This window comes from Accipiter gentilis, chromosome 1, assembly GCF_929443795.1.
Source record: "Accipiter gentilis chromosome 1, bAccGen1.1, whole genome shotgun sequence".
Taxonomy (NCBI): domain Eukaryota; kingdom Metazoa; phylum Chordata; class Aves; order Accipitriformes; family Accipitridae; genus Astur; species Astur gentilis.
The window spans coordinates 36,996,357-37,226,352 of record NC_064880.1 but is presented as its reverse complement, the minus strand read 5'-3'; the positions used below and the strand labels follow the sequence as shown (position 1 = coordinate 37,226,352).

General features: G+C 62.5%; 19 protein-coding genes across 35 annotated transcripts in view; 8 read left to right on the top strand and 11 right to left on the bottom strand.

Moving 5' to 3' along the window:
• Positions 1-1,811: 1,811 nt before the first annotated feature.
• Positions 1,812-46,759, bottom strand: NHEJ1 (non-homologous end joining factor 1). Its single transcript, XM_049812634.1, has 8 exons — positions 46,663-46,759; positions 45,873-46,058; positions 44,743-44,952; positions 42,499-42,637; positions 40,999-41,057; positions 2,823-2,940; positions 2,472-2,575; positions 1,812-2,191 (listed from the first exon to the last, which is right to left on the bottom strand). Exons 2-8 carry the CDS (start codon positions 46,056-46,058, stop codon positions 2,111-2,113), a joined length of 897 nt encoding a protein of 298 aa, XP_049668591.1. The 5' UTR covers positions 46,663-46,759; the 3' UTR covers positions 1,812-2,110.
• A 2,243-nt stretch (positions 46,760-49,002) lies between these two features.
• On the bottom strand, positions 49,003-53,732 carry SLC23A3 (solute carrier family 23 member 3). The gene is made up of 12 exons (XM_049807589.1): positions 53,496-53,732; positions 53,077-53,237; positions 52,452-52,546; positions 52,081-52,154; positions 51,585-51,766; positions 51,312-51,435; positions 50,786-50,933; positions 50,453-50,706; positions 50,155-50,260; positions 49,912-50,079; positions 49,614-49,709; positions 49,003-49,446 (listed from the first exon to the last, which is right to left on the bottom strand). The coding sequence occupies exons 1-12, from the start codon at positions 53,601-53,603 to the stop codon at positions 49,097-49,099; spliced, it is 1,866 nt and encodes a 621-aa protein (XP_049663546.1). The 5' UTR covers positions 53,604-53,732; the 3' UTR covers positions 49,003-49,096.
• A 939-nt stretch (positions 53,733-54,671) lies between these two features.
• CNPPD1 (cyclin Pas1/PHO80 domain containing 1) lies at positions 54,672-61,489 on the bottom strand. The gene is made up of 8 exons (XM_049807603.1): positions 61,285-61,489; positions 60,902-61,004; positions 58,251-58,332; positions 57,542-57,662; positions 57,321-57,449; positions 57,082-57,143; positions 56,727-56,844; positions 54,672-56,202 (listed from the first exon to the last, which is right to left on the bottom strand). Exons 1-8 carry the CDS (start codon positions 61,351-61,353, stop codon positions 55,570-55,572), a joined length of 1,317 nt encoding a protein of 438 aa, XP_049663560.1. The 5' UTR covers positions 61,354-61,489; the 3' UTR covers positions 54,672-55,569.
• Positions 61,490-61,590: 101 nt separating this feature from the next.
• Positions 61,591-76,237, top strand: RETREG2 (reticulophagy regulator family member 2). Of its 3 annotated transcripts, none has more exons than XR_007506698.1 (10): positions 61,591-61,952; positions 64,351-64,457; positions 69,241-69,271; positions 70,054-70,189; positions 71,504-71,588; positions 72,369-72,506; positions 72,845-72,939; positions 73,893-74,028; positions 74,784-75,574; positions 75,678-76,237. XR_007506698.1 is itself a non-coding variant. In XM_049805535.1 (9 exons), the coding sequence occupies exons 1-9, from the start codon at positions 61,738-61,740 to the stop codon at positions 75,512-75,514; spliced, it is 1,674 nt and encodes a 557-aa protein (XP_049661492.1). In that variant the 5' UTR covers positions 61,591-61,737; the 3' UTR covers positions 75,515-76,237. The 3 variants fall into 3 exon arrangements, 1 of the variants encoding a protein (XP_049661492.1); XR_007506696.1 differs by having other exon boundaries at positions 74,784-75,585; XM_049805535.1 differs by having other exon boundaries at positions 74,784-76,237.
• Positions 76,238-76,725: 488 nt separating this feature from the next.
• ZFAND2B (zinc finger AN1-type containing 2B) lies at positions 76,726-82,909 on the top strand. 4 transcript variants are annotated; one of them, XM_049798038.1, is made up of 9 exons: positions 76,726-76,864; positions 77,725-77,819; positions 78,257-78,388; positions 79,017-79,168; positions 79,661-79,765; positions 79,936-80,005; positions 80,558-80,634; positions 81,231-81,312; positions 81,580-82,909. In XM_049798038.1, exons 1-9 carry the CDS (start codon positions 76,810-76,812, stop codon positions 81,616-81,618), a joined length of 807 nt encoding a protein of 268 aa, XP_049653995.1. In that variant the 5' UTR covers positions 76,726-76,809; the 3' UTR covers positions 81,619-82,909. The 4 variants fall into 4 exon arrangements, with proteins under 4 accessions (XP_049653995.1, XP_049654005.1, XP_049653976.1 ...); XM_049798048.1 differs by having other exon boundaries at positions 76,728-76,864; positions 81,234-81,312; XM_049798019.1 differs by lacking the exon at positions 76,726-76,864 and having other exon boundaries at positions 77,089-78,122.
• Positions 82,910-83,193: 284 nt separating this feature from the next.
• On the bottom strand, positions 83,194-90,171 carry ABCB6 (ATP binding cassette subfamily B member 6 (Langereis blood group)). 2 transcript variants are annotated; one of them, XM_049798005.1, is made up of 20 exons: positions 90,096-90,171; positions 88,824-89,355; positions 88,118-88,255; positions 87,643-87,832; positions 87,341-87,433; positions 86,894-87,086; positions 86,686-86,807; positions 86,491-86,600; positions 86,339-86,404; positions 86,083-86,208; positions 85,922-85,998; positions 85,753-85,816; positions 85,571-85,656; positions 85,398-85,455; positions 85,132-85,236; positions 84,540-84,714; positions 84,126-84,238; positions 83,922-84,016; positions 83,660-83,728; positions 83,195-83,559 (listed from the first exon to the last, which is right to left on the bottom strand). In XM_049798005.1, exons 2-20 carry the CDS (start codon positions 89,337-89,339, stop codon positions 83,433-83,435), a joined length of 2,523 nt encoding a protein of 840 aa, XP_049653962.1. In that variant the 5' UTR covers positions 89,340-89,355; positions 90,096-90,171; the 3' UTR covers positions 83,195-83,432. The 2 variants fall into 2 exon arrangements, with proteins under 2 accessions (XP_049653952.1, XP_049653962.1); XM_049797995.1 differs by lacking the exon at positions 90,096-90,171 and having other exon boundaries at positions 83,194-83,559; positions 88,824-89,596.
• A 2,703-nt stretch (positions 90,172-92,874) lies between these two features.
• On the bottom strand, positions 92,875-101,408 carry ATG9A (autophagy related 9A). Of its 2 annotated transcripts, XM_049797977.1 has the most exons (14): positions 101,261-101,408; positions 100,853-100,895; positions 99,432-99,497; positions 98,978-99,139; positions 98,732-98,873; positions 97,027-97,775; positions 96,504-96,657; positions 96,099-96,278; positions 94,968-95,213; positions 94,446-94,666; positions 93,921-94,038; positions 93,503-93,725; positions 93,212-93,354; positions 92,875-93,127 (listed from the first exon to the last, which is right to left on the bottom strand). In XM_049797977.1, exons 1-14 carry the CDS (start codon positions 101,361-101,363, stop codon positions 93,122-93,124), a joined length of 2,556 nt encoding a protein of 851 aa, XP_049653934.1. In that variant the 5' UTR covers positions 101,364-101,408; the 3' UTR covers positions 92,875-93,121. The 2 variants fall into 2 exon arrangements, with proteins under 2 accessions (XP_049653934.1, XP_049653938.1); XM_049797981.1 differs by lacking the exons at positions 100,853-100,895; positions 101,261-101,408 and having other exon boundaries at positions 98,978-99,305; positions 99,432-100,845.
• A 322-nt stretch (positions 101,409-101,730) lies between these two features.
• On the top strand, positions 101,731-108,628 carry ANKZF1 (ankyrin repeat and zinc finger peptidyl tRNA hydrolase 1). The gene is made up of 15 exons (XM_049810486.1): positions 101,731-102,034; positions 102,331-102,440; positions 102,822-102,924; positions 103,314-103,498; positions 103,771-103,886; positions 104,174-104,327; positions 104,553-104,775; positions 104,972-105,073; positions 105,260-105,436; positions 105,551-105,664; positions 106,074-106,347; positions 106,826-106,937; positions 107,061-107,228; positions 107,337-107,407; positions 108,004-108,628. The coding sequence occupies exons 1-15, from the start codon at positions 101,908-101,910 to the stop codon at positions 108,122-108,124; spliced, it is 2,157 nt and encodes a 718-aa protein (XP_049666443.1). The 5' UTR covers positions 101,731-101,907; the 3' UTR covers positions 108,125-108,628.
• A 208-nt stretch (positions 108,629-108,836) lies between these two features.
• On the bottom strand, positions 108,837-114,489 carry GLB1L (galactosidase beta 1 like). The gene is given in 17 exon segments (XM_049800104.1): positions 108,837-109,103; positions 109,178-109,393; positions 109,756-109,887; positions 110,175-110,288; positions 110,420-110,509; positions 110,588-110,662; positions 110,802-110,920; positions 111,225-111,265; positions 111,485-111,606; positions 111,744-111,802; positions 111,890-112,070; positions 112,459-112,553; positions 112,828-112,888; positions 113,131-113,281; positions 113,622-113,794; positions 114,303-114,356; positions 114,358-114,489. Coding segments are annotated over 17 exon segments (1,962 nt in total). The 5' UTR covers positions 114,418-114,489; the 3' UTR covers positions 108,837-108,884.
• Positions 114,490-115,305: 816 nt separating this feature from the next.
• Positions 115,306-118,253, top strand: STK16 (serine/threonine kinase 16). Its single transcript, XM_049811871.1, has 7 exons — positions 115,306-115,411; positions 116,570-116,789; positions 116,869-117,002; positions 117,078-117,198; positions 117,279-117,374; positions 117,442-117,563; positions 117,653-118,253. The coding sequence occupies exons 1-7, from the start codon at positions 115,326-115,328 to the stop codon at positions 117,789-117,791; spliced, it is 918 nt and encodes a 305-aa protein (XP_049667828.1). The 5' UTR covers positions 115,306-115,325; the 3' UTR covers positions 117,792-118,253.
• A 1,086-nt stretch (positions 118,254-119,339) lies between these two features.
• LOC126049853 (tubulin alpha-5 chain) lies at positions 119,340-129,058 on the bottom strand. 2 transcript variants are annotated; one of them, XM_049827045.1, is made up of 4 exons: positions 128,957-129,058; positions 121,267-121,489; positions 120,616-120,764; positions 119,340-120,407 (listed from the first exon to the last, which is right to left on the bottom strand). In XM_049827045.1, the coding sequence occupies exons 1-4, from the start codon at positions 128,957-128,959 to the stop codon at positions 119,436-119,438; spliced, it is 1,347 nt and encodes a 448-aa protein (XP_049683002.1). In that variant the 5' UTR covers positions 128,960-129,058; the 3' UTR covers positions 119,340-119,435. The 2 variants fall into 2 exon arrangements, with proteins under 2 accessions (XP_049683002.1, XP_049682925.1); XM_049826968.1 differs by lacking the exon at positions 128,957-129,058 and adding an exon at positions 123,137-123,268.
• LOC126049797 (tubulin alpha-5 chain-like) lies at positions 125,077-129,058 on the bottom strand. Its single transcript, XM_049826835.1, has 4 exons — positions 128,957-129,058; positions 126,617-126,839; positions 126,327-126,475; positions 125,077-126,144 (listed from the first exon to the last, which is right to left on the bottom strand). The coding sequence occupies exons 1-4, from the start codon at positions 128,957-128,959 to the stop codon at positions 125,173-125,175; spliced, it is 1,347 nt and encodes a 448-aa protein (XP_049682792.1). The 5' UTR covers positions 128,960-129,058; the 3' UTR covers positions 125,077-125,172.
• A 10,933-nt stretch (positions 129,059-139,991) lies between these two features.
• DNAJB2 (DnaJ heat shock protein family (Hsp40) member B2) lies at positions 139,992-146,341 on the top strand. Of its 4 annotated transcripts, XM_049809280.1 has the most exons (10): positions 141,004-141,133; positions 141,705-141,794; positions 142,836-142,945; positions 143,372-143,425; positions 143,581-143,697; positions 143,883-143,972; positions 144,100-144,205; positions 144,342-144,412; positions 144,677-144,898; positions 145,894-146,341. In XM_049809280.1, exons 1-10 carry the CDS (start codon positions 141,108-141,110, stop codon positions 145,902-145,904), a joined length of 897 nt encoding a protein of 298 aa, XP_049665237.1. In that variant the 5' UTR covers positions 141,004-141,107; the 3' UTR covers positions 145,905-146,341. The 4 variants fall into 4 exon arrangements, with proteins under 4 accessions (XP_049665228.1, XP_049665218.1, XP_049665211.1 ...); XM_049809271.1 differs by lacking the exons at positions 141,004-141,133; positions 145,894-146,341 and adding an exon at positions 139,992-140,122 and having other exon boundaries at positions 144,677-145,887; XM_049809261.1 differs by lacking the exons at positions 141,004-141,133; positions 145,894-146,341 and adding an exon at positions 140,434-140,685 and having other exon boundaries at positions 144,677-145,887.
• Positions 146,342-146,540: 199 nt separating this feature from the next.
• On the bottom strand, positions 146,541-158,579 carry PTPRN (protein tyrosine phosphatase receptor type N). Of its 2 annotated transcripts, none has more exons than XM_049809229.1 (23): positions 158,417-158,579; positions 156,631-156,681; positions 156,327-156,440; positions 155,959-156,064; positions 155,627-155,825; positions 155,118-155,442; positions 154,792-154,908; positions 154,583-154,662; positions 154,219-154,505; positions 153,633-153,719; positions 153,414-153,493; positions 153,107-153,171; positions 150,479-150,691; positions 150,141-150,350; positions 149,903-150,050; positions 149,668-149,741; positions 149,292-149,369; positions 149,039-149,158; positions 148,760-148,926; positions 147,618-147,671; positions 147,440-147,504; positions 147,262-147,335; positions 146,541-147,159 (listed from the first exon to the last, which is right to left on the bottom strand). In XM_049809229.1, the coding sequence occupies exons 1-23, from the start codon at positions 158,517-158,519 to the stop codon at positions 147,088-147,090; spliced, it is 2,889 nt and encodes a 962-aa protein (XP_049665186.1). In that variant the 5' UTR covers positions 158,520-158,579; the 3' UTR covers positions 146,541-147,087. The 2 variants fall into 2 exon arrangements, with proteins under 2 accessions (XP_049665186.1, XP_049665197.1); XM_049809240.1 differs by having other exon boundaries at positions 154,628-154,662.
• An 862-nt stretch (positions 158,580-159,441) lies between these two features.
• Positions 159,442-164,712, bottom strand: DNPEP (aspartyl aminopeptidase). The gene is made up of 15 exons (XM_049810065.1): positions 164,688-164,712; positions 164,463-164,550; positions 164,279-164,367; positions 164,074-164,187; positions 163,601-163,726; positions 163,332-163,462; positions 162,879-162,963; positions 162,299-162,406; positions 161,986-162,063; positions 161,539-161,622; positions 161,092-161,252; positions 160,898-160,937; positions 160,424-160,525; positions 159,896-160,063; positions 159,442-159,555 (listed from the first exon to the last, which is right to left on the bottom strand). The coding sequence occupies exons 1-15, from the start codon at positions 164,691-164,693 to the stop codon at positions 159,505-159,507; spliced, it is 1,431 nt and encodes a 476-aa protein (XP_049666022.1). The 5' UTR covers positions 164,694-164,712; the 3' UTR covers positions 159,442-159,504.
• A 6,431-nt stretch (positions 164,713-171,143) lies between these two features.
• DES (desmin) lies at positions 171,144-176,884 on the top strand. Its single transcript, XM_049810451.1, has 9 exons — positions 171,144-171,771; positions 173,525-173,585; positions 173,767-173,862; positions 173,950-174,111; positions 174,203-174,328; positions 175,056-175,276; positions 175,425-175,474; positions 175,729-175,811; positions 175,940-176,884. The coding sequence occupies exons 1-9, from the start codon at positions 171,218-171,220 to the stop codon at positions 175,979-175,981; spliced, it is 1,395 nt and encodes a 464-aa protein (XP_049666408.1). The 5' UTR covers positions 171,144-171,217; the 3' UTR covers positions 175,982-176,884.
• A 2,190-nt stretch (positions 176,885-179,074) lies between these two features.
• On the top strand, positions 179,075-217,610 carry SPEG (striated muscle enriched protein kinase). 5 transcript variants are annotated; one of them, XM_049805866.1, is made up of 43 exons: positions 187,113-187,380; positions 190,564-190,603; positions 191,944-191,973; positions 192,407-192,496; positions 192,751-193,132; positions 194,241-195,772; positions 196,799-196,942; positions 197,659-197,841; positions 199,487-199,698; positions 199,991-200,079; positions 200,280-200,461; positions 202,612-202,872; positions 204,199-204,357; positions 204,506-204,695; positions 204,842-205,071; positions 205,255-205,374; positions 205,791-205,895; positions 205,996-206,202; positions 206,330-206,453; positions 206,875-207,047; positions 207,880-207,992; positions 208,203-208,371; positions 208,455-208,548; positions 208,902-209,102; positions 209,264-209,324; positions 209,523-209,600; positions 209,736-209,908; positions 209,996-210,022; positions 210,266-210,418; positions 210,634-210,676; positions 210,771-210,839; positions 210,996-213,174; positions 213,284-213,436; positions 213,510-213,626; positions 213,708-213,875; positions 214,160-214,282; positions 214,475-214,639; positions 214,817-215,510; positions 215,603-215,842; positions 215,915-216,138; positions 216,604-216,679; positions 216,933-217,082; positions 217,383-217,610. In XM_049805866.1, exons 1-43 carry the CDS (start codon positions 187,348-187,350, stop codon positions 217,588-217,590), a joined length of 10,164 nt encoding a protein of 3,387 aa, XP_049661823.1. In that variant the 5' UTR covers positions 187,113-187,347; the 3' UTR covers positions 217,591-217,610. The 5 variants fall into 5 exon arrangements, with proteins under 5 accessions (XP_049661803.1, XP_049661823.1, XP_049661796.1 ...); XM_049805839.1 differs by having other exon boundaries at positions 191,944-192,496; XM_049805855.1 differs by having other exon boundaries at positions 191,939-192,496; positions 192,751-192,946.
• Positions 217,611-219,699: 2,089 nt separating this feature from the next.
• Positions 219,700-224,488, top strand: GMPPA (GDP-mannose pyrophosphorylase A). Its single transcript, XM_049809323.1, has 12 exons — positions 219,700-219,807; positions 219,879-219,976; positions 220,080-220,183; positions 220,583-220,775; positions 220,946-221,005; positions 221,155-221,285; positions 222,023-222,157; positions 222,335-222,432; positions 222,546-222,592; positions 222,690-222,782; positions 222,874-223,042; positions 223,133-224,488. The coding sequence occupies exons 1-12, from the start codon at positions 219,765-219,767 to the stop codon at positions 223,231-223,233; spliced, it is 1,272 nt and encodes a 423-aa protein (XP_049665280.1). The 5' UTR covers positions 219,700-219,764; the 3' UTR covers positions 223,234-224,488.
• A 954-nt stretch (positions 224,489-225,442) lies between these two features.
• The window catches only part of LOC126039890 (rac GTPase-activating protein 1-like), a 4,700-nt gene continuing 146 nt past the window's right edge, over positions 225,443-229,996 (bottom strand). Inside the window, exons 2-16 of the mRNA XM_049803674.1 lie at positions 229,740-229,942; positions 229,517-229,653; positions 229,211-229,289; positions 228,960-229,013; positions 228,266-228,343; positions 227,792-227,912; positions 227,361-227,521; positions 226,978-227,139; positions 226,743-226,838; positions 226,468-226,669; positions 226,287-226,392; positions 225,982-226,114; positions 225,804-225,906; positions 225,573-225,690; positions 225,443-225,497 (exon numbers count right to left, since the gene is read on the bottom strand). Coding sequence (XP_049659631.1) covers positions 225,443-225,497; positions 225,573-225,690; positions 225,804-225,906; positions 225,982-226,114; positions 226,287-226,392; positions 226,468-226,669; positions 226,743-226,838; positions 226,978-227,139; positions 227,361-227,521; positions 227,792-227,912; positions 228,266-228,343; positions 228,960-229,013; positions 229,211-229,289; positions 229,517-229,653; positions 229,740-229,942 — 1,808 coding nt within the window. The remainder of the gene's footprint in view (positions 225,498-225,572; positions 225,691-225,803; positions 225,907-225,981; positions 226,115-226,286; positions 226,393-226,467; positions 226,670-226,742; positions 226,839-226,977; positions 227,140-227,360; positions 227,522-227,791; positions 227,913-228,265; positions 228,344-228,959; positions 229,014-229,210; positions 229,290-229,516; positions 229,654-229,739; positions 229,943-229,996) is intronic.

The window sequence follows — 229,996 nt, the reverse complement described above, 5'->3', positions numbered from 1 at the left end:
CTGGGAGCAGGGCGAGTGGAGCAAGATCTGTACCTGCAGCAGGTCTTTACCCCCAGCCCATGCCTGCCGGGGTGCTCGCCCGTCCCTTGGGCACAGAGCCGCAGGGCTCCCTGGGGGCACTTACTCTGCAGCAGGACAGGGCTCTCGAGCAACACCCCTGCAGCATCCCTGGGACTGGCTCCCCTGAGCTGAGCATCCTAGGGAGAAGCAGAGGCACAGCCTGAGTGCAGCTGGCAGCCGGGATGACCCTGGGTGCAGGTGCTGGTCTGCACCATCCGCTCCCCTATAAAGCCCACCAGCCACTGGCACAGTGGGATGGGAATGTCGTCCATTCCCCACCCCCCCCGGCCCCATGTGATATCCCCTCAGCCCCAAAGAGGACAGCTGAGTCAAAAGGCCTCGCTGGGGTGATAAGTCCTTCTCCTACAGGTCCTGGTGTGCACGGGGAGGCAGCATGAAGCCTGGGCCCAGCACACAGCTGGGGGACCTGGCTTGGAACAGAGCAGCTCCCAGGCCAGGAGATGGAGCCCACATGGATGGAGCAGGGGTTGCACCGGGGGATAACCCAGTGACAGAAGACACATGAAGCAGAGAGCTGCTAAACTCCTGCTGCCCCAGTCCTACCCACCCCCCAGCCAGTAGTAGGACCCTCCCTGGTGACAAGTGCCCATCAGGCAGACCAAAGATGCCAAGGTAAGATGCTGGTAGATGGGAGAAGGCAGGATACAAGCCAGCTATGGCTGTCGGCACTAGCTCCCCATCCCATGGCTTCCCCTTCCCACCACCCACCCTGCCCTGCATGTTGCTCCCTCAGAGAGGAAATATAAAAAGCAACTGACTGCTCTTGCCCAGGGACTGGCCAGCCATGGCCCAGCAAAGGCCCTTTCATTCCCCTTCCACAGACACAGGGGCTGCTCCGGATGTTTTTGTTTCCCCCTTGCTGCCCGGGAGAGCAGGCAGCATGACTGCAGCCAGCCCAGCCGTGGGGCAGCTGGGGGCACAGGTCCCTGCCCCAAGAGTTTGGCACAGCAGGCTGCAGCCTGCCTGCAGCAGTGCTGCCTGGATCTCTGCCTGCTGTTTTAGGACCTGGCTTGGGCACAGGAGTGGGGTCCCAGCCCCAAAGGAAGTGTGTGAACACAAGAGCTGGAAGAGGAGAGCAGGGGTGGATGGATGGATGGATGGAGTGTGGAGGGGCAGAGTTGGTGCTTTGTGTCCAGGGAGCATCTGTAACTTGCTCCAGGGCTGCTCCCAGGCCTGGGAGCTTTCAGTATGTTAGTGGCTTGGTTGTCCCCTGCTCCTTGGAGGCCAGAGCATGGATTAACTCCGAATCACCTGCGCACTAACCCTGGGGGAGCTGCCTGCAAGTGGAGGGTGCCCCTCAGTCCAGCCAGGCTGCCTTTTCCAATCTACTGCTGCAAGGGCTTCATCTGGCTCCAGGCACCAGCACTTGGCATGTCCCCGGTGTGGGACAAGAACGTGGTCTCCAGCCCCACCCCACCCCCCATGCTGCCCCCTCAGTATCTGGGGGTCCCCTCATGCGCACCCCACCCCACATACTGCTGCTCAAGGTGAGGCACAGCACGGGCTGGAAGGTGCCCCACAGCTGTGAGCTAGTGTCACCTCCGCACCATCCAGAGCTGTTGCAAGCCCCTGGGACAGCAAGACTGGCCAGAGGGGAACCCAGCAGTACCAGGGCTGCACCCCTGCCTGGACACTGCTGGCCCAGGGGGGACAGAGCAGAAGCAGAAGGAATCTCACTCAGACGCAGCCCTTTATTGCAAACCCACACAAGAGCAGCCAAACCCCACAGCCCTGCCAGAGCCCCAGCTGTCCCACACCCACCCGGCAGCATCCCTCCCATTCCCCCCGGGTGCAGCACTGGCTCCACCATGAGGCAGCCTGGGCAAGCTCTGCACGAGGAAGATGGAGAAAAGAGGTTCCTGAGACACCATTGAAGAAAGGAGATGCCCCATCTCCCTGGCTGGAGACACCTTGGGAGGGGTCCGCCAGGAGATGCAGGAGAGGAGGCAGAGGATGCATGGGTGCTCTGCACTGCCTCTCTTGGATGCTGGGGGGAGCAGAGACCCTTGGGGTGGGTAGCAGTGACCTTTCAGCTGAAGAGCCCCTTTGCCTTCTTTGGCTTGGCCTTGGCCACAGGCAGCCGGAGCTTCTGAGCTGGGGAGGAGGCCGGCTGGAAGCAAAGGGGAGGCAGCGTCAGTCCTCCCTGGGAGGTCATGCAGGATGGGTGCACGTGTGCAAGCAGTGACACTCCCATCATCCCTGTGGGGGAGTGCAAACCATACACACATGTGCAACCACACGCTCCCCAGCCAGGGTGCATGGGGTAGGAGCCAAGCTGAGTTGCCCAATCCATCCTGGAGGGGCATGGGGCTGGGATGCAAGGAGGGAAGGGAGGTGCGGGCCCCATCCTGCCATTGGTACAGAAAGGCTGTTTCTAGAGCTGCACTCACCGTGGTTCCCTCGCTGGAAGATGCTGTTTCATCCTCCTGGGATGGAGGTGGTGGATGGGGGTGCCCTGTGATTTCTGCAGCAGGTGTTGGGCCCTCAGTGTCCTCTGGTACCAGCAGAAAGAGATGCAATTTGGGATTGAGATGAGGGAGCACGGGGTATTGCCCAAACCCACACCAGGAATGGTGCGTGGGTGGGGGAGCTCTGCCCATGGGGAAAAAGCAAAGGGGGAGACAGTTGCATGGGGTGAGCTGCACCCAGGGCACTACTCCTCTTCCCCCGGATGGGGCATCAGCCACAGGGCGACCGGGCGCTTCACATACTTCCCATCCCACAGCCACGGAGCTCCTCACCTGAGCGCTGCCGTTTCCGAGACTGCTTGGCCTCCTGCTGCGTCACTGCTGTGTACAGCTGCTGCAGAGCAGAGGCGAACGCCTGCCCTTCTGCCACACCGCAGATCTGGGGCAAGCTCTACAGGAGAGAGCAGAGGCACCATCACCCTGCCAGGAATTCACCTGCCAGCAGCCAGTTCCTGCCAGGACACGCTGCCGCGGTGCCGCAGTGGGGCAGAGAAGGGGCCGTGCATCCCTCTGCCCATCAGGCTCCATCTGCTTTGCCCCAGGGACCGTGGCACGGTTTGCGGGGCCAGCCAGCTCTGGCACTGGGCAGGACATGGCGGCTCCCCAGTCGTGCACACACGCACACACGCATGTGCGCACACCTGCTCCAGCCGGCCGGCTGCCTTCCCATTCAGAGGCAGACTGCAGAGGCTTTCGAGTCATTCATGAAGTGCTGGAGATAAGATCGCACAGGAAGGGCTGTGGCGTCCCCGGCTAGAGCATCGCAGGGGCCGCAGCTCACCAATAAGGACAGCAAGCCTTGGGCAGGGGAAGGACCTCGGCGTGAGGTGGGGACAGGGAGCCCTTGCCTGCCACGACTGCCTCCAACGATGACAATGTGGGCAGCACAAGTCAGCCCCGGTAGTCCCACGGCAAGTGAGGGCAATGTGGGGGCAAGATGAGGGATGCCCAGGTTTGCTCCCAGGCTGCCAGAGCACCTCCTGCCTCCCTGCAAACATTCTTTCTCCATCCAGGCTTGGTGTGGGGAAGCCCCCCTCCTTCTGCCCACAACCCCTGCCGGGGCCCGCAGGATGCCACCCTCGCCCTCCGGGCCATGCGAATATACATGGAAGACCTCAGCTGGTGAAGCTGGCAGGCTGGGCAAGCGCCACGCTCCACTGAGAACCTAATGCAGCACACAGCCAGCAAACAAACACGTGCAGGGATGGGGAAATACGTGTGTGCCCTGGAAGGGGTGGCTGCACAGGGGCGTGTAGGGCAGGCTATGGGTGCACAAGTGCAGGTGAGTGTGAGTATGCGTGCATGCATGGGGGCTGAGTGCGCAGCTGTGGGTAGATGAGCATGGCTCTGGGTGCAAGCATGCATGGCTGGTTGTGTGGCTCTGTGTGTGTGTGTGTGTGTGTGTGTGTGTCAAAGGTCTGCACACTAATCTCTGCTCCACTCCACACCCAGGCAGCAGGAGAACAAAGTGTAACAGATAAGGCTGGATCCTCTCTGGGCCAGAGGAGCACGGAGGGGATGGGGACGCTCAGACCCACTCAAGGCCAGAGTCCAAAGCCTGGCCCCGGCTTCCCAGTGGCAGAAAGGGCAGGCTGAGCCCCCCTTGCTGCTCCCTGCCAGATGCAGAGGGAGGGCAGGGCTGATGCCAGGATGGGTTGGCTGCTGCCCAGAAAGGCGTTTTCCCCGCAGGTCTCATCCCTCCTGCTGGAGCTGCGGGCATGAAAGGCCCCTTAGCTGGAGGACACACATGGCACCACGGTCTGCTTTTTGCCCAGCTCAGCTTTTGTGCAGGGACCTCCCTGTGTCCCTGCCCACTGCCACAGGAGGGAGCGATGCTCTGATCCCAGCACCCTGCCAGCATCCCCGGGATTGCTTGCCACTGGGCAAACGCACCTCTCAGCCCAGCCTCCGAGCCGTGACCTGTGCTGGCCCATCACAAGGTCCCAGGAAGGAGGAGGGATGCTGAGCACCTTGGACACCTCGGGGATGCTCTTGCCCAGGGTGTCTCACCCCACGGGGCCAGGGTTGCACCCAAGGTTGCAAAAGCAGCACCCGAGACTGGGAAGGCGACTGCACTTCAAAGGCAGGAGAGGGGCTGGCAACGGGTGGCCGACACAGCCGAGATCAAAGGCACAAGCTGGAGTCATAATTCAGAGAAAAGCAAACAGCAGCTCCCAGGAAAGCCGTGAACGGTGGCGGAGTGAGCAAAGTGTACTAGATAGCACTGCGTGGGTCAATGCCCTGGGAGGGCGGGAGAGTCCGCTGTGGAGCCACCTGGCCCTGGGTGCCACTACCCTGCTGTCTATCCCCTCTCCCTGCCACCAAAGGGTCCCCAGGGAGCGATGCCCAAAGGTGATGGGGCAGGCTGTGCACCCAGGCATAGGGTGCTGCCCACCCCCCTCTGCTCCAACCCAGCCAGGACACGGGCTGCAGTGCAGGATGGCACCTGGGACATGCCCCAAGCCCTGGGGCTGCTCACGCTGCTCCTCTTCCTAGCATCCGATTGAGGATCCGGGCAGGGCAGCTGCTCTCTCGGTGCTCAGACCCAGCTGCCCTGAGCCAGCACAGTGTCCCCGTGGTGTCCCTGGGGATGGGGCAGTGCTGTGGAGTGCCCACCACGCTTGCAATCACCCGGTGTCCCCGAGACCAGCATACAGGCACCCGCTGGGGTGGCACCCTGGGGAGGTGCTGGGAGAAGAGAGCCCAGTGCTACCAGTCCCGCAGGGAGGGATGGGCATCTGGGCTGGCACAGGGGTCTGCAGGTGCAGGGCACCCGCTGGCCATGTCTTCAGGGAGGGCCCAGCTCCAGCAAGCCCAGGGTGGAATTTGAGTCACTGGCCACCTCCTGCCACTGCCCTTCCCGGCGGCTCGAGCCTTGCGGGCTCAGAGCCATCGGGCCGCCGGAGCTGGCCCGCAGCGGGATGGGAGGGCCGCGCTTCACAGCCCCGGAGGGAAATGGGTTTATAACCAGAACTGGAAGCGTTTCCCTGCAGAGCTGTGACTCAGCAGGGAAGCAGAGCGTGCTGTGCCAGCCACCGGCCACCTGATGGCCCCGGAGGCTGAGAGGGACAAGGAGGTGTCCCCAGAAAGGGCTGGGTGGGGGACAAGCCCTGAGTACTGGTGACTTACCCCTCCCTCCTTGCCCCACTGCCCCAGCACATGCCCAAGCTGAACCCCGCTGCAGCCAACTTGTTGTCCCTGCTGCGATGTCAGGCCTGGCCTCCGGTGACTTGTTTTTCTCTGACTACCCATCTGTGGGATAAACATGATGCCCGAGGTCTGGGGAGCAGCACAAGCAGAGAGCTGGCACCCGGGGGAGTGCCGGCCGGGTTGCCCCACGCGTCTCACTGGGGAGCGATGCTCAGGGAGCTGGCACGGCTTGTCCCCTGTGTTATGACTACCTGGCCACAAGGCCAAGTGGGATGCCCTGGTATCAGGAGTGACTCAAGGTTGCGGCAGCGGCGTAGGAGGCACCGCAGCACACCCTGAACTGCGATTAGCCCAGCCTGGGGGGGGGCTGCCCAGCGAAGGGGGGGCAGGCGCCTGACCTTGTGCCAGGAGCAAGCCACGCTCACCAGCAGCCCTGCAGCAGTGGGGACAGCTCATGGGGAGCTGGACTGCAGCCTCACTCAGTGCCCCTATCCTGAGGGCTCTGCTATGGGGCTGTACCCCAGATTGGGGGGGGTGGCAGGGCCAATGGTGGGCAGGGTACAGCATCCATCTCCCAGGCATCCTGCCTTCTCCCGCCCCTGCCCAGACTCCCTTCTCAAGAGGCCATAAGAGACAGCGATTTTGATGTGCTCTTGACAGCATGAGCAGGAGGGGCATGTCACCCAGCCTGGCACCGTGCCACCAATGCAGAGGCATCACCTTCCCCTGGCCTGGGCCGGGGGGGTGGTTTGCAGGCAGGCTGGACCATGCTGGGCCCCCGTGCTGGTGCCAAGCACCAGAGTCTAAATCGGTCGTGCTCAAAGCTGGGGACTGACCCTTTCATTATCACACCAGACGTTCGAAGCGGTTACCAACATTCTTCACTACAAACCCCACATTCCTATTTTTTAATATATTTTTAACTGGAAAACAGAGCGAACGGGGCCTGTTTGGAAATTACAGCCTGGCTGCTGTGGCTTGTATGTCAGATCTGCCCACATTCCCGTGGCCAGCCTCAGCACATGCTCCACAGGGGCACACTTAATAATTCCTGCCGGGGCTGGGAGCCAAGGGGTGTGGGCCGGGGGGGGGGAAGGCATGGCTTCCCTGGGCTCCCCCATCCAGCGGGCTCCGCGGAAGCGGCGTGGTGGAGCAGCAGCCGGGGAATGGTGCACTGGCTCTCCAGCCACGGGCATGGCTGCCACTGTGCTGGCACAGGCAAAGCCCGGAGATGCTGCGGCAGCCCACGGTGGGCAGGGGAAGGGCTCCATGGCCGGGGTGTTCCTGTGCCTAGTGGCCAGGCTGCCCTCGGTGCTCTGCCCTGCTGCGAGCTCTGTGTGTGTGCTCCTGGGAACGGGGCCGGTGTGGCTCGCTGCATGTGTACTGGGCGTCTCTGCCCATGGTCGTACCAGTGTTGGTCAGGCTGGGGAAGGATCCACCCTAGGATCCAGGTAGATGAGCACCGATCTGCGCTAGCCACTCACCCTGCCTCTGCCAACAGCAGCGGACCAAAGGATCCCGCCAGGATCTGCTTGCGGAGGATAGAGATGGAGGGGGTTGAACTGCTCCCTTTCAGCTGGGATCAAGGGCAAGCAAAGGGGCAGCTCATCTCCCCAGGATGGAGCAGGGCACACCAGTCTGGCCTCCTGCCCCAGCTCCCCGGTGGGGCAGTGACCTTCTCTCTCAGAGCAGAGCTGCCCCAAAGCACACCAAGCTGCCCCACACTGAGTGCCGATGCCCTTTCCCAGCTCCTCACACGCTCACCCGTTTGCAGCAGTCCCTGGGGCATTGTGTACCCCAGCAGTGGATGGCTAAGGGACCTGCCCTGAGCCTGCACCGTCCCCATCATCCCCTACCACGCACGTCCCTGGGGATGCGCAGCAGCAGCTGGGAGAGCTGGCGGTGCTGCCAGCCCGCCCGTGGAGCAGGCAGGGGCAGGATGGCCAGTGCTTCCCAGGCAGGGAGCCAGGCTGAGCACACCTGGCAGGAAGCAGCGGTGCCGGCAGGGGAAGGCAGCCGGAGAGCTGCCGAGAGGTGAAGGGGTCACCCCGGGGAAGAGCGGGCAGTGAGGCCGGGACAGCAGAGCATCCCCGCTCGACCCAGCCCAGCCCGGCATGGCCCAGCACTCCTCCCAGCACTGCTCCGGCCCTGCTGCGGGCAATGTTTTCCTTTCCCCCTGACTTTCGGGGCCTTTCCAGCGAGCAAATGTCAGGCACATAAAGAGCGGCACTGTGAGCGGAAGATGGAGCGAGAATGCCTGCCCGCGTCCCTCCGTAAGTGCTGTCTCACACTTCATCAAGGCAGCCTTTGCAAGCGAGGCACCCGCTTAACAACCAGCAGTCTATGCTGGCCGGTGACCGCAGCAGCCCCGCCGCTCAATACCCTTTTCTTTTCTCCTTGTGCTGTTTTCGCGGCTTGGGTTACAGCTTTTCTCGCAGACACTGAGCGGAGGGGCACAGTGGCAGCGGGGGCTCTGCATTGTGCTGCCTCTGCGCTGGGGTGGATGTGGGTCCCCCCCGATTCAGGGATGCTGGGGGGGGTTCCTGCCCTACCCACCCGCTGCTGCTTCCAGCTCCCAGGGATAAATCCCAGGGAAAGGAGGGTCAGCAGCAGCACAGAGGTAGGGCAGGAGGTTGCAGCATCTTCTCCCCAGCCACACGAGGACCAGCCCACCAGGAGCAGCCTGGGGCTTGGCAGAGGGCTGGTGGGGGCGAGAGGCTCCAGCCTCCAGTGGGCACAGCCCCTACCCCATCACACTTGGAGAGGGGCCACCCCACCGCGCTACCCAGCAAACCCATGGGCATCTGAGCCCTTCCTCTACCAAAGCGCCGACAAACTCCCTCAAAAAAGTGGGGTACAGCAGAGCAGCCCTTGCTAGAGGCATGAGCCTTGCCTCCCCACCTGGGTGACCCTGCAAGAAGCTGGGCATGGCTGCCTAGGGGCTGGGGACGGCTGCTGGTGGCACCCCAAGCTCCACCCTGACCATGGGCACCTATCCTCCCATCCAGCAGCCTGTGGGGCAACAGCAGGAGAGCCTCTGGGGCAGCTGGCATTGGGAGCTGGGCAAGGAGGATGCCCTGAAGAGTGGCAGGTCCCAGCAAGCCCGGACTTGTGAGAACTTGGTGCTGGCTTTCAGGAAGGCAGAGCCACAGGCTGATGGCACCTATGGGCATGACCTCTGCCAGCCTGGCCCACCACTGACATGGGGTGCCTTCTCCAGGGGCCAGTGCAGGAGGGGAGGGCCTGAGCAAGTCCAGGAGCAGAAGACATGGAAACCTGGTGTCCAGGGTCCCTCCTGTCCCAGGGGGGCAGCTCAGGGACCCCTCTTCTCTGCAAGGAAGCTGGGTGGCTCACACTGCCTTGTTACCGTAGGGTGGCTCGGTGAATATGGACACATCACCCAGGCTTATTATTGTAGGGTTCCTCCGCAAAGCATGCCAGCTCATGCGGGTTTATTATTGTCTGTCCAGGAAAGCTGGACACATAGCGCTGGTTTGTTATTGTAGGGTTGTTCAGGAAGGCCAGCCAGCTCATCTCAGCTTGTTATTATTACGCAGGGCTCGCGGGGGGCTGGCCGGGAAACTTCCTGCAAAATGGGGTGACGGAAAGTGAGCCACACCTGGTGAATCACAAGGATGCTGTGTGGCGATAAGGAACAGCAAGGGGTGGCATTCAGCACCCCGGCTCCACCCAGTGAGGACAGGGCACAAACGTTCATGGGCACAAATGCTCACGGCTCCCCTGGGACCCATGGGGCAGTGGGGCTGGCAGAGGTAGCAGGAGCATGGGTCAGGGCTGGGGACTGGTGGAGCGGCCTGCAGACCCCTTGAGAAGCAATATCTGGGGGTGACAGGGGGAGACCCATGGGGATGCTGCACCCAGTGTGTCCCTAAACCTGGCACGCAAGGGATTAGGTGAGCTAACAGGGCCCAGAGCGGAAGCTGGGGCTGAGCCATGTGGGATTAGGGGCTTTGGGGGGAATCTGGGTGCGTTCAAGACCGGGTTGAGCGGGAAGCAGCAGCCACTCCACCCCAGTGGCTTTGCAGTTCCTCCCAAGCACGGGCGCAGCCGGAGAGGCAGCCCCTGGGGACGCTGCCCCATCATCACCCAAAACTGCAGCAGGAAGCATTGCTGCGTGGGGCAGGGGGGCAGCAGGGCTTGCCCCCTGGGCTGGCTCAGGCAGCTCCCCAGGCGCATGGCCCTGGGAGGGCTGAGTCTGACATGCCCCAGCGGCCCTGGCACTACCACTGGCCCAGCTTCTGTGTCACCATCACTTCCCCTTGCTCTGCGACAGCCTGTGTTTCCCAGCCCTGGCACCCCGCTGCTGTCCCTGCAGGCAGTGCCCAGCTGTGCTGGGTGCCCAGGTGTCCCTCGGGCAGTGCCCAGCTGTGCCGGTGCCCAGGTGTCCCCCCAGGCAGTGCCGGTGCCCAGGTGTCCCGCGGGCAGTGCCCAGCTGCTCAGCGCAGATGTTGGTCCCCGGCCAGGCAACAGGATTGAGTGTCAGGCGAGCTCTCCATGCACAGCAGCGGCAGCAGGAGGCCAGGCTGCCCTGCGAGCACACAGCCCCTTCATTCATGGCAAAAAATAGCCCCCCGGGGTGTGGTCCAGCCTGGAAAAGCCCCCTCCAGCCCAGGCCAGCCCATGTTTATTCAGTACGGGGGGGGGGGGGGACGGACGCGCTGCCCTCCCCCTGCCTGCTGGCCCTGTGCACCATCTCCCTGCCAGAGCGGCTGCTCTTGGACGCGGTTCCCTGGGTACCCCCCCGGCCAAAACACACAGGCTGAGGCGGGGGGAATGGCAAACCCCTAAAAAGCGCTGGGTTTGTCTCCAGGAGGAGCAGCCCCCGGTGATGTCATGAGAGCTTGCAAGCGGCCACATGAAAGGGACTCGCTGCCCAGGAAATCCACAGGTCCATGCTCCGCCAGACAAGCCAGCGATTCTTCAGTGGGCCGGGAAGGAAACCTCGGGGAGCTCGAGCCAAGCCTGCCCCTGCTTCATGGACAGAGCCTGCCCCCAGCCCCATGGCCCCCCAGGGTCCCCAACCCTGCTCTGCAGTCCCCCCATATCCCTTTCTCAGCATCTACAGTTCACAGCAGCCCGATCCCCACCCCCTAACTGGTACCCCTGGGTACCAATCCCTGCCCTGCAGTCCCCAGGGCACCAAGCCTCACCCTGTAGACTCCCAGCATCCAAATCCCTGCTCTGCAGCCTCCAGAGACTGGACCCCTGCCCTACAGACCCCAAACCCTCTCTCTCCACTGGCCTGGGAGGCAGCACCCCCATTTCCGTGGTGATCCATCAGGCTGGGAGCGGCAGGTGATTTAGGGCCAGGCAATGCTGCCACCAGACAACAGGGATGCAGCAGGGCAGGCAGGGGATTCTCTTTCGTGAGGGATTACACTAGGGACAGCTGGGAACACACAGACGCAGCCCCCCCCCCAGCCCCCTCCCCAAGAACCAGCCGGCATCTCACCCCACTCCGGCGGGTACTGCAGACATGGGCTCTGAAACCGAATCCGCTACCCAGGGCCTCCCCTCCCCATTTCCCACAGGCACAGGACACAGCGGCTGGAGTGATGGGGAGGCTCTGCCTTCCTCCTCCTCCCCACACAGGAGACACCTCTGGGCTCCCATCCAAGCTCAGAGGCCCAGCTCTGCACCCTACTCTGCTCTGCATGTCCCAGCCCCACCATGGATCCCTCATCGCATGGGAATTGGCGACAGAGCTGCCTCCTCTGCCCCATTGCCAGCTGCAGCCCAGAAGGAGCCGAGTGACAAAGTGAAGATCAGGGCGGTTTTGACTTCACGTCCCCAGCGCCTCCCCTGCACCATTTTAGGAGGCCGCAAGCATCCAGCCTGTCCACCTTCAACTTGCCCACAGAGACGCCCTCCTGCCCCACTTACTCCATCTCTCCCCACACAGGCACAAGGTGACAAGACCTCTCCGCACCCCCAAAGGTGCCTGGGGGCCAGCGTGTACCCCAGCCTGTTGCTGCGACACATGGTGACACCGGCTGGGAAATCCTCTGTGGAGCAATGGGCACAGGTGTCTTCACAGCACGGTGCTGGGCTGGAGGGCTCTTTGGGGCCAGCTGAGCGGTGACAAAGGACCCTGTGACTGACACCCCGCTGCCCTCAGCAGACAGAGGTTCTTTGCAAAAGAGCTGGCTCCAAGCAGACCACAGCCTGGGGCATCTAGGTTGTGGGGCATGTCCATCCTGCTGGTACCCAAATCCACCCATGACAGCGCTGGGCTTATGGAGGGGACAGGACCAGCGGAGAGGAGACAGGAGCCCCCAGGGTCAGCGCAAGGCTCGCAGGGCCGTTCCTTCTCCCATCTGGGACCGGGGTGAGATGTTTGCTCCTGCTGTCCCTGTCCCAGCAAAGAGAGGGGACTCAGTCTCTGTGACTGTCAATCAGACACCTTTCACCAGAGCTAAAAATGCACTCTCAGAAGGAAAACAAAATAAAAACACAAAACAAAACAGTGAGGTGAAAAATTCCTTGACATTTCTCTCCTGCGAGTCCCCAGGGCCGGCAGAGAGGCGAGAGCCCCCGGAGTTTGTCAAGCAAACACTTTCACACCCTCGGCCGCGCTCGGCACGCTGCCGCTGGAATGCCAAATATATATTTAAGCCCTGCTCATCAAAGGAGTCTGTTCGGAGTTGGTCTCGGGCAACGTGCATGTGGGTTTGGCCCAGAGAGAAAACCAGAGACGCTGAGAACATTTCTTGGGGATGGGAGAAGACAGCTTGCGCGCGCACACACACACACACGCGCGCGCGTGAGATAAAATGACAACCTTCAAGGTCGTGTGGCTGTAAGGTCGCGGGCTGGGCACGAGATACCTGCCCGCTGCGGCACTCACCCTTATCAGCTCCTGTCGCACCATGCTCCACGGGGTGGGGATGTTTAGGCTGGAGGGAGGCCAGCAGCCATTCTGCATTCCAGCGCACTATAACTTTATCAAAGCTAAACGAGCTCAGCCAACAAAGCCGGGGTCCGGGGAGATGAGCAGGAAGCGACACTCTGGGAGAGAACAAACTTGCAGGGGCATGGAGGGCTGGCCGGGGCTGCGCACCCCGCAAGGAGATGATGAGTATCCTCTGCCTGGGGCACAGCACCGTGCAATAGGGAGAGGCACACACAGCGCTCCTGCAAGTCCAGTGTCGGTGCTTGCCAGGGTGCCACAGCACCTCTGGCTGCTGCACGGATCCTGCTCTGCCTCCCCTGGCACTAGCTGCAGCAGGCAGCCAGGCCCAGCCCTCCTGTAGGGCATTGCTGCTCATCTGCTGCCAAACCACCCCCAGCCCCTTGCTTTGAGGAGCCGAGGGCAGGGGGCTGCTGGCTGCATCTGCCCCACAGCTCCTCTTCCCAGCCACGGCTTTGCTGGAACGAGCTGTCTGGGCACAGCAAGGAGCACTTTGGGAGGGGAACTGCAGGCAGCAAAGGGGAGAGCCTTTCTGCATGGACCGCTCCTGTTTCTCAGCTCCCTCCCTTAGGAGCATCCCCTTGGTTTGCTGCAAATGGCCCAGGAACTTATGCCCATTTCATGGACCACCTCAGAGTCAGAGATGGGGGAGTCTCTGCCTTCTTCCTCTCCTGCGTGGGGTTTGCTCCCAGCTATGGCAGTGCCCTGACATTTGCAATGCCCCGGTACTGGCTGCAGGGCAGGAGCTGAGATGCTCCTGCCCCATTTCTGAAGGCAGGTCTGGGAGCTGCCACACACGGGCTGGAGGGCAAGGCAGGAGCAACATCTCCAGAGATGATGGGCTGGGCTTTCACCTCTTTGTCATTGCTCCAGCCAGGAGCAAAGAGGTTTTAGCCTAAATCTTGTACCTAATCCCAGCTGACAGAGCTGCAGGTCGGGGTCTGGCCAGGGGCTGGAGCCGGCCGGCGCAGGAGAGATCATTGCCACAAGCAAACAGAGCACGCCGGCGCTGTGAAATCAGGCATTATGCGCCTGTCGCCCGCGGCAGAACCAGCCCATCAGGCTGCCAGGGAGCCACTCTGGTTACGGCAGGGGTAATCCCAGCACCGGTGGGGCCTGACCCTGCACAGCCGTGTCTCCCAAGCCGGGTTCATCTCCAGGTGAGGGGAGGGATTGCTGGGCCACGGGTTGGATTTCAGGCACCTGCTGCTAATAAAACACTCTGTCGTGGCACCTTTGCCCTCTCAGCCCTTGGAGAGGTATGGGGTCCCTGCGGTGCTGCCTGGGGGGCACAGAGGGCTGGGGGAGCCAGGAGCTGTGGCCCCAACCCTGCCCCACGCTGTGCCCCTCCACCCGGGCAAGCAGACCTCCCCTTGCCACCGCAGCCCCGTCCATCTCTGTCCTGCCAGGTTCGGCCACTGCATCCCGAGTCACTGCTCATTTTCAAGGGCAGGGATCGAGCCTGTGCCGGGAACATGTTGCACCGAGCCCCGCCACTTGGCCGTGGACAATGAAGAGCAAAGATGTCCCCGGCTCCGGCGACCACTGCTTTTTCCAGGCCCCTGCCCACTCATCACGCCGCTCCCTCCATTCGGATTTGCCTTGCTGCGAAGGTTCACCCACCCTTTGCCATCTCCAGACAGCAAAACCATGCCCTTTGGCTAAATACAGGGTTTTCTAAAAGCCTCACCATTTTCATTCCTATTTTTCTAGGTGTTTTCTTCCATGCAGCACTATCATCATCAGCACTGGAAAACAAGGTACCCAGGGCACCTGCTTGCAGGTCCCCTCTGCTCATGTCAAACCTCATCTGTTTGCTGTCACTCTCTGCTGGACAACCATCACCTTCCAGTCTAAAAATTGGTTTATCTTTAACCTTGTCCATAATAACATGCTCCACTATGTTGTCTCCTATACGGTGCCAGGCTAGAAAATCCTCCTCCATAACTTAAACCCCTGCCATCTCAATGGCCCTGCTCTTTGCCATCCCTAAAGATATCAGAGGGCTCGGCAAGCCGGGCTGTGCTGGCTCTGGCCCCTGCTCCCCCTTGCTGGACCCCAGCCTTTGGTGGGGCTGCTGACTGACTGGGGGTCCAGTTTCCAGAGCTGCTGAGGCACTGTGCAGGAGGACCTTCTCCCTCCCCAGCCAGGTCTTTCTGCAGCCTCAGGAGAACGGGTAACCTCTATAGCTGCCCCTGCACTGCCACCAGCTGCCATCTTCTCAGAACACGAGCCTGTCACCGGCACATGCAATAATCGTACTCGGCAAGCTGTTTCTTTGCTCCCCAACAACCTCAGGTCCTCCAGCAGCCCCAAAACAGGAGGAGAAGGGTCCCCCTGAATCCCCTGCCTCCAGGAGCCGAGGCTGGGAGAGAACGTCTCCGAACACCTGGAAACTCAAAAGGCACGTCTCAAAGTAGACATCAGAGCCAAAGTGAGGACTGGGCTGCTCCTTGCCCTGCCTGGGCTGGCTCCTGGAGCTGGTACCCACAGCCCACTGCCTCCTACCAGGCTGCACATCTGCAGCCTCCACCCGTGCAGGAGAGCAGGAATCAATTACAGGGCTGGCAAAGGCAGGGCTGCTCCGGGGCTGGTGAGCGGCACCAGCTCCAGCGGCCGCAGAGCACGTGGCACGGCACTGGAGGCAGCCCGCCGGCCGGCCCCACGCCTGGGCTGAGCGCAGATGTGCCACTGGCTCATGGGGAAGAGGCAGGGGAACCACTTGAAAGCCATGGCATGAAAGCGCTGGTAAACCAGGGCCACTCCTCTGCTCCTCTGGCTCCACACACTATTTATAGTGCTCTGGGTGCCCATCCCGGGGGAGTTCAACCCCTGGGGTGCAGACTTCTGCCAAGCCAGCTCTCTTTTCTGCTGTGAAGCTCCCGGGACCCCCAACAAGGTCTACAAAAGGTCCCAGATAGCTAAGATGCTCTAAGGTGGTCTGTCCCAGCAGGACCTAGGATCCAGCCAGCCACAGGAGCTCATGGCACCGCCACATCAGCCTGCACTGGAGGAGCCAGCCTGCATGCAGCACCCCTGGACAACCAGCACGTACAGCAGGAACGTATAGACAAGCCCCACCACATTGGTCTGGAGACAAGGAGAGAACCAGCCAAGCCATGGTTACTCCTTGGAGAACCACCGTCAGTAATCCCAGGTGGATGTGGCCAGGCTGGGGGGAGACATCCCTGCTCTCTCCAGCTGGAAAGGGATGGCTGGGTGGAAAGGGTGTGGGGAGGTTCCCCTCGAGCTTGTAGGCTGGTTTCCTTGTTGTGTGGGAGGATGTCAGGCCTCGGCCTTGTGTCTCAGCACCCAGCCCTCCTGGGCATTTGCAAGGGCCTTTTCAGTCACCACAGGCAGAGGAAATGTGATTCTGCCAACCCACATCTCGTGGGGGCTGCTGGAGGGCTTCGGGCAAGGTAGGCAGCGAGGAAGAGCAGCAGCGCCATGCCCTCAGTGTGTCCCGAAGCACCAGCCCCGCATCCTCTCCTCCTGCCAAGCGGCACGCGCAGGCACGGCTCTGTGCCCAACCCCAGCTTTGCTGGCGGCAGCGCGGCAAGAGCAAGCCGCGGGGAGGGATGCCGGCATCCCCTTGATGTGGCTGGGGGGTCACAGCCATCAGCAACCACAGAGCAGGGGACAAGGCAGACCTTCTGATGGTCTCCGCAGCACGGACACTTGCCATGTGCATGTCCAGCACACACACAGGCTCATGGGGCAGGACAACCACCACTGTGGTGGTGGCAGCTGGGGGATGAGCCAGGCAAGTGCCTGAGCACCAGATCACACAGTGACAGCTGGGATGAGGACCCAGGCACCTGGGGGAGCACATTTGACTGTAGCTCCATGCCTCCTCACCACCCCGAGCAGAGGTGTGGGGGCTCCCGGCATCTCCTGAGGGCTGCAGGGTGAGGATACTGCCCGCACAGCCCAGAGCCACGGTGACCCCCGTGGCAGGGGGGTAGGACCGCACTGATTGGGAGCAGGTGGCTGCTGCTGGTGCTCCCCCGGCAAGCAGCAAAGGAGGAGCTAAATTTATTCTACCAATATGTGGGCAGTGGGGGGGGACTGGGGGGCTCCTCCAGCCCGTCTGCCCCGTCTGCACGACGCACATCCCACCGCCCTCCTCGGCGCTGGTGTGGCCGACCCTGCCCTGACACCAGTGACGGGAACAGAGCCCTTCTGGACCGTCTCTTTGGCACCCACGTGTCCTGATGACTGGCCCTGAGCGGACCCAAGTCCTTCCTCCCCCGACCACAGAGGGGAAAGTTTCCAAATTAAAAACCTAAAACTGGCAACAAGGTGCCCATGGCAGGAACCTTTTAAACTGGCCATTAAAGTTTATAAGTTAGACGGGCACCAGGAGCGAGCGGCAGAGCTGCAGGAAAACAGCCGCCCCTCCTTGAGCAGCCTAACCACGGCTGTCCCCAAAGCCGCAGGGCTGACGTCACGGCATGACTTCACCTCCATCACCCACTGCCTGGCCGGCCCCAGCCCCGTGTTTACCCCTGCCCGTCCCTGCTGCTGTCCCTCGCAGCCCGCTTTTCCCTTTGAGGTCAGTCGGCAGCCCCGGGGCCTGGCGAGGAAGAGGAAAAGAGCAGAGAGAAGGAAACCAAACCTCAGCGCCCACAAGGCGGGCTGCAAAACACGGAGCCCCAGCAGCCATGCTGCGGGGACGGCGGGCTCCATCCTAGCCCTCCTGCCTCTCCCCGGCTGCGTCCCCCCTTCCTGCCCCCAAGCTGCTGTGCCTGGGGTGGGAGACTGGGAAAACTCCGGTGGCTAGGGTTGTGCCTGCTGTTATTCTCCCATTTTCCCACAGACAACACATTCTGTGCCTTTGGCAAGATGGGCTGGGGGAGGGTATTGGACCCGACTTAGTGTCCTGTCCTGCCCCGGGACGCTGGGATGGACCATGGCTGCCTGAGAGGACCCAGCCTCTGTTGCGAGGGATGAGATTCTACAGGCTAGGTGAGATGCTATGGGGTGGGTGAGATGCACAGCCTGTCCCCAAGCCCAGCTGGGAACACGTGGCCAGCCCTGGGGTGAAGCACAGCACGGGGTTTCAGCTAGAAGAGCTTTAGGAGTAGCAGAAACAGAAGGCTTGGGTGCCTGAGTGCAGACCGGGACAGCACTGTTCCCCTCTCCCCTGCCAGCGCGGGGGCACTTCTGCTCTAGACATCTCAAAGAGGAGCCACCAGCCTCAGTGAGGTGTTGCAGGTATGTGTGGGACGCAGGCTTGCTTTGCACAGTGGGGTGGGAGGGCGGATGGGGGGGATAAAACCCCACGGGTAGTGATACTGGAAGCGGCCTGGAAGAAACACCACAGTTGTTTTCAGAGTGGCTGTGCACGGGGGCCAGTGCCGAGCCGTCCGAGCCCCGTGCAAAGCCAGCACTGCACGCTGGAACCGGCCTGAACGATGCACGCAGCTCAGAGACGCACGTTGCCAGAACATGGGTGAGAGCCGCAAAAGCCACACGGGTTCAGGAGGGGCAAGGCTGGGGGCTGCGCGGCCGCAGAGCTGCCTACAGCAAGCCCAGGGCACCGGTCAGAACAGGCTGGGAAAGCCACCGTCCCCATCAGCTGCTGTTCAGAGCCTCACAGGGCACATTTTGCCCGCTGTCACCTCCTGGAGAGGTCTGCGGGTTGCATTTATAGACTCGGCCACAGACCCTGGTCCTTGTCCTCAGGACCGCACAGTGCTGCCGCTGCATCCGGAGCATCTCCAGGAGCGGGGAGCTGTGCCAACCGCCTCTGCATCCTGGTGAGTCGGTGCATGCATGCAAGCCGCTTGCACGCCTCCCCATAAGCATCGATCAATGGGGAAGCGCACACACACGCGCGCGCACACACACACACACACAAGCAAGGCAGCCTCTGCAAACAACTGCTTGTTAAGTTAAAATTAAACTCTGCACAAATATTGACCTTTGGAGGGGACACAAACTCTGCCGATATATTTACCAGCTTTATAAATGGGCCTGACCACAGTGCCCTATATGCTGAGCTGCAGGAGATGAGGGCTGTGGAGGTGCCCAAATGAGGTGCATCCCCCCCACTCCCCAAATGGGGCTCTCTCCGGACAGTGCTACTGTGCCCCCCAGCTGCCCCCCACCCTCCCCAAAGTCCCTACTCCAGCCTGAAGGAGGATGGATGGTGGGCGTGAGGATGAGCTGGACCCACGTTTCCCCTCAACTCATGGTTTCTCGGGGGAGCAGCCAGCAGCTCATGGACAGCCCTGGAGTACCCAGGGGAAGCTCTTGTCCACTCTGGGCTTGTGAAATTGGTCCAGCACAGCAGTCCGGAAGGTGCCTCTCATCTTCCAACCCTTCCAAACATCTGCATTGACCAAAGCCTCACTGTCTGGCAGCTGCCAAATGCCAGCTGTCCAGCGTTCGGACACGCTGCTCTGCCCACGAGTCTGTGCCCCCTCCGCAGAGTGCCCAGCACATCCTGGGAGCTTCCCATCTCTCAAGGGGAACCCAGAGCTCAGGGCTCGGTCCTCCATCTGGGAAGGCTTTGGAAGCTGCAGAAACATCAGCAGCTTGCAGCCAAGGGCAAAAAGGACCCAGCGACAGAAATGATGCAAAGAGAAGGCATAGCGCTGCTCTGTGGTGGGAAGTCACCCCTTGCGAACGCACCAGAGCTCTCAGAAGCAGCCAGCATGCCCAGCTGAGCATACTGGGGAATGCAGTGGGACTGGGAAAATACTTAGGGCAAGGTGTTTCCCCAAGGATGGCTAAACCAGCTTGGCTGTCGTAGGAGAAAAGGCAAGCTCCTCTCACAGCCTACACCTAGGGTAAAGCACAGGAGGCAAGTTGGAATAAAGGGTGACTTTTGCAGGCAGAGGGTACAAATGGGGTGCCACAGGAGGCAAGAGCATTTCCTAATGATATTAAACTCTTCAGGGCAGTTGGAAAAACTGCTGAGTGCAACAAGTTGCTGTTGAATGGCTGGGCAATGAAGGCAGGCATGAAGTCAGCCCTGATAAATGTAGCACAAAGGACAGGGGGAACAACCCCAGCTATGCGGTGCATGGTGCAGGGGAGACGTTCCCGTGTTAATGCAAGGGGAACACACCAGCTTGGGGCTCAGCCAGAGAGAATAGGGCCCTGCACATCCCAAGGAGACCAGGCTGAGGCCAGCATGTCTGGGACCATCACTGCCCCTCAGTCCTTGGTCAAAGAGGATGACAGGACAGTGGGTACAGGGTTCGGCTGAGCATGCACCAGCGGGCAGCGGTGCTCAGCGTGCAAGAGGGATGATGGAGGGTAGATTTAGGAGACAGCCCTGAGGAGCTGAGCGTGCAAACCCAAGGCTATGCATAGCCAGGAGAGGGGTGCACAGAGGGTGTGCACGCAGCAGGCACAAGTCCTGTGCCAAGAGCGGTGCATGCACCGGCTGGGCCGTGGGAGGAAGGCTTGTGCCCACACCGGCTGACTGATCCCTGGCCCCAGGGATGCAGGGAGGAGAGCACGACACATACAGCAGGGGATGCCCAAGTTCCAGCTCTCGGAAATACTGAATAGAGTCTTATTCAGGCTGATGTAAAACACTGTTAAAACACACAAAAATCCTTTGAGTAATGGGCGAGCGGGAAAGAGGCATCTATAATTAACAGTAACTGTTCGAGACGGTCGCTGCCCAGAGACGTGTACTGTGCAAAACCACTTGAAAAGGCCTCGTCTGAAAGGCGAAGCCTGGGGTTTTTCAAGAAGCCCGTCATGTAACGATCCTGGCCCTTCCAAAATAATTCTGCCATATTAAAAAAACCCAAAACCTCAGCTTAATCGCCCTGCAGCACTGGGACTGGAGAGCTCTGAGAAGAGGGGAAGGGAAGCACAACCGGCTTCCAATTAGAGCCTCGTTAGAAAGGAAAGCTGGGGAGCTATTAGAGAGCGGGCCAGGAGTGAGCTGAGCTGAGCTGCGCCAGCTGCCTGGAGACCCACTGCAGGAGGGGTGTCCCCACCAGCCCTGCCCCCTCTCCCCCTGTCTTGGTGGGTGCTCTGGGACCCCAAGAGTGACATGGTCCCAGCTGTGGGCGCAAGGCCTCAGCAGATGGAGAAGAGGTTGCTGCAGTCACACACCTAAAAGCACCCTGGGAAGTCCTGGCCCTCCACAGGGCAGGGTTTGGGGATGCTCACGGATCTGTGCAGGGAGCACTGGGAATGGGAGGAAGGGGAAATGGGGCTAGAAGGATGCTGCAGCTGGAGAGGGGAAGTGAAGCAGGGGTCTATGAGCTTCACTGCCTCCTCCCACCTTTGGAGGCACAGAGCTGAGGCCAGAGACTGCCCCAGCCTGCGTGTCCCCATGACACCAGGATGGGGATCCTGGCTCTGCCAAGCCCTGGGTTGCAGCCGTGGGGAGAGAGGACAGTCCTGCTGTGAGTGCATCCATCCTCCTGCCCCGCAGGCACACCTTGCCACCTTCCCTGGCACCCCGGGTCCCCGTCCCCTCCCACGCAGACCAGTGTCTCCCAGTGCCCAGCATGCCTGTAGCTCAAGGATGCCTCATGCAGTGGCTACAGCCAGTCATTGAAGCACCAGAGCCCAGCCAGGTTGGTGTGAATGCCAGGGCATCATCGCCTGCAGCACAGGTTCAGCCACAGCATCCACCCCAGGACGTTTGCTTCATCAGCTCTGTCTTTAATTGTGCCGCCAGCCCTGCCTGCCTGGCCCAGGGCACCAGGCACCCACTCGCCTGCCTGCAGCCCAACTCCAGGGCCAGCCAGGCGGGAGGCTCGCTGCCCAGAGCAGCCTCCCCTTCCCATCCCACAGCCTGGGACCCATCCAACACAAAGTTAATTTCTAACCATGGGTAACCACCAGTGCCCGAGCTGGGATGATTTATCCCCTATCTGCCTGGGTCGGATTTATGAGCCACACATCCCCTAGGCTACGATAAAGGCCATGTCTGTGCTCCTCCATCCCCCCCCTTCCCGTAGCCCCTCCATGTGGACTCACTGCCCCCCCCCCCCCCCCCATTTACAAGCCTTTCCCCAGTACGGAAACCTGACAGCCCGCAGAAGAACAGTAAACAGCACAGAAAATAGCACACGCTGGAGGCCAAGGAGAGACACGCTGCCCGGGGAAGCCACAAATGGTTCCTGCTTTCAGGACCTGTTCAAGAAAACAGAGTGGGACGTACCCTGGGCTCCCACCAGCCTTCGAAAGGGGAGAGGGGAGCTGCTATTAATAGCTGAGCCAGGGCACTGCTTGCATGCAGGGCTGGGTCGGACGATGCCACAGCCGTGACTGGGATGGCTGAGCAGCAAGGAGCGGTCCCTGTGGCATCAGCCAGAGGCAGCGCTGAGTGGGAGTGGGCATTTGCCCTACAAATGGGAATTCACATGCAGGGTGGAAATTTCCTCAGCCCATCAGTCCAGCATGAGGCCAGGAGAACCGGGAACTCAAAGTGGGGCCAGGTGCTGCTATGTTTGCCCCTGCCAAACAGCACTGGGCAGGGGGTGCCAAGGGAGGGCTCATCCCTTCACCCGCTTGTTCCATCCAGTCCATCCTCTGCTGGCAGACGGTGCTCGGCAGCCCAGCACCTGGGCACACTGTCATGGGGATGCCCCAGATTTGCACTTAAGGCTGCTCCAGGGTCTGACCATGGTGGTGATGAAGGCATGTGTCACCTGGCTTCTTTTTAAACAAGGTCTGAGGCTTCTACCCCTCTGCTGGCAACATGCTCAGCCCCTGAGCAGTGCTGGGCATTACTGAAGTGCTGGCAGCCTCCGCAGCATGTCAAAATGTGCAGAGAGCTGCATGCACCTGGATTTATTTTCTGCCCCTCTGCCAGCCAGAGGCCACTTTGCCAGAGCTCAGATGCTCTGCGTGCACCGCGGAAGTCAAGTTGCTCCTACCCCACCAGCCAGGATGGCATCACCCTTTGTACCGCCACCGAGGGCTTCCAGTCCCCGCAGCCAGCCAGATGTGCAGCCCGACAGGTGGGCAAGTGGGTCGGCTCTTGGCAACCTGGCCATACAGATTGTGGTCCTGAGCTGCACTGAGCAGCCCAGCCCAAAGCAGCCCCCCTGTCAGTGGCAGCCAGCTGGGGAGGGAGCAAGGGCCAGCAGTGACAGCCCTGGGGTTTGCAGGATGAGGCTGCGAGGAGCGGGATGGATGAGGCTGGAGGCAGCATCCTGGCTCCCGGGGCAGGCACCGCCATCCCCCTGCCCTCTGCAGCGCTGATAGCGGCAGCCCCGGCAAGGGAGAGAAGAGAGCCTTGTTCTGGGGCCAAGACTAAGGCGATTCAGTGCTCCACTCCCCTGAGGTTTCTCGGGTGAAACCTGGCTCTGTAATGGCTGTGTCTGTAAAACGTATGGAAATGCCCATAAAACCTGTATCAAATGCTATATGGATATATATGGATATATGGAGAGAACTATGAAATTAGGAGCACGTGGGGAATTGGGGCAGGACGGCTCCCTCTGAGCCGTAAAAACACACAAGTGAAAGGCAGGGGAGGCAGGAGTGCCGGGAGCCGTGCAGACAGGCCGGCACGGCCAGGAGCCAGGGGAAGGGCACCCCGGCTCCACGCCGTGTGGCTCTGCCGAGACCTGCGCCCACAGAAAGTGTCCGGGATGGAGGGACCTCTCCATGGGGCAGCATGGGACAGACCCCTGCGCAGGGCTGGGGATGCCTCGGCAGAGCTCCCCAGCAGCCTGAACCCTCACTGCGGGCATGGCCGGGGGGCCTGGTTGCCAGGACACCCCAGCGGTACCCCTGAACCAGAGGCAGCTTGAAGATGAGCTGCCAAAATGACGAGCGGGAGGCTGTAGAGGGGAGATGCATAAAGGTCTCCGCTGTGGATGGCAGCAGCCCACTGCAGTATCAATGTCTGAGAGCCATTAGGGAGCCTAAAGTGAGGGATGAGAGGACAGGGGAGAGGTGTAGGGGCAGTGGGAAAATAACCACCGGTCCCAGTTGGGAAAAAGAGCTGGCACCAGCTGAGTGTGGCAGAGCAGCCAATGGCAGCTCTGGAGGTGCACCAACCCATATATCCCTTCAGGGATGCCCCCTCCCTGAGGGAGAGTGCCAGCGTGAGAAGACGGCACAGCACCAGCTAGAGCAAGCAGCTTCTGGTTTTGCTCCAAGGGCACACACCAAATGCAAAGCACATGTGCAATCCCAAACACAGGTTGCTCCTGAGATGGTCCCACAGCACAAGATGCTCTTGGCGGGTCTCTACTTGCCTGCTGGGCTTCATGCCCTCCTCTGCAGCGGTAGTAGGGGTGCGAGAACATGGGCAAAGAGACATGCTGAGCAGCAAGGAGAGCCTTGCTGCCATCAGCATCCCATCGTATATAGCTGCCATGAGCCAGCTGAGCTTCTATGATCCTACACAGCAGACTCCCCTTTTCTCACAATCCCATCACTTTGAGCGCTGAGGTTTTAGGAAAATCTCTAATATCAACAGGTTTTACGGCAAAATCATAAACAAATAGGCAAACAGAGGGCCCTTGCCAAGGAGCCAGCAACAAATGATGAGAGAGGAGGTGAGCCGTGGCAGTTTGCTGTCGCCATTGACGCTGTTTGCTCCCTGCACCATGCTGGGCAGCACCCAGTTGGCTCCAGTCCATCTTGTCTTGCCGCAGCAGGGGCCAGAGAGCTGGGACCTCACACCCAGCCCTCCGCTGCTCCCAGCAAAAGCGTTCACTCCTTGTAGCCTTCCTAAAGCAGAAAACAGGCCCGGAACCCCCAAATTTGGGTCTTGATCTCATTCCTTTTCCCTGATCCGCTTGCCCTGAGAGCGGTGAGCATGGAGGGACCTGTGCAGCAGGGAAACCCAGGGCAGGCTCCAGACCCAGGCACGTCCCTGCTCCTAACCCACATGGAGCTGATGCTGTGGCAACGGGGGAAAGCTCCCTGGCCGCTCCACCCGGCATCCCTGCTGCGTGACAGCCCCTACGTGGCTCCCCGCTGTGCCGCTAACCAGCGTGAAAGCACAATGCTGGTACCAGCCCCGCTGCCCAGAAGCATCCCTGTCACAGAGCCTGCAGCCAGGGCGGCGCAGAAATGCAATGCCAGGGCTGCAGAGAGGCAGCGCTCGGGACACAGAGACGCGGTGCCGGGGTTGCAGGGACGCGGCGCCGGGGCTGCAGGGACGCGGCGCCGGCTCCGCAGCCCCACGCAGCCGGCAGCAGCGGGCCATCAGGCGGCCGCTGACCGGAGGCAGGGCGCCATCTGCCGCGTCCCTGTCACACGCCAGCCCACGGCCTGTCCCCAACCCCGCCAGCACAGAGCCCCCCGCCGTAGGCAGGCAGGCGGGCGCGGGGCACCGGGCCCAGCTGCGGGCAGGGAGCGTGCTGCCCGCTCTGCTCTCTCCCTTGTCCCCTTCTACTTGCCGGCGTGACACCCAGGAGAGGTCACAGCCCCGCGCAGGGTGGGTGCAGGGCAAGGTTTGGCGTTTCTGGGGTGCAAGGGCAGCCCGCAGCATTATGGGGGGGGTGGGGGGGTGACAGCGCTGAGGTGTCCTGGGGGGCTGCAGGGACAGCTCGGAGGGCCTGGGCCACCTCTCTGCGGCTCTGACACCCAGGACACCGATTTCGCAGCAGTGCGGCGGGGATGAGGATGCAAATGCCTCCAGGCTGTCTCCTTCGGGCTCCAAGCCCCTAGTGCTGGGGCTGGAGGGGGGAGTTTGGGTTGTCCTACAAAACAAATCCGGAAAGCAGGGCAGTTAGGTGGGCATGCAGGGGGACATCGGCAGCAAAACAGTCAGAGGGACAGAGAGGAGAGGGCAAGGGATGGAGGGGATGGGATGGAGCGTTACAGGGATGGAGGTACCTGAGACCCTCCTGGCACTCTGCTCTGCATCACCAGTCTCAGACCCTGCCCAAGGGCTTCCAGAGGCACTGGACAGCTTTTGGGGGACAGGTTAAGGGGTGCCCCACCAAGGCAGGGATCCCCCACCAAGGCCGGGGTTGCCAGGCAGGGACAGGGCTGCAGGGGCTAGAGACCGTGGCAGGCTGCAGGGGAGAGCAGGGACACCGGAGGGTCCCTGTGCCCAGGTGTTACCCATGGGTATGCTAGGCTTCGAGCTCAATTGGATGGCCACAAAACAGGGCAGCACCCAGGGAAAGGCGGTCCCCAAATCCCCACAGCTCACTCTGCACCAGCAACCGTGGCCCTCACTCAGCCCTAGCCAGTGGCAGGTTGGCACCTCTGGCTCTGCACAGTGCCACTTTCCCAGGCACCACGCTGCCAAGCAGGTGAAAAACATGCAGGGGCCATGCAGTCGAGGGATGCAACATGAATATGGATAAGGCCGAGTGGGCTTATGAATATTAATGCCCTTTGTGGCTTTCAGGAACATCAACGCGGCACAGAGATCTAATATTACTCCTGGCCACGCAAATGCAGCGATATCCTCATGTCAACCCTGCCAGGACCGTGCCAGGCATGCCCCAGCTGGCAGGGCCAGGGTGGCATGCCAGCCCCCAGCCCATGTCCCCAGGTTCTGTGCTCCACCTCTCTGGCACCCCGGGGGAGTGGGATGGGAGCCCTGCTCTCTCTGCAACCCTGAGGTCCTGGAATGCAGGGAGCAAGAGCCAGGCAGGCAGGGCTCTGCGACCGTGGTACCTGTGCTGTGCCAGGCACGTGTGACCACGGCGACCCGGGAGCCAGCTGAGGGATGCTGCCTGGGGAGCAGGGGAGTGCGTGGGGCTGGCACACCCTGCAGCTGGGAAATTGCACTGGCTGGCTCCAGCCCCTCTGGGCAAGGGGCAGCCCAAGCTGGCAACGTCGGCACGGGCCAGTAATGCTTTAAAAAGCATCGTTATTGAAGGTTACAGAGCCAGAGGAAGGATTCCCCAGAGAGCTGGGGGTGCCTGAGCATCCTTCCAGACATGCCACTGGCAAGCTCAAGGTGAGGGCAGGGCAGGCAGGGCCCCGGTGAGGCACAGGGATGGCAGGCGGGATGCGACTGCACTTGAGACACACACCTCCTCCCTGGCCTTGGGCAGGATGGGACCTGGGGAGCAGCTGCCCTGGCACTTTCCAAGGACCCCGGGCTAGAGAGCTGCCGGACTAGGACCTGAGGACCAGCCACGCTGAGGGCCGTGGGCATCTAAGGATGCTCCCCCAGACCCATCCTTCATCCCTCTGCCGCGATACCCATCTGCGTCTCCCCCCAGCAGCCACAGCTCCCAGGACAGCAATGCTGCCAGCAGGGACACAACCGGGAAGGATTTCAGGGGTGTAAGACTTTTGGCTTGGCAGAGCATCCCCATCGCATCCCCTCCCAGCTCCGTGCTGGAGGGTGCCCTGGGCCACCTGTGTCCCCTTGGCGAGGCTGGCAGCCCCGGGCCAAGCGTGGCAGTCCCTGGGCAAGGCAGCAGGCTCCCGCGCTCGGCCGGTGCAGCGCGAGGTCACACCCAGGCCCATGAACCCGGGCAGGCACAGGGGAGACCTTCTAGTCGCACAATTACTATATTATGTAGCACTAATAAAAAAAAAAAAAAAAGGGGGGGGGAGGGCTTGAAGTTTTCTTAGTGCCACATAGTAAAGTATTTATAGAAAGCCAGGCGTGAATGGGCCGCTCACAGGCCACACTCCTCCTCGGCGTCAGGATCTCCAGGAATTATTCTGTGCAGTCACATTGTTGTATTCACCCAGAGATTGAGTTTAATTACAGACACGCGGGCGAACAGGCTGTCAGTGTTCCAGACTCGCCAGGGAAAGGGCAACTGAGCTCCCTTTAATGAATGTATTTTAAAAAGACCCAAGGTTGAAATAGGCAGGGGGAGGAGGGGGGCTGGCAGAGGCAGTGCTGGGGGCGGCGGGGATGGGGAGAAGGGGCCACGGGGGGGATGCGGGATATTGGGAGAGCCGCAGGGGCTCTCTGGGTGGGGGAACAGGGCTGGGATGCTGGGGAGAGGATGGGTACAGCAGGCACAGGGTGTGTGGGGCACAGGGAGCAAGAGGCGTGTGGCCCAGATGTGGCCAGCGCTGCTCGCAGGATGCAGGACCCCGAGCATCCGCTGCATGCAGGATGGCAGATCCCTTTGGAGACCTGGACGAGCTTCCCAAAGAAAACGGGGGGAGTGGGGAGGGCTCCCAACTTATTACAGAGCAGGGTATAAACAGAACAAATAAATATAGAGCTGCTTTATTACAAGGCTGGCCAGCTCTGGTGGCTGGCTGATTACAGGGCAGGCTGCTCCAGCGCTACGCAAGCCCAGACCTCAATAAAGGCCAGACTGGAGCTGCCTTTTGCTCATTGACAACTTCGGCGCGCTCCCGCCGTGCCGCTCAGCTCCAGCACGCCGCTGGCTGCCCCCGCGCCCCAGCACGGGGCGAAGGGGAAAATAAAAGCTTAAACAAATAGTGAGTAAGCGATGAGCAGGGGCAGGCAGGATCAGCAGCCTTGCAGACAAGCACTAAAAATACAGCTTATTTTCCTAAGGAGCCAGCAACTTCCAAAACTGGAGATTTAAACAAAAAAAAAAAAAAAGGAAAGAATAAAATGCCATAAGAATTATAAATCCATGGCGGGGGTGGGGGAAAGACCCAAGAACAAGGAAAGAAAAACACAGTGATGAGTAAGACACACACATGACGTACATAAATACACCGAGGCGGAAATGCATAAGCCTCCTGCACACAGAGGCACACGCAGGCACACGCAGAGGCACACGTGCGGGACCAGCTCCCAGCTCCCCACTCCCGGTGGGGATGGAGCCAGCCCGCGGTCTCTCCTCTCCTCTCCCCGGGGCTGAGGGCATTAACCTCCACACACAACGCACATCTTTCCAGGGCTCGGGCTGAAAGGGCACTTTGTCTCCCAGTCCCCAGCGCTCTCTACACCTGGGCTCCCAAGCCACCACTGGCGAGGTGGTGGCCGCTGCCCCCGAGGGCTCCCACGACCACCTTGGTGCTGAATCCCTTGCGCCTGGCGCAGTCCATGGACCCTGCGGTGGGGCAGAGGGTCGGGGCACAGACCCAGGCGGGCCAGGAGCCTCCTGGTCAGCAGCCGAGGCAGCCCGTGCCCGGGCGGCCAGCCAGCGTGCCAGCCCCCGGCATGCCCGCAAGAGATGAGGGAGGGATGGAGACCAGCACGTCCGTGGGGCTGCGGGTCAGGAGGCTTTAAAGGAGTTGATTTAGTATTGTCCCACCTGCCCTGAAACAGGCACTTGAGCAACGGATGGAGGTTGCCTCAGGTCATCGTAGTGCTGAACAGAGCCCTTGTAGCACGGGGCAGGAGAAAGGGGCTGCTTTGGGATGAGCCGGCTCCCCTGGGCACAGCTGGGTGGGACTGCTGTGGTCCCGCATGTCCCCCATGCACGGCTCTGCCAAGGAGACACTCCCCCAAACACCTCCCCACAGTGATGGATGAACATCAGCCTGACCACCAGCCCCACCAACGTCCTCACGCTGTCTCAGCACCACTGCACCCTCTCCAGGGCACGAGTTTGGGAGAAGGGGCAGCGCTGAAAGGGAAAGCAGGCGGTCCCGGTGCTGCGCAGCCTTCCTCGGTGGTTTGCAAGGGTCCCTTCCCTGAAGGTATCACCGTGTGCCCCAAGGGATCCCGGCCCCCTGCCTCACACGCTGCCCATCCTGCTCTGCAGCAGAGCCTGGCCACGGTGCTCTCGGGGAACTTGCATGGGGCAAAGCGAGATACAGCAGACCCCCAAATCTCCTTCCACGCCCTGCACAGGACAGCAGCACCCGGGTCACGTCAAGGCACCTGCCACCTCTGCATTTCTTCTGCCTTCACCACCCACCATTACCTGCACAGGCAGGTCCCCGGCCGGGCACACAGTGCACGGCACACAGTGAGCCCGGGGCCGGCCGGGGCCACCACGGCAGTCCCCGCTGCTGTCCCCCCCCAGCCTGGGGAGCGGAAAACGGATCTCTGCAAAGGGCAGCTCATGCGGAAGCTGTTCGCATCCCGTAGTGTGGGCTCGACGGGTGAGGAGCAGGGCAGCTCCCGGGTCGCCGGGTTATCGGATGATAACAAGCCAGCACAGCCCGAGCACGCGACTTCCAGCAATGCAAGGCTGCTTCCTTTGTTTTGGGAAAACAAGAGGGGAACGAGACCTTTTCTGGCACGTTCTTGCCTGGCCTGAAGCTGTCCCCCATTTGCACCGGCTCACAGAGGAGCCGTCCCCTCTGCCCTGCCCCTGGCAGGAGGAGGGGGCCAGGGCCAGCCCTCGCCCTTTTCGCCTTTCCCACCTACGCGAGGAGCAGGGCTGGAGCCAGTGACCCACTGAGTGGGGCCGGACGGCCGCTCCTTGCATCTGGTGGGCATCCCGGCTGCCTCCCCAAGCCTGGCTGTGCTGCAGGCTCGCAGCCCTGATGGGGACCCCCTGTCCTGCCTGCACAAGCCCATCTCCCAAGCACCCTGAGAGGGCGATGCTAAGGCTTGGGGGAGCCAAGACACCCACGCTTTGGGCTGTGGGGAACCTAGCATGGTAGGGTTAGCTCAATGTCTCCCCCATCCTCAGATGTGGAGCTGAGCCCTGTATTGGGGCAGGGGAGTGGCACAGGGTGGCACGGGGCTCGGGCAGCCATTCCCACCTTCCCCTCTGTCCCATGGACCTGCTCCATCCCTGCAGCAGTACCCCCTGCTCCCTGGAGAGCTGTGGGTTTGATGGCGGTGTGGGAGACCCCCACCCCTTCCCCAGCGGAGGAGGAGGAGGAGGAAACATAATAAGAAAAATAAAATTTATAAGCGAGGCAGTAATTACAGTGTGGCTACAAAAGGCTGCCTCCTCAGGGCCATCATTATGTGGCTAAATTTAACGCCCCGTGCGGCTGCTCGGGGGGGGGGGGGAGCCGCGTCCCAGGGCTCTGAGCATCCACACAGACGCCGGCTCCTGCTACCTTCCCTCCGTGCCGGCCAGGGCAGCACAGCTGAACGGCAGCCAAGAAAGCCATAAAGCAGGTCAGAATTTTTTTAATAGTCTATTTACCAAGATGCTGTTTTTACTGCCGAGGTTTCTCTCGTTTTATCTCTGGCTTTTTTTTTTTTTTCCCCTTGCTCTCTCTTTTTCCCCTGACTCCTGAACAGACTGGGCTGTATTTTCTGTTTTAGGTTCCTCTCTCTCACTTGCTCTAAATACTATTTTCAGAACTCTAATTTTATACGGTATGTCCCTTTTTTTTCTTTCTCTCTTTTTTTTTTTTTTTTTTGGTAAATATTTGCCATGACTAAGCCAGGACACATCCCGTTTAAAAGGCTCCCATCCCACAAAACATCAGCCCTTTAATGACATGAATCTCATTAGCTCTCCCCATGAAAAGAGGTATAGAAAGGGAGCATCACTCAGCCCCTCTGAGTTCCTGTATCTGCACAGACATATATTTAGCCTTGTGTACTGTACAGTCACAGGAGGGGACAGTCTGGGCACACGCACACCACCTCATTCAGCCAGAGGGACCCAGAGCAGGGGCCCCTGGGACCAGTGGGTTTTGGGATATCCGTCTGTCTGGGATGGGGTTAGGAAGGGCTCTGGGCCCAGCGGAGCCGGAGCTGGTCCCCAAGAGGTGGCGGCTGGGCACAGAGGAGCCTCAGAGCCCCTACAAGCTGGGATTTGGGATCCTCTGAAGGACCTTCGCCAGCGGGGGGGGCTGGTTGTGTAGAGCCCACCAGTGCAAGGAGCAGGGCTGCAAGAGGAGCCCAGGCACTGCCCTCTCCAGGTCCTCAGCCCCACCGGCTGTTTTTGGCACTGGGCAGCAGACACTGGCTGCACACTTGGAGCTTGACCCCGAAGGGCCAGCACAGGGTCCCGGGAAAGGTATTGGGTCCGACAGCCCAGAGAGGTTTCATTACTGTGGTGAGGATCTGTCTGCACCCACCTACAGACACCCAACACTGGAGCTGGCAGAGCATGTGCAGCCTGGCCGCAAGCACAGCATCAGTGCTCCCAAGAGCTCAGGCTCTTCCAGCCTTCCTCCCAGCAGAGGAGGAGGCTCTGTCTCCATCCATAATGGCATTTTCTGTTGGGGAACCTATCCATCCACAGTCCCATGGTCATCCCTATTTCAGCATGGTCTTCCCTTCCCCAGCAAGGCCATCCCTTCCTTGGTGTGTTCCTTCCTTCCTCAGCATGGTCATCCCTTCTTTGACATTGTCATCTCTTCCTCAGCACTGTCATCCTTCCCTCAGGATGGTCACTGTTTCCTCTTGGTTTGACAGCTGTCTGGTAGCAGAAGGTGAAACCCCAGGAGATGCCACAGGCTTCCACATGCTGGGATCTCACCCTCAGAGCCTGAAGCCAAACACAGCAGGAGAGGTCCCCGGAGAAGAATTTGCTCTCTCTTTCCCAGATCCTCACTACATTTTCCCTCTCATTTCTAGTCCAACCAAGTTACGGTGCTATTCCTCAGCCCCACCACACCCCTCCCATGCTTGCATCGGGTGAGCGTGTTAACACGACCTCCTCCTCTTCCAGAGCTGTCCCCTGCAAGTCAGGTGTGAAAGCTGTGCAAACATACTGCTAAGCCCACAGCATGGGGCATGGCTGCACTCACATGGGTGCTCCTCCACATTTTGGGGGAGACAGCAAGAGAATAATCCCAAGAAGGGGTGCAGACGGGCAGTGCCGTGCAGAGTTCAGCGCTGCTGCGGACGTTGCACTGACTGAGCAGCACAAGCTCTCCAATCCATAAATAAACCCGGGGGGATTTTACTTCCCTGCTGTTTTCTTTAAATTGCTTTAAAGATTTGGTTTCGGCAGCTGAGGACACCCAGCATTAAGCAATACCACCAGCTCAGGCAGCAGATGCCCACAGTCAAAAGATTACACGCCCACTGTGGCTGCATGCACAGTCTCTGGTGTGGGACCCTCTCCTTCACAACAGGGCCACATTTCCAAGCCTTTCCACAACCCAGAGAGCAAGACACAACTGGAAGGGGAGACTCACACCTCCCCAGGCGCATGGCTCCCAGACCTGGGGCTTTCTGCAGCCGTGCCGGGAGCTGGAGCCCGTGTGCCGGGCAGGGCTCCATGCGCGCATGCCCCGCCGAGCCAGGCTCCCCTCCGGCCCCCAGCAGCCAACATTAATTCATTAACAGTCCCATTAACACCCAGCTGTGGTTTCCCCCCAAACTCAGGCAGGGACCCGCTCCCCTGTGACAGCTGCTGACAGGCCAAGTTTCCACCTTCAGCCCTTCTGGAGTCCTGTATAAAAATAAGCGGGGCTTTTTTTCAAAAGGAAAACTGTATTTCCCCTATCCGCACGCCCGCGTACACGTGCAGGACTCGCAGCAGGAATTTGCTCCAATTTCCCCCACCCACAAACACATCGCCTTTGGCCAGAGACCAAACATGGGCATTTTCAGCCCAAAATATCAGGTTTTTCAGCACCCAGCAGACAAGAAGCTGGCATGACCCTGAGCTGGGCTAAATAGGGTGCCCGCTCCCTGACCAAGGGGTGCTGCGAGACCCAGCGGTAGTCCCGCCGTGGCCTCATCCAGAAAACCCAGCAAGGCAGCTGCCAGTGCATCCCAAGGAGTTGCCCTCTTGACATGGCCGAGGAACCTGTTTGGGATCTGGCACCCAATTTCTATTTTCCCCTTTTCATCATCTTTCCCAGCCAGCCATGAGCACCAGATGCTCCAGCATCCCAAGGAGATGCCCAGCCCAGCACCCACGTGGGACCTGCTACCCAACATCTATTTTCTCCTTTTCTACATTATCATCTTTCCTCGACAGCCGTGAGCACCAGCTGATGTGCGGGAGACAACCCCCAACCCTCCAGAAGCCCGGGACCATCCCATGCCCCAGAGGGGCTGATATCCTTGCCCTACTGCATCTGGCTGCACACCAGGCTCTGCAGCCTGTGCTCTCACTGCGAAACTGGAGACCAGGGAGCAGAGACCTCCATGAAATGTAGCCCCCGCGGGATCAGAGCACTGCTCGGGGCTGGCTGGGCATGCTACCTTGGGTATGTCACCAACGGGGTGGCTTCAGCTCCCTGGAGAGGATAAAGCAAGGGCCACCTATCTCCCAAGGTGCCTGGCCGCTAGCAGAGCGCCCTGCATCCCTTTGATCCAGAGGTGTTCACCTTGCCGAGAGCCCTCTAACTACTCCTTCCTTTAAATAGCAAAGCTCACAAATGCCCTATACGGCTCCGTGTCTATACGTTGTCTATGTATTTGTGTACACACACGCACACAACACACAGAGATTTATTCGTGTTTTCAGAGCGGTTCAGGATACATTCCAGGACGAAATTCCAGCCGGTGCTGGAGCCAAGAACATCAGTGGCCCCGGCGTTTGCTGCCCCCTCTGCCTGCGCACACACTAAATACGGAAAGGGAGAGGTATAAATAGAGAGAGTAATACATGAATGGCCCTGTTTCCTTACGCAGATACATAGGACACAAAGGTCTGAGCGGAGTGGGAGCAGGCAGCCTCAGGAATCCGGTGGCTGTGCCCCTGGGTGCAATGTAATCCCTCCCTGGGTGCTGCTGCCTGCCCAGATGTGCCCAGCTGTTCAGTACCACCTCTGCATGGGCTGGCATGACTGCTAGAGGCTATGGGGCATTGGCCTGAGGAGTAGGGAGGGAGAAGCTCTCAGGAACACTGAAAAAAGCTGCCTGTGGATGTCACAGGAGAAAAGGCACTTCTGGGGGCATGGGGGGACCTGGAGAAGGGCTCAGGACATGCAGGGACATGGTCAGTAAACCTGGCAGCCCATTTTGGGCACAGCAGGGGTGCAGGGAGTTGGGGACGGCAGCAACAGGGGTGCAGGCAGCGCCATTCCTCTGCCCTGCCCGTGGCTGGTGAAGCCAGTGGGGATGGCAACACCCCAGTCCAGACTCCATCAGCTGGGGATGGAGAAGCTGCCACGTCCCTTGCTGACACAGAGCAGTGCCTTTAGAGCCCCATCAAAGTCCACCTTGTTCTCCTCCCCAAAAGGTCCTTTGCTTGTACAAGCTACTGCCACATCCTGAGCTGAAGGGCCAGGACGGGTGGCTGCAGGGTTCAGCAGCAAGGGGCAGACCATGCCCTGCGCCTTCCCCCTGCCAGCCATCCCCGCATCCCCCCTTTGCCCTCCTCTAAGTCAAACACAGCCCCAGCGAGCTCAGCCTGGTGAGGCTGGGACCCCAGATGCCTGCGCGCTCCCTGCTGCCCGCTGCCAGCTCCCCAGGGCCAGGCAGCTGCCTGTTGCCACGGGGCAAATAATGCCCAAGATGTGGGAGCGGGGCCGGGAGTAGCGGCGGGGGGATTGCTGCTCCGCTTTCCGGAGGGGGAAGGGGCTCTCCCCCTTCAGTGCTCCCGTTTGAGCTGAGGCTTGGCACTGGCTCAAACCACTGCTTGCTGACACGAGATCAATCATCCCCTGAGCTGAGCTGCTCCTCGGCAGCACCACACGGCCAGTGCCCGAGCACGGGCTGGGGCCTCTCCCGCAGGAGTGGGGTCTGGCCCCTTCTGCCAGACGGCCTGCGACACCCCTCTGCCTGCTTGCAGCGGCACCTGGCACAGCACAGCGTGGCATGGCATGGCACGGCATGGCATGGCACGGCATGGCACGGCACAGCTTTACGCGGTATGGCACAGCATGGTATGTCATGGAAAGGATGAGGAAGACTCTGCCTGCAAAGCAAGACCACATGCCACTGCAGAGTCAAGGGCCATGCAGTGCCCCAGGGAGGGTGGCTGTGATGGTGCTTGTCTATCCCTCCATCCTCAAAGAAGCCACCACATGATGCTGGGCTGAAGTGGGGCTGGGACCAAGCAGGCAGCTGCCCATACCTGGCCCATGTGCCACCCACCCTCCGCAGTGGCAGTGCCAGAGCTGTGGCCAGGCACAGCTGCAGTCACACGGGCTCCGGCTGTGAACCCCCCCACATCCCCAGCAGGACCATCCCAGCAGGGCTCCCGGGACAGTAGCCGCTGCTGTCGCGGCACATCCCTATGCCCAGCAGATGCAAAGGCTGGAGCAATCACGGCCAGCCCAGCCCCAGCCTGGCTGCTGGGGGCTTACTCCTTGCCCACAGTCTGGGCACTATTTCGGGGAGGCTGCTGCCCCAGGGCACCCATGCCAAGTCTGGTTTTAAGCAGCGTGCATCTCCACTGACTCACTGCTTATGCAAGCAGCCTGTGGCTGCCGGCAGCAGCCCAGAAAGCATGCCCTGGACGGGCCCCCCTCACCTGATCGGGCTTCAGCAAATAAATAAATAACACTGCAGCACTGCCCGCCACGTGCCTCCACCGCAAACACCATGGGGGGATGGTGCCCGCGCAGCAGTCAGCCCCCACACAGCGATGAGCACCTGTGCTCTTCCCCAGGTGCCCCACTGTGGGCACAAAGCGCTGGCCCCTGGCCCCCGTCCCCCATCCCCTTCAGTCATCAGACATGGCACTCTGCCCCTTGCGCCCGTCGGTGCTGGCATGCACGCTCCTGCTGTAGTGTGCGCGCTTACGCGCTGGCACATGTGCTCACGCCGAGCAGAAGCGACCCTCTGCTCCTTCTGATTGCAGCAGCGTGCAGCTCCTTGCGTACACACGTGTGCAGGGCAGCGTGTGCCCCACTCCCCCCAGCATGACCGCAGCCCACCACTTTTTCAGCACGGGACCTGCACCCCAGAGCAGCAATGAGATGGGGTGACCAAGGCTTGTTCAGGAATGAAGCAAGGACCCCACAAGTGGCCCCAATCCAGAACAGGACACAGGCACCCATGGGTCTCACTTAATGAGAACAGCACAGATGCTTGGCTGCACACAAAAGCTTGCTCTGCTCATCCAAACGTCCCCAAAATCCAGCCTCGTGCTGCCATCTCTGCCCCGACCCAGCCTGCCCAGGGCCTTGCAACTTTTGCACCGCTCAGCCCTGCTGGCAACAGCCGCCGGCTCCTTCCCCAGCCGCGTGCCCAGGGAGCCCAGCTCGGCCGAGCGCCCGTGGCATCTTCTCCCCCAGAGCCATACACCCTGCGTGCGAGCAGCCCATGTCGCACCCACGCCGCTGGCCCCGCTCTGGCCCGGTCGCAGCTGCAAAGCCGCAGCTACCTTGCACTAATTAAAAACATCCCTCGTTGGAAGGAGCCAAAGGGCTGCTTCTTCCCCGCCGCACCGGGCTGGCGCGGGTTTGAGGGATGCCGTCCCCGCCCTGCAAAATGCACGGCCCACCGCCGCCTTCGCCCTCAGCCAGACTGCGGCAGCTCCGCTCCCCGGGGCTTATTTTTAGCGCCTGTTAAAAAGGAGAAGCCGGGCGCTGGAGGCAGGCAGCGTGCAGGCAGGTGCCCAGCTGGACCCCGGGACGGCGATGGCCGGTGGCTCCGGCGGGTGCACTGGCCGCCCTCCACCTGCCCCGCTGGCCCGTGTCCCCTCGCGGGAGGGGGACGGGCGCCTGGCCCCCGTCCCAGCCCCGGTGGGGAACAATAAGAGGGACGCTGACCCCCGGGCGCCCTGACGTCAGCCGGCACCGCCGCCAGCACCGCCGCCAGCCCTGGCCCCGGGGCTCCCGCTCGCCCTCGGCCGGGGCCACGCTGGAAGCCGCCTGTTTGTTTATCTTCCTCTCTGGCGTTGCTTGTTTTGATGGCACATCCTCCTCCTCCTCGCTGGGCCTCGGGGTCGAGCCGTGAACCCGCTGCGTCCTGTTTGCTGAGGTCCCGCGCTCAGCTTGCAGAGGTGCGGAGCAGCCGCCCCCACGCGCACCGGCCGCAGCAGATAAAAATATGCAGGGCAAAGCTTCCTGGGGCACAGGGGCCATATTTGCACTGATGGTATCAGTGACTTTGTCCCCAGCGTACCTGTCCCTGCGCTTCCCGGGGCGGGGGGCACGGCACTGCATGGACCCCCTGACTCTGCACCCCATCGGGGACCTGGACCATGGGCTCTGGCAGAAGCTATGTCACGAAACGTCAACCATAGCCAGGCCAGGGCAAGCTCTCAAAACCCACGGGTGGACACCCCACGCTGCCCTGTGGGGTCATCTCTGCAAACCAAAGGGACAGCTGGGGACAAAATACCCCCAACCTGCTGGGTTCTAGGCTACTGGGAAGGGTGCCGGGGCAGCCCTGAGGCGCTGAGCCCTCTTCGGCCGCCTGCTCTTTCCCCTCATGGTGTGAACCCCTTGGGCTTGCCAATAAAAGCTGCCGGCTTTGCCTCGGCTCACGCGCGGCTGCCGCTCTACCTCCAGCTCTGCCCAAGCCCAGGCAGCTGCTCAGCAGTGAACCCTTGCCAAAAACTGCGTGTGTGAAAGCGTCGTTTCCTAAACGTATAAATATTCCCAGGGCTTTGCTGGAAAACTCCCCATGATTAGTTAAAAAGTCCTGGACAGCTGAGTGCACACAAGCCCAGGGAAAGGGCATGTTTAAGCCGAGAGGCAGTGCAGCTCTGCTCTGGGGGACTGGCAGGTCCTTTCCTCTCCACGGGGTATGCGGCAAATGTTTGGGAAGCGAGCAAAGCTGTGGAGTGATTTTCCGTAACCCGCCAGCCCTGTGCCACACCATCACAATCCCTTTCCAGCCAGGAGGTGCTTACCGCTACCAAACATCCACAACCTGAAGCTCCATTTCCCAGAGGGAGAGGCTGGAATGACCGTCAGACCTCTCCTCCTGACCTCCTGCCCACTGACGTTCAACCATGCACATCCCAAGACTGAGCCCAGCGACTTGGTTTTCTTCCAGGCGGGCTCCCAGCCCCCTTTTGGAGACATCAAGATATGGAGGAACAACCGCTGCCCTTGGGAGCATGCCCCAATCACTAATCGTCCATGGGAGCAAACCCAAGTGCCTCCGTCCTAGCTCAAAATTGCCTGGCTCTGGCTCCCGGTGCCTGGCTCGTGCTCTGCTGCTTCCCGCGAGATTAAAGAGAGCCCTTCGCTAACCAGCATTTTCTCCTTGTAAAGACCCTCACACACTGTAATCAAGGCGCCTCTCAATTTTCTCCCTGATAAGCCAGACAGAGCACTTCCCTTCCAAATTTCTCAATGCCGGGCTCTTTCCCCAGCACTCAATTCATTCCTGCAACTCCATGCTGATTGTCCGGCATCTTTTTGAAAACCCAGACACGGGAGTCGGTCGCAGTGTTCCCGGCTCCCCACAGCATGTCCTGAGGGACCCCAGCCCCTCATGCTTCTCCTTTTTGAAGCTGGAAAATGGAGTATTAAATTGCCCGGGGGCTCTGAAATACCTGCCCAGAGACAACGAGATCATCCAGCCCACCCTTCTGCTGCAGGAAGATGGGGGAGAGTGGGGTGAACAGCCAGTTTTGGTGGTGGAGAGCTGCAAGGCCATGTTTGGTGTTCCTCACTAACATAAGACCTAGGAGACATCAGGAGGAACGACGGGGTACCGCATTCAAACCAAAGGCAGCAGCTGCTCGCATCTCATGGCTCATTGCTGCAGGATGGTACATGGGCCAAGAGCATCATCAGCGGGTTTATAAAGCAACGGGATGAATGCAGAGAGGACAGATTCCCCCAGGCAGACTGAATGCACAACTGCATCCCTCCACCAGCCTCTCCCCCCAGGCCAGTGCTCAGACCTGGCTGCCAGGGGATGCAGAGGGGGAGCATCTCCCAAACCCTCCCATTCCCCGTCCGGTGTTCCAGCCGCAAGACACTGCTCCTGGATTGTTCTTGGGACACACAGCACCAACTGCCCTCCCATCTTTTAAGGCTCTGCCAGATGAGCTCCTCACAAGCTGCTTTCACAAGTCTCTGTGCAGGGCTACCTCATTCCCCTCCTGCCCAGCCTGCACCACCGAGAACCTTCCCCCATGACCCACACCCTACCAGCTCTTGGAGGACTCTGAGTTTCAAGCCTGACGTTCATCTTTAGCAGATGTTGTTCAGCTGACCCTTGGACAAAGACGTGCTTCATCGTCCCCCGATCCTGACACATCCGCCTGCTTCCTTCCAGCGACAGCACCGAAACATTTACCGACTGCTTCTGCCATGTCTGCTCCAGTATCAATCATTTTACCACCTCCATCTACTAATAAGCTTATCCCGTTGCTGGGAGCTTGGGGTTTTTCTCCTACTACACTAAATAAAACTGTTTCCTTCTGTCCTTCACCATGATTTTTCCCTGATGTCTTTAGCTTCTGTTATCCATTTTCTACACTTCATAATTTCTAATTTATATTGATTGCTATCTACTCCCGCTCTCCCATTTGTTATAAACTGCTCTTTTATTTCTAATTGCTGCCTTCACTTTGCCACTGAACCAGAACGGGCTCTTGGCCAGCACTGCCCTCTTTCTTGATTGTGGAATTGTGGCTTTTTGTGGTTCTGAAATTCTTCTGAAAGAGCTCACCATTTTCATTCACATTTTTCTATCTAAATGTTTCCTCTGAGCTGATTTCACTCATAATTTTCCCCCTGCTTTGGGAAATTAGCCCTTTCAAAGCATGAAGGATATAAATTACTGTTTAGGAATGTCTTTTCTTTGCCCAGGGTGAATGTAATCTGGTCATAATCATCGGTCCCTAGGCAACCTCCAAGTTGCAGTCCAGCAGTGAATTCATCTCTATCCATCATAACCAGGGGGAAACGAAAGTTGCCTGCGCTGGATGCAATGCCTCTCATATAAGAGGGATCATCTCTAATTTTTAGAAACTCTGCAGATGGTTTATTGCTGGCTATGCAAGAGCATCTGCATGTGTGTCACAAAGCGATGTCCTCTCAAAGCCCATGTGATACCACAGACACACTGGCTGAACTCCCTGGTCCCCAGCAGACAGGGCTGCTCCCCACTCCTGTGCCTTCACAGTGAGCACAGGAACACTCAAGCATCCTGAGTCTTTTTGCATCAATGAGCATCAGTCATTTCCGATCTTGCCATATTGGTTTGAATCATTTTAGTGCTTCTGTGATTATTTCCAGTAATGAAAAAGGATCAGAGGAAAGACTCTGTCCTTCCAGCCCCAGTTTCCTTGAAGCACATGTCTGATTTTGGAGCCAAGCATGCCAGGAGGAGAGTGGTGGGCACAGCACAGACAACAGGCTGAAAGGCACTTTGCAAAGCCACCGCAAAGCCACCCCTAAAAGCAGCAGATGAACGAAACGGAGCAGATGGCTTCTCCTCGTTCACCTGTTCTCTGCCTGCCATCAGCATCAGTGTTTCAGGTCCACAGTAAACGCGGGAGACAAGTGAGGAAGCCCCAGCGATGGCACACTCCCGTGAAGCAGCCAGCCCGGCTCGCACCCCTGGCAACTCCCTGGCAGTGGTGAGAGGGTGACAAAACACAGTGCCATGTCCCCATCCAGCCATGCCAGGCCTGCCCCCAGCTCTGCTCACCTTTAGACCAGGTGCAAGGACACAAGGAGGGCCTCAGGAGAGCCAGTGGGCATTACCCCCTTCCAGGCAAGTCCAGCCAACCCCACCAGTGCCACCTCACACTGGGGCTGCTGGTGCCGGCTCCCCACCACCCCTTTGCTGAAGGCAGGAGGACTTGCACTGCTCCTTACCTCAGCCATGAAGTTCTGCTGAAACTTTTCTTCCTGGAAAGGCTCTGTCCGCAGGCGGTCTGCAAGAGAGAGCAGGGGTGAGCCCACGCAGGTCTGACCAGCCCTCCCACCCTGGCTTCCCCTTCCCCTGCCTGTGGGGCAAGGGGGCTGCAGGGGAACAGGATGCTCCAGCAGCTCATCCCAGTCAGAGGGAGAGGTCAGCAGGCCCCTTCGGCTAGGGACACATCACCCAGTTAGCAGAAGGTGCAAGGACCCCAGGGAAGTGGGAGAATAAGGTTGAGCCTGTTGATGCACACAGCAGCCAGGTAGCAGAGCCCAGAGCACATCCACACTTGTCCCAGCACCCTCACGCACAGAGGAGCAGGGGACGGTGGCAGGACATGCTCAGCGCCATTCCCAGATCTTACAGCTTGAAAGAGCTGCCTGGGTCTGAGCACTGAGGGACAGGGACAAACCCCTGTTGTAGCTCATTCTGCCCTGCGCCTTATTCAAAACACTGATTTTTCCCCATCATTGCTAAGATGCTGCCTGGCCAGATTTGCTCAGCAGCACTGGGGCAAAGCTTCCTCCCAGCTTCCTGGCCTGCACAGGCAAGGGAGAAGTGAGGCCTCCTGCCCACCAGCATCAGTCCCTGGACCCAAACCAGGTTGCCCCGGCTGCTCCAAGCCCTGCAGAGCTGGCACGCAGCAGAAGAGGGGAACGCGGACAGCTGACACAGCTCTAGTGCATCTGCTGGGCAGATCCAGGCTCCTGTGGTGGGGCACCTGCCATGGGACAGGGTCTGGACCACATCACCTTCCTGGCCATGATACACAAGTCAGGGTTGACCCCCATCAGACCACACATCCTGGGGCAGCAAGGTTCCTGCAGAAGGGATCTGGTAGGTATCACCTCTGGCAGCAGGACAGAGCATGGCACTAGCAAAGGACAACTCGAAAAACAGTGCTCCGCCAAACTCCATGGGCGGAGGACAACCCTCCCCCCAAAGGCCGCTCCCCCAGGCAGGTCCTGATCCACATTCTAAAAGAGGGGCCTTCTGCCTGCCTGTCCTCCCCAGTGGTGACGCGGGCTGGGCGCTGGAGGGGGGCCCACGTGCACGGCTGTGCATCCTGCGGCAGGGAAAGCTGGGAGCCCCTGGTTGCTTTCCAAGCGCTCGGCAAGCTACCGCACTTGGGAAGGGAGCCTGACACTGCTCCAGGGCCAGCCCTTGCTGGCATCCCCATCGGCTGGGGAGTGGCCAGGTGCTCTCGGCAAAGCGGAGAGTCCCTTGGCGACTCCCCAACTCTTCCAGCTACCGGTCAATGGCCATTCCTCCCCCAGCTCTCCCCAGGGGCTGCTCCCCAGCCTTCTGGCTACCGTCTCGCTGCCGGTGCAGCTGAACATGAAACACAAGCCTGGCTGCTTAATAACCGGAGGGAGCAGAGCACACCAGCCCTGTGCTAGGGAGGAAACTCGCTCCCTGCTCGCTCCTCTCTCTTGGCCCCTGGCATCCCTCATCACCTCTGCTGAGAGTGGCCCCATTCTCCCTGTAGTCTTCGATCTCAGCATCCTTCTGGAGCAGCAGGAAGGTCAGCTTTTGCACCTGGTACTGCAGCGCCAGGCTCATCCGAATCAGGGGCCTCACGAGGTGGCGGGACACCTAGTATGGAGGAGGGACGTTCTAGGGAAGGTCCAGGGAGGTGCACAGCTGTCCATAGAGCAGTAAAAGCAGGGCAGCCAGCAAGGCCCTAGCAACAGCTGCACCCCAGGTCACACAGGGCTCCCCAAGATACCCCACATCTCACTCAAATCCAGTGGGAAGCGGTCAAAACACGTGAGCTGGGAGAAGGGAGGCCAGATGCTGCAGGACACATCCCTTCATCCTTTCACTGCTGGGGGCCGCAGCAGTGGAGAGCTTGGGTGGGAGAGCCCGACGGGGACAGGGTGCAGGGTTAGGCAACATTCCACCCACCATTTGGGGTGCAGCAGGAGACAGAGAGCCCTCCATGTGCCACCCGGACCCTCCCCACAGCTCTGTGCACCCCCTGGCATATTCCTATGCAGGAAACAGGCATGGCTGGATGAAAAACCAGGACCCAAGGTGTCAAACTGTGGCTTAGGGAACAGGAAAGACCTTCCCAGGGAGGCAAGATCAAAAGCAGAAGGGATCCCAACATGCAGGCGTCTCACAGGCTGCAGCTTCGCAGTGCATTGCAGCCCACCGTGCCCACCCTTAACTTATGGCTGCACAAGCCCCATGCAGAGCCCTGGCCATGTCCCCTGCCCCAGAGCCAGGCTGAGTCACCCTGGCCCATCAGGCACACAAAGCAGCCTCCTGCCCATCACCTCCTACAGCCCCTAGGAGGACATTTGGGACCCCCCTGCCCCAGCACATCCCTTGTCTTTGTGGCTAGTCTGATCCCACAGGTGAGACAGCAGCAAACGCAGCATCGCTTGCGAAGCCTTCTCGCTCCTGCGGTGAGCCCAAAGTGGGGTCCAGGCTCTGCTCACCCCCAGGCACGAGCCACAGAGGTGACGGCCATCAGCCACCCAAGCGCGCAGAGGGCACCGTCCACTGCAGAGCTGGGATGGGGCAAGCAGCGGTTTGCCGGGTGAGCTCCATGCCTGCCTCGAGCCCCTGGCCAGCTGCTGCATTAAGCTTAGCAGGGCAGAGCTGGTCCCCATTCCTGCACCCACACCAGCCACGCTCCGCAGTCCTGGGTGCCTTGCAGACATCCAGCACGTTTCCCAGCAAAAGTAGAGGAGCAGCTACCAGCTGGGAGCTCCGGCTTTGCACCTTCTCAGCTCAGCCTCCGCGCTTCTCGCCCAGGGGGGGCCAGCAAGTCCCAAGCCAAGCCGGGACCCCGAGTTTATTTGCTCCCCAGTTGAACCTTGAAAGCGAGGACAGACACCCCCACGGCAGCCGGGGAGCCCAGCTCTCCTCCCCGTGATGCCCAAGCACAGCCGTTCGAGGCGGGGAGAAGAGACGCGCCCCGCAGCGGGACTCGGCGGGAGGGGGGGGGTGTCGGGGATTTGGGGCGATGCCTCCCGCGGCCGCCCGCCGGCAGCGGAGCCGCAGGGCCGGCCCCGGGGCCGGGGCTGCCGCCGGAGGCTCCCGCCGCGGCGGTTAGCGGGTGCCGGGCGCCCTCTTGTGCGCGCAGGGCCGCAGGGCCCCGGGGTGCCGGGGGCGGTGGGGGCCGGCCCGGGCAGCCCCGGCTCCGCAGAGCCCGTCCCGCCTGCCGGGGGTCCGGCGGAGGTGCTGCCCCCGGGTGCTCGGCTGGCGACACCGGGCTCCAGGGGCTGCTTCCCGAAACCCAGAACGTTAGGCAGCCCCGGGTTGAGAGCAAGCCCTTAAAAGCCGGGGAGACCCCCGCTTTAATTCACTTCGGCGCGACAGAGCACCTGCGGGTCCCTTGGGGGTAACCCGCCGCTCTGTGCCGCACTTCACGGCACGCACCAAAGGAGAACGGCATCGCTCTGCTATGTGGGGCGCTGGCAGGGCATCGTCCCGAACTGGACGTCCCCTTGCTGCCCTGGGAGCAGCGTGTGCTGGGCTGAGCCTGCCTCGCTGCAAGGCACCGACCAAGGTGCCAAAGTCTCAATGGGAAGAAACAAGGACAGTGAACCTCGGGAGGGGCAGCACGCAGAGCCACGCACCCTACGGCCACCAGAATGGCCCGAGACCACCCAAAAACCTCCAAGCATTAGGAGACAATCCTTAATTTTGGCCGTCCCCCTCCCCAAACTCTCCGCAGCTTCGCTCACCATCTCCACGGGAGCAGGGCAGCAGTGGAATTTCCAGTAGAAGGGCAGTCCTGACAGCATGCTCTTCACATGCAGGCTGAGGCCACCAGCAGTGTGGTGGCAGGAGAAGGAGGTGGTGGTGTCCGACTGCCCTTCCAGCAAGGGGGACATCAAGTCACACAAGTAGTGCAGGAAGGACGACACATGGACCGTCAGCCGCTTGTTCAGCTCCTGGGGAAAGGCAAGGTTATGGTTACAGCAACACCCCGGGGAGCTTGGCACTGGGAAAAGAGCAGCAGAAATACCAGCACAGAAGGAACCAAACTACTTCTGTGTGTCCCAGCACTGCAAAAAGCCATCCCTGGGCCTCAGATTCCAGCCCCGTGACAAGGCATTCCCCACCAGTTCTCCCAGACCAGCTGAGCTGGGAAGGCTTCCCTGCCCCGCCAGCCCAGGAGGGTCCGGGTGGTGGACAGGGTGCAACGGTCTCCACTAGCACATCTGCCCCACATGCCACCTCAGGTGTCACAGGCTGGCCGAGAGCTGTCACAGCTCAGCTAACCTGCCAGAGCTGGGGGATGGCTGCCATCGCATGCCCACCCCTCCTGCAACCAGCTGCTCAGCACAGCTACTCCGTGACAGAGGGTCCTGGCAGGCAGGGGTGGCACGTGGGGGGCCTGGACACACGTGCTAGGGTGAGAGGATGACGCATGACCCCGTATGTTTTGGGGGACGTGCTGACAGGACACCCCATGGAAGCCTGTGCCTGGCTATGAATGTGAACAGGATTCTCTCCATCACTGTGGGAAGGCAGCTGTGTTTCAAGCTCTTCCTTAGTACCCTGGTCCTAGAGAAACTAGCTGCCCATCCAGCCCACAAGCGAAACAAGTGTGCCAGCCTCAGCATGCAGCCCCAGGGGACATGTGGCTACTCTGGGCATGCTAAATAGCCTGGCCCGCTCTCCTGGGAGGAGGGTGCTCAGCCAACTGGGGTGACAGTGCTTGGGCAGAGTCACCCAGGGACTTCCCAAGCCGGGTATTTGCACCCAAACCCTGTCGGATCCAATGGCCAGCGTGTCACCAAGCAGTTTATGCTGGGACATGAGCTGCTGTGAGGAGAAAAGGAGGTCTCTGGACTTTCCAGACACTCACCTTGGACCTTTGTCCCACAGCCTCGGCGTCTGCACTCTCGTACCAGACGCTGCTGAGGTCGGAGATCAGCAGGATATAGCCAGTATCCCTGAAGCACACTTTGGCAAGAAAAGTGGATTCGCCAAAGCAAACAGAAGCCCAGGGCTTTGTCAGAAGGCTGCTCTCCAGCTCCTCGGAGCCCTCCATCTGCAAGAGAGCAATCAGATCTCTGCCTCACCCTCCACCCAGGAAGATCCCTGTCCCTGGGGTGGCCTCACAGGGACCCTCCGTCCCTGCCGGCCCCTCCACGATTCCAGCCCCACCTCGTGGCCTGGAGGTGAGGATGCTCAGCTAGCTCTGGTCACACACATCCTTGCATATACATGCAGCTCTGCTGGGGTGGGCATTTTGGGGAGCACTGTGCAGGGCAGCTCCTATCCCAGCTCACAACAAGCACCCCAAATGCACCAGCAGATGCACAGCAATGTAAGTGCTGCCTCCCCGGCATTATCCAGTGCTTGCTGCCATTAATAGAGTGAGATCTCTACATGCAAATTAACATTTAAGCTGGCCAGCTTGCACCAGGGCGGGCAGCAGGACACTGCAGCCCTCCTCCTGCTCGGAGACCCCATCCCACTGCTCCACGCTAACCACGCGCCGTCCCCTGCCTGCACTGACGCGGGCAGCAGCCCACGCCGCCCGCCAGCACTACTGCTTCCCGCTCCTCCCTGCGGCAGGCTCTGCGCCAGCCGAAACACTCGGGGACCCGGTGTCCCCACGGGACTGGGGCTCTGCGAAGCTGCGGAGTTACCCGAGGGCAAGAGGAGCCGGCAGGCCAAAAGCTGTCGGGGCGAGGGGCTTTGCAGAGGCGAGCGATGCCGGGCCGGAGGCGAGGGCCAGACTACGGCTCCCAGCATGCTGCTCTCTTCCGTGGCATGCGAGAGGCCGGGGCACGCTGGGATGTGTAGCACCATGCGCCACAGGTCATCGGCACGGGGAAACGGCTGTGGCCATCGCTTCCTCAGGGCCCGGGGGGCGACTGCTCCTGCTCCCTCGCCTGCTGACAAGGTGGGGGACCCAAGCTGGCACGTCCCTCTCCAGCTTCCCTGATGGTCACGGGAGGTGCCACCGCCAAGTCACTGTGCAAAACAATGTGGATTGAAGTGCTTTAATGCTTTGTTTTGCGCTTGCTCCTGTTACGAAGTGTCCTGGCACTAGTGCCCAGTGGGGGACAGCCCTCGGGCTGCAGGCACGGTACAGCCTGGAGAAGCAGCAGCAGCCGGGGCTCTTCCTGTTCCTTAGCCCCGGGTGTATTCCTCAGCCCCAGCAGCCGCAGCGTGCCTGTGCAGGCTCAGCACAGGGCAGGCACCTGCACTGCTGCTCTTCCGGGCTTGTGCTGGGACTGAACTGCTGCACCCCAGCGAGCCCTGCATAGCTGGGGCTGCAGGTGCCTGTGTCCCCCGTGCCCGGGGACCGGGTTCGCAAGACACCACAGAGCAGGTCTGTGCCAGCCTGGCAGGGGCTATGGACACCGTGTAACCCCCCAGCCCTCCAGCCTCCCCCACACTGAGCACAGCTCCGTCCTTGCCCTGATGACTGACCCCCCCACCCAGCACCCACGTGCTGGCGGTGATCCCCCACTTGCACCCCATGCGTTGAGGCCATCCACTCTGCACCCACAAACTGGCCCCCCCACCCATGCACAGCCCCTGAGCCCCCCATTTCCACCCTATTCACCCCCCCCACTCCCTCCCTCTCCCCACTGTGTGGGCCGAGCCTGCCCTCGAGGGGTTGCCAGGGGAGGGTGATCATGCCAGAGGGTTTGCATCCCAAGCGGGTGCCAGGGGAGGTGGGAACAGGCAGGGGCTTTGGGGTGCAGGACCCAGGCAGGGTGCAGAACAGATTGGGTTGCATGGCCAGGTTAGAGTGCAGGAGGGTTTGGGGTGCAGGACCCAGTTGGGCTTTGGGCACAGCTGGAGTACAGGGACAGGTTGGGGGGCTGGCTGGGTGAGGCCAGGCTGTGCATTGCACCCTGTGCCCACTGGGTGCACAGGACCCAGCTGTGGGCATCACAGGCAGGAAAGGGACTCACCCCTGAGGACCTGCACACACAGTGGCACCACATGCCTCTCACCCTGCAGCCATCTTTGGGTGTTCCTGGGCATTGGGGGGGCTCCTTTGGACCAGGTGAAGGGAGCAGCCACAACCTGGAGCTGTGGTCCAGCTCGAGCATGCCACTTCCATGGACCAGCTCCATCCTCCTCCCAGCCCAAGTCCATCCTTCCTTCCAGCTTGTACCCAGGGCCAGCATCACGCAAGGGCTGCAAAGCCCCAGCCTTTCCTACCCCACTGCTAGGCTTTTGCAGGCCAGTTCAGACTGGTGGAGGCAGCATGGGGAGCTGATCTGCTGAAAATGGACTCTGGTCTGCTGTAAACACTGGAGTAGCGAGCAGGGTTGGTGCAGACTCCACTGCAGCCAACGTAACCAGCCGGCAGCAGGAAACAACCCAGGCACTGAGCTTAATTGTGGGGGTCAAAGGCGATGTTTTCTTCCACAGACAAAACCGCTGCTGGCTGGTTTAGCAACAAGAAAAATACCGGGGCGGGGGGGGGGGGGGGGGGCAGTTAAGTGGTAAGTCCTGCTGGGACCAACCCACTGCAGGTAAAAGGGGGTTCACTGTTTTGGGGAACTGAGCTGAGCTGCACCCCCAGCCTGGGGTGTACCAGAGCCAGGGCGTTAGTATACACCTGGTGCCATGGGCATCAAGGCGCCATGGACGCAGCTGGGACTCGGCAGGGAGGAGGTGAAGAGCCAGCCCTTCCTGAGCATGGTGTCAGCAGGTGAGCAGAGCCTGGGGTGACAGCGCTTTGGGGCTGGCTAAAGCACTGAGCCCTTCCCCAGCCATGTCCACAGGGTGATGGTGGGCTTTAGGGGCATCCACATCCCCAGCTGCAGTGACACCAGGTGGCCATGCCCTCTGTGGTCACAGTCCTCAGGGAACCAAGGGAGGGTGGGCTGGCATCTCCCAGGCAAATCCTGGCTAGAAAGGAAACCCCTGGAAAGGGCAAAGTTGGTTGAAGGTTTTTATAGCTCTCTCCCAAGCAGGGAAATGAGGTTCATGCTGGGAGTGTGGAAGCGCAGGTCCCTCCAGTCCACCTGGGCTTCAGAAACAAGGAGCAAAGTGGCTCGCAAGCTGCCTTGGGGGCACAGCCCGTCCCCCATGAGGTGTGCCCGCACCATGGGGTCAGGCCCCAGTGTGCCATGCGGGCATCTCTGTCTCGCTCAGCCTCCTGGACAGCTGCGGCTCCCCGGAGCTGGGTTTGGGGAGCAAGTGCGTGCCTTCCCCTGGGGGAGCGGTCCCCTCCTCAGTGGCATGGCTGCCCTCCTCCTCTTCCTCCTCCTTCTCTTCCTCACTCCCTGGGCAGAGGAAGCAGCAGGGGAAGGCTTTGCAGGAGGATGGCAGCAGCCCCCTCAGCCTGGCGGGGAGCCCATATGCCTGGCTGGCTTCGCCCCTCTCTCCATAGGGTTGGTGATCGCCTGCCCCGGCTTTCTGTGGTGCCAGCTCTGAGAGCAGCCCTCGCTCCTCCAGGGTTCCTGAAAGCAGGGTGGTGCGCAGTGAGATGGGAGCCCTTTCTTCTGGCTGCACCCTCCCAATCCACACCAGCCCCATGGCTGCCTGGAGGCAGAGCCAGTGGTTTGGGGACAGTCCCATAGCCAGATCCAGCCCTCAGAGCAGGAGCTCACATAGAGCAGTCCCTCACCTGAGACCGTGTTCTCCAGGAAAAATGACAAGAAGCCAGTTAAGAAGACAGGCACCATGAGCAGGGAAAGGAAGAGGAGGTCCAGGGGCACCCAGCCTGCAGGGACAGGACCAGAATCACCCAGGATGTCCCAGCCCAGCAGTGGGCAAGGGGCAGGAGCTGCCATGGCAGATCCAGGAGTTGGAGAGCGAGCTGCCTGCTGTCGTGAGCCAACCCAGACTTCCAGGACATCGGAGACATGTGGTCATCATGCCATGGGGCCCAAGGCTTTGCCTTGCCTGGGGAATGTCCCCGCTACCTGTGGCCAGGTGAGCCGGACCCGTGCCGAACCACCGCGGCACCAGCAGCGCCATGAACATGGTGAAGCCGACGATGAAGATGTTCCTCCCCGAGTCGATGTCTGCGTACTGGAAGTAGGAGATCCCCGTGCCCACAGCCACAGCATAGGTGACACAGAGCACCCCTCCTGTGAGGAGCAGGAGTCAGGCAGCGCCAGGCAGGCTGCAGGCACTGCAGTGCAGGGGAAGGGCAGGCTACCCACCATGAACCGCCAGCGGGATGCGGGTGAGGAACCCTGCCAGCCTCGGGGACATGCCCAGCACCACGCACACCAGCGCGCTTACTTGCACAGAGAGGCGAGACCCAACCTGGCAGAAAGAAGGATGGGAAAGTGAGGATGGGGAGCATCACCCCCCACTCTGTCCCCCCCATCCTGCTATACAAATCTGCCTTTCCCAGTGCTGGCTTAGTGGCAGCCTGGGTGCTACAGGTCCCCCACACCTCCTGCTCCATTGTCCCTCCATCCCTTGCCGACCTTCCTCCCCCCACCCCGGGCATACCTGCGTGAGGCCGGTGGTGCAGGCGTTGGCGATGCTGGCGGCCGTACCCCCCGGGGTGCCCAGTAGCCCTGCCAGGAGGCTGCCCAGCCCTTCTGTGCAGAGCCCCCGGTTGCAGGCGTCGGGGGGCAGCCGGGGGGCTCGCAGCAGCCTGCCGCACAGCACATAGCAGCCCACTGAGTTCATGCTGCAGCCAATGGCCATGGCGATGCCCACTGCCAGCGCCTGGGGGGTGAGCAGCGGCCACCCCCACTCACCTGCAGTGGAGGGAGAAGGGACAAGTGGTAGAGGCCCTGGCCAAAGGCAGATGGCTGCACCCAGCCCTGCCGCACCCACCTGCGTAGGGGATGTGGACCCAAGGGGCATGGAAGGTGCTGTTGGCCCAGGACAGCTGTGCCATGGCCAGGTCCAGTGATTCCCAGGGGACGTGGAGGTGGCTGAGGATGGCACAGACGATGCAGACACCAGCAAACGGGAGCAGTACCTGCAAGGCAGCAAGGGGACCCTCAGCAGGGGACCCTTCTCTCCTACTTGCCCTGGCCAGCACCTCATCTGCTGTGCCCCAGACAGCAGGTCCTTGTCCTGCCACCTCTCCCAGGGAGCCATGCCACATCTCCCCTTACCACTGCGGGGAATGTCTCAGGCTCTGCTGCTCCAACACCCTTGAGCACAGGTCCCCCGTGCTCCCTCTGGAGCACCCATGCCCTGGGAGCTGCACCAGGACTTCTCAACCCTGCCTCTGCTCCCAGCACCCAGGTCTGCTCCAGAGCCACCGGGTCCCACCTAACCCCACACCAAAGAGTCGGGCTTGGAGAGAAGCCTGAGTACAGCAGAGGGAGCAGGGGCAGACAAGCCACAGTACCGAGAACGTGCGCAGGGTGGGGACAGATGGCTCTATGGAGCTGCCCCAAGCCTGGGGCCAGGCGCAGAAGGGCAGGCGGCAGGACCCCAGGTGCTGGGAGAAGGTGACAGCAAGGAGCATAAGCCTAGGAGAGGGAGCACAGGTCACCATGCAGCATCATGGCGATGGGGCCCCAAACATGTGCCATGCACTACGGGGATGCCCCATTCCTGTCCCCATGGTGAAGGGAAACCCTGGGGGCTGCACACCAGTGTGGTCCCCGGGCTCACATACAGCAGTGCTACCCCCCAGTTAGTGGAGCAGAAGAAAGCGGCCTCCTTGTATGCAGACAGCCCGATGATGGAGAGGCTGGGGGCCAGGACCATGGGCCCACAGTGCCGGGCTGCCCACCCGCACACGCCAGACACTCCCAGTGCCAGCTGAACCAGCCCAGAGACCAGCACAGCTCCAGAGACCTACAGGAGAAAAGGACAGGACCCATGGGGCAGGATACATGGAGAGCAGCCCAACACCTTCCCTTGGCCACACTCCCACCACCCCAGTAGCATCACTTGTTCCCTGTGCTCTGCTCACCCCAAGCCCAGGGGAATATATGTACTGACATGCACCACGATCTCCATTGTCTTTGCACATCCCCTTGTATCACCCTGATTCATGGCAATCCCCAGGAGGGCTGGAAAAGGGACTGGGGGTGCAGGGATGCAGGTGACAACTGGGGCGCTGGTGGAACAGGAGGATGGGGAACCCAGCCCAGCACAGAAGCACCCACCTCTCGCAGTGAGGCAGCCCAGCTCCCTGCAACGGTGCAGTGCGGTGCAGGGCACACACTGGCAACAGCTGTGCCTGGAAGGGAATTTCAAAGGGGTGTGATGCACGTGGACACTGGGTTCCTGAAGCCGGGTCCAAGAGCACGCAGGGCAGAGGCTGCTGGCTGGAGAAGTGCCAGGATGCCAGCATAAGCCCTGACCCTGGGGAAGCAACCAGTAGGGTGCTGTGCACCATCACCAGAGGGGCCAGCAGGCAGGAGCCCTTGCTACCCCTCATCCCCACTCAGTGCACCGGGCACCTTGTCACTTGCCATTCCCCTGGCATGGGTATGGTCCAGGCCCCATGGGATGCAGGCTCCAGGGCTGTACTCACCATTCCTGTCCGTGCTGGCACTGAGGGACAGGTGGGAGCTCAGCACCATGGCAGGGACCAGGTACTCGAAGGATGGAATTTGAACCAGTGGCAGCCTAGGGAAGGGGACAGCAAGGGCACGTTAGGGAGGAAAGAGGGGACAGGGCTGCTCCCAAAGCCCTGGCTGCCAGAGGACCGAGGGATGAGAAGGGAAGGAGAGCCCCAAAGTTGGAGAAGGTCACCCCATATCCTAAATGTGCCCTAGCACATCCCAAGCAGCAGCCCATGGGATGTGTGCAGAGGTCAGGGGCTTTGCCAAAGCACACATCCAGCCCCTCCATGGGGCGCGGGCAGCACAGGCACCAGATGGTCGGGAGAAGCTGCATATGGTGCTGGAGCAAGACAGTGAGGAGCTAGATGGAAAGCACAGCAGTTTTGCTAGAGAGATGTGTGAGAGAGGAGGATGCAGTGACGGCAGGGAGAGGACAGCAGTGCAGAGATGCCGGGCAAGGGGTTGACCTCACGCTCCTTCCCACTTCCAGCAAATCCTGTCTTCCCACAGCCTAGGAGGGGCCAGAAACATGCCCTGCCATGGCATCACCCTCCTCCTGGTGACAGCTGCATCCCCTTCATCCCCTTTGCTCACCGGCTCCCCAGGGTGGTCTGCAGCACCGTGGAGATGCCACAGGCAAAGAGGCTGCGTGCCAGTAGCTCACTGGTGGCCTGGGCATGGGATGGCTCCTCAGGCAGGGTGGGCAGCAGGAGGAGGTGGAAGATGCAGAGCAAGGAAGCCTGCACGGCCAGGTGCTGTGCAGGGAAGAGAGGAGTTGGTCACGACTCTGCAGCCCCCAGAGCTGCAGCTCCCTGTGCCCAGCCCCCCTGAGTGGATGCATGCTCACTGATACGCCCCAGGCAGTGCCCACCACTGCCCACTCCCTTCCCAGCACACCCTGGCCAGAGCCCCATACACCCTTTGCCTGGCAGGATGCAGCCCCTGCCCTGCCACCTGCGAGGATCCCAGTCCTCTCCCCATCTCTCTGGCTGCTCACCCTCGTCCCCCCTTACTTGAAGGGCTAAGCAACAGCTCAGCATCCAGGAGCACATCTTCTGTGGGGAGCAGGATGAGAGCACAGGGCTCCTGGCACCAGGCGCTCCACAGTAGCCCCCATTCATGCTGCTGCCTCCCCACAGCGCTCCCAGTTTGCAGTGCAGAAGGGGTGGGCAGGTTCCCCCCCCCCCCCCCAAGGTCTCCTCACAGCCCACGAACAGCTGAACTTCCACCTTCTGCAGGAGCTGCCCCAGGGTTAGGCATTAACTTGAGTTGGTGAGTAACCTGCCCTTGTGGCCAGGAATGCAAGTGTCACCCTGGGTTGTCACCACAAGGGCCAGATGACAGCCACCCACGGCCAGGACACTGGACACTGTTACAGTGCCAACTGCCCACAGCCTGGATCCCATCCCTGCCTCTTGTGGTACACAGCACAGACACCCCTTCCTTCATGTGCTCAGAGCATCCCCACCAGCAGCATCCTCTGGCTCCCGTGTGCCCTGCCCATGCTTTTTCCTCCCCAGCACGGCATCCCCCTGCACTCCTGGTCCAGCCCTTCCTCACCATCAGGCCCCGAGGAACCCGTTAAAAGCTGTGCAAACCCCCATAGGTCCTGCCATTCCCCACTGAGGGCACTGTGCCCACACCATGAGGGTCTCTGATGGGTGTCTACTACATCCCCTATGCTCCTAGGAGGAAGGCACTGAATCCTGCCACAGGAGAAGGATGCCAGGGACAAGAGCTGCCTTGCTTGGCTAGGAAGACCCCCAAGGGAGCACAGGCAGGGGATGCTCATGGTTTTTGTCACAGGGCAGAGGTGGCTGTGCCAGCAACCACAACAGTGACCCTGCCAAGCCCTTGCCGCTCAGGGCTCACTCATTAACTGGACAGACTTTGGAGAGCAAAGAACAGTGGAGACCATGCATTCCCCACATTCCCAAGGATGAGGAACCTCCTCTCTCCCACTGCCCCTGCCTCCCCCAGGCACCAGAGCTGATGTCCCTCCTGTCACCAGAGAGCCTGGTCCCTCTTGAGCCCTGCAGGACAGACCTCACAGTGCTCCTGGGCTCACTTGCAGCACCTAGGATTTGCCCTGCGCAGTGGCTCAGAGAACAAGCACAGATGCATCGATGGAGCACCATACTGGGGCAGGCATGCTGCCAGCACAGAGCAGCTCAGCAGGACAAGGCAGATGCACAGCAAGAACTACTTTTATTGGAAGAGATTTGCATCTACAAAAGAGTGAAAAACAGGTGTAAAATCCACAGTAAAAAGAAGGGGCACGATATGCTGGGCTGGTCAGCAAGACAAGGTGCCTTCTCCCCACCCCGAGGAGCAGTCAGGCACTGTTTGCTTGCAGCCACAGACAGCTGGGCTTTGGGATGGGGTCACAGAGCACCCCAGTTTCAGAACACCCAACACAAGCAGGATAAGGAAGCTCAGCCTTAACCACACTTCACCACCTCCAAGCTCAGCAGGGCACAACCTTTCCCTGGGGCACAGCCACATCAGGATCCCCTTGTGGTGTGACCCTTGCACCTCCCGAAGAAGTGGCCTGGCAGCCCCCAAGGGGAACTGGTGCTTACGGCCAGACAGCTTGGCCTGCTCACTTCCCCCTCCTTTGACCTCCTCTCCCCTCACCCAGGCACCCCACCTTCTCCTGGAGCACCCCACCACCCCACTGGGGTCACTGCCCCAGCCCCTCCACCCTGCACACACAACCCCAGCATCCTACATCCCACACACCACCTCTGCCCAGCACCACAAAGAGCCACCCGCTCGCTGTAGGAAGAGGTACAACATCTCCCTTGCCCTAGCACCCCCGCCCAAGGGCACCCCACTTCTGCCCTCCAGCTAGCAGCTTCCCACCCCAGCACTCCAATAGCAAGCCAACTCCGCCCCAACCTGTCCCAGCAGCCCCAAAAGTGAAGGATACCCCTGCCCTGGGTGGGGGGACACAAATGCTGGTTTGGAAGTAACACAGGGGCCTGCAGCCCCATGCAGCTCCAGGGATCAAGGGTCCTAGCAGTGCAAGGAAGTGAGTTGTGCCACACTAGGAGGGAAGGGGAAAGGGGCTGCTGCCCTGTGCTCCTAGCTGGGAAAAATGAAGCTCTTGATTCTACCAAGATCCATGGCAGTGTGCAAGGAGCACTGCCTCAGCCCCAGGGGGTCCAGCCAGTCCTTGCGGTTGGGGGCTGCATCCCATGCAGGGCCTGCACTGGCTGAGCAGGCATGGCAGTGGAGCGCCGGAGGAGCTGGAAGCATGGCGAGTCCAAAGGGGCCAGGCTGATGGGGAGCTGCAGTGGGGGCAGTACGGTTAGACCTCTCACAGGCGGTGGGTACTCTCCGGAAGGGGCCTTGCGGGGGGCTCCTATGTCGGGCTAGATCAGGCGCCTTTGGATAGGACAGAGCCGTAATCACGCTGCTCCACAGGTAGAGTGCGGTTGCTGTGACACCCCCACGACATGGCTCCTTGGTTGTCTCGTTCTCCCCCGGGCAACGGGTGCTGCTGGCTGGGGAGACGTCAGGCAGCTTGGGCTGGGGCTGGTCAGGGGCTGGGGTTGGCTGGGCATCCAGCTGGCAGCTGCCATCCTCGGAGAACAGCGCAGGCCGGGGGGCTGCAAGGCTGACACTCCTCATGCACAGAGACCCGTGCACCACTGTGACGGAGGCGAAGACAGCAGCGAAGCCGGTCAGGTACACCACGCCCAGGAGGCAGGCCAGCTGCAGAGAAGCCAACTGTTAGCACAGACCCCCCAGCAGCACCCCACAGCCAGCCGTGACCCAGCATGGCCATGCATCGACCCAGAAGCTGTGATGGCAAACAGCACCACCAGCACCAGGGTTGGATGGATGCCAGGGAGCAGGCAGCCACACTGCTAACAGTGGGTGGCACACAGCCTGTTCAAAGCAGGGCCTAAATACCACAAACCAAAATGCCCCAGCTAAAATGTAGCAGTTCCTGTTTAAATCCCCAGCCAGCACTCAGTTCCCTCCATGCCACCACCATGACCTTGCACCATGACTTGTGGGGCTGCAGTCCAGCACAGGGCAGACTAACCCAGAACCAGGCTGCAGTGCCTCAGGCAGCAGAGCTGCAAATCACCATCTTCTGGCTTCTGACAGCTTCCCTTTTCAACAGGGAATAAACCAAGCTGCTGCTCCCAGAGGAAAAGAGGGTCCTGCTCCAAACTCATGGCCTGCTGGGTCCCACGTTCTTGCCAGTAGCTGCTATCCCATGCCCTTACCTTTACCACTTGCTGGTAGAACTGGCCCAGCACATGCTGCCACATGGACTGCTCCATGAGGACACACAGATCCGTGTAGGTGAACCAGCCACGCCACATGCCCTGCTTTTCTGCCACGCTGCAGGAGAAAAAGAGAATGGTGGATGTGGCATGGACCTTCCCCATCAAAGAAGCTTCAGCCCAGGCAGGCTTGGAAAAGACCCTGCTCAAGGTCTGTGGAAGGGAGCTGCAGAGCCTAGCAAAGGCTCGCAGGTACCCCAACCTCTTATTTCACTGCAGCAGGGCTAGCTCTGAGCAGGGGCAGAGCCAGGGATGCAAGGTGGATGAAAGGCTCACCCCTACCCCACAGACCTACCGTCCTTCCAGCCAGCTCAGCACTTCAAACAGCTCCCGGGGATCTGTGTAGAGACTCCAGTCCTGTGGGGACAGCAGTGAAAGGTCAGTGCAGTCGGGGCAGGCCACCCAGCACCCAGACACATCCTTCTCTATTCCTTCATGGGAGTATGTGGGGGAAAAACAGAAATCCAGACCCCGCTCAATGCCTCCTTTCGCCCGCTCTGTGAAATAGCTGGCTGCAGCAACAGCCCCACTTACAATGGCACTCAGGAAGTTCATCTCCAGTGTGTTCATGGTCTGGACGTCCACCTTTCCTGCTGCTCCCCACTCGTCGTTGAACACCTCCTCTTCCTCACCCTCATCATACAGGTACTTACTAGCAACCATCTAAAAGCAGCACAAAGGACAGGATCTCAGTCCCCCCTGCACTCCTCCAGGCCTCCCTCCAACCCAGTGACCCCCCAGCCCACACTGCTCACCATGGAGATCAGGAAGAGGTCCGAAGATGAGATCTGCTGGAGGTATTCAGGGTTCCGGTGCCGGAGTCTCTCAATGTAAACCAGTGCCAGCATCATGGAGCAGGGCGAGATGCAAGCTTCCCTGTGGGACAGGGCAAGAACCAACCCGAATGTTATCTGTGTGCTACAAACATCCCAGCCACCATGGCACAACTTTACTGCTCCCTCCCCAGGTGGGTAGTGGGGAGGTTTACTAAATAAGACTGCTAGATACATCCCAGCCTTGCCAGCTCCATGCTGGCTGTCCTGAGCTACAGCCAGAGAAAGTGCAGGGGATGCAGGGTGGAGAGCAGAAAGCCCTGGCTCCTGTTCCCAGGCACAGACAGCTCCAATGTGAGCAACGCTGCCTGCAGCCAGGCACCACTGCAAGGGGTTCGCTGCCAAGAGCAGACCCAGGCTACCCAGTGAGCTGCAGATCCAGCCAGCACAGACTCCCAGTTACAAGAGCACCCCTGCACCCCAGAGAGCAGGGCCAACCTGAAGCGGGCCTGGCTGTGTCAGGAAGCCACTATGCCTGCTATCCTTGCCACCTGCCCCCAGCTCCTCTTTGACACTAATCAGGCCTAAGAGACAAAGCCAGTGCTGGCTCAAGGGACAGAAGTGAGTCATAGGTGAGACCAAAGCTCCCAGTTCTGACACAGAACATGAAGGGACAGCTTTTGCTTCTTACCGAGACACATGAGAGACATATTTCTTCTGGAGTCTGCGGATAGGGCTGGGAGCCACGTTCTGCAGCAACTCCACAGCAATATCTAGGGCAGAAAAGCAGCAAAAGGGCTTAGCGCCATATGGCACAGTCCACCCCCACCTTCCCCTTCTCCCCACAAGCCCATTGAGTCTTGGTGTTTGCTCAGCCCCTCAAGTTTAATTTAAACTATGAAGGTAGGACAGGCCTTATCAGAAGTCAGGGATGAGGCAGGAACAAACAAATAGGCAGGACAGCCAGACCAAAGGAGGAAGAGGATGTGAGTGTCCAAGGCCCAGCAGCAGTGCCAGATCCAGATTAGCATGTCTGCGTCACGGGGAGTTACCAGCAGTCAGCTGCACAGAGATGCTAACACCCTCCCCTCACCCCGCAGGACCTCAGGCAACCTTTTCGGAGGCTTTCTAGGACCTGATGTCAACACCACGTCTTCCTCGTCCTTTGCTCCCTTCCAACCAGCATTCTGCTTCTCCAGAGCTCATCAGCACTCCAGCTGATCCAGCTTCTACCACACTATACCACAGCACACCACAGCCCCAGTGCCTCCGAGATGGTGATGGACAATATATTCATGTGACCAGGAGCCCAAAGGCACTAACAGGGTATGAAAGCAGAGATATGGTATAGCTGCAGCTCATCTCAGCCCAGTTCCCCTGCGCTCACAGACATGCCTCAGCATCCAAGCACTGAAAGGGCCAGAGACTGACGGATGCTGGCAGATGGCTTCAGCAGCTCCTGTCTCGCTTCTCAACATGATAGGACCAGCTGGGAGCATCCCAAACAGCACTTCAGTCTGGTGCTTGCCAAGAAGTGTTTTCAACAGGCAATTCCAGCTCCATTTTGCCACTGAACCCTTGGCTGACAGAGTCAAGAGCAGAGCTCATCCCAGCAGCCATGCATTTCCAGCTCCCAGGAGAAGCATCACCACATCACCTCTTCTCTCCACATCCCTCCTTTCTATGTGTCTCCAACAACTAAGAGAACAACTGCAATCCCACAGGAATTATCTGCCCAACAGCAGCCACCAACCTCCCCAGGTCATTCAAGCCACACCACTGCTAGGATCCACAGCCAGGCAGACCCAGCTCCAGCCACCCATTGGCAGCTCCCAGCCTCTCACACTGCTGCTGCTCTCTCTGCCCTGCTTGGCCACCCTTGTGCTACCACACCAGCCACCGCAGAGGCAGCAGCGATGCCCCAAGTGATGGAGAGTACATGAGGTCCCCCAGGCTCTGTCCCGATGTGAAATCTAATTCTTCATCCTACAAATCCAACCCATGACAGCGTGTCCTGCCCTAGAGGGCATGGAGAGCAGCTGATCACTGTCCCCATCTCACAGTCACAACACGCTGAGGGTAGTTATGATTCTTCCTTTCCAGAAAGAACAAACTCAGTTTTCAACCTCTTTCTTCAGCCAGCCCCATACCGCCTCCTGCAGCTGCCCCTCAATGCCAAAGACCTTTCCCAGCTCCTCCTGCTACTCTGGACTCTCCCCACAATTGCCTCCATCTCACCACGTAGCAACAGCACAGCTGTACTAAGACAGGTGCCATAGCCCTAGGTCCCGTTCGTTTGACAGCACCTGATAGCAGCTGGTGAAGGAAGGCTGTAAGAGCAGATAAGCCTGCAGAGATATTCTCTGTGCGTCGCTCCCGCCCCCAGCTGCTGGAGCAGAGGGATTTCCTGACTGCAAGACAGTCTTTATAGTTAATAGCCCTCAACAGAGTCTTCTTCCATGAATGTGCCCTTTGAACTTCCAACACTACTAGCGTCCTGTGGAACAGTCCCATCTCGTACGGGGCTGTGACGCAAGCCCCAAAGACGAGCCACATACCTCCCTTGCACCACCCGTGTCAGAACTCGTGACTCTCAGCAGTGCCCAGGCAGCCCGGCCCAGCCCCATCACCACGCACCCATCATCCCCCTCCTCGCTGAGGTACATCACACACAGCCTCTTGGCTACTTCAGACCTTTTCCCCAAATTTATCACAAGAGTTTTGAATACAACCACGCTTCCCCACCCACTCAACGCCCCCTGCAAGCTGTGTGAGCACACAACTAATGGAAACACTAACACAACCGAACTGTGAAAGCCCTCTGGCAGCCCTTGACCACTCCTCTCTACCATCACCTGCACCAGCTCCTCAGCCTCAACCCCGCTGCGTCATTCTGCTCCCTCAAACACTGGTGAATCAACAGGGGAAAAAAGGATGTGATCCAGACAAACACACAGCAGAAACTTGTCCCCTTGGTGCTCACAAATGGAAGTTAAACAAACTCCCCAGTACTTTGCACAGCACAAGAAGTTGTCCAAGACACCTCCCATCAGGGACAGGGACACAGCCTTCGCTGCCAAGGAATTTGCAAGCAACCTAAAGGACTCTACACACTAGCGAGGTGCCAAAAATGCAGCAGTGGGCCAGAGAGGGCAACAAAACAGAGAGCAGGAGCCATGAGGCTCTGGCACCCTGCCCGCTGTGCTGCGCAGAGTGAGGAAGGCTGGGCAGGGGTGGGATTTGGCACTGGAGAGGGAGCGGGTGACTTGTTGGTCTCAACCCCTGGGCTACTTCCAACCCCCTTGACTCAGCATTCCCATCTGGGGACACTCGGCAACCCACCTGCCATGGGGCTGGAGAGATTATCCAGGCTGCAATCTTTGTCCCAACCATAATAGAGACGCTTCCGCACTCTCTCGCTCAGCTGCTGGTGCCTGGGCAGGAACTGCAGGCAGACATGGGGGAACGTGAGAAACGCCCCGAGCACTCCCCGTACCGGGCTCTCCACCCCAACCCAGCTTAGGGGTACAACGGGCCCGGCGGGGCCCCCAGGAATTCGGCCAGGGGCCGGGGTGTGCCGTCACACGGGGGTCTTCAGGGCCTGGGACTAAGGGGGCAACACCCCAGGGGCCCGCGGAGGTGCGGGGCTGGGGACAGGCTGCGCCGGCGACACCGGGTACCACGAGGGGTGCGCCGGGGGCGGGGGGGAAACACGGACGACTCACCGTGAACTCCTGGAATCCGCTGAGGGAGAAGGTACCCTCCTCGTCCAGCAGCAGCCCGTCCAGCTCCATCCCGCCCCCGGGACAGTGGCTGCCGGGTCCCCTCCGGGGTGCCGGGCTGCTCCGAAGCCGAGGCCGGGTCCGGTGACCGGAGCGGGGCGGCGGAACCGCTGCTAGGCCGAGTCCCGCCTCCCGCCTTCCTCTTCCGGTGCAGGGAGCGTGGCCGAAGCCGCGCCTGCGCAGAGCGCCCACCTCCCCGCCCGCCCCGGAGCGCACGCGCGGCCGGTCCCGCCTCCGCCGCGGGGCGGGCTGCGCATGCGCGCGGCGCCAGCGGCCGCCGGTCCCCCTCAGGCGGTGCCGCCCGCCCGGGCCGGTGCAGCGCTCGCCGCTCCCTGCCCCTCCCCCCGCCGGCGGTGACAGCGGTCCGTCCCCCCTCCTTCCCCCCCTCCCGCAGCCATGGCGAGCGGCCGGGCCGAGGAGGCAGCGGCGGCGGCGGCGGCCGAGGAGGAGGAGGAGGAGGCGGCAGCGGCGGCGGCGGCGCGGCTGGCGGCGGCGCTGCGGCAGCGGCTGCGGGGCTGGGAGGCGGCGCTGGCGGCGGCGCAGCGGCTGCTGGTGTGGGAGAGGCCGCTGCACAGCCTGGTCACCGCCGCCGCGCTCGGCGGGGCCCTCTGGTGAGCTGGGGCGAGGGTAGGCCACGGCGGCGGCGGTGAGGGGGCCGGGGCCGGGGCGGCAGCGGGGCCTGCCCCGCCGAGGCCGCGGAGGCTGCGCGGCTTGTCGGGGTGCTGCTCGTCCGGCCGTCGGCCGTGGCGGGTGGGCCGCTTGTGAGCCTTCGGGGTGGGCGGCGATCCCCTGTGGGGTGCCTGCGGTCCGTATCCGTGCGGCAAAGCTGAGGGCAGCTGCCCCCCGTAACGCCGTGGGATGTGCTCAGCCGGGAGCAACCGTGTTGTTTTCCGCCGACAAGCGTAAACAGGCCCCTCCCTGAGGGGAGAAAGTGCCAAGAGCTCGGGCAGGGTTTGCCCTGCAGTAATAAAATGCAGCTGGGCCCAACTGGAGGCTCGCCCAGGCACGTTTCTGGTTAATTTTTGCTTCTGTGCTTCATCGGTTCGCTTCACCTGGTAATCGCGGTCAGTGAGCCCCATGGCCTCCTGCAGTGGCAGGCTGCCGTGCAGCGTTTTATTTAAGCCCTTCTGCTCGTGGATCTTTTTCTGAAGGGTGCTGACTTTTCAGGAAGGCCGAGGCCGCTCTGTTTGGGTGCGAGTGTATCCTCCCTGCCCTGCCTTCCCTTCTCCTCTGCCTCTCAGGCAGGGCAGCAGCACGAGGAGCTGGGAATGTGAGTGGCAGAGCCCAGCTGTGGATGGGAATGAAAAACATCCTGTTTGTTTGTATAAACAGTGAGTCAGTTTTGCTGGCAAAAACGCTCTCAGCCAGTGGCTTTCCCAGCAGAAAAGGTCAAAACTGGCCAGGGAAAGAGTTAAACGTTGGTCGCAGATTAAATAGGAAGGGACAGACTCTGAAGTCAGAGAAGGGAAAAGTATGTGACTAAACAGCCTTTGAAGTCACTATGAAGAGGCTGCTTACGTTCTGCTCCCTCATCCATATGATTATCAGAGGTGTACGTGGTAGCTAGGTGCTTAAATGGTTTTGGACTCCTCTACCGGCTGGAAAGACCTGAAAGCAGAGCTTTGAAGTTGGGAGGGGAAGAGGCATGCCATGAGATGGCAGGGCTGGTAGACAATGATCGCTAAGGGACTGTGTGTAAAAAGGTCAAGAAGAACAAAAGGTGCCCAGAATATGGGACAGCAGAGAGAGATTTAAATATCACTGAGTGGAAGGAATTATTTACAGTCCCATGGAGGATTCAGCCAGCATCCTTCAACTGCAATCCATAAATGAGGCAGAATAGGAGGAAATTCTTCCAGAGCTGATAGGTTAAGCTACAGAATCGTTGTCCAATGGGAAGGGATAAAAACGTTGTTGTTTAGATCATTTTAGGTCCTGTAAGCTCATGGAAAGTGTGCGGCTTTCATTCTGTGCTACCCAGTGAGGCAGATCTCGCTTCCAAGTCCTGTACCTCTGACTGTGGCTTGGTGAGAAGCACAGCCCTTCCCTGTGCTGCACAGCAAGATGCTCTCTGATCATTTTTTGATGCATTTGAGATTAGTTATTGGCAAATACTTGCTGAAGAGGAGCAAGGTAAAATAGTGGAGCGGCTCTTCCTTTCTGGAAAGGACTGTTCCTTAAAGGGGTGAGGGTGAATGCATTTCCCCAGCATTTGTTTCTGGAGTGACTTCAAAACAGCTCCTGTGAGCTGGAGGGAAGTGCTGATGCACTTGCTTGGAGGAAAGGAGGAATGCAGACAGCCACTGCTGGCACAAGCGCCACCCTGGAACCTTTGCTGTTGAATCTATATGGAGTGGGGAGATAAACTCTTTGTTGGTGGGATTGTGCAACTATGTGTGAGTAGTATTATGTGAGCTGGCATTTGGCTCAAACCAATGAGTTGATGAAGGACATGAAAGGTTTTACAATAGAGTCAAGTGAGCAACTAAACTGTTTAAGTGCTAGGCTCTGATGAAACGGGGAGAGGTTTGTGATAAAAGAACGGGTGTCTAGCAGCAGGTGCAGGATGTGTTTTGGTGCTACCTGCAGGTAATGCTGGACCTTGTGATGTCAAACAGGACATAAGTTTTCAGCATACAGGCTGATTCTCAGCCAGTCTTCTGCTACAGCAATCTGTATTTATGTTATCTAGAGCCTCCATGTTGAGGATTCGGAGGGACTTGTACAAGGGAGGATTAGCCTTGTTTTACAACCGAAGGAGGAGCTCAGAAGCAGGGGAGGAGAGCGCTGGGAGATGGCAGGTAGTCAGCTGTCTGGTGGTGGGCAAAGGCGCCATTTGAGAACGTGCTGTGGCGGGGGTGGGTGTCTGCGGAGTACAATGCTTGCTGCAGTGGCCAGTAGCAGTTGGATATTTCTGCTCTTCTGTACACTGAGCCATATCTGTTTGCTCATGAAGAGCAGTAACTTGCTGCCTTTTTCCTGCCTAACAATTTCTCCTTTGATTTCTAGGTTGTTTTCCTCCACCTCCCTGAGACCCCTCTTTCTCCTCAGCATGTCCCTTCTTGGCATTCTCTTGCTGGACAGGTGGAAGCCCAGGTTCCTGTTTGATTTCTCAGGTATGTGATGAGTAGCAGTGTAGCTAGTGACACAGTTCTGGTGTTACCAGCTGCTGGGCTATGGCCACAGCTGGTCCTTTCCTGCCTCTCTCATAGGTCACGTAAGCTCTGTTCCTACTGTAACTGCAGGCTTTGGCACTGGTGCTGCCTCTTGCCTATTTGTGTGGGCATGGGGGGAATTGCTCCCAGTGCTGAGAAGTTCTGGGAGTGGCTTATTTTGAGAGTGACTAAGGGGGTCCAGCTAACTTGTCAAGGAAGCTGGTGACGGTGACGGTGATGATGCAGTGTTTCTCCTGTGTCCTTTCTCTCCTGCAAATGTCGTGGCAGAAAGATTGTTCCAGGTCTGAGTATATATGGCCAGCTGACTTGGGGGAAGGAAACGGGGGCGGGGGGCTGTTGAAGTGTATCGGTTTTAGTTAAGTGTAGCATGGGCTTACGGCCTCAAAGAGGCAGAGCAGACGAGAGCAACTTCCCCTTGAGGCAGGTAGTAGAATGGATGATGAGGTCTGACAGCAGGGACAGTTAATGTATTGTACCTGTACTGAACAGCATCTGGTCTGCAGCTAATGGGTGAGTCTGATCACTTAGCTTATCTTTCCCATTTATTGAAGGGTCTTTGCCAACACTAGACACAAAAGCAACAAGAGGAATAGTCTCATAACGATGATAAGCATAGATTGGCTGCTGTCTGCTTTGAGTGCCTCCTTCATTGGAGTTTATTAAATGACTGGACCCAGACCTGCCTACTGCATCTACTGCTGCTGTTCAAAGGCAGCTTGGGGCCCTCCATCCCTGCCCCCCTACTCTAGGGAGGGTTTCTGAATGAAAGCCCCTCTATATGTGTGTTTGTAAGGTGTCCTTTATTTGACCTGAAAGGGTACTGACTTAAAGGGTGCTTTCACAGAAGTCCTGATAAGATTAGATATGTTTCAGCTGTAGTCGTGAAACTGTTTGCTTTGTGTGGTTCAAGTAACTAGGCAGCTAAACTGGACTTGCCAATTTAATTTCCTGCTTATTCGTGTTGGTTTTTTAAGGGAATAGTTTAAAGCCAACCCAAAACATCTCACTTGAAACATGTCCAGAAATGCAAAAGCCTAGTGTCCAATACAGAATGGTGTCATTGAGGCAGGTGGGGGTAGAATCGCTCCAGCAAGTACCAGGCCTGTAAAAGTTGTGTTATCACAGAAGAAATAGGAAATCCATACTGAAATTTATTTATATGATGCAGAACAGTGAGGAATAAAAAAGAAAAACAAACAAAACAACACATCAGGGGTTAAGCTCATCCTGTGTCACCAGCTCTGGAAGAAGTCAGTGCACATCCTACTGAGCCACTCCTCAGTTGTGTTCTTCCTTATATTTCCCTCCTTGCTGCTTTTCTGCTGCTGACAGCAAAGAACAGGGACACCTTTCTGATGTGCCTGGTTAGGTCACAGCCCTGATATTGACATGGTCCACTGGACCGTGTTTCCTCAGCCTCTGCAAGGAAGGAGCGGTGCTCTGCATTCCTGAGGGGCCTCCTGTTGAGTTGGCACTGCTGAATACTTAGGGGTTCTTGTGTGGCTCTTGCTTCCCGCTGAAGCAGAGCTGTAGCTTTGTGGCTTTCCTCCTCAGTGCTTCCTGTAAGCCTTTCCAGGAGCTTTTGGAAGTAGGTCAGTACCACACCTTCAAGAGTCAGCACATATATGCACAAACCTCAGCTTGTGGCAGTTCTGTATGTCTCGGGTGACTGCTTATAACATCACTTCTGAAGGAATGCTAAAACCTCAGCATGTATTTTGCAGTTACTCACACACTGTGATCAGGGACACGCTAACAGCAGTGAGATGCACAGCCTTTTTAGGTCCTGTCAGAAGGGACTGCATACTTTAGCTCCCACACAGGGTATTTTCTCCATATGTAACCACCTCTACGTGGAGTTGCACTTAAATATTGTTTAAGGACTTAGGAAGCACCTCCACTTTCTCCTGAAATGGGTATCAAGTAGGGTTGTTTTCTGTACCATTGTTTGGCACCTGTGTTTTGGTCAGCACAGGAGGGGGTAGCGTGGAAGAGCTTTAGCAAAGCCTGCATTGCAATTGAATGTTGGTACTCCTTAAAAAGGGCCCCTGCTTTCTAGCTAAAGTTTACACAAAGATGAAGAATGCCTCTTGAGGAAGCATTGGAAACCTTTAAGACCCAAGGAATCCATCAGCGACAATTTGTCAGTACCAACATGTAACCTAAACTCTTGCACAGCTGACTGGTCTCCCAGAAGAGTCTGGTGTATGTCAAGTGGTTTGTATTAATCCACAATGCGGTGTGAAATGCCGACAGCAAGATTTCAGCTGGTTATTGATGATCTGAGGCCAGCTGTGGATGTTCTGCTTGCTGGCTTAGTTGTACCAGTGCTAGACAGTATTGCAGCACAGGCTGGAGTTAAGCCTTACCTATGTGAATGTGTCCTGTCAGAAACGCTCTAGGTTTTTTGTGTTTGGGCTGCTGCTCCAACTGGTGTAAGACTCCGGTGCTTTGGGATGGACAGCAGGCAGACTATTCTACTACAGGAAGCGAGATACTGTTGATTTTAAAGACAGGTTGTGTTTTGCCAGATAGTTGAAGTCACATGAACACTGCAGCCCGCTGAAATGTTCTGCAGATCCCCAGTGTCTCTGAAACCTTCAGAAGCAACTGAGGAGAACTGTTTCACTCCCTCTGCTGGCATACTTTGGATGGCTTGGATTACTGCAGCCAGTTGGAGAGGAGTGGGGTTCCTGTGCCATCCTGCTTGCTGTGTTGGTGGCATATCTGTCCAGCAGAGTATGGCAAGCATCCCAGCACCTTGTTTGGTAGCTGCTACAACCACTATAGCCAGCCATCACAGATGGACCAGTGCCAAATGTAATTTATTTGATGATTTAGTGCAGGTAATAGATGAGGCTTTAAGATACATCTGGATTTGCACGTGCTGCGATTAAGCAGCTTTAGGTTCCTGACCACAATAACAAAATACAGCAACAGCAGTTGCGTGAGAGAACCTGGGGGGGGTGGAGCTGCGTCCATAATACTCACTTTGCACCCCAAGCTCCCTTTGTGAGCAGTGCTTGCCAGGTGCGCCAGCCGCCATGCCGAACAGCCATGGGCAGAGGAGTGGATGGGCAGCCCAGTCTGAGAGCAGTTGACTCTTCTTGTCAGGCCCAATTACTGGAAATCTGGGTCACGCTCTCAAAGAATTGCCTCCTCCCCTGGGCGGATGGCCTCCCGCTCCACTGCACTGTGTGAGCCGGCTGGTGCAGTGCCTGCAGCGGTAGGAGGAGTCTGACATGGCCGAACAACCTGTGTCTTGGAAGAACGGTGGCAAGGCTGCTACAAGCAGTTGCTCTCTTCTGTGGCTTGAACTGGAGTCTGAAGTTTCACTGGGTGTTGGCAATGATGGATGTTCACCTCTTATGTGTATTTCCATGTGGCACTCGTTGCCATTCTTGGGCTTTGCATCTGGCTGGTGACTCCAGGGAGGGTTCAGGCCCCTTTTTGCTCATGTTGCGTTTTTAAGCCTGTTTCCAACAAGTAGCCTGGACTTTGAACATGACCTCCCTACCTTTATCTTAGTCCTGTTTACATGGTGATGTGCAGTGCGGGATAGGGTCCCACTGATTTTTAGAACCTCTTGGATGGCCTGAACCAAGTTTGCTGTTGGCCAGCAGCATCAAAGATGTATCTGTCCCTACCAGCTTTAGGACATTAGGCTGACAGGTAGAGGAGGGTAGACCTCAAGGGGCCTTTACAGCATGATCAGGGCTTGTTAAACAAAGGAGACTTATAAAGACTATGTTGCTGCACGAGCTTTGGTTGAGTCCTGTACATCCTCAGACATTAGTCAGCTAGCCAGGACACCCAAATCCGTGGGCAGCCAGGCTCATGACTTCCAGCTGTCATAGAAATATTTGGGGGTTTTTTCCTCTAGATATCTAAAGGCAGAGCATAATCATCTGTGACCTCTGCCATTGAAACACTGCTCCTTCCTTCAGTACTGCATGGAGTAAGTCCCTGTTTGATCATCACTGGGTTGGGTGCAGAGAAGAATGGGAGCAGCTTTCCCTTGCTCTTATCCAGACTGCCAGACCTTAGGAGTGTAGTTATATCTGTGCCTGGCACAAAGGGCTGTCAGGGGACATAAAAGAGCCCTAAAATTAGATAATTAGACATGAGACTGCTATTTGTTACTTAATTCTGTGGGAAAGGACAGAGACAGCAGGGAGATCTCTGGCGTTTGTACACAGCATCCTGCCAGGGACTGTGGTCTGGGCTGGTCAGTGGGAAATGCAGCTCAGACCTACTAGTGCCATGTTGAGCTCCAAGGCAAGAGCTGAAGCTTTGCCCAGCTCAGGAACCATGCTGGCAGCCCTCTGAGAATGACAAGGGCTAGGCAGCTGCCCCAGGGATGGCACTGCCCAGGCGCATGGGACACTGGGGCAAGCTGTGCAATCTCTGCAGCAGAAAGCCCACATGCTAGCAGCAGGGTGCACCTCAGATATGAGCGTCGTGCCACATATTTGTCAACACAGGTTGCAAGGTATGCTGGGGCACCCTGAGACCAGTGCTCTGGCTGCTCCAAGTCTCACTGAAGCCCGCGCAGCTCAGACTCCAAGCCAGTGATTCCTGTTTGCGTGAGAGCATGAAGAAGGTCCCCAGAGTGCATCCCTAGCTCAGGATGATACATCTCCAGCTCTGCTCTGTTCAAGTGGTAAAAATGTCGGGTTGTATTTTTCACTTGGCTGACTAATCTGCTGTGTTCTCTCTACAGCACAGCCGTCAGAGGAGCTGGGAGGGGAGAGGTAAGCTCACTGATGTGTTTTTTGGTGAGAGGGGAGACTGGGGAAACCTTAATTTAGTGTGGTGATCTCACCTGTTCTTTTTGCTGTTGATAGACTGCCTGGCTCCTGCTGTGAAACATTGGTAGCGGTTTCTCCTGCACTGGGAGCTGCTTATCAGCTCAGGAGCCACAGTTTGAGACTCTGGGGAGAGCTAGTGTTCCTTCAGTAGCAATAAAGCTCAAGTGCTTCTGACGTTAGGAGCTCTCAGGTTTCTTCCCTGGATCTGTCCTGGACTATATTAAGAATCCTCCAGAGAGAAGGAAATCCCCAAGACTTGACTTTTGCAGGCCATACGTGCTGTCTGCAGTGGCATAGCTTGCATCCCGTGCTTGGCCATGGTTATAGGTCTGAGCACCACACTCTGGCTACCTCAGATGTGGTGCCAGAGGAGGCCACGTAACTGGTTTGACCTCCAGCGTTTCTGTCTGCGTGGCTTTGAGTAAACCCCTTTGCATCGTGGGCTTGTGGCATGGGGATGCTGTGGCATAGTGGCTGCTGCTGCTGCTTGGCTCATGTGTCTCTTTGGCTGTCTTCCTGATTAAAGGAAAAAAAGTATCTCCAAATCAAGTGTCTTCCGTAGTTCAGTTGAAGATGCAATCAGTATTGTTAAGTCTTTGGTAGGGATCTCTGCTTCCCCATGCAGATGTTCTGCGCTGTGCCCTCTCCCCTCCCCACCCCGCAGCAAAACAGACCGTGTTCAAAGATTGTCATCTTGTTCTTGTCTTGCTCTTGTCTGTCTCTAGTGAGGGGGTGACTTCAGGGGCACAACCTCACCTGCTCAGTGTCCCTGAGCTGTGCCACTGTCTGGCAGAGAGCTGGGTCACCTTCAGGCTGTACCTACAGGAACTGCTACAGTACAAGAGGCAAAATCCCGCCAAGGTAAGACAGACATACCTACACTTCTGTGCAGGGGCTTTTCTTTCCATTACTAGTGGCCTAGGAGATGGAAGAATGCAAAATCAATATTTTTACAATTGCTGTCCCTGTTTAACATTTGCTGTTCATTCCTTTCAGACTCTAAGCCATGGGAAGCATAAATAATGAGTAATTGGCTTCCAGTGTTTGTGAACTGGAGCTGAACTTAACCCCATCTGTGATTGGCTAGCTATACTTAGTTTTATTTCTTAGCATGCAAAGGAAGCTCTTAGATTGGGAGTGGGGAGAAAAAAGGGGAGCCTACAGTCTCTGTCCCTTTCACAGGCTCCATTCTTAAGCTGGTCCCAAGTCCAAATGCAGAGGTGTTTCTGAGTGCATGGAAACTTGTTGTTAACCATGTTCTGATGGCTGTGACGTGTGTTGTTTGGAAAGGGTTTGTAGGCAGGAGTTGCTTTACCATCACAAAAAATAGGACAGACCAGCCACTGAGATTGTATCAGGCTTGCTGGGGTCCAGTGTGCCAAAAGGAGTGGGTTTTTATCACTGCTGATTACTCCTCTTCTGTTAAAACACTGTCCCAACTACCAGTAGGAGACCAGGACCAAGGTGCCTATAAAGCGTGAACTCATTGGCAGTAAAGCCCTTAGAGGGCCCTAGCTTTTGTAGACCCTTTCCAATATGAATGAAACTCTTCATTGCTGGATTTAGTCAATATCTGAACCCATGCCCTAGCTTGCAGGGTGTCTGTTCTCACTTCTCCCCCTCCCCAGGAGAATGCAGGACAAGCCATCAGGGCTGCACCATTATACTTCCACTTTTTCCAGAGGAGGAAGGTCCTGGTCTGGTGGGAGCGTGGGTTCTGCTAATGCTTCTGCCAGCTGGTTTATGGCATGGCAGTGGCACAGCATCTGGTGACCCTGTAACACCTTCCTGTCTCTGTCGGGACAGTATGGACTTCTCTTAAAAGTGCTGAGCTCTGCAGGAGAGATGTACTCTAAAATGGCAGTTTGCAATATCCCATCCTGGCCTCAAAGAACATAATTTACTTCATAAAGAACTGTCCAATCAAGTTTTGGTTCTTTTTATTGGGGTGTTGGGTTACCTTGGTCTTCCTGCGCTTGAACCCTCTAATGCTTACAGCTTAACCCAACCAAGCTGAGTTGTGATTGTCAGCATCTGAATGTACTCAGTGCAAAGCTGGTGTACTGACTTTGTTAGGAGCATCCCTCATTTTGCTCTAACTGGGTTTCCTGCATTGGTTGCATAGATGTATCTCTGCCTCTTGTCACTTCTGTTTGTTCATCTCTCTTCCTTCAGTTCTGCATGAGTGTGTGTTCAGGCTGCCTGATTCTGGCTGTAGTTGGACACTATGTTCCAGGCATAATGATCTCCTACATCATTTGTGAGTATAAGCAACTCTCTTGTCTGACTTAAGCTGAAACATGACCTAACTATGCTGTTGATAACGCTGGTAGAAGCATATTTGTGGTTTTGTTGAGGGGATCTGTGCTAGATGATTAATCAATACAGGCAATGTGCTCTGCGAAGTCTCTTGCTTTAAGTGTGTGCATGCAGTACAGTGGCAAAGTCAGGAGAGGGAGCCGTCGCTAAAACATTGCTTTCCTCTTCTACCCACACCTGGGGCTGTGCTGGTGAGGCTCCAGGGAAGCAGAAAGCTGCAGTCTCTCAGTTCCTAGAGTGGGCAAATTCATATCGAGAGAGTTCTTAAAGAAGCTGCATGTTTGGTAAATAAGACCTTTTTCACTGCTTCATGAGTCCTTGCTAACTCTGAAGACTGTTCAGGTGGTCTGCTGCTAGCGCATCTACATATGAGTTTTATGCTGCTACCCTTATAAAAGTTCTGATGACTTTTAGTTTTAATAACCTCATTTTAGGGCCTCTATTGCATGTTGGGGCTGGGATGCAGTGGCTGAAGAGGAGGGCTTACGCTTTGTCCTAACATAAATCTGTATCCTAACAGAGATCTGTTAGGAAAACCTGGTTAATCAAGCAGCTTTGGAATGAGTAATAGCCATGGATGAGGATTTTAGGCAGAGTCAGATGGAAAAGCAAGTGCCATTCAACTGCACTTCCCTTGATGCAGTTTTTCTTGCTGGTGCCCTGTGAAGAGCTGGGTTGCGCGTGGTTTGTCTCTCACACTCCCCATATCCTGTGTCCGCAGTGCTCAGCATTCTGCTCTGGCCCCTGGTGGTCTACCACGAGCTGATCCAGAGGATGTACACACGTTTGGAGCCTGTCCTGATGAAACTGGACTACAGTATGAAGGCAGAGACGCTGCACCACAAGCATGAGAAGAAGAGTAAGGACCCACCTCTCTAACTTTTTCTGGTGCCATACTCCCAGGGTGGAGCCCTAGCAAAGGGACAATAGGAGACCACATCTGCCAACACTGTGTGGTGAAAAGCTGCAGCAGAGCAGGGGAAAACAGGCTGAAACTTGAGGGTTCTGGGGAGAGCAACTGGGCCAGTGATCCTGGGAACAGCAAATGAAAGCAAGAGGTTACAGTTGTCTCCGGGAACCCTGGTCTTCTGGGAAACCTGTGCAGTTTCACAGGGTGGTAGAAGTAGTGGGAAAGTGATGTATAAAGGCATAAAATTCCTTCAGTCTCATGTAAAGTGTTTCTTGTCTTTCTCATAGAGCGACAAGGGAAGACTGAGCCTGCAGCAGGTGATGAGCCAACAGCAGAGACGGAGAGTGAGAGTGAGGCAGAGCTGTCAGGCTTCTCCCCAGTGGTAAGAGCACAAAGAGCTGAGCAGGATCCAGTCCCTCCTGTCTGGTCTGTAGCAGCTTGAGAGGCAATGGGTGGTCTGAGTACAGCTGCATTGAAAACAAACAGCAGAGCAACAACTCACTTATTTGCAGAATCCCAAGGGGAAAAGAGTATTTGTTTGATGAAGGCCATTGTTTCCAATCTGGGTACTGAGAATTCAGTGCCACAGGGCTGGTGATGCAGTAGCAGGACAGGGCAAGCTGTGCTCCAGCCTCCTGCTGACCTGCAGAATTGCTTTGATGGTTATGCTTCATGCTCAGAGAATGTGAGTGTCTCCTAAAGAAACCAACTCTCCTGATGTAATGTGTGGAGGCTCGTCACCACTGGAAAAGGTTGATGAGCAGCACTAGTGTCTCTTACACAGTTCGTGCTCTCAGTCAGACTGGGTGTGACTTTTCTACATGTGCACCACAGAAACACACCAAATGTCTTCGTTTACAGGAACTCTGGGCATGTAGCTGGGCTGTGAGGTGGGAAGCTTCGGCTTCCAAAGGAATGCAGATACTTGAACTGCTGCTACTTGTAGCAGGCTTCACTGGGCTCAGCATGAATGCAAAAGGGAAGGGGTGTTCTGCTCCTTGGTGATCCCAGGAGAGGAAGAAGGATCAAAGCCTTCTGAGACTCCTACAGGCTGATCCCATCTTGTGCTGGCTCTTTCGGGTTCTTCACTGAGAGCAGGCAAAGCTTCAGGCAGTGAATTATTGCAGGAAAGCTAGTGAGCTGAGGCTACCCTTCCCTGGCAGCGCAATGAGGACTTTGCCCAGCCCCCTCCTGCTTTCATGCTGTCCCTGTGCAGTGTACTGTCCCTGCAGCAAGCACTTCTGCCTGGAAGCTCTGGTTTGTGCAGAGGTGCCCATAGGCAGCACTGGTAGTCAGACACCCAGGAATTTGTCCCTCTGCCTTCATCCCATGCAGGTGGATGTGAAGAAGACTGCCCTGGCACTGTCAATCACAGATTCTGAGCTCTCTGATGAAGAGGCTTCCATCCTGGAGAGTGGGGGCTTTTCTGTCTCAAGGGCTACAACCCCACAACTGACGGATGTTTCTGAAGGTATGAGATGGGACACCTTGCTGCCTTCCTTACCCTGGGTGTTTTGTCCCAGAACAACTGGGCCTCCAAATGGGAGGACAGGGAGAGAACCCAGCTATTTGCAGGGGGAAGAGCATTGAAAGGAAGAAGCAGTAATAGCAGCACAGGGTGCCCTGGCTTCATGGCTGACCATGAGCTGGTCCTGAGTGAACATCGGCCTCTGATGACTGCCCCACAAGGCAACACTCTCTTGTGACTCTAGCAAAGGAGTGAGGCCATCCATAAAGTCCCGCAGAAATAATTGCATGGTATAGTCACACGCCCATCTATGATGCTGGGTGAAACAGGTCAGATGCTCCAGCCTGCCAGACTTATAAGCTCAGAGAAAGACTGGTTAGTGGTGAGGAACGTGAAGGTAACCACTCGGATGTGGTCACCCGAGTGTCGGGAGGGACAGGCAGGTGATGTGCTGCAAGCACAATTTCCCTGACCCTGTGGGTTTTAGTGGAGGGCTCTAGATGCAGAGACTGTGAGCTGGAGAAGAAATTCCTCTCTGAGCACAGAGCACATAGAACAGGATGAGAAAAGGGACACTCCATGTGAATTGTGCCACTGGGAGAAGGGAATAACTGCAGCCCCCTTCCTGCTGTGCTCCCAGAGCTGGGAGGATGCTCAAAAGTGAGCCCTGGTTTGTCAGCTGGGGGGAGGTGGGTGGGAGGTGTCAGTACCCTGGGTCAAGGTGAGGGGACCTGCGCCTTAATGCTGGTGCCTTTCAGACCTGGATCAGCAGAGCCTGCACAGCGAGCCAGAGGAGTCATTTTCCAAGGACCTGGCAGAGTTTCCCTCCGTGGAAGAATATCATTCCAGAGACCTGGGACCACAGAGCGATGAAGACGCATTTGGTGTGCCTCTGGGTCCTGAGCTTGCTCACGCTGCCCGTGAGCTGGACTCGGCAGAGAAGGAGGCCGCGGACTCTGACCTCTCCATCCTTCGCCTAGCATCTCCTCTCCATTTTGTAAATACGCACTTCAACGGGAGCGGGCAAGTGGCAGGAGGCAACGCAGAGCCAAAGACTGTCCCTGCCCCGGGCCTGGGCATCTGCATTGACACGCTGAGCGAGGAGATCGTCACCACTGCCATTACCACGGCAGTGCAGAACACCCTCTCTGCCCTGCTGCGGTCCTCGGAGGCCAGCGAGGGGCCCTCCCTCTCCGAGTTCCTCCCCACCGAGCCCGAAGAGAAACTGAGCTTCCAAGCACAGCTGTCAGAGAGCGAAGCGGTGGAGACAGAGACAGCAGCTTCACCAGAGGATGAGGAGGAAGCAGATGACTTTGAGCTACTGGATCAGGGGGAGCTGGAGCAAATGGATGTAGAGCTGGGGCTCGGAGAGGAGCAGGAAGCACAAGAGTCTCCTGCTGCTCCGGCTCCCCCCTCTCCCACGCTCGCTGAGCTGCCAAAGCAAGGAGATGAGGAGGAGGCAGTGATGACAGCAGCATCTATGTCTTAGGTCTTCTTCATGCGCCCCCTTTTCCTCCATCGTCACTGGAAAAAAGGAAGAACTTGCACGGTGAACACGCAGTGGGTTTTTAGATGTTTGTGTTGACTGGGATGGAAACGCGTCAGTGTTAATGTGCTGTGTCTGGAATAACGAATCCTTTCCATCCTTCTAGAGCCCGGCCTTCGCTGGCTGAGCGGGAGATGCCCCTGCCCTGCAGCTGGGGAAGAGCCGGCTCCTAGAAGCCTTACGCCACAATCGAAACACCAACCCCAGCAAACGCTTCCTAGTAATGGTGCAGTATTTTGGTCTGTCTTCTGTTTGTCTTTCGTTTTGCACGCAGAGTACTGAGCTAGCTGTAGCTGCTGCTAATACCCACATCCCCAGTAGGACATACGCAATCTTATTTTATTGGGTTTTTAAATGGCTCAAAGTGTAAATAATTTTAACTTTCATTGGTTTCGTTTGGGGGGAGGGGTGGGGTGCACAGTCAAACGTGGCTCTCGGGGGCTAGCGGAGGGAAAGAGGTCTTTGGAGGGGAGGGTAGCAGTAAGGGGACAAAAGCAGACGGGCGCTGTGCAGCGAAGAGACCCCTTCTGCAACCCGTCACCATCTTTCACGTCACTGCTGGAACAGGGTCTCGGGCGATACCTGTTTTTTGTCTGTCTGATTTGAGTTCTGCTACTGGGTGGCTGCGGAGTTTTTTGCAATCAATGAAATTCGCTCCTGGCCCTGTTCAGTACTCCCGTTTCTTCCTGCCGTGGCCTCTCCGGGGCATCGCTCGCCGTCCCCACTGCTGACCCTGCTAGCACCCCTTCCCTCCCCGCCCCTTCCGTGCAGAGCTGGGCAGCAGTAGCGTGGCACCTGAAGATTTTGAAGTGGCTTGAAGAGAGCCAGGAGCGCTGTTACACAGCGGAGGATCCGTGTTCTGTGTCTCTTTTGGGGCTGGGGAGGTGGGGGGGGTGGGCTGGGGCAGGGGAGGGGGTGGGAGGAGAGGGGTGGAGGGAAACTCCCCGAGTTTAAGCTGTCCCGCCTGGGCAGTCTCGCCTCTTGCTGGCAGGGCAGGGGCAGGATGGCTCCGCTGCTCGCCCCCGGCTGCCTGTCGCTGGCCCTGCTGGGTTCCCCCTTGCCCTCAGCCTTGCCCCCCCCCCCCCACCCGGCGCCGCCGGCATCGGGCTCCACGGAGCTGCCCGGGGGAGCGGTGGGGCGGGGCGAGGGCCGCCCGGGGGCGGGGCGAGGGCCGCCCCACCTGACGCCGTGCCGGAAGCGGGCGCGGCGCGAGCCGCCGGTGCCGGTGGGAGGCCGCCATGGAGTTCCCGGACCTGGGCGCCCACTGCTCCTGGCCCGCCTGCCAGCGCCTGGGTGAGGGCCGACGGGGGCACCGGGGGGGGCGGGGGGCTACCGGGACGGCCGGGCCCCCCTCTCGCCCGGGCGAGGCAGCCGCAAGGCCGCAGGCCCGGGCCTAGGCGGCGCGGACCGGCTAGCACGGCCTCCGCGGAGCGGGGAGGCGGCGGGGCGGGGGACGGGCGGCCGCTCGGTGTGGCGGGGGGGGGGGGGGGAAGGGCCGGTCGCGCCGCCCCGTCTGCCCTTGGCGGAGGGGCGCGGGGCGGCCGCGGTCTCCGCGCCTTCCCGCGTCGCGTCCCGTCCCGTCCCGTCCTTCCCCCCTCCCCCCCCAGGGCGGAGGCGGCTGCCGGTAGCCGGGGGCTGCCGCCTCTGCCCGGCGGAGCAGCGAGACGGCAGCGCGGGGAACGAGGGTGGGGGCCGGGCGGGCACGCCGGCTGCCCGTCCTCGGTGCCGCAGGCTGCGGGGGGGGGCGGACACGGCGGTGTGCCCAGGGGGCCTCTCCGGGGGCCCGGCCTTCTCCCGGGGAGCATGGCAGCCGTTATCCCGGGTGGGTGAACCCCGTGGTGGATGCGAGGGCATCGCTCGGCTCTGGCTTGAGGCCGGCAGCCCCCGGGGAGGTGGGGATGGTTTCGGGATGGTATTCCCGAACCTGGGGTGGCGGGGGCGTGTTCTGAGGAGGAACCGCAGGGGTTTCTGAAGACGTAGCTTGGAGCCTGCAGCCCTTTTGTTTCCGTGCCGGGAGCTGGGGGAAGAGAGGAGCGGCCCCGGCTTGGCCGAGGGTCAGGGCTGTGCCCTCGGGAAGTCGGGGAGGCCCCCGGGCCGCAGGCGGGCAGCGCTGACCTCGGGGTGCTCTGCCCGCCGCCTCTCCCCGCTCCCAGACTTCCTCCCCCTGAAGTGCGACGCCTGCGAGCAGATCTTCTGCACCGACCACATCGCTTACGCCCAGCACAACTGCACTTCTGCCTACAAGAAGGTAAGCGCAGAGAGGAGGTCGAAGCCAGCCTCCCGCACGGAGCTGCTGAGCTTTCCCAGCCAGGGATCAGAATAATTTGTGATTTCTTTGGTCGCTTGGGCAATCCCCCTTGGGATGTGCCCTGAGCCTGGAGGTGTCCCTGAAAGCCAGGATCCGTATCTCAGTGCCACAAACTTCCAGCCCGCCCTCTGCCACTGGGTGGAATGGTTTGGGCATCTCCCAGCCCTACTGTCTCGCCTTCCCAGAGTGTGTCCGTGCCTGTCGCACCTGCTGGGTCGGAGACAGCAAGCTGTTTGGAGGGTGGTGAGCTGAATCTCAAACCGCGGGTGACCCTGTGGAAGCCGTGGCAGGCAGATCCTGAAAGGGAGAGAGATGGCCCCACGGCACTTGAGGTTGCCCAGCTATGTGCCCCCAACCCCCTTTTCTTGTCTGTACAGGATGTGCAGGTCCCCGTGTGTCCCCTCTGCAACACCCCGGTCCCCGTGAGGCGGGGGGAGATGCCTGATGTCGTGGTGGGTGAGCACATTGACCGTGACTGCAAGTCCGACCCCGCACAGCGCAAGCGCAAGGTAGGAACCCGGCGCTGCTGAGCTTCTCTGGGTCCCTGCCGAAGGCTGGAGGTGGGATGAAAACAGCACACGACTCGGCCCTGCCCAGGGCCGTCTCTGTTTGCACAGGCTGTGGGCAGGAGGGGTTGGTGAGCTGGAGGTGTGTGCATCTGCAGGGCTTTGTGGTGTGAGTCTGGGGCTGAGATAGCAATGGAGTGGGGCTGGGCAGCCGCATGGGATGTGAGGATGGGAAACTGCATGCTGCCATTAGCAAAATGCAATTAGCTGCCCCATCTTGCCAGGAGAGAAAATTGCTGCAGGGAGCTGGCCTTGTAGGAATCCGGTTGAACAGCAGTTGGAGGGCTCTGGGCTGTCCTCCACTACCCTAGCAGGGCAGGTAGGAATCCCTGGGTGAAGCAGTCTCTCCTGCTGTGCATTCTGTGACCCTTGTTCTGTGGAGACTGAAAATCTAGTGAATTACTAATAAACTATCTAAAGAAAATTAGTATTCAGAAACAAACTCCAGAGCCCCACGGAAGAGGCATTGGTGGGGAAAGCTGGTCAGTGCCCAGGGTCTGGCATGGAGGAAAGGGACAGCCCCGGCCCTGCAGGGCGTGTTCCTTTTTACCACCACCACGTCATCTTTCAGATCTTCACCAACAAGTGTTTGAAGCCTGGCTGCAAGCAGAAGGAGATGATGAAGGTGATCTGCGACCAGTGCCACAAGAACTACTGCCTCAAGCACCGGCACCCCCTGGATCATGACTGCAGCGGGGCAGGGCGTCCCCTCTCCAAAGCAGGGTGAGGGTCTGGGGGCAGAGAGCTGGCAGGGATGGGGCTGTGCTTGTCAGATAAGTGACAGGGAAGAAGCTGAGCAACTCCCAGCCCGTTGTCTGGGACTGCTGTGTTCTCACATTTGCTGCCCTGTGTGCCGGTGTGTCCTCCAGCAGTGTTAGGGTTTGTAGAGGTAGCACAGCTGTATACATAGTGTCTCCTTCTTGCAGCAAAAGCCGCCAGTACTGCCTGTGGGCTGTTTTGTTCTTGCCTCTCTGCCCAGTCCCTTATTCTGTAGCTAGTGCTTTCTGCCCATCCCGGTACAGTGTTTTGAGGAGAGAAATGGGTCTTGAAGCACTTGAGTGTAGCTGAGCCACAGCATGGGTACTCTTGGGAGGAAGAGGAGCAGGGAGCCAGGGAGGCAGCTTGCTTATCCAGCTTCGTCTCCTTGGGTCTTCAGTGCCCAGGGATGGCTTGTGATGGTAAAACAGTTGCTCACAGGCATCCTGTCTGTCCTAGGCATGCTGCAGTTGTGAGAGCCCAGGCATCCTCCAAAACGGTCACTGCATCGAGCAGTGGAGCTGCCCGGCCAGCAGACAGCCCCTCTTCTCCAGTCCCTGCCAGGTAATGTGATGGCCTGACTCATAATTCTGAGGTGGGCACAACCAGGCTCAGCTTGGCTCCCTGTGGGACACAGGAGCGAGAGCTTCCTGCTTCTTATGCATCAGCAGGGCTGCGTGCTTGTACCAGGGCTCCCTGCCTTGACAATAACCCAGCTTCTCTCCTGTTTGCAGAGGAGGCAGAGCAGCTGCGTTGCAGAGTCCCAGCACCTCCCCTCCAGCTGTCATGCTGCAGAATGGGCTGGTGAGTGGCCTGGCCTGGGCATTTGGGGTGGGTTTGGGTGGTTCCTGGGCCCTCGGGAGCTACTGCAGCAACTGCTTTTTTAAGCCATGGTCTGTAGGTGACTGCGGTGCTCCCCACCTGGGCCTTCCCTTGCAAACAGGGATCCTGGACACTCCGTGGGGCATCAGAGTTTGCTCCGGTGCCTGCGAATGGCAGCTCTCAGCTGTGCTTGGTGCTCAGCTTTCCCCAAAAGGACAAAGTGTGCTGGCTGTTTTCCCCAGGTGTTGTCTTTCTGTTCTGCAAGCCAAGGGTGAAGGAGGAGACTGGAACCTGCTTCACACTAGTATTCTTAGCATGCCCCCTGCACTGGCAGGCAGGACTGCGGTCCCTTGGGCAGGGGGAGAGAGAGCTGCAGGTCTGTCCTGAGTCCAAGGCCTTCACCTTGGCTGAGTCTGGCCTTGGAGAAGGGAGATGCACCCACCCTTGGCCAGGCAAGACTGTATCTGCCACGTGTTCCTCAGGGCTGCCTCCTGACACCCCCAGTCAAGCTGGTGACAAGATGTTTTTTTTCAGAGCGAGGAAGAGGCACTGCAGCGAGCTTTGGAGATGTCCCTGGCAGAGTCAGCATGCAGCTCAGCGCAGCCACCCAGGTACGGCCTGGGGAAATGTGGTGTCATGCCCCAAGCCTGCATGTGAGAGGTGCTTGGGGCAGCATCATGTGGCTCTGGGATGACATCCCTCTCAGCACGTGGCTCCCGATGATGCCTCTGTGTGGCTGACGGGGAAAAAAGGAAGAGTCCAGAGCCGTCAGGGAGCTCTGTTCTGCTAGCAAGCCCTCCAGGGTGCTGGGAGGGGACGGTGACAGCACAGTAGGACAAACCATTGTCTGACCACTTGTCAGCTAATGAGCGTGGCTAGAGCGTGACAGAGGTGGAGTAGGGGTGTTCACAGAGGACACCTAGGAGCCACGTCCTCAGACACATCACATGGTGCTGCTAAAAGCACCGTCATACGAACTGGTGTTAACATGGTTCTCCTTGGACCAGGGTGCTGGCTGCCAGCCCTAGGTGGATCCTCTGGTCCCTCCCCAGCACCTGGCCTGTTCAGGGTGATCCTCAGTTGCTCCCTGCCCTTAGCTGTCCTGGAGGGTTGCAGTGACAGGAGATCCTGCCACCCCAAAGGCCTCTGAGTGCTTGGCTGGTCAGCCCAGGGGAGGCCAAGGCACATAATGTACCACTGTCCCCAGCAGCACGCAGGAGGAGGAGGATCTGGCACTGGCCCAGGCGCTGTCAGCGAGCGAAGCCGAATACCAGCAGTCGCGGCGGCAGGTGAGTGAGGCTGGCTGTAAGCTCTGTGCCATGGTGAGATTGATCCTGGCCTGGCTGTGTCAAGGGGGGGTCCTCCCTGGGTTCTGCTTCCTCTGGGCTCTGTCTTGGGTCACTTTTTCTCAGCAGGAGGGGAGCCTGGCCGGGGGCAGTGGCAGTGTCACTGCTGAACACACAGCCCTGCGGACTTGAGCACTGGCTGTCCCCCCTTACGGGGCAGAGGAAGAAGCCCGTCTTCCCTTGCTCACTGTGTGCTTCTTCCCATTCCAGGCGCACGGTTCAAAGCCATCAAACTGCAGCATGTCATAGGCAGGTGAGGCAAGGTGTGCCTGCAGACGTGGGATCCTGCTTGTGACCTGAGGAGTGGCTCTGGCCTCCCACGTGGATGCCATGGGGTTCTGGCGTGGATGCTGATGACAAGAGCCCCTCGCCAAGGACAACTCATCTCCCTGGGGGCTGTAAGCAAGCCACCAAATTCACACTGACACCTCAGCCCTAGTACCTGTATAAAATCGGTGCAGCAGATTGCTGATGCTCCTGGAGAGGTGAAGACAGTGTGGGACGAGGCTGATCGCACACTGACCAAAGCAAGCAGCAGCCCATGTCATGCACTTAGCCACAGCTGCTGAGGCCATCTCCCAGCACTTCTGGACTGTGGGGTGAGGGCAGAGCTGGCCGGGAGGGAAGTGCCATGTGGGGGCATCTCTGTGTGCTTGGACGTACAGCTGGGATGTGGCTGCCTGCTGCAGTAGTGGGGGCTGGATTTCATGCTCTGGGGAGGGCCATGCCAGCCCCTCAGCAAAGGCAACTGTGGCTGGGACCGTCTCTTGCATGGGCATGGCACAGCTGAATGTGTGGCCTCCCGGCAGCGTGAAGGCAGCCCCTTCCCTGCTCCCCATGCCCTCGGTGCCTCCCCTGCTGTTTGCATGCACAAGAGCACGTTGGGCCTTACCCAAGTCGGCTGGGGCCCAGGACCTCTCTGAGACTGAATGGAGCTGTGTTTCCTTTCTGGTTTAATTTAACAAGGGCCATTAACTGAAAAGTAACCCCAGTAGCGACTTGACTGCCAGCGTCGCTCGCACGGCAGGCCTGCAGCCGCCTTCCTGCTGCTGGCTGCTCTCTGCTGCCCTAAACTATCCCAGGGTCCAGTTTTAATGCTGCTGGGGCAGGAACGTCTCCCTCCTTCCCGCTGTGCTGGGTGGGGGATCCCCTCCTGGGTAGAAGCAGTGCAGAACCCCTTCTTGCAAACAGCCCCGAGCGTGGAGCCAGCCCTTCCTTGCTGGTGTCTGGAGGCAGGAGCTGACCCCTGGCCCCTTGTCCTGCTGGTCTCTTGCAGGGGAGGTCTGCAGCTGTGCAGAGTGATGCTGCTTTCCCACCCACTCTCTCAAGCATCCCTGCAGGGGACCACTCCTGCCTGCAGGGCTGTGCCTTGTTCTGCACAGGGCTGGGCTGTCCTGTTGAGAGCAGCATACAACCAAGGGGGGGTTCTCTGCTGGCAGTGCCTCCCTGGGGCGTGAGGTGGGTTCAGGCTGGGCTGAGGGAATGCTGAAACTTGTCAAAGTGCTGCTTGGGAGAAAATAAAAGCATAGCACAAGCTGCAGAGGTGCTCTGGGGGAGCAGTCACTCGGTGTCCAGCCCGGAGCGGTCCTTCTCTGTAGATAGGGGTGCAAGGGGGGGGACACATGGCAGCAAAGCGGGCACCAGCTGTGCTGCTGCTTCCTTCTTTTGCCCTTGGAGTGCAGCCCCCTGCCATGCTCAGCCCTTTGTGCAGGGATGGGGCAGGTGCTGACAGCCTGCTCTGCCCTCACCCACCTGAGCCCAACCCCATGGCAGAGCTGTTACTTGACCCAAAGGCACTGGCAGTAACCCTGCCTGCCCCTGCCCAGAGCATGGCCCCCCGGAGGGGGGGGTCCTGCAGGCGCAAACCCTGCCCAAAGCACACAGGCACAGAGCTGGGAAGGACCTGGTTTAAGAAACTACACGACAGCAAAACAAACGTAGTGGAGTGTCCAACCCAGCCCCTGCAGCTCCCAGGGCATGTGAGGCCCCAGCCGGCAAAGGGGTCTCTGGCAGCCTGGGGGTCTGGGCCCATGTCAGTGTCACAGTAGAGCTACTGGCTGCGCTCACGGCCCCTTCTTGCTGCCTGGGGGCTTCTCGGTGCGGTGCTCCTTGCTCTCGCCATCGTCCCCAGCCTGCTGCTGCAGCCACATGCCAGCATACACGCCACCCTTCTGCAGCAGCTCCTCGTGCCTGCAGGGAGAGTGTGAGGATGCAGAGTCCCGAGCTGGCCCCAGAGCTAGGGAGGGGGTCCCCACGGGCAGATAGCACCAAGCTGTCCCCCTGTGCTCACCTCCCTCGCTCCACAATGCGCCCGTCCTTGAGCACTAGGATCTGGTCTGCACCTACCACGGTGGAGAGCCTGCAGAGAAAGGCAGGGTGTTATTCTCGCTCAGAGGGGAGAGGGTCCGGTGGGGTTTGCACTGTGCAAGGAGCTACAAGCACAGGGGCTGTCACCTCTGAGCAGGAGGACAGGTCTGTGTGCCCTTCCTGGGGGGCTGGCCAGCTCAGAGAGCTCAGTACCTCCCGGATCAACCCTTTCCCCTCGTCCCTACCTATGTGCAACAACGATGGTGGTGCGGTGGGTGCAGACTTTGGCCAGGGAAGCTTGGATGTTCCTTTCTGTCTCCGTGTCGAGTGCAGATGTCGCCTGCGGGAGAGGCAGGGCATGAGGAAGGGATGCAGGCAACATGGGCAGCTGCTGGGGCAGGGGGTGCTGCAGAGCAGGGCAAGGCTAGGCTGGGGGCTGCTGCCATTACCTCATCCAGCAGGATGATGCGGGGCCCCTTCAGGATGGTGCGTGCGATGGCGACGCGCTGCTTCTCCCCTCCACTCAACTTCAGCCCCCGCTCCCCCACCTGGGTGTTGTATCCTGCAGGCACAAGGGCAGGAACATGCTGTGCTGGTGCCCTCCAAGATGGGGATGGGAACCAGGGCTCTGCTGCATGGGGAGGTCCTGCTGGGACCACGCAGCTGCCCGGCACAGCCTCAGCCCATCCCTGCCCAGGGATTTAGCCCTGGCGAGATGGCAGGGAGAGGCAAAGCAAGGCACAGGGTCACACAGATGTCCCCATGAGGGATGTCACCCAAGAACACCTGTGGGGGCAGCTACAAGGTCATGGGGGACCCCAGCACAGCAGGGGGTGGCAAGGAGGGGACCGCGGGGGTCTCACCGTCGGGGAAGGAAGAGATGCGGTCGTGGATGTCAGCAGCCTGGGCTGCCTCCTGCACCTCCTGGTCAGTGGCCAGGATCCGTCCGTAGCGGATGTTGTTGGCGATGGTGTCGTTGAAGAGCACCGTGTCCTGGGGCACCACTCCGATGTGAGCACGCAGCGATACCTGCTTCACCTGGGGAGGTGGGGGGGAGAGCTCAGCCAGACACACGATCCCTGCAGAGACCCTCCCAAGACCCAATCCCACCCCTCAGCCATGAGCCCCACACTCTGCTCCTGGCAGGGTGTGTGTTCCAGGGTCCCCCCCTGGACCACAGGCTCAGCTGCACCTCCATCCTGCATGGGGGAACCCTGCCAGTGCCCCAGCCATTCCTGGGGAGCCCTGGCCTGTCTCCAGCATTTCAGCCCAAGGGTCCCACAGTCGTGCCATTCACTCCACTCCTGGCACAGACATCGGCCTTCAAAGGGGCTGTGGGGGCTGCGTGCTCACCCCTGCCCCGGGGAGATGCCAGTGCCTGCACTGAGCAGTGTTGCGAAGCCCAGAGGAGCTGGTATGTGTGTACCCCAGTCCCCGGCAGCCTCTCACCCTCACCTGGGAGATGTCCTGCCCATCGATGCGGATGCAGCCACCCCGCACGTCGTAGAAGCGGAAGAGCAGGCGGATGATGGTGCTCTTCCCCGAGCCCGAAGGTCCCACCTGCACGCAAAGGTAAAGGGACTTGAGACACCAGAGACTCCCTGCTGCTGGAGGCCAGGGGCTGAGCAGGGAAGGGCCAGCCCCGTTGGGGGTCTGTCCTTCTCACCCCTGTGCTTCCCAGCCCTTCTCCCCCCATCCCGCACCCAAGGTCCCACTCTCACCAGGGCCAAGGTCTGCCCAGGCATCACAGAGAAGGAGACATCCTGCAGGATTTCCTTCCTGGGAGAGGGAGATGGAAAGGGGCTGAGGGCCACCTCCGCTGCCCTACCTCCCTGTGCCAGGCCCCATAGCTTGACTTGTCCCACCCTGCCACCCCATGCCCGCCGCCCCTTACCCATCCACGTAGCTAAAGTGCACATTCTCAAACTCGATCCGCCCGGCCTCCAAGCGCAGGTCGCTGGCATTCACCACATCCTTCACCTGCCGGAGGGTGAGACGTGGCCTCAGAGCCAGCCCCTCCCAGGGCAGGACCACGGGTCCGTGCCAGGGAGCGGGGTCCAGGAAGGTGGCACCCACCTCCTGCTCTTCATGGAAGAGCTCAAACATGTTCTCCATGTCCACGAAGGAGTTCTGGATCATCCTGGAATGGGGCAAAGACCAAGGGGAAGAGTTTGTGGGAGCACATCCCGACCCTGGCGCCCACGGGGAGGGGGACCTCAGACACCCCCACAGCTCCCAGCATTACCTGTAGTAAGTCCCAAACCAGTTGAGTGGCGTGTAGAGCTGGATGATGTAGGTACCAAAGAGGACAAAGTCCCCAACCTGGACAGGGGAGAGGTGCTCAACACCACCAGCCCGGGGGCCCCACCTCGGGCAGGGGGCTGCCCAGGCTGGCACCAGCCTTACCTGCAGCTTGTTTTCAGTGACAAAGTAGGCACAGAGCAGGGAGCCTGCGAGCAGCCCCAGGCCGATGACCAGGTTCTGGGTCTGGTTGAGGAGGCCCAGTGAGGCACTGACCTTCCACTCTGAGACCTGGAAGAGGCAAGGTCCTCTGGGATGCTGCCGCCTCCAAACCAGACCCACAGTGAGCTCCATCCTCCCTGCAGGTGCCCTTGAGGCTTGGCTCCTTTCTCCCCAACTCACCCACTGGTGCTGAGCATACCTGGTACTTGACAATGGCATCGTTAAAGCGGTTCACCTCGTAGTTCTCTGCATTGTAGTACTTCACCTGCAGGATGCAGAGCCGGGGTCAGCACCTGGATCGGCCCCCTCAGCGCCACGTAGTGCTCAGTGACCCCCCACTACCTACAGTACCGTCTCGAAATTGAGGAGCGAGTCCACAGCACGCGACTTGGCCTCATTGTCCCGCGTGTTCATGTCCCGTCGGTACTTGGTCCTCCACTCAGTGATGAAGATGGTCAAAGCTGCAGGCAGGAGGGGGCTGTTTTGGCAGGCGCCTGCTGCCCTACAGCCTGGCACGACACCCCTGCACCCCGACCCCCCACTCACTCAGGTAGAGGCTCATACACACGAAGATGATGAGGCCAAACCAGGCACTGAAGACCGAGGTGAAGTAAACGATGCCGATGACAATGTCTGCAATGGTGGGGATGATGCTGAAGACAATGTAGCTGTGGGGCGGGAAGGGGGATGGCGCATCAGCCTGGCCCAGTGGGGCTGCCCGGCCACCCCCCAGCCGCTGTGGGCACGCTCTGACCTGAGCAGGCTGTTGATGCTGCTGGTGCCCCGGTCCACGCTGCGCAGAACCTCACCGGTGCGACGCCCCAGGTGCCAGCGCAGGGACAGCCCATGCAGGTGGGCAAAGAGCTGCACCTGCACCTGCCGGTTGGTGAACTGCTGCACCCACACCCACAGGAAGGTGCGCAAGTTGCTCACAAAGCCAGTGGAGCCTGCAGGGCACCGCAGGACGGTCAGCAGGGACTGGCGCCATGGGGGCATGCAGCTAGCTCAGAAAGCCCAGCTGGGAAAGAGGGATTTGGGATGGGACCCCCTGCTATCCCCAAACTGGACCACCCCTGGTTGCTGCTCCCAAGAGACAGCAGCAGTGATGGGGACGTAAGGGCATCCCCGGCCACCCCAGCCCCGGTGTTATGTGCCCCATGCTGTCTCTCCCCAGTACCCCGTCTTTCCCAGCAGTCCTTACCAGCACCTCCACCCTGCAGGAACTTCAGCCCCACGTAAATGCAGACAGTCCAGGCCAGGGTGTGCCAGGGAGCACCCTCCGTCAGCTCATTCACTGGGGAGAGGGTGGCAAGTGTCAGGGTGGAGGGTCAGGGAGCATCGATGGGTGCCTCACGGGAACCAGCCGCAGCACCCAGCACTGCTCCCTGACCCCCTGGACCCTGCTCCTGCCAGGTCCCTGCAGCCCCCCAGGTCACTCGCAACACCCTCCAGCACTTGGTGAGGCCGTGGGCAGCCTCACACGCTGAGCTCCAGGTCCCTCACCAATGTTCTTGTAGTAGATGGGGACGAAGACGTTGATGGCCCGCTCCAGCCCCATGAGCGCCATGCAGAACAGCACCAGCCCCTGCAGCAGGTGGTTGCCCTTCGGCCACATGTATGGCACCAGCAGCCGCAGCTTCCTCCGGAAATCCTTCCAGGTGGAGGTGGTCCTGCCGGTGTCAGGCAGGAGCGGCTAGGGGACAGCAGAGCAAGGCGTCACTGCCCCGGCACCCCAGTCCAGCTGGCAATGGCCCCAGGGAACACCCCACCAAGAAACCCAGCCCTGTCCTCCCAGGGTCCCCACTCCATCCTCCCAGCAGGGCCGCATGCGGCTAACAGCAGCAGGGAGCTTGGGCAGCCCTAACCCTTGCTCCTCCCTGGCCTCCTGAAGATGCTGATCCCAGGGCAGCTGTATTTCCACTTTGTCCCCACCTCCTCCCTCGCCATGTCCCCAGACTGCTCCAGCCCTGGGACTCACCTGGCTGTTCTCCACGTCCCGCTCCTCCTCATTGACCAGCAGCATGTAGGGCTTGCGGGGCAGCCCCGGGGCCTTCATGCCCAGGATGAAAAGCATGAACGTGCAGCAGTAACGCAGCAGCCAGAAGCCAAACTGCACCTGGACGGAGAGCAGGGGGTCAGTGCCGCAGCTGGCCCTTGGCACAGCCCGGCCAGGCACGTGATGGGTATGAGCCGAGAGAGGCAAGGAGCGGGGCACAGGGATGGGGTGCAGTGCAGCCAGGGGAGAGGGGACACCCCACGCAGCTCAGCGGGGACCCCCTGGCTGAGCACAGCACCTCAGGAAGCACCCTGACCCCTTCCTTCCTCCCTGCCACATCTCGCTCTGTGCCCTCCAGCTTGGGGTGTCCCTACCCCGGGAGGGGAGCAAGGGGGTAAAGGGCTGTGGGGAGCAGGCAGACACCCCCTGCCTCTGCGCCCGGGGCCGGGCCAGGCAGAAGCGGGAGCTGAGCCGGATGGGGGCACGGGGATGTGTGCGACAGCTGGGCTCGGGGTCAAGACATGTGGCAGATACGTGGGTGCAACCCGGGAAGCGTGCACACCCTGGGCATGGCAGGGCACGGCGTGCACACCCCACCCCAGCACCGTGATGCCGCAGCCCACCCCCCACCCATCCCCCCTTGGCAAAGGGCCCCGTCCCCCTTCCCTGCCCACAGCCCCCAGCCCACCTTCTGGTTGGTGTCCTCCAGCGCCCACCACCACAGCGGGCTCCTCCAGCACACCAGGGTCAGGTTCTCGGCGGCGAAGGCCAGCGCCCAGAAGAGGAGGAGGACGGTGCCATGGCCCCGCGTCCGGTCGTGCACCAGCACCTGCGTATGCTCCAGCTGCAGGAGGGCGACGGCGCAGCCCCAGCTGAGGGCCCAGAGGCAGGCGTGCAGCAACATGTACCCGTAGAGCCGTCCCGGCCCCCCTGCTTGCCACAGCAGCCCGCCGAAGGGCTGCAGGGCCAGCAGCAGGGACAGCAGGACCTGGCTGAGGTAGAGGCGGGAGCGGGGGATGTACTTGGGCTCCATGGCACGGCCGAAGCGGACGTAGCAGGCGTACTGCAGGGCGCCCAGCAGCAGGCAGACGCTCAGCAGCACGGCTGGCACCAGCGTGAAGAAGAAGCAGGGCTGGAAGCCCTGCTGCACCCACACCTGGGCGATGGAGCTGTTGCCCTCACAGTAGCCCCCCAGCACCGCCATCCTGGCAGGTCACCGGCTGCAGAGAGAAGAGGGGCTGGAGCAAGGTCTCAGGATGGGCTGTTGGGTACGGCTGCAAAGAGGGACCCACGGCGGGATGGCACAGCCAAGCAGAGGGGGGCACACATGGGGACGGGGCAAGCACTGCTGGACACGGACACGCGGGACACGCTGCATGCAGCACACACGCAGCCCTGCACGCAAGTAGGGCCAGCTTTGCATGGGGATGGACGTGAGCACCACACCAGGATCCACTCGTGGGCCCTGGCAATGCCCTGGACCGGGGCGCGGGGGGGGGGGGGGGGGTGTAACGCTGCACTGCCCCCCTCCCCCCGAGCCACCCGGGCCCTGGAGGACGCATTCGGACATGAGGGGGCAGCGAGAGCCGCAGGGATAGGAAGGCAGTGGGGCGTTGTGACCAGTTTTGAGCGGGGGATGGGGGGGGGGGCACAAGGGGCAAGGCAGCGGCAGCAGCAGCAGTGCGGGGCGGGGGGTGGGGGGGATGATGCAAGAGGATGCACGCAGGGGAAACGCAAGGGCAAAGGCAGGGGACGTGCACGGTGTAACCTGGTGCAGGGCGAGGGACACGCGAGGGCGAGGCGGGGCCGTGCCGGGGCAATGCCCGGGCGGTGCCCGGTGCCGGCGCCGCTCGGCCCCGGGACGGCCGGCCCCGGGGCGGCCCCGCTGCCCGCGCAGCCGCCGTGCCGGCCCCGCCACCCTGCCCCGGCCGCGCCACCCGGGGGCCCCGCACCCTCTCACCTGCTCCGGGCCCGCCGGCCCCGGCCCGCTCCGGGCCCCCGCGCCGCCGCCAGCCGCCAGCCGCCGCCAGCCGGGCCCCGGCGCCGCTCCGCCCCGCTCCCCGCCCCCGCGCCGGCACCGCGCCCTTCCCGGGGCCGGGACTGCACCTCCGCCCGCACCCTGGGACCGCATCCCCCCCCGTGTGTGTCGTCGTCCCCCCCACCCCGGGCCCCGGTGCCCAGCCCCAGGCTGCACGGACCTGCGCCCTCCCCCCCCCCCAAGCGTCACCCCCGCAGAGCCGGGGATGGGGAGGTGTCGGTGGTGCGGGACGAACTCCCGGGCTGGGGGCCAAGGTGGGGGGAAGAATCCCCGAAGCCGAGGCGAGGTGCCCCGTTCCCGCTTATCGCCGCCGGCGGCCCGGCCCTGCCGTGCCGAGATAGCCCCCGCCGCCCCAGCGAGAGCCCTGCCCGCCGCAGAGGTCAGGCAGGACGGGGCGCGGCGCTTCCACGGATAAATATAGCTCCTGCCTTCCCCCCCCCCCCCCCTTGGCCCCCCGCCGGCTGGGACTGAGCTCCGTGGAGCTGCCAGCCCAGCAGGAGCAGCGGGCAGGCACCTCGCAGCTTCCTGCGGCCATCGCAGGCACCAGCTCATCCGGCCTCTTCGGTCTCAGCCGCCGTGGCCAGGTCCAGGCGGGCTGTTCGGCACCGTGGGGTGAAGGGAGACTCGGACGCGGGCAGGGATGATACAGCCCATCTTTATTAGACGGCTATGCAGCTGTACAGCGAGGGCACGGGGACGTGTGTGCGATACCGTGCTCCCCAGGGACCCCCATGCCCGCACGCCCTGGGAGGAGATGAGGAAGAGTGGCTCACCATGCACATGGGACACCGACGACACAAGCACAACATGCGGCAAGGACTCGGGCCTGCTCTTGCCCGGCCTCTCCCTCCTGCCAGCCCAGGGAAAGGTCCAGACTTTTCCCCCTGCCCCAGCTTATCTATCAGCAGCAAGTCCACTGGGAAGCCCAGACACAGCATCCTGCAGCCACAGGGAAGCTCACCCCAGCGCACAGCGAGTGTGCTCAGGGAGTGGCAGGGAAAGCTACTGGAAAGCTTGAGTTTCTGGGAGATTTGCTTTCAGTTTCCTTTCACGTGCCATGACAGCCCCAAGAGCCAGAGCTGCTGCACAGTCATTGCAGCTGCTCTTCCTTGGGAGGACCCCAGCAGCACCCAGGTCCACAGACCCCCTGCCCAGCTCAGTCCTGGCCCCAGCAGCGAAGAGCTGATCCCCATCCCAAGCTCTGCTTTAGCACACTCTGTTTGGTCTCTTACAGACCCCAAAGCAGTTGCAGCTCCAGACCATCCCTCCCCATCGCAGCAGGGAGCCCAGCACCCCAAAAGGGCCTGCCCCTGCGAGAGCACCCCGACTCTGCTCATGCCCTGGGTGCATGTACCCCTGGGAGCAGGTGGCCCAGCATGCACCCAGCCCAGGCTCAAAGGGCAGAGGGCGATAACCCTGGCAGAGGAAGAGAGGCAGCCCTGGACTCCAGGGACAGCAGAGGAGGGCCTGCGGTGCTCACAGAGGTCATGGCAAAAGCAAGCAGCCCCTGCCAGAGGCAAGGGGAGGAAGGGAGAGAGGGGAGAGAAACCCTGGCGGGGGTTAGCCAGGATGCAGATCCTCACAAGCTGCCACTGGAAGAGAAGAGAGGGAAACCGAAATGATGGTAAGGTTTTGTCTGAGGCCAGGCTGCACAGCTGGGATCCTGATCTACCACCACCACCCAAAGGCTGGGCTGGGGCTTGCCTCTCCCTTCTGGGTTCAGGGCACCCCTCCTTGCCCCACCAGGCACAAGCCAGCTGTGTGGTATATGGTCTCCACAGCAGCTGAAGCCATGCTGCAAGCAAAAGGATGGTTTCAGGAGATGAGGAGGAGCTGGGAGCCTCTGCGTGCCTTTGCTTGGGGAACAGGAAAGACCCAATACCACAGAAATGGCCGCATCAGGACAGACCCAATGCACCACAGCCTTTATCATGCCTGGGGGAAGAGAACCAATACACAGAGCACAAGACCTTCAGGGTGGGCTCCGAGGGGGCTGCGAGCACTCCCGGGAGACGCTGGGTTACCCCACGCTGGAGTCTCTTTGGCACTGCAGGAGGGCTCGCTAGCAGCCCGCATCCCACCGGTGCTGCGCAGTGGGGAGGATGCTGCCCTAGCCCAGAGGTACAGCACAGAGGCTGCCAGCTGGGTGGGACGTCAGGGACCCAGGACTTTCACCCCACTGACTCTTCCTTGTGTGCAGGGGAAGGGCCAGCTGTCGTGAGTCAGGGAAGAGCTGCAGCATCCCTGGATCCTGGCCAGAGCTGTTCCCACCAGCTCTAGATACCACCCCTACCCACACCAGCAGCAGCCGGGGTCCATCCCTCTACAGGGCACTTGGGCAGAGGAGTGGGTGACCGCCCACTGCTGTCCTGCTCCAGGCTGAGGGGCACAACATTGGTCCTCTCTGGGAGGGTAACCACGGTCCTGGGCACCTCCTCAGCGCTGCAGGCGGGGCAGGTGTGGTGCCACAGGCTGCGCTAGACCCCCCCTCAACAGCTCCTGCCTTTGTTTTGGAGGCAGATCCCAGCTCCGGGCGGACATCTGGAGCTGGTGCCATCTCACATCCCTTCGAACAGCAGCTGCTGCCGCCACCTCCAAGCCAGTCCACAGCTCCCCACTGCTAGTCCTGTCACGTCAGCTTTCGCAGGCTCTGCAGCGATCCTCCAACACGGACGACACAGATGTGAACACAGACACATGTATGTACTCACACACGCATTCACCCCACAAGAGTCAGAGTGGCGTTGACTTGACACACGGCTGGACACAAGGTGCCACCGCAAAGCCGCTGGCCTGGCAGTTTTGTCTCTTCGGCAATTGATGGCAACAAAATGGAGCCCAGGACTATCCTGTCCACTCAGGACGGGAGAAGAATCAGGCTGATGCCACATCCTGCTGCCCAGGCGGCTCCCAGTCTGCAACCCCCACAAGATCCCCAGTCTACAAGGCTATACCTGCAAGACAGAGAGGGGATGTGGCACCTGTTGGGACCATCCCGAGTACACGTTTCCCCTCTCAGCCACAGCCTTCACCCCTACCTTGTGGATCTGCGGCGGAAGCTCATCTTCTGAGCTCTCCTCTGGCACGGGCTCTGGGTGTCTCGCTGACTGCCCGTCCTCAGCCCAGCCTCCCAGAGGGAGGCGAGAGAAGTGTGATGGGGCTCTGTGCACTGTGCCTGGGTCTGCAGGAAAGGCAAAGAGGAAGATTATTAGCTGCTTGGGAGACTGTCAGTCTTCAGGGGGAGGCAGGCTGCTTATGCCAGTCCCTACAGGGTATCGGATATGGGGCTTTGACCCGGAACTCAGACCTCTGCCCTGGCATGGGAGTACCTGTGATGCCACCATATCGCCGCTGGAAGCCGGTATGCAGCGTGGCTGTCTCCTCGGCAGGCTGCCGTGGTGAGGAGAAGGGGTAGCTGGCAGAGCGAGGGATGGGGACGGGGGCACCCCGCTGAGCGTCCAGCTCCTCATGGGCGCTCTCCCCGCTCTCGTCACTCTCTCGACGGTGCCAAGTGTGCCGCTCAGGCTCCAGCTGGGCGTGCTGCTTGTGCAACTGCAGGCCAAAACACAAATGAGTCAGCTGCGTGCGAGAGTCCAGATGCCCAAACACACCTTCTCCGCAGCACTGTACACACACTGGTCTCAGCTCACACTCACACTGGTATCCCAGTCACTCTGGACAGGGTACCCCAGTCCTGCCTGCCCTGACCCCACACCCCTCTGGCTGGCCCGCCTCCAGGCTGCTCACCTCGTGCATGTAGAGTGCATGGAGACTCATCTCAGTGGAGGCGTACTCCGACAGGATCATGCTCTGTAGCTGACCCTCCCAGGCGCTGCTCCCAGAGCTCACGGTCCTCGCGTCGGCACTGCCACAGGACACACAAGAGGTGTTTGCTGCCCAGGCGTCCCCCACACTGCCCAGCCCCAATCCGCCCTAATGTCAGCCTTGCAGAGATCGACTCCTGGATGGGTAGGAACAGGCCCTCTGTAGCATCTCCCCAGATGTACAAGGTGACCAGCCCTGCTATGGCACTGCCTCTTCCCTACCAGTGGTTTCTCACCACAGTGGTACCTACAGAACACCAGAACCCCACACTGTCCTTTGGGGCCAGCCTAAGCACCTGGGCCTAACTCTGCTTATGAACGTGTCCCTTGCTGTCCCAGGCTGCAGAGACAAATGCCACCATGCACCTAGGAGAACAGGATGGCAATCGGACAAGGGTTTAAGGAATTTGCAAGGTGTCCGACCGCCCCTCTCCAGCCTGCAGCTTACCCAGAAGCTGTCATGGCACTGGCACCGCGAGGCTGGGCTCCCTCTCCATCCCTTCCCACCGTCTGGAAGCCACTGGGAGGCTGCTGGGCAGACTGGAGCGGGGAGAAGGAGCGCAGGGCTGAGGCCACTTCGGAGAGATGGCGAGAGACCTGTCCGTCCCGGCCCATGTGGAAGCCCAGTGCTGAGGAGCCTGCTATCACATTGGCAATCAGGCTGTGAGGCTGCAGAGTTGAAAGGGAGAGAATCACTGTCCTGTGCAGGCTTGGAGGCCTGATCCCCACCAGCGACAGAGAACTGAGGCACCTCAGCTCTCTCAGCCCCTCTCCCAGCTCACAGGGCCCCAGGACAGCCTGCTGCCTTCTCTAGAAACCCAGAAGCACCTGAACTAGTGCTGATGTATCACATTTGCAGCTCCAGATACAGCCCAGGCAAGGGCAAAATTGCCCAGAGGGCCTGATTATCAGTTTGCCAGCACCCAACAAGCACCCCAAGAACACCCCGCAAGCCCCCCAGCCTGGGCACCTCCGACTCCGACTGCAGGGACTGGATGGAGCTAAATAGGGCGTTTTCGGGGAGCACAGCCTGCTGAGCCAGCGCCACGCTGCTGTCCCGGTGCACCCGCTCCTTCAGGAAGCCGATGAAGGCCGTGCTCTCGCGGGGCGGCTGCCACTTGGGGTTGGTGATGGCAAAGTGCATGAGGGACAGCTCCGTCTTGCCATCCTCGGCCTGCTGGTAAATGGAGGCCTCCGTCTTTCCTGCTGACATCCACTGCGAAGCACAGACAGGTAATGAGGAAGAGGAACTGCTTTACACCCCTACAAGGCCTGGGAATCCTGCCATCAGTCTGGGCAAAGCACGCAACACCCAGCATAAGCTGGGCTGTGGCTCCACATGTAGCAGGCGCTACACCAAAAGCCCCATAATAGTTCAGCCCTCACAGCCTGGGGAAGAAGCAGCAAGCACACCATGTTCCACCTCCACCCCAGAACGTGCATCGCTGCAAGGAAACCAGAGACAGGGACTAGTCACAAAATACTGAGCTGAAAGCCTCACCCTGCACTCTCCAGCTCGCAGCAGGAGCAACTACAGTCAACAAATGACTGTTCTTAAAAGCTTCCTGTCACAGTGAGTCCACCCCCTCCCTAGTTCATGGCCCTGTCACTAGGGAGTCTTTTGTGACAAATAACCTAAATTCCTAGGCACAGGGAATATATGGATCCCCTCTCCCCCTGCACTAGATTTTACATAATAGAAAATGCCTCCCATCTCCCTTAGGCTACCCCTCTCCTGGGCACAAGCAGCCCAGCTTCTTTAAGTCAGTTCTTAGTGGTCATGCTTTCTAATATCCAAATATCCCCATTCGTCTTTCCTGAGGACACAGAACTCTTGGTTGTGAAGACAGGCAAGGACATCAAATAATGAAATGACAAAGCCTGGTTCACAAAATACCAGGTTAATAATAACAGCTGGGCCACAAGAGCCTTCTGGGGCTGGTGACCTGTGTTGGCAGCCCCAGACACCCAGCAGAGAGGCAGGTAGCTGGGCTGGGCTGTGGGCTGCCAGGAGTGATGAGTTACAGCCTCTCATGGATCTGAAGGACCAGATATGCTGGTGGGGAGCCCGGGCTGCTCTTCTGCCACCCACAGGACCTACCGCTGGGTGGCCATGCTGGCGCACGTCCATCTGGGCAAAGGAGCAGGTGTCACCCACACCCACCACCTCCACGGTGAAGTTGCGGAAGAAGTCAACAATGTCCAAGGACTTGGGCCGCAGGCAGACAATGAGGATCAGGGGCGTGATGATGGGACTCAGGAGCTCCTCCAGGATGAAGACCTGAGCACAGAGATGACAGGCTCAGCACAAGCTTGAAGGTGTCAAAAAACCTGCAATCCCAAGCCAGCCCCCAGCTCCAGCCCTCCATCTTCTCAAGAAGGGTGTCTGTGAAAAAGCTGTCTTGTTCCTCTGCCAGGCCAGTAGCTGCTCAGCAATCTGACAGCTTCTCCTTCCTGCAGGGATGGGGGCGAGTCCCCATCCCAGCCCCATGCAAGCCAAGCTCACCGCTTTGTACTGGAAGAGCTGGGCAAACTCGTCCCTGGTCTCGTAGCGGTGGGCATTGCCTTGCCAGTGGTCAGGCATGTAGTGGATGTGCGCCAGGATGACGCGCAGCAGTTGCTCTGGGCAAAACACCAGGTGCTGGTCGGGGATGAAGGACCTGTAGGACAGGACAGGGAAACATCACAGCATCACACCTCAGTTCCTGGGCGATCTCATCCTAGGCGGGCAGGGTGACCGGGCCGTATCATAGCTCCGCCTGTAGCCTCCACACCTAAGCCAAACCTTCCTGCCAGCCGAGACCTGGGGTGTTGCTCTATAGCTCCAGCAACACCAATCATATCATACAACCACTGCACCCAAGACCACTCCTTCTCCTGTGGGCCCCTGACTCTACCCAGCTGTGCCCTTCACTCAGGCAGATTCACATCCACTTGCAACCGAAGAGCATGCTTGCATGGATGGTTTTCAGCCCCACTGCTCCCCACAGCGCTGCCAGGAGCACAGGGGCAGCACAGACCCTCCTCACCTGCACACCGTGATGCCCACCCCGAGCAGGGTGACCGTGGTCAGGACATGCTCGACCGCCAGCACATCCTCATCATAGATGGTGAGAGCGATGAGCACAGCCAGGATGGAGCCAGCAAAGAAGGCCACGTTCTTGGCCACGATGGTGAGGAGTGGGGAGATAAAGCAGTTCATGTACTTGGAAGCTGGCTTGTACCCCTTGCTGAGGCGTGAGTGCAGTTCGTGGTCCAGCTCATTGAAGTGACGGAGATAACAGCGGCCGTAGAGAGACCAGCAGCGGGCACCCAGGCTGCCCGGCTCCCGTTTCAGGATCTCCGTGTAGCTGAAGAAGGCATAGAGGATCTGCCAGATGAGGATGAGGGGGCAGAGAAGGAAGTTAGCAATGCCAATCCAGAGGATGCGAGTGCTGAGCTTCTCAGCCAGCTCCAGGCGGTTCCCGGCCCGTTTGTACTCAGCCTTCAGGCTCCACTCATTCTCAAAGAGGGAGCCAGGCCCCCAGAAGAAGATGAGCTCAAAGTTGTACTTGAGCCCACGTGTGTAGAAGACAGTGTCTCCCAGCAGGGGCAGGCGGAAACGGATAGGCAGCAGCGACTTGTTCACCATGGCCACCATGTAGTTCTTGAAGCGGAGGATGCGGTGGTAGATGTCCAGCTCTGTTAGCTCCTTCTTGTGGATGCAGATCTGGTGCTCCTTCTGGATCTGCACAATGCGGGCCTGCACCTCCTGCCAGGTGTAGTATGGCAGGGTGGACTGGAAGAGGGCAAGCAGCAAGGTTAGGGGCAGGATGCGCTGAGGGGCAGAAGCCGGGCTGAGCCCACTCAAACAGCAGGGCCCAGCGCATGCCTTGGGGTGCTGACTAAGCACATGGAACACCAGGACACAAGGCACCTCCCTGCACCACTTCAGCCTGCAGCAAGCAAAACCCATACCTTGCCCCAGTGCCCTTTATCCCTAGATTAGCGCAGATGACTATTTCCCAGCCACTCACATGCCAGCTGCCTTGGAGGCACGAACACAGCTCCAGGCTCCCATGGGTCCTCCCAGAGCTGCCATTTGGAGTCAGTAGGGAGGCACAAACAGGGGAAGGGACTTAAGCAGTGTCCTAGAGGGAGCCTGTGGAAAAGCTGGGGACAAACCAAGCGTCCTGGCTCACCCCACCTCTCAAGACACGGTCTCTCCTCAAATGATGCGCACACACCTTTTGATGTTGTCCATCAGAGCAAGGACTCTGGACTAGGACATATGTGCAAGCCTCAAACCCCACCTTTGACACACTGATCTCCAGTGTGGTCTTTGCCAACTAGGTACCTCCATGCCTCAGTTTCCCCCCCCGTAAACAAGGAAGATGACGTTGTCCACAACCCAGGGAGGTAGGAGGATATCCTCGCTTATGGCTTCTCTGTTGAAAGGTATCACAGAAAAGGCCATCACAGACTAAACATATTGGGTGGCAGATGGCAGAGGTGTGTGCCAGCAGGCAGAGAGGCAGGCTGGGCAGGGAGGGGTTAACATGGAATAAGTTGGCTGCTGGAGAAGAGGCTGAAAGGAGATCTATCCTTATGGAGCAGAGGGAAGAGCGCTAGGTACAGATCTCCCGGAGAAGCTGGCTCCAAAGATGAGTGAAGGTGAGCTGCTTCTCACCACTCAGCAAATGCCTCCTGCGTCCCTTAGCGGCCCCACACATGGCCCTTGGCCCAGCTACTTACCATCGGGATTTTGAGGGCATTGATGTAGAAAGAGTGAATCTCCCAGTAGCAGCAAATGTTGTAGATAAATTTGACGAGTCGATGGATCCAGAAAACCCCAGCTATCACCAGGATGCAGATGAGGAAGCTGTTTGCCTGGATTCTGCAAGCAAGAAGAAGCAAGTAGTGGGAGACAGGTGCAGGCCAAGTACCCTGAGTACCTGAGAAAGCAAGAGAGGTGGCTAACATGCCCTCCGCTGCCCTTACCTTGCACTGCAGACATTTGGAGGCAGGAAGGCATCTGGCAGAGTCACTTTAATGGGCTCACTGGGATGCTGGCTGTGATTTACTGCTTTGTTGGCAAAGAGGATGTCATAATCAACACAGCTGATAAGAAAGGTGGTGAATGCCACCACAAAGATGAACTGCCTGTGAAAAAAGGGAGCAGGTATGAGGGAACCACCCTTCTGCCCCCCAAAACGTGAAGCAGGCAGGGTCATGTGTCATGGAGATGTATTCCCACAGTCATGGCAGCAGGAAAGCTCAAGGGCACCAGTTCTTCAGAGTGGAATGCAGGTTTGGGGCATGGCAAATCCTAACAAAGGGGAGACGAGACAACTGGGAACCCTCCTGTCCACCCAGCTGCAGGGCACTCAGTCAACTCCTGTGGCTGCTCACCAGCAACTGTCACAGCCACAGCAGAGGGGGAACCTGCACTTACATGAGCTCAAAAATCTCTCCAATAAGCATGCAGGTGAAGCCATTTTTCTGATGCAGGTTATAGACGTGAAAGCTACAGTCAAGGAAAATAGTCTGGAGACTTCTTCTCTGACAGGATGGAGAGGCTTTTGTCCCACCAGCATTCACAGCTCCCCAGCCAAGTCTCCCTCCCCCACCAATGGAAAACCCGTCCCACCCCTACTCATCAGCAAGCTGGTTCTCCACTGCAGGGAAACACGCTCTGCCCAGGTAAAGCACAGCTGGGGTAAGTGGACTTGGCTCCATTCAAGCTCCTTTCTTCCCCCACCCAACACCCAGAGGGGGCTCTGTCCCAGCACAGAGCAGAAACTCAGCCTGCCCTCAGGCCCCACAAGGGTGGGCAGGGCAGGACAACATAGAGACAGGCAAAAATGCATTTAATACCCCTAGCATCTGTGACTGGTACCCCCTGCTCCTCACCCCTCGTAACGTGGTTAGCATAACTCATGCCACTGTATAAGGCAGGCAGCCATTCTCTGTGACTGTGTGGGTCACCTATTAGTTCGCTTTCCCTTATTATCAGGCCCTGAAGGTCCTGTGAGCCAAGCAGACAAACCAAACGGATTTCTTCTTCCCTTCTCTAGCAGCCTCAAGATTCCTGGGCACAAGGCTGATTACTCTTTTCTGTGTCAGCCTTGAAGGTCCCATGCACCTGGCCAACCCAATGGCGGTGATGACCCTGTCACAGAACAGGTAAGTGTAACAGCACACAGAGCACTGTCCACAAAATCAAGGTGTTAGAAGTCCTAAGTGGGAACTCGGACCAGAACTGCTGTTGGACAGTGAGACCCAGGACCCCCCACTAGCCAGGGATGCTCCCACCATGGTCTGCTTCCTCCAAGAACTGAGCAAGTGACTTGTATTCTTTTATATGATTTTTGAGTCTAGATTATGATTGTTATACTGATACAGCAAACCATGTATTAAGATATGACCCAACCTGCAGAGAGTCCAGTTGATTAGAAACCATAAGCTAAGCCATGCTATAAAATTCTGTAGTATGCTACTTATAAAATTGTACTACACTGATTCTGCTTACAGAAATCCTATGCTACTCTGATTATAAATGCTACACTACCCTAATAATAAAATCCCGTGAAGAAAATAAAGCTTTAACTGTAACCACAACTCAGTACCGTCATCACTCTGACAAGGACCCCTGAAAGAACCTGTCTGTTCCCTCAGTGTTGAGTGACAGCACCCCACAGGCATGGGGGTTCTGCCATCCCCCAGCCCCTCTGGAGCCCTGTGGTGTTCTCCGGGAAGGGGCAGACGCTGCCCCAGCTCCGAGTTACACCAAATCCAGTGTTTCCACCAGCACAGGGAGCCCAGGAGGCGGCGGCGTGCATCCTCTGCCTGAAACCTGCCTCGTGAAAGGATATGCGAGAGAAGAAGAGGTCCAGGTTCTCGATGTGATGCCACGGAGCTGAAGGAAGAAGCAGCGCAGGGTGAGGGACCCTCCAGCACACCCAGCCTTGCTGCTGCGACAGGCACAATCCCACCTCTTCGCGCCCTGCCCCGGGCCCCCCGAGGCCCCAAACCGGCCCCGCAGTCCCCATCCCCGGCTCCCCTCGGTGCCCAGCCGTTCCCCTCGCTCCCTGCCTGCTCCCCCCCATCCCCGGCCACCTGGACCAGCCCGGATCTGCCTCCCGCAGCCCGGACACCGCCGGTCCCCAAGGCCTCCTCCGCCACCCCGCTCCCCAGCTCCCCTCAGGCGCAGATTCAGGCCGCCGCCCCGCCGCCGCCGCCGCCGGCCAGGCCCCAACCCCCGGTGCCGGTGCCGCCGCTCACACTTGGCGCCCTCGGGGACGTGGACAAGTAGGTCGCCGCCGCCGGGGGGAGACTCGGTGGAGGAGCTCTCCAGGCGCTGGTACTGCGTCTCGAAGTGGGCCATGGCGGGGCCCCGCGCCGCCGCCGCCGCCGCCGCCGGCCCCGGCCCCGGCCCGGCCCGGCCCGGCCCGCTCGGCCCCTGCCCCGCCCCGCGACGGGCGGCCGCGACGCCCAATGACAGTCGCGGGGCGGGACGGGGGACGGCCAATGGGAAGGCGGAAGGGCGGGAGGCCGGGCTGAGCCTAGCGGCGTTCCGTAGGGAGGGAGGATGTGATGTGTGGGAGCTGAGGGGCTCTTCCGGGGCGGGGCGGTAGCGGCCCCCCACGTGAGTGACGGGGCGCGCGCCCCCCGTTACCGGCGAGGGGTGGTGAGGGGGAGGGGAGTCGCGGGGGTAACGGCTGGACGGGGAGAGCATCACGGGGGTCAGCGGCCGCGGGAGGGCTCGGGCGGCCCCGTGGGGCGGGAACCCCGGGGGCTCCCGGGGCTAGGCGGGGAGAGAGACCTCGGGGAGGGGCGGGGGCCCGTCCGGTCACCCGCGGCCGGTTCCCGCCGCCCCCCCGGCCAGGCCCGTGGCTCAGGCCCTGTCCTTTCCGCTGGGAGCAGGAGCGATGCCGGCCCCGGAGAGCAGGTCGGTTTTCGAGGCCGCCCAGGACCGCGTCCTCCTGCACGGGCTGACCCTCGTCACCGGAGCTGCTGCGGATGGGTGGGCCGCAGAGCCGGCACCAGTGAGCCACGGTGCGTGGGGCTCTGCGAGGGCAGCGGGGGCGGGTGGTATTTGGCCAAGCTCATGTCTGCCAGCCCCAAGCCACGAAGGAGGAGCTCTTTGCCCAACACAGCTTGGGTGGCCGCCCTGGAGCTTGGCCACGGGAGTTGCCTGGCGGGTGGGTAAATGGGCTTTCCTTAGAGGCACCCCAATGTCCCCGAAGCTCCTTCTACAGCCACAGGGCTCTTTGGGTGACTGAGAATAGGCCCTGCTCCTTGCAGTACAGCCTGGGGAGCTGCCTGTGCACAGCCCTCCCTTCTTCTTCCAGGGAAACCCACAGGTGCCAGCGGCAAGGAGAGGGCCCACGGGGTCCCCGAGGTGCCGGAGCGGATGTGCTGCTCGACCTGCGGGCAGGTGTTCAGCAGCCGGGAGGAGCAGGTGAGTGGGACCGAGCAGCCAACGTGAGGTAGGAGTGAGGCTGGTATGGCTGGCGGGGTCCTGCTGCGGTGCAGCCCAGCACTGGCTGCTTTCCAGAGCTCTGCTGCCCACATCTTGTTGGGATCTGGCACTCGGACCCTGCCTGTTATTGCTTAAAATGCCATTTACTGGAGGTAAGTGGTATGTGCAGCACAGGCCTGTGCCTGTTCAGGTTAACTGTTACACGGCTAACTCCTTTATGTATCACAGTCTTCCAGTCAGGATCACTGCAGGGTCCCAGCATCAGTTTAGCTCTTGGGGTCTGTCAGCTTGGGGCCTTTGGTGGCGGGGGTTGCCGTGGACCACCAAGAGCCTGCCAGCTCATATCTCTTTCCTCCACAGACTGAGCATTACCAACTTGACTGGCACCGCTTCAACTTGAAGCAGCGACTCCTGGGGCGCCAGATACTGCCAGTAGAAGTGTTTGAGGAGAAGACCCGTGCAGGTGAGGAACGGGGTGGCCCCCAGCAGAGCCCAGAGGCCATCAGCTGTCTTGATGAGTCTGTTCTGTCCAAGGATGAAGCCCTTGGATGTCCCTGCTGCTCAGGGTCCCTTTATTCTGCCCCTGGGGGGGGCTCCTGGGGGTTTAGCACTGCTTCTGAGCCCTGATGGCTTATTATGGGGAGAAAGGAGTGTTCTATCTGAGCCGTGCCTATGCATACCTGCGGATCCAGAGCCCCAAATGCCTATCTCCCAGTGCACAGCCCCTGTGTGACATGTAGGGTATCAGACAGGACATTTCTGGGGTTGTGAGCTGGCCCTTGGAGCCACCTGCAAAGTTTTGGGGAAGCTGTTGGTTAATGTTTGCTCTGCTCCGTTTTCTTTCTCTTGCAGGTGACATTTCCAGCATCTCAGGGTCTGACTCAGAGAGCTCCGATGCAAGTAGTGAATCGGAGTTGCTGCCCTCTACCAGCAACAGCCCCATAAGCCCTCTGGTTCCCCGCTCCCACAAGGTGCTGCTCCGCAATGCGAAGGGCCAGCTCATCTCTGCCTACCGCTGCGTGCTGGGCATTGGGAAGGCAAGTCACAGTCCAACTTGTTGGGAGAGAGACCTCAGAGAAGGCACTGGTGTGGAGATGTCTGCCTGACAGTCCCTCACATCCCATGGTGGGAGGTGTGGTCTCTGATACCAGGTCAGCTCCCCAGGCTTGCTGGTGGCCTGTTTTTTGGCTCCAGGGTGCTTCGAGAAACCTGCTTCTGGTGCCAGCAGAGGGGCTGGTCTCTGTCCCAGGGAACAGCAAGAGGTAACAAGGTGATCCTGTGGGTGCTAGCAGGGGTGTCTCTGTCTCAGGGTGGCAGCGAGGAGCCAGCGAACCTGACGGCATCACTGGAGAGCCTTGGTCCGAGCACGTGCTGGGTTGTGCTAATGATGGGCGGCGGGCACTTCGCAGGAGCTGTGTTTCGTGGGTGAGTTCAGGGGGACAGACCTGGGGTTGCCTCTCTGGGCAAGGACAAGTGGGGCTAGGCATTGGATGGCCGTCCCCTTCCTACTCCTCCATCGCAGTGCTTACCCTGGGCATCTCCAGCGACCTAGTCTTTGCTTGAGAGTCGGTTAAGCCCAGTTGCGTTGCAAGAGAAGTATTAATCTTTAGGGCTCCAGGGGCAAGCCACAGGACCTCTGGGGTCCCAGGAGCATCAGCTCTCCACCTCTCCATGCATGGGGCCTCGTTACTCATGTCTGTCCCTCTCTGCAGCCCCCAGGTGCAGGAGCACAAGACCTTCCACCACTACACGGTGCGAGCCCGGCAGGGCACAGCCCAGGGCCTACGGGATGCCAAGACCCCAGGGTCAGCACCCAGGTCAGCTGGAGCCTCCCTGCGGCGTTATAATGAGGCTGCACTGCTCAAGGTGAGGATGCACCACAGCACTGGGCTCTTGGCAGGGAGACGTGGTCGTGGCTGGCTCTGTGGGGTGGTACTGCACCACTGCTGAAGGGCATGGGTAAGGTGTGAGCTCTGGAAGAGGGTCAGGGCCCAATTGAGGCTGCTCTGTTTTGGGTCCAGCCCTGCTCCAGACCTGCCTCTGCCCACACGGTGCGCTCAGGACCCTGTGGTGCCTCCCCTTCCTCCCCAGGATGTTCGGGACCTGCTGGCAGCCTGGGCCCAGCACCTGAAGGAAGCTCAGCGCATATTTCTCCGGGCCCCACGCCACAACCGTGCTCTGCTCTTTGGCAGCAGGAACCCAGCCCTCTCCCGGGGTGACCCTCGCATCTGCCATATCCCCCTCAGCACCCGCAGGGCCACCCTGCAGGAGGTGCTGCGAGTCCACGCCACACTGGCCAGCCTGCAGGTGTATGGTGAGTCGGCCCAGCCCTGGTGACCCAGTGCTTGTGGGTCAGAGCAGGTGGGGTGACATGGTCCCTCGTGTAATCCCATGTGTATTAGGGGATGCTGCCCTATGGGGTTGAGGTGCCGGCTCTCCGACCCTCAATTCCTGGAGACATGGGGCGCTCCCTGTCCCCAGGCAATGACAGGAGCACCCTTGCTGCCCAGGGAAGGACACGCCACTGGAGGACATCATTGGGTCCCCCCGGAAAGTCTGGCAGAAGAGGCGGCAGAAAGCAGAGGTAGATCCCCCGCAGGAGGACGCAAGTGGTGAGTTGAGCTATGGAGCAAGCAGGGGTGGCTGATGTTATGGCGCAGGACCATATTTACAGCCCTGTGATAGGGTCTGGCACCACAGTGGGGATCTGTAGCGTGTGGTCTTGTGCTGGGCAGGAGAAGGGCAGGGTGTGCTTGGCTGAGAGCCCTGAGTGATTTGTGCTGTGTGGGGGGCCTCAGCCCCTGTCTTATCACCCCCCTCAGCACCAGAGGAGGAGGAAGAAGAAGAGGAAAGCCCTGCAGGGGAACTGGAGACTGTGGAAGTGACACTGGGGACCTTGGACCTCCGGGAGTTTGAAGTGATGCCCAAGAGAAACCGCAAAAGGAGGAAGAAGCGGGACAAGAAGGTGGAGAAAGGTGAAGGGGAAGAACTGGCCAGGGACAGTGTAGGAAGGCACTGGGGAAGGGACTGCCGTGGCTGGGGTGCAGGCTGACCCTGGCCCTCTTCCTCACCATGTGTTCCCTGTGCAGGGCCCTGTGCCGAAGAGACAGGATGCCATGGTACCCAGCATGGGCAGCCTGGCCTGAAGCTGGTGATGGAGCTGCAGGAGGAAGCTGGGACTGAGCCCCTTCCCTGGGGCAATAGTAAGTGGAGGTCCAGAGCTGGGAGGGGTGGATGCCCACCCCGTTTGCTGATGGCTTTGCAGCGGGGTGAAAAGCACGTTGTCGCACAGGTGCCCAGAGCAGGTGGGTGTGGGATGGCTGTAGTGCAGCCACATGCCTTCAAGGGCACTGTGTGTTCAGAGCAGTAGCTCTGAACTGGGGGGCAGGCATTGGGGAAATTGGAGTGGGTCTCATCTCAGGAGAGGGCTTGGCTGCTGCCAGCAATGCCATGGCATGTTGTCACAGACTCTGAAAGTGCTGGAAATCCTGTAGTGCTCAAATCCAGCTAGCAGGACAATGCTTTAACGGTGCTGTATGTGTTTCATAGTCAGATTAGAGCACTGCTCTGCCCAGGGAGCCATCAGACTCCCCTCCTGTTCTTCCCTCACAGGAGACCCTCAGACCCAGCTCCGCGATGCCCTGTTCACTGCCTGCAAAACGGGGGATGTGGGGATGCTGCGGCACCTCCTGGGTGTGCCAGAGAGTGGGGGCCTGCCAGAGGACTGCGAGGATGGGGAGGGCACACAGCCCCTGGATATGCCCCGCTCCCTGCTCAACCAGCCCATGGATGAGCGTGGCTGCACCCTGCTTCATGTGGCAGCACAGGCAGGGAAGGCTGAGGCTGTGCGCTTGCTGCTGGAGGCAGGGGCGGACCCTGCCCTCAGGTATGGCCACAGGGTGCCCAGCAGTTGGTAAGCACAGCCCCTGCTGTAGGAGCCCAGCAGCTCCCTCCTGTCTCAGCCACGGGAGACTGGTGCCAGCTTTGTCCTGGGACAGCCAGGGTTGCTCTCTTCCAGCCAAGATGTCTGGGTTTGTTACGGGAGGCCTAAGAGCTGAACCACCATTCTCTCTGCCTGCCTAGTCTGGCACAGCAGCAGGCAGGCACTGCCCCAAAGCGCTCCCAGGTTTATTGGTAGACATTTCAGAGGTTAGGGATGAGACCCCCCTTTGCAGGGCATTTGAGATACAAGAAGGGGAGAATTTGGGGGATTCTGGTGTAGGGAGAAGCAACTTTCTCCTCCTTGGCTGCAATACCCTGGCCTGCAATACCCATTGGACATCCCTGGGAAGTTGCTGGGCTCACAGCCCAGTGGGATGTAGGTAGTAAGACGGCAGAGTGAGCTGGTCATCCTTGTCTTGCAGAGACAGGCAGGACAGAACCCCCTACTGCGTCTCTGCTGACAAACCAACCCGCAACGCCTTCCGCAAGTTCATGGTGGATCATCCAGACAAGTACGACTACAGCCGTGCCAAGGTGGGTGCCTGCCCTCTGCCCTTGCCTTCCAGGGGCTGGGGGATCCCAGAGCAAAGCGCCCCTCGCCCACTCGTGCCATTGCCCTTGGCTCAGTGGGAGATGCTGACTGCCCTCTGCCCCCAGGTGCCAGGGCCCCTGACACAGGAGATGGAGGCCAAAAAGCTAGAGAAGAAGCGGGCACAGAAAGCCCAGCGGAAGCAGCGGGAGCAGGCACAGCGGGAGGAGAGGCAGCGCTGGGAACAGGAGCAGGGAGAGAAGCAGCGGTTCGCAGCCCTGTCCGACAGGGAGAAGGTGAGGCCACGCATGGGGAAGGGGATCCAGCCTGGCTGGGGCAGTGCCAATGTGGTGGGCTCTGGGCACAGGAGCTGGGGGGGGCTAAGCTGTCTCTCTGTTCCCCAGAGGGCGCTGGCTGCCGAGCAGAGGCTGGCTGCGCAGCAGCAGGACGCTGGCACAACTCTTGCCAACATCAGGTAATAGCCCTGGCAGCACGGCTCCGCAGACAAACTCTCCCATGTAAGCACAGCTGTTCCCTGCCCTTTTTGCTCTAGTTCTTATTTCCAGTCTAAAGCTATGCCTGTCCGCTCGATTCCCAGTAGTGCCTGTGTAAAAGCTTTCTCCCTCTCTTGCCCTGCCCCCCTGAAATATTTTGCAAAGAACGACTTGGTCTACTTGCAGCCAGATCAACAGCAAGCCAACCCCCAGCCACTCCCGTGCCCCTGTCCCTGAACCCACATCCCATGTCCCTTCCCTATGCCACCCCACAGGCTTGTGGACAGCCAGCCCTGCCTGGGCTGCTCTGGGCCCAGGCTTTATAACCCCATATGGGACCAAATTTCCCCATGTTCGGCCTACCTCAGCGTGCCCTCACACCACGCTCCCAGGCAGCATCGCCTCCAGGGAGCATGTCCTTGCCAGGCTGCTGGGTGATCACGTCAGCCCTGTAGGACCAGGGGAGCACCAGCTCCCCCATGCTTCTGGTGTCTTGTGTCACAGCCCAGGCAGCGAATCCTCTAACCCTCTTGCAAGTGTCCCCTTCGCTCAGGGCCACCTCTGCTCTTTCCTGCAGCCGCTGCTGGCATTGTGGAGAGTCTCTGCTGGGCCGAATCCCTTTCCATTACCTTGACTTCTCCTTCTGCTCCACGGCCTGCCTGCAAACCCACCGCCGGGCCCGGGCTGGCCACACGTAAGGATGGGGACTGCTACCACCTGCCAAGGACCAGTGTGGTGGAGACACGGCTGAGCACTGGCTGTGCAGCGAGGGAGAGCCTGTGGAGCAGCACTGGTGAGAGGGACTGAGCTGGCCATGTTGCTCTCCGGGGCAACTCTGGCAAAGCTCTGGGCAAGAATGTCGCTCTGGGAGGTGACTCTGGGGACATTACAACTGAGAGGTCCCCATGTGCTAGTGGGTGAGGTGCCAGGACTGGTTTGTGGCCTGGCTCCAGCCAGGGGTCCTGCTGCCAGCTTTTCTCATGGCTACCTTGTAGGCCACTGCCCATGGCAGTGGGACAGATCCTGACATAACCAGCCCCTGCAGCTCTGAGCTACCTGCAGGCACGCCTGTGGGCACCCTCTAGGCTGTGCTTTGCCCTCTCTTCGATGCCATCACTGTCTCAGCTGTATCATGTTAGCAACTACCTCCTCTGCCTGCATTGTCAATAAAGAGGTACTTTGACCCCCTAAGTGAGGGGAGAGTCAGCATGAGCACTGGAACTGTTTGGGATGAGTGTGGTATTAATATGCAAAACAAGCTCAATCCTGGGCCGCTTTGTCCTTAGCCCAGACCCTGACTGGCCCCAGAGGAGGGCAGGAGCTCTGGATGTCCGTGCCAGGACGTGTGCCGCTTTCCTAGGGCCCTGCAGACCCTCCGCTTGCCCCTGTGCTTCACCAGCCCCCTGCCATCTCTACATCCCCACTGAGAGGCGATGCCGGTGCCTGGCAGCCCTGTGTTTATTCTGTGGCTGCAGTGCTGCGGCTGAGGGTCCTGTTGAAAAGGGGTCGGTCAAGGAAGAGCAAGAGAGGGGTAGAGGGTGCCCCCTCCAGCTCCAGCACTGTGATGTTGTTGGGGCGGCCAACATGCAGCACTGAGCCGGGCACAAAGAGGGTCTGCTGGGGCCCGCGGAGAGGCCAGTACCGGCCCAGGTTGAAGCCATTTATCCACAGCTGGCCCTGGAAGAGGGAGATGGGACTGAACTGTGCCACTCTCCACCCTCACTCCCTCTCCCAGCTATGCACCGCCTTACCTTGCTCCAACCTGGGAACTTCACGAAGGTGTCCCAGGCGATGCCAGGGGTCTCAAAGGTCCCAGTGTAGAAGGCTGGCCCTGCTCTGCCCCCACTGCTTGATTTTGGCAGGGCAGCGTGGGGCCAGCCCTGCTGGACGGCAGTGTCTATGGCCAGGGGATAGATCAGCCAGTTCCTGAGAGGGTGGGAGTCCAAGGAGAGGTTCCCCAGCAAGCCCTGAGATGGAGCAGCAGGCAAAATGAGGTAGCAGGGTCTGCCACAGGCAGGAGGATGCTTGGCTTTCCCAGGGCATATTCCCCTCACAGCAGTCATGGTAGGATGGGATCCCCATAGGGAGGCTGCATGGCCCTGGCTGCCATGGCAGTGTAACTGAGACGGGTGCCAATCTCATGGCCTTATTGTGGTCCTGGTGGGTTTGCCAGGACCAGAGGAAGGGATGGTGTGAGATTAACCAGGGAGCAGGTCTGGGGGTGGCTGCATTGTGGCTGGGGTCTGTCATGGGTGGCAGGAGAGGGGGGTGTTTGGCCACACAGCTGCCCAGGCCATCTCCAGAGTCCCAGGGCGCCCTCTCCCCTCACCTTGAAGTCACTGATGTTGGCCCCGAAGCTGATCCTGCCCATGTTCTCCAGGAGCACATCCAGGGTGTCCCCAGTACTGCCCGTCACGTGCAGTGCTGTCTGCCCATCCCGGTCCAGCGTCCCCTGGTACTCCTGCAGCCACAGGGTCAGCACTGCTGCCCCATCCCTGGGTCCCACTGCCCCAGTCGCTGCCAGCAGCCTGCCAGCATTGCATCTTGGTGCCTGCTCTCCCAGAACCAGCCCAGGGCTGCCCTCTGCCCCCAGAGGGGACAAGTTCAGGCCAGAGGGCTACCCCACAAGGGCTCAGTGTGGCTCTCAGCACCCTGGCTGTCCCCGAGACCCTGGCAGGGCACGGCCCTGCTGCCAGTAGATCCTACAGCCCACCCAGAGGCTGGGTGGCTGTGGCCCCATAGCCTCACCTTCTGCAGCATCACATAGCCACGGTCACAGATGCTGTGGGGAGGAGCGCCCAGTGTGGCTGGGTCCAGGACATCCCGGGGCAGCTGTGTGCGGTACAGCACAAAGCCATGGATCTGCAGGACACAGCAGAGTGGCACAGAAAGGGAAATGGGCCTGGAGACAAGCCCTGCTCCTCCACTCCAGAGCCAGGGCAGGGCAGGCAAGCCTAGGAACATCTCCCCCAGCACTGCACCCAGCCCCTCACCTGCTTTATGGCCTCAAAGGTGAGGGGGAACTGGCTCTGGATGGGCCCAGAGGGGCACAGCACATCCAAGACATCCAGGAGGTCAGCATACTGCAAAGAGAGGGATGGGCACTGGGCAGCCAGGCAGGGCTGGGCAGGGACAGCATAGCCCTTGGGGCAGGCACTCACCTTCCGCAGGGCCACCCAGCCATAGGCATACTTGGGGGTAGCAGGTGGCATCGGACCGACTGGCAGGGGCTGGAACTGAACAGCAAACTGTCAGCTGCCCCCCAGGGTGAGCAGGGAGATGTCCCCTGCCCTGCCAGGTCCCTCTGTGTTCCCACTTCCCTGGCACAGGCAGTGCTGCCCAGTGCTGTCCCCCTCTTCCTGCCAGACTCAGCACCTTGCTGATGACCGTGCGGATGGCAAACAGCTTCTCGGTGGGGTCTCCTGCCTCCGAGAGGGGGGCATCGTAGTCGTAGCTGGTGGTCACTGGTTTGTACTGGTCCTTGAAGTCAGCACCTGGCCAGGGAAGCGATGGGAGCTGGAGAAAGGGGCTCTGGCAGAGCCCATGGCATGGAACCCAGCACCAGGCTGGCTGCAATGCAATGGGAGGGGCATGACCCAGAACTGGAAGCCCCTGCTGGGGGACAAAAGGAGTCCCCAGGGGGAGGCAAGCTTGGGCGCAGGGGCCCTTGGGTATGTGTCAGCCCATGCTGTCCCCAGGGACAGAACAGGAGCCTGAAGCAGGCTTCTCGGGGATGGCCAAGAAAAGCCCCCTATCCCCGCAATGTGTCCCCTCTCCCTAGAGCAGGGCCCTACTCACCGCTCCAGTAGGCGAAGTTCGTCCCCCCATGGAACATGTACCTATGGGACACCCCAGGGAGCCCCGTCAGCACCCCACAGACCCAGCAGGGGCTCACCAGGCACTGCCCCCTCCCTGCTGCACCCGCAGTCCCAGCCCTGCCTGCCTCCCCCTGCCCGAGCCCTGCAGGACTTAGGCGAGCAGTGATGCCTGCTCCAATGCTGGCAGAGGGAAGGGCATCACCGCCCTCAGGCTGTGTCCCCTGCCAGCTGACTACTTGCATGTTGATGCTGGCTCCCAGCTGCAGCATGTCCTCCAGCCCCTGGGCCACCCGCACAGAGCTGGTGCTGGCGTGCGCTTCCCCCCAGTAGTCCAGCCAGCCCGTGTAGTACTCGGAGTTCACCTGGGGGAACAAGGGACAGTCACCTGCCCGGAGCTGGGGCTCCTGGCACCCCTCTTTGCCTCATCCCCTCCCAACCCATCTGCCTCCCCAAAGCCATTGTGGGTCATCCCCCGCCATGGTCCCTGTGCCAAGCTCACCAGGGGCCCCTTTGGCTCGACCTGGCGCTGGGCACCAAATGCCTCCGTCACATTGGAGCCTGCAGAGGTGGAGCAAGGGAGGGAGGTTGGAGCAGGACGGAGCAGCGACCCCCACGCCCTCTCCTCCTCCTCCCCCATAGGGGTACCTGGCCCAAAGTCAACGGTGGCATAGAGCCCCTGCAGCGTGCCGCAGCGCAGCTCCTCTGCCCGTGTGCCATCGGTGGTGAAGAGCAGCACCTCGCTTCCTAGCAGCGCCCGAAAGGAGCCCAGCAGGTGCCGCAGGTACCCATAGTCGCAGGCGTAGTAGCTCCCATATTCGTTCTCCACCTGTGAGCAGGGCAGGGGCCAGCACCCAGCATGGACATGGCAGGGCTGCAGCCAGGTCCCACCGTCCACTGGGACGAGCACCCAGCTCCCCCCTTCCCTCCCAACATCATCAGATATTCATGACAGCCCCCAGGTGGGTCCTGAGAATGACCTTCCAACCCGCCCACAATGCCCAGCTCTGCCAGTGTCCCTCAAACCACAACTGGGGTGGTGATAGGTACCCCAGAGTCCCAGCCCTTGGATTTAAACCCAGGTCCAGAGGTCAGGAGGGATTTATCTAAGAGCTGTGCTAGATGAGATCATCGCGTACAGGGTACAGGTAGCTTTTTGGGGCACATCCGAAGATGACCCAGGGCAGAGCAGGGGGCTGGGTCCCACAGCACCCTACCTGCACACTGATGATGTTCCCTCCATGCTGGTATAGCCGTGGCTTGATCTTGGGAAGCAGGACATGGAGCCAGGCGTCCACGGCTGCCAGGTAGGCTGGGTGGCAGAGGGCAGCTCAGCCTGGCTGCAGCATCCACCCCAGCCAACCCATAGCCAGCCCTGCTAAGAGGAGGATGGAGCAGACAGGGCAGGGCTGAGCGCGATGGGGAAGCAGAGGTGGAGGACAAACTATGGGGCTCCCAGAAGATGGAGAAGAGGATGGGAGAGACCCTGCATGCAGGGCTGGTAGGTGTGTGGAGAGAGACAGGCGTGCTGGGACTGGCACCAGGCTGTAAGGACGTGGTGGCCAGAGCCCTGTGACGAGGCTCACCGGGGTCGGAGGAGCGCAGGATGATGTCTGGTTTCCACAGCAGCCAGGCGGGTAGGCCACCCTAGAGAAAAACACACAGCAGGGAGAGAGGCAGAGAAACCACTCAGCAGCCCGGGCTGGCACACAGCTGAAACCCAGCCAGCACAATGCTAATGCTTGGCACTGGAGCAGCGCGTGCCCCACGGGGCGGCAGCCTGGGCATGGCTGGCATGGCACCACAGTCAGTGTGCCAGCCTGAAGGGCCAACCCCGCTGTGCCCTTCCCAGACCACCCATCACCCCTCTGTGCCAGGCTAAGGCTCACCATCTCCCACTCCGCACAGATGTAGGGTCCCGGCCGCAGGATCACCAGAAGCCCCAGCTCGGCTGTCAGGTCCAGGAAGGCTTCCATGTCCCGGTCCCCAGCAAAGTCATAAACCCCCGGCAGCGGCTCATGGTAGTTCCAGGGGATGTAGCTGGGGCGAGAGGGGAGATCAGCAGGTGGGGCCTAAGGGCACCCCGGCATGACGGGGAACCATCCCACAGGCTGGTCCCTTTGCTCCTGGGAACTGACCTCCAGCCCAAGATGAGGATGGCAACTGGGACTGGACTGGGACTAGCCCAGGCTCATGCTTGTGCCCACAGGGGCATCCTAGGGGTCCCAGTCAGCCCAGGGCAAGGGCTGGTCCCTGCACCCTGTGATCAGACAACTCCCTTGCCTCTGTCCCTACTCTGGGGACCCCGGGGACCCCAGAGACCCTGAGGGGCCGCGGCAGCTATGGGCTGTGCGCCGTCAGGGCTGTCCCCATCGCTTACACCTGCACGGCGCTGAGCCCGCTCATGTACATCTTGAGGAGCCGGTCCCTCCAGGCGGGACGTGGGACGCGGGCATAGTGGATGCTGCCCGAGATGTAGCGGAAAGGGGCACCATCCTTGCGGAAGCAGTCTTCCTCGTAATCCAGCTGGAAGGAGCGCACCGGGGGGGAGGCCTGCAGGAGGGGGCAGTGCTGGGTCGGCTGCAGACCCCCCCCCCAAGCCCAGCCACCCCCTCCCAGGCTTCCTGGGACAGGGACTGATGGGGGCTGGTTCCTGGGGGGACCCTCCCAGGGGGGACCCTCCCGGGGGGGACCCTCCCCATCCTCGGTGCAGGGACAAGGCAGGTACCGTGCTGTCCCGGGAGAGCAGGAGGGACAAGCAGGGCAGCCATTTGCACCACCTGATGGCCCCCCTCACTCATCAAACACCCTGCGGCTGAGCTGGTGGCATTTTGGGGGGCGGGTGCTGCTGGGGATGGGTGCTGGGAGGGCAGGCAGGGAGCTGGGAGTGCAAGTGGAACACCGGGGCAGGACATGGGCTGCAGCAGAAGGGAGCCATAGCGGGAAGAGCAGGGAGACAGGGGAGGAAAGCAAGGCGGATCCCGGAGCTGTCCCAGCAGACCCTTCGTAACTCAGACCCGCAGGCTTCTCCCAAAGTTTCCACCCGTGTTTGCTAACCAACCTGCGCGTGTAGGAGCCGGGCCACCAGCAGCAGGGCGAGAGCGGGCAGCCCCATCCTTCTCTGGGCACTCGGCAGGGCCGGGATTGGGGACGAAGGGGGACGTGGACACCACCATCACATGATCCTTCTCCACCAGCGCCAGGCGCTTCCTCCAGGTCCTAAGTGCAGGCAGCTGGAACAGCAGCACAGCTGGTGGGGAGGGAAACGTGGGATAGGGAGTGAGCAGCTCTGGTCCCCCGTGCCTGGGCCAGCTGCGCATCGCCCCCCTCAAAGCCCACCCGGCACAGGGTGCAAGCAGCGCTACCACCGCCTCAGCCAGCTCCAGCCAGCGGACGCATCCCCGGTGCCCCCCGGGGTGGTGGGTGACACAAGCAGGGGGACAAGGAGCCTCGTGAAAGTGTCACCACCAGCCAAAAATGCCTTCGAGGGAGCTCAGCCTGCTTGTTGCACCAGAGGGGTGGTGATGGGACACCCCGGTTATAGCTCCGGGGCGGAGGGATGCTGCTGCTGCGGCCTGAAGGAAAGGAAAACGACCCTGGCCCGAGGGCCGGAGCCTGGTGACAGAGCCGGTGACAGGCGGAGCTGGTGACAAGGGTGTCGGGGAAGTGCCGCAGGGCAGGGCGAGCGAGCGGTGCCCTCGGGGACGAGCCCTGCTGGGGGGTAGCCTCGCCGTCTCAGCCCCCTGCACCCCCGACCTGCCGAGGGGTTTGGCTCACCGGGGCCAGCTCCGGGGAGCGGCGGGGCTGCCGGCTGCCGCTACCACCGCCACCGCTCGCTGCCGGGGACCGGGGGGTGCCGCGCCGCCGCGGTCGCCCGCGTTCCACCCCGGTCACAACGAGGGACGAGCCCGGGGCTCGCCGCTGCCCCCGCCCGCAGCCCGCCCTCTCCGGAGGAGGGAGCGTTAGGATCCCCGCCGCGGCGGCACCGGGGACCGGCAAAGGCTGCAGCGCCCCGCCCGGTGGGTGACGCGGCGGGTGACGCAATGGGTGACGCGCGGCGGCGGGCGATGACGCGGGGGGGGCGATGGGGCAGGCGCTGTGCGTCTGCTCCCGCGGCACCGTCAGCCTGGGGGGCGCGCGGTACCTCGTGCTCCACCGCTTGGCAGAGGGGTCCGCAGGGGGGCTGGGGCGCGGGGGGGGTCCACGGGCACGGGGGGATGCTTGGGCATAAGGGGGGGCTGGGGCACGGGGGGGATGCTCGGGCGGGGGGGTGCTTGTGGGTGGGGGGGTGCTGGGGCGCGGGGGGTGCTTGTGGATGGGGGGGTGCTCGGGCATGGGGGGCTGCTCGGGCTTGGGGGGTGCTTGTGGATGCGGGGGTTCTCGGGCACGGGGGGATGCTCGGGCATGGGGGGATGCTTGGGCATGGGGGGGATGCTCGGGCATAGGGGATGCTTGGGCTCGGGGGCAGAGGTGATGCTCGGGCACGGGGGTGATGCTCAGGTATAGGGGATGTTCGGGCACGGGGGGATGCTCGGGCATGGGGAGTGCTTGTGCCTGGGGGGATGCGCAGGCATGGGGGGGGGGGCTGTGGTTGGGGGGGGTTGTTCGGGCATGGTGGGTGCTTGTGCCTGGGGGGGGTGCTCGGGCTTGGGGAGTGCTTGTGCGTGCGGGGGATGCTCAGGCATGGGGGTGCTTGTTCCTGGGGGGTTGCTCAAGCATGGGGGGGTGCTTGTGCCTGGGGTTTGCTCAGGCATGGGGGGTGCGTGTGCATGCAGGGGATGCTCGGGCGTGGAGGTGATGGTCAGGTATAGGGGATGTTCGGGCACAGGGGGATGCTCAGGCATTGGAGTGATGCTCAGGCATGGGGGAGGTGCTTGGGTGTGTGTGTGATGCTCAGGCATGGTGGGGAGATGCTTGAGCACAGGCGCTGTTTGGACATGGGAGAGATACTTGGGCATGGTAGGGGGAGATGCTTAAGCATAGCAGGGAAATGCTTGAGCGTGTGCATGGAGGAGGAGTCTCATGCTGGGTGGCAGGGGTCCCGGGCAGGGTCATGCCCAGGAGTGGGTGCTTGGACCCACGGGAGTGAGGGTGATTGGGCCAGTGGGGTTGTTCATGCAGAGGTGGGAATGCTCTGGGTGCCTGGCAGGTGCCCCCAAAGTGGGGGGAATGTACATGCCTGGGGGGTTTTGATGGAGAGGGGTACAGGCACCTGCTGCCCTCTGTCCCTCTCCCCTGGGTCCTCACAGCTGAGGCTGGGCAGAGGGCCCTGATGTGGGTGCTGCAGCAGTGTGATACCCAGCCCACGCCACGCTCGGCTCCTCGCAGGGGCTTCAGCTATGTGGACCTGGTGGAGGGGCTGCGGGACGGTCGCTTCTATGCCCTGAAGCGCATCCTGTGCCATGACAAGGAGGACCGCCAGGCTGCCTTGCACGAGGTGGAGATGCACGGCCTCTTTGACCACCCCAACATCCTGCGCCTGGTGGCCCACTGCATGGTGGAGAAGGGTGCCAAGCATGAAGCTTGGCTCCTCCTGCCCTATGTGAAGGTGAGGGGGGCTCCCCTGGCCGCCCCCAACCCCTTGCCACCAGGAGCGGCAGTGGCGACCAGCTGCTTGCGTTTGCCAGGGAGGGACCCTGTGGCGCGAGGTGGAAGCACTGCGAGAGAAAGGGACCTTCATGCCAGAGCAGCGGATCCTCCTCATCCTCCATGGCATCTGCAGCGGGCTGCAAGCCATCCATGGCAAAGGCTACGCGCACAGGTGGGAGGCCAGCGGCCCCAGCCAGGGGGGTTGCCAGGGGGCCCAGTGGGCGATCAGTGACATCCATCCCTGCAGGGACCTCAAGCCCACCAACGTGCTGCTGGATGAGGATGACCGGCCTGTGCTGATGGACCTGGGCTCCATGAACCGAGCTCGCATCGAAGTCAACAGCTCTCAGGAGGCCATGGCTGTGCAGGTGGGTGCCCTGGGACATCAGCCCACCAGCCTGTCACTGCCCCGAGCCCTTCATCCCCACCCTCACCCTCCTCTCTGCAGGACTGGGCTGCCCAGCGCTGCACCATCTCCTACCGTGCCCCCGAGCTCTTCACGGTGCCAAGCCAGTGCGTCATAGACGAGCGCACAGATATCTGGGTAAGGATCCAGCCCCCTGGTCCCCAGCCCCCTTCCGCTGGGCTGCCCTGACCCCACCGTGCTCCAGTCCCTAGGCTGCGTGCTGTACTGCATGATGTTTGGAGAGGGCCCTTACGACGCCATCTTCCAGAAGGGTGACAGTGTGGCTTTGGCGGTGCAGAACCCCATTGTCGTGCCCCCCACGACCAGGTGAGGGCCTGGGGAGGGTGACCCTGCTCCCGAGCAGGCCCCTGTGCTGTATGCCTCTTGAAACATCCGCCCCGCCATCTTTTCTCCAGGTACTCGGCTGCCTTGCAGCGCCTGCTCTCCTCCATGATGACATTGAACCCCCAGGAGCGACCCAGCATAAGTGACATCCTCCACCAGCTGGATGGGCTGCAACCAGCGCCGGCAGGACAGGACACCACGCAGATCTGAGCCTGTCCCACCCCGTGGTGGCGATGCGCCCCGAGGACAAGCCAGGGTAAAAGCAGCTGCCCTCGTCCCTGCGGAGCCATTGCAGAGGGGATTGCTGCAATCGGGGGAGAGCTGCTGCTCTGTGCCGGAGGTGTGTTGGATTTGGAGTGTTCTGTGCCCTGGATGCTGCTTCCTGGGACTTGGTCTGTGCCCCAGAACTGTGGACGTGTGACCTGCTGCTAAACACAGGGCCCTCACCGGCCACTGCCTCCCCCCAGGGGTTGCAGAGGAGGATGCTGTGGGACCTCCCAGGTGATGGCAGCCGTGGCCCCACAGCTCTGCACGCCAGGAGGATCGCTCCTGACCAAGGGCAGAGCTGCGGTCCAGGTCCCGGTGTGGTGCTGAAGCAAGGTGGGGGGACCCAGCGCCCGCTCCGCTGCTGCTCTCAGCACCAACGTTGCCTTGTGTTTGGAATAAAAGATGTTCTTGCAGAGGTGTGCACGGCGTGTCTGTCTGCAGGGAGGGGGTCCCACCAGGGGCACGCTGTCGGGGTTGAGGAGCCAAGCGTTGCTGGAGGGGAAGGGCAGCACGGGACAGCCCCCGTGGGGCGGCACAGCCAGAGCATGAGCAGTAAGCAGGGAAAGTTAATCCCTGGCCCCAGCACGCTCCTGATGGGAGTTCAGACAACTCCGCAGCTGGAGCCAGGCACCGCTGTCAGAGCTTCCAGGGCTGGGCACTGCGGGAAGGGGCTCAACACGGCGCAGGCAGGCAGGCAGTGGCAGGGGTACAGGCAGAGCTTCTTAGCTGCCCAAGGAGAGGGAGGTGGGTGCCCAGGCTGGGGAGCTGCCAGAACTTGGGGGGGTAGGGGCAGCAGCCCTGCTCCAGTGGGGGCAAGCAGAGCCTGGGGACAGCACAACCATCCCAGCACTGGGGACACTCCCCAGCGCTGCTGGCACCCTTGGCTGGATGGGCTCACTGGGACATGCAGCAGTTGGGCTGCCCACAGAGGGGAGATAAAAAAAGAGATGCAGACAAGCAGTTTCACAGGGAGCGTTCCCCTCCTTTAATCCTCTCACCACAACACAGCAGTAAAGCGGCCGCGGGGGTTCCTGCCGCACTGGATGCCCTTTTGAGGTGCACCCGCTACACCGCAGAGCCGGGCATGCCCCTTGTCCCACACTATGACCACAGGGACAGGGGTGCCAGACTGCCCCCACTACTTACGCCACTATCCTTCAAGATGAGCCCACCCACCCTCGGGCTGCACATGAGGAGAAGTCCCAGCAGCCGCTGATCTTTTTCTGCTTAGGCCAAATCTGCTTCCCTGAGGTCCAGGATACAATGCGGGGCCATATACCACACGAGGAAGCGGTACCCATCCCTGGCTGGAGCAGCGAGTGGGCGGGATGTCTGCCACAGTCCCAGGGAGCGGACCTAGGGGCTCTTACCTATGTGGGGAGCAAGCTGGAGCTGGAGCAGAGCACTGGGAGGAAGCATAGCAGCACCAGCAGCAGAGCTGAAGCACTCACCACACACCTGACCTGGCAAGAAACCGATACAGCTGGGGGGTTAGTGGGAGACACAGAGGCTCTGAAATGGTTTATTGCAAAGGATTTCTGCAGCTAACACGGGGAAGGAGCACGGTCCTTTTTGCCAGGGCCTTCTCTACTCCTCGCCCTCCTCTTCATCCTCGTAGGAGTCCAGGCCCACCTCCTCGTAATCCTTCTCCAGAGCGGCCATGTCTTCCCGCGCCTCGGAGAACTCCCCTTCCTCCATGCCCTCGCCCACGTACCAGTGCACAAAGGCTCGCTTGGCGTACATCAGGTCGAACTTGTGGTCCAGGCGAGCCCAGGCCTCGGCGATGGCCGTGGTGTTGCTCAGCATGCAGACGGCGCGCTGCACCTTGGCCAGGTCCCCCCCTGGCACCACCGTGGGGGGCTGGTAGTTGATGCCCACCTTGAAGCCCGTGGGGCACCAGTCCACAAACTGGATGCTGCGCTTGGTCTTGATGGTGGCGATGGCAGCGTTGACGTCCTTGGGCACCACGTCCCCGCGGTACAGCAGGCAGCAGGCCATGTACTTGCCGTGGCGAGGGTCGCACTTCACCATCTGGTTGGCTGGCTCAAAGCAGGAGTTGGTGATCTCGGCCACCGACAGCTGCTCGTGATAGGCCTTCTCTGCGGAGATGACAGGGGCATAGGTGGCCAGGGGGAAGTGGATGCGAGGGTAGGGCACCAGGTTGGTCTGGAACTCAGTCAGGTCAACGTTCAGGGCCCCGTCAAACCGCAGGGATGCTGTGATGGATGAGACGATCTGGCTGATGAGTCTGTTCAAGTTGGTGTAGGTTGGGCGCTCGATGTCCAGGTTCCTGCGGCAGATGTCGTAGATGGCTTCATTGTCCACCATAAAGGCGCAGTCCGAGTGCTCCAGTGTAGTGTGTGTGGTGAGAATGGAGTTGTAGGGCTCCACGACAGCGGTGGAGACCTGTGGTGCAGGGTAGATGGAGAACTCCAGCTTGGACTTCTTGCCATAGTCAACGGAGAGTCGCTCCATCAACAAGGAGGTGAATCCAGAGCCGGTGCCACCTCCAAAGCTGTGAAACACGAGGAATCCCTGGAGGCCTGTGCACTGGTCAGCCTGCAGAGAGAGACACATGAGATTGCTCTGAGATGGATTTCTTTGTGAATGTCTGACTGTTCAGAAGTCCTTCAGGACCTGGTCCAGCCCAGCCATGGGCAGCTGCAGATCCCTCCCAGGGCACAGCAGGGCTTGCAGTGTGCTCCCACTCCCAGCATGGTGCTGGAGCCCACCCCAGGGGGACACTGCCCCCTCTGCGGTCACCTACCAGCTTCCGGATCCTGTCCAGCACTTGGTCAATGATCTCTTTGCCGATGGTGTAGTGCCCACGGGCGTAGTTGTTGGCAGCATCCTCCTTGCCGGTGATCAGCTGCTCGGGGTGGAAGAGCTGGCGGTAGATTCCAGCCCGAACTTCATCTAGGAGGGAGCAGGGGAGGGTTGAGCCTGGTGGAGGCTGTTGGTTTAAAGTGGCCGCCAAGCAGCCAAGTGGGTGTGAGCACCCATCTTTCACCCCAGCTCCGCCTGCCAGGGCACAGCCAAGGACCCACACGTCAGCAGGGCCACCACAGGCGTCAGGTTTCTCTGGCAGAGGGAGGTGGCTGCCACCTCCCTAGGCAGGAGCTCAGCTTCTCCCACCCATCCAGAGCTGCCTGCCCACAGCATGCAGCGGCACAGCGGGAGCTGCCGTGCCGGTTGGGCTGGTTTCTCGTCATGCACATGTGGTAGCAGAGACTACCAGCACCGCTGCCTCTAGGACACTTCAGGAACAAAAGCTGGTGCTCGGGTTTGTGGCTTCTCCTGAGGAACAAAAGGCCCTGGGGTTGAACCTGGTGCAGGATACTGCCAGCAGACCATGAGCACCAGCCTCTTGCTACCCACCCAGAGCTGCACCCCAGGCTGTGCAAACTACAGCACTCACCAATCACGGTGGGCTCCAGGTCCACGAAGATGGCCCGTGGGACATGCTTCCCAGCCCCGGTCTCACAGAAGAAGGTGGTGAAAGAGTCGTCCCCTCCACCGATGGTTTTGTCGCTGGGCATCTGCCCATCGGGCTGGATGCCGTGCTCCAGGCAATACAGCTCCCAGCAGGTGTTGCCCATCTGGACGCCGGCCTGGCCGACGTGGACGGAGATGCACTCGCGCTGGGGAGGGGGAGGCAGGGTCAGACCCTGGCGCAGCTCTATCCTGCCCATCCCAGGGAGGGCTCTGCCTGGTACCAGTGCCCCACGACCACCCGCATGGGACCTGCCCTAGCCAGCGACCCCAGGGAGCACATTTTCCTTTGGATGGCCTCCCACATGCCCCTAAGGGTCCTCACATGCCCCTAAGGGTCCTCACACGGCTGTCATTGCCCTTGGCCATGCACAGGCACCACGCTAGATCGGGAGCTGGCCCTGGTGTCCCTCACACTCAGCCGGCATTGGGAGCCACCAGCCCCACGGACCCTGGCCAGGGCTGTCCTCCAGCAGTGCAGGTAGCTGAGCCTGGCCCAACTCCCCTGCCTCAGCCACCCTGCCAGGCTCCCCAGCAGCCGCAGCGCCTTCCCCATGCAGGGCAGCCCAGCGAGGTGCTGGGCTGAGCAGACATGCTTAACCCATGAGGTGCAGCCACCATGGGGAACCCCTCTGCCTGCTGCTCCAGAGCCAGGTTAGCACTCAGCCTCCTGGGGCAAGGGGCCTTGGGAATGCGGGGGCAGTGGGAGGCAGCCAGAGGAGGGCTGTCTGTGAAGCCCAGTAGTCTGCGAGGCAGTACAGAGACTCCTCAAGCTATGCAGTCCCAACCCCATGCTGCAAAAACTCGGGTGGGCAGAAGCGCCGAGGAGCAGGCTGCGAGCTGGAGGTGTGCCTCCTGTGCTCCCTTCCTGCAGGTGCAGGCCTGCTCCGCTACCCCTGGCATCCCTCCTCTGCTAGCCCTAGCATCCCCGCATCACTACTCCCGGCACCCCCGCTCGCCCAGGCAGGACACCACAACTCAGCCTGGGGGTCCCGGAGCTCCTCGCTCCTACATTCCCCGACTGCGTAGCGCCCTGAGCCGCGATGGGGTCTTCGCCCCGGTCCAGCGCTGGGGGAGAACAAGGACTCCTGCCTCCTCCGTGAGGAGGGCCGGGGCAGCCTCAGCCGGCCGGGAGGAAGGCCGGCCCGGGGCAGGGTCCCCGGCAGAGCCCGGTCAGTGCCGCAGCGGGCCGGGCGCTGCGCCTCCTGGCACGGCCCGGTGTGCCCCCCCCCCCACGAGCCGCTAAATATAGCCCCGGCCCCAGGCGAGGGAGGCGGTTGCCCGGTTTGGACTGCGGCCCCGGCCCGCTCCGCCGCTACCAGACCCCCGGGGGACGGGACGGGACGAGACGGGACCGACCGGAGGGACGGGACCCCTGCGCCCGCCCCGACAGGGCGCCCACTTGCCGCGGAGGGAGCTCCGCCGAGCGCCCAGCTCCGGCCCCCGGTGCCCGGCTGGTGCCTCCACCCCCGGCAGCTGTCCCCGTCCGTCCGCGGCCACCGTTCCACACCGGCGGGGTCGCCCCCCTTCATCCTCAGCGCCCCCTCCGCTGCGGCGGCGGGGGGACCCAGGCGCCCCAAGACCGGTAGCGGCGGGGGGGGGGGGGGGGGGGGGGCAGAAGCGGCGGGGGGGCAGGGCTGCCCCCGGACAGGGGCCGGTGGGGCTGTCCAAGGTCACGGTGGGGAAGGAGGGGGCGAGTCGCTGCGGCTCCGCCGTGCCCGGTGCTCCAGGGAGGCTGCCGGGCGCCCCCCGCCCCGCCGCCGTGCCTGCTGCCCCACCGCCCGGCCCGCACTCACCATGCTGCGGCTGGGGGTCCGGGCTCTCCCGGCGGCTCGGTGCGGCGGGGTTCGGCTCGGCGCGGAGCTGCGGCTGCTGCAATCCCCGCCGCAGCGCCCTCTTATAGGTGGGAGGGGCTTGGTGCCGCCACGCCCCCTTCATTTGGTTACATTTGCATGCGGGGCGGGAGTACTCACTTCAAGGGGAGCGGGAGCCTGCCTGGGTCCCTCCCGGCTGCGGAGGACCCCCAAGGTGTAGGGACCGGGATCCCTCTCCCTCCTCTGCCGGGAGGGAAGCGGGGGGCATCCAGCCAGGCTGCGGGCAGGTCAGGGCTCCAGCCCTCAGGGGTTACAGGCGGTGCTCAGCCACCAGGACGGGGGCCGGAGCAGGTACAGCAGCCCCTACCCCGCTCTGGCACCAGCTCACCCGCACTGCAGGCTCCCTGGGGTTTAGGGACACCCCGAGACCACCTGGGTCTCCAGACCAGGAGAAAGGAGGAGAAACGTGTCAGGCTCTGGAGCCCAGGGTGCCCCCAAACCTTACTTTGCCATCAGTACTTGGGGAACCTCTGGCCGAGGGCTGCCCTTCTTTCCCGGCGGGGACAGGCAGGCAGTGCCGCGCACCTCCGTGAGACTGCAGATCAGCACGACAAATCTGGGCTGAGGGGCTAGCCCAGCTGCAAAAAAAGGGTCATTGCAGCCCGTTTGCTGTTAACGACTTGTAACTACACTCAGAGAAGTAGCTCCGTTTGAGCCCCGGCTAGCACAGCCTCCCCCGCTGGGGTCAGGGCTGATCCTGCTGCTGAGAATGTGGGGGCCACCAGCCTGGCTGCCGAAGGGCGGAAGGCAGATCCCCGCACCCCAGCCTCGCACGCTACGTGCAGCAGGGACGGGGCTCTGTCCTTGCTGCCAGGGCATGGGCTCACACAGCTTTCCCTGCCCGTGGGGATGGGGGCTCTGCTGCTCAGTAGCATGCCAGGAGACGCTGCTGTGTCCCTCTGCAGCAAGGTCTAGATCAGAGGTGCAGGATAACCTTAGGAAAAAAGTAATAGGGCACAATTCCAACACCTGCATGCTTCCAGCAGCAGAGTCAGGTCTCTGAAGACACAGGGAGAAGGTGTCTGAAATGGGATTACCTCGGAGGAGCAGGGTCCTTCCTTGCCCCACACACAAAACTCGGTAAGGAGTGGATCAGAGCAGTGCCCAGCGTGAGGGGCAGCAACTCCTGCACTGGCACAGCAGCAGGCACCACTCAGTCTGAGCCCAGCACTCTGGTCACGGGCATGGGGAACGGTGCCAGCAGCCCTGCACAGTGGGACGAGTGCCTGGCTGTGCTCCAGCAATCCATGCAGCCCGGGGCTGGCTCACACTTTCCCCTCCAGCTGACACGGGTGCATGCCGGGAGGAGGGCAGGGGAGGACAGCCCCTGTGGGTCAGTGTAGCTGGAGCATTAGTGATAAGCAGGGAAAATTAATCTCTGGACCCAGCGTGCTGGATAATGGGTAACAGAAATCTCCAGTCTGCAGCTGGAGCCAGGAGCTGGTGTTTGGACTTCTCACTGCCAGGCAGGGCAGGGAGAGGGCTCAGCACAGGGCCAATGCAGAAGACGAGCTGGGGCAGGCAGAGTGGGGCGATGTGTCCCAGGGTGATGGCAGAGCACTGGCACAGCCAGGCAGGGAGTGGGCAGAGGTGCTCCCAGACAGAGGACCCTATGCCTGAGCTAGGTGCTTCTCCCATCACGTCATCAGCACTCCTCAGGTCCCTTTGATGGACATGCGTGGGCACTTTCCCAGAGCACACCATGTGTCCTGGCCATAACCCCCAGGTACAGGGCTCTTACCTATGTGGGGAGCAAGCTGGAGCTGGAGCAGAGCACTGGGAGGAAGCATAGCAGCACCAGCAGCAGAGCTGAAGCACTCACCACACACCTGACCTGGCAAGAAACCGATACAGCTGGGGGGTTAGTGGGAGACACAGAGGCTCTGAAATGGTTTATTGCAAAGGATTTCTGCAGCTAACACGGGGAAGGAGCACGGTCCTTTTTGCCAGGGCCTTCTCTACTCCTCGCCCTCCTCTTCATCCTCGTAGGAGTCCAGGCCCACCTCCTCGTAATCCTTCTCCAGAGCGGCCATGTCTTCCCGCGCCTCGGAGAACTCCCCTTCCTCCATGCCCTCGCCCACGTACCAGTGCACAAAGGCTCGCTTGGCGTACATCAGGTCGAACTTGTGGTCCAGGCGAGCCCAGGCCTCGGCGATGGCCGTGGTGTTGCTCAGCATGCAGACGGCGCGCTGCACCTTGGCCAGGTCCCCCCCCGGCACCACCGTGGGGGGCTGGTAGTTGATGCCCACCTTGAAGCCCGTGGGGCACCAGTCCACAAACTGGATGCTGCGCTTGGTCTTGATGGTGGCGATGGCAGCGTTGACGTCCTTGGGCACCACGTCCCCGCGGTACAGCAGGCAGCAGGCCATGTACTTGCCGTGGCGAGGGTCGCACTTCACCATCTGGTTGGCTGGCTCAAAGCAGGAGTTGGTGATCTCGGCCACCGACAGCTGCTCGTGATAAGCTCTCTCAGCCGAAACCACTGGAGCATAGGTGGCCAGGGGGAAGTGGATGCGAGGGTAGGGCACCAGGTTGGTCTGGAACTCAGTCAGGTCAACGTTCAGGGCCCCGTCAAACCGCAGGGATGCTGTGATGGATGAGACAACCTGGCTGATGAGTCTGTTCAAGTTGGTGTAGGTTGGGCGCTCGATGTCCAGGTTCCTGCGGCAGATGTCGTAGATGGCTTCATTGTCCACCATAAAGGCGCAGTCTGAATGCTCCAATGTGCTGTGTGTGGTGAGAATGGAGTTGTAGGGCTCCACGACAGCGGTGGAGACCTGTGGTGCAGGGTAGATGGAGAACTCCAGCTTGGACTTCTTGCCATAGTCAACGGAGAGTCGCTCCATCAACAAGGAGGTGAATCCAGAGCCGGTGCCACCTCCAAAACTACGAAATACGAGGAATCCCTGGAGGCCTGTGCACTGGTCCGCCTGCAAAGAGAGCCAAGTAAGATTCCTCCAAGCACTGACTTTGCTGGAAGGAAGTTTCAAACTTTTGCTTGGGCAGCCACAGATCCTTCCCAGGGCACAGCGGCACTCCCCCCATGCTCCCACCCCCAGCGTGATGCTGGAGCCCACCCCAGGGGGACACTGCCCCCTCTGTGGTCACCTACCAGCTTCCGGATCCTGTCCAGCACCTGGTCGATGATCTCTTTGCCGATGGTGTAGTGCCCGCGGGCGTAGTTGTTGGCAGCATCCTCCTTGCCAGTGATCATCTGTTCAGGGTGGAAGAGCTGGCGGTAGACTCCTCCCCGAACCTCATCTAAGGAGAGGTTGGCACAATGTCAGAGGTTTTCTAACTCGCCCAGGGGTAACGTGGCAGGAGACACCCTAGGCACTGTCCCGCAGTGGGTTGTTCCCAGAGATAGCGACCATCGTCACTGCCCAACCGAGGTACACTCACCAATCACGGTGGGCTCCAGGTCCACGAAGATGGCCCGTGGGACATGCTTCCCAGCCCCGGTCTCACAGAAGAAGGTGGTGAAAGAGTCGTCCCCTCCACCGATGGTTTTGTCGCTGGGCATCTGCCCATCGGGCTGGATGCCGTGCTCCAGGCAATACAGCTCCCAGCAGGTGTTGCCCATCTGGACGCCGGCCTGGCCGACGTGGACGGAGATGCACTCGCGCTGGGGAGGGGGAGGCAGGGTCAGATCCCGGTCGGCACCACAAACGCAATTGCTGCAGGTGGTGCACAACTCAGGCAGGACAGCCCAGGCCCTTGTCGGCTTGTTTGAGCCACACTGCGCTACCTGGGTGCCTTGTGTCCATCCCAGTCTGCTGCCCTCTCCCAAATCTGGTGTTCTGCCTCCCATCACTGGACTGCCCACCTCAGGGGTCCAGTGAAGATGGAGACCCATCTGCTGGAGCCCAGGACACCAGGCCAGCACGTTCCCTGGACTGCCTCACCCACAGCCCTGGGAAGCACCCAGGGAGCATCTTCTCCATTGCCCAAACACCCACTTGGCTTAAGGGCTGGGGCCCTGCAGCAGCTGGCATGGCCCCTATTGCTACTGGCGTGACAAAGCATCACCCGGGCGCTTGGAGCTGACGGCACTGAGGATGGGTGCCCAGCAAGGCGGGGGATTTGCAGCAGTGAACAGTTGCCGTGCTCTGAGGCTCAGCTTCCCTAAATTAGCTCTGGAGGAGGAGGAAGCATTAGATGCACTTAACTGAACCAAAGGGCTGAGGTGGGAGGGTCCTCTAGCTCAGGGCTTCAAGGGCAGCCTCAGGTCCCTCAGGGGAGGCCAGGCTGAGGTGGGCTCTGCAGTCTTGCTCCCTCCAGGTGAGGCACCCCAGAGCCTGCAGCCCTTTCACCAAGAACCAAAATATTCAGTGCCTCAGCCCTGCTGTTGCCAAGGACTTGGATGCGTCATCAGGCACGACTGAGGCAGAGGAGCATCCAAACCAAACCGGATTTCCAGAGCCATGGGTGCCCCACAGTGATTCAGCTGGCAGGAAGCCGGTGGAGCCAGCCATTTTGCGCTCAGGAGCACGGCAACGACGGCCGTCCGAGGAAGTTGCAGAGGTTACAGCAAGTCCTGGCTCTCTGCATCTAGGGTGCTTTTGGTGCTGCATTTCAGAGGCAGCAGTGACAGTGAGGGATGACAGAAAAATAAGCCCTTGATACCCATGGTGAGAGGCAGAATTTCATGTCCCCACCTTTCCCAAAGCTGAGGTGCAAGGGGCAGCAAAGTGACACCCTACTTATCCCTCCCAGCAGGTCCATAAAGGTTTTGTAACACAAGGAGCCAACGGTAAGTCCTGAGGAAGCTCCAGGACCCTCAGCAGAAGTGCACAGCAAGCACTTGACACAGCTGCAAGCACCTCTGGATGACCACAAGAAAGAAGAGACGAGAAAGGACTCCTCCCTGGCCAAGGACCTTGCAAATCAGAGCGGAGGGCAGAGGGTTATGCTGGCCACCGCACTTCATCCCGCCAACACGCAGCAGCCAGGACTGACTGGGGGACCCAGCCCTGACAGCAGGCTGGGCAAAGCCTAGCAGCACCAGGGATGCAGCATTGCTGGTCACCAGCTGGCAGACTGCCTTCTTCGCGGCAAGGTCTGGCTCAGGAAGGGCAGGGAGCGCAGCCCTGCAGGGCAGCAGGCACCCTGGGGCTGGGGTACTCTCCAGAGCAGCCAGAAAGCTCAGGGGCCAGAGCTCGCAGCAGGACTGCAGCAGCAGGGCAGCCCGGAGGCTCACCCACAGTGATGCCCACCCCTGGGTTGGACCCTGGCACCCGAGGTGCGGGGCAGTGGGTGAAGGCACAGCTTGCTCCTGGGGCTCAGCTGTGGGCCTGCAGCATGGGGGGCTGGCAGACTGGGTGCGCTCCCCCACAGCCGGAGGCGTTACCAGGGGAGATGGGCAGGAACCGTGGCTATTAAAAGGGAGGAGAGGTGAGAGGGTCAGCCCAAACGCCGGTCTCCGCACACGGCCGGGTTTGGCTAGTGGCCTCCTGGCCTCGCACATGTCAGACGGGTGCAAGGGGGATGCTCAAAGGAGGGAGGCTGCTGAGGGCCGGGGAGGGAGCAGCTCAGAAAGGGCTGGAGCCAGGCAGAGGCAGGGCAAGCACAGAGGGTACTCTCATCGCCCGCACCGCACCTTTGGGCTCCCAGGGGAGCCCCCCCCCGTGAAGCTATGGGGGTCGCAGCCTGCTCCGGGGAGGGCCCCGCCGGGGTTCCCCCCCACTCCTGGGGGACACCCTCGGGGCCGGAGGGAGGGGGCAGCCCGGGGCCGGCACTCACCATGATGCCGCCGCCGCACGACCTGCCTCTCCCCGGGCTGCAGCAGCTCCGCACGGCCGGGACGGCCGCGCCGCCGCCGCCTTATACCGGGGGCGGCACCGGCGCTCTGGGGCGGGCCGCCCCGCCCGAGACGATTCCGTGCGATTCCGTGCGTTTGCATAAATTTGCGTGCGTTGCGCGTATTTGCATACTTTTGCATAGATGCGGCTCTGCTGTCCGGCAGCCGGCTGGGTGCATTGGTGGAGTCACCGAGGAGCAGCACCCTCCCGGACCCCCCCGCTCCCTGCCTCGCAGGGGCCACGGGAGACCCGGGAGTTCCCTCGGGGGACGGGCATGGGGGCACAAGGGTTGGTCTTACTGCGCTTGCCGGTCCTGGCAGAGGGGCATTCCGCTGAGGGGCAGAGGTGGCACCTTCTTGGTGGGTGTCCTGCTGGTGCGAGGCACCATCCAGGCATTGACCGGGAGAGACTTTGGGAGCTGAGGAAGGAAAAGCAGCGAAGAACCTGGCTCAGGTCTTCCCTCCCGGTGGGTGTAGGCGCTGGTGTGATCCCTGGGTGAGCACAGAGCTGGGTCTCTGCCAGCCGCTCAAGGTCCTTGAGCAACACCCGGGAGAGACACTTCAGAGGCAAGCACAAGCTTTCCCAGCTTCTGTGGAGATCGGTGAGAAAAAAGCAGGAAAACTCCATTCTGTCCTTTGCCGCAAGCCCCTTAAAGACGGTTGTGCCCCAGCACTGTGTCTGAAAGCCCTGCCTGCCGATGGGCTCCTCCTCCTCCAGCCTGACTCTGCTTTACCTCCTGGTTTTGATCTGATTTCACAAAGCTTTATGAAATGACTGGGGATGAGGAGAGCTTGGAGCACCTCGAAGGGGGTCTCTTTGCAGTGACTTCACTGATGTCTGGCTTTGCTACAATGAATAATGTGTCCATCCTTTCCTCCCCCCTCCAAAATGCTCGCAGCATCCACTGCAGTGCAGAACCAGCCCTGCCTCTGCCTGAGCCCTCTGACTTAATGAGTTTTTGCTGAAAGGCGCTGTCATCTCTCAGCTCGTTCTGAAAGTTGGATGCTGGACCTAAATTATCCACCCACAATAGCCTTTCTTTGTGCCTGAGTCACCTGGAAAGTGTCACCTTCACTGATGAACACGTGTAAAGTGACTGAAAGCAGCAGTACTGCTGTGAAGACTGTGCTGGTGTCTAAGCAACACATTTCTGAGACCTGCAGAAATGGCTGAGCCAAACAATCAGAGTGGATTTAATCAAGCTGGTGGGAAATTTTTTTTTTTTCCACAGAGATGCCTCAGGTTGTGAGTGCTGCTGAACCTGGACAGGATGCTGTGGTGACTCTGGAAAATAACTCTGGAAATCCCTAAACTCCTCCCCATGGTATAAATGTCCTTTGAGTGACCTCAGAGATCACTAGATAACGCGGACCATGCTGATGCAGACAGTCCATGAGAGTGAGAGAGTAATTTGTAGCACTGAGGCATCAAAATTTGAGCCTCAGAAGTTAAATTGTGTGAAAAGGAGCAATGGGATCATCTTTCCCCATGAAAAGCTTTGCCAAGGGGCTCACTGAAACGTGTGCTGGATGCCAAGGTGTCACTTTTGACTGGGTATCTCCTAGCACCCTCTTTACTTCCACAGTGCAAATTAATTCTGGGGTGTTTATAGCATGAATGCTTTGCAGCAGTGGTTGGAAGCACAAGCATTGGAACTAGGCAGTGAGCAGCCTTTCAGGCGGCCACACAAGGTTTGTGGGGTTCACCCAATTTCGGAAGATTTGTATGACAATCTGGTGGCACCTCGGGGTGTAAAATGATGTGATACTTCGCCAGGAGATGCCTGGATCTGTTTATATACCATTCTGGTAGAGACCTGACGGTGAAATGTCCCTCATTCATCATTGCTGCAAATGCATGTTCACAGTGAAAATAACCACTCAAGATGCTGTTATGTTGAACAAGCAGGGCAGCAATGACTGACAAGAGAGCCATGAGTCATTCGGAGCTACGCATCTCCATGTACCTCTGATCTGAAAAGCCCAAACAGATGTCTAAGCTTTTTTGAAATGCTTAAGAACAGCTGGCTAAATCCAGGGAGCACCAATCGGCTGCATCTTGTCAGTGCCTGACTGCTCAGCAGCCTGGCAGATGCTGGTAGCAGCAGCCTGCAAGCACACAGCGGAGGCTGAGCTCACCCTGGCTGGAAGAAGACTCGTCCCGAGGCGACCCCTCTCTCACAGAGATGTTACCCACATGCCTAAGAAGACCCTGCAAATGTTTTCAGACCACATCCGAAATCACAAGGTTGCAAGAATTGCTCGGGAAACATTTTCGTCATTGCTCAGAACAAAGTTAGACCCTGCACCAGCGCCCAGACAGGTACAAAAAGCAAGGCAGATTTTAGGCTAGTGAGTCAGAATTCAACCATCTCTTGACAGAAGAATGGGAAAAACAGATCGAAGATACTCCAGGGGCAGAGCCCTGCATGCTGCAGAGGAAACCCCTGCTTGCCGCTGCCCATGGGGCCCAGGAGATCGGCCAGCTCTCAGACAGGTACCTGCTGGTACAGGAACCACTGCTTGCAGTTACTCAAACAAAGCCTCTCAAACAGCTCTCTTCCAGAAGCATGTTAAAGTCTGCCACACCTAAAAGCACCCAGAGCTGAAACTGGGGAGGACATGACCTGTTCAGAGCCCAGCCTGGTACATCCCATCCACACCCCAGTTCCCCAAACCATTGCTCCCACTTTTCAGACCTCAGCTCCACCCAGGCTGTTCCAGGCAGGGCAAGCAGTGTCACAGAGCGTTTTGGGGTCACGGCTGTCTTGGGAAGGTAGAAGAGACCACAGCTGTGCTATGGGTTTGGGGAGGAAGCCCAGTGCGCTCCACTTGAAGACTAGCTTGAGGGGGTGGCACAAGGCAAGCACCAGATGACGAGGGGTGCTTCAGGAACATGGGCTCCTGTCCACCTCTTTAACCTCAGCCAGGAGCTTCCCAAAGGGGTTGCATCTGTGCCTGCTCTGCTTACCCCTCACTCCATCCTTGCACAGTTGCTCTGCCCATAATCCTCTTAGCAGCATGGCTCAGCAGGGAGGTGGAGGAGCCGGGATATGTCTCCAGCCCATCAGTGCCCTGTGCAGTTTGCTCTCCAGCAGTGGCTGCATTGGACGATATGGCAGGACCCTGAGCCCAGGAGCAATGAGGCAGGAAGGAGCTCTTTCAGTTCAACAGTTCCCAGAGCCCCATATGGCCAAGCACTGCCTACTGCTTGGCTGAGGATACCGGCAGCGAACCCAGCTGCTGGGCTCGTAAGCCCAGAGAGCCAGCGATGCTCTGCTGCAGGGTGAGTCGTGATGACAACCTTCTCAAAGCAGAAAGGCACCTCTGTGTTAACACAGGGCGGACAACATTGGCTGGTGAAACTAATGAGTCTGTTGAAAGCACGGGGCTTGACTGCATCTTGCAGACGTTGTGAGTTCAAGCAAGTCCCTTGTGATGCTAACTGCTCCAGTAGTATCCCAGCAAGCCATCGTGCAGGGTCCCTAAAGCACCCTAAAGCTTGCTCCTGGTGATGGGCCCGGCATCGTATGTCTGATTGCTGCTGCAGTTCTAGCATGACAGCATTTGGGACATACTTTGCTGCCCTGAAATGTTCTAGCACAACGTGGAGATGGGCAGAAAACGCTCCCTTTGCCATTCCTTGAGATATTCATGCCTTGTTAAGGTCAGAAAGGGCCCTCTGAGCACCTCATAGAGATGACCTGAGATGAGAAACGAGGGTGTCTGGAAGGCTAGATGCCATGGGCTGCAGTGGAGGGCTGAAAGAATGGGGACTATCTAGAAGACCAAGCAGAGACTAAATAAAGGCCTTAAAATATGTTTAAGGCAGATGCAGATAGGAAGGGGATTAACTCTTCTGCATGTTCAGGGCAAGAAGATGCACGTTTAAGGCTTGCTAGCAGTAAGGGTAGTGAAGCATGATTGTCCCAGGATCAAGGGATCTTCATCAGTGGACATCTTCCATAACCCACCTGTGGCATTTACTCCTGAAGACCTATGGTAGTGATCTGACAGAAGTCCTCTCTGCTGGAGCTGAGCAACAACAGCGTAATTGCTGGTTCAGATAAAATTAAGTCAATTGTGCAACGCCTGCTGCATTGCCCGGAGCGTGTGCCGCGTTACAGGAACAATAAAGCTAATTCCAGATCTCACTACAGTCCTAAGCCCTGAATCACTGGGCAGTGGCAAGAGTAGGGAGGCACTCCCAGGGACGCAGGCAGCCCCACATGCATGCTGAGCCCTAACGTGCAGGACTAAAAGGGACCGGCAGACGAGTTGGGACTAGCTCTTTTCCAGGCACAGCAGCGCTGGGTGAGCAGCCTCCCTGGCTCAGAGTCAGCCTCCCTGGCTGCCAGTGTCATCCGCCTTTCTTCACGTCCTGGGAAAGGCAGCTACACACCCACGGGAGCAAAATAAAACTGCAGCTGTCTAATTGCAGTGACTTCATGTCAGGGCTCTGAGCATGCCTGGTGTGAACAAGCTGCTTCCAGGCCCGTGATGGAGGAGCTGAGCCTGGTGAGGTGTCCTCATGCTCTCAAGGCACGCCGGTGTGCAGCGCTGGTGGGCTGTGTGGAAGGACCAGTGCTGCTTTTCCCCTTCTCCGGCAGCTCTTGGAGCTGGCAGTGGCAAAGGCAGTGTAGGAATAGCTGGAAGCAGAAGTGCAGTGAATTCTGTACAGCTGGGTGTTGGTAGGAGCTCCTGGAGGGGCACGGGTTACCCCATCAGGCTGGAGGGACTCTGCATGCCCCAGGCAGGACCGGAGGCACGGTGATGAGTCAGTCTCCATGCCTGGCCTTTTAGGCCTTCCTGTCTTACAAGTTCTCAGGAACTGCAACAAAGCTGTGGTCAGCTCTGTTGCAATGCTGCGGAGCGTGCTTGTGTGAGCTGGCAGCGATGGGGCAAGAGGCAGCGACCGCTTCCCCCGCTCCCAGGAGTGCACGCCTCGCCTGCGGGACTGTGGCTGAGCCCCCAGCCCCTGGGCAGCAGAGGGGACACGGCAGATTCACGCTGGGTGGCTCTGCAGATGCACCCACTCCTTTGAGGTAGATAAACCACTGCCAGGCAGGCAAGTCCAACATCCCCTGGGAAAGCAAACAATTCCTGGTGCAGGAGCATCTCGCCGATGGCTCTTCTCTGCTCCCGTCCGTGGGGAGCAGTTGAGCCTCCGATGGCTGGACAGATGTGTGCGAGGTGGGGGTTTTGCAGGTGGAAGTGGGTTGTCCGTAATGCAAACAGCTTGCCGGCCCAAGGACACGCTGAGAGCAGAGCTGGGCCTGGACAAACTAGGCCGGAGTCTCGGGGGTTGCTGTAGAGTCATTAAAAGCGGAAAGGAGGTGCTGGCGGCTGGCCAAGCACTGGTGGATGTCAGAGGGAAATGGCTAATGAGATAAAAGACGCATTTAATAGGAGCTGGGCAATGGCTCCCAGGGTGCTCCAGCCTGGAGCTGTTTGTGTGTGGAGAGAGTGTGGTATGTGAAACCAGGGCTGGGCTCCCCGCTCCTCCCAGAGCCCCGGGCTCCGTGAGCTGGTGGCTTTGGGTCACTGGGCTGAGACCTTGCGTTCGACAGCCATCCTGAGGATGCCTGGCTCGAACACATCCCTGAGAGCTCCGTAGCAGAGGTAACTCAGATGATGAGGGGCTGTGCATGTAAACCAGTAGCTATTCTGCAGGATTTCCCTGTTGTAAAGGCCCAGGAGCCCCGGTTTACTGAGCTCCCATGCCTAATGTGGCCCTCCCCATTAGGACGAGCCATCCCCAGGTGCCCTGGGCACACCGGGGCAGCTGTGCCCTTCCCTGGGTCAGTATGGCTCTCAGTCTGCCATTTAATAGCCCTGCACTGGACACAGCCAGGAGGTCTTTACCACCTCCTAGGCAGAGGGATGCAGAGTCTGGCAAGAGCCGGATACCGAGAGCTTCTGCACGTTTTGGGGGACCCTCAGCATCCTTACCAGGTGTCAATTAACCATGGAAAACCCACCTCACCAAACAAACCTGGTTTCGATTCTTGAGATGGCAGGTCTGCTCAGGGCAAAGGCAGAGATTTAACCAGCTCGTAGTGCAGAGGGGGTCCCGGGTAACGAGCAGCAGTGTCGGTGCGGTGCCTGGCAAGGCAGGCTGGGGTACCCAAGTGTTGGATGGCGACGGTGAATCATCAGCAAAGGGCTGCTGGGCCGCTGCGGGGATCCCTGCCAGGCACCGCTGGCTTCGGCGCTTTAATCAATGGTCTTGAAATGAATCCCAAATTACCACTGATAAAGTTTGAGGGTGACAAGTGGATTTGCAGAGTAATAGGTGATAAGGTTGCCGCTTCCTCCAAATTCCCAAATGAATTACTTTGCATTTCACTGTATTAAAGCAAATTTTGCTGCATTAAAGCAAATTTTGCTGCAACGGGGCCTTTTAATCGGACAATTCTAAACCATCCCTACTAGTTAATTGTCCCCCTCACTAGCTACTGTGACTAATCACTAAATAATGTAACTAATCGCTAACACTACTAGCTTAGCATTATCCCCAATTTTTCTAGTAAACACTTCTTATCACTGTGGACCTTGCACCCATGCCTGGGGATCCCTACTACAAAGGCCCCCAGAGGTATTGCTCCTGCTGACAAGCACACGTTTGCTATTGATGCATTTGGTGTGTCCTTAGCAATGCAGGAATATAAGCAGGCTGACTTGGCATGCTGAGGTAAATATTCTGGGACAACACAAAAAGTAGATCTGGAAAGACCTGCGGCAGCAGCTATGTGCCTCCTTCTTCTGTTGATGTGGAAAACAGATTATTCCATCCCTCTCTGCAGCAGTATCGTGATGTATGCGAATGCTGTTATCATTATCTCCTGCCAGCTTCCAAGTAAGGATGTCATGCCAGCGGTGTTGATCTGAATCAGCCAGACATAATGTAATTCAGCACATGTAATCGTGCTGAAAAGTGATGACAAGTTTGCATAGCAATACCTGCCTTCCCTGAGACAAGTCTGATTGGTATTACATGTATTTTAAGGTCTTTAGTTCTTTGCTGACGGAATCAAAATTAATTCTTCTGTTATTTTTTCTGGTATTATCAGTAAGCTAGAGTTTTCTGGGTCAGCCAGTTTATTCTCTTAACAATTGGAGTGATTTCTGTCCTTCAGTGCTTTGGTTCTGTTAAAAATTACCATTAGTGGCTCAGTAAGACCCTCAGGACCATTAATATTCCCAGTGTAGGCCTGATGAATTGAAAATATCAGTTTTAGCAGGTAATGCTTTACATGCTGGTTTGTTACAGATGGCCATCCAAATTACAGCCTGCTCCATTGCATCCACAGCATTGCACTGGTATTTAGGCACCAATGGCTATGGAAAACAGCAGAAGGTTGCTTACTGGCACTCTTTTGTGTTTTTTCTTGTTTTCTTCTAATGCAAATGCAGTTGCCCCATCTCCTTTTTCATTTCACCCTGCTTGGCTCATTTATTGCCTTTGAGCCATGCCTAGCATGAAGGCAACAGGTCAAGGTTGGGCACGTAGCTGGAGGGCATGGTGAGGACCAGGCAGATGGTGACCCCAGTTCTACCAGGCACTGCAGAAAATCTTGGCCAAGCCAGCTGGATACAAGGGTCTTGGTGCTTGGGAGCCCGTGGGCATGGCTGTGTTGGTGTGCATGAGTGAAATCAGGTTTTGCTTTGCAACAAAATCCCTTCCTGTCCTGTGTCAGCTGCAGCTTTTGCTCCCCTCCGTGGCTGAAGGGCCCCCCAACATTTGGAGGGGGGATTGTGCAGTATCAGTCTTTTCATCACCCCCAATCTCCCTTCCCTTGGGGTCAGATCCACACGGGTGGGTGTGGGTGCCTTGCTCCCGAACATCACAGGATTATCCAGGCTCTGCAGCCCACCCTGTTCCCAGCCACGTGCCAGGGATGGGGTGAAACCCCTTGCTGCCGTGAAAATCAGCTGCTGCCTGGGCCCGTGCGTGTGCTTGTTGTGCATAACCTGTTTAGTCACGGGCTTCTGCCACCTCCGCCAGCCTCTGACTCTGTTGATTTAAAATCTGCAAGCACCTTGCTTTTGCCTGGGTTTTGGCTGGGGCAGCAGCCCCGGCATCAGCACAGGCGAGCACTCCCGTGGGGTGGTGCCTGGGATGCACAGCCTGTGTCTGTGAATCCAGCCCAAAGTCATTGCCCTGCTTGAACGAAAGTCACCCCAGCTTTGCTGTTTCTCACTTCTCTGTCCTGCTACACTGACTAAAAGCAGCCAGATGACTTTGCCTCTCTGGATACTCCCCAGCTCCTAGAAGGTGCAATTCTAGAAAAGCCAGCTGGGATGAGAACAGAGCAGCTTGGGCAGGAGGCTGAGAGCACGGCCATCGAGACAAGCACGAAGAGCATCAAAAACACGAGGGTGTGGAGAAATTGGGTGTGCAGGGAAGTCAGGGGAGCTGGACAGGGCTGTTCAGATGAGACAGCAGGAGTGGGGGTAAAGGAATGAATACAGACCTTTAAAATGGATGCCCCTCTCAAGTGATGTCCCCAGCATGCTCAGGGGTCCCCACCCTGGTGCAGCCCTTCCAGAGGTGAACAAACACACTGCTCCCACTGATCCCTTTTCTGGGGGCTGCACCGACCCTGTGGCCGTGCCCAGAGATGGGGAGCATGGCCGTGGCCGCTGCCATTGTCTCTCTTGGGAATGGGCAGGCAGATGAAGGTGGCACAGAAATGGCACCCGGGAGCCTGCCTCGCTCTGCTCAACCACTTCTCATCTTGTCCCACTGGCTTCAGGTCCTGCTCCCTCCCTGCTGCATCTCCACATGGCTGCCCCAGAGCTGGGACCTTCCCTTGGCGAGCAGGGAGAAGAGGAGGGGAGACGGCTGGGTACGACGAGGGGAGCAGTGGGCACGCGACTCGCCGAACACATCACTCCACAGTTCAAAAATCACCAAGAATATGATTTTGCAGTATGTAATTGCCGGTTTTGAGGAGGCTGTGACAGGATTTGTGTTCTCTGGAGGAAATCAAAAGATGAAACGTTGAGCAGCACTGAAAAAAATATCTCTCTTAATATGTGGTTTGCATAATAATATAGCACGAGTTTATGATGCAATTCAGTTGGCTTCCTAAGAGATTGGGTAACCAGGATAAAAACATTGGTCCTTTGGGGTCCTGCTTCACTCACCCAAAAGCTCTTTTCTCAGAAAGCCTCGAGAGTATTTCAAGAGCATTTTTGTGACCCTGGAAAGCTAAAAACAGGTCATAACACAGCAATCCCCCAAATTAGTAAAGAAATAAGGGTCTTCTTGAGACACACTCAAGATGCCTGTGCTGGTTTTGAAGCTGGTGTGAGCCAGGCTGGCAGGTAGGTGCAACAGGACTTCGGGCAGACCTAGGAGGAAAGGGCAGGGAAAAGAGGGCAGGGTGCTGTGGCTGAAGGCACGTGCCATGCGAGGCACCAGCGAGGTGATGGGCTACCTCTCTTCAGCTGCTGCAAGGTGACTGGCTTTACTGGTTTGAGTAGGGGAGTGATCGTGGCAGTTCTGGGGCAAGGTGTGGTTGGCACCACGTCCTCTCTGCTGCCAGCACTGTGGTGGGCTACTGCCCAACTCTGCACATTCTCCCATAAGGACATGAGGGAGGTGTTAAGTCCTTCTCACTGCATATCCTTATCTCATGGATGAGTGACACACATGCCATAAAGGCAGCAGCAATGTGCTGCCCTGGCTCCAGAGTCCCGACCAGCATGTGGGTTCCTCTCCTTTCCCAGCACGGAGGCCTCCCCGTCGAGTGGGCTGAGACCTGGCAGCTCTGGAGCCTCCTTGTCCCCACATCTGCTGCAAAAGCCAGGGAAAGGAAAGCAAGGTGCCGAGACAGGGCTAGGTTCTGGTGGCATCTCCTCGGCTTCCCAGCCAGCAGGATGGGGTCCCTGTGAAGCAGCCTGTGGCTCCATCTAGTGCCCGTGCCAGCCCGGCCCGGGCCAGCCCTGCACCCGTTGCTGGGCAGATGGGCCGAATCAGAGCCCCTGGCAGCCAGCGAGGGCACCCTGGCCAGAGGAAGCCACCCCAGAGAGCCCGCTCCCTGCTCCTGGGCGGGCAGGTATAGGAGGGCAGCGCTGCGATGGCAGCCAGGAAAAAAATCCCCAACAGTAGGGAATAGCCCAAGCAGTCGCTCAAGGAAATCATCAAGTGCTGTCTGACAGCAGGGGATGGGCGTCCCGTCCCTTGGAGAGGAGATGCTCCTTGGCAGAGGAAATGTCCTTGGCATTTCACCCGTCCCACTGCTCACCCAGGCCCACCGCTCATGGCTGGGGAAGGCTCTTCTCAGGGATGGCTGTCCTGAAAGCGGTCCCTGAGGAGCGCTGGGAACGGCCTGTTTCAACACCCAGGTCTCCCCAGCCTGCTGGGTAAAGTGGCACTGGGAAAGTTTGCCAGGCTTCCCAGCTAGGGATTTACAGGAGGTAAGGAAGAGATCCCAGCTGCAGCGCAGGGGTGGCGGGGGTCCAAAAGGCTCTGGCCCTGCAGAGAGACCTGGCTCCCTCCCTCTCCCATCCAGAGAGCAAGGGGGAACAGTATGATCTCTGTGGCCAGGACAGGTTCACGGGTGTCAGCGAGTGGCTTTAAGACCGCCCACGACCTGGAGGATGGGTGAGAACAGCCCCTCCGCAGCGGCTGCCCGGGCAGGGGCCGTGCAGAGGGAAAGTCCACATCAAAGCTCCTGGTGCGTGGCCGTCCCCTGAGCCCCGGTGCTCCGGGTGCCTGGGCACCCTGCGGCTCGGGGTGGCTCGTTGTGGCCGGCCCCTCTCTGCCTGAGCAGGGCGCAGGGCTGGTGATGCTTTCCCGGGGCCATAGTCCTGCCAGGCAGCTCCGGCTCCTGGCAGGGACCCGCGCCGCCAGCCTGGCAGGCTGCACCCCTTCATGTCGTCGCCCCCCCCCCCCCCCCCCCCGCAGCGGGACGGCCCGGGCAAAGCGCTGAGTCACCCCGGCTGTCCCCTCCCGCTGGCCTTTCCTGCAGGAACCAGTCGGGCAGCTGACTCGGCAGGAGGCCAGCGGCAAGCGGAGCCCGGGGGCTGCCCCGGGGCGGTGGCCGTGCCCCGGTGTGCTCGCAGCACGGGCTGCGCCACCGGGGCCAGCGAGCGAGGTCAGTGCTCCCCCCCATCTCCGCCCCCCTTGCCGGCGCTGCCCCGGGCACACACGCAGCCCCTGGAGGCGGGAGGGCGGGAGCGGAGCTGGGGGGCCCGGAGCGCAGGCAGAGGCAGGCAGACCCTGCCGGGCGCTCCCGCCGCCGCCTGGTTTTGCCGCACCGCCCTCGAGGGTCCCACGCAACCCGGCCCCGCTCCCCCCCCGCCGTGGATGCCCGGCCGGCGCACGGCGGGGCTGGGCTGGGCTGGGCTGGGGGGTGGCGGGGCGCGGGAGCCCCCGGCCGGGTCCCTCCCGGGCTGCGGGGACGGGGATGGGGAAAGGAGGGCCGGGCAGCGGCGAAGCCCCGCTCCGCGCTCAAGCACGCCTCCCTATGACCTCACCCGCCTGAAAGGCGAGCGCGTGACGTCACGAAGCGGCGGCGCCACGGTTGGCTGCAGCCGCCGCTCGTCGGCCAGCGGAGCCCGCCTCCAGGCCCCGCGGCGGCCCGGGAGGGGGGGGGACGCGCGACGCCGGCCGCGGGCGGCCCGGGGCGGGCGGGGAGGGCTCGGCTGCGGCACTCAGGTGGGCACCGGATCGGGGGGACGTGGAGGGAGGGGGCGTGCGGGGGGAGCGGGTCGCGAGGGGGCAGCGGGGGCACCGGGGGAGCGGCGGACGGCGGACGGCGGGGGGGAGCGGAGCCGGTCCGGTGCGTTCCCTTCCCTTCCCTTCCCTTCCCTTCCCGTGCTGCCGCCCCCGCCCCTCCCGCTGGCCTAGATCCGCTGGCCGCAGCCCAGGGCTGCCCGCCGGTGGCGGCGAGGGCGGCGGCGGCGGGGACGGACGGACGGACGGAACGGAAACTTCCAGCAGCAGTGCCGGGCCGGGCAGCCCCGGGAGCGCCGTGTTTACAGCCGGGCCGGGGGGGGGGCGGTCCCCGGCGGCACCGCCCCGCCGCGCTCCCAGTGCCGTACTGGTGCCGGTGCCAGCGTCGCCCTCCCCGTCAGCTGATGCGCCCGGGCAGCGCGGGCGGGGGGCGAGTATGGGCCGGGGGGGGTCGGTACCCCGGAATCGCGGGGGGCTGGAGCGGCGGCATCCCGCTCCCGTCCCCGATCCGGAGCGGGCCGGCCGGTTGAAGTGCCCCGGGATGCCCGGGGATGGGGAGGGTCCCCGCTGAGCCCTTAATCCGCTCCAGCCGCTAAGCACCTTAGCGGGCTGCTCCTGCTGCCTCCCCGCCCCAGGACGGAGCCCCCCGGGGGGGACGGGAGGGGAGCTGGGGCAGCTGGAGGGGAGCAGGGCAGACCAGCGGGGCAGGCAGCGAGGATCCCTGTCCCCTCGCTTGGGCAAGTTGGGGTGATGCAGGTGGGACGGCGGCGCGGCAGCAGTAATGGGTCCCCGGCTGGGGCTGTGCCTGCATCCAGGTGGCCGAGGTGCAGGCAGGGTGCTTGGGGAGCTGTGTGGGGGGTTGCTACTGAGCCGCTCTCGGGGGGACCTGCGGGGTGGCCGGGGTGCCTGGGGAGGGCAGGGCAGCCCGCCCTTGGTCCCTGGCACCCGGCGCTGCCAGGCTGCGCCTGCGGACCCCCTGATGTTGCCTTTCCCTCCCGCAGTGACCCCGCGGGACAGCCACACGTCATGGTGGACTACTACGAAGCGCTGGGGGTGAGCCGCAATGCCACCGCCGACGACATCAAGAAAGCGTAAGTGTGTGGCGGGCGTGATCCTGCCCACTGGGTAGAGCAGCCCAAGCCACCCTCGCCCCCCCCGCCCCCCCCCCACTCCCGGGCGCCAGCGAGGCGGGGGCTCCCTACGGGGCCAGTGGGGACAGGGCCCAGCTCCAGAGGTGACAATCCAGCCTTTGTTTCCTTTGTGCGGAGGCCAGAGCGGGGCTGGGCTTCACTGCCGCACAAAGGCATCTCTTGGTGGGGTTTGGTCCCTTTGTCCCCGCTCTCAGCCCAGAACTGGGGCTGGAGGCAGGAGGTGGGTCCCGCTGGTGTTTGGAGGCGTCCCCTCTCTCTGCCAGAGGGTGTGGGGATGGCAGAGAGCTGGGGCGTGGGGGCTCTGCTGGCGTCAGGGTCAAGGGGCTGGAGCTCGAGGGGAGAGGAGCAGCGTGTCCCCCGGCACCGGACCGGGCCCGTTGGCAGGTCGCGTGCTGCACCCCAGGCGCTGCAGGGGAGCCCTGGGGGTGGATGGAGCCTCCTGCAGCTCCTGCCTGGCACCCTGCCGAGGTCTTGCTGCTCTCACTGGGGAAAGGCATCACCCGGGGGGAATAAGGGCAGACTGGTGGCTTGCCTGGGTTGGGGGGCAGAGGTCTCTGGGGGGGGGGGGGGTTTCCTAAGAGTGGGTGAGAGAAGCTGGGCAGCCTGGGTTAACCCCAGCTAGCTGCAGGCAGGAGGAAAGGGCTGCTTGTGCTCACCTAGCCCCAGGAGCCTCCCAGCAACCTCTGGTCCTTGCACGCCCACGGTGGCGCCCAGGAAGGCTCTGGAGCAAACCTGTGAGCATAGTCCGGAGCCGCCGCCACAGGCAGCTGAGGTGGGGACAGGCTGCACTGCTGGGGTCATGCTGCAAATATTTGATCGGGAGGCAGAACCAGTCCAGGAAGCTCTCATTTGATGCCTGAGGCTGTAGGGCGCTGGGTGAAGCAGGCTCTGGGTGCCCCTGCCCACAGAGTTGGGGTCCCTGGCACAGGAGCCCCCACCGCCCGAGGGCTGCTGCGTGCCCATCGCTGCCCATCTCTGCAGGTACAGGAAGGCCGCGCTGAAATGGCACCCGGATAAAAACCCAGACAACAAGGAGTACGCCGAGCAAAGGTTCAAGGAGATCGCCGAGGCGTACGAAGTGCTGTCGGACAGTAAGAGGCCACGGTGCAGTCTCGTGTGGGTCCCCTGCCCTTGGGGCTGCTCGCCCTGGGGTGTCCTGCTCCTGGGCTCACCCAGGTGTCATCTCTGGACATCCCTGGGAAGCAGCGGGTCCCTCCAGCTTTAGCCTGGCTTGTGGGGCTTAGTTACCTCCTCACACATCCCCCAAACAGCTCTTGGGAAAGATGCTGGGGTGCTGGCCTTCGGGATGAGGTCTCCCCAGTGGGGCTGAGGCTTGCGCACCGTCGCCTGATGCTCCGACTTGGGTTTGGGAGCAGTGCCGGTGTGATGGAGGCTCATGCCACCCCCGTCCTCTTGCTCCCTGCTGTTCTGCATCTTCCTTGGCTGGGGGAAGCATCAGTCCTCCTGCCCACGCCTGGCAGCCAGTTTCCCCGCAACCCCCTTTCTTCTCCTTCCAGAGCAGAAACGTGATGTCTATGACCGTTACGGCAAGGATGGACTCATGGGGGCAGGTGAGTGGGTGAGCAGGGCCACGGGGGGTTAGTGCAGGTCTGGATACAGCCCTGTCTGAAGACCTGGTGTGGGTCTGTGCCCCCCCGGGCTCCCTGCCCTTCAGGGTGTTCCCACCCAGGGCTCCACTTAACACCGAGTTTCTTCCCTCTGGCAGGACCAGGTGGCTCCAGGGCCGATGCCGGGGCCCCTGAATTCACCTTCACCTTCCGCAGTGCTCACGATGTCTTCCGGGAGTTCTTCGGCGGGCGAGACCCCTTCGCTGACTTCTTTGGTGTGTGCGGGGTGGGGAGGGGGGGCGGCGACAGCCTCTGGGGCACCTCTCTGGCCCCAGGGCGGCTGCTGGGCTTGGGAACAGGCTGTACGGCTGGCCCCGGCGAGGGGTCCCCACGGCAGTGCCCTGCTCCTGGCTCGCCAAGCCACGGGACCAGTGCTGATGGGGAAGGCCCTGCCTTCCAGATGAGATGCTGCCCTTCTCCGAGCTGCGAGGACCTGGTCCCCGGCACCACGGGGGAGGCCACTTCTTTTCCTCCTTCCCAGGATCCTCAGGTAGGAGACGCTGCCAGCCCCTGCCCGTCAGGGGCATCCCAGGACACCGTGTGCCCCTGCTCAGGGTCTGTCCCCTGCCTTCCTCTTGCCCCCACCCTGGCACTGACCTTGTCACTCCTTTCTCCAGATTTCTTCGCCTCGTCATTCAGCTCTGGCGCCGACGCAGGGCTGGGCTTCCGCTCCGTCTCCACCTCTACCACCTTCGTTAATGGCAGGCGCATCACCACCAAGCGGTGAGGGCAGTGCCGGTCCACCTGGCCTCTGCGGACCCCCTCATCGGCGGGCCTCGGACCCTGCAGCTTGCCTCTGCGATGCTCTGGCTGCCTGGCCCTTGACCATCCATCCATCCGTCTGTCTGTCTGTCTGCAGGATTATCGAGAACGGGCGGGAGCGGGTGGAAGTGGAGGAGGATGGGGAGCTGAAGTCAATCCACATCGATGGTGAGAAGCAGCACCGCAGACCACCTTGGTGGGGTCTGGCAGTGCCACCTCCCGGTGCCCTTTCCCCTTGGGGACCCTTCTCCTCCTTTGGGGTGGCAGCGGGGTGCTGCATCCAGGCTTGGTTTTGGTCTGAGCCCTGGTCGGCCCTGGTTTGGGGCTCTGCCCTGAAGGATTGGTGGGGTGGGCAGGAGTTGCTGGGGCCTGGTGCGAGCTCTGGGGAGCTGGAGCGGACACAACCCCCATCCCCTGCCCCTGTCCCCACAGGTGTCCCTGACGACATGGCGCTGGGGCTGGAGCTGAGCCGGCGGGAGCAGCAAGCCTTCCCTAGCCCACGGCCCCCCTCGCCCCCACCGCCCGCCCCGCACCGGCCCCCGAGCTCCTCGCCCGTCTGCCTCTACACGGACAGCGAGGACGAGGATGAGGACTTGCAGCTGGCCATGGCCTACAGCCTCTCCGAGATGGAGGCTGCGGGGCACCACCGAGCAGGTGGGCATGGCCCCGGCGCCCTGCCGGTGCCGGGGGGCAGCCCCGGCACCCCGTCCTCTGCCCGCAGAGCCCATGGTCCCCGGGGGGGCCCAGAGCGGGAACCGCCGGGGGCCGGCAGCCCCGCCACAGCGGGGCACGAACCTGTCCCCAAAGCGAAGCAGTGGCACTGCCCCCTGCTCTGAGCTTGGGGCTGGGGTTGTGCCCCCCCCACCGAGGGACAGGGAGAGGAAAGGAGGGGTGGGGTCTCGCTGCCTGGGGCTCGGCTCCTGCCTCCCCCAGCAAGGGAGGGGGTCTTTCCTGCCCTGCCTCCTTGCTGCTACTCGGGTGGGTGGGCGGCTGGTGGCACCCCGGGGTGGGGGGGCTGCCAGAGTTGGGGGTTGTGGCTAGAAGAGGGGCCCTTGGTCGGGTCCCGGGAAGAGGGGCAGTTCCCTGCCCTGGCTGCTGGAAGCGTGGGGTGCCTGTGGGCAGGCATGCCCCAGCTCTGCCTGCTCCTGTCTCCCTGCCTGCCCTGCAGATGGGCAGGGGCTCCAGCGGGTGCCTCCCTGGCTGCTGCCTGCCCTTGCCCAGGCTGGGGAGTACTGGGTCGGGCTCTCCCTCCTTGCAAGGAGGTGTGTGCACGTGGGCTCTGCTTGGTGCCTTGTGTCTGTCTCTCCCCTCTGGATGCTGTCACTCCTGCCTGTACCCCTTCCTCCTCCTCTGTCCTCCCCATTGCAGACCCTGCCTGGTCACCCCCTTCCCTATGCCTTGCACACCCTGCAGGGCACTGTCGCCTCCCTCCCCCCCGGCCTTGGCCTGGGGGTACTGTCCCTCCCTGCTTCCCGCAGCAGCAGTGACCCTCAGTGATGCTCAGAGGCGTTCCCACCCTCACCATTGCCCGTGGTCCTGCCTTGGCTCTCCTCCTCCTCCTGCGACCTTCCTCCCTCCCCCTCCCCAGCCCTGGGCCGAGGAGGGTTTCACGGGTGCTGTTGTGTCCCCCCCTCCGCTTGTCTCCCCAGGTGTGTTCTGAGGCTGCTGCGCCCGGGGACCGCGCACGCCCGCTCGCCCACGGAGGCTCTCCCAGCCAGGACTCCGCTTTGTCCCTGCACGGCCACCCCCTGCCACCCCCTTCCCCCAGCACCCTCTGGCTCCGTGGGATGCGGTGGGGGGGGGGGGGGTGGGGGGAGGGTCACGACAGGGCTTATAGCCGAGCAATACCCGGGGTTGGGGGAGGAGATGCCCCAGGCACCACAAGGTGGTGGGGAGGGTGGTGATGGGTGGCTGGAGGGGAGGGGGCTGGAGGGGGGTTGCTGTAGATTAGGCTGCTAGGGTAGTGCTGGTGGGAAGCAGCGAGGGGCAGCATGGCTGGGCTCAGCCAGCGGGGCTGGGCTCTGCCCCCCTCCTTGCTGTAGCCCCCCCTCCCTGACCCCCTTCTGCTGACAGCCGTCAATAAACCTGTTTGCAGTAGCTGCTGCCTGTGGGGCGTCTCTGGGCTGGGCACTGCAGGATCTTTCCACCCCCCCACCCTCCTTGCCTGCAGGCAGTGGGGACCCAGGCCCAATTGCACTTGTCTGGTGGTTGGAGGGTGCAGGCTGTTCTGCAGGGATGGGGGGCCTCCCTGTGCCCCCCCATACACACACAAGCAGAGGCCAGGCCTGGCTGCAGCTGCACGAACGCGACACGAGAACTTTATTGACATCAAGATACAAAATTATATTTCTCTAGAAATTTTTCTTCTGCTCAAGTGACGAGGCAGGGAGCACATGGAGGGGAGCTAGGGCTGGGCAGGCCCCCCTGCACTCAGTGGTCTCCCCAACCATAGGGTAGCCCCTGCCAACTCCTGCCCCCCACGTGGGCACAGGGAGGGAGCTGACACAGGACCACCAGGTTGGGGTGCAGGAGCGTGGTTTGGGGGGGGGGGGCCCACAGCCAACTCCCAGCAGCATCACCTAGTCCCCTCCTCTGCAGGGGACATAAGCCCAGTCCCCTCTGCAGCAGCGTGGGGTGCGATAGGGTTCTGTGCCCTGCACGCAGAGGGGCTGAGCCCTGCGGCCCTAGGGAGGGAGGGCAGGGGGGCCTGGGGAGGGTGGGGGGAAACAGAGCCAGCAGCACAGACAGCACGTTACAGGGAGAGCAGCCCCACGGGCAGGGCGAGGAGAGCTCACAAAGCTGGGGGGGCATGGGGGAAGACAAGAGGGGAGGGCTCCTTGCCATCACTGTGGCAGTGCCTTCAGGATGGCGTTCACTTCCTCGGCCACAGCTGTCAGCGCGAATTCAAACTGGTCCTGGGGGAGCAAAGCGGGGGGGGGATGAGGGTTCTCATCAGCACAGCCCGAGGGGCTGTGTGTGCTCAGGGAGGGAGGGCATCCCCAGTTTGGGGGGGGTACCTTTGTCTGCACCATGCCGGGCCGCTGGTCTCTGATGTGCTCCAGCGTAGCAGCTATGTCTATCTCCTTTACACCTGGGGCAGAGGGGGAAAAAGGGTGTTAGGAGGGGGGATCCACAGGTCAAGCACCTGGCCCCGCACCCTCAGACAGGGCAGAAGCAGTGCTGCCCTGCACCTACCTTTGGCCATTCGGTTCAGGACCATGTCGACGAGGATGTACGTCCCAGTCCTGCCTGCACCATCACTGCAAGACAGAGACGCTTGGACCAGGTGGACGGGCTCCAGGGACTGACTGGTGCTGGCTAGCAGGTCCCAGCCTTGCAGCCACCCCCCAGCCCGTACCCTCCCCGGCAGTACCTGCAGTGCACGATAATAGGGCAGGAGCGACCCCGGTAGCACTTGTTCACCTTCCTACAAGGACAAGAGGGAGCAGGTCAGTGCCCTGCCATGCCAGGGACAAGGTTGCACTAGGTGCTCCTCGCTGGGCCAAGCCGGGGGAGGGCAGCGGACAGCCGATGATGTGGCCCTGGGGGTCCAGCACATAGCTCCTCCTGCCTCCCCAGCAGTGCTGGGCACGGGATGGGGGCCGTGGCTAGAAAGGGGCCACAGCAGGGCGAGGAGCCTGGCTCCTCAGGTGCCCAGCCCAGGGAGGGGAGCAGTGACAGGACCCCCAAGGGAGCAGCTCTGGTCCGGTGGGGCGTGAAGCTGGGGGCCAGGCGCCGGTGGGGCTCCCGGCATGCTCCATGCAGCAGGCACGGCTGCCAACGATCACTTTTGTGACTATGCAACTGGAGCCAGATTACTAGCTGCAAATCACAAAAATGACACTGGCAGCTGCGAGAGAGAGACAGAGACAGACAGAGAGACAGAGAGAGCATGAGCAGGGCGGAGAGGAGAGCAATGTGCTCAGGGACCACCCACTGCTCTAAGCAGGGTCCCTGGCCCCACACAACCTGGGGACAGTGACCGGCCAACCCCTGGCAGGAGCCCACCACCACCCAGGGACCCCGAGACCCCAGTGGGCACTGTCCGCAGCCCTCTTGGGAGCAGTCCCAGCCCCGCAGCCCTCTCCCCAGGCCAGCTGGGGACCTGCCGCTGGCTGTAGGGCATGGAGAGCAATGGGTCACAGCTGTTCAAGGTTGGCTCCGGGGGTTTATTCTTGTACCCACAGCTGAGGAGGGTGCCAGCCAGTACTGTCCCCCCATGCCAGCTCTGGGGAAGAGCACTTTTCCACCCTCCCCATGAAGGCTGGAGAGCCCTGGCAACCTCAGCCTGGAGGGCTCTTGCCCACCAAGCTCCGCTAAGCCTCATTCCAAGCTAGCCAGAATCTGGTTCTTCTGCTCCTCCCCATGCACGGCAGCCCCCGTCCCCCCCAGCCAGTCCATGCCATGTCCCTGACCCTCATCACACCGGCAGCGATGTCCTCGCCCATCAGTCCCCTGAGGTCGGGAACGCCGCCGGCTTCCCGGGGGCTGGCATGGCACCAGGTGGGCACTCACCTGCGGAAGTCGAGGAGGGGCCGGGTGGTGGCGGGGATGCCCTCGGCCGGCCAGCTAAGGAAGTGGAACTGCGTCAGGGTGCGGGTCTCCTGCGACTGCACGTTCTTCAGGTAGAAGCTGCGCACCAGGAAATCTTCGCACCAGATGTGCTCCGACACCAGGTTCACCTGCCCGAGAGAAGCAGCCGGTGGGCGTCAGCGCCAGGCAGGGGGGCTGCACTCACTCGGCAGGACAGCAGCTGGAGAATGCTCCTTGCCACAGGCTACCGGTCACACTTGCCTCATAGATGTGGTAGAGAGAGGAGCCTTCGTCTGGCCAGTAGCGGTCACACTGCTTGACGCTGTCCTCAGCCAGTGGGCTCAGCATGACGATAACGGTGCAGCCATGCTCCCACACCATCTGCAGGCAAGGCGTGGCGGGTGTCACTGCTGAGTGACAGCCCAGGTGGGAGGGCGGCCAAGCCGTGGTGACCCATCTGGTTGGCAGCACCCAGAGGGACCCCGATGGGCTGGCACAGCGGGGTGATGCTCACCTGCCAGAAGTCAGCAATAGTGTGGGACAGCGGCCCCTGCGTGGCGATGTATGCTGGCATCCGTGGGTCGTGCTCGATCTGGAGCAGGAAAGGGAATGTCAGACCGCACGCTCCTTGGCCAGGGGTCAGTGACACTGGGAGGAGCGGGGGGATACATCAGGGGTGATGGGAAGGCTGGGGAGAAAGCTTTGGGTGCCACAGCCAGGAGGGAAATGGGTTTTAACCACGTCTGAGCAATGGGGCAGGCACATTGCTCACATCTGTAGCCCACAGGGATGTGAGCTCAGTCCAGCTCCGTCCCAGAGCGGGAGCCTCGCCTGGGCTGAGCACATCACAGAGCAGAGTGGGTGGGCAGGAGCCCCCAGTGATCACTCACGATCGGACTGGCATTGATGAAGTCGCTGCGGGACGGGTTGCTCTCGGCTTTCAGCTTGATCCGCACGTGGTCATCTGGGGAAACGGAGGCCAAGGGATGTGGCGAGCACCCAGGGGAGCTGGGGCCAAACCCGTGCCGCAGCCTGCTGTGGCCGCAAGCATCCCCGTGCCCCACACTGCCCTCCTGCCACGGCCCTGGGAGCCGGTCCCTGGGGCAGGGTGGCTGGGATGCTCACAGGGCACATAGTCGGGGTTGCGGTTCTTCTTCAGGTTGGCTTCACTCTGGGCAATGGAGCAGACGCTGGGCTCAGCCTGGTAGGCACAGAGAGCCTGCCACTCCTTGGCTAGTCGGTCCCGGTTGCGGAGGTGGTCCTCCATATAGGCCTAGGGCAGAGGGGTGGGGGTCAGCCCAGCAGCCCGGGGGGTACATGGGGGGCCAGGGAGGGGGGCTGCCACCCCACCAGGCCAGCTCACCAGGATCATGTGTCCAGTGGAGATGTCCATGTTGGACTGGACGGGCTCCTCGCACCAGGAGGGTGTGCTGCTGTGGGAGCTGGGGCTGGGCTGCGGGGCATCGCTGAACTGGGACGAGACGCTGCTGACCCGCGAGGTCTCTGTCGGTGCCGCTGGTGCCTCAGCACGGCCAAAGAGAGACTTGGCAGCCATGTGCTGGCGGCACAGCTCCTGGGGAACCCCATGAAGAGCCCTGTCCCTTGGGCACAGCACTGCCGCAGGGCAGCCCTGTGCACCCCGAGTGATGCTGACACAGCGGTGCCACATCCCGCAGGGTCCCGCATCCCTTGGGGTCCTACCTGGTACTCGAAGGTGGTGTCAGCAGCACCCTCGGGCCCCAGGGCGGCCAGGCGCTCCTTCTCCCGCTGCTTCGCATGGCGCCGGAGGCAGAAGGCCGCGGCGGCCGCGATGGCGATTCCTGCCATGCAGGCCAGTGCGATGAAGGTCAGCAGCGCTGAGTGGAAGCTGTCCCCAAAGTGGGAAGGGCGCGAGTAGGCAGCAGCCTCGTTTCGCTGTGGGCAGAGCCGAGCAAGGGTTAGCAGGGGGGCATCGACTCCATTCTGCACCACATTTGGGGTTGTTGGGGGCTAAAACAGAGCAAGGGCACTCGGTGCTGTGCTGATTCTCCCACCACCCTCAGCTGGGGTGGAGCTGGTGTCACTGGGGTGCTGGGTGTCACTAGGGTGAGGCACAGTGCACCCACCTGCATGTCGCATGGGACATTGCTCACACTAATGTGTCCCTGGAGCTGCGGGAGGGAACAGAGCCCGGCCAAGCCCAGGCAGCCACAACCTGCTGCTCCCCTACTCCCAGCATCCAGGACTGCTCCCCGGGGCAGCCCCAATCCAGGCTGCCCCCCCTCCAGGGCAGGTAGTAGTCCCATGGAACTCGGGTTCAATGGGCTCCTGCCCAGCTGGAGATCAAGGAGGGCCAGATTCAGCCCAAGGGGTTAATGGCAAAGGACGGGCCACTGCAGCGCTGGGTCCAGGGCAGCAATTGCTGCCCCCAGGGAACTTCCCCAGATGGGGCTGGCTCTCCCCTGCAGGCACTGCTCCATGGCAGAACATGGGGGAATGTGCCGGCACTGCCAGAGGCCTGGTGCCATCCCAGCTGTGGTGGCTGGGGGACAGGTCCTCCCCATCACTCTCCTCAGCTGGGATGCAGAGCAGCCCCTGCCACCTTGCAGGCAGGGCCTCCCGGGCTCCTTCCCTGTGGCTGGGAGGCACAGCCCAATGCATGCCAGTCCCATGCTGGGACAGGATGGTGCTGAGCCCTTCCTGGATGAGACTCCCCCCAAGGCCAAGACCCCCACCAGGGCCTTGTCCCAGAGCCGCTGGTGATCAGGATGCTGCTCCCCCACAGCCAGGTCTTGGGGCAGCACAGGGATGCTGGGGCATCACCACCACCAAATACCCTGTACCCAATGAGCTGCCAGAACCCAGCATTACCTCACTGCCACGGCCTCCCATTGGCTACGAGCCTGATGAGGTTACCGAGGGAACACTGCATCATCATCACCTACTTCATCATCATCACCGCTTGGGGATGCCCCTGCCCCAGGGGTCCCCTTGCCACCTGCCCCCCGCCCTGCAGCATGCCAGCCCCTGCGCCCGTGGGCCAGTGTGACTGCTGCCAGGGCCCAGCCAGCCCTGCAGCCAGGGGTACCCGCCAGGACCAGCACCTCCCAGGTCCTGGGGGCAGCCAAGCAGGAGCAGCCCTGCAGGTTTCAGAAGGTCTGGAGATGTAAGCGGGGCAGTGGGGACAGAAGGGACCTCCCTCCCAAGGCCTGCCCGGGCACTGCTGTCCCCCTGCGTCTGTGTCCCTCCTTCCCCAAATCTTGCAGCAGTCCCACCAAGTTCAGAGCCTGGAGGTGGAATGAAGGAAAAGCACAAGCTGGTCTGGACTGGGGACATCTGTGCAGAAGAGGGCTCGCAAAGCTGCCACAGCCTCCTCTGAGCCCCAGCTCCCTCATCTCTGCCATCTCTCCCAGCTCCTGCCACTCGTCACATCAAAAGGCATTGCCATAGCGACGCTCCACATGTTGCTGAGGGAGATGGGTTGCCTCGGTGGCCAGGCCACCCCTTTTCCATGGCCTCCTCCTCCTCCAAGGTCCCCCCCCTTCTTTCCTCCTTGCCCACGGCTACGGCCACAGAGCAGGAGGGTGGGGAACAGGGACCCCGGTTTGGGGAGGTGCTGCACCACTTCCCCTCCCCAGGCTGCAAACACAGGAGGCAGGCTCAGTCCCCCATCTCCAGCCCCTGCTTCTCCCCCAGGACACTGTTCCTGGGGGTCCCCAGAGGAGCACGGGGAGGGGCTGCCCCTCTCCAAGCAGATGGCTCCTGCTCCATTCCTGCCTTCAGCTGCTTTGCCATTCTCTGGGGACACGATGGCATTTTGCCTGCCTAGCCACGGTCTCTGCGGTGCTACGAGCACAGCCCAGCATGGGGGTGCCCAGGCCACAGCTAAGATGGGGTGCACAGGCTGGAGGGAGGTGAGGCTGAGGATAAGCCCTGTGGGGTGCAGCCTGCAGTCCCCCGGTCTTAGATGCAAGGGGGAAAGCCACGAGGAGACCCTCCCAAACTGCCTTCAACCCTGTGGAGCTTTTGTTTTGGAAAGAGCCGAGTGCCCCGAGAGTGCAGGCAGCTGGGCAGCATCACACTGCTGGGTGGAAGGGGGTCACCGGAGCAGTCCTGCTCCGGCCCATCCCAGATAACCCAAGTCTGTCTCCAACACAGCAGCCGAAACACTGCCTAGAGCCCTCTGCTCCTCAGCTACCCCTCAGACCCACAGGAACGGCTCGCTTACAAAGACCCCTGAGCCCCAGGGCTGTGGCACAGTGCGCTTCCCAGCTCGTACCTGGCGGCAGCACCCCCACGGCCCTGTCCCCAGCTGCCCCAGCCCCGAGGGACGGCCACGCTCACTCCTACCTCTCCCACTCCTGTTTGCACGATCTTCAGGCCCAGCTCTGCCTCCAGCTCTGCCTTCACTTGCTCTGTAGATGGAGAGCAGATGGTCAGAGGGGTGCTTCCCCTCCACCCAAGAGACCCCCCCAAGAGACAGAGCCAAGGGATACCCCTGACAGTTGCCCACCCCAAGCCAGCTCCCCAGTTCAGCCAAGGGCACTGGGATGTACGGTGGGAGCCCCCTCCTCCCAGTCCCTGGGAAGGGGCACCCCACAACTGGGCAGGGGGCGGAAGAGAGGAGCAGGACCAGCAGGACCCCTGCCCAACTCACCAGCCTGGCTGGCCACGTCTGCCAGAGAGAGGTTCTGGGGGTTCTGCCGGATGCGGAAGGTGAGCGCAGGGCCCACGACACTGCCAGGGAGCAGGGGACACAGCGTGAGACCAGGAAGAACAGACCCCCTCCCCATACCCACCACAGCCCAGTCCCTCCTGGCCACTTGCCCTGTACCCCCGCTGTGACAGCAGCACCCTACGGCCCCGCTCCCCTCACCTGATGTTGATGAAGCTGGCCGTGGAGAGGTGGAGGTGCTTGGCGAGGAGCTCCAGCAGCCGCACGCCAGCGGCCAGGCCCAGGGGCCTGTGGGGACAGCGGCAGGGTGAGGAGCGGGCAGCGGGGTCGAGGCGAGAGCCCACTCTCCCTGCAGCTGGGGAAGGGCGGACAGGCAGGCTCAGGGAGTCCCATGCATGCAGCAAGGGCTGTGCTGCCTGCAGGGGCGTCACAGGGTGGGCAGGAGGTAAGAGCATGGGGATGTGCGGTGACGGGGGTGAGTTGACCCCCCCTATCCTTGCACACTAGCATGCACAGAGGCAGCTGTGCGGACATGCTTGGCCGAGCCTGTCCCAGCCTCCCGTCCTGCAGCAGCGAGCTCTGGCTTTGGCATGAGCTGAGAGGAAGGTTTTGGGGTGGGACAAGGGCTGCAGGTGGAGAGGGGACAGGGAAGCTGACCCCACTGGAGACCTGACCCTACCACAGACCCAAACAGGCTCAGCTGAGCACAGGGAGCCATGACAGCTGGTGTGGGGGGATACAGACCCTCCACACATGCACACCCCCTCACCCAACCCCCAGCTCTCACTTCTGGTCCGTGACGATATAGCCATACTCGTCCGGTGGCCGTGTGCCCTGCTGCGCCCCACCATCCTTCGCCTCTGTGTAGCTCTTCTTCTCCACCATGATCAGCTTCCCAGGGCTGAGCACGTCCCCGCCGTGTCCCTGCTGCGGCTCGGCCCAGGGGGCTGGCGAGGACGCTGCCCTGCCCCTTGGCCCATCCCCTGGGGAGCTGCTGGCTGGGACTTTGGGGGGTGGCACTGTAGAGGAAGGGGGCACTGGCTCCTCTGCGTGCTGCATGTCCCCCTCCGTCACCTGGAGGAAGGGAAAGGGAGGAGCTGGGATCTCCGAGGAGAGCCCTGGGGGGCTGCATCCCCACCCCCCCATCCCACCTGTGGCGTGGCACCTCCTCCAGCACCACCCTGCTGCAAACCCACCCGTTTCACTGTGGGCACTTCGGGGCCAGCAACACCTGGGAAGGAGAGACAGAGGTCCTGCAGCACCTGCCCTGAGAGGCAACAACACCCCCTATCCTGAAATAGGGCATGCTGGCACCCACTGATGCCAGTCCCTGCCTGCCCCGTCCCTGTACCCTACTCACCAGAGCTCTGGAGCAGCTGGAGGAGGGTAGAGAGGCTGCTCAGCTGCTGGGGACTCAGCTCCGGCAGCCCCAGGCCATAGCTGGCCAGGAGGGAGGCCAGTCTCTTCAGGGCAGCATCTGCAAGAGGATGCAGCATCAGGTCGGATGCTCTGCATTCACACAAGGGAACACGGGCTGGGGACACAGCAGCAGGAGCAGGTGGGGTTGGGGGGATGTGCTGCCCACAGCCACAAAGCCAAAGAGGAGGGAGAGTGTGAACCACGAGGAACGTGGCTGTGGGGACAGGATGGGGATGAGGGCTGGTGCCTGGCTGGAGGACATGGTACCCGTCTGTGCAGGGGGTGGCTGGGCAGCCAGGGCCACTGGCCGCTCCCTCTCTTCCATGTCTCTGTAGTCACCAGGGAGCTGCAAGCTGTTCTGTAGCCTGGTGCTGGCAGGGTCTGGGCGGCCGGCTTTCTCTCTGGGCAGGGAAAGCATGCCCAAGTCCTGGAAAAGATGGCCCCCATCCGTTCCTGGCTGCCCACCATAGGAGGGCACAGAGCTGGCCCCAAAAAGGGCCTGGGCAGGGACCCGGCCCAGCAGTGAGGAGGTCTCAGGGCTCTGCCTGCCAGAGCTGCTGGGGAGCTGGTGAGCGCCATCCTGGTAGCCAAACTGCAACCGAAACACAGAGCCGCCATGGTCAAACCCCACAGGGCCCCTGCCACCCCATGGCAGGGCACCCCAGAGACAGAGGGGCATCCCAGCACCGGCAGAAGGAGGGTGCTGGGAGTGCAGCAACCCCCTGCCCATCTCTACCTTTCCGCCTGGGATAAGGGGGCTCGCCCCCACAGCTTACCTTGTGGTAGGAGTAGGGGTTGAGCAGAGCCTCCTCGTAGCCCAGCTGGGGTGGCTGGGACAGCAAGAGGTGCTCCAGGTACCGCTGCACCAGGGGGGAGGGCAGCAGCGGTGGAGGCTGTCCCAGATGCTGAGCTGCTGGCAGGCCGGTGTCCGCAGGGAGCGGGGCTCGCCGGGGGGAGCCACGGAGGGGCAGGAACCTCAGAGGCAAACAGTGCCAGCGTAACTCATCTGGGTAAGGGGGAGGTCCTCCCCAAAACCCCATTTGGGGGGGCAAAGCCCTTGCTGCCCTGCTGGGCTCTGCTAACAGGCTGGCGGCTGGTGCTGCCTTACCTGTCCCTGGCCACCGGCTCCAGCGATGGCGGCGGGCGGAGGCGGGGGATGCGCTCCATCTCCTGCGAGATCACATACTGGGTGATGCCATCCTGCCACGAGAGCCCTGCCACAGGAGGGGGCTGTGAGACACAGAGGAGGCCTGGGGACCATGGGGCGAGTGCACGGGAAGCTGCCCTGGTGTCCTGACCCTGTGTCTTATGACCCACGTTTGGCCCTGATCCTCCCAGAATCAGCTGGACCCCTCTCAGCCCACCCTGGCCCCTGGGCCAGCAGGACCCCAGACAGCCCTAGTGCCACTAGGCAATGCTGCCTGACACCCCCTCCCCACCAGACTGCAGTGAGTCCCTGCACGGTCCCCCATTCACCTTGTGCCATGAGATGCCGCAAGACATCCTGCAGGCGCTGGAGCACAGGAGAGGTAACCTGGAAGTAGGGTCTGTCCTGCACGGAGCCCACCTGGCACTGCCCAAACAGCCCATCTGTAAGAGAGGGGAGGTGGTGGGGCCGGATGGATGAACACCCTGGGGTGAGGGTCTGTGGGCACAGCCCCACCTTTCTCCTGCCACAGCCCCCCACATTGCACCCCAAGTTCCCCTGCAAGCAGCCCTGCACTCTCCACACCCCCTTGGGAAGGAAGAAGGGATCCCTGCAGCCCCGCTAACCACTTACCCTGCACACACACCTCCTGGGGGGAGCACAGCCTCCGGTCAAACAGGCAGCCTGGGACAGACAGACAGACAGGCCAGTCAGTACAGCATCCGAGGGGGGCTCCAATGGCATTTGCTCATAACCAGCTGCTTGGGGAGCCCAACTATCCAGGAACGTGCCATGGGTGGTGATGGTGGTAGGGGGCACAGCCTAGTAGCCCAGGGCAGGGCCTCGATGCCAGCCTTCCCTGCCCCCCCCGCCCCCCCAAAGCCAAGATGGGGGCTGTGTACAAAGCCTGCCCCTGGCTTAGGGAGCAGGGGGAGGCCTGGAATTTTTTGGGGTGCCAACAGTTAGGAAGGGAAGGCTGAGGGAGCAGAGACCTGCAAGACCACATCTGTTGCCCTCCCACATGTGGCACTACGAGGCAGGGACACAGCCCTGTGCCCTGTGACACCAGAGACCCACTCTCCCTATGAGGGGGACCCCAAAGCACGCATGCAGCGGGCTGTGTGTGTGTGTGCGTCTCTCTCCAACCCCTTCGGGGGGCAGCACTTGGGCAGGGGGCGGCTTCCCCCTTCCTCTCCCCCCCCCCCCCCCCCCCCCCCCGTCTCGGTCCAAGACCGTCAGCAGCGAGACGGCAGCAGGCGATGACTCAGCCCCGGATGGCGAGGAAGGAACGAGAAAACAACCGGGGGGAGGGGAGGGAGGGGCCCGCCGAGCCCGCCGCGGGGGAAGGGGGCAAGTGGGGATGGGGGTCTCCGAAACCCGGGCACCCACGGCCCCGCTCCCCCCGGGGCGGGGGCCAACGCAGGTGCGGGGCGCAGGACCCCGGTGCCGAGGGGCGACCCCCGGGGGGCCGGACCGGGCCGGCGGGGCCGGGCGGGCGCTGTCCGCGGTGCTGAAGCGGCGCAGCCGCCTCCCGCCGGGACGCCCCGCTCCGCCGGGAGGGGCGGCGGCACCCGCCCCGGGAGACACCCCCAGGCAGAACCGGGGCTCGGTGGCAGCCGCTCCGATCCCGGCCCCCGCCTGCTCCCGGAGACGGCGGGGCCACCGCGGTGCGGCCGGACCCGTCCCGGCGCTCCCGGGCCCACCGGAGGACGAGGGACGCAGCAGCCCCGGGCGTCCGGTAGTGAGTCAGCGGTCGCCGGGGCCGTGCCGTGCGGGGGGGGGCTGCAGCTCTGCTACCGGCAGCGGAACCTGGGTCTCCGAGAGCCCCGGGCAGGGGCCGCACGGGCCGAGCTGGAGGACAACAAATGCACCGGCCCGCCCTCGCGGCCCGGGCCTGGCCGCGCTTACCGGCGGAGGGCGGCTAAAGGGCGCCAGGGTCCCGGAGGGACCCGCCGCCTAGGGCCGCTGCCCCGGGCTCCCCTTCCCAGCAGCAGCCCCGGGCTCCCCATCCCTGCGGCAGCCCCGGGCACCGGCTTTGCCCCGGGCAGGGTCCCTGAGCGAACACCGCCCCGCTCCCGTCCCGTCCCGTCCAGCCGGCCCCGGGGGCGGCACCAACTCTCCAGCCGGCGGGGCGCCGCGGGGCGCCCCGGGGCCAGCACCAGCACCGCCACCAGCCCGGCCACCCCAGGAGAGAGGCGCTCCCCGGTGCCAGTGACGCACCCGCGGCCCCCAAGCTACCTTCTCCCGCCCTTCCACCGGGACCCAGGCCCGCGGCCGCGCACCGTGACAAGCATCCACGGCAGCAGCGAGAGCACCGGCCGCGGAGCCCCCTTGCCCTGCCGCTCTCCGGGAAGCGCCCGCCCCGGCCCCGGCCCCCGCGCTGCCCGGGGCGCCGCCCTGCCCGGGGCGCCGGTCTCACCGTGCGCGGCGGTGGCGGTAGCTGAGGCGCCGCCGTCCCGCAGCAGCCCGCGGCCGGCTAGGAGGAGGAGGCAGAGGAGCGCCCGGAGGAGCCGCCGCCCCATGCTCCGCTCACGGCCGCACCATGGCGCACCCGCCGGCCGCGCCCCCGCCGCCGCCGCCAACCCGCGCCCCGCCGCGCCGCGCGCCCCGCCCACCGCCGCCTCCCCGCCAATGGCGCGCGGCCCGCTCCTGCCGCGCCACGCCCCTCTGATGGACAGCCAGTCAGAGACCCGGACTTCTTTCCCTCCCTCCACCCGCACGTCGGGCTCACGCCCCCCTGTTATCGAGCGAGGCCAATTACGTCGTTCCCCGGGGGAGGGGGTGGGGAGTCGGCCAAGCACCGCGCCAATCGCAGCCTCCCTGGAGGCGAGCCACGCCCCCCGGGGGTGTGCCACCGCGCCGGCAGCGCCTCCACCAATCACCGGCTGCCCCTTCCCAGCCCTGCGGCCCCACAGGCTCCCGCGCGGGCCACGCCCCCGAGAAGAGCCCAATGAGCCGCGAGCACCGGGCCACACCCTCACACCCCCGCCCAGCGGCCCCACCCCGGGAAGGGCGGGAAGGGAGCCGGCGGCCCCCGAGCCCCCAGCCGGTGCGAGCAGGGAACACCCCCACCCCAGGCAGGGCACTGGCAGCAGCTGGGGGGCTGGCAGGGGGCTGGCAGCACCAGGCAGGACCCAACAGCACACCCCTGCTCACAGCAGGGTAGGCTCAGTCGTGTGTCCCCATCCCCCCCCGCCCAGGGACAGGGGCAGCCCCGGTGCTGCAGGAGGTAGGGGACATCCTCTCCCCAGCTCTGCTGGGGGGGATAGGGGGAACGATCTGCCCGTTAGCTGGGACATGGCACTGAGGGATCCGCTGTTGGGGGGGGGTGAACACCTCCCACTCCTGGCCTCAGGAGAGAGCACAAGTGGGAGCCACAGGAGTCCCCAGGGGCACCCAGATCCATCACCCCCACCCCCAGCCATGCTCACGGACCACTCGCTAGTGAGACAGAGACGCTTTAATGGCCCCAGGGCTGAGCCCACAGCCGCTCCTTCCCCCCCGTGCTCAGTCGACCACCAGGCTGCTGCTGACCGCTGGCAGGAGCTCGAAGAAGCCCTGGAAGGAGACAGGCCGTCAGGGTGGGGGGACAGGCAGCGGCTCCCCGTTGGGTTACGAGCGGCGTCATAGCAGGCAGCTCCTCGCAGAGAGCAGGACCGCGTTGCCATGGTAACCCATCACTGACTCAAGGCTATCGCCGGTTGCCATAGGAACCATTTGGGGATGGCAGTCGCCAGGGAAGGCTGGGATGCGAGGGGGCACCTCCGGAAGCAGCCAGTACCGGCAGGATAGCCGGGCTCAGCCCCAAGGACGGGGGCTGGATGGGGACACGGGGATGCGGGAGATGTGGAGCAACAGGGAAGGGGCTTTGGTGCAAGACAGGGGACACGGGTCTCACCTTAAAGAGGGTGATGCTCTGGAGCACCCCCGAGGTGCAGCACATCTCCCGGATGGAGTGCATGGCCAGCTGTGGGCAGCCGATGTCCAGCACGCGCAGCCCCAGGCGGGAGGCCAGAATGGGGCCGATGGTGGTTCCACAGGGCGTGTCGTTGCGCACCATGAACTCCTGCACGGGGACACGGCCTCAGCAGCTGCCCACGCTGCCCAGACAGCATCCCAGCTGGGACCCTGGGGCCCGAAGGGAGGCAACCTGGGATGGGGAAGCAGCACCATCCTCGAACCAGGATGCAAAATCCCCCAGAGATGGGATGTGCTCAGGCCAGGCTCTCCCCTCCTGTTCCCAAGCCTGCTCCCCAAGGCAGTCCCAGAGCTGGAGCCCCAGAGAAGGAGGCAGTGCAGACCTCGGTGGGGACAGGCATGGTAACTGAGGGGTGGGGGTCTGGCACAGGACCCCCTCTCCTGAACGTAGGGCAGGGCGGCGGCCCAAGCTGTAACGTTCACAGAGGGCTCGCGCAGCCCCGCTCACCTGCAGAGGAACACCCACGCGGGCGGCGATGTCCCGGATAACAGCTTCGGTGACAGCCGTGGAGGCGTAGCGCTGGTTGCTGTTCACTTTGATGACGGGGCCCTGCACAAGGGAAGGCACCGCAGGCCCACGATTGACACCGGGGATAGTCGGTGTGTCTGGAAACACCCGTGCCCGGGCAATGCTATCCCAGCCCAACCCACCAGTTCATTCTCCCCTCCCTGGGTGATCCGTGGGGATGGGGACAGCCCCAGCTCAAAGCAGGGAAGGGCTCCAGGGCCAAGGTGGCAGTCCCAACTGATTAACACCAGATGTGTGGCATGGCCAAATCGTGCTGTGGCACAAATGTCTCCCATGTGAGTGCCGTTGAGTTGCCCCCCGGGACCGTGCTCCAGGGAGCAGCTGGGTGTTTCACAGCACTGCAGGAGAGACGTACAGCATCTGTCCCAGCCCACAGCAGAGGGCTGCCCTCACCTTGTGGAAGGCCGGACGATGATTCTCCTCATGCTTGTCCCTGCAAAAGAGAAGCAGGAGTTTCATGCTACAGCCCTCCCTCCCTGCTGCGACAAGGTTTATGCTATCTGTACTCCCTGGGGAACGACACGGATACATCCCCCCAGCTGGCACGGCAAGCTGCCCTGGCCTACAGCACAGCTCAGACTACTCACACGTAGTTAGGGTGCACAGCGTGGGCCATATCAGCGCTGATCATGTAGGACTTGGCCACAGCCTCCTCGAAGGCTGTCAGGTTTTGCGGCGATGCCGAGATCCGGCGCAGCACCAGCTCCGTCAGCAAGGACTCCGCGCCCTGTGCACTCTCTGACCCTACCTGCCAAGGACCACTGTCAGCACAACCCACATGGTGCAACCCCCCCCACCCCCAGCACCCCAGGGGCCGACTAAGTGACAGGGGGCTCCCCAAAGCCAGCAGAGTGCTTCCAACCACATTAGTGCTTCCCACTCCTGCCTGGGCAATGCTCCACAAGGGGTAAGCAAACCTCCCCTTGCCTCGCCAGGGCCTGGGATCTATCTCCTGTTAGGCTTGGCTGAGGGAGAGCAAAGAACATGGAGCCCCTCCCTGCACTAGCCACCCCAGGGCTGTGCCCCTCACTCACCTCCTCGTTGTCATAGAGTGCAATGAGACGCACGTTGGGCTCCTGGGAGAGGGAGGAGGGTGTTGCGCACGAGTCAATCAAGGCCTGCAGTGTTAGAGGAGAAAGGACACCAGCTCAAGTGCCATCCCATCCTGGGAAGCTCAGCACTGAGCTGGCAGGAACTTCTCAGGAGAGCCCAAAGCACTGAGGAAGGGAGCTGTGAGCACACACATTACCCAGCGAGAGCAGGAGTCAACCCTGGAGCTGCTGGGAACCCCCCCACACCCAGCAAAGGTGGCAGCCCCCCCCCCCCCCCATCCAACCCCAGATTCTCCAACAAGCCAGGTCCACCCTATAGGAACACACCTCCCTGAAGAGCCTCAGTCCAGGCCACAGCCCCGCCAAGCTGAGCTGGGGTGCATGGGGGCCATGCTGCAGCCTCTAGGCTCCTTTCTCCCTCCTGCTCACCTGAAGGGCGCAGTAGCAGCTGTGCAGGTTGTCCAGGCGTGGGGAAAAGATGAACTCGTCGAAGGCACCACCCAGCGTCTGCAGACAGAGAGCCAGGAGGAGAAGGGCACAGGCTCTGGGTCACCAAAAAGTACCTGCCACTGGATATCCATTCCAGTCCCCTCATCTCTGCTCCTCAGGAGCTGCCGCCTCTCATTCCACTCAGCTCCCAGCCCTGGCATGTCCCAGGCAGAGGAATCGTGCCGGGTAAAACCTGTGCAATGCCAGCCCGCAGGCTGTGTGCAGGCAGAGAGAGGCTCCTGCCCTTACTCACCGCTGGCTGCGTATCCGCCAGGCATAGTTCCAGCTCCACAATCTGCTCCGGTTTCACCCCCAGCTGGGGGCAGAGCAGGGAAAGCAGGACAGGGCTGTGCCGCTCTGCCTGGGAAAAAAGCAGACCTGCGGGCTGGGCAGGCAGTGGATGGCAGGGGAAACTCCCTGTTCACCCTGGCAGAGCCATCCCACACCCCACTCATGTTGGCACAATCCTCCCTCCTACTAACACGTCCTGTGTTCAAGCCCCCACCTCACACAGGACAGCAGGGCCACTCGCAGGGTGCAGTGAGGGCCTCTCTGCCCTCTGTGCAATCCCCTCTCCCTGCCCTGCCTCCCCAGGGAGACCCTGATAGCTTTACGGGGCCTGCACCTCCTTCCTGGTGCCGCAGACCAGGGTGGGAACAAAGAGATGGCTGAGCAGATGCGTCATGTATGCAGCTCAGGCGCAGAGTGGAACATTACCAGAAGTTCATGGGGAGAAGGGAAACCTGCTGGCAGGTCCCCGAGGACTGGAAATCAAAGGTGACAAGTGTGAGTTCCTAGCAAGCACCCCTGCTAGTCCTTAGCACCCGGCTCACCTGGGCCGCGGCATTGCAAGGTGTGGCCTCCATGAGCACCTCCTTTTCCAGCTCCTCCTGCACAGCAGTGGCCAGAATGGGAACCCTGTGGGGAGACAGTGCTGTTAGTTCCAAGGGCTTTGCTCACCTGCTTGGGTCATACACAAGCAAGCCTTCCTGGGGTGCCTGACTTGCTCCTCCACGGAGCAATTGCCATGCCGAACGGAGCAAGGACACACAACATTTCAAGCACCGATCTACTGTGTCACCTCAGGACACCCCAGTGTTCTTTCCCAAGTCCCAAGCTTGGAAGCATCTCCTGGGAGGACTGCGTGGGGCTGAGAAAAGCCATTGCAGACCTCCCCACTGCAATGAGCGGCTGCCAGAGGGAGAGAGCTGAGGCTGGGCACCGCTCCAGCTGAGTCCCAGCCCTCCTGAGGGCTGGCCAGGGTTCAGGGCCGAGCCAGGCCTTACAGGTGGTGCTCAGTGTTGGGCCCAAAGTTCTCATTGATGCTGCGCTGCAGATGGATGGCCAGGTGGGGAATGCGGAGGATGGGCCGCTCCACACGTACTAGGCGCTGCTCCAGGCGCCCCGTGGCCGGGTCCTGAAACACAAGGACAACTGCTGGGGCCAGGCCTGCAGGGCTGAGAGGTTGCAGTAGGTCCCACTCTGGGTGGGAGTCACGGACCCAGAGCCAGGGGCACGCAGCTAGCCTACTGTGCCCGTCCCAAACCAGGCTCACCTTTATGATCACCCTCCCAGCCACGGTGAGGTCACGGTCAAACCAGGTGTTCCAGATGCCCCCTCCGTAGGTCTCCACGCCGACCTGCACCATGCCCACCTGCCCCCGCTTAGAGCGCCGCTTCACCTGGGCGAGAGCAGAGGCGTCAGTGCCGGCACCGCAAAGCCCCAGGGACTGGGTAACTGGTGGGTCCTGGGCAGAGCACGCCCAGAGCTTCATCGCTGATCCTGTCAGCGCAGAGTGCTGGGAGGTGCTTTGTGGGACAGGGGACACCAGAGGCTATAACAGCAGGTGAAGCGATGCAGGGGGCGGCACGGGCCACTCTGGGTGGCAGATTTGGGAGGTGTAGGGATCCAGCAGCGGTGCTGTGGAGCACGGTGGGAGTCAGGGTAGCTTTTTCTTGTGGAGTGAAACTGGAGGGCACCAGAGAAGGCCCCAGCCCCGGGGGAAGGCAGTCGGCTGGCCGGCCTTACCCTGAGGCAGGGGCTGTCGGTGTGGGCCCCCAGCAGGCTGAACCCATTCCCGGGCTGGAACTGGCCGCCGACGGCGAAGGCGATGAGGGTGGAGTAGTTCCTGGTGACGAAGTACTGGGGGCAGAGGAGCAAGGGAGAGGGGCAGGGGTGAGGGCCGGCCGCCTCCCCCCGCCATCCCCGCCGCCCTGCCCCCGGCCGGGCCCACCTTCTGCGCGGGTCGCACCTCCCAGTGCTCCGTCTCCTTCAGCTCCTGGAAGCCGGCCTGCAGCAGCCGGCTGCGGCACTCGGCCACCACTGCGGGGAGAGCGGGGAGAGCCGTCGCGGGGGGGGCCGCACCGAGGGAAAGGGAAGGGGCGGGGGGGGGCCGGGCGGGCCCAGCGGCTCCTCACCGTGGTAGGGCGAGGGGCTCCGGTTCACGAACTTCACCAGCTCCTGCGCCGCCGCCTGCGCGGCCTGCTTCGAGCCCTGCGCCGCCGCCTGCGGGCACCACCGTTACGGGACATCTCCACCCCGGGCCGGGACCCCCCGGGGACACCCCCTCTACACCCCCCCATAGCCCCGGGCAGGGCCCGACCCCCTCCCCGCGCCTGCCCACCCGCTCGCTCGCTCGCTACCTGCATGGCCGCCGCCGCCGCCCCCCGCCCCGCCGCCCCGCCTCGCGCGCCCCCTGCTGGCGCGGAGGAATGCGCCCAGGCGGCCCGAGAGTGCGCACCCCGCACCCCGCACCCTGCAATCCGCACTCTGCACCCTGCACCCCGGCAATCCGCACCCTGCACCCTGCACCCTGGTCCGGGGCCAGGCAAAGCCGGCGCCTGCCAAAGCCAGGACAGAGCTGTGGGGGCTGGGTGGGTGGAAGCTGGGCGCAGGCAGGAGGGGCTGGGGCGGGAGCCCAGAGGCAGGGATGGGCTCCCCAGGGATGGTCACCCTGGGGTGCCCCAGTTCTGGGCACTAGGTGAGTAGGGGATGCCCCGAAACAGGGCTTGGCCCGCCTGCAGCTGTCCCCGCGCTGCCCAGGGGTGCAAGCGCACGGGGGAACGCGCACGCTTCCCGCAGGCGGGGTGTCTTTGGGGTGAGTCACTGGTGTAAGCCAAGCTGCAGCCCCCCGTCGTTGCTGCTCCCCCACCTCGGCAGCGCTCAGCCCTCACAGAAAACAAGGCACAAGCCCTTGGTGCCATATTGGGGGCCAATGTCCCTGAGGGACAGCGACGCGCAGGGGTGCTGGGAGTTGGCACGGTGGCCGGGCAGCACCCCAGCGAGGGCATGGCCTGGGCACGTCTAGGGGATGGGACCCCCCCTCAGCCTCACATGGATCGGGGTGGCTCCTGCCCTTGGCTGGGTCCCCTACGTGGGCTGGGTGTGGCGGTGGGGTTTTGGGTTTCCATCGCTGCTCGTGCATGATTTCCTAGGAAGATCCTGTTTTCCCAGCAATAGGTCTGCAGCCTTAGGAGGAAGATGGCAGCCTGTGAGCGGTGCTTGGGGCCCAGGTGCTCAGTGCCAGCCAGATTCCCAGCTCCTGAGTCACGGGTGTGGGAACCCTGTTAGCTGGAGGCACTGTCCGTGTCCTGGGGACTGGAAACTGGTGGTCCTGTTGCCCCTGACCCTGGGACCTGCCGTGCCGGCAGCTTGCGACAGCTCTGGATTTATGCTCCCACCCCCCAGCACCTGCCTCTCCCCCCCCTCAAAAGGGAACAAGCACCCCCACTGCTTGGCACCCTGCAAGCTGACAGCTGGAGGGTCTCCATGTCAACCACAGCCACCATAGCAAAACACAGGGCCAGCGCCCCGCCGAGACAGGACCAGGCTGGGAGCAGGCACCCAGCACCCTGGCCCAGAGCTGGGCCACACTCACTCTCTGCCCTGCACCCTCCTGCTGAAAGGACATGGGTGCCAGGCAGCCGTCCCCCTGACTCCTCCTGCTAGCATCACCCCCCACTGCTGCAGGTACCCAGCTCAGGGCTGGATGCTGCTGGGTGGTCTCCAGGCCATGCCTGGGGGACATCTGGGGACATTTGCAGCATGGGTGCCCAGAGCCCATGGCCCCTCCGGCTGGTGGCTGCCCGGATGGGTGGGCACCCAGTGGACACGGGTGCCCAGAGCAGATGGGTCCGGGGGTGGGTGAGTGCAGGAGCAGGGGGGGTGCCCGGATCTGGGGTGGCCGGAGCAGGGGGTGAGTGGCAGGGCCGGGTGCGGCCCTTGCCCAGCCCTGCAGGCGTGAGCAAAGGGCAGCGCCTTGGCATGCCACAGCTATTCCCGGAGGAGCAGCGGGGTTTCCAGAAAAAGCTCCCGCTGGCTATTTCCGGGTGGGCTCTGACTCACCCCTGGCCGGGTGCCGGGGGCTGCACAGCACCTGCCGTGGCCGCCCCCCACCCCATCACCACGCCGCTGGGAAGGCACTGCTCCTGTCCCCATCCCTCTCTGCCCCATGGACGCCTGGGTGCAGCAGGATAGCCCCAGGCAGCCCCCCAAAGCCGGCATCAGCTCCTCCTCGGGGCGCTTGCACCCCGCCGCTGGGCTCACGTGTGTGCCCAGGGGAGCCTGGCAGGGGCAGGATCGGTGGGAACAGGGCGCCGTGCCCCTTCCCACATCTCCTGGCAGCCCAGGGTTGGGTGCCGTGCAGGCTTTGCTCCAGGAAGCGTTCCCTGGGGCAGCAGGTGGCTGTGGGGATGGGCAGCCAGAGCTGAGCCCTGCTGGAAAGGGTTAACGGAGAGATGGCCCAGGACAAAGCCTGTAAACACAGCCGGAGCTCCAGGAAGTGCCGCCCCCTTCTCCTGCTGCTCGCCAGGCTGCCTGGACCCCCTCCCTGCCCGCCCTGCCAGGATGAGCGCAGGGATGGCACCCATCGAGGCCGTCCCCCCCATCCCGGCCCACGTGTCTGAGCATGAGAAAGTGAAATCACTGCCCAGGCATTGCTGGAGGCTGAGCGAATGGCCACCATGCCTTACATGAGCCGCCAGTGATGCAGCGGGTAACGGCTACCTCATCTCACTGGCATGGGTGATGCTATCGAGGCCTGCGGGAGGGCAGAGAGACACCCCAGCATCCTCATGGACCACGAGGGTGGCCAGTCATCCCTACATCCTCGTGGACCGCAAAGGCAGCTGGGCAGCCCCAGCATTCCCATGGATCACTAGGGCAGGTGGACATCCTCAGCCTGCCCCTGGGCTGCGGGGATGGGTGAACACCCCCAGCATCCTCACAGATTGCAGGGCTAGCTGGAGATGAGTGATGGGGGCAGGTATATGCCTCGAGCATCTGCATGGACATGGAGGTAGCTGGTCTCCTGCAGCATCTACATGGCCCTGGGGGCAACACGTCACCCCCAGGATCCTCGTGGACCACAGATGCAAAAACTCACCCTGAGGACCTCCAAAGTCCTGGGGGGGTGTGTGAGCAAACACCCTCCAACATCCATACAGGTTACAGGGGCTAGCTGAACACCCCCAGCATCCACGCATGCTGCAGGGCAGCCAGGCACCCCAGCATCCCTGTGCCATTTGGAGACAAGCCATCGTCCCCAGCATCCCCATCACCTGGGAGCACAGGGGTGGGGACCAGGGGCAGCCAGATGGGCTGTGTGCCCACACTGCTGGCCCCGAGCCCTGGGGTGGATGAAGGCATAGGGGCAGCTGGGGTGAGTAGTGGGTGGGGGTCTGCAGCCTGTAGGGCACCCACCAGCTCCCGGGACCCCGGTGGGCCAGGCTGGGCCATGGTCCAGGCAGAGAAGGAGAACCATCTCCTATTTAGACAATAGCACGTGCCCTGGGTCCGTCAGCGCCGGGGAATGGACTACACGGTCCTTCCCTGTTAGGGTAAAGGCGCCTGGGAGGCTCATGGCTGTAAAAGGAGCAGGACAGAAGGAGACGGCCGGGGGCCAGGAGGGAGGGGGATGGATGCCCTCACTGTTTCATTCCCATCCCTCTGCTCACCCCTGAGCCAGGGCCAGGCGCAAGGCAGGCGCAGGGGCCCCAGCAGCAGGGAACAGGGCCGAGGAAGGGCCGGCACCCCATCCCTGCATCCTGCCCACCTCCAAGCCGTGAGATGCCCGCAGCCTAGGGAGGCTATGCCCGGCTCGCCGGGTGGCTTAAATCCTGGGGGAGCAGTGGGAAGGGAAGGCCAGGGAGGAGGGGCAGCCACGGGATGCAGCTGGCTTCACTCACAGGGATGTCATGACCGGAGGGAATTGTTTGACGTTCCAGCTCCCGACGCCTTCCCGGCAGCAGCCTCATCCCAGGGCTTGGTGGGAGCTGGGGCCAGGCCAGTGTGGGGGCTGAGGGGCCGCTTCCCAGGCTCCACCAGTCTGGGTCAGCCTGGCCTGGGATGGAGCCTCGGGGAAACTGAACGGGGCGGGATAGGACAGGAGGCACCCCTGCACCGCTGCTCTCTGCAGCTTCCTTGCTTTTCAAAGCCCCTGGGGCTTTAGCTGGCAGAGTGCTTGGGGCTGCGTCCCTGGGATGGGGCTCTGGCAGGGTCCCTGGCTCCTGTCCCTCACCCCCTGCTTCCCATGCTGCCGGGTCCTGCATGCAGACGGGGCTTTCCTAAGAGGTTGTGGAAAGTCCAAGGCGTCCGTTCGCTCTCTGCCAGCCGTGGGGCCCCTGACTGCACACAGCCATCCCGGAAGGCTGTCACAGCAGCTGAGGAAAGGCCACTTCAAACTGTCCTAGAGCAGGGTCAGGAGGATGGTCTTGGTTAACCCCTCTGAGCTGCTTTCCCTCCTAGCAGCAGTGCCCAAGAGTGCGTTTCCCCTCCCCGGGGCAACCCAACCCTGCACGCCCCTGCTCTGTGGGATGGGGACAAGGGCTCTGCAGGCCTGGCGTGGGGTTTGCATCGCCCTACCTGAAGCACCAGGGCAGGGTGCTGAGCACAGCTGGACATACCACCCCTGGGGGGCCCATCCTCCCCACACCCCCAGCCGGTGGGGCAGCGGGTTGGGGTCACAGGAAAGGATGGCTGAACAGTACGGCTGGCACTGTGCTGGCCCAGACCCCTGGGGTCCCCCGTGCTGTTGTGGGCACCCACCTGTCCCCCTGCCCCCCAGACAAGGGCTGGCACGCCACCCTGCTGGCACTCATGGGGCAGGCAGGGCACACGTGCGGGGCTCAGGGACGCGCAGGGTGCTCTCGGAGCAGGGCCAGGAGGAGGAAGGATGCTGTCTGTTTTTCCATCTTCTCCCCCCCCAACTCACAAGCCCCCCTTCCTTCCATCCTCCCCCCTGCGCTGGGATGAAACAACCCCATCTGGAAATACCTTCCCTTTTAAAGGCACGCTCCACCAGGCAGCGTACACCCTTTGGGAAGCCACTGCATTACATGGCGACTAGGCGGCCGGGAGGGACTCTGGGGATGGGGGGGCTTGGGGGGGGCAGAAGGGATGTTGGGCATCAACCCTCTGCCCACCTGCGTGGCTGTGGGGCCCAGACCTTTGCTGATCCCCCAGGTGACAGGGAGCAGGCAAGCAGCAGGCAGGAGTGCCTCCCAGAGCCGGGGAAGTTGAGGATGCTGCTGTGACCAAGCCTAAGCCTTTACCATGCCGATGCTGTCACGGGCAAGCCCTGGCACCGCTCAGCGTCTGGGTTGCAGCCCGGGCAGAGGGCTGGGAGGTGCGGGGCCGGGTAGGGCTGAGCGCTGCTCCTGGTGCTGAGTCACCCGGTGCCCAGTGGCACAGCAGTCCCCTCCGCCAGGGCCTCCAGGGACAGAGGGGCTGGGGCTGTGCCAGCTGATGTCAGCCAAAACAGCCCAGCTTGGGCAGGGCTGGGGGTCACCAGGTGTGCCGGGGGGCCTGGGGAGGAGGGGTGCTGCCCAGGCAAGGGGCAACTCCCCGAGGGGTTACCTCAGCACAGCCCCCCTCCCTCAGGGGGTCCTCTTTAGCTGGCCTGGGTTTGTGCATGGCCCCAGGGGTCCCTGCTCTGGCCCACCGCCTGTCTAGGAGGTGGGAAGCTGTGGTGGGGGTCCTGGGGTGAACTGGGGTATTCCTCATTCTGGGAAGATTTGGGGAGGTGGGCTGGGCTTTCTGCTCCCCAAAGTACTGCTGGGCCAAGGGGGAGGCTGAGGAGACAGGACAGAGCCTGCAGTGCCCCAGGACAACCTGGGGACCTTGTCCTGCTCTTGGGGTGATGGGGACCAAAGAGGGGCTGGGGCTGCTCTGGGCCGGGTCCCCATCCAGCCATACTGTCCACATGCCTGGCGCAAGAGGGGTTAACAGGGTGCCTCCCCGGGCTATAAATACCACGTTTGTCCCACGTGTATGATCTCGGGAGGCTATTTTGGTTGGGTGCCTGCTGCTTTGGGAATGTGCCAGAGCAAGAACCTGGGGGGTGACATCACCATCGTCAGGGGCCGCTTGGACCCGGCACCTGCTCGGGGTCACTCAGCAGCACCCCAAAAGTGCCCAGCCCCGGGCCGGCGCTCAGCCCACCTGTATCAGAAAGAGGGGGTTTAGTTGGTGCATCAGCACAAGCATGCTCAGGACAGCGATCCCCCCACATCACCCCCTCCCCAGGGCCCTCCCTTGTCCCTCTCTGTGGGGGGGGGGCTGGAGACTGGCCCCACACGGAGAACTGAGCCTGGTCAGGACACCATCAGGGGCATTCTGGGGTCCTCAAGGCCAATTTGGGAAGTGGGGCCACTGGGGCATGGGGTCTGGCTCAAGGGGGAAGAAAGTGATGGTGTGAAGGACTGAGTCCCCTTCTTTGCCCCCTGGCATCACCCCAGCTCATCTGTCTGTCCGGGCCCCCCGCGGGTGGCACTGCACCCCAATGGGGGTCTGGGCAGTGCTGGGGGGCTCACCACCAGCCTGCCCCACTTCCCCCCTCGCACCCCCAGGGGTGGGGCAGTGCACTGGGGGCCAGGGGGGAGGCTGATACACCGAGGGGGTCTGGGGGTGCCCGGGGCCCACGGGCATCGTCGCCGCCTGCCCGGAGTTCCACGGCCCGACCGTGCTGGCAGGTGAGGGGTGGCAGGCGGTGGCTGACGGCTGTATCCCCCCCGCCCCGCAGCAGCATCCCCCGGCAGCAGGAGGGGCGGGTGATGTCAGCAGGATACAAATAGCGGCGTCGCGGGTCCTTTCCCGACGCCTCGCCGAGCTGCCGGCCGCTCGCCAGCCCTGCTGCCTGCTCCCTGCTCCAGCCTCACCGCCCCACGCCGCCACCATGAGCCAGTCCTACTCCTCCAGCCAGCGGGTCTCTTCCTACCGCCGGACCTTCGGCGGTGCCTCCCCGGTCTTCTCCCGTGCCTCCTTCGGGGGCAAGGGCAGCAGCGGCAGCTCCGTCACCTCCCGCGTCTACCAGGTGTCCCGCAGCTCGGCTGTCCCCAGCCTGTCCAGCTACCGTGCCACTCGCGTGACGCCCCTGCGCTCCTACCAAAGTGCTTACCAAGGTGCCGGTGAGCTGCTGGACTTCAGCCTGGCTGATGCCATGAACCAGGAGTTCCTCCAGACCCGCACCAATGAGAAGGTGGAGCTGCAGGAGCTCAATGACCGCTTCGCCAACTACATCGAGAAGGTGCGCTTCTTGGAGCAGCAGAATGCTCTCATGGTGGCCGAGGTGAACCGCCTGCGGGGCAAGGAGCCCACCCGCGTGGCTGAGTTGTACGAGGAGGAGCTGCGGGAGCTCCGGCGCCAGGTGGACCTGCTCACCAGCCAGCGGGCCCGTGTCGAGGTCGAGCGTGACAACCTGCTGGACGACCTGCAGAAGCTCAAGCAGAGGTGAGGAGGGGCCCTGGTGTGTCCCTGTGGGCATCCATCCCTGCATCTCCATCCCTAGGGATGGGTGGTAGCAGAGCTCGCCCTGGCAACCCCTTGAGTGCTCACTGCTGTCCTTGTGCCCTGTGCTCGGAGCCCATTGTGGCCCCGCTCCTCCGTCCCCCTCACGCTGTCCCCCAGGGTGGGAGAGCACCCCGGCCATGCCTGTCGCTAGCTGCACCTGCCTGCAGGGCACTTTGCAGGGTGCCAGGTCCTGGCACGGTGCCTGCGAGTTTTGGGAGGGAGAAGAGCACCCGTAACTTGCTACACCAGTGCTGGGTGCTCCCCAACCCACAGCATGAGGCAGGTTGCGGGGAGCTGGCCCAGTGGCATGAGGCAGGGCAAGGGAAGTGCCCACAGCCTGGGCATCTCAGCAGGGCACTCTGGATGGCTGCTGCCAGCCCTCACCAGGTGCCCAGGCAGCACCCAGCGGGCAGGATGGCTCCGACAGTAGGGGTGTCCCCTTGTGTCCTCCCTTGCAGCGGGGCCGAGGCTGGGCTGCAATGCCATGGGACCTCCAGAGCTGGGAGATCGGAGTGCTCCACTCCAGGGTCCCCATCCTCACTCACACTGGGGAGGGCTGGCCAGCCCATGGGTGCACTGAGCCCTGCGGGACAGACAGATGGACGGAGCCTGCCACGCAGGCGGAAGCGAGGGGGAGGATGACCCGGGGGGGTGCTCCACCAGCTCCGGACGCAAAGGAGGGAGGGGAGGAAATGGCCACACTTCCGCAGGCCAGGGATGCTCCAGGGCTGCCGTGGGTGTCCACGGTGCCCTGGGAGCAGAGGGGACCCCCCAAGGATGCTGTGGGCCTGGCTGGTGCCAGGGAGGGGGCTGGGGCCAGAGGGGAATAGCCACAAGGGCACCCAGGCTGAGTGACCCCCAAGGGACTGACCAGCATGGGGGCACCTGGCAGCAGGGGCGGATGCTCAGGGGAAGCTGCTTTTTCTGATGCTGGTCTGCACCTTCCCTACTGGCCCCTGTGCCCTGGGGATGCCAAGTCCCCATCTCCTGGGAGTGACACAGGCTGCTGCCTCCCCCTGCAATCCCAGCCTCTGCCCCAGATGGCCAGCACTGGGGTCCTGGTGGGGCAGAGCCCCTGATGCTGGGAGGCTGGGAGTGGTAGCGTGGAGGACCTCTCAATATCAGGGGACAAACAGGGCCCAGAACAAACAGGTGTCAGGTTCCTGCCACTCGGTGTGCCAGCACCATCCGGGCATCTCCGTCTCCTCCCCGCCGCCTTCCCCTGTGGCACTGCCCCTTCCCCTGGCACAACCGGGCTCCCCAGCCCTGACCTTGGGCTCACACCCCAGCGGTCCCTGCTCCATACCCCCATCGCACAGCACCGCTGAGACCCGTCTGTCCTCCTGCTCTCCCTGGGACGGCACAGCTGGGGGCCATCCCTTGGGCTCCCCTTGTCAGATCCTGCACCCCGTCCCCCCCGCTGCCGGCCACTCTCCCCTATAAGGGCCGGGGCAGCGCGTGTGGCACCGAGCTGACCTCATGCCTTTGTGCTCTCTCTGGCGTTGACTATAATAGGGAATGGGAGGAAGAGCCCCTGGCCCCTCGCCAGCCCTCCCGCCGCCTGCTGGGAATGCAGAACAATCCGCCGTCTTCCCACCAGGCCACGCTGGGCTCAGGGACAACTTGGGGGGACATCGCTGCCAGGGGTCGGGGCTTTCTCCGGACCCCCCTAACCTCCCCTCTCTGCCCGCAGGCTGCAAGAGGAGATCCAGCTGAAGGAGGAGGCTGAGAATAATCTGGCTGCTTTCAGAGCCGTGAGTACCTGTCCCCCACTGCAAGGCCTGGGACCCCTGCCTCCCCTCCCACTCCCATCTCCCCCCAGCAGCCCAGTCCCAGCACCAGGGCATGGCCCTGGGCACAGCTTTGCACCTTACAGCCTAGGTGCATTCCCCGCATCCCCCCAACCCCGGTACCCTTCACTTCGTGTCCCCCCAGGACGTGGACGCGGCCACGCTGGCACGCATCGACCTGGAAAGACGCATCGAGTCCCTGCAGGAGGAGATTGCCTTCCTCAAGAAGGTGCACGAAGAGGTAGGTTGGGGTGGGACCCTTTCCTGCGGGGACCCATGGCGCCGGCAGAAGGAGCGGGTGCCCTGAGGTGTCACCTTGTCCCCCCAGGAAATCCGTGAGCTGCAGGCTCAGCTGCAGGAGCAGCACATCCAGGTGGAGATGGACATCTCCAAGCCCGACCTGACGGCTGCGCTGCGGGACATCCGCGCTCAGTACGAGAGCATCGCTGCCAAGAACATTGCCGAAGCCGAGGAGTGGTACAAGTCCAAGGTGCGGGTGGCGGTGGGCTCCGGGCTGGCCCCAATGTGGTGGGTCCTGGCTGTCCCGGTGGCCATGCCCGCTGACCCTGGCCTCTCCCCAGGTGTCTGACCTGACGCAGGCGGCCAACAAGAACAACGACGCGCTGCGGCAAGCAAAACAGGAGATGCTGGAGTACCGGCACCAGATCCAGTCCTACACCTGCGAGATCGATGCCCTCAAGGGCACGGTGAGCTCCAGGCAGTGTCGGGGAGACCACCAGCTTCCCTGCAAGGATCTGCTGCTCTGGGACTGCTCGGGGACCTCTGGGACATCTCTGGGGTGGAGGGCTCTTCCCAGCTCTCTGAGTTGCTGCCTTGGGGGGACTCATCCCCCAAATTTGGGCTGCACCTGCCCCAGTGGCAGTCTGGGACTCTGCGACGTGTTTTGGCAGAGCCCTGGCATCAAGGCACAGATTGCAAAAGGTGCCCCAGACCGGGAGGCTCCAGGCAGGCGGGCGCAGGGCTCCGGGTGTCTGGTTGCAGGCTGGGAAGGTGGTTGCAAACAAACAGGGCACAACAGTCCAGCTCTGGCACGGTCACAGTCACAGGGGCCAGTCAGCAGCCACCAGTGTGGCAGTGCCACCCCCAGGCAGCCATCCGGTGCTCCCGCACCTCTCTGCGACCCGCTGCCAGGGTCGGATGGCTTTGCTGAGGGGCCTGAGCACCTGGGCAGAGGGCGCTGGGGTTGCCCAGCACTTGCCCAGCTTGCCCCTGCCAGACCCTCGTGCCCAGCGCTGGGCAGACAGAGGGTGACAGCCACCCATCACGGTCCCACATCGGCTGGACCCAGCCCAGGACTGACCACGGCTCTCCCCGGGTCCCTGGCTCTCCCCGAGGAACCCCCCAGTATCCCCACCCCAGGTGAGCCCTGTCCCCTCCCGGTCCCCCCCTTGCTGAGCCCCCCCGTCTCCCCAGAACGACTCACTGATGCGCCAGATGCGGGAGATGGAGGAGCGCTTCGCAGGGGAGGCCGGCGGGTACCAGGACACCATTGCCCGGCTGGAGGAGGAGATCCGACAGCTGAAGGATGAGATGGCCCGGCACCTGCGCGAGTACCAGGACCTGCTCAACGTCAAGATGGCCCTGGACGTAGAGATTGCCACGTACCGCAAGCTGCTGGAGGGCGAGGAGAACCGGTGAGTGGCAGGGGAGCAGGACAAGGTGGGGGGATCAGCAGGGTCACAGCTGGTTTTTGGGGCTCCCACCCACCCCCATGAGCAGCTGCCCAAGGGCTGGGGCTGGCTGGCTGGCTGACACTGAGCCCTCCCCTCTGTGTCCCCACAGGATCAGCATCCCCATGCACCAGACCTTTGCCTCCGCACTCAATTTCCGAGGTGAGCATCGCCCCATGAGGAAGAGAACCTGGGACCAGTCCCCAGGAGTCCCCGGAGTGGGGGCAAATCTCCCTCCTGGGGGGCTGCAGCCAGTCTGGCAGGTTGGGGACCCATGGGTGCCACACTGACCCCCTGGCGTGGGGGCACTCGTTTGGGTGTTGCCATGAGCTGAGGGGGTATTAAGCCAGTCCCACTGCTGTGCCCCCGTGCCACGTGTCCCTGCGGTCCCATCTCCTGTGTCCTCTTGCTCGCAGAGACCAGCCCAGAGCAGCGTGGCTCCGAGGTGCACACCAAAAAGACCGTGATGATCAAAACCATCGAAACCCGCGACGGGGAGGTGAGCGCGGGGTGGTACCGAGCGGTAGTGGGGAGGCGGGGGGGAGGGCTGAGCACGGCACCTGTCCCCGCGCTCGGGGCTCCGGTGCTGGCACGGCATGGCGTCTCACGGTGCCTCTCTCCTGGCAGGTGGTGAGCGAGGCGACCCAGCAGCAGCACGAAGTGCTGTAGAGGAGGCTGCTCCGGCAGCCCACTGGCACCTTCCGTCCCTGCCTCCGTCCTGCCGCCAAGCCCCCCTCCTGCCCCCCACCTTGTCCCCCGGCACTCCCCCGGCACTGCCCGAGGGGTGCCCCCCTACACAGCCGCCGTCAGACCCCCCGCACCCCTCGGGCTCTCTCCTTTGGCTTTGAAAGGCTCGCTCTGCTTTCGTAGCTTCGCAGCAGCAACGCCAGTGTCAGGATCAGGCCCGGGCCAGGGGGGCGGCAGGAGGGAGGGAGGGGACAGGCAGGAGGGGCTGGGGGGAGCCGATGGTTGGCCTGGGCCAGCTGCCCGGAGAGCCGGATGATCCCAGCAGCAGGTTCTGGATCCCCCCTCAGCCCCCTCCCCACACCGGGCATGGGTTCAGGGTTCATCCCACGGGAGCGGGGACCTGTCCCCCTGCACCAGCACCGCTGGCCTCCCCGGAGCTGGCACTTCTCCGGGTGCATGGCGGTGATGCTGGGGATGGGGAGAAGAGGGGTCTGGGCCAAGCCCCCCCTTCTCTGCCTGGCTTGGAGCCAGGGCGCTCCCAACCTGCGTCCCCCTCCTGGCCCGGGGGGGCTGGGGCCCTGCGGTCCCCCCAGCCCGAGAGGCAGCCCCGTGGGACAGAGGAGGGCAGCGCCCACCCCCTCCATCGTGGGGACTCCCAGCAGCAGGAGGCTGTGCGGGGCCAGGCTCGTGAGCCGAGAGGGTACCCGTAGGTGGACACAGGAGAGAGGAGGAGTGAGTGCGTGGGAGAGAGGGGGGAGAGAAGGAGAGGAGCTGGAGAGAGGCCCGGGGGCCAGGGCAGGCGCCCCCACCCCTCACCCCACTGCATCCCCACCCCGCTGCGTCTACGTGACTCTTCAGGCGGCTGAAATAAACAGTGGAGCATCACCCCTTCCTCCCAGCACATCTCTGGGGCAGGGATGGGATGGGGTGGTGGGGAGGCAGCACTGGGGGGGCATCACACGGGCCTCCGGGGCTGGGCTGGGGTGGATGAGGGGGCCGGCATCCCCCTGAGCCATCTCTTCCTAGGCTGCTTGTCCCCCCCAAAACATGTGTGCCCCTCATCTTACACTGAAGGTGCCCCAGAGCATTTTTCTGCCTGTGGTGGTGGGTTTCCTAGTTGCACTGGGTGGGAAAGCCCTGCTGGGACTGGAGGCAGTGACACCTGACCCCTGAGCAGGTTTGGACGGGCTCTGGGTGACCATCCCCTGTCCCCCCCATACACCCAGGGCCTTACACCATGGCCCAGTGGCTCTCAGCCCCACAGCTGTCCCCTTTCTGCCCTCACCCGGGCCAGTCCTGCCACAGACCCACACCCGCCTGGGACCTCACCAAGACCCCCATTGCCACCGACCTGCAAGCAGAGCCCCCCTCATCCCAAATCTACCTCCTCCCCAGTACCCCATGGGCATCAGCCCCACCACCCCACGCCTGCCCCCACCCCACGCTCAACCCCTAGCCTCAACCTGGCCCCTACACCCTCTCCTCCCCAACGCATGTGCCCCCCTCCCTGTGGTCGGGGTGTGGGGGTCTTGGCTTCGACTCCTTCACTCCAGCGATGGGGGATGCAGCAGGGGAACCCAGGGTCGAGCATCCCGCAGGAGAGAGAGATTCAGGGTTGCTCTGCCCGGGGAGGCGTTGGAGGGTCCGTCCCCCCGGCAGGCAGCGGAGTCCTGGGGGGGCTTGGCGGGGGGGCCGTTTTAGGGACAGGGCGGGTGCTGCTGCCAGCAGTGGGGTCGGGGCTGGGGAGTCCCTGATGGAAAGGCCAGCGTGGCGAACCCCAGTTTTGGCTGCGGGGTCGGCCAGGGCCGGGGGGGTGTCGGATCTCAAGGGCTGTCTCCAGCAGGTGGCCCTGTGACACCGAGGATGGTCCCCAGGGCCGCCCTGGGGAGGGATGACACCTCCCTCCCTGTCCGGCCCAGGCTGGCTGGGCCAGGGCTCTGCCCCTGGGGCGGGGGGCAAAGGGGGGACAGGCAGGGGACAGGGCAGCCCTTTGCCCGCCGGGCAGCGCAGGCGGGGGAGAGCCCCCCAAGCCTCTCGCAGGCTTCTCCTCCAGCCCCCGGAGAACCCGGGGCTTGCTCAGCTCTCGTGGGGCACCCCAAATCCCAACAGCGAGCTGGTCCTGCTCTAAGCAGGGCTTGAATGGGGGCTGGCCGGGACCCACACTGCCCAGGGCAGCGAGGCAGGGGCTCGGCGAGAGAAACGAGGTTTTGGTGTGCTTGCGGCCTCCTGGCAGGTTGGATTTGGGGTGAGCGGGGATGCAGGGATCCCCCTGTCCGCTGCCTGCTGGGGATGGGGCAAAGGGGCCCCGCGGGGCTGGCTCCCGCCCGGGGTCTCGCGTTGCAGGAAGCATGACGGTGTCCTTTCCCTCCACATGCCACCAGGGTCTCTCTGTCCCGATCCGGTGACACCGTCGGAGAAGGGGAAGGGGGGGAGGAAGGCTGGGTCCCCCCCGAGCCTCGCTGCTAATATGGAAAGGCGCTGGCCCCTTTCTATCTTTGCAAGCGGAGCTGGGCTGCAGGGCCCAGGCGGCGGGTGCGGAGAGGGGGAGCCCGGCCAAGGAATGTGACATATCAGAGGCAGCTGCCACTTCAGGAGAGGGGGCAGAGGGAGCGCAGCTCGCCGGGGGCTGCGCGGGACGGGACGGGCGAGGGGGGGGACGCCACGGCCCCAGTGGCGGGACAGGTCAGGGAGCAGCCGGCACCCGCAGGACTCGCACCCAGGCCGGCGGAGGAGCAGGTGCCGAGGCGCTGGGCGGGCTCGGGGTCGCAGCGGAACATGGGGTGTGGGTGCTGCGCCGCACCGGGTGCTCAGTGAGTGGTGGCTCGGCGAGCAGCAACCCGAGCCCCCGCCTAAAAATAGCCCCTCGCTTGCCCACGGCGCTGCGACCTTCGGGGCTGCGGCCGGCGGGGGGGAGGCACCGAACCGGAGGGCACCTGGACCGGGGGGCCACCTCTGCCCCGGCACCCCTGGCAGGCACCCAGCACCCCCAGGCTGCAGGCAGGGGGAGAAGAGGGGCACGGCGCTGCTGGCTCGGGGCAGCGGGGGTCGCGGGCAGGGGTAGGGGAGCTGCAGACCATGCACCGAGCACAGGGACGCGGTGGCACGAGTAGGGCCGGTGGGGAGCCCCGGGCGGCCCCGCCGAGCCCGGGCATCCCCCCGAAGCGTGCCAAGGTCACCGCGGAGCCGGGGGCACCCGAGGAGGGCCCGGCTCGCCCGGCGGCACCGTTTTTTGCGCGGAAGCTGAAGAACGCGGCGATCGGCACCGGCTGCGACATCCGGCTGCGGGTGGTGGCTGTGGGCAACCCCCGGCCCAGCCTCCGCTGGTACCGAAATGAGGAGCTGCTGGCCCCACGTGGGGAGGAGTATGGCACCCTCTGGATCCGGGACAGCAAGAAGGAGGATGCCGGCGTGTACACCTGCATCGCCGAGAACGAGAGGGGAGAGGCCATGACGAGTGCCGTGCTGGCCATCATTGACATGGAAGGTAAGGGCGGCCTGGCCGCTGGCTCGGCTGTGCTGGCACAGCCACGGGCACGAGTTCGCCGAGGGTGGCAGCGGTGCTTTGCAGGCTCCTGTCTCAGTGCATGCCCGGGGCCAGCCAGGGCTGAGCTTTGCTGTGCCTGCCATGCTGCAGGCTGGGGTGAGCATGTGGCTGCTGTACCTGCTGCCAGGCCAGGCAGGGTGCCAGGGCCGGGCACTGAAGTGTCAGGAGCATGTGATGCCAAGCCTGCTCGGGGCAGGAGGAGAGAGAGAGACGTGGCTCGGGTGCACGTCACCGGTGGTGCCACCCTCCGCAGCCACCGACACGGTCCCTGGTACCCCCCGGTGCCCCTGCACAAGCCACTCGCGCACCAGATGCCTGCGGGGAGAGCTGCCCATGGCATCGCCATCACGGCTGTGCCAGGCACTGGGACTGCACTGGGAGAACTGGGACCCTCCGGGGGTGGGGCCGGGGGGAGGAGCCTAACACTCCAGGAGGTGGGGCTGTCAAGTGGGTGGAGCCTGTGCCCTGCAGTGGGCGGGGCCTGGTTAATTAGCGGGGGTGGCGCTAGCTTTTGCCGGCCCCTTAAAGCCATACCGCGGCCCCTCTGCTCATCGCTCCTGGGTGCAGCAGCCAGGCGTGCTCCCCTGGGGTACAGGGAGTGTGTGGGGGCTGCTGTGGGCCCTTGCACGGGTGGGCCTCATCCTGCACGGGTGGGCCTCATCCTGCACGGGTGGGCCTCATCCTGCACAGGAGCCAGGCAGGTTTGGGGCTCGGCCCCCTCTGCCCCAGGATGGATGCCACCTCCCTGGGGTGTTGCAGACCTGAGTGTTGGGGAATATGTGGTGCTGGCTGGTGGCACTGCTCGGAGATGTGAGCTGTGCCATCTGCGTGGGCGCAGGGAGGGAGGGAGGTGGTGCTGGGCTCTGGGGAAGGAGCTGCACCTGGGCCTTTGTAGCACAGGAGGCATGCTGGAGATGCTGCACCTTGAGGTGGGAACTGGGTGGCCCTGGGGGGGTGGGGCAGAAGGAGCCTTTGTGGTGCTGAAGGGGAGCAATGGAGGAAGAGGAGGAGTTGCTTTGTGTGAGCCAGGAGGCTGGTGGAGCAGTGTTTGGAGGATGGAGTAAGGTGTATGTGCTGCTCATGGGCCTGAAGGGAGGACAGGGGGAGCGAAGAAATGTGCGTGGCACTATGTGTGCAGAGAGAGTGGGAGACGTGCATGGTCCCACGGGGTGGGAGCAGCCTGTCCCGAGGTGGGGGAGGTCGCCCTGTTCTCACACTCTGGTGTACAGCTGCACCTCTCCGTGGCCCTGCCGGCCCAGGCCCCCCTACCTCTGCCCGACGGCGCAGCACTGCCTGATTTCCCCAGGTGCCCGTTCCCGTTGTGCTGACGCACTTGTCCCTGCTCCCGATTCCCAGCCACTGGCCCTCGCTGCTGCCTTTCTGGAGCAGCTGAGGGAGGGATGGCACAGCCAGGACTGCCTAAAACATGGGGTGAATGTCACCCTGCCCCAGGCACTCATCCCGGCTGGCCGTGGGTGCGCAAAGCCAGCCCTGGGGCAGAGATGCCTCTGGAGCCGCACGGGCTCCAGGGCACCGGGCTGGGCAAGGAGCGTGGCAGCCTCCAGTGTGGTTTTTGCCCCTGCCCTGGGGCAGAAGAATCTCTGCGGTGTGCTGTGGCAGCACCCAGGGCGCACCATGTCCTGCCGGGTGCTGGAGAGGGGTGCTGGTGTGGAGGTGATGGGATGTGGTAGAAGGTCCAGACCTATTGCCTGGCCCCGTTGCAGGGCGCAGGCACTCAGTGTGTTGTTTCCCTGAGGCCATTTTCTCCATGCCGGCAGCGGAGTGGTGAGATGGGTCATTGTGTGAAATGGAGGAGCTGTGCCACCGCTCTGTACCCGCCTGCCCTGACACCCTGCCAGGTTGCGTGCTGTGGCTCACTGGCCTCCAGCATGGAGGCCCCTGCTGCTCAGCAGCTCCCCACGCTCCCCGCTGAGTTGCAGCTCTCTGAGGACTGTGGAAGTTCCACTGGTGGCTGCACTGTCCCTGTGCTGGGCAGGGACACCCCGTCCTTGTTCCCTGGGGGGCCCTGTGAGCCGGGTTATCAGCCAGTTATGGGGTAAGGGGGACATGTGCAAGGTGCCCTGGGCAGGATGAGGTCTTTCTCTGGGTTCGGGGTCCTGGCCCCCTGTGTCTGGATGTAGTGGGATGCCCTTGCTCCATTTGCCTCTGCTGGGTCACGGTCTCCGGTGGGCACGGAACCTGGTCCTCCACCTTCTTTCCCTGGCATGCGGGCCAGACTGCAGCTCTCTGTGGGGCCAGCATCAGCTCTCCCCAAGGTGGCTCAGGTCACTGGTGGTGGTGTGTGGGGGCTCTGTGCTGCCCAGCTCCATGCTCAGCCCCGGCAGCTCCTCCTGCACCAGCTCAGCATTCCCTCTTGCTTGCACAAGCCTGATTTAGCTCCTCTAATCCCTTGCCCTGAATCTGTCGCTCCACCCCACTAATGATTTTCTCCGGCTCTTCTCCCAGGTCCCCCGTGCGCGTCAGTGCCCAGCATGGGGAGCAGGAAGCGCACGTGTGGGGCTGGCTGGGCAGCCAGCCGCAGAGGCTCCCAGGGGCACACCATCCCCGCTGTGTCCCACTGCTCTGCCCCTCTCCTGCTGCAGGTTCGCCCTCATGCTCTGGCTCCCCAGGCGCAGGTGGGGTGCGTTGGCCCTTCTCACACCAGCACCAGGCTGGTCCAGGGGCTTCCCAGGTCCATCCAGACACCCTCCAGACCCTTCCAGCCAGCCCTGGTTCCCACTGTGGCTCCATCGCTCCCAGGCTCACTAAAGCCTCTATCACCTCTCAGCTGCATCTCCTGATTTTTTTTCCCCTGTAAACCAGATTAAATCACTTCTTAAGAACCCAAGCTAATCTCCTTTTAGAGCCCAGCCCTCCCTTGCCATGCTGACGCTGCCTGGTCCTCCCTGCTGGGACTGCCTCTTGTTTCAAGGTTGTATGTGTCCGTCTTGGGTTCCCAGCACAGGGTCTTGCTCCACTCGCCTCCACCTGCACTCAGCAATCAAACTGCCTTGGAACTATTCCTCTGCCCAGGGAACAGCCTGCACCCGCCTGGATTTGGGGGCAGGGAAGGGGGCAGGAGCTGCCTGTGCATGGCAGCACTGCACAGCCCCTTTCCATCCAGCCCAGTTACAGCGGAACAGCGTGGGCATGCTTTTGCAGCTGGTGGTGCGTGGCGACGGCAAAGGCACCCTGGTGGGGATGGCTGCACTGACAGTGTCCCTGGTGGCCCAGCACCTCTGGCCATTTCACTCAGTGCCTAATTTTAGTCCCTTATTTTGCAGTGCAGCACCCATGATTAATGCCAACTGCCCCTTCCCTCTGGAGCCCCTGCCAGCCCTGCTCAGGGACCGAATGGGGCCTAAAGCCTCCCTTTGCCATCTCCTCCCTCCCGTGGGTCTCTCTGGGGCTGCCTAGTCTACCCTTGCTGTCCCCAGCTCTCCCCCGAGCCCCAGGGCACAGCAGCTTGTTGCATCTCAGAGGAGCCTGGAATGCAGCAAGGCTCCAGCCCAGGCATCCATGCCCCACCGTGGGGTGGGCACCATGCCCAGCTGTGCCAGCGCAGGGGCTGCCTCTGCAGAGCTAGAGTGCCACCCCAGGTGCTGGTCTCAGCCGGTGCGGGGACAGGACCCTGCGGCTGGGCAGCGCAGGGGGGGACAGGGCTGGACCTGGCCCTCAGGATGCCCACAGCCAGCAGGGCCAGCGGGTGGACCGGCTGTGCCGCCGCCAGTCCCCAGGCACAGCCAGGCGCCCTGGGACTGTGCCCGTTCCCTGGCCCCGGGGGTGGCACCGGGGCCAGCAGCTGCCAGAGACCCGGGCTCTCAGCTCTGCCCCCAGCCACCTGGGCAGGGGGCTGGCGCGGTGGCCGTGTGTGCCAGCTCCCCGTCCCAGGGCACTGTGGACCGGGAGGGCTGCTCCCCAGGGATCGGAGGGGAGGGTGCAGCTGTCCAGTCAGTCACCTCCACCCCTGCCCTCTCGCCCGCTGCCGGGGGGTTATTTTTGCCACGGAATGTGCCGTCCCCTTGGATTCTGGCGGGCTGCAGGGCTTGTGTTACAGGCGAGAGGCTGAGACCCAGGCCTGCGGGTAGGTAAATATAGCACCGCCGCTCGGGGCTGTGTGATGGGGCGACGGCCTCTTCCTCCTCCCAGGGCTACTCCCTGTGCCCCTCCTGCCTCCTGACGCCAGGTTGCTGGCTTGTGCCTTGACTCAGTGGTACTGGGAAGGGCTAGCTGCTTCTACCCTGCTGCCTGCACTCTTGCCTGCTTCCCCCTCGGCCCTCTGCATGCAGCCCCTCAGCCCCAGGCAGGGGGGATGCTGGGAGCGGGGCTAGCAGGGCAGGGATGAAATGCCTCCCACCGTCCCGCTCCATGCCCAGGCACCTGGAGCCAAGGTCACGTTGCTGTCCCGTATCCCCGTGTCCTCCACCTGCAGCGGGCACCGTGTGCTTGGGCATCCTAGTGGTGGCAAGGGGAGGTGATGCTGGGGAGGGCACCTGGGGTGTCCCTGGCCCTTGGGAGAGGGGTCACAGCAGACCATTGCTCTTCCCCAGAACCAGAAAGCTGCTGCGGTGCTGCCCTGCTCTGTGATGAGGGCCATCCTGCTGTGTTTATTTCCCCCTGGGGACAGGGCTGGGGATGGTCCCCACCTCCCCAGGCTCCCAGCACATCCACATGTCCTGCAGACCCTCCCCAGCAGCTCCAGCAGTCACAAACACATGAAACATTCATGCCCAGACCTCCTCCTACCCGAGATGGCTGCACACACCCGCTGCCATCAATTATTCAAGCGCCGAGACAAGGGGGCTGGTGGCCGGGGCTGAGTGGCCGGTGCCCAGCTGGTGCTGCAGTGCAGGGGCAGGATCCGCGCAGAGCTGCCGGGGACACCCAGCAAGGTGTGAGGAGCTGAGGCTCTCTGAGCAGTGTAATTAATGCTGCATTTTGAGCAAGTGTTTGCTATCTGCTTCGCTTGGGGCCGGTGCGTGTCCAGCAGGTGAAGCTGGATGGCAATGGGGCCACCTGCTCTGGCTCTGCCCCTTGTCCATGCCATGGCCGCACTGGCCCCTGTCCCCTGCCCTGTGCCCATGTCCTGCAGTGGAGCAGGGCAGTGCCAGAGCTGCCCCCGGGCTAGGGCATGACAGAGAGGCTGCACGGGGTGCAGACTGCCATCACTTCCAACCGGACGCCTTCTGCAGGGACTCTGGCTTTGCCCTTGCAGGGGGATTTGCAGGTGCTGCTGCCTCTGGAAAGGATTTTTGGGCCCCACCGCAGGCGCAGCCCCTCAGAGGTGACCCAGCTGGTCCCAGGCGTACGGCATCTCTGGGGCAGCCCACAGCCACTCCTGGGGCTTTTGCTGAGGGATAGCCGAGCAGCAGAGCCACAGTTGCTGGGAAGTGCTGTGTGCCCTGCCAGCCAGGAGCCATGGCCAATGGGGAAGTAGACCTGGCAGTCAGAGGATACCCAAATGACTGCATTTTGGCTGGGCACTTGTGGTCCCTCCCTGGGGCCAGCCCTGGGGCTGGCCCTGCAGGTGCTGCGGTGGCAGCAGCCTTGCCCTGGCACCACTGCGTGCCAAGCCCAAGCCTCAGTGCTCCTTCCCGGCATCCCTGACCAGGCTTTTATCCCACTTGATCGTGAAAAAAAAGGCACAGGCTATGCAGGTCTGCGGTAGGACCACAGGCATGCACAGCCTGGGTGAGAGCACCTGGCAGGGAGACCCTGGGGGCAGGGAGACCCTGGGTGCAGGGACCCTGGCAGACATGAGCCTCACAGCCCAGCCCTTTACCCATCCCTGGCTCAGGGGTACCCATCTCTGTCCCTACTCAGGGCTGGGGGGGCCAGCAGAGTCCTCTGGCTCTGACAGGAGATTCCCTTAGTGCCAGCTCTGGCATTTGTGGGACTCGCTTGACGTGCAGGGTCTCCACGGAAACCCCGCAGCATCACTTGAATTGTAGGACTGTCAGAAATGTTGTATAAACAGCTCCTTTTGTACTGGGTAATTTGCAAGTTATTATGGAGCCATGAAAAGCCTCACGTTGGGAGTCATGGGCTGGGAGGGGAAGCGGAGAAAAGCTGCTGGAGCTGCCAGGCGTCATGGGGAGCGTGATGCCTGTGTGCAGCCCCGCATGGGGTGACCGGCTCCCCAGGGGACAGGTGAGCGGCACAGGGACACACGCTGGGTGGGGAGGCTTCCAGCAGCGTCCCTACGGGTGCTCTGCAGTGGGAGGGGGCAGCGCGGACAGCCGGTGGGCCTGGGACCTTGGCAGCCTCTCCAGGAGCCTGGAAAGGGGACTGATGGGTGCTGTGGGGCTCAAAGGCTTGGTGAGCTGGCGATGTAGGGCACCGAGAGCTATGGGAGCATGGCAGGCAGGAAAGGCCCCACTGAGGCTGTGGGGCTGGGACTGCCCCTCTGGCTTATCTGCAGCGTCACCCGGAGAACAGGGACAGGGCAGCAGGGCTGGGGACGCTGGGCTGAGGAAGGCTTGTGCCAGCACCCTGGGAGCACTAATAGGTCTTAATGGCACTGACCAGCCTCACCAGGGATCCCCACCCACAGCTTCTGCCGACAACCCGGGAGCCCCATCGCAGCTCAGTTCCGGGCACCCAGTCCTGCCCTGAGCTGTGCCACGGGTCCTCACCCCAAGTATGAGGGGAGGTCTCGTGTGTGTCATGCAACATGGACAGGGACAACGGCCTACCTCCCCCGGTCAAGCCTGCATCCCCACCAGCCACAAAGCAGTGATGCTAGCCCAGGGCTGACCGTCTCGCGTGGGTCCTGAGGCACCCGAGGGGTGGGGTGCAAGGTCTGCCTTAGGGCACTGGGTGCCTGGGGCTGGAGGCTGTGTGGTTTGCAAGGGGGGCTCATGCCGTGGCACTTGCTGTGCTGGGCCAGGGCGGTTGCTGTGAAAGGCTGTGCCTGTATTAGTTCTTGTTCGCGTGCAGGCAGGTTAGCAGTGCTCGGACCCACGCCCATGTCTTGGTCAGGGAACCTTCCTGCATCGCCGATGGCTGGAGGATGTGGGGGACTGAGCAGAGGCTGGCAGAGTGCTGGTGAGCCTGGGTCTTGGCTGGGCCGTGCCATGGCACGTGCCATGCGGCTGTGCTGCTGCGTGCAGGGTTCTGGCAGCTGTGGCCGTGGAGCTGCCCCATTTGGGGGCACTTTGGGGGCAGCGCGTGGAGGGCAGTCGCGTGCAGCGCTGGCGTGGTGTGTTGCGTTAGTCTTGTCCCCGTCGGGGTGCGTGTGGGAAGCGCAGTGGTGGGCTGAGCCCCACGGTGCTGAGCACGGGAGAGAAAAGCAGCCCCTGGCCCGGGCGGTGGGGCAGGATGGACCGATGGCAGGGGACAGTGGTACAGCCGCATTGCCGGGCAGGGGGCTCGCACCCCTGGGTGCCGTGGAGCCAAAGCCAGCGGGGGGGAGGACGTGTGCCCGCCCCAGCCGCGCCCCCCCCCTCCCCCCCCCCCGCCCCGCGGCTGCCCTCGCCCCCCCGCCACCTGTGCCCTGCCCGTCCCCCGCCGCTGTCACTGTGTGCCAGGGCTGGCGGGGAGGCGAGGGCGGAGGCAGGCGGGGGAAGGATGGAGGGAGGAGCACTCCAGTGATGCTTCATGCTCACAGCTCCAGCCCTCCCGAGAGCCCAACCTGGCGAGCCCCTTCCTCTTCCCTCCGCCGTCCCCGGCTGCCGGCGGTGGAGGATGCTCGGAGCATCGCTTGTCCCCCCGGCGTGCTGACAGCGGGGACCCCGCCGGGAGCGGGCTGGCGTCCTGCCGGGCCTGAGCCGGTGTGACCGGGCCAGCGGGGCTCTGCAGAAGCATGAAGAAGATCTGGGTGAAGAAGCGTTTCCAGGTAAGGGCTTCGGCGGGCGCCGGGAGGAGGGGGCAGTGCCGGGAGCGGGAGGGCATCGGGATGGGGATGGGGGCGTCCCTCCGGCCCTGCCGCTGCCGCCCGGGGCTTCCCAAGGCTTTGCCCATCACCGGCTCCAGCCCCGCTTGCAGAGCCGCCAGCTGCCCGTCTGTCCTCTCGCCAGCCCGGCCAGGAGGGGCAGAGGGCAGGTGCTCAGCCCCGCCTGTGCCAGCAGCCGGGCTGGGACCCCCGCCGGGGCCTTCCCCCCACGCCACCCTCTCCCCTCTCCACGCCCCGGAGCCGGGGCAGCAAATGGAGGCTGCTTCATGGCTCCCCCCGGCCCCGCTGCCGGTGGTCACGGAGCTGGAGACGAGGCTTTGCATGCGTCATCCCCTCCGCGTCAGGAGCATGCCTGGCACAGGCAAGGCTCCTCCGCGGGCCCCGCCGCACGCTCCGCCGCCGAGCAAGGAGCAAGGACGTCACTTGGCCTCGGCGGAGGGGGGGACGATGGGGGGCATCCTTCCAGGAAGGCCCCCATCCCCCGGCTCCCCTGGGCGCACAAGCCCACCCCGCTGGGCGCTGGGCCCCTGGCCTCCCCGCTGTCACCCTGTCTGGTGGCCCAGCAGGGGTCCGGGAGGGGCTGTCACCCTCCCCCCCCGCCCCTTCCCAGGGGCGCAGCGTGCTTTGGGGGACACAGGTCCCCAGGGATGCTGGGAGCCAGGCGGGTGGGGGGGGTCCCTCCGGGGCAGGGTGGATTGCATCGCCCGGCTGCCCCTTCTGCCCTTGGGGGCAGCAAGGCCAGGGGCTTGCCTGCGTGGTGGGGCAAGGTCCTGCAGCGCTGCCCGAGGACACCCACAGCAGCTGTCCCTCTGTGTCAGGCAAGCCACCCACTGCCTCCCCACCACACACCATCCCCGCTCCCTGTCTCACACCAGTGGCACCAGTGCCGTGTGGTGCTGGGCTCCACGTGGCAGGCTGTGAGGGCTGTGCTCCATGGTCCCAGGAGCCCCTTTTTCCCCCTGACTCCCCTTGGCCCCGTGGCCGTGGTTAGGGATGGCCAGCGCAGGACTCCAGCCTGGGCAGGGAGGATCTGTGCCTGGCACGGGGGAAGGAGGCAGCACCAGGTCTCACCCTGCTGCCCTATGGGTGCTGATCCCATCCAGCCTTTCTCCCCACCCCAGGCTGGCTGGGCACAGAGCGGGCTCCTGGGGCTCCCCTACCCCTTTTCCCAGGGTGCAAATGAAATCCCAGGCAGGGAGCACACCCCCCACTCTCCGGCTGGCCCCTTCGCCCAGCCCCCAGCCCCGTGGTGAGCCCTGAGCTGCTCCTGCCCCCTTTCCACCTCCTGGTTCGGAGTGACCCTGCATCACCCAGCACTTGCTCCCTGATGAGCTGCGGGTGGGTGCTGCGCCCATCGGGGCTGTGGGGTGCCCCGATCCCGCAGGGACCTGTTGCGAGGCAGAGGGGAGGGGGCTCAGCCACCCCGTAGCTCTGGGCGATGGAGCCCGGCCCAGGCCCGCTGGGTGCAGTCACCATATTTGATGGGGAGCTGATGGCGCCAGTCCCTGGGGAAGCCACAAGAGCACCCGATAATGGCACTCAATTGCATTTTCATTTTTTAATGGGGGAATTATCCGCCGATGGTGCAGTTAATCACTCATCTATCTTTCCCTGGCCTGGAAGACGGGCTGCCAGCCAGAACCAGCACAGTCAGCCGAGGAGGGGAGGTGAAGCCTGGCTCAGCCTGAATACAAATGTGTCTCGTGCAGCCGCTGCCCTCTGGCCAGCACCGCATGCAGGCAGGGGGCTGGTGGGAGCCCCCAGGCGTTGCCCATGAGCAGGGGCTACCGCTGCAGTGGCAGCAGCTTTGGGGCACGCAAAATGAGCCAGCTGCTCTTCCAAGGGCAACTAACTGCTGGCCATGCTTGGCTGGCTGTCCCTGAGGGCTGGCTGGCTGTGACCCTGCTTGGACGCTGTGGAGAGGCAGGACGGGCTGGCAAAGCAAAGGGTTTCAAGAAAGCTGGGTGTCCAGCCCTGGGCTGCACACTGGGGAGATAGCACATGCGGCGTCAGTGTCCTGGGGAGACCCTGTCACCCAGACTGGCTGGGAAGGATGCTCAGTCCTGGCAGCCCAACCCTGCCTGTCTGCACGCCACATCCCTGCTCCTGCCTGCCTTGGAGATCACCCCATCCCTCTGCTGTCCTGGGCAGTGGTGGCATTGGTGCACGCTGGGTCTGACAGCCGGGTCGCTCTCAGCCGGTCCCTCCCTTGGCAAGCAGGTGCCCGGCCCTGGGCTGCAGTGTAGAGGGCAGCCGAGCTGGCAGGGAGCTCCCGGCGCCTCTGCCCGTGCTCGGGTCCCTCCTGCCTGCCTAGACGGCACGGGCGAGTGCAGCCCCCACGCCTCCAGCCCCGCACAGGCGGGCCGGTCCCATGCCGCTTGTGCCAGGCAGCCTCTCTCGCAGCTGGCACGGCCTCTGCCGGGGATGGGGGATGCTGTCCCTGCGCTGGGCCAGTGCCCGTGGTGGTGTCTCGGCCAGCGCCTGGAAGACGCTTTGCTGGCCCCGTCCCCACGCTGGCGTGGTTGGTGGCTTCGAAGGGGCTGTGGAGCATTTGGGCACCTGCCCGGGCAAAGAACTTGCTGCAGGCGGTGCTGGCTGCAGGCAGCGGTGCCGGGGCAGCCAGGCTGCCCAGGGCTGTCACTCCCCGGGCACAGGCAGTGACATAGGACTGGGGGGCACAGTGTCACCCTCCCTGGCATGGGTAGCAGCACAGGGCTGGGGTGCACGGCACCATCACCACGGGGGTGTGTGTGTGTGCGTGCACAGGTGTGTGTGAGTGTGTGTGTGCATGGCTGGGCATGCGCTACACGTGTCCACCTACACCCATCCCTGTCTGCGTGCGCGGGGGTGTGTGCCTGTGGGTACCCCGTGGGTGTGCAGCCGGGGGACGTGTGTGTGTGAGTGTGAGTGTGAGCGGTGCCGGGTGTGCCCTGCCAGCGGGAGGGTGTGAGCGGCACCACGTGCGCCATGCCAGTGTGCGTGTGTGAGCCATTGTGGGTGTGAGCGGTGCTGCATGTGCCATGATGGGGTGTGTGCGTGCGGGTGTGCCGTGCCAGCAGTGTGCATGCGTGAGCAGGCGCGTAGCGCCATGCCATGGGTAACACTCTCTTCTCTTTTCCTTTGCAGAAGACCGGCCACTCGCGGCGCTTCGGGCGCTTCACGCATGGTGCGTTGAGTTACCAGGACCCGGCTCCCCCCCGCCGCCCAAGTGCGCCGGGATGGGGTCCAGCCCCACCGCTGTGCTGCGAGAGGGCAGCGAGCAGAGGCTGGGCAGGGCTGGGCTGCATCTTGCCAGCCCCAAATAGGGTCCCGGTCAGCTGGGGGTTCCCAGTGTCCCCCGCGAAGCTGGGCTGTTCCTGGCCCTGCAGCTCCGGTTCTTCAGCGGCTGCCAGCTGTCATGGCTGGGCTGGGGACCCTGATGCAGTGGCAGTGCCTGGGGCAGCTGGCAGTGTGCCGGGCTACGGAGGGGTGGCTTGGGGTTGAGGGGAGCCGTGTGGCACCCCACCACACCGTGGCAGTGCAGTGGAGGGGAGCGGTGGTGGGCAGGGGACACGTCCCTTGCTGCAGCAGTCTGTTGCAGCAGCTTGCCAGGGCTCGGGCAGCGGCGGGGGGGAAAGTCTGGCCCTCTCTGGCTGTGCGGCGTCAGCTTTCCTGGAATGGGACATTAGGGTGGCACTGATCTGGCCTGGCTGCATCCTGTCTGCGGGGAGGCTCTCACTCACGCCCTGCCCTGAGCATCCCTGCTTTATCAGCCGGGGCCGTGCTGTGGGGCATGGCCATATCATGCAGCACTTGCCACCGGTGGAGTACGGGATGCACTTGTACATGCCAGAGAGAGGGTGCTTGCACATGGACTCATGTGTCCGCGTGCCCCAGCACCCCCAGGAGGACCCAGCTGGGGCACAGGCTGAGGGGTCCAGCCCCAAGCTGCAGTGCCCTGCAGAGCACGGGGATGTGTGGATGCTACAATGGTGATGCCATCCTGCGGGGCAGCTCCAGCAGCTCTGGGGACAGGAGGTGGCTGTCCTGCTGGGCAGGATGTGGCCATGGCATGGGGAGGGGATGGTGCCGTTCACTGCGCAGGTGGGACAGTGTGTGGGTGAGGAGGGTCTGTGTGCAGCGCTGGAGTGGCGTGCAGTGAACATGGGTGTGGAGTGGAGATGTGGTAGGGAAGTCTGGGGGTGCCAAACCTGTTTCTACACTCTGTGGGTGCTTGGCCCCTGCCATGGGGCTGGGCAGGGCATGGGGTGCTCCTCATGGGGTCCTGAGATGGGCAAACGCCCAGTGCTGGACCCATCCCTGGACCTGAAGCCTGGCACTGGGTGCCAGGCTCTCCGAGCTGGCGTGGCCCACGCAGGTGCTGCCCTGGCAGGTCCCTGCCCCATGGCAGCGCGGGGAGATGCTGGGGACAAGGTCCCTCCCCACTGCCCCCCGCGTCTCTGCAGGCCGGGCAGATAACCGGGTGTTGATGTCTCTCTCTCTCTTGCTGCCCCTATGGAAGCGAAGTTTTCCGCTCCTGCAGGAAACAAAGCTACGGTAGGAAGACCTCTGCCCGATGCCAGCCCCATCCCCAGAGCGGGCCCTGTGCCACAGCCTGCTACCCTGCCCCATCACCACCGCCACCGTCGCCCGCCCTGCCTCCCCGTCCCCTCGCTGCCTCTGCCAGCCACATTCCCACTGCCGGCACCATCTCCCTTCCTCCCATCATCTAACGCTGCTCCTGCTCGCTTTGCCTGCCCTCCCCTGCCTGCCCTTGCCCTGCTGGACTTTCCCACCTCTGCCTTTCCCTGCTGGCAGCTTGTCCCTACAGGTCACAGTCATGCCCCCTGCCCCAGCGCTGCCTCCTCCCGGAGCTGCCCGGGAACTGCTCTCCTGTCCCTGGAGCCGGTGGGTCTGCAAGGGGCAGCACCAGCCTGGCCTGCTGTCCCCGTGTCCCCTCACCCCCTGCTCTCCCCCCCCACCCCCCCAGACTCGGAGACGGGCGAGGATGAGCCCAGCGACCCCCAGGTGACGCAGCGCAGCGAGCTCCAGGATGAGACGGCCTTCAGCACCCCCACGGGTGAGCAGGGGGCACGTGGCTGGCACCGAGCCCCGGCACCGGCTGCTGGGCATGGCCCCCCCCGCAAGGGCTCTGCTGGCCCAGCCTTGGGGGTCTCCATTGGGGGGGAGCTGTGATCCGCCCACGCAAAGGGGAGAGGGCTTGGGGCAGCAGGGTGCTTCTCGGAACACCCCGTGGTGGCTCAGCCCTCTCCGAGCAGGGTGCTGGGCTCAATCCCGCAGGCACCCGGTGTCGGCTCACCCCTCTCCTTCCAGGTGGGTCTGACACCCTCGTGGACGCCTCCATGAACACGACGCCAACCTCGGTGCTGGCCCTGTCACAGGCGGAGGAGCGCTCCAGCTGGTCGGGCAGCCAGCAGACCGTGGTGGAGAAGGAGACGGATGCCAGCCTCCCCGCACGGGGACCCTACCTCCGCCCTGCTGCCTGGCAGCAGCCGCAGGGAACCCCAAGGCAAGCAAACGCGCCGGCCCCGCGCGGCGCCGAGGTCCGGCACCTGGGCGTGGAGCCGCTGGTGCGGGCATCACGGGCTAATCTGGTGGGCACGAGCTGGGGGTCGGAGGATAGCCTTTCTGTGGCCAGCGACCCGTACGGCAGCGCCTTCAGCCTGTACCGAGGACGGGCGCTCTCGCTCCACGTGTAAGTAGCCGGGGGAAGCGCACGGAGGGGACATCGCGCTGGGGCCATCTCCTTCCAACCCCCGCAGCCATCTCCTCCCCTCCGCCTGGGCTTTCTTTGCCTTCGTCATGCCCGGATGAGGAACGGGGGCTCTGAGCAGTAGACGGACTGTTCCTGGTGAGGAGGTGGGAGCAACCCGGGCCAGGGGGGACAGGCCTTTGTGCGAGGTGGGGGACATGGAGTGGGGTCCCTTCCTGCTGTGGCCAGTTTGGGGCTGGGGGTAACCCCTGTGCCGCTGCACTAGCTGCAGCATCCCACCTGCAGGCTGTGCCATGGGTGTCCCCCCGTCCCAGCCATGGAGGCTCTGCGCAGCCCAGGGTGTGGGGACGTGGGGGTGCGTGGCCGCCTGGGACACCCGCTGGCAAGGCTCTGCCACCCATGGTCCCCACCGCACAGGGGTGGCAGCAGGGGCCAGGGACATGCTGCCTCTCCAGCACCAGCTGACACGCTCAGAGCCCCCCTCCCTCCCCACCGCCTTTGGTCTCCATCCTCGCAGGCCTGCTTCCTTCGACCTCCATCCCGCCCCTTTTTTTGTTCGAAAGCTGCTTCTTCCACCAGAATCTCATCTCCACCTTATGATTTTGCACTGCGATCGCTGAGCCCTCCCGGGGGCAATGGGGTGGGGGGATGCAGCCACAGCACTACGTGCATGGGGAGGGCTTGTAGCATCTGGGACCCCCTCCGCCTTGCAGAAGAGCTGGCCTGTGCCACACTGCCCCGGCACACCAGGACACCCTGGCAAACTGGGGCACCCACACAGCTCCCGGTCCTGTCTGCATGCCGGCCCTGGGGAGAGGACTCGCTGGGTATCCCAGCATCATGCCACTGTCCCACACGGGTATCCCTGGGCAAGGGGACACCCCTGTGTCACAGCAGCCCAGGACTGTCACCCAGCCCAGCCAGATTCACTCGCCAGGGCCCCTTGAGGGTCCCTGGTCCTGGGGCTGCCCTGGCCGCCTGCCCCCCTTGCCATGCCCCATTGGGCACCATGGTGCGGCCTGGGAGCAGGGATGCAGCCAGGAGCTGAGGGTGGGCTCTGAACTGCGCTCCTCTGTCTCTCCCCTTGCAGCAGCATCCCCCAGGGGGGCTACCGGAGAGATGACCCCCACAGCGGCCCCGTCTCTCCAAAGCCTGGCGCCGAGGCCCCGAGGTCCCCCGCTGCCCTGCCGCTGACCGCCAAGCCACCCATCCTCCGCTCGCCATCTCCCCGTGCCGGCCCGTGCCTGCCGCCGCCCGCCGGCACTGCATCCCAACCTGTTGCCCGTGGCTCTGGCGTCCCCTCCTTCACGCCCGTGACCCTCCGCAAGAAGTCCTCGGTGCCGGCCGAGTACCAGGACATTGTCCCTGAGGAGTACGAGGAGAAGATCAAGAAGCCCAAGTCCTCGGGGTACTCGCAGGGCAGCACGCAAGAGTCCCGTCCCCAGACACCCATGAGCGACACCTCCGGCCGCATCTCTGTCCGGGCATCCCCCAAGCTGGTGCGTGCTGGCTCCAAGATCTTCGAGAGGCTGCAGTACTTCGAGGAGCGGCGGAGGAGCCTGGAGCAGGCAGACAGCCCCTTCCCCGCACACTCCTGCCTGCCCTTGCGCAAGACGCGCTCCTTCGACCAGCCCGGCTCTGGCTCGCGCCGTGCCAGCATGCTGGGCGGCTCACGGGAGGACGTGCGGGAAGGTGGACGCTGGGAGCCGGGTGGCACGGCGGCATGCCGGCGTTTGGCTTTCCGGCAGAAAGCCGCATCCTTTGACGAGAGGGGCAAGTTTGCCGGCCGCGTCTACGCCATCGAGCACAAGTTTGCGGAGGAGCTGACCCGCATCAAGCGGACGGTCTCCAAGCAGCAGCTGCGGCGCTCCCAGGAGCTGTGCAAAGCTGGGCTGCCCCCAGCACCCTCTCCCCCGGCGGCCAGCGAGCCTGCCGCCCCCCGTGCCGCCCGCACCCCCTCCTCACAGGGCGCCGGCGGGCGCAAGGCGCTGCCGCCAAAGACCTTCCCACCGGCGGAGAGCACGCACGTCATCCAGCACCTGGCACTTTCCAGCGTGGCACTGGTGGGACCTGACGGGGAGCTGGAGTCAGGGGCGCAGCGTGGGAGGAAAGCCCCGGCGTGGGGCGGCGTGGTGCCTGGTCAGCCCACGGAGGTGGAGGATGCAGGCGCCAGGAAGGGTCTGCAGCAAGAAGGCACTGGGGAAGTGAAGAAGAAGGAGCAGTGGCCATTAGCACAAGCCACCCCACAGGGTCGGGTGGCCCTTTCACAGGCGGGTCCCGCCGAAGGCAGCCCGTGCCCTGACGGGGGCCCTGCCGGTGGAGCCCGTGCCCCTGGGGTGGTGAGCGAAGCCCTGGCCGCCCGGCTGGCCGTGCCCCACGGGTTGTACCGGCGGCCGGAGGCACCTGCGGAGGTGCGGTTCCTGCCCTGGGCGAAGCCAGGGATGGAGCAGGAGGCTCGCCTGGAGAGGAGCTCGGCAGGGCAGCACAGTGTGGGCAGGGAGGTGGAGAGAAGGCAGACGAAAGTGTCGGAGAAGAAAGAGAGTGGCCGGATGGCTCAAGAAGGCAGGAGCACGCGGAGCAAGGGGAAGGGACGCCGAGCCAGGCCCACCTCTCCGGAGCTAGGTAGGGGCATGGCTTTCTGCTTTCCTGCAGGCACAGAGTTGGCCTGGCCACCCCCTGAGTTGGATGGGGGACCTCTAGCCTGCCCCTGGGAGGGGTGGGGAGCCCAGGCTGTGCCAGAGAGCGTAGAGGTGGGGCAGGGGCACACGGTTCTGGAGGTTGGGGATGTTGGCACCAACCGGTGCCGTAAGACAGACCAGCCTGAGTACCAGTTTGCTGGGCCTTGAGGTCATGACACTTGCTGACGTCTCCGTCCCTCCTGCCTGGCACAGGAAAGACGCAGGGTGCTGACCTCTGGCACCCAGCCCTGGGCTGGTCCAGCTCCCCAGAGCACAGGGCACCCATTGCAACTTGTCCCAGCTGGACTGTGCTCGTTGCTCCAGGCAGGGTGTGCAGCTGAAGCATCCCCAGGGGATGCTGCAGTCGCTTGGCCATGGGAGAGGTGTCCCTGCCCATCCCAGCACGCAGGGGTGAGACCAGACTGCACCTGGGCTGGGAGCTCCTTCCAAGCTCTGCTCTGGCCGGAGCAGTGCCAGGCTCAGATGCCTGAGGCTCCTGGCACAGCCCCAGGACCTTTGCCCGTGTGGTGGGGCCGTGGGAGGGGAGGGAGCTGGGAGGCTGGTGCTGATGTGGTGGAGCAAAGCAGCCAGCACCCCGTGGGGGGCTGGGGGAAGCTCGGCGTGGAGGCTGTGGTGGGCTGGCTGTACAACCCTCCTCCTTCCACACCCTGCTATTGCCTCATCCCTTATGCTGTATGGGAATGTACAGCAGGCTGTACGGTCCCTGCCCTGTGGTCCCCTGCCTGGTCCCGCTGCAGGCACTGTGCCCTGGTGGCCCCTGATGTGGCCTTTTCCTCCGCTACACGGCCCGGGGACCTGCGAATGCCCCAGCGAGGGTGTGGGGCACATGGTGGCAGGGATGGGCAGAGGGTTGGAAGGCCCCTGCTCTGCCTGCATGCAGCCTGGCGCGGCACAGGACCCGCTTGTTCCTCCCCGCTGACAGCCACGGGGTCTGTGTCTCCCTGTCCAGAGTCCTCTGATGACTCCTACGTCTCAGCGGGTGAAGACCCCCTGGAAGCCCCCATCTTTGAGATCCCCATCCAGGATATGGCAGTGGCCGTGGGGGCAGAGGTGCTGCTCAAGTGCATTGTCACAGCCAACCCCCAGCCAGAAGGTGAGCGATCACAGGGCTGGGGGGTCGGGGGTGCGAGCGTGGCGGAGAGGCTCTCTGCACATCCACGTCCCTCTCGCTGAGCTGTCCCTTGGGGCCACCTGAGCTGTGCGGAGTGGGACACGCAGCCCGGAGCTGGGTGTCTCAGGGAGGTGATGTGCCCACCCCGGGAGCACCCCTTTCACCCCGCCTCCTGCCAGGCAGGAATGAAGTGCTCGGGCACTGCCTGCCAGGGCAGGGCGCAGGCAGGGCGTCTGCCCTTCCCCTGTGCTGGGCTGTTGGGAGAGCGGGAGAAGGGCCGCTGAGCACTGCGCGGGCAGGGGCGGGTGATGCCCTTGGGGCAGTTCAGGTGGTTTCCCGGGAGCAGAGCCCCGGTGCCCGGCTCAGGGCCGATGGGCTCCGGGCGTGCTGTAGGCAGGACGTGGGCAGGGGCGGCTGGGCAGCAGGAGCCGGTACCAGGCGCCAGAGCCGGATAGAAGCGAAGCGGCATCGATTCCCTTCTCCAGCCTCCACTGGAGGGCAGGAGGATGCCAGGAATCGGGCAGCGGCCAGCCCTGCTCTTTCCCTCGGGGGCCGTGGGAACCCGGGGCTGCTCCCCGTGGCAAAGGGGTCCCCGGGCCAGGCGGGGGAGCGCCTGGCCTCACCGGGACCCTGCACGGGCCCCCCCGGGGGAGCCTGGGCTCTCCCGCCCCACGAGTGACCCTCGCCTCTGCCGGCAGTGTCCTGGAGGAAGGACGGGGTCCCGCTGCGGAGCAGCACGACGCGGCCCATCAAGGTGGAGGGCGAGCGTCATACCCTGCTGGTCAGGAGCGCCCGGGTAGCCGACGCTGGCCTCTACACCGTCACGGCGGCCAACGAGGTGGGGGCGACCTGCTGCAGCGCCATCCTCAGCGTGCGGCCCGGTGAGTGCCGGCGGCGGGAGGCCGGCGGGGAGGGCGGGAGGGCCGGCGCCGCGGCAGGCTGGCTGCCAGCTCCGGCCGCTGCTGTCACTGGGAAGAAACCGGCTTCCTTACCCTACAAGGCTCTGTCTGAACCAAAGCAGCTGACGTGCTCCCGGCAAGCACGGAGGGATCCTGCCGGGGGGGGGGGGGGGGGGGGGAGCGGGGTGAGGCTGTGAGCATCCCCCGGCACCCAGCGAACAGCCCGGTGTCCGGCCTCCCCCACACCTGCCCTGCGCCCCGTTAGCCATGGGGATACCCCAGCCTGCCCTCCAGCCCGCGAACCGTGGGGGTACCCCTGCCCTCCAGCCTCCTAGCCGTGGGGATACCGCCGGCCCGCAAGCTCTTCGCTGTGGGGACACCCAGCCTGCCCACCAAGCTGCTAGCCGCGGGGTACCCAGCCTGCCCCCCGCCCCGCCGGCCGTGGGGATGCCCAGCCCGCCGCAGCCCTAAGGCGCTCCCCATCCCGAGAGCGTCCCTGGGGAGCGAGCAGCGGCTCAGAGCTGCCCTGGGGGCTGGAAGGCCCCCCGAAACCCCCGCCCGCTCCGCGGTGCAGCGGGGCCGTACACCCAGGGGCAGCAGCGGGGGCCGGGCAGGGCCAGCCGGGGGCACAGCGGTGGGGGGCCGGGCCGGGGGCCCGGCAGCCCCCGGCCCCGCGGCGGGCCCTCCCCCGCTCTGCTGGCCCAGCCCCGGGGGCCGGCCGGCGCTGGGGCGGGGAGGGCTCAGCGGGCCGCCGGCTCTGCGGGCTGGAGGCGCGCCCGGCACCGCCGCACCGGCCCCGGCCTCGGCCCCGGCGGCTCGGCGGTGCGGTGCGGCCCGGCCCGGCCCGGCCCGGCGCGGCGGCTGCCGGGCCCGCGCCCCGCGGTAAGTTCGGGGAGCGGCGGGGGGATTCGGGAGGGCGGGGGGGGAGGCCGGGAGTCGGGCCCCCCGCCGCAGCTCTCCGCCCTGGGGCTGCCCGCGGGCAGCGCGGGGGGGGGGGGGGCGCAGCCCTCGCCCTGCACCGGGCAGCCCGCCCGCCTCCCCCCGGTAAGGGGAGGAGGGAGGGGGGAGGGCGCTCCGGCAGCCGGGCTGGAGTGGGGCCAGCACCCCCAGCGCGGCGGCCGGGCGCTGCCAGCACCCCGCGCCGCTCGCCGCTCCCCACCTCGCACCACTCACCCCCGGCCCCCGCACGCATCCCGCCTCCCGCGGGTCCCCCAGCCCGGCCGCGGGTGGGCTCCCCACGCAGGCGGGTCCGGCCCCCCGGGGAGCGGGCAGGCGGCCGGCCGGGCTGCTGGGGGAGCGCAGCTGCCAATGTCACCTTCAGCCCTCGGCGGCTCGGGGCAGGGGCAGCCATCCCGGGAATCCGGGCGGCTTAAGGATGGGAGCGCGGGCTGCTGCGTAAGAGCCACTTGAGCCCTGCTGTCGCCTTGCGGGATATCGCGTCCCCTTATCGTCCCGTGGAGTGCTTCTCACTCCCTCCCCCGGCGCGGCCCCGCACCCCTTCGCTGCTGGCTGCTGCCGAGCTGGGATGTGCCGTGGGACGGCCGTGCCCGGGCACCCCTGGGGTGTCCTGACCCGCCTGCCCGGCTCTGACTGCTGCCAGCTCCTTATCCAGCCTCTCCTGTGCTAGCCCCCGCCGTGGAGCGGCATGGGAACTTGGCACCCCCCCTCGGCCAGGCCAGCCCCATCACCTCGGATGAGGAGTACCTGAGCCCCCTGGAAGAGTTCCCCGAGTCCGGCACCCCCCAGCACCGACCGGCCATGAAGCTGCAGCCTAGAGCCGAGCACGGGGCTGCCCGCGGCTCCCCGGAGAGCACCTTCAAGGCTGCACCCACCTTTGAGGTGAGCCAACACCCGCCCCCCCCCCGCCCCCCCCCAGGACCTGGCAGACGGGGAGCAGTGCCCTGTGACCACAAGCCCTGTGGTCCCCAGTGCCAGGAGGTGCCGGATCAGGCTTTCCTACCCCCTGATCTGGGGTGCTCCTGGCACCTGGGCAGCCTCCGCTCCACCAGCTCCCCTGGTTCTCCAGGGCTGCTGTTGTGATGGGGGACGCATAGCCCTGGGTGCAGTGATGGGCATGCATGGCCCTGGGTGCAGGTGGGTGCTCACTGCTCTCTGACTCCTGCTTCCCCAGGTGTCCCTGTCGGACCAGTCGGTGCTGGAGGGACAGGACGTCAGCATGAGTGTCCGCGTCCGTGGGGAGCCCAAGCCTATCATTTACTGGTGAGTCCCGGTGCTCGCTGGGTCACAGCTGGGCAGGGAAGGAGGGGACAGGCACAGTGACCTCCCCGTTTGGGGATGGCCAGCTTGGATCTCTGGTCTTTAGCAGGGTTGGGGGTGGAAGAGAGGGGTCCTTTGGGGACGGCCAGGCTGGACATGCAGGGCCAGGCGTGACCATGCTGTTCTGCCCGTGTCCCGAGCAGGCTGAGGAACAGGCAGCCAGTGAAGTATGGCCGCCGGCACCATGCAGAGGAGGCGGAGGGGGCACGGGGGCTCTTCACGCTGCACATCCTGGCAGCGGAGCGCACAGACACTGGCTTCTACACCTGCAAGGCCGTCAACGAGTATGGCACCAAGCAGTGCGAGGCCAAGCTGGAGGTCAGAGGTAAAGCTCCCCGAGCGCGTCTCCCCCAGCCCTGAGGGGCCAGCTGTCTCCAGTACCCTGCATGAGCTGTGTGGGGAAGGGGCTGCTGAAGACCCCCCCCTTGGTGGTGCTGCAGGAGAAGGCAACAAGCCAGCCTGCCCTTCCCTGCCGCAGCGCAGGTGGGCGCAAGCCGGGAGCAGGAAAGTGAAGCTGCGTGCCTGGGTCTGCCCGCAGAGGCTGGCCCTGCAGCGGAAGGCAGGCTGCACTGCTGCCCCATCCAGATGTGCGGCCCCACAGCCCTGGGTCCCACCACCCAACTGTGCCAGGGCCCCCGATGGCCTGACCCAGAGCCCGCTGCTCCCCGCAGCCCAGCTTCACCCCACAATCCCCTGTCTCCCCATGTACCCACTGCTGGGGCCGGTTGCTGCCCCTGGCTGCGCAGGGAGGGCTTTTGCCCTTGGTCACCCTGCAGGGGACATGTCCCCCCACCCTGCTGTGCCAACAGCTCCTTCCCTCCTCGTCCCAGACAGCCTACAAGCTGTGTGCCAGGCACAGGGCAGCTTGGAGAGGTCCCCCCCTGCCCGTTTCCAGCAATAGCCCTTATGCGTGGGACTGGGCTGTCCAGCCCCCATCCCTTGCCGTTCCTCCCCAGCCCTGCTGTGGTCCTCCTAGGACCCCAATATATGTGTGCAAATGGGGGAGGGGGGGGTCAGGACTGATAGCCAGGCTCTGCCTGTCATCCCCCGAGGCCAGGGAAGAAGCCTGCGGGGATGAGTGATGCTGCCTCCCTCCTCTTGCCCTTTGCTGTGTGTGCCCTGCTCCCCCCCCCCAGCCCTCCCCGCTGACGGCTGCCTGAGCCTGCCGGGCTGCGCCCATCCCACCCCGGCCTTGGCTGCACTGCTTGTACCCTGCCGGGACCCCGCTCCCAGCCTCCGGCAAAGCGCGGCGGCACTGGGGTGGGAGTGGGAGCCAGCCCTGTGCCCCACAGCCAGCAGGAGCTGGGCTGCGGGGGCGACGGCCCAAGCCCCGGCCCCTCTCAGGGGGCTCGGCAGGTGGCTCCGTGCCTTGGTGCGCACTCGCACCCTTCGTGCCGGCGCTGGCGTGTGCGTGCGTGCGTGCTGACCCCGTTGCTGCTGCACTAACCCTTCCGCTTGCTGACTGCGGTTTTTGTCTGTACGCAGGGGGAGTACGATAAGGGGGTGCATCTCTCAGAGCCGCGGCCGCGGGGCTCTTAGTTGGACACCTCTTAGGCAGTGGACCTCACCTTGTGTTATTACCTTCTGCTCCATCCGCCGCCTCGTCCTGGATGCACCGCGGGGACGCGCGGGCCCTCGACTGCGGGCAGGGGCTCGCCGGATGGCCGGGGGAGGCGTAACCGAGGCGGGGTGGGGGGAGCGGCAGGGGAGCGCCAGGCACCCCCTCAGCCGGGCCAGGGCGGCCGTATGACGCTGTCTCGTCTCTTGCTCCGTCTGTCTGTCCCTGTCTGCGTGTCCTGCCGCTCCTCTCCTTGCTGCCCAGGGAAGGGGAGCAGGGAGCTGAGCCCACGGTCGCCGCCGTGCCGGCCGGGGCTGTAGGGAAGGGGCTGCGGCATGGTGGCAGCTCTGCAACGGTCACCTCGGAGCATGGGGGACAGGAGACCCCCGGGACCCCTGCGGGGGAGCACCCTGCCCCAGCCGCAGTGGGGAGGGAGAGCATCTGCCCCTTCGGCCCGCGGGCAGCCGCCCGGGTGCCGGCCTGGTCACCTTGAGATGCCCCTCACAGCCCCAGGGCTCGGGGTCCGCCCGGAGCACCCCCCAGCTCCGGGTCTCTTCTCCCCGGGGAGGGGGCTTGGCGGGGGGGCGGGCTGCGAGGCCGTGACCCTTTTTTTGTAGCTCTAATAAAATCTGTTTGGTAAAGCGCTGTGTGGTGTGTTCCTGGCACGGACACCTCCCCTCACCCCCGGCCCCCTCCCTGGCTCAGCTCCGCTTTCCACATCTCGCCCCCCCGTCCCACCCTTCCCCGCTGCACTCCCTGCCCGCCGCACCGGGCCCTCTCCCCGCATGTCCCCCCCTGCCCCGCACGTCCCCCCCCCCCCCCCCCCGCCAACTCCATCCCCGCCACCTCTCATGGTTGCTTTTCAGTTGCTGAGACGCGTCTCTCTTTCTTTCTCTCTCTCCCCCCTTCCCGGGCAGCTCGCCCCGAGTGCCAGTCCCTGGCCATCGTGGTTCCCCTGCAGGACGTGGTGGTCGGGGCGGGGGAGCTGGCACTCTTTGAGTGCCTGGTGGCTGGCCCGCCAGACATGGACGTGGACTGGCTGTCCCGGGGCCGGCTGCTCCAGCCCGCCCTGCTCAAATGCAAGATGCATTTTGACGGGCGCAAGTGCAAGCTGCTGCTCACCTCCGTGCATGAGGACGACAGCGGGATCTACACCTGCAAGCTCAGCACCGCCAAAGGTAAGCGGCGGTCACGCAGCTCCCCGGGGGGGCGGGTATCTCTCGGGGCTCGGCCCTAGGGGGGTGCTGGGGAGTGGACGGCCCCCCCTGTCCCTGGGTCCGGGGCTCTGGTCCCCCTGGGATGGAGCTGTGAGTGCTGGAGGTGGGGGCCAGGGGGCCGGGGAGTGGTTGCTGCCCCAGGAGCTGGGCAGCTTTCCCCAGCTGGGAAAACCGGTGGGCATCAGTCCTCGGGGTCCAGCACCCTGAGCCCTGCAGCCCTGTCACACCCCACTCAGCTCTTCTGCCGGCATGCATGCAGCTCCCAGAAATGTGGGGAGATGCATTCGCACTGTGGCTGCACCGGCTGGATGCAGCCCTGGAGCACGGCTGTGCCTGTTCCCTGGCTCCGGAGCCTCTGGGCGCCCGGCTCTGGTACCCACCTGTCCCTGCTGGCCTGGGAGGTGGCAGGGGCAATGGGCAGGTTGGTCAGGGCCGCCCACCCTCTCCCACCGAGCCATCACTGGTGGCATCTGAGGAAGAGCAACAGGACCCGGCCTCTGTCCCGTGGCTCTGACACCCCCCTGTGCCTGCGCATGCTGCACACAGCCTCTGTCCCCCGCAGTGGGGCAGGGACAAGGGTCCCTTTCGAATTCCCCAGCCCGCCTGGGCAGCCCCTTGGCAGTAACCCAGGCTGCGGTGGGTGCAGGGGGCAGCGGCATTCCTGGCACCCTGTGGCTGGTGCCTGTGCATCCCTCCATGGAGGAGGCTGTACGCCTGCAGGGATTTGAGGGCAGCAGCAGTTTTGGGTGCAGGTAGGTGAAGCTGTGCCTGAGCATGGTGTCAATCCCTGCCCGGGATGGGTGACGACACCATCGTTGCAAAGCGGTCTCTGCTGCAAACCCCCTCATCTGGAGCATCCAGCCTGCGCCTGTGCCCATGCTGCCCCTGGGTGCTGCATGTGCCGGCGCTGCCTGCTTCAGCATCGCCTCCCCGTCCCCAAGGGGCTAGGCCAGCTGTGACCCCCTGCCCTATGGGAAGGAGAGAGCATCCTCCCGCCCCACAACTGCTGGCATCTGTACTGCTATGAAGGGAGGAAAGAGGCACCCCACTGCCAGCAGAGTACCAGCCCTGGGCATAGGGACCTCGCACACATTTGTACCCCCCTGCCCCATGCAGGGACAGAGCTTGGCACCCAGCACACCCGGGCTCAGCCCCCACCCAGCGTGGGGTACGCTCAGCTACAACCACGTTGGCTGCTGGGGCTGCAGGTGGGGGGGACGCAGGCTGCCTCCTGCCCCGCACACAGGCGTGTTGCGTGGGGCCCACTTCTACCTCCTCTCCTTGCAGACGAGCTGACCTGCAGTGCCCGGCTGACGGTGCAGCCCTCTGTGCAGCCACTCTTCACCCGCAAGCTGGAGGATGTGGACGTGGTGGAAGGGCGGACGGCGCGTTTTGACTGCATGATCAGTGGGACTCCCCCCCCGGTGGTCACCTGGACACATTTTGGTAACCCCCAAGCCCAGAGAGCTTGCCCAAGGCCCTGCAGGGAAACCTCTCCCCATCCCCTTGGGGGCTGCATCCAAGGGCTCATGCCCGGCTGGGGCTGGAAGGGGTGCTGATACTGATGCTGATGCTGGTGTGTGTCTCCGTGCAGGCCAGCCCGTGCAGGAGGGGGAGAACGTGCGGATTCAGCGGGATGGTGGGCTGCACTCGCTGGTCATCGTGCACGTGGGCAGCGAGGATGAGGGGCAGTATGCGGTGACAGCCAGGAATGCCCATGGCCACGTGGAATGCTCTGCTGAGCTCTACGTGGAGGAGCCGCGGCCATCTGCTGCCTCCCAGATGTAAGAGCCGGGGGTCTCTGGGGTTTGCATCCTGCCTGCTTGCTTCCCCCTGGGATGTGGGGGACAGTGGGTTTATGCAAAGCCTAGGGCCAGGGATGGCCTGGGGGCACTGTATTCCCGCTGCGAGTGTGTGTGGGCTCTTGCAGCTCCAAGCTGGAGAAGATGCCATCCATCCCGGAGGAGCCAGAGCAGGCAGAGACGGAGGCAGAGTGCTTCACCATGCCTGATTTCCTGAAGCCGCTGCACAACCTGGACGTGGTGGAGTCGAAGGAGGCCGTGCTGGAGTGCCAGGTGGCCGGGCTGCCCTACCCCTCCATCACCTGGTTCCACAATGGCTCCCGCATCGACAGCACAGATGACCGCAAGATGATGCAGTGTAGGGCTCCCTGCCGCCCTCCTCGCCCCCTTGGGGTCCCTCCACCTGGGGCAGAGGAAGGGGGGACACCCTGGGAGGAAGGATCACCCCCCAGACCTTCATGCCCCATGAGGCAGGGAGGGGAGCCCAGTGCAGCTTGGCTGTCAGTGTCTTACCCGTGTGTCCCCGTTCCCCCCCCCCCAGATAAGGACATCCATCGCCTGGTGTTCACGGCCGTCAGCCATGCACACGCTGGCGTCTATAAAAGCGTCATCGCCAACAAAGTGGGGAAGGCCACATGCTACGCGCACCTCTACGTCACTGGTAAGCAGCAGTGGGCAGCACCGGGGATGTGCGGCCACTCGCTGCCACCCTGCTGAGCTGTGGCCTGGGGCTGGGGGTCGGTGGCCCTGTGTAGCGAGGTCCTACGTTGATAGGGTCACAGGGCAGTTCAGGTTGGAGGGGAGCTCAGGTCTCTAATCCAACCTAAAAGCGGGGTCAGCTGTGCAGTCCTCCCCTTGCGGGGTCAGGACCCATCCCTGGACCCCCAGATCCCACGTGGGACTTGCTGGCGGCACCAGCTCCGCAGGGGCCACCAGGCTGAGCCCCCGCCGGAGAACCAGTGAGGGTTGCTGGCCCCATCCATCCCCTGCAGCCTGCGTCTCCCGGGGTGTGGGGCAGATGTCCTGAGGAGCTGTGGCAGAGGCCATGCTCACACCCCTCCCCTCCTCCCCACACAGACGTGGTGCCGACCCCCCCAGATGGGCCTCCCACCGTGGCCTCGGTGACCGGCAGAGCCATCACGTTGACCTGGAACAAGCCCAGGTGGCTGGACACTGCCATAGGTGAGGGGGCTGGGGCTGGGCAGGGGGTGGGCAATGCCGTGATGGGGCACAGGGGCCAGCCCGATGCCGGGGGCTCTGCACCGACCCTGTCCCCCTGCAGACCCCAACTCGGTGACCTACGTGGTGCAAATGCAAGTGCTGGGCACAACGCAGTGGCTGGTGCTGGCGGCCGGCGTGCGGGACACCACCTACACGGTGCATGGGCTGACCAAGGGTGCCCAGTACCTCTTCCGCGTCATCACCGCCACCCCCAAGACCAACAGCAAGCCCTGCCCACCTGTGGGGCCCGTGCAGCTCCTGGACCGGGGTGAGAGGGGCAGCGGGGAGGGGATGGGTGGCTGGGGTGGAGGGGTCTCTGTCCTCTGTGGGGTGGTGAGCTGCCCAGGGCTGGGCGACGTGGGGTCCGGAGGTGGTGGTGATGATGCGTGTGGTAGGTCCCTACCTGGAAGAGGCCCCGGTCATCCTGGACAAGCCAGATGTGGTGTACGTGGTGGAGGGTCAGCCAGCCTCCATCACCATCACCATCAACCATGTGGAGGCCACTGTCACCTGGAAGAGGTAGGACATGGCGCTGTGCCTGTTGCCTGCCCCATGCCCAGCATCGCCCCACAGGGTACACAAAGAGGGGCTCCTGCACCAGCTCCCCGTGGAGCCTGTGGTGGGTGGGGGTCCTTCCTTGGGGCTGAGCTGGGCATGCACCCAAGGTTCATGTCCAGGGCTCTGCAGAGCTGCATGCGGGGGGTGCTTTTTTTTGGGGGGGGGGGTGCTGTCAGTGGGGTGCTAAGGGTTGGGAGCCAGTCAGGAGGCAGAGCTAACAACGCGGTGCGAGCTGTTTGTGGGGGCTGTGGGGTGGGAGCCGGGGCCAGGGCTGTCTGTGGGTCAGGAGGTGGCCATGGGGCTGTGAGGTGGGAGCTATCGATGGGGTGGTGGGTCTGGGGCTGCCTGTGGGGCCGTGATGCGGCAGCTGGTGTTCCCGCAGGGGCGGGCAGGTGCTGGGGGAGCAGGAAGGCACGTGCGAGGTGGTGATGCCGGACGACGACCAGCACTGCCTGCGGCTGCTGCGTGTGGGCCGGGGGGCGGCGGGGCCGCTGACCTGCGAGGTGAGCAACCGCCATGGCACTGCCCGCTGCACCCTCCACCTCCGCCTTGCAGGTAGGTGCGCCCGCGCCGGGGGGCCGTGCCCCTCTGCCGAGGGGTGGCATCGCCCTGTAGTGCTTCAAGCCCATGTGCCATGGGGGGGTGGGGGGCTGTGGACATTGCCCCACAGGGTGGCACTGCTCCATGGTGCTCATGTGCCATGGGGGCACTGCCCCATAGCATGACACTGCTCCTCAGTGTTCCATACTTGTATGCCATAGGGATGTTGCTCTATAGGGTGGCAATGCCCCATGGGGCTGAAAAGCCATGAACCATGCGTTGATAGTGCTGCCTGGTGTCCCATACCCATATCTGACTTGGGTAAAAGTGTCCCATGTGCCCCATGACCATGTGCATGGAGTGGCACTGCCCCACGGTGTCCCTCAGCCATGTGCCATGAGTGGCACTGCTGCAGGGTGTCCCATATCTGTGTATAATGGGGTGGCACTGCCCCACAGTGCCCTATGGCCAAGAGCCATGGGACACACCTCCACAATGCCCCCCCAGAGGTGTCATGGGTGGCACTACCCTACAGTACCCCATATGCATATGTAACGGAGAGATGCAAACCCACAGTGCCCTGTGCCCATGTGCCATGAGTGGCACTGCCCCATGGTGCTCCACACCAACGGGTGACTGCCCCACGGTGCTGCAGGCACGTGCCATTGGTGGCCTGCCCCGTTAGTGTCCCGCTCCCGTGTCCGTTGGGGTGGCACTGCCCCATGGCACTCCATGCCCCTATACCATGGGCTGGCACTTCCTCACAGTACCCCACAGCCGTACACCCCATGCCAGTGGCAGGGGGGTGGCACCGCCCCATGGTGCCCCATGCCCCGTCTCTTGGCAGAGGCACCGCGCTTTGAGTCCATCATGGAGGACATCGATGCCCAGGAAGGGGAGACGCCACGCTTCGCCGTGGTGGTGGAGGGGAAACCGCTGCCAGACATCATGTGGTACAAGGTGGGCTGGGACCCTCCACCCCCTTCCTGACCCACAGCCCCCCCAGACCCACCCCCTCCACAGCCTCACCTGGGTTGCTGTGTTGGGGCCTTGGAGTTGTGTTCACCCCCGATGATGCGGGATGCGCCCCATGCCCCATCCACGGGGAAGGGGTGGCGGGAGCTGTTCAGGGATGGGACGGCACCCCCCTGACGCCCCTGCCACCCCCAGGATGGGGAGCTGCTGGAGGAGAGCAGCCATCTGAGCTTCGTATATGAGGACAACGAGTGCTCGCTGGTGGTGCTGGGCGCCGCCGAGCCCGACAGCGGCGTCTACACCTGCACAGCCAAGAACCTGGCCGGGGAGGTCTCCTGCAAGGCGGAGCTGGTGGTGCGGGCAGGTATGGCTGGCCGGCCCCCCGGCCCTAGGGGACAGAGCCCGGGTGCCTGGCTTGCCCCCCGCCAGCGCCTTTCCTTCCCCCAGCCCAGCCCGCTGCCGATGCCGCCATGGAGGAGGATGCGCTGCACAAGGCGCGACGCCTGACCGACTACTACGACGTGCACGAGGAGATTGGGAGGTACGGAGCCGCCAGCACGGTGGGCAGCGGGGCACCCTGGGCGCCACAGGGACAGGGGGGCTGGAGCCGGGCTGCACCCTGGGGCTCTGTCCCTCGGGACTGAGCTCCATGGTACGCCAGATCCTGATGTGCTGGGGCTGCTCTCAGCCATCGTTGGATGCCCTGGTGCCAGCTCAGGGAGGGAAGCCGGCGCAAAGCCAGGCCTGAGCTCTCTCCATGGATGGCCCTGGAAGGCTGCTGGGGCTGCAGGCAGCTCCCTGCAGAGCAGACGCCTGCCCCAGCTGCTCAGGGAAGGGGACGTCTCCTGCTCCCCCACCTTCTTAGCCCCCCTCGCCCCCATTGCTGCATTGCAGGGGGGCTTTCTCCTACCTGCGGAGGGTGACGGAGAAGAGCAGCCGGCTGGACTTTGCCGCCAAGTTCGTCCCCGGGAGGACCAAGGCCAAGCAGTCGGCACGGCGGGAGCTGCACATCCTCTCGCAGCTGGACCACGAGCGCATCGTCTTCTTCCACGACGCCTTTGAGAAGAAGAACGCCGTCATCATGGTCATGGAGCTGTATCCTCTGGGTGCTGCTCTGCGAGCTCGTGGCACGGGGGGCGAGGGGAGGCTTTTGGGGGGGGGTAGGGGGGCAGAGCACATGCGGACGAGCTGCGTGCCCAGGAAGGTGCAGGACACATCAGGGCATGGAGTTTCTGTGCTCCTTGACTGGGGCCCAGCTGCGCCGAGGAAGAGCTGCTGGACAGGATGGCGAGGAAGCCCTCGGTGTGCGAGTCTGAGGTGGGTGAACCCTGGGGGGGCAAAGTGATGGGGGAGGGAGGGAATCTGGGGACATCGGGGTCTGTCCCAGCCCAGGGACGTGCAACACTCATTGTATCAGGCTAAAAAGGGGGCTACAGCCCACACCCTCCTCTGCACAGGGCCAGCGTGGGGCTGACCCATGCTCAGGGTGCCCACTCTCCCTCTGTTCTCTCGCAGGTCCGGTCCTACATGCGGCAGGTCCTGGAGGGGATCTGCTACCTGCACCAGCACAGCATCCTGCACCTGGACATCAAAGTGAGTGGGGGGCTTTCTGGCCCCCTCCCTCCTGCCGTGCTGTGGGGGGCTCGGTCCTGCTGATGGGGACATCCCTTCCCTGGGGGGAGCCCCTGCCTCCTGCCAAGCTCCCCTCCGCCCCGCACTGTCTTGTAGCCAGAAAACCTCCTGATGGCAGATTCGAGCAGCGAGCAGGTCCGGATCTGCGACTTCGGCAATGCACAGGAGTTGACGCCCGAGGAGCCGCAGTACTGCAAGTATGGCACCCCTGAGTTCGTGGGCCCCGAGATCGTCAACCAGAGCCCCGTCTCCAGCGTCACCGACATCTGGTAAGGGTGGCCTCAGGGTGGATGGTGGGCTCCCCGCTACGTCTCGGAGGCTCATGCTGTGCAGTAACCACAGTCTCCTCTCCGCAGGCCTGTAGGGGTCATCGCCTACCTCTGGTAAGTGCCCCGGTGGGCCCCCACGGGAGGGACACCCTTCCCACCCCCTTAACCACTTGCAGTGCTGGGGCTGTGGCCATGCACATTGCTCCTTGCAGACTCAGCCTCCTCCCCAGCTGCTCTTGCCTCTACCCTCCCCATGGCACTGGGGCTGGGGTCCAGGGTCTTGTTCTTGGTCCCCTGTATTTGCCATGCTGTTCCTCATGTTCCCACGGCCCGATGACAATGTCTCTTCCTCGGCAGCCTGACGGGAATCTCCCCCTTCGTGGGCGAGAATGACAAGACAACGCTGATGAACATCCGCAACTACAACGTGGCCTTTGAGGAGAGGATGTTCCAGGGGCTCACCCGGGAGGCCAAGGGCTTTGTCATCAAAGTGCTGGTCAATGACAGGCTGTGAGTGCTGTGGGGTCCCTGGCCCCTGTGCCGCTGGTGTGAGCCTTGTGGTCAAGGGAGGGTGGGGACCCCCCATGCATCGGGGTGCCTGAGGGCAGGCTGGCTGCACAGCCCTGCTGGGGTGCAGCACGGGCAGCCAGACCCTCCTGCCTTTCCCCCGGCTGGCCAAAGCCCCCCAGCCCGGGCGGTTCTCACCCGGTGGTGTCGGTTCACAGGAGACCCAACGCGGAGCAGACCCTGGAGCATCCCTGGTTCAAGGTGAGCCTCAGCAGCGACCCAGTGCCAGCGGCAGCGGGGTTCCACTGAGCCTGCTGTAGGCTCTGTTGGACACCGCTGTCCTCTCGCCTCACAGACGCTGGCCAAGGGGAAGGTCATCAGCACCGACCACCTAAAGCTCTTCCTCTCTCGTCGGAAATGGCAGGTGAAGGCAGGAGCTGGGGAGGGAGGGGGGCAGGCAGGGCTGTGTGCTGGGCAGGATGGGGTGATGTGCACTGGACAGGATGGGGTGATGTGCACTGGGCAGGATGATGCCATGCCACCCGCCCGGGCCTGATCCAGTCCTCTCCGCCGGCTGCAGCGCTCGCAGATCAGCTACAAGTGTAATATGGTGCTGCGGCCGATCCCAGAGCTGCTGGAGGACACGTCCAACCACCTCTCCATCGCCGTGCCCCGGCACCTCAAGGAGTCACCGGCGCTGTCATCCTCCTCGGACTCGGATGACCTGGACGAGCTGCCCTTCATCCCCATGCCGCACCAGGTGGAGTTCTCTGGCTCCCGCATGTCACTCAATGAGATCCCCACAGACGACGAGGCCATGGGGCCATCCGAGGGGCCACAGCTGGAGGGGGTCACGCCGGGGGACGTCTCCGCCATGGAGTGGCAGAGCCAGGGCACAGGGAAGCCCGGGGTGGCTTTGGGGAAGAGGCCAAGGGGTGCCGGGCCACGGCGGCCATGCGCAGAGGTGGAGGCACCCGGCTCCTCCGACGAAGAAGCCCCCGAAGCCCAGAAGCGGCCGGAATACCCCCGCAAAGCCATGAGGAAGGGCTCCAGCCTGGAGTCCCCGGGAAGCGCCCGGCGGGGAGAGCTGAAGAGGGGTGGTTCAGCTGACAGCGCCCTGCTGCTCCACCAGCCTCAGGGGGCCGAGGAGGGGGCCGAGGTGGGACGGGACCCCCGCCGGGCCCTGGCCAAGGCAGCCTCCATGGAGCTGCCACGGCGGAAGGGGACCTGGGGGGAGGACGATCATGCCCAGCGCCTGGAGCTGATGCGACAGCGGCTGCTGCGGGGCAGCTCAGGGGACGGCAAGGTCAGCGGTCTGCGGGGTCCCCTCCTGGAGACCCTGGGGGTCGGCCCAGACAAGAAGGTCCTGCGGCCAACCCGGTTGGAGCCGCCAGCGGTGCCACGGCTTGTGCGGGCAGCCTCCAGCGAGGCCACCTCGCCGCGCCTCCTCCCTGCTGAGCATCAGCTGCAGAAGAGCAGCTCCTTCAGCCACGGGGATGCCGAGCCTGTCGTCCGGCACCGCCGCTCTGGCGCACCCCTGGAGATCCCGGTGGCTCGCCTGGAGGCCCAGAGACTCAAAGAGTCCCCATCACTCTCAGCCCTCTCTGATGCCCGGCCCCCGGCGCCACTGGACGCCCCTGGCCCGCCAACACCCCCCGTGGTAGAGATCGCCGTTCCCCGGGCTCCCACCGCCAAGGTTGCCTTGGGGAGGAGGCGCATCCCTGAGGAGCGCAGCCAGCCTGGGGCCAGCATGGCCACCACCACCATGGGAAAGAAGCCCATGGCCAGGGGGCAGGAGGAGAAGATGCCCACCAAGGCCACTGGAGCCAGTGGGGAGGGGGCTGCCAGGACGGGAGCACCTGCCGCACCGCAGCCCCCAGTCCCCGGTGGCCAAGCCTCAAAAACGTCTTCCTATGCTAAGGTCATGCAAGCCATGGGAGCTGTGCAAGGTGGGGAGCCAGCTACCGAGGAACCTCCCCGGCCCCTGCCGGCCACCCCCACCGAGCCCCGCACGCCAGCACCAGCACCAGCATTGAGGAGGGAGGTGAAGCCCACTGGCTCCTCCAGTTCCCTGCTCATCCAGGACATCGACTCGGAGGAGGTCTTCGAGGCCAAGTTCAAGCGGGGCCGGGAGTCGTCGCTCAGCCGAGGGCTGAAACTCCTCACCCGCTCTCGCTCCGAGGACCGGCACCTGGCCAGCCTCCCGGCCCCCGATGAAGGCATCTACCGTCCAACGCCGGCCGGTGTGCCCCTGGAGCTGCGCAGGGACCGTCCCACCGGGCTGGCAGCCAAGTCCAAGTCAGTGCAGGACCTGCACGAGGTGGAGAAGGACCGGGGCTTCCTCCGGAGGATGTCCGTGCTTCTCAAGCGGACCCCGCCTGCCGAGAGGAAGAAGAGCAGGGGGGAGGATGGGGGCAGCGAGACCCCATCCAGCAGGCGCCGCTTCTCCTGGAGCCTGGCCCTGGGTGGCTCCAAGGAGCGGAGGGACTCGGAGAGCCTCAAGTCGGAGCCGGGGGGCGGCGGGGAGAGCGAGTCACCGGTGGTGGCCGTGCGGAGGAAGATCAGTGCCACGGTGGAGCGGGTCTCCGCGCGGCTGCGCAGCCTGTCGGACGAGCGGCCAGAGGGTGAGGGGCCCGGGGAGCTCCGCCGTGCCAGTTCCGAGGGGGAGAGCCTGCAGCCAGGGCCCCCCCCAGCACCCGCACCCTCTTCTGAGTCCCTGCGCTCGGAGGGCAGCACCCGCTCCTCTGCCTCCACTAAAGGTGAGCGACGAGGGGGGGTCCCACCAGCACCCCGTGGCCCAAACACCCTGGGCATGGCAGGCATGGCCATCCCGGCTTGACCCTGCTCTGTCACCTTGGGTGCCCGCAGGTGGGGGTGAGAGCCAGAAGCGGTCCCGCTGGGAGCGCTGGGGGCTCTCGCGGGGCAAGAAGGAGAAGATGGCCTCGCAGCCCAGCATCCCCTCCAGCCTGCTGCGGGAGGAGGGACCCACCACCGGCCGGCCACATGCACCCAGTGAGTCGGGTAGGTGCAGCCCCCGGGATGGGATGGCGGGTGTGCATCACTGCCGCAGCCTGACCCCACCTCTGCTTTCCAGATTTCCCCCCTGTTTTCCACATCAAGCTGAAGGACCAGGTGCTGCTGGAGGGCGAGGCGCTGACCCTCTGCTGCCTGCCTGCTGGCAGCCCGACCCCCAGGATCCTCTGGATGAAAGGTGGGAGGCTGCCTGCGCTGCCTCGGTGAGTGGGTGCCGGGGGAACGCTGTAGCATCCCTCTCCCCTGCTCCCCCCTGCAGACAAGAGGTCCCTGCAGCCAGACAGCGCACTGAATGTCATCTCCTGCAAGGATGGCCGGCAGATGCTCACGATCACCAAGGTCTCCAGGAAGGACGCGGGGCTGTATGAATGTGCAGCCGCCAACACCCTGGGCACGGCCATCAGCTCCTGCACACTGGCTGTGGCACGTAAGGAGGCGGGAGGGGGACCTCGGGGGACAGAGGTGCTGCCCCGCGGGGAGAGAGCACGTGCCAGGCACAGAACCCAGGGCTGGGGACCGGTCGGAGCAGGTTACTTGAGCTCCGCTCTCCACATCTGCAAGAGACTGGGACTTTTGAGGGGGGACAGGCTAGTTTTGCATGGGCACTTCCAGCATTTCTGAGGCCACATGTTGCGCTGCCCTCACACCGCAGCAGCTCTGCCCTGTCCCTGACTGGTCACCCAGCCCACGCTGCCTGTCCCTTCCTTGCAGGGCTCCCCGGGCGGCCGGGCACCCCAGAGATCCCCCAGAAGTACAAGAACACAGTGCTGGTGCTGTGGAAGCCCGCGGAGAGCAAAGCCCCCTGCACCTACACACTGGAGCGCAGGCTGGAGGGTACGTGGGGCTGCCTCCCATCCCCCAGGGGTTGCAGCCGGAAAGATGGGCTCACACGGGGACACCAATCCAGGACAAAAGTGCCCAATGTCCTTGCTGTCCCCTGGGGCTTGGTGGGGTCCCGGGTCAGGGGTGGGGGACAGGGGGCTGCCCCTGGTCTACCCTCGCCTCACCTTGCTCCCGCGCTGGCAGGGGAGCATGAGTGGAAGATCGTCAGCACTGGCATCGCTGACTGCTACTTCAACGTGACGGAGCTGCCCCCCGGGAGCACCGCCAAGTTTCGGGTGGCCTGTGTCAACAAGGCCGGGCAGGGGCCTTACAGCAACCCCTCCGGGAAGGTGCACCTTGAGGCAGCAGGTGAGCAAGCCCTGTCCCACGGGCGTGGGGCAGCTGTGGGGCTGAGGCCTCTGGGATGCTCTGGGGGTCCTCGAGTCCCAGGGGTCTTCCCCCCAGGGCTTTGGGAAACAGGGCACCACTTCCACCCCACTCCTGGCTTACCCCCACCTGCCTCATACCTCCCTTGGCTCCCCACAGATGCCCGAGCAGCCCCAGCCAAGGACATCGCTGTCCCTGTCCCCGAGAAGGTGGCTTCCAGTCGGTCAACCCAGACACCCATGGGGCAGCTGGAGCCGCTGGCCACGGGGACACCCCCCACGCTGCCGCTCCACAAGCACAAAGGAGTGGTGCAGAAAGCAGACGGAGCGGTGCAGAAGGCAGACGGGGCAGCGCAGGCGGACGTCCCCCCGGGGGTCCTCCAGCCCCCTGCACCGTGCGACGAGGGGCCGCGGCCAGACCCCGAACTCCCACCCGACATCACAGTCTGCATGCCCCCCGAGCTGATGTTTACCCCGCCTCGGACTGTCACCTCACCCCACACAGACACCCCCACCCAAGTCTCCCCCACGCCCCCCACGGACACGTCCCCCCCACCCCAGGCTCCGTCTCCTTCCAAGTTGTCCCCCACTTCCCCAGTGTCAACCACCCCCAGCTCAGCCCCCACGCCGTCTCCCACCCCCAACACCGCACCCACGCGGAAGATGCCCCCCTACATGGTCACGTCCTTCGTCTCCATGCCCCCCGCATCGCCCCTTGCACAGGAGTCGTCCCACCCCACCCCATCCTCCAAGGAGCCCCCAGCTGAGAGCGGGGTCCCGGGGGCAAAAGACAGCACAGCGCTGCGGCAGGGCGTCCCCCAGAAGCCATACACCTTCCTGGATGAGAAGGCGAGGTGAGTAGCAGTGGGACGGGATGCTCTGCCAGGGGTGTCGTCGTCCCCCAGCACCCCATGCTGGGGATGCTGAGCGCCACCCTGTGCCACAGGGGCCGTTTTGGGGTGATCCGGCTGTGCAAGGAGAATGCCACGGGGAAGCACTTCATGGCCAAGATCGTGCCCTACGAGGCGGAGCGGAAGCAGAGCGTGCTGCAGGAGTACGAGATCCTCAAGGCACTGCACCATGAGCGCATCATGGCCCTGCATGAGGCGTACATCACCCCCCGCTACTTGGTGCTCATCTGCGAAAACTGCGCCGGCAAAGAGATCCTCTACAGCATTGTGGACAGGTACGGGCAGGCGCAGGGCCACCGGAGACAGCTGCCGGCACGGGGCCGCCCGCTGATGCCACTTGCCCCCAGGTTTCGCTACTCGGAGGACGACGTGGTGAGCTACGTGCTGCAGCTCCTGCAGGGCCTCGAGTACCTGCACAGCCGCCGCATCGTGCACCTCGACATCAAGCCGGACAACATCGTCATCTCAGGCGTGAACGCCCTCAAGATCATCGATTTCGGCAGCGCCCAGACCTACAACCCCCTTGTGCTGCGGCAGCTGGGGCGGCGTGTCGGCACCCTGGAGTACATGTGTGAGTGGGGCACTGGGGGTGTGGTGGCATGGGGACGGGGACAGGGACAGATCTGGGGCACACTTGTGCCAGAGCTGCGCATGCGTGCCTGTGCAGTTGGGGGCTGAGAATGTGGAGGATTTGAGGTGTCCTTTGGGAAGCTGGGGGGGGTCTTTGGGGTGCTGGGGGTGTCTGCTGAGGGTTTCTGTAGGGTTGCTGGGCTCAGTGGGAGAGTTTGGGTGCTGTGGGGCAGTTGGGGTATCCCTGGAGGTGCTGTGCTCTGTCAGGGTATTGGGGTGTCAGGGAGGGGTGCTGGAGGGTGCAATGGTGCAGTTCTGTGGCTGGTAAGGGTGCTCTGGGTGCTGTGGATGCTGGGGAAGCTGTGGGTGCTGGGGATACTGTGGGTTCTGGAGGTGCTGGGAGTGCTGTGGGTGCTGGGGCTGGGCCCCCCCGGAGCGTATGACAGACCTGCTTCCCTGCCCACAGCACCAGAGGTGGTGAAGGGGGACCCGGTGGGCTCCGCAGCAGATGTCTGGGGTGTTGGCGTCCTCACCTACATCATGTAAGAGAAGGGGCTGGGGGGATGAGCACCCTGAGGTGTAGTCAGCCCCACACAGGGCTCGGTGCCATGGGGGACACCAGGCTGGTGGTGGGCTGGGGGATGCTGTATCCCTGCAGACCCTTCCCAGCTGGACACAGGGATCGAGACACCCTGGCAGCTGTGGCTGTCCCAAACCAGGGATGGGTGGGTAGGGTGTGCTGGGTGCCCTCCCAATGCTGCACTCCAGCCTGTGCCACCCCCTCCACCCTTGCAGGCTCAGTGGGCGGTCGCCCTTCTTCGAACTGGACCCCATCGAGACAGAGAACCGCATCCTGGCAGGGCGCTTCGATGCCTTCAAGCTGTACCCCAATGTCTCGCAGAGTGCTGCCCTCTTCATCCGCAAGGTCCTCGCCGTCCACCCCTGGTGAGTGCCCAGCCCAGCCAGGGAGGGCACGTGGCCCCAGCCTGCGCCTGCGACCCGGCCAGGCAGGCAGCTCCCTGCCCCACAGGGCCCCTCCAGACATCATCAGTGGGACCCCAGGGCCCACCCCTGCTCCTGGAGAGGGCTGGGATCTCCTGAGCTCAGGGCCCTGGGATCCATCCCTGTTCTTGGAGAGGTCTGGGACCCCCTGGGTCTTGCAGGGGAGGGGTGGTGGCCAGGTTTGGGAGGTGCAGCAGCAGCGGGCACCCCACGGTCCCTGACACGGTGCCGCCCCTGCCCCAGGAGCCGCCCCACGGTGAAGGACTGCTTTGCCAACGCCTGGCTCCAGGACGCCTACCTGATGAAGCTGCGCCGCCAGACCCTGACCTTCACCACCAGCCGCCTCAAGGAGTTCCTGGTGGAGCACCAGCGGCGCCGTGGTGAGGCCGTCACCAAGCACAAGGTCTTACTCCGCTCCTACCAGGGCGGCCAGCCGCCGGGGCTGCAGTAGCTGGTGCCTCAGCTGCGGCCGCAAGAGGCCGAGGAGCCAGAGGAACATTCCAGGGGCCACGGGACGGGGCGGCCGAGGAGGAGCCGGGACATGCTAGGATGAGCCCACGGACCTCACGCGCCGCCGCCGGGGATGCTGGCGGCTGGCATCATTTTGGTGGTGCCGATAGAGAGGGGAGGTGCTGCCCCAGCCGGCCCGGTGGTGGGGTCTGGCAGCAGGCGGACGGCAGGAAGCCTTGTTGCGAGGAACCGAGAATGTGGCAGAGGGTCAGGAGAAGGATGGGATGGGGACAGGGGGCCAAGGGAAGCCCCAGGCAGGAGAGGGAGAGACACCAGCACGCCAGCCAGCCCTGGCCACACGGGTCTTGTCAGCCGTGTGCCTTACGCCGCAGCCTGCAGCTGCCCCCGGCCACGGCGCGGGGGTCCCCGCGCCCCCTCCAGTTTGCACGCCAGCGCCCGAGGACTGAGGCTGCTCCAGTGGTTCCTGCAGAGAGGGGCCTGCTCGCAGCCCCCTGCCCCCCCTGCCAGCCAGCACAGCCCCGGTCCTCACGGCTGGGAGCGGGGGCCACTAGCCCCCCACCTTCCGCTCCTCCCAGCCCCGGTCCTGGCAAGCGGGTTTGCGACCCCAGGACCGATGCCGGTGCCTTCCCCGGGGCTGTCAGCTGAGCGCCACTTGGGAGCGGGGGGCTGGCCGGCACCCCTCCTTTTGCAGGGGGGCACCCACGTGCCACGCACACCTCCTGCGCCTGCTCAGGCCGACGCTGCTCACGCTCTGCCTGCCCGGCTCCGGCCCTCGCCCTGCGCCCCGCCACCAGCCCGCCTGCCTGGCCCCAGCCCCCCCCCCCCGCCCCCGCACCCCTTCCCACCCGGCCCCCCGGTGCCACGGCACAGCCCCAGAGGTGCTTTGCCGAGCCCCGCACCACTCTGCACCCCCTCCCCGGCTGGCGGCAGGATGCTCCAGCGTGGCCGGGGTGCCCTGGGCAGGGGGAGGACGGAACGGGGGCAGCCGTTGGGCACCCACCTTCCAGATGCTGCTGTAGCGATAGGGCTTTATTTATTGACTTTGGGGAGAAGGCGTCTGCCCGTCCCCATCCCCGTCCCCTCCTCTCTGCCGGGCTCCGGAGCTGCCAACGTCCCCACGGTTTGGAGCAAGCAACGCGCCAGAGCAGCAATAAAGACCCTGAGCAGCCTGTCCCGTCTCCGTGCGTCGCTGGGGGGGGACGGGACGGGACGGGACGGGGACACGGCAGAGCAGCCCCCACCCGCCGCCCAGGGCTTTGCGCCTCGGGAGGGTCCCGTCCCAAAATCCAGGGACCCGAAGCCAGTGAGACTTCCAGGTGGGGCCGGGCTGGGAAGGGTGTCGGAAACTTGGGGAAGGAGCCAGGAAAGCTGCGAAGCGCCGGGGCGGGTGGTTGGGGGGGCTGGTTCACGGGGTGCTCACGTCATGGAGCGAAAATACCGGGTGCCGGAGGGGCCGGCGGCGGCGCGGGGCAGCCGTGAGCCGGGCTCCTGCTGGGGACACGGCGGGTGCAGGTGAGGGGCACCCCGCGGCGGGGACCCGCCCCCCCCCCCCGCTATAAATACCCGCTGCCCATATGAGGCCGGGCCGGGCGCGCTGGCGGGGGCTGCTCCGGTTACAGCCCGGCCTGACACCCCGCCCCGGCTGCACCCACGGGCCCCTCGGTGCGCACACGCACCCCCGCGCCCGTAGCGCGTGCCTGGGCGGGTGGGCGCGGCCACACGCGTGAAGGCTTGTGCCCACGGACCGTCACACTCTCACCCTGACACGCGCGCGCCTCTGCCGGCACGCGGTCCCCCGCCCCGGCACCGTGCCGCCCGTCGCCCGCCCGCCCACGCAAGCACGACAGCCCGCGGTGCCCACGCCTGCGCGCCCCCCCCCCCCCGCTTGCGCGCCCACGGCCGGCCCCCTTTGCCCAGGCCGGCGGGCACGCGCCAGCGCGTTCCTCTCCTCCCGCCGCTGCGGCGCCCCCTGGCGGTGGGCGGGGCGTCCCCCCCCGGTAGCGCCGCCCGGCGCGGTGACGGCGGGGGGGCGGGGGCGAGAGCCCTGCGCGCTGACGTGTCGCAGCCACGTGTGCGGAAGCGGCGGGCGGGCCGGGGGAGGTGGGAGCGGAGGGGACGGGGCTGCGGGGGCCGCCGGAGCGGAGCGGGGTCGAGATGCCGCTGAAGGCGGTAATCCTCATCGGGGGCCCGCAGAAGGGTAAGTGCGCCGGGCCCGCGGGGCGTCCCGCCGGCGCCGGGCCCCGCCGACCCCATCCCTCTGCTCCGCAGGGACCCGGTTCCGGCCGCTGTCCTTCGAGGTGCCCAAGCCGCTCTTCCCCGTGGCCGGGGTGCCCATGGTGCAGCACCACATCGAGGCCTGCGCCAAGGTACGGGGGGCCTGGGGTGGCTTGGGGGGGGCGGGGCTGGGGGGGCCAGGGCCGCCCTCCCCACGGCCGCCCTCCCCACTCTGCCCCCTCTCCCCCCCCCAAGGTGGCCGGCATGAAGGAGATCCTGCTGATGGGCTTCTATCAGCCCCACGAGGCCCTCAGCCGCTTCCTGGTGTCGGCGCAGCAGGAGTTCAAGATCCCCATCAGGTGGGCAGGAGACCTCCCACCCCCTCCGTGGTGGCACAGGCTGGCTCAGCCCCTCACCCGCCTCCCCCGGCGTGGCAGCCCCCAGCCAGCACCCGGGCGTTGGGCAGGTGGGCACTGTCCCACCGCAGATGGGCACAGCTGGCCTCCCGCATCAGTTTTGCCAAATTTCCCTTGCCCTGGGCCTTGCCCTGGCTGGTTCCTGCTCCAGAGATGCCTCTCCAGCACAGCTCCAGGCTGCCGCAGCCTCCTTACCCTGTGCCAACGTCCACGTGAGCCCCACCGCTGCATGGCAGGATAATGTCTCCAGCCCCTGCCAGCCCATCCCTCTGCCCTGCTGCCGGTTGGTGCTAACAGACACCCGCTTCCCTAAGCCCTCGCTTTTCCCTGCTTGGCTCGCAGGTATCTCCAGGAGTACGCAGCGCTGGGCACGGGTGGTGGCATCTATCACTTCCGAGACCAGATCCTGTCAGGCGGTGCTGAGGCCTTCTTTGTCCTCAACGCGGACGTGTGCTCAGAGTTCCCCTTGCAGGAGATGCTGGAGTTCCGGCAGCAGCACGGGGACGCGCACAGCTTTGTCATTCTGGGTACCACAGTGAGTGGCAGTGCTGGGGAGCAGAGGAACAGCGGTGCTCTGCCGTGGGCTTGTCTAGAAGCCAGCGGCTCCTGTGGTGGATGAGTCCCTGGGTGTGAGCTCTGGGTTTCATCTGCTCTGCATCCGTATGCCCGCTGCTCCACCATTGCTAACACGTCCTTGCTTCGCAGGCCAACAGGACGCAGGCGCTGAATTATGGCTGTATCGTGGCAAACACGGACACGCAGGAGGTACTGGAGGACCTTGGGGAGCCGGGCACAATGTGGGCAGTGGGTGCTGCACTGCCTGTGTGGGCGTGTTTTCCCAGCATGCCACAGCAGGCATGATGCCAGGTGCAGGGGCTGCATCCTGGGACTCACATATTTTCTTTTGCCTCCAGGTCCAGCACTATGTGGAGAAGCCCAGCACATTTGTCAGTGAGATCATTAACTGTGGCATCTACCTGTTCACACCTGCCATATTCCAACACATCGGTGAGGTCTTCCAGAGGAACCAGCAGGAGCTAGTGCTGTGAGTGCCTCTCTCTGCCCCGCGTCCTTCCCACCCCACTGCTTCCTGGGGCTGCAGCAGCACGCTCATCCTCCATTCTTTCTCTATCTTCTCTCTTCCTCTGCCATCACTTACTTGTTTCCTGGTCCTGCACCAGCTGTCCTTACCTTGGGTAAGTCTCCCTCTGTGTGTGCACTGGCTGCTCTCCAGGCTGGATCGTTCCCAGTGGTAATGCATGCTTTCCTCCCTGCTCTAGGCCGCTTTGCAAGGCTGCTCTTTCCTCTGCTCGTCTCCTGGCCAGCTTGAGACTCCCCCTCTCCCTTTCTCTCCTCCCACCCCATCCTCATTCAGCTCCAGACAAGGGGCTGAGCAAGCCTGGGAATGCTCTGCTCCCTGCTCCAGCTCTTTGCACTAGTTAGCCTGTCACCTGACATCTCTGCCACCACCTAAGCAAAAATCCATCTAGGCAGGGCTCTGGAACAGGGCCAGGATCTGTCACTCATACACCCATCTGGACTGGGCAGGGCTCTTGCACCATCAACTTCTGGCTCAGAGCTTATTTCAGCTGGCAGAGCCCCCTCCCTCTGGGGCTCAGTGGGGCGAGGCAGGCCTAGCCTGACAGCTGGGGCTGTCCCCACCTTTGGGGAGAAATCCATGTTTAGGTAGGAGTCTAGGATCACTGTAGCCCCTGGATTTGGGGGAGGTAGCTCTTGGGGTCCCTGGCTGAGTTAGGTGTCTAACGGGCCTCTCGCTTGCAGAGAGGAGAGCTCCAACGGCTGGCAGCGTGCTGAAGTGATCCGGCTAGAGCAGGACGTTTTCACGGCGCTGGCTGGGAGTGGCAAACTCTATGTCTACAAAACTGATGGCTTCTGGAGCCAGATCAAATCAGCAGGGTAAGGTCTGGAGCTAGAGCTGGTGCAGCAGGGGCATCAAGCAGTCCGTACCAGAGATGTGAGATGAGGGTGCCCAGGTAGGGCCCTGGGGGTGGGTGGGGTGTGCTGAATTCAGAGCCTCCTCTGCCCTGGTAGTGCTGGAGAGGTAATAACAATCATTTGCTTTTCCTCCCTCAGCTCTGCCATTTATGCCAGTCGCCTTTACCTGAACCAGTACAGCAAAAGCCACCCAGAGAGGCTGGCCCAGAATAAGGCTGGAGGCCCTGTCATCCGAGGTACCCCTCTGATGTACCCCACGGCCTTGAGGGCTGCCCCAGGACCTCCCCTGATCTGAGAGGTGGGTGCTCCTGTGAGCTGCCTCCCCTGATGCAGCTGCCTTGTGTTGCAGGGAATGTGTACATCCACCCAACGGCCTCCATCGACAGCACTGCAGTGGTGAGTGCAGGCCTGGGGGACCCTGTGGCAGGGCGATGCTTGGGGGTGCTGAGGGTGCCGTTGTCCTCAACCCCATCACCTCCCTCTGTCCTCACAGCTGGGCCCCAACGTCTCCATTGGGGAGGGGGTGACGGTGGGAGCTGGTGTGCGTGTGCGAGAGTCCATTGTCCTGCACGGCGCCTCACTCCACGTAAGTAGGGTTTGCCTGAGAGTGTGGGTGTCAACCCCCACCCCTTCCAGTGAGGCAGCAGCACCCTTCACCCCCCTCTTCTTCATCCTAGGACCATACCTGTGTCCTCAATACTATCGTGGGCTGGGACAGCACCATCGGGCGCTGGGCCCGGGTTGAAGGAACACCCAGTGACCCCAACCCCAACGATCCCTATGCCAAGATTGACAGCGAGACTCTCTTCCGGGACGGGCGCCTCACGCCATCCATTACAATCCTGGGTACATCCTACCCGCACCCAGATGCCCTGGCCCTGCGCAGTGGCGCAGAGTCTCTCTCCTCCTACTAACCCACTCGCACTTTCCCTGCAGGCTGCAGTGTCACCATCCCTGCTGAGGTCGTTATCCTTAACTCCATCGTCCTTCCTCACAAAGAGCTGAGCCGCAGCTACAAGAACCAGATTATCCTGTGAGTCAGCTGCTCGCTGGGTTGGGAGGGGGCCAGTGCCAGCCCCCCACTCCCTGCTGTGCTCCACCGCAAGAGCCTGTGCTGGGGCTTCACCTCCTGGGAGGTTCCCAGCACCCCCAGAGAGGTAGGTGCAGGCCAGGAGCCCTGCAAGTGCCTGACTCCTCCTCCAGACAGACATTAAAGCTGGTGAGCATCAGCCTCGTGTGCTGCTTCTCTTGCAGCCCAGGGACCAGCCCTGGGGCAGGGTGAAGGCTTCGGGGACAGCATGTGGCCCTGGCACCAGGCTGCATGCCTATGCAGAGGCTGTTGAGGAAGCACTTGCTGCCTGCAGCATCTCAGGTGCTGAGCTTTGGGTGTTTCTCCACCAAAGGGCACTACCAGCACAGTCTTGCCACCCCTCACCAGGCTCTCCCTGCTCTGCAGAAGCTGCTGTCTGCAACTCCCTGGAAGGTTTTGGCCCATCTCACAGGCTGGGGAGCTTTGAATGTGCCCATCTTGGATAGGCAAACCACCCTGCAGGAGCCAGTTGTGAGGATCTCAATTTCAGCAGTGGGATTGGAACAGTCTGAGCTGGGCTCCTGCCTACTGCTGGGAAAACAGAGCAGCACCAGGCAGTCCTAAGGGCATTGGCGCACAAGGGCTGGGTTGGACAGGCAGGTTGCTGGCCCTGGAGGGAGCTGTGAAAGCACCCTGTCCCCCAGCACCACCTCCACCCCCAAGGGCTCTGTATGAGCCAGGAGAGCTCCTGTCAGGCTGAGACCTGTGCAGGCTGCCTAGGTAGGGCTGAAGGTGATGGCAGCAGGCTGTACCAGCATGAGTGTAGCTTGGGGGATTCACTGCATGTCTTCCCCTTGCACCAGCTACATCCATAGGGCACGTCTGTGCAGGTGGCAGAGATCTACCGCCTCGCTCTGTCTCAAAAGCCCCTGTTTTTATTGAAAGCAGCTTCCTGCTGATCCTGGCAGCATTTGTCTACAGTAACCAACACTGCCCTTTATCCACTTACCTCCCTGTCTTTGCCTCTGGTTTCGGAGCTCTGTGCTAAAGCCCTGCACTCCACTGAGGACCCCATCATGCCTCTCACCTTAAGCAAGGCACTGCATGAGGGATTCTCCATCTATCCAGTACCACCCCAGCTCGATGGATTTGCAGTAAATCCTTGCTCCCAGCCCTGTGCCTTCCTGTACCAGTTCTCCTGTGGTCCTGGGCGAGGATTAGCTGTTCCCTGGCTTTAAGCACATTAAACTCCTTCAGTTTTGCCTCTGCCTTGGATGTGCTAATTTCCTTGCCTGCTGGTGAACACCCCTGCGCTGGGGGAAACTGAGCCAAAGTACTTGCTTTCAGGATTGTACATGAATTTTCTCCTGTGTCCCACATCTGGCCTGGCTTTTAGTACAAAGGTTTCTCAGCTGCTGGACGTGGCCCTAGGGCAGTTCTCAGCCCTGTTGTGCAATGCCCCTTTTCCCCAAGTTCCCCTTGTAGTGGCTGTCCTCTGTGCAGAGTTATCTGGGGGACAAGCCCTTCCTGAGCCCTTGCTCCATTACAGCTTCATTCAGCTTCCCCCTCTTGGAGGGAGAGAGCTGTGCATCCCAGCCCTGCTTGGGCTTTGCAGCTCCAGCAGTGGGGCTGGCGGGAAGGAAGGAGTTAAAGGGGCCTCTACTGAGGTGCCAGGAAGTCTGGAAATGCTTTAAGGTTGTCCTGCCCTGAGCAGCAGCAGCTCTGATTACTTGAGGCCAACATCTGGGCTGGAAGAGGGGCCTCCTGCATCCTGGGCTCCAGGGCAGGGAGAGGAGGGCTTCAGTTAGGGCAGGAGGGGGCTCTGCCTGCCCTCCCCACTCAGCGAAAGCAGGGTAGTTGGGGAGCACTGCTAACCCTTGCTGTCAGTACAGCTCTTGTCCACTGCCCAGCGAGGCTCCATCATGCCAGTGAGCCCCGAACGCTGGCACCTGGCAGCAGCAGGGACAGACAGACAGCAGCCACAGCCAGGCTCGTTTTGCTGCAAATATTTAATACAAACCTGCTCCTAAGTACAGCACTGGGGCAGTGTCCCCACCACCACAGCTGGGCAGAGCCAGCCCTGCTCCCCAGTCTCCAGGAAAGCAGAGCAGGGCTTGGAACTCAGCACCACCGGCCCACAGGCAGTTGCCTGGTCCCACAAGCTTTGTTCCTCCTCCAGTGCCAGCTCTGAGACCCCAGGGAGCCACTGCCGCAGGCTACAAGGGAGAAGGGAAGAACCGGCCCACCACCTTCCTCGGGGCCGGCCCCTGCCTGCGTGGGGAGAGATGAGTCAGGGGTGCAAAGCGAGCTCCCTCGGGCTCCCCACCCACCCGCAGCAGCACTCACGGGGGTTGGGTGGCTGTGCCCACGCAGCTCCGCAGGGTGCTGGGGAGGCAGCAGGTGCCAGCTGGGCTCAGCTGGCCTGGCTTGGGCTCCGGGGAGGCAATGGGGTGGAAGAACGGCTCTGCAGGACAGTAGGGGAACACCTATTGCACCCCAGCCCAGCCAAAGGCACCCAGGACCCTTCAGCAGCCACAGGGCAAGGGCAGGGAGGGGGCCAGGGTTCCCACGCCTCACCACGTTCGCCTCCTGGAGCTGGTGTTGGCACCAGGTTCTCCTGCTCCGTCCCCATGAAGCCTCTCCAGAAATCAGGTGGCAGCGAGAGGAGCCGAGCCACCACCTGGGCAGGGAGGGATGGAGTATGGGGATGCTGGCAGCACTCAGGGTACACCCCACACCTCAGGGACACCCTCACCTTGGACTGCCGCGGCGTGTCCTCCATGATGGCGAGCGGCGTGGGGTTGGCCGAGCTGTGTCCCACCAGCGTCGGACCAAACACACGGGACAGGTTGAGCACGTCCATCTTGCAGTCAGGGCTGCGCGACACCCTGCGAGGAGGGACAGACAGCGTGAACACACTGCTGCGTGAACTGCCTGGCCAAGGGGCCCTTCATCCTCAGCCCAGGTTCCCCACTGTGGGGCATGGAGCCTGGATGAGGGGCAGAGAGCCAGGAGATGGGGACAGGCCCAGGAGAGCCCCTGCCAGGATGAGCCCCTCACCTGAGCAGATGCAGCATGAGGAAGGCCAGGGTGTCCCTGTTGGCTGGGGGCAGCTTGCTCACCACGTGGCGCAGGGCTGTGCTGCAGGCGGCATCATCCGGGATGTCTGTAGTGGCACCGTGGAACAGTGTTAGGGGAGAAGCAGCCCCTTCCCTTCCCAGCTTGGGACCCCCCCACTCACCAGCAGCCTGCAGAAAGGCAGGGTGGAGGCTGAAGGTGACCAGTGGTTCCTTGAGCCCCCGCAGAAAGTCCTTGAGCACCCCACACACCACGTGGATGTCAGCCACGCTGCTGAGGGCAGGGAGTGCACCTCCAGCCCGCAGCAGCCTCCGCTTCCACTCCCGCACCAGCTGCTCTGCACCCGGCACCCGATACAGCCCTGTCTGGGGCACAAGGGAGAAGGGCTCAGCCCCGTGGGGACCATGGCATCACCGCCTCCACCGCCCCGGCCCCTACCTCTGTCAAGCCTCGCGTCTCCACCTCGGTCACACACTGCACCACCAGCACGGGAACCAGGGGCGGCGTGGGGGGGGCAAAGTCAGCCAGCACGCCCTGGGGAGGACAATGCCGACTCCCGCTCTGTACCCACCACCCAGCCCTGTGGCCACGGTAGGCAGAGCCCCAGCATCCCAGGGCCGGCAGCCCCACAGGGACACGGAGCAGCCCCCGAGCACTGCCATGCCCCCCTCACCTCACGGGGCCAGGCGTGGTGGTGAGGCCGGGGCGTGCAGAGGCTGGGGCACTGCTCCCGGCACTTGGGGTGCAGCAGCAGCTGGCACCGGCGGCACTTGACGGCAGCCTTCCCGAAGCGGATGCGGGAGCCACAGACGCCGCACGGCTCAGGGCGGATCACCTGGAGAGAGGGAGCAGGATCAGGGCCCCCGCTTCTTGCAGATACCCAGTACCACTCCTTCATCCCTCCCAAACCAGCCCCTACCACCTCCATCCATCTCTTGTGCGTGCAGAGCTGTGGAGGATGGAGGAGAGCTTTGCCCCCCTCCCCAGACCTGCTCCCCCTACCCAGCTCCTTTCTCCATAGCAGCCAAGAGAAGGGAGAGAGGCTGCGACACACACCGTTTTGGAGGTGAACTGGTGCTGGAGTGGTGGGAGGCCCTGTGGAGGCGAGGGGAAGGCTTCTGGCGCTGGCTGCCCCACGGAGCTGCCCTCAGTATGGCTCTCCTGCCCCGGAGCACGGCAGCCTGGATCCTCACTGGTGCCCCACACCGTGGTCAGCTCTGCAAAGAGAGGAGGCAGTGGAGGGGGCCCTGAAAGGCAAACCACCCCAGCTCCCAGCTGCGATGTGGGGAGGCTTCCCACCTGCTAGGGAGCCCCTGCAGCATCCCAGCTTCCCTGGAACAGTGGCGTCTGGCATGTCTCAAGGACCCCAGTACTCCCATGGTAGGGACGAGCATCCCCCAGCAGATCCCCTCCCTCCCCTGTAATGGAAGCACCCTGAAGCTGGTCCCACACCACCCATGAGCCCCCTCCCTAGCCCTTCCCGTGACCTGCACGCGTGGAGACACGATGACCCTGGCGAGAGCGGCGTCGCGGCACCAGAACAGCAGGCAGGAGGCTGCCGGCAGGACCTGGAACCTCAGCAGGAGGGAGCACGGGGGGGACACTCGCCTGCTGAGGTGGGGGACAGTGAGAACATGCATGGCTGCAGCTGCACAGTGCTTCAGCATCTCCCCGTGAGCTCTGCTGTGCCTGCTCTCTGGCCCTGCTGTCCTGCACAGACAGGGATGCCATCACCATGGGTACAGGGGGATACAGGTTGCAGGGCACTGGTCTAGCACAGCCCCCTCTGGTGCCGGGGGAATACAGGCTGCAGGGCACAGGCACACAGAGAGGACAGCTGAGCACCCCGGACCCCACAGCACCCACAGGCCCGCAGGACTGAATGTTGCGGCATTGCCGTCTGGCACTGGGCAGCCCACACACCCCATACCCACCCAGGGCGCGCTGGGGTCCCTACTCACGGCGTTGTGGAGTGCCACAGAAGAACGGTGCCGCTTCGCCACCACCACGGGGCCGATCTGAGGGGCCAGGGACACACGCTGGGGACAGAGCACATGGGGTGAAGGGTAGGCAGGGACCCCCTCCCTGACTCTGCTCCCCACCCCTCAGAGCACCTGAGCCAAGTGGTCTCAGCCCCACAGAAGGTCTCAGTCTCACCCTGCCCCGCAGCACTGCCTGCCCCACACCAGGCATCATGGGGACCCAGGCCCCCCACCTGGGTTGGAGCCAGCCCAGGGGCTGGGGGAAGCCAGGCTAGGCCTGCAATGCAGAGGTGTGAGCGGAGCGGGGTGTGGGATGCCCACACGTGGGGATGAATTATTGAAGAGCCCGGCTGGGCCACAGTGGAGGGTAATGGAGTTTCTATTGATCGCGGGAGGTTTGCTGAGAGACAGCACTCCCAGCCCAGCATCAATAAATTAAACCCCCTGCCAGGCTCCTTGCAGACTCCTGTGCCGGGATGGAGAAGTATCTGGGCGTGCTAACCCTGCATGGCCCAGGGCCAGCACCCCAGCCCAGGCTGCTGACCTGTGTGGGTAGAGGGTCCCAGGGGCACAGTGCAGAAGAGAGCCGGGGGCTCCTCACCCACGCAGAGGCGCAGACCCCACCTCCACACGAGCCCCCACGGGCTGCCACATCCCAGCATTTCCCTCGTACCTGCCTCTCCTGGGCTTTGCGCTTCAGGGTCCGCACCACGGTCGTATCAACATCCTGAAAGGCAGCGGGGAAGCTGAGGGCTGGCAGGGCTGCACGGGGCCAGATACACCCCCAGCATCCAACTCCAGTGGCAGCCTGTCCCTAACCATGGCCACGCAAAGGGGCTGCCCCACTGCAGGAGTGGGACAAAACTACCCCATCACTGCTGGGGCGAAGCTGAACCTGGGGACTTGCATCGGGTTGCTCCTTACCACATCATCCTCGGTGCGGTCATAGCTGATGTCCGAGTGGGACAGGAGGGACTGGCATGACTCGTCCACTGCAGATGACCTGTGGAGCAAGCTGGGTGTCAGCCCAGCTGGGGTACACCCCCCCCCCCTCAGCCAGCACTTACTCCTACAGCTACTCCTGCGAGCCCATGGGTGATGCCTCTGCAGAGCCCGAGCACCTCTGTGCCCAGCCAGCCCCTCGAGCCCAGCAGAGGTGAGGGGGAGAGGGGCACAGCCAAGCCTAGGGCTGCCGGAGGGGCTGGGCCGAGGACCGCCAGCCCTGCTCACCTCCTGCCCGATGCCAGGGCTGTCCCGAGGCGCTGGCCAGCCAGGGCCCTGAGGACAGAGCACTGCTCCCTGCTCAGCACCCCGCTGCCCCACGGCTCCCGCATCAGGGACTCGAAGACCAGCTGAAGTTTGCGCTCCTGCGAGCAAAACGAGGTGGCGGTGAGCGGGCTGAGGTCCCCACAGCCAGCCCCACGCAGGGTACCCCTACGGCCAGCTCCCAGACCTGCTTCTCCAGCTCAGCCTCTGCCCGGTGCCGCTTCTTCATCTCCACCTCCACCTGGTTGCGGGCGTGCTTGAGCTTCACCTCCAGCGCTGCCCGCTCGGCCTCCACACGAGCCAGCTGCTCGCGGGCCCACCGTCCATCCCGCTCCAGGCGGCAGCATCTCTGGCGCGTTGCTTCGAAGCGCTGAGCAATCTGGATGTAGTCTGGGGGCAACACGAGCGGGTGGCCAGCCGGGATAGGGGGCCGGTCCCCAGCCC

Bases quoted from the DNA above. Each gene is read 5' to 3' on its own strand.
- SLC23A3 (XM_049807589.1), bottom strand. From the start codon at position 53,603: ATGAATGGGGGCTACTGTGGAGCGCCTGGTGCCAGGAGCCCTGTGCTC. The intron at 50,707-50,785 runs GTGGGTGCGGCA...CCTCCACTGCAG, and splicing joins GGTCCACATCCCCTACGCAG to GTGAGTGGGGGTGGCCGCTG. The intron at 49,447-49,613 runs GTGAGGGACTGC...CCCTGCTTTCAG, and splicing joins CCTGGAGAACACGGTCTCAG to GAACCCTGGAGGAGCGAGGG.
- RETREG2 (XM_049805535.1), top strand. From the start codon at position 61,738: ATGGCGAGCGGCCGGGCCGAGGAGGCAGCGGCGGCGGCGGCGGCCGAG. The intron at 61,953-64,350 runs GTGAGCTGGGGC...TTTGATTTCTAG, and splicing joins GCGCTCGGCGGGGCCCTCTG to GTTGTTTTCCTCCACCTCCC. The intron at 71,589-72,368 runs GTGAGTATAAGC...CTGTGTCCGCAG, and splicing joins AATGATCTCCTACATCATTT to TGCTCAGCATTCTGCTCTGG.
- DES (XM_049810451.1), top strand. From the start codon at position 171,218: ATGAGCCAGTCCTACTCCTCCAGCCAGCGGGTCTCTTCCTACCGCCGG. The intron at 175,277-175,424 runs GTGAGTGGCAGG...GTGTCCCCACAG, and splicing joins CTGGAGGGCGAGGAGAACCG to GATCAGCATCCCCATGCACC. The intron at 175,812-175,939 runs GTGAGCGCGGGG...CTCTCCTGGCAG, and splicing joins TCGAAACCCGCGACGGGGAG to GTGGTGAGCGAGGCGACCCA.
- DNAJB2 (XM_049809254.1), top strand. From the start codon at position 141,108: ATGCGCCCGGGCAGCGCGGGCGGGGG. The intron at 141,795-142,835 runs GTAAGTGTGTGG...CCATCTCTGCAG, and splicing joins GCCGACGACATCAAGAAAGC to GTACAGGAAGGCCGCGCTGA. The intron at 144,413-144,676 runs GTGAGAAGCAGC...CTGTCCCCACAG, and splicing joins GAAGTCAATCCACATCGATG to GTGTCCCTGACGACATGGCG.
- STK16 (XM_049811871.1), top strand. From the start codon at position 115,326: ATGGGGCAGGCGCTGTGCGTCTGCTCCCGCGGCACCGTCAGCCTGGGG. The intron at 116,790-116,868 runs GTGAGGGGGGCT...TGCGTTTGCCAG, and splicing joins TCCTCCTGCCCTATGTGAAG to GGAGGGACCCTGTGGCGCGA. The intron at 117,375-117,441 runs GTAAGGATCCAG...ACCGTGCTCCAG, and splicing joins ACGAGCGCACAGATATCTGG to TCCCTAGGCTGCGTGCTGTA.
- LOC126049797 (XM_049826835.1), bottom strand. The intron at 126,476-126,616 runs GTGAGTGTACCT...ACCTCTCCTTAG, and splicing joins CCTGGAGCCCACCGTGATTG to ATGAGGTTCGGGGAGGAGTC. The intron at 126,145-126,326 runs GTAGGTGACCAC...CTCTCTTTGCAG, and splicing joins TGGACAGGATCCGGAAGCTG to GCGGACCAGTGCACAGGCCT.
- ANKZF1 (XM_049810486.1), top strand. From the start codon at position 101,908: ATGCCGGCCCCGGAGAGCAGGTCGGTTTTCGAGGCCGCCCAGGACCGC. The intron at 102,441-102,821 runs GTGAGTGGGACC...TTTCCTCCACAG, and splicing joins TCAGCAGCCGGGAGGAGCAG to ACTGAGCATTACCAACTTGA. The intron at 103,887-104,173 runs GTGAGTTCAGGG...CCCTCTCTGCAG, and splicing joins GCAGGAGCTGTGTTTCGTGG to CCCCCAGGTGCAGGAGCACA.
- NHEJ1 (XM_049812634.1), bottom strand. From the start codon at position 46,058: ATGGAGGGCTCCGAGGAGCTGGAGAGCAGCCTTCTGACAAAGCCCTGG. The intron at 42,638-44,742 runs GTGAGCGAAGCT...CCTCCATACTAG, and splicing joins GCCCTGCTCCCGTGGAGATG to GTGTCCCGCCACCTCGTGAG. The intron at 41,058-42,498 runs GTGATGAGGGAT...TCTCTCTTGCAG, and splicing joins TGGGGCCACTCTCAGCAGAG to ACCGCCTGCGGACAGAGCCT.
- DNPEP (XM_049810065.1), bottom strand. The intron at 164,188-164,278 runs GTGGGCCCGGCC...CTCTGCCCCCAG, and splicing joins AGGTGCGACCCGCGCAGAAG to TACTTCGTCACCAGGAACTA. The intron at 160,938-161,091 runs GTGAGTAGTCTG...TCTCTTTTGCAG, and splicing joins GCTGTGCACCCTAACTACGT to GGACAAGCATGAGGAGAATC.
- ZFAND2B (XM_049798019.1), top strand. From the start codon at position 77,934: ATGTGCCCTGAGCCTGGAGGTGTCCCTGAAAGCCAGGATCCGTATCTC. The intron at 79,766-79,935 runs GTAATGTGATGG...TCCTGTTTGCAG, and splicing joins TCTTCTCCAGTCCCTGCCAG to AGGAGGCAGAGCAGCTGCGT. The intron at 81,313-81,579 runs GTGAGTGAGGCT...TTCCCATTCCAG, and splicing joins ACCAGCAGTCGCGGCGGCAG to GCGCACGGTTCAAAGCCATC.
- SPEG (XM_049805832.1), top strand. From the start codon at position 187,348: ATGAAGAAGATCTGGGTGAAGAAGCGTTTCCAG. The intron at 199,699-199,990 runs GTGAGCCAACAC...CTGCTTCCCCAG, and splicing joins AGGCTGCACCCACCTTTGAG to GTGTCCCTGTCGGACCAGTC. The intron at 202,873-204,198 runs GTAAGCGGCGGT...CTCTCCTTGCAG, and splicing joins CAAGCTCAGCACCGCCAAAG to ACGAGCTGACCTGCAGTGCC.
- CNPPD1 (XM_049807603.1), bottom strand. From the start codon at position 61,353: ATGGAGCTGGACGGGCTGCTGCTGGACGAGGAGGGTACCTTCTCCCTC. The intron at 58,333-60,901 runs GTGGGTTGCCGA...TTTCTGCCCTAG, and splicing joins TCTCTCCAGCCCCATGGCAG to ATATTGCTGTGGAGTTGCTG. The intron at 57,450-57,541 runs GTGAGCAGTGTG...TGCTGCTTTTAG, and splicing joins ACCTCTTCCTGATCTCCATG to ATGGTTGCTAGTAAGTACCT.
- ATG9A (XM_049797977.1), bottom strand. From the start codon at position 101,363: ATGGCCCACTTCGAGACGCAGTACCAGCGCCTGGAGAGCTCCTCCACC. The intron at 97,776-98,731 runs GTAAGTAGCTGG...GCCCTCTTCCAG, and splicing joins ATGCCCTCAAAATCCCGATG to TCCACCCTGCCATACTACAC. The intron at 93,726-93,920 runs GTGAGCAGCCTG...TTTGGCCTGCAG, and splicing joins ATGCACTCTACATGCACGAG to TTGCACAAGCAGCACGCCCA.
- GMPPA (XM_049809323.1), top strand. From the start codon at position 219,765: ATGCCGCTGAAGGCGGTAATCCTCATCGGGGGCCCGCAGAAGG. The intron at 220,184-220,582 runs GTGGGCAGGAGA...CTTGGCTCGCAG, and splicing joins GAGTTCAAGATCCCCATCAG to GTATCTCCAGGAGTACGCAG. The intron at 221,286-222,022 runs GTGAGTGCCTCT...TCTCGCTTGCAG, and splicing joins AACCAGCAGGAGCTAGTGCT to AGAGGAGAGCTCCAACGGCT.
- ABCB6 (XM_049798005.1), bottom strand. From the start codon at position 89,339: ATGGCGGTGCTGGGGGGCTACTGTGAGGGCAACAGCTCCATCGCCCAG. The intron at 85,999-86,082 runs GTAAGGCTGGTG...TCCCCTGTCCAG, and splicing joins TCACTGAAAACAAGCTGCAG to GTTGGGGACTTTGTCCTCTT. The intron at 83,560-83,659 runs GTGAGCACAGGG...CTCTCCCTGCAG, and splicing joins CGCATTGTGGAGCGAGGGAG to GCACGAGGAGCTGCTGCAGA.
- LOC126049853 (XM_049827045.1), bottom strand. The intron at 120,765-121,266 runs GTGAGTGCTGTA...GCTCCCTCCTAG, and splicing joins CCTGGAGCCCACCGTGATTG to ATGAAGTTCGGGCTGGAATC. The intron at 120,408-120,615 runs GTAGGTGACCGC...CTCTCTCTGCAG, and splicing joins TGGACAGGATCCGGAAGCTG to GCTGACCAGTGCACAGGCCT.
- PTPRN (XM_049809229.1), bottom strand. From the start codon at position 158,519: ATGGGGCGGCGGCTCCTCCGGGCGCTCCTCTGCCTCCTCCTCCTAGCC. The intron at 150,051-150,140 runs GTGAGCTGGCCT...CCTCTGCCCTAG, and splicing joins CCACTGGACACATGATCCTG to GCCTATATGGAGGACCACCT. The intron at 147,336-147,439 runs GTAGGTGCAGGG...CCTCTGCCCCAG, and splicing joins CCTGAACCGAATGGCCAAAG to GTGTAAAGGAGATAGACATA.